The sequence below is a fragment of the Schistocerca gregaria genome, chromosome 3, assembly GCF_023897955.1.
Source record: "Schistocerca gregaria isolate iqSchGreg1 chromosome 3, iqSchGreg1.2, whole genome shotgun sequence".
NCBI lineage: Eukaryota > Metazoa > Arthropoda > Insecta > Orthoptera > Acrididae > Schistocerca > Schistocerca gregaria.
In genome coordinates this window covers 850,903,402-851,191,759 of record NC_064922.1, presented here as the reverse complement: position 1 = coordinate 851,191,759, position 288,358 = coordinate 850,903,402, and the positions used below count along the sequence as shown (strand labels likewise).

The 288,358-nt window shown below is 43.5% G+C and overlaps 1 protein-coding gene across 1 annotated transcript; it reads left to right on the top strand.

Annotated features, from left to right (window-relative positions):
* The first annotated feature begins 114,206 nt into the window (after window positions 1–114,206).
* On the top strand, window positions 114,207–276,941 carry LOC126354288 (uncharacterized). Its single transcript, XM_050003833.1, has 5 exons — window positions 114,207–114,395; window positions 188,289–188,490; window positions 214,486–214,704; window positions 263,801–264,010; window positions 275,424–276,941. The coding sequence occupies exons 1-5, from the start codon at window positions 114,309–114,311 to the stop codon at window positions 275,495–275,497; spliced, it is 792 nt and encodes a 263-aa protein (XP_049859790.1). The 5' UTR covers window positions 114,207–114,308; the 3' UTR covers window positions 275,498–276,941.
* The last annotated feature ends 11,417 nt before the right edge of the window (window positions 276,942–288,358 follow it).

Sequence of the window (288,358 nt, the reverse complement as noted above, 5' to 3'; positions counted from 1 at the left end):
GCTTAATTAGAAATTAGTTTGTTCATCTAAGGTTGAGAGACTTTTTGGCCACTGAACTTATTTAAGTGTTATCATTAATATCCCTCAAGAGATCAGTGATGAGAAGTGCTCAAAGTCTGAACTGACTGTATTGGCAGAAAGAGAAGATAGCTGCTCATCAACAATTATTGCTGTATTTGATCAGTACTACCCAACGTGATATCAATATTGAACTCTCCACATTCATTGACTTTACAGTTATTTATAGAAACTCTTATTGTTATTATGAGATTCTGGATACGGATCATAATATACATAATAAACAGTTCCCAAGTTTTCTATATACACATATATTTTACCATAAAGACTGATACACATGAACACTGTATGAAGTACAAAGGCAGACTGAATGAAACATGGTGGCTCATCAGAGCAGTTAATATTCCAAAGATTGCAATTTGTATGGTCAATGTGACCTATCGAAGCCACATCTCTAGCACCTGAAATGCCTTCAAAACCTGTGAATGGAGATGATGACATGCCTGAGGAACCCACAAACTATTGTGGGGAATCAGATGGAGAGAACCCAACCATATGTTGAACAGACTCATTAGCGGGTTCATCAAAAGAACATGTGCTCAGGCAGTCTGACTGGGACAGTAGAGGTGTGTCGGAGTCTACAAAGGCGCTAACGGCTACGCGTCATCGTGCCCCACTCGTCCCAAAACTCCATGTCAGAACATTACTCAGCCTCATGTGCAGTTCTCAGCCTCTTCCGTCACTGACGGAATAACACACAAGATAATTACACACTGCTGGCCCTCCTATTAGACACAAGGTTAGCTGCCTCAACCCCATTAAGTTGTGCATTGCCCAGCAGCAAATTAACGAACTTCTGGCGGCAGGCATTCTACAGCCATTGTACAGCAATTGGTCTTCACCAGTTCACCTCATCACCAAACATGACGGTTCTTTTTGAATGTGTAGTGATTGCAGACATTTAAGTGCTCACACTGTCATGGACAATTACCCCGTGCCAAACATAAATGATTTCACTCATTTGTTATCGGGCGCCACAATCTTCAGTGTGATTGATGTAAACATGCCTATCACCAGATTCCTGTAGCACCGGAAGACATTCCAAAGACTGTGATCATCACACTGCTTGGTTTGTTCCAGTACAACTTCATACCATTTCGTTTAAAGAATGTGGCACAAACGTGGCAACGTTTCATTGACTCAATCTTACAACGATTCGAGTTCTCTTTTGCATACCTGGATGACATACTTATTTTCAGCAATTTGACTGAAGACCATGAAGATCATTTAGCCCAGGTCCTCCAGACTTTGGCATCCAACGGCGTCAAGGTCAACAAATAAAAACTCCAATTGCGTCAGTCTTTTGTGAAATTTCTGGGTTACACTGTCTCCGCAGGTGGAATATAGCCTCCCAAATCCCGTGTGCAGGCTATCACATCATTGCCACTGCCAGCTACATACAAAGAACTCAGACGTTTCGTAGGTACTATAAGTTACTACCACCGTCATCTACCTTCTGCCGCCGCCGTGGAGGTCCCGCTGACAGACTCACTCTTTGGCATACAAACTTTTGGTGTTGAACCAGTCTGGACTGAACCCATGCTAGAGGTTTTCAGGGCTCTTAAAACAGCTTTACCTCATGCAGTCGTACTCGCCCACCCTGATGCATCTGCCATTTGTTCATCACTACGGACGCCAGCGACATTGCGGTCAGGATAGTATTACAACAGAACAAAGGCGACACAGTCTCATTTCTTCTCCAAAAAGCTGTCTCCAGCACAGAAGAAATATTCCACTTTTGATAGAGAGTTTCTGGTGGGGTACGAGGCTGTCAAACATTTCTGCACTGACATCGAGGGCCATCCTTTCCTCATTTTTACTGATCACAAACCACTGCCGGATGCATTCTGCAACCTGCCAGAGGATCCTCCCCCCTGGCACTTCTGCCACTTCGGCCTGGTCTCTCAATTTACTACAGACATACGCTATATCAAAGGCACGGAGAACTTCACCACTGATTTCCTCTCGCGGATCAATGCCGTTTCAGGTATCGTTGATTTATCTGACCTCGCCACTCTACAGGCTTCGGACGAGGACACTCAGAGTCTGCTCAAGGACCTCCAGTCATGTTTACCAAATCTAAGTTCCCTGGCATTTCGGACGAAGTGTGGTACTAAGGCAGCACAACTTCCATGATGTAAATTCAGAACCAACAAGACGAAAAGTGTGCTTGGATAATGCTTTTATTAACTGTGCTCATGATATGTGCTCCACCAAGGCAAAGGAATTGTTTTTCTCAGACCACTCCAAGTTAACAGTAGAGTTAAGACAAAACACAATCTCAGAAAACTAAAACACCAGCTGTGTATAGCTGACTGGGGCAAATTATATCAAAACTGTGATTCAAGGCCCAAAAAGTTAATTAAACACTCCACAATAACTTAATAGGTACTTTAAAAGCCCATCTTGTTCAAAAGAAAGGGTAAATTGTGGTACACCAAAAACTGGAGAATCTAAAAAATAAGCTACTGCTGTTGAAGTGCCTTGGCAAAGTAAATAATTCTAATGAAATTAAGGATCTCGAAAAAACCGCTAAGAAACTGTATAAGAAAGAGTTGCAATTGGCAAAACAAAGATATAACATAAATCTCATAATAAAATAGTAAAAGCCAATGCAAAACAGCCTGGTCAGTAATTAATACTGTTAAGGGTGAAGTCAGAAACTTTGACAAGACAGTCCCAATACCAGCAGATACATTCAACAAATATTTTGTAAGCTGTGCTGATGATATCAAAAAGTTGATCAGTAAACCCAATGTAACATGTATAGATTATCTTAAGAGTGCAAACCTAAATCATAATAGACCCTGATAATCATTGAAACACTTTAAGGAGGTACGCCAACAGGGAGTTCTTAAAATAGTCAAAGAAATGAATAATTTATACATTACAGATATTTTTAATATGTCAAACAATCTATTGAAAGAAATCATACATTACATTGCACCACCATTAACATATTCTATAAACCTGTGTCTCATAGAAGGGGTTTTTCCTGATCCTCTCAAACTATCCAAGGTGACTACAGTCTTTAAGAAGGGTATCAAATCAGATACTGCAAACTACAGACCAATTTCACTAATTCCAGTACTAGGAAAAGTCGTTGAAGGCATAATATATCAGCAGATGTATGAGTACCTAGAAGTAAATAATATGTTAAGTGCATCACAGTTTGGTTACAGAAAAGGAAGGTCAGCCATACATGCCATAGAGCTCTTAGTCAGAGACATTTTAACAGCATTCGAGGACCATGCTCACACACAGGTAACCTTATATGATCTGAGCAAAGCCTTTAACTGTGTTGAACACTCACTTTTGCTCTCTAAACTTGAGTACTATGGAATATGTGATAAAAGATTAAAACTTATCAAATCATACCTCAATAAAAGGAAACAGGTGGTGAGTTCAGAAGGTCATCTGTCAAACACACCCCAGGTTCAACACAGAGTGACGCAGGGATCTAAATTGAGACCACTTTTCTTCCTTGTACACATAAATGACTTGGAGATATAGATGTGAAGATGTATATGTACGCAGATGATACACCTTTTCTATCTGTAAACCAAGTATCTGATAACCTTGTAAGTGGTATGAAATTGGAAAAAGAAAATGCAACATCATGGTTTAACGCAAATGGTCTACTATTATAGGAGGAAAAGACCCAGAATATGGGGTTCAGTCTATCAAAGACTACAAAAACAGAAAAACAAAAGGCAAAGTTTCTAGGTATCATACTTGACAACAGTCTAACATGGAACTCTCATGTTGATCACATAGTGGTTAGGTTGTCAAGAGTTATCTATTTGTTGTATTGTATTGTATTGTATTTGTATTTATTTATTTATCCTGTGGATCACATATTGTACAAAGTACACATGATATAGGACAAGTCATTTTTCTTAACAAATATGAAGTTTGGAGAAAGAAAAAAATAGGCAATGGACTGCCATTTAAAAAAATGTACACAAAATTGTTCATTGATGAATATAGTAACTTCACATACAGAGAATACAAACAAATTACATGGGGAACTAAGAAACATGTAGGCAATGTAGTGCTACTTTAAATTTACACAAATAATCACTGAGATTACAGAATAGTGAAAATATCAACTGCAAACACAACAGAAGGACAATGTCATTTAAAAACTACATTAAACATGAAATTAACATTGAGATTTCACAGACAATTAAGTTTTAATACTAATAGAATGTGCACTTGTACATTCATAAAGCGAGTCGAAAAATTTTGGGAAGTGAAACTGAAACATAGTTGTGTATAGTAGAAATTAGGTTATTATTTTGCCTACAGAATGTTTTACTCTAATCACAATATTTTACAAAGGAACTTTATAATTTTTCATTTCCAGGAATTCTTGTACTGAATGGAAACAGTACATTGTCAGAAATGCCTTTAGTTTATTTTTAAATATTGGATCTGGAGCAGTTTTTATTTGTTCTGGAACTTTATTGTGTAATACGACACCCAGGTGAGTTATATATTTTTGGTATGATGATGTCCTTGAAAAAATTTGATGGATATTAGATTGCCCTTTGGTATAATGAGCGTGTACATCATTGTTTTGGATTAATTTGCCTGTTCTTGAGAGGTATTCCTTGGTGAATAGGATTGTTTCTTGAATAAATAGGGATGGGATGCTTAGAACATTAAGTTTTATAAATTGACATTCACAGGATTCCATCTTTTTGAGGCCACAGATTATCGTCAGTGCTCTTTTTTGTAGTTTAAATATATTAGTTCTGCGAGTTGAATTTCCCCAAAAGATGATTCCATAGCGGAGCAATGAATGGAACTGTGCATGGTATGCTTGCATTAGTGTGGATTTACTTGTAGTAGATTTTAGTATTCTTAGTCCATAGCACAATGATGAGAGTTTCTTTGATAAGTTGTTTATATGTGTGTCCCATTTTAAATTTTGTTGGACCCATAGACCCAAAAATTTTGTTGCATTTACATTTTCAATTTTATCTTTATTTAACTTTACTTGGATAGTTTTTTGACTAGATGTGGGAATTAGATGGAAGTTGATACATACAGTTTTCCCACTATTAACAATTAGGCCATTTTTGTTAAACCACTCAGAAAGTTTTTTCATAGAGTTATCAGATATTGTCTGAAGGGATTCAGGGTTAGATCCACTCAACACTATGCTTATATCATCAGCAAACAGGATAGTTTTTTGTGGGCTCATACGTTCAACAAGATCATCTATCTAAATGAGGAAAAGGAATGGCCCTAGAACAGAACCCTGGAGAACACCATATCTTATTGTTCTTTCCTCCGAAAGGAAAACTGTGTTATTTATTTTATTCTGTACATTAATATCGTATTGAAGTGATACCTTCTGTCTGCAGTTTCGTAGGTAAGAGCATAGCCAGTTGTGAGCCACACCTCTTATTCCTCTTTTTTCCAATTTAGCAAGCAGTATTTTATAATCTAGTACATCAAAGGCTTTAGAGAGATCTAAGAAGATACCTGCAGCTATATTATGTTGGTCAATTGATTTCAGTATGTGGTCCAACAGTTCAAAAATTGCTGTCTGGGTGGATAAAGATTTACTAAAGCCATGTTGTTGAATGCTGATTGGTGCATGGTTTTTTATGAAATTTATAAGCCTGTCATAAAAAAGTTTTTCAAGGATTTTTGAAAAGATGCTTAATATGGATAATGGTCTATAATTGGATACTAAATCAGGGGAATCTTTCTTTAGTAATGGTGAGACTTTAGCTATTTTGAGAGCATCTGGAAAAATGCCAGTTTTTAATGATTGGTTGTAGATGGTTGATAATGGCTTTACTATATGGGGAGCACACACCTTTAATATGAGGTCAGGTACTTCATCATAGCCACTAGAGATTTTATTGTGTAACAATTTTATTATGTTCATAATTTCATCAGGGTTTGTTTCATAAACAAACATTGTAGCATTAATGCTGTTTGACGTATTGGTGGAATTGAAGAACGATACCTTGCAGTTTGCCTGAATGAGATCTTCTGCTAGTGAGGTGAAATATTCATTGAACTTGTTTACAACTGTGTATAGATCTGTGACCTTAGAGTCATTAAGTGTTAGAGAAATGTTTTCCTTTTTAGGTGTTGAACTACAAGTTTCTTTTTTAATAACTTTCCACATAGCTTTCATTTTGTTTGAAGAGTTTCTTATGAAATTGTCATTCCATAAAAGTTTTACCTGTCTAATCACTATAAGATAAGTTTTGTTGTAGGCCTTACAATAGTCAGAAAATTCTTCAGTGACTATGTATTTTTTGGAGCAATATTGGTGAAATCTGTTTCTCTCACTAGAAATTTTGATTCCTTTTGTTATCCACAACTTTCTATTTTGATTGCTTGAAGTTTTTGTTTCAAAAGGAAATGCTGTATTAAAGTAATAAAGGAAGGTGTTATGGAAGCTTAAGAACATATTATCAACAGTTGTTTGCATGTAAACACTGTTCCAATTTTCCTTAGCTAATAGGAAGTTAAAAATCATAATATTGCCATCTGAAAAGTTTCTTCTTTGAAATATTTTTTTGGGGGCTGATTTTACTATTTTCCATGTTAACACTTAGTAGCTGAGCATCATGGTCACATGAAGAGATTCATGTGTTGTGTGACATTTGAGTATGTAAGGACAGCGTACTTTGCCATTTTTCAATCTGTTTTAAGGTATGGGTTAATACTTTGGGGAAACAGGAGAAAAATAAATGGAATCATGGTTATCCAGAAGAAAACAATCAGAGTAATGGCTAAGGTAGATAATAGGACACATTGTAAACAATTGTTCATTAAATATACAATTTTAACAGTAATTAATTTATATATTCTTGACAGCATTAACTATATACTTGCTGAACTACCTAATTTAAGTGTAACAAATTGAAGGCATTACTACTACACAAGAACCTGTACTTCTCTGCTGTTACCACAAAATAGATTAGCTAAAACTAACAATAGTCATAAGTATATGGCAATTAAAATATATGACAAATTGTCTAAGAATGCGTCAATCCAGCCTGAAAAATAATTTAAAGAAAATGTACATTACTTCTTGTTAACTAATCTATTCTACTCATTGTGTGGAGTCAATAGGTCACATCGACCACGCAAATTCCAAAAATATAATCTTTGGAATATTAACTGATCTGATGAGCTGCACATGTTTTATTCAGTCTGCCTTTGTACTTCATACAGTGTTCATGTGTATCAGTCTTTATGGTAAAATATATGTGTATATAGAAAACTTGGGAACTGTTTATTATGTATATTATGATCCGTGTCCAGAATCTCATAATATCAATAAGAGTTTCTATAAATAACTGTAAAGTCAATGAATGTGGAGAGTTCAATATTGATATCACGTTGGGTAGTACTGATCAAATACAGCAATAATTGTTGATGAGCAGCTATCTTCTCTTTCTGCCAATACAGTCAGTTCAGACTTTGAGCACTTCTCATCACTGATCTCTTGAGGGATATTAATGATAACACTTAAATAAGTTCAGTGGCCAAAAAGTCTCTCAACCTTAGATGAACAAACTAATTTCTAATTAAGCAAAATCTCACCCACACACACAAATGTGCACACACAATCACACAAGTTTGCCTCCCAACGTAAGGTTCCAAACAATAAAAGAAGGATGTAGTGTAGTAGTCACTGGTACGTCTTTCTGAATCAAACTGTCTTTCATGAAGTAGTTGTGAGTTCCATAATGCCTGATCATTATGATCAAATTGGAATGAAGCACTCCATCAGTAGGGTTTAGCTAAGAAGCAGAAAGTAAAATTTCATAATATTATAAATGCTGCCTCAGTCACACTGTTCAAGGAGAATTTAGTGGATGAACAATGCAAAGATGTCTAACAATGGCTGACAATATATGAGAATTCTGATATTTTCTAAAAATAGCCTTACAATTATATGATCCCATCTTTCATGTACAACAGAGCAGTAAGAACCACATTGGAAGCTTGAACGTAAAGATGTATTGCATTGTGTTGAGTTTTTACTGATCCAGTTGTATACATGACCAACTTGTGTGTTAGATAATGGAAAAGTCTATTTTATATGCTAGGTACTGTAATCTACAGATGAAGCTAAGATGATAACCCATGTAGCACATCAAAAAATTTTTGTATTCATGTTTAAATTACAATACTAAATTAGAAAGCTGTAAATGCACATCCTAAATTTAGGAGTTTCAAGGCTTCAGAGAACAGACAATGATGGGGATGAGCATATGTTTACAATTATACCTGTCATTGTGTTATATACTTGCATATTGAAATATTCATCAACACAGGTAAAACTGTGATGCTGTAATAGCAGTAGTACATGTAGGAGTATAAGTCATTATAGGCAATGACTGGCGAATGAGTTAAATTTACATTCACAAATATTCTGTCCTTTATGAGTCTGTGAGAGGCTGAGGAGACCAACTGTGGAACAATATTTTCTGCTACAGTGAGTGCTGATCCCATCCATGCCAACCATAGTTCGATACAGATTACCTGTCATGAGGCTTTCTCGTTCTTTCCTGTAGCCCCATTTGTTCGATATTTGTCTTCTTCATTGTTAATCAAAGAATTGCAAGCCTTCATGAGCAATGTAATGTTATACCAGATGTTCAGAGCAAGGGTTTGCCAAATGTAAGTAATGATTTGGCATTTTTTAAAAGTATGAGTTCAGAACACCTTCATACTGTTTCAGATGTTTTCATTGTCCATACCTGAGATGGGGATGTTTTGGTAGGCGTCTGTGGAACATTTGAGCAATATAACTAGCAAGCAGATTGAAACTGGTTTTTGATTATGGTGGCTTGTATGCTGATAATGTTTGTGTCCTCCAGAATACTGATGTCGGTACACTGGTCTTGCCACTTCACTTTCAGGATTTGACTGATGCAACAATGATGAACTTTGATTGAACATAAAGGTATAGTCTGACTACAACATAAAAAACTAGTATCTTATGTTATTGTAAATGGTAAATGGTGATAAAAATCTGGGCTGGCTACATTTATAATTTATCTCTTGTATCATTAATTATTGTAGTAGCCTCTTATAAGGTTTTAAGAACCAGAAAATGAATCATTGCTGCCAAAGAGGGAGGTTATAAATATCTGTGCATGAGCTGGGAGGACTTAGTTGTTACCTAATGCGACTTGGGTAGAATTTTAGTTGTTGTTGAGTTATATGAGCTATGTTGAAAACATACATATCCCATAATACTTACTCATTATTCTGTTAAATACATATTCATACCAAAAGGTTCAGTATATGATTTTTCTCACCAGAAATTGTCATTACATTAACATAGCCCTCATTAATTTTGGTAGTATTTCTGCACAGAACATTTCACAATGTAATGACAATGTCGGGCGAGCACAATCATATACTGAACTTTTAGCTATGAACATGTACAGTGAATAGTACACTGAATAACTATTATGGTGTATATATTTGAAAACTATGTTACTGATTAGCATCCAACATTATGAGAATTATATAATTTGTGGACATGAACTGCCCGTGTATTACAGTGACACGCGTCTGTTTTCTTGAATTAACGTGCCAATAAATGCAAATCCAAATACATTTTTGCTGTTGCGTTTTTAATTTTGCAGTTCACTGACACCAGTGGATGGAAAAGTTTGACACCGAAAGAAATGCACACTATAGATGAAAACATTTGAAGCTGCTTAATCACAAGTATACTACAACAAACATGAGGTGATCTAGAACCACTGGCACTACCCCCCAATGACATCACTGCCCTACCTAGCAGGAACAACTGTATTTTTTCCAGATCAGATCTCTATACTACGTGCTCTGTGATACATGCATTGTATATATGCTGCGAATGTAAAAGTATTCAAATTAAGTGACGGGGGTGTGAGTGATTATTTATCATCATAATTACCATCACTGCCTTACCTAGCAGGAACAACTGAATTTTTTCCAGATCAGATCTCTATACTACGTGCTCTGTGATACATGCATTGTATATATGCTGCGAATGTAAAAGTATTCAAATTAAGTGACGGGGGTGTGAGTGATTATTTATCATCGTAATTACCATCCCACTACATACAGTGGTGACTCTGTTATTTTCTTTCCAACCATGCCGCAAAAAACTGAGTTATACTTGCACTGGCATGTTGCTGATCACCGTAGAATACAAAATTTATGCCGCAAAGAATACACCCACGATGGTACTTCATCTCCTGGCATCACTACAGACGATTTATTTGTGCATCTTTATGGTTTTCTTTCTCAGACTATACAATTAGTGCAACTGTGGTTCTCAAATGGTTGAAATGTTCCCATTGTTTCAACAACTGCTGAACGAGGGCATCATTACCTCTTGCTAAACAGAATAACACACTAAATCACAAATCAAGTACAATGTTATCAGTGAAGGTGGTGATATGAAGCCACCCACTCGCTTAACTAACTGTTCTGCATCAACAGTGACCATACTCGCTGAACAAGGAACACAGCCCAGACTTGACAATGGTTCACTGACAGCTTGTTTTTTACCATGCCCTTTTGCTATTGTTACTTGGACGATGTAATTCTCTTCTCACAAACAGCTCAAGATCATGGGAAACATCTCAAAGTGGTATTTGACAAACCATAATAGCATGGTGTTATGGTCAACAAGGACAAATACCAATTCTGGCAAAAATGTGTTATATTCATAGGCCACCTCGTAGACGCCCTACCTGGCAAAAGATAGACCAAATACATAACTTACCACCCCCAACAGACTATCAACAGATGCGCTTCTTTTAAGGATAATTAATTATTACCAGCAACACCTCCCCCATGCCACAGAAGCACGTCCGCCACTCACAGAGTCAATCCGTGGCAAGAATATATCAGGCTAACATCAGCTCATTTGGACTCTTTATGCAATCAGCCTTTGAGAACATCAAATCCGATCTCGCTCAGACCACCACCATCACTCCCATTGCCTGGTGCCCATATGGTTATAATGGTTGATGCCAGCAGTTGGGCAATTGGGGAGGTACTACAACAGGAAACCCCAGTGCAACCGAACCCCTATGGTTTTTCTTATGGAAACTTACTGACTCCCAGAAAATGTGAACAACCTTCGACCTGAACCGCCTAAAACTGGCATGATCTTTAGTGGACACATACGGTGTTTACTCTCCACTGGCCCCAGCTCCAGGCCCCTCAAGCCAATTTACAGTTGGACTAGACCTGTGAGACTACCTCTCAGAACACTTTTCCGTAACACTGCAGGACTCACTACTCGTGATTATGTTTAAATTCAACAATAGATGTTCAGGCTACAGCACAGTCTCGAGGTCATTAAAGCACTTCACGCATCATCTGCCTATGATTGACACATCAGGGCTGCAACCCACTCTTTCTTTGAATGACTACCTGCTCGTGTCAGCCCTCTAGCACTTCATAATGATGACTGACTCCCTGAACACTGCCGCCAGTGGACCAACAGTCTCACCAACACTGGAGGATGCACTACCAGCCATCAACACCTCAATGGACACCACCACTGCCCCATCGGACCCGCTGCTGTCATCACAGACCAGCCTTCCTTTACGGACACCCAGGCAACTAGCAGACTATGATTGGTCAGTCCTTGCCAGTGCCAGTGGGACAACGCATCACAATGTACACCAGTCACTATGCTCTGAACTTGGGGGGAAGACTCTGTTTGGATGTAGACCATTGGCTCTACTGCACTCCCCCCAATAATATCATTGCCTTATCACAGCAAGAACAACTGTATCTTTGCGACATCAGTTCTCTGTAGTACGCCCTCTATGCTAAACGCATTGCATATATACTGCGAGTTTAAAAGTATTCATAGTAAGTCATGGGAGTGTGAGTGATTATAATCATAATTACCATGCCCACTCCCCACTACCTACAATGACATCAGTTAATTTCTAAAGCACAGCTCACAAAGAAATTGTAAAAATCCACATTACTTAAAAGAACTTAATCCTCTGGATATTATGGTATATCATGTAGAATTTTAAAATCATGTGTACACTTAATCAGTCACATAGAGTGTATTTGGATAACTAGTCAATGAGAACAGGTACTTCCAGATAGACTAAAACATGTGGTAGTGATGTCAATCCACAAACTGTTTGTCTATCTCTCTGCTGCCAGTGTTCTGAAAGGTATTTGAGAGAATAGTGTATGACAGAATTGATAGCCACACTGCACAAACTAGGATACTGACACATACAAGTTCAGCTTTTGTAAAGGATTCGTTACAGAATGAGCTATATTTATTGTAACAGATGAAACTCTATGTGAATTAAATTTTGGAAGGCATTCCGTGAGAACCTTTGTTGCCTTACTAAGGTATTTGACTGTGTAGACCATAACAGCTTTTAAAAAAAATCTGCACTATGGCATCACGGACAAACTTTTGGCTTGGCTAGAATCTTATTTACACAACAGAAAACAAAATTGTGTGAATGGAGGCAGGGAGGTGCAACAATAAACTCAGACTGAGAAAATGTAAAATACAGAGTCCCCCATGTCTTTATCCTTGGGTCACTGATTTTCATGAATTACAACAATGGTCTTCCAGTTACAATTAATAACAGATCAAAAATCATCTTTGCTGGTGAGTCAAGTATTCTAATCAAAGGGTCCAACTCCACAATGCAGGATACAGCCTAGTAGTAACTAAACCAAGTATAAAAATGGTTCACAGCAAATAGCTGAACCCCAAGATTTTTCCAAAACTAATATTATACAGTTTCAAATAACAAACAAAATGCTTCAAGTTTCTAAAATGGATATTAACAAACAGAAAATTAATGAAACCACGCATACAAAAATCCTAAACACCCAAACGGACAATCAGTTAAGATGGAATGAGAAAATTCATCAGTTTCTCAACAAACTTTGCCCAGTATGCTTTGCATTTCTCACTTTGACAGAGAAAAAATGCTGTGGTCTTATTTTGTCTATTTCCATTCTATAATCTACTATGGTATTATCTTCTGGGGAAATATGCAGGACCTCAGATACTTTTAAACTTAAAAAATGAGTAGTCAGATTAATACCAGGGGCTACTTATAGATCATCCTGCAGAGATCTGTTTAAGTCTTATAATTATAGGTCAATATTTATGCTCACTGAAGATGTTTCTAGCAGAAAGGAATTCTTTCACACAAACTGTGTTATTCACTATCATGACAGACGGGTGGAAATGTATTGCCAGGGCTCTGTAACCCTCTCAAAAATACTCTAGAAAGTCCGATACAAAAGTACACAACAAGCTTCCTATCTGTATGAAAAAGGTAATTAATAATGTACACATGTTGAAGAGGAAACTAAAAATATTCCTCAAGACCATATTTTTTATAAAATGAGCTAATTCTTTGAATTGAATGGCATCCATTACAGTAAGAATAGAGGAAACTATTTTTGTGAAAACACAATTTAAAAGAAAAAATGTGATACTTTTACTTATGCCATTAACAAAAAAAACTGCAATTTAATATAAAGTATGATGACAAAAATCAAATTTATCTATTTACCAATATCAAGAGCGTAAATGGGCATGCTTTTATTTATTCACCATTTTCAAGCATTCGCTTAAGTTTATGCCAGGCAACCATATGGAGACAAGGAAGGCACAAGGCACAGGCAACAGTTGGCGAGCAGTAGCAGTTAGCAGCAGATCAGGTGCACAGATTCCCTGCACTCAAGCCAGGTCTCCACATAGTTTACCAGCATGCCAGACAAAGACACCTTAGAGGAGGTGTTAACTCAGTGGTGCTGCCTTCACACTTGGAACCATTACGTCTAGTGGCAGTTCGTAGAACAGTGGGTGACAGATGAAACAGCTAAGCCAGACTGAATCTGCTCGGTGCCACATTGGACCGGCAGCTGCACGGGGATTATCACGGTATGGGCTGTATTTGGATGTTCCGGAACCAGTCACATTACAAATACAAGTGCTGCTACAGGCTGCGTGGTGAGCTCTGTCTAGCTATGTTGTGACAGTCGAGCGTCCAGTCAAGTAGGTGGCTATAGAAAAGTAGAGTTGTACTGCACCATGTGAAAACTGAGCTCACCGCTATGACACACTGCAGTATTGCAGAGTGCTGTTGCAGCTGTGTTCTTGCACCCAGTGACAGGGTTTTATTTTGGACCTGTCTGCACACCCCTTAATGGGTAAGGGTCTTTGTTTGTACTTACCATCCCGAGCTTAACTTGTCTTGTAGGCCCCCTATTGTATGTGTAAAGTAAGCACTAAATCAAAATTTACGGGAACAATAAAGCAATACCAATACCTGTAATGCATGAAGATAACATCTTAAAATTGTACACTCTGATAAAAAGGATAAGGTTTAAATACACATCTATGCTCAGGTGACAAAAGTCATGGAATATCTCCTGATATCGTGTCAGACCTCCTTTTGCCCAGTGTGGCACAGCAGTTCAATATAACATGGACTCAACAAGTCACTGGATGTTCCTTGCAGAAACATTGAGCCATGTTCCCTCTACAAACGTCCGTAAATGTAAAAGTGTTGCCAGTACAGGATTTTGTTCAAAAACTGAATTCTGAATTATGTCCCATAAATGTGTGATGGGTGGCCCAAACATTCGCTCAAATTGTCCAGAATATTCTTCAAACTAATCATGAACAATTGTGGCCTGTTGACATGGTGCGTTGCCATCCGTAAAAATCATTGATTGGGAACATGAAGGCCATGAGTGGATGCAAATGGTCTCCAAGAAGTACAATATAACTGTTTGCAGTCAATGATCGCTTCAGTTGGACCAGGGGACCCAGTCCATTTCATGTAAACACAGCACATATCATTACTGAGCCACCACCAGTTTGCACAGTGCCCTGTTCACCACCTGGGGCCATGGCTTCGTGAGGTCTGCACCACACTAGTACCCCGCCACCAGCCGTTACCAACTGAAATCAGGACTCATCTGACCAGGCCACGGTTTTCCAGTCGTCTGGGGTCCAACCAATAGGGCCATGAGCCCAGGACGTCATGCCGCTAGCAAAGTTACTCGCTTCAGTCATCTGCTGCCATAGCCCACTGACTCCAAATTTTTCCACACTGCCCTAACGAATACATTTGTTGTAAGACCGACATTTATTTCTGAGGTTATTTCATGCAGTGTTGCTTGTCTGTTAGCACCGGTAACTCTATGCAAAAGCTGATGCTCTTGGTCGTTAAGTGAAGGCCTTCAGTCACTGCCTTGACCATGGTGAGAGGTAATGCCTTAAGTTTGGTAATCACCGCGCAGTCTTGACACTGTGAATCTCCGAATACTGAATTCCCAAACGATTTCCGAAATGGAATGTCCTATGCATCTAGCTCCAACTATCATCCCGCATTCACAGTCTGTTAACTTCGGCGTGGGGCCATAATCACATTGCTAAGCTTTCCACATCAGTCACCTGAGTGCAAATGACAACTCCGCCAATGCAATGTCCTTTTATACCTTGTCTACGCGCTACTACCGTCATATGTACATCACTCACTCACTCTCTCGCTATACTGACGGGCCTGCCTTGGCCCGAGCTGACAGAGATTAAGCTGGTTGAGCTGTTGTTCCTGAAATCCTCTCTCTTGGGAATGTTTTTCTTCGCGTGTTGGATTGGCTTCTGGTTTCTGTCGATGCAGGAATTTATCTGCCGGCTGATTCCGGCGGCTTCTTGTTCTTCTTTTTCTTACTGCTTCCTGGCTGCCCGAGTTCTATTTTCTTCAGGCGGGAGAAGTCCACTGGCGGCGTCTGATGCTGGATGTACATGACTGCTTGGTCACTCATGTACTGCCAGTCCTCGTCCGTGAAGATCGGGTGCTTGTTTATGAGCTCCAGATCTGCACGCCTGACGAGTTCCCTCCCGTGAAGCTTCCGGTTCAAGGGTTCGCACCCCCGGTGGAATGGATAAGGTTTATGAGGTAGGGGAGGGATGTTGTCTACCGTGAAAGGGTAAGGATGATCATGATGGGGGTAACTACCGTCGCGCAGGGAACCTGCGATCTTGGTGAGCGCCTCCCACACACAGTTCTTGTTGGGGAGAGGGAGGCACTCGAACGGCTCGTCGTCTTCTCCCGCGGTTTCCATCGGCACTTCCTGTGTCGTTTGTGTTTCCGCAGAGACAGGACTGCCGACTGCTTCCGAGGGGGCCGTCTCCTTGTTGTCGGCGGTTTTCCCCGACTGCATGACCACCTCCCTAGCAACCTGCGTTTCCGCGTCGGCCAGGGAGGCGGTCGTTTGTGTTGCCGCGTCTACCCCCGTACTGGTGGGGGTCGGTGCCACGTTCGGCGTCGTGGGAGACGCGATGTACAAGGCGACCCTCAGTTGAGTCACCTCCCGACGCGTCTCTTCTAGTTCCGCTCTCAGGGCCGCTCTCTCCTCCGCCATGGAGGATTTGAGCGAGGTGATTGCGTCCTCGTTGGCTTCCCGCAGTGCTTGGCGGAAGACGGCCACGTCGTCTTTGTGGCGAAGCCCGCTTCCCCTACTAGGCTAGGAGGGCGGGGTGTCCACCTTCTTGTTGGGTCACCTCTTAGTGTGTGGTGGCCAACTTCCGCTGCTTCCACGTCTTCAGATAGCTGCAGCTGCGCGCGTTTGCGGCGTGCGAGCCACCGCAATTTACGCACACCGCTGCAGTACCCCTCGGTTTGGTGCAGTTGCGCGTGTCGTGCGGTTTCCCGCACTTAACACACGCAACCACGCTGTCGCATTCCCTGTCTATGTGTCTCAGCTTTTGACACTTATAGCACTGTAATTGTGCCACAGGCTTCCGCTTCTTCTTCTTGTTGCCGCAACAGTTGCTCCCGACTGCGTTTAGCAGGAGCTCAACAGCAGCAGCAATCTTGCCTCTTCCTCCATTCCTACTTCTCGGCATAGCGTTGGGTTAGTGGCGTTGGCGTGCGCGAGCGACGGTAACGAAGTGAGCCGCAGAGAGTCGAGCAACGGAGTGCGTGCGTGCGTCGTCGCCATATGTACATGTGCATATCAGTCCCACGAGCTCTGTCACCTCAGCGTATTTCCCTTGTTTACACACCAAGGAATGATATGAATTTTGATTGTTGCACCGTTGTCTGACCTTTATCATAAACATTATTCGTGACACTAAAAATAGAAGTCACTATTGACTTTTATTAGATTCTCTGACATCGTAAAGATGTGGTTAAGGTGCCCTTGATGTTATCACTCTTCTTTATACCAAGTGGGAAGAGTTAGGTAACAGCTTCAACAAGTTTTCATGATCATTCTAATTACGCTAGTGGTAAACAAAAATGAGTATTGCTCATCGTTGCAAGTCCTGACTTGTACAGACCATGTCAAAATTAAATGATAGTTAACTGAAACCCTCAGCTGCCGACACGTGTTGTTGATATACCTCCTTGGGGACAGCTGAATATGTGTGCCCCGACTGGGACTCGAAATCGGAATCTCCTGCTTACATGGCAGACACTCTACCCATCTGAGCCACTGAGGACACAGATCAATAGCGCCACTGCACAGACTTATCCCTTGGACGCCTCCCGTGCGACCCACATTCCCAACTGTCCACAATCTACATACGTAATGTACTTAATAGATATTTGCCCATCCACTCATTACTCGCGCACACTAAGGTGACGATTCCCGTAAGAGTTGGTACAACCTGTGGGCATTCGCACAGACGAAGGTCAATTGCTGGGTAGCCTTTAACTATATATGAAGATAGTTACTATTTATTAAGTACATTACTTATGTATATTGTGGACAGTTGGGAATGTGGGTCTCACGGGAGGCGTGCAGGGGATAAGTCCCTGCAGTCGCGCTACTCATCTGTGTCCTCGGTGGCTCAGCTGGCTGGAGCGTCTGCCATGTCAGCAGGAGATCCCGGGTTCGAGTCCCGATCGGGGCACGCATTTTCAGCTGTCCCCATCGAGGTATCATTTATTCTAGAGAAGCTGCACGGTCATCAATGGTAACTGTTCTTTCGACAGCAGTTACTATCTTAATACGTGTCAAAATTGATTATAAATTAGTACTGCTCACGTCGGTGTAAGATTCGGCGGGGCAGAAGGACCACACTGGCATACCCGAATGAGTGAAAAAAATTACTAGCCTTAATATAGTAGTCTTCAAACTTTGGGAGGATTCCGGTTGTCCCACTGTTGTGCTGAGTGACCTGTTGCTTTTTATACGTCGTTCGGTATCAACAGACGACTTCAAAGGGAGCTTTGTTACCGATGTAAGATCCAATTCACACAAAAATGGCGCGGCGCAGATCCCTGGCGGCGGCGAATCAAAGGACCCATGCGGACGGGACGTGAGCAATTCACACTGAAGTGGCGCAGTTAGAGAGACGCGGCGCTGTCGTCCTATGAATGGATAAGAAGAAGGTATTCATGCACTCCATCTTTTGTATCTCGTAAATGTTGAGCAGCGAAGATGTTGGGTACATCCGTTATGGTTCAAAAAAGGGAATAAATATGGCAAATTCGACATAATGATAAAATTGAACATCTATCCTGAAAGTTTCCACCATTTCTTTCAGAATGTCTCGGAAGTGTTTCTGTATTATAATAGTTGTTTGATAAGTCTGATAAAAATGCAAGAAAAACGTTTGTTTCCCAAACAACTCACCTCACTTCTCGACATGGTCTCCTTTGAAGGATATACGCTTGGTCTATAGATGCTTCGACGTTTTCATCCCATTGGAAAAATAGATTCTGTCAAGTTCCGTCACATACTCGTTTACTGCAGCTACCACGTCCTCGTTTGATGAAAATTTCTTCCCGGCAAGAAACAGGGAGAAGTCACTTGGGGCTAAGTCTGGTGAGCAGGGTGGATGAGGAACCTGTTCAAAGCCTATGTCATGCACTTTTGCCATTAGTATCACTAATCCTGGTGAAAGACCACCTTTTTGCGTGCCAGCTTTTGTCTGTTTCCAGCCAATACAAGTTCCAAATGAGACAACAATGAGGCATAGTAGTGTCGAGTTATGGCTCTGCCCTTTTGCAAGTATTCTGTGCGGATTATTCCTTGGGAATGCCAAAAAAACAGTTACCATCACCTTACCAATGACACAAGCGTCTTTGCTGCCTTCGCTGCACTTTCATCAGCGTGTGCCCATTGTTTTGGCTGCCATTTTGATTCTGGTGTGTAAAGATGGGTGCAGGTTTCATCAACAGTCACACATTGGCGCATGAAGTATTGCGGATTGCGATTAAATATCGCCAGACATTGTGCTTGAATGCTCTACCTAAAGCGCAATTAGTCGACTGCGAGCAATCGCTGCATCCACCTCGCACGCAGCATCGTCTGCATCTATACTCTGCAAACCATCGTGAGGTGCATGACAGAGGGTACGTCCCATTGTACCAGTCAATAGGGTTCATTCCTGTTCCAATCACGTATGGAGCGCGGGAACAATGATTGTCTGGATGCCTCTGTGCTGAAGTAATTATTCTAATCTTACTCTCACGATCCCTATGTGAGCGATATGTAGGGGGTTGTAGTATGTTCCTAGAGTGATCATTTAAAGCTGGATCTTGAAAATTTGTCAGTAGACTTTCTCGGGATATTTTACGTCTATCTTCAAGAGTCTTCCAGTTCAACTCGTTGACTATCTTTGCGACACTCTCCAATTCGTGCTCCCCTTCTCTGTATACGTTCTACATCCACTGTAAGTCCTATTATATTATATTAGATTAGATTAATACTTGTTCCATAGATCATGAATACAACACTTCGTAATGATGTGGAACGTGTCAGGTTAATAAAAGGTGTCTATACAAGATATTACATTAGACAAAATATTACATGGCACTCTTTTTTTTTTTGGGGCGTTGGGAAATTACCCACTTACTATATCCTAAAATTCATTTAATGAGTAGAAGGAGCTTCCATTAAGAAATTCTTTTAATTTCCTTTTAAATGCTATATGGCTATCTGTCAGACTTTTGATGCTGTTAGGTAAGTGACCAAAGACTTTTGTGGCAGCATAATTTACCCCCTTCTGAGCCAAAGTTAGATTTAACCTTGAGTAGTGAAGATCATCCTTTCTCCTAGTGTTGTAGCCATGTTCACTGCTATTACTTTTGAATTCGTTCGGATTGTTAATAACAAATTTCATAACTGAATATATATATTGCGAGTCTACAGTGAAGATTTCTAGTTATTTAAATAAGTGTCTGCAGGATGATCTTGGACGAGCTCCAGGAATTATTCTGATTACACGCTTTTGTGCAATGAACATACTTTTACTCAATGATGAGTTACCCCAGAATATGATGCCATACGAAAGCAGAGAATGAAAACAGGCGTCGTAAGCTAATTTACTCAGATGTATATTGCCAAAATTTGCAATGACCCTATCTGGTACCGGTCTCACCAACTAGAGCAATATTCTAGAGGCGGTCACATGACTGATTTGTAAGCAATCCCCTTTGCAGACTGATTGCACTTCCCAGTATTCTACCAATAAACCGAAGTCTACTACCTGTTTTACCTACGACTGAACCTATTTGATCATTCCATTTCATATCCCTACAAAGTGTTATACCAAGGTATTTGTATGAGTTGGCTGATACCAACAGTGACTCATCGATGTTATAGTCATAGGATACTACTTTTTTTCATCTTTGTGAAGTATTCAGTCTTACATTTCTGAACATTTAAAGCAAGTCGCCAATCTCTGCGCCAAGTTTAAATCTTATCAAGATCTGACTGAATATTTGTGTATCTTCTTTCAGGTAGCACTTCGTTACAGATAACTACGCCATCTGCAGAAAGCCTGATGTTACTATTAATATTGTCTGCAAGGTCGTTAATATACTAAATGAACAGCAAGGGTACCAACACAGTTCCCTGGGCACACCAAAATTTACTTCTACATCTGACGATGACTCTCCATCCAAGATAACGTGCTGTGTCTTCCCTACCAAAAAGTCTTCAATCCAGTCACAAATTACACTTGATACCCCTCACAATCGTGGTTTTGACAATAATCGTAGGTGCGGTACTGAGTCAAATGCCTTTCGGAAATCAACAAAAACTGCATCTACCTCGATACCTTGATCCAAAGCTTTCAGTGCATCATTTGAGAAAAGTGCCAATTTTCCGTACAGGAAATAATGCACAAGCTCAGTTGAGATGCCTACAGCCTCAGCAATCTCACAAATTTTTATTCGGCGGTCTTGCGTTACCATATCTTGTCTTTTCTGTCTACTATCAACATCCACATGGATACTTTGCAAATCAAACTTAAATGCTTGGCAGGGAGTCCATCGAACCATCTTTACAATAATTACGTATTATTCCAATCTCGAACAGCGCGTGGATAAAGCGAACATCTGTGTCTTTCGTGCGAGCCCTGATTTCCCTTATTTTATTATGATGATCGTTTCTCCCTACGTAGATAGGCCTCAATAAAATATTTTCGCATTTGGAGGAGAAAGTTGCTGATTGAAATTTCATGAGAAGATTTCGCTGCAACGAAAAGCGCCTTTGTTTTAATTGTGTGCACCCCAAATTCTGTATCATATCAGTGACACTCTCTTTCCTATTTCTCGATAATAAGAAACGTCCTTTGAACTTTCTCGATGTACTCCGTCAATCAAATCAGGTAAAGATCCCAGACCGTGCAGCAGTACTCCACAAGAGGATGGACAAACGTAGTGTAGGCAGTCTCTGTAGTAGATCTGTTACATTTTGTAAGTGTTCTGCCAATAAAACGCAGTCTTTGGTTTGCCTTCCCCACAACATCTTCTATGTGCTCTTTCCAATTTAAGTTGTTCATAAGCGTATTTAGTTGAATTTACGGCCTTTGGATTTGAGTGACTTATCGTGTAACCGATGTTTAACGGATTCCTTTCAGCACTCTATGAATGACCTCACACTTGTCATTAATGAAGGTCAATTGCCAACTTTCGAATCATACAGATGTCTTTTATAAATCGTTTTGAATGTGTTTTGATCTTCTGATGACTATCATCTGCAAATAACGTAAGACGGCTGCTCAGATTATCTGCTAAATCGTTTATGTAGATAAGGAACAGCAGATGGCCTGTAACACCACCTTGGGAAACGCCAGAAATCGCTCGATGACTTTCCATCAGCTACTACGAACTGTGACCTCTGTGAGAGGAAATCACGAATCCAGTCACATAACTGAGACGATTTTCCATAAGCACGCATTTTCACCAAACGCCTCTTGTATGGTAAAGTGTCAAAAGCATTCTGGAAATCGAGAAATACGGATTCAATCTGAAATCCATTATCAGTAGCACTAGGCACTTCGTGTGAGAAAAGAGTTGGTTGTGTTTTACAAGAACGATGGTTTTTCTAAATCCCTGTTGGCTGTGTGTGAATAGACCGTTCTCCTCGATATAATACATAATGTTCGAACACAACATATGTTCGAAAATCCTGGTGCATATCGATGTTAATAAAACGGACCTGTAATTTAGTAGATGACTACTACAACTTTTCTTGACTGTTGATGTGACCTGTACAACGTTCCAGTCTTTGGGAGTGTTTCTTTCACCGAGCGAGCGATATGCATGTATGGAGCTATTGCATCAGCATACTCTTAAAGGAACCTAATTCGTATACAGTCTGGACCGGAAGACTTGCTTTTACTAAGCGATTTAATTTACTTCGCTCTGGGGGTATATACACTCCTGGAAATGGAAAAAAGAACACATTGACACCGGTGTGTCAGACCCACCATACTTGCTCCGGACACTGCGAGAGGGCTGTACAAGCAATGATCACACGCACGGCACAGCGGACACACCAGGAACCGCGGTGTTGGCCGTCGAATGGCGCTAGCTGCGCAGCATTTGTGCACCGCCGCCGTCAGTGTCTGCCAGTTTGCCGTGGCATACGGAGCTCCATCGCAGTCTTTAACACTGGTAGCATGCCGCGACAGCGTGGACGTGAACCGTATGTGCAGTTGACGGACTTTGAGCGAGGGCATATAGTGGGCTTGCAGGAGGCCGGGTGGACGTACCGCCGAATTGCTCAACACGTGGGGCGTGAGGTCTCCACAGTACATCGATGTTGTCGCCAGTGGTCGGCGGAAGGTGCACGTGCCCGTCGACCTGGGACCGGACTGCAGCGACGTACGGATGCACGCCAACACCGTAGGATCCTACGCAGTGCCGTAGGGGACCGCACCGCCACTTCCCAGCAAATTAGGGACACTGTTGCTCCTGGGGTATCGGCGAGGACCATTCGCAACCGTCTCCATGAAGCTGGGCTACGGTCCCGCACACCATTAGGCCGTCTTCCGCTCACGCCCCAACATCGTGCAGCCCGCCTCCAGTGGTGTTGCGACAGGCGTGAATGGAGGGACGAATGGAGATGCGTCGTCTTCAGCGATGAGAGTCGCTTCTGCCTTTGTGCCAATGATGGTCGTATGCGTATTTGGCGCCGTGCAGGTGAGCGCCACAATCAGGACTGTATACGACCGAGGCACACAGGGCCAACACTCGGCATCATGGTGTGGGGAGCGATCTCCTACACTGGCCATACACCTCTGGTGATCGTCGAGGGGACACTGAATAGTGCACGGTACATCCAAACCGTCATCGAACCCATCGTTCTACCATTCCTAGACCGGCAAGGGAACTTGCTGTTCCAACAGGACAATGCACGTCCGCATGTATCCCGTGCCACCCAACGTGCTCTAGAAGGTGTAAGTCAACTACCCTGGCCAGCAAGATCTCCGGATCTGTCCCCCATTGAGCATGTTTGGGACTGGATGAAGCGTCGTCTCACGCGGTCTGCACGTCCAGCACGAACGCTGGTCCAACTGAGGCGCCAGGTGGAAATGGCATGGCAAGCCGTTCCACAGGACTACATCCAGCATCTCTACGATCGTCTCCATGGGAGAATAGCAGCCTGCATTGGTGCGAAAGGTGGATATACACTGTACTAGTGCCGACATTGTGCATGCTCTGTTGCCTGTGTCTATGTGCCTGTGGTTCTGTCAGTGTGATCATGTGATGTATCTGACCCCAGGAATGTTTCAATAAAGTTTCCCCTTCCTGGGACAATGAATTCACGGTGTTCTTATTTCAATTTCCAGGAGTGTACTTCTAATGTGGAAGCCGTTCTTTAATCGAATTCTGGAATATTTACTTCGTCTTCTTTGGTGAAGGAATTTCGGAAAGCTGTGTTTAGGAACTCTGCTTTGTCAGCACTGTCGTCGATAGTGTTTCTGTTGCCATTGAGTGTGTCTTGCCTCAAGCATACTTTCCATACGACCTGAATCTTTTTGGATTTTCCCCTGGTTTCGAGACCAAGTTTCGTTGTGAAACTATTATAAGCATCTCGCATTGTAGTCTACGCTAATTTTCGAGCTTCTGTAAAAGATCGACGATCTTGACGGTTTCGCGTTCGTTTGAATTTTGCGTGCTGTTTTCGTTGTATCTGCAACAGTGTCCTGAGTCATTTTGTGTCCTAAGGGGGGTCAAAGCCACATCTGGTCTACACTTACGTTGTTAATTTGGAAGTTGTGGAGATTGTCTCTATGAAGGCGTCAAGTGAATTTATATCTGTCTTTTTGAATAGGTATATTTTTCGTTTATTTTTGGAGGATTTGGGGGTTACAATATACAATCTCGCTACGGCAACCCTGTGTTCACTAAAACCTGTATCCGTTCTGCCAATGGTTTTCTTTGTGGCGACGTCGATTGAATGGCCGGGGCGCACTTCCTTTTCGGCGCCCATCCGGCCACGTTTAAATCCATTAACCCAAAAGTAAACGGCCCTCAACAATGGTACAGAACCTACATGAACTACATCCAATTTTGTTTTTACTTGTGCGCCAGTGGAATCCATCAAATGAAACTGTTCAATAACAGCACGAAACTCGATTTTCTCCATTTTCAACTACAGTGGACACACTGACCAACTCAGACGGCTGTCAACAATGAACTGCACATTGGTAAAATTTTTTATATGATCCTTGGAATAATCAGACTTATCATCTATGATGGCGCAACAGAAATGCTCTATTTTTATTTGGAAGGTTTCGGTAGTAATTCCCATTTTTCATATGATTTTCATTTGAACATAAGCCTGAATATTGCTAATTTTGTGAGACATGTTCCAAATACTGAGTTACTTTTCCAAAATCTGACCTTGTGAAAATATTTCACTGCTGTGGGCCAGAAATTCACTGCTATAGAGCATAGTTTTCTATTAGGTGATAGTGGTTTTGCTTTTACAGGAGGAACAAAATATCCTTTCACCTAGACAATAGGAGTCTGGTGACTGCCAATGCCAAAGAGAATGGATTCCTTCTGTGTAAAATGGAAGCACAGGATTTCCGGGACCTCAGCACACTGGACTACAGGATGCATAGAGGCTAATTCAAAACAATGGCTATGTCTGGCTACACATGTGATCTGACAACACTTCTACACAAAGGGAACGGAAAAGTCGTAACATCCACCAACTGTGGGTATGTCAAAGTATTGCAAAGAAGCCTAGAGGCACTGGGAAAATATCTATGCCACTAGATACCGTTATTGGTTTTCCCTATCTTGTGTGATAAAATTCTTACAGTAAAAAGTACCAAGAAGAATGTCTTACTTGACATTTGACAATATATCCCAGCTAGAAAACGGAATTTCTATGAACAGTCGCCAAGTGAGTAGTGGATTTGCACGTCTGTCTGGAAAAACCCACTGCCTGAGGACAGAAAATGTGATGTTGACTCTACATGTTTAGTGTAATGGCACCAGGAAGTGTTAAATTTTCCCGTATCTTCTACTGCTGCTTGTGCAGATTCATATTGCAGTACATAATATGTGTTTTCACCTGTGTCGTTGTACTTACTCAAAATAAGATTTCTGTTTCTGCAATAAATAACCCAGAAAAATCAGTGTTTCGGCAACTGCAAAGGTACAACGTTGTTCGTCTAAGAAAATAAAAGAAAAACAGTGCAATTTTGTTTAAAGAAAACGTACGTAATTTTCCAATAACCGTTATTAAAAAATGTCTAAAATGACGTTATATGTCATATAATTGCCTACATCTACAACAATGCTCTGCAAAACACCGCAAAGTGCGTGGCAGAGGATATGTCGCGTTGTAACGGTTATTAAGGTTTCTTCCCGTTCCATCCACGTATGAAGGACGGGAAGAGTGATTGGTTTGAATGACTTTGTTATCACTGTAACTCTGTCAAGGCTCAAACAAACCTGTGATCACTTGCGCTGTCGTTCTCTGTATATGTGCAATATCCCCTGTTAGTCCTATTTTATATGGGTCCCACACACTTGGGCAGTATTCTACAACATCCCCTCTTATTCGAAAGCCCAAATATGTATTTAAGCAAATAGGTAAGTGTTTAAGACGGGGAACACAGTATACTTTAGATATATCAATAGCAAAATCCTATTTCTCATTCATTGATCGCGCTGGAACACGTCATTTGTTCGACGACTCGTGAACGCAGTGCCGGGTCGGCCCTAAGCGCTTGTGGAGGGGGGGGGGGGGGGGGGGGGGGGAGAGGGAGGACCGTGCCATAGCCGAGGGCTTCAGATTTTTTGGGGCGACAGATTCATCTTGCATAAATAAAGAAATGTGAGAATAAGTAGGAAATACAAATTGTTCATAAAATCGTTGTATGCGTGTATAAAATTTAAAAAAATCTTATATAATCTTATTATATTCTATTACTCTTGCTCAAAAAGTCGTTTTATTTGTCAGTCGTCACACGTTAGAACACCACTGCTTGTTGTTTCGTTCCCATAACGGTATGGTTCAAATGGCTCTGAGCACTATGGGACTTAACATCTGAGGTCATCAGTCCCCTAGAACTTAAAGCTAACTAACCTAACCTGTCGCGCGGTTCGTAACTAAAGCGCCTAGAACCGCTCAGCCACTATCGGCATTCTGAAATAGGTGACAGCCGGATCGCTCCAGTGTTCGCGAATTAAAAAACGGATTTGAAGTCTGAATTATTTCGCTACTATTTAGTTACTTAACAGTATTTGTACGATTCTCCCACAGACTTCCAAAGTCTGTTTATGACATGGAGCAATTACAACCGCAATAGTACGTTCACTGTGGAGTTATTCATTTTCAAGAGTAAGATAATGAAGATGTTTCAAAATATGGCCTCTCTCTTCCTTTTTAATTTGTACTAGGTTTATGCTTAACAATTTCAAATGCTGGTATTTGGCGCACGTTTTCTATTTACATTATTGTAATTTTTTTAAAAAAATGATATGAAGTAGGTTGTTCATTGAAATGCCTAAGACAGTTTTGATGGTTCGTATTTCTCTGCATCAAAGTGCAGATTTGGTATTATACATAGCCCAATCAAAATGATAAGTTTGTTTGACGTTAGCATTAAAACTTCGAATGCTTCACAAAAAGCTGAAATTATGTTTGAAATGTTGAATAATTTGCTAGTAAATAAGTAAAATTAACAGCAAAATATGGATGTTTTCTTTTAGAGGTTTTAGATCATGAATATTGAGTGTTAGGGATATTTTGCATTGAGTTTACGGGGCAAATATTTTCGGAAGTTGGCAGCTGTGCACAGTGGATACACCGCTCCCAGTAGGCAGTTTCATTATATAGCAGCAATGGTTGCTTGCCTTGTTTGTTAATAGCTAAGTAACGAGTTAAGTGTTTGATATAGCGGTCGAACTGGGGATTGTGGCGCTAATATAGGTCAGTATGAGGTGCACTTACTAGAAACATATTTTATTTTCCAGACACAATTTACTTTCGTCTATTAACTTGGAACAATAATGATTTACGTAAACACAGTTCTATAACTGGCCGTATCATTCCTTTCGCAGGGTGTTCAGTAAAGACAATAACGACTGTGTTAAAAGTTGATAATTGTACATTCACCCGGCAGTGTCAACGAATTATTAGTTTTGTGTGAAAAAGCTTTCTCACTGTAAAAAGGTTCAAATGGCTCTGAGCACTATGGGACTTAACTGCTGAGGTCATGAGTCCCCTAGAACTTAGAGCTACTTAAACCTAACTAACCTAAGGACATCACACACATCCATGCCCGAGGCAGGATTCGATCCTGCGACCGTAGCGGTCGCGCGGTTCCAGACTGCGCTCGGCCACTCCGGCCGGCTTTCTCACTGTGACGCGACCTGTTTTCACTAGGATTTAAGTTATTGCGAATGCGATAAGATGCAATGTCTGACGGCAGGAAGCGCCTTTCAGGCAGCCAGTATAGGAAAAGACGAGGGGAAGGAGAAAACGGAGACAAAAAATGGAAATTTTCGTTAAATAATTTTTCCCAACGTAAAGAAGATTTTGATCAGAATGGTCTAAGCATAAACGCAGATGTAGACATACATTAGGGTAAGCACTCGGTAGATGAAGATGTACCTTCACCGTCGCAGGGTAAACATAACGTTGTATGCAAACTCTCTGATGAATGTGAAACTGTTTCAGTTGATTCTAGCAAGTGCTCATCTGATATTCTGTCAGTGAAGTAGTTTATTCAGATCCTGCAAAATGGCCCGATAAAATAGGTGATTTTGTTAGGACAACGTTTGTCAAAAGAGGGCCTCCAGAACAGATAATGGAATCTGAAAGCTGCCCTAAGGATAATTCTAATCGTCGCTTCACCTCTAAAGATTACAGTTATAGTTTGTGCAATGGTGAAATTGTTCAAAGGAAATGGTTAGTTTATTAAAAAAAGTGCAAACACTGTTTTTTGTTTCAGCTGTAAACTCTTTTCGAACATTTAAAATATTATTGATTTCAGTTGGTTATAGTAGCTGGCTGCACATTTCTGAGACATTAGCTAGCCACGGTAGGTCCCAAGTGCACTTAGAATCGCACCAAAAGTGGGTGGGGCTCGCCATAAGATTAAAATCTGGCAATACTGTCGATGCAGGAACCCTGCAGATATTAAATGCAGAAACCCGGCATTGGAAAGGTGTAATCGAACGCCTTATAGCAATTATCCAGTTTTTGGCTAGATAATGCCTTCCCTAAGAGATACTTTAGGCAAATTATTCTCTCACAACAATGGGAATTTCGAAAAATTGGTCGAATTATTTGGTAAATTTGATTCAGTTTTCGGCGAACATATTAAGTCTCGTCATTATCTGGGTAAAAACATACAAAATTAAATAATACGCACTCTACATGAAAAAATTAAAAACAAAATATTATATTAATTGAGTTCTGCTAAATATTATAGTTTAATTTTGGACTGTACTCCAGATGTATTTGGTGTTGACCAAACCACAATGATAATGCGTTTTGTGAATGTGACTTCTACTGATCTTGACACTTGCAGTGTAAATATTACTGAACATTTTCTTGGATTTGTACCTGTAAGGGATACGTCTTGAAACAGTTAGAAGAAATGAAAATACCTGTGGAGGAAGTGAGGGGTCAGGACTATGATAACGTTTCTAATACGAAAGACACGAACGCAAAAGATGATTTTAGATGTAAATCCTAAGACATATTATGTTCCCTGTAGTAGTCATTCCTTGAATCTAGCTGTGAATGTTCCTGCAAAGGCATCATAATACGCAGTTACATTCTTTTGTTTGCATTTCTTTCCTGCGTCAACGCGACGCTGGCCAGTCCTGAATGATCATATGTCTACCCTCACGTTGAAGCCACTGAGTACGACAAGATGGGAAAGTATAATCGATGCAATCACTCCTCTCAACTATAACGTATGGGAGGTCTATGATACCCTAGTTGAAATAAGCGAAGACGAAAATACAGACAGCCTTGTAATTTGACAAACCTTATTCGTGATTTTATGTTCCTCTGTTTAGTGGTAATATAGTATGATATACAGGGTGTTACAAAAAGGTACGGCCAAACTTTCAGGAAACATTCCTCACACATACAGAAAGAAAATACGTTATATGGACATGTGTCCGGAAATGCTTACTTTCTATGTTAGAGCTCATTTTATTACTTCTCTTCGAATCACACTAATCATGGAATGGAAACACACAGCAACAGAACGTACCAGCGTGACTTCAAACACTTTGTTATAGGAAATGTTCAAAATGTGCGAGGATACATGCATCCACCCTCCGTCGCATGGAATCACTGATGCGCTGATGCAACCCTGGAGAATGGCGAATTGTATTTCAGCCGTCCACAATACGAGCACGAAGAGTCTCTACATTTGGTACCGGGGTTGCGTAGACAATAGCTTTCAAATGCCCCCATAAATGAAAGTCAAGAGGGTTGAGGTCAGGAGAAAGTGGAGGCCATGGAATTGGTCCGCCTCTACCAATCCATCGGTCACCGAATCTGTTGTTGAGAACATACGAACACTTCGACTGAAATGTGCAGGAGCTCCATCGTGCATGAACCACATGTTGTGTCGTACTTGTAAAGGCACATGTTCTAGCGGTACGGGTAGAGTATCCCGTATGAAATCATGATAACGTGCTCCATTGAGCGTAGGTGGTCGAAATTAAAATGAGCTCTAACATGGAAATTAAGCGTTTCCAGACACACGTCCACATAACATCTTTTCTTTATTTGTGTGTGAGGAATGTTTCCTGAAAGTTTGGCCGTACCTTTTTGTAACACCCTGTATATTTGCATAAATTTACACCATGCCAGAAACAAAGGCCAACTTAAAACAGGAGTCACAGGATAAAATATGTGCATTATTTAAGTATACACCATATTCTTGTCTCTGGCGTGTTGTATACTTACACAAATATTTTATCTTATGACTCCTGTTACAATTTTATGTTATCAAGAGCCTTTACCAGTGGGCACTTACTCTGAAGTACGCTGGACACAATCTGGCTGCTGTCTAAGGCCAAGGCATGCGATAATTCTTGATTTTATGTCAATTTTACGAGGACTGTTCAATAAAGAATCATAATTTTTTATGGTCATAATTTCTCGCGCTAAAATTAAATATTATGATATTTAGTTAGCTAAATGTGTAACAAACACGCGCTAGCAGTTTCATTGTTGGGACTCATGGTTCCCCCCTGTGAGGGGCAGCCAAGGTCAGATATGTTAAGTATCGCCTACGCTGCTGTGGAGATAACACGCGAGGAACAATATGCGGCTTTGAAATTCTGCTTTCGTATCAACAAATCTTCAGCTGAGGCCTACACGATGTTACAGGAGGCCTATGGAGAGTCTCTGTTCTTCCCTACAGCACAGCTGGAAGGTGGTTCAAAATGTTTAAAGAGGGGAGAAAATTTCAAAGGAAGGTGGGCTCTGTGCTCCAGTTACTGCTCTCACGGAAGAAAACATCAGCACTGATGCAGTCATTGTGAGAGAGGATCGATGAATTACCTTAGTACCACTTTCTGAAATACTGAACTTTTAATTGGGTGCCACTCACACGTCGGTGACAGAAAAATTACTCATGACACGTGTTTGTGCTCGATGGGATCCAAGACTGTTGGTTTCCGAACAAAAGGACATTCGCGTGCAAGTCTGCATGCAGTTAAAGTTCATGTTAAAGGAAGATCCGGAGTTTCTTTCAAATGTAAGCACTGCCGATGAAACTTGGCTACATCATTTTGATCCTGAGAGCAAACATCAAAGCGCAGTGTGGACATCTCCTTCATCACCAACCCCCCAAAAACAAAAGTGGTTGCTTCTGCTGGGAAAGTTATGGTCATCTCATTCTTTGATATTCAAGGAACGGTTTATCAGCATGTTGTACCTGCACACACATCAGTAACTGGACAATACAACAGGGATGTCCTGAAAACATTGCAAGTCCATATCAGGCGAAAAAAGAGCACATTTCTGTGAGGTAGGCTGGATGCTGCAACACGATAATCCGCGGGCGCACATTGCCAATGTTATTGCTGAATATCTTGCAGAAGTCAACGTGAAGTGCATCCCTCAATCTCCCTGTAGTCCGGATTTAGCCCCATGTAACTTTTTTCTGTTCACTAACATGAGGAAACGACTTCGTGGGAGGCATTATGAATCATCAGAAGTAGTGGTGATGGCTGCGGAGGAGATTTTGGAGGATCTCTCAAAAAAAGGTTTCCAGCATGTATTTGAAGACTGGCAGAAACGCTGGGACAAGTGAATCGCATTCATGGGAGAATACTTTGAGAAGGACCGTCAAAATTATGAGGATGAGTAAAGGTATGTTGTCAAAAAAAAAAAACCATTCTTTGTTAAACAGCCCACGAATATATGAGAAGAGCAGCTCGGCTTCAGCTAATGTAAAGTACCACCATGTGTTGTAACAAGGCCCACTCCTTCTGGAGAAGATATTTTTAGGAATATCGAAACCCTAGCTCAAGGGAACGACTTTCTGGGAGGCATTGTGAATCATCAGAAGCAGTGGTGATGGCTGCGGAGGAGATTTTGAAAGATCTTTCAAAAAAAGGTTTCCAGCATGTATTTGAAGACTGGCAAAAACGCTGGGACAAGTGCATCGCATTCATGGGAGACTACTTTGAGAAGGACCGTCAAAATTATGAGGATGAGTAAAGGTATGTTGTCAAAAAAATCATTCTTTGTTAAACAGCCCACGAATATATGAAAAGAGCAGCTCGGCTTCAGCTAATGTAAAGTACCACCATGTGTTGTAACAAGGCCCACTCCTTCTGAAGAAGATATTTTTAGGAATATCAAAACCCTAGGTCAAGGGCTAATAAACATTTGTTTTGCAACTGACTGGCAGATTTTTTCAACCTCTTCTGTTGTTCGTGTTAATTTGTGCGTTTTCATGAGCTACAAGTAGATAAAGGCAAATTATGTAGACAGCCAACAGACGACATACTTTCTTTTTTTTGATAACGATAAATAGGTTGTTGAGTTTTAAGTTTTCTCCTTATATGATATCACAAGTTTGTTGTAGCTCCTCCCATCTTCAATCTTTCAAAGCAAATGGAGTGTTATACATGATGTTACAGCACTTCATAAAACATTTCCAGATTAAGTACGGTGATATTCTGTCATATAATTTATGTCTGACAACGACAGAGAGAAGCTACCATATAGATCAGACGGGACAAGTCAAGTTCACGGCACATACGCTTGTACCATCAATAAGCCATGCGACACGGGATTAATGTCTCAGCAATGTTGCACCAATATTATTATGCCACGAGTTTGTTGCTCGTTTTGTCGGCATTGTTATTAAAATAGCACTGTTCAGTTTTCCCTTTTTCTATGCTAAAGCAATATTTCAGAGCAGTGGAAATTTTACCAATAAAAATTACATGTTTATTGAAGAAGGTTTGCTTAAAAACAAAACAAAAAAATTAGCGCAGCTGTTATGGCTAGTTGATATTTCGGGTTTTTACTTGGTTATTAGAAAAAAAATTTTAGAAAGTCTAGACCAAACAAATACCGAAAAATACCGTTAAAAAAGAACCAAAATACCTGTATCGGTTTTAACCTGTCGGTTTTTTTTCCACCCCTAATTGGGGAGTTGACCGATATACACCTGATATATGTGTTCACTGAGTGCTGTGAAAGGTAGTCACAACTGCGCTGTGCTGAGCTATTCCCGCAGCGATGACAAAACTTCTGTGATGTACCTTTGCATCTGAGGGTGCACTACTTTCAGTTTCGTATTGTATTTTTTGGTGATTGCGTATCACAGGCTTTTTCACCCTCATCAGGGTATTGTCACAGAAACAAAGATAATTACGGTAACAAACCGAATAAATCATAATTTTTCATTGATACCCTTTAACAGCAGAGACCCATGCCCCTTATACCAAAATACTTCTAAAATACTCAACAGCGTTCGAAATTTTGCCGACGTAATTCCAGTTCACCCTGTATAATCACCTTTTATGAGCCTTTAGAATGTGACCCTGCGCCTAATTATAAATGTATGTAGTCTTCGCAGTAATTAAGCCTTGACAGATAGTAAAATATTAAATGCAGTCACAACACAGATGTTACGTTTCTGCGGTAGGTCTGACTACAAAATTACATGACGTACTAAGTTTTCTCAGGTAGAATTTATCAGCTGCAGTCGATAGCCAAAGAACAGATAAATAAATATAGCAAAAAGTGAGCTTTAAAGAGCAAGAACATTCAGCCGCTAACTTTGGTACAAAATGAAGGAGAACACACGGAGGTCAGCTTTCACCATCACTACTATTTATTAGACTACACGTACAAGTCCACTTAAACCCGTCGTTCACTTCTCTTTTGGAACTGCTAACGCTCTCAGAACCGGCAAAATATTTTCTAACACAGTCTGGAGCCTCGAAAACAGGACAGTCCAGCTCGAAGTCAATTTTTGTGGTGCGGTTGGTCCTCCACGCTGCCGGAACTTCTCGGCGGACGAGTGTGTATCCATCTCGTACGACTTCCGTTGTCACGCGAGCCTTGTTCAAGAGCAGCTCCTTCAACCATTCTTCGAGGGTCCCCGCTGTTAGCGAGTTTATCACCAGGGCTGTCTTCGCCTCTGTATTTTTCCAGTGAATAAAGTCGGTGTTTCCTTCCTGGATTGCAGTTCTGAACTCCTGTAGCCAACCCCCGAGATGACTTCCGCAGTCTTCCGCCGGTGGAAGTATTTCATGTTCCCGCAGTTTGTAGTTCCCTTTCATGCGGCACTTGTCACCTTCGCACCAAATCTTTATCTCGCAGTCTGCATTAACACAACACTCCAGAAGATCTATCACCTTGCTTCCGAAGTAGCAACTTTCGCCGTCGGGAAAATGTCCACGTTCCTCGTACATGTTCAGAAAATGTTTACAAGCTGTAGACAGTTGATCTACGGTACACAGGGGCGGACAACTGCTCGGGTTGTCTTTGTAGTGATTCTGCAGCATTCGTAGAATCTGAGAAGACTTCTCTAGTAAGTAAGCTGTGGGAGAAAACATATCCGCCCCACACATTTGGTCACCTGCCACGGCTTTGAGTATGGTAAGGTCTGACAGGATGATTTCTAGTATGCTGTACGTCTGTAGAAGCGTTACAGTCTTCAGAGAATACAGACTCGTAGGCGGAGTATCTGTCGCGGGCTCCGCAGTTAGTCTTTGGTGCACGTCTTCCATTGTTTCCATTATATCCCGCACTACATTTTTAAAGCCATTTTCGAGCACACCAGAAACTATGGCAGAAAATCTGGTGCAAACAGACCTCAGCAGACACAGTTCTAAATAGGAGAAATATCTTTGAAATATCTGCGTTAGAATCTCGTTGGGGATAGATAATATGTTGGTCTGCTGTTGCGGGTTTTTCCAGTCATCGATACTGCGCAGTATCCGACGCTTCGTAACAATCTCAGCCAATTCTGTTAAAATGCTGATAATTTCCCCAAACGGAAAATGGTTTCCGCAACAGTCTTTCTTCGAACTGTATTCTCCTACCGAAGCAATCTGCGACGAACTGGCTGATTCGGGACTGTCAGTAATACGATGTAGTTTCTCACAAGACATTTGTATTTGGTTATAAACTGCGGAAGGATTCGTGCTGTTAATACCGCCGTCCGCCATTGTGTCACAATTTCTCGCAAATGAGTGTAACGTCTTTCATTCACGTTAGCCACTACTAGGAAGCCGGTTAATGCACGGCAGCACTGAATATTATCACTTGTTATTATGGAGGTACTTACTTCAGCTTCTTACAGATTTCTGTGTTGTTTCAGTCCATCTCGAGTCGTGTTTGAAATTTCATCCATTTCTCGGCTGTATGAAAAGTACTGAAGTAAAGCGGCTGCAGTAAATTCATTGGGATACTTCACACTTTAAATTTGTTCCAAGTCCATAGAGAAACAAAGAAACTGGCAATATGATCAAAACTTCTCTGGTTTGGGCATGGCACACACAGACAACAGAGATATCGCAGTGTATGTTATTATCATTACTTACAAATAAACTGAAAAATAATAATAATCTCTGGTCTTTAAGATGATCGGAATCAAATAATTAATAAGTATTGGGAAATTGTGTCTTTACCATATGCACGAGATCTTCGTTGGTATATAGATCTTAATAAATAGCACCCAGTGCGCAACAGCTTCCAACTCAAGCATAAATTTGCAAATAGCCACATATTACCAGAAATGCTCTCGCCTACCAGAAGAAAAATGCGTGAGTTTTTCAATACTTCCGAAGCGCAGCAAAATGGAATCATAGGTATCTACAACTGCATCTATACACTGTAAACCACCGCGAGATTCATGGCAGAGGATACGTGCCATTATACCAGTTATTAGGCTTTCTTCCTGTTCCATTCACGTTTGGAGCGCGGGAAGAACGAGTGTTTCAATGCCTCTGTTCGTGCAGTAATTACTCAAATCTTATTACCGTGATCCCTGTGTGACCAATATGTAGGGAATTGAAGAACGCTGCTGGTGCCCAACATTAAAGCAAAAAAAACGCTGTTTACCCGTCCTCTGTCTAATTCACAATATAATCATAAAAATGTCAACAGATGTACGTACGATCGTGTTCTGCGTGGATGATGGAATTCCGGTCAACGGGGAACCATGCCAACGGTGACGTCAGGGTACCTATCAAATGAGATAGTGTTTCCGGGTAGTCCCACATTCATAATCGCTGTGTGTAGTCACCGACGGTGCAGTATGGCACAGAGAAGACACCTCCTAGACTCTCTACGGTGGAAGGCCATAGAAGAAATGGAAGCAGGACAGTCGCAATATGTGAATCGTTCTGTTTTTCGGCTGTGGCGACGGTTTATAGAGAACGAAATTGCATCCCAAAGACCAGGGCAGGGCTGATGACGTGTGACATCAGAAAGAGAGGACCGTTACGTGGCTGCAAGGGCATAACGGTACCGCCTTAGTACTGCACGGCAGCTGGCATCAGACCTCGCAGCATCCATTGGACGTGTTGTATCGAGAAGAAGGCTTCGGCAGAGTGACCTTTATTGTCAGAGATCTGATGTATGTATATCTCTAACTCGTCTTCACAGAAGGAAGCATCTAGAGTGGAGTCGTCAACATGGCACCTAGACGGTCGAACAGTGGCCCAATGTTCTTTTCACAGTTGAGCCCCGATTTGCTCTGCAGAGTGATTTACATATGGAGGGAAAGTGGAACACGATTTCGGGACCCAAACATTGTGGAAAGAGACCGATATAGAGGAAGATCCCTAATGGTGTGAACAGGCATTATATTGAATGCTTTAACACATCTTCATGAACTTGTAGGGGTGAATCGCCAGGGTTTAAGTGCTGTCAGGAATTCTTGGGGCCTAATGTGTGGCTGTTACGAGGTGCTGTGGATACAGAAACATGTTCAAATGTGTGTGAAATCTTATGGGACTTAACTGCTAAGGTCATCAGTGCCTAAGCTTACGCACTACTTAACCTAAATTATCCCAAGGACAAACACATACACCCATGCCCGAGGGAGGACTCGAACCTCCACCGGGATCAGCCTCACAGTCCATGACTGCAGCGCCTCAGACCGCGCGGCTAATCCCGCGCGGCTGTGGATACAGATTTCGTAGTGATGGACGATAACGTTCGACCTCATAAAGCACGGGTGCTTTGGAAACAGTAAATAATGCACACATGGCGTGGCCTGCTCACTCTCGCGATTTGAATCCCATAGAGCATGTCTGGAATGCACTAGGGGGACGGGTTGCATCGTGTCGGCATTCACCAACAACTCTAAAAGACTTGCGAGCAGCTCTGCAATAAGAATGGGCGTTATTGCCTTAACAAGAGACTGATGAAATCATTCACAGAATGCCCCGTTTGTGTCATGCCTGTATAGCTGACAGACGTGGTCACACCCCATCCTGAGCTCGTTAACCAGTCGTCTGAATGTGTGTTCAAATCCCTTAAGTTGGAAAAATGAAGAACATTTTTGTCTACCGTTATTCATGTTGCAATTGCTTACGTTCGTGTTTTACTTTGTTTCTACTTTTCTAACTGCTATGTATACTGTTTCGTGGCAAAATACACTACTGGCCATTAAAATTGCTACGCCATGAAGATGACGTGCTACAGACGCGAAATTTAACCCACAGGAAGAAGATGCTGTGACATGCAAATGATTGGCTTTTCAGAGCATTCACACAAGGTTGGCGCCGGTGGTGACACCTACAACGTGCTGACATGAGGAAAGTTTCCAACCGATTTCTCATACACAAACAGCAGCTGACCGGCGTTGCCTGGTGGAACGTTGTTGTGATAGCTCGTGTCAGGAGGAGAAATGCGTACCATCACGTTTCCGACTATGATAAAGGTCGGATTGTAGCCTATCGCGATTGCGGTTTATCGTATCTCGACATTGCTGCTCGCGTTTGTCCAGATTCAACGACTGTTAGCAGAATATTTAATCGGTGGGTTCAGGAGGGTAATACGGAACGCTGTGCTGGATCCCAACGACCTCATATTTCTAGCAGTCGAGATGACAGGCATCTTATCTGCATGGCTGTAACGCATCGTGCAGCCACGTCTCGATCCCTGGTCAACAGATGGGGACGTTTGCAAGACAACAACCATCTGCGCGAACAGTTCGATGCTTGCAGCAGCATAGACTATCAGCTCGGAGACAATGGCTGCGGTTACCCTTGACGCTGCATCACAGGCAGGAGCGCCTGCGATGGTGTACTCAACGACGAACCTGGGTGCACGAATGGCAGAACGTCATTTTTTCGGAAGAATCCAGGTTCTGTTTACAGCATCATGATGGTCGCATCCGTCTTTGGCGACATCGTGGTGAACGCACATTGGAAGCATGTATTCGTCATCGCCATACTGGCGTATCACCCGGCGTGATGGTATGGGGTGCCGCTGGTTACACGTCTCGGTCACCTCTTGTTCGCATTGACGCCACTTTGAACAGTGGACGTTACATTTCAGATGTGTTACGACCTGTGGCTCTACCCTTCATTCGATCCCTGCGAAACCCTACATTTCAGCATGATAATGCACGACCGCATGTTGCAGGTTCTGTATGGGCCTTTCTGGAGACAGAAAATGTTCGACTGCTGCCCTGGCCAGCACATTCTCCTGATCTCTCACCAATTGAAAACGTCTGGTCAATGGTGGCCGAGCAAACCGGCTCGTCACAATACGCCAGTCTTGATGAACTGTGGTATCGTGTTGAAGCTGCATGGGCAGCTGTATCTGTACACGCCATCCAAGCTCTGTTTGACTTAATGCCCAGACGTATCAAGGCCGTTATTACGGCCAGATGTGGTTGTTCTGGGTACTGATTTCTCAGGATCTATGCACCCAAATTGCTTGAAAATGTAATCACATGTCAGTTCTAGTATAATATATTTGTCCATCTGCATTTCCTTTTGGCGTAACAATTTTAATGGCCAGAAGTGTAAAAGCAACCTTGCAAAATTTCCGTTCGTTGCTTTAATTTTGATTTGTAGGTAATATCCTTTGTAGACTGGTTACACTTCCCCAGTATTCTATCAATAAACCGAAGCCTACCATCTGCTTTAGCCACAACTGAACCTATGCGACATTCCATTCGATACCCCTACATAATATTACACCCAAGTATTTGCACGAGTTGGCCGATTCCAACAAGGACTCTTTGATATTATAGTTTTTTCGTTTTGTGAAGTGTGCAATTTTACATTTCTGAAAATTTAATGCTGTTTGCCAATCTTTGCACCACTTTGAAGTCTTATCAAGATCTGAATGAATATTTATGAAGCTTCTTTAAGATACTACTCCATTATAGACAACCGCATCATCTGCAAAAATCCAGATGTTGATATTAATATTATCTGTGAGGTAATTAACATACAACGTGAACAGCAAGGTTCCAACAGTCTTCCTTGACGTACATCCGAAGTTCTTTCTACATCTGACGAAGACTCTCTGTACAAGATAACATGCTGTGTCCTCCTTACCAAAAAGCCCTCAATCAAGTCACAGATTTCACTTGATATTCTATATGATCGAACTGCTGGCAATAAGCGTAGATGTGGAACTGAGTCAAATGCTTTTCGGAAATCGTGAAATACTGCGTGTATCTGATTGCCTTGGTGGAAAGCATTCAGTATGCCATGTGAGAAAAGTGCAGGCAGGGTTTGACGTGATTGATGGTTTCGGAATCCATGCTGGTTGGCATGGCGGAGATCACTCTGTTCAAGATACTTCACCACATTTGAGCTCAGAATATGCTCTAAGATTCAACAACAAATTGATGTCAAGGATATTGGACGGTAGTTTTGTGCATCGGCTCTACTACTCTTCTTGTAGACCCGTGTGACTTGTACCTGTTTCCAAGAAGTGGGCACGGTTTTTTGTTCGTGGGATTTACCATAGATTATAGTTAGAAGACCGGCGAGTTCAGCCGCAAATTCAGTATAGAATCAGACAGGGATTCTATCGGGCTCTGAAACTTTGTTCAATTTTAACAATTTCAGCTGTTTTTCAACACCACTGACACTAATAGTTATTTCATTCATCTTTTCAGTGGTACGAGAATTAAACTGGGGCAGTTCTCCTGAGTTTTTCTTTGTAAAGGAACATTTGTAAACGAAGCAAAGCATTTCAGATCTTCCTGTGCTACACTCAGATTCAATTCCTGTCTCATTCGGTAGGCACTGGACAATAACTGTGGTGTGCCACCTTTACATATGACCAAAATTTCTTTGGGTTTTGCGAAAGGTCATGAAGACAATACTATTCTAAACACTGAAGGCATCAGCCAAAACCAAGAAAAAATTTTGGTCTTATATTAAAGTTCACCAAAGAAGACGAAGTAAATAGTTCAGAATACGAATCAAGAACAACTGCCAACTTAACATCGCGTAACAAAACCAAGTCTTCCGGCCAAGAGTGTATACCAGTTAGGTTACTTTCAGAGTATGCTGATACAATAGCTCCATACTTAACAATCACATACAACTGTTCGCTCGACGAAAGATTCGTACCCGAACAACCTAAATTGGAAGGAAGACATAGAAAATGTTGTGGGGAAGGCTAACCAAAGACTGCGTTTTACTGGGGGACACTTAGAAAAGGTAACAGATCTACTGTAGAGACTGTCTACACTAAGCTTGGCCGTCCTCTTCTGGGTACTGCTACTGGGATCCTTACCAGATGGGATTAACGGAGTATATCGAGAAAGTTCAAAGGAAGGTAGCCCGCTTTGTATCATCGAGAAACTGGGGAGAGGGTGTCACTAAAATGATACAGGTTTTGAAGTGGACATCATTGAAAGAAAGACTTTTCCGTCGCGGTGGAATCTTCTCACGAATTTTCAGTCAACAACTTTCTCCTCCGAATGCGAAAATATTTTGTTGATGCCGACCTACACAGGGAGAAACCATCATCATAATAAAATAAGGGTAATTAGGGCTCACATGGGAAGATATAGGTGTTTGTTTCTTCCGCATGCTGTAGGAGATTCGAATAATAGAGAACTAGTGTGAAGGTGGTTCAATGAACCTTCGGCAAGGCACTTAAATGTGATTTGTGGAGTAGCTATGTAGATGAAGATGTAGAGTGTTGCCAGTAGCACAAAAATCTGAGTCCAGAACATGAGAACGAGTCAAGAAGTGAAAGAAAGCGTAGCAAAACAAAAGCCAAATGTTCCTTCACAAATGAAGTATTAAGGACTGGTGTCATCATTGAATAGCAGTTCCACAGCTAAGGTGAGTGACGTAGAAATTCAGTACTATGTAGTGGCACTGAAAAACAGCTTAAAACGCTAAAATTAATAAGACACAAGGGTCTGAACGAGTCCCTATTAAGTTCAATACAAGATAACTGACGAGACATCACAACAGAAATGTCGAAAATCTGAATGGCAGATACGCGAGAAGAGATGTCGTACATCCCGCAAGAAACTGCTTCGGAAACTTCAAGTACCGTCTTTCGGTGGAAAAACTATGTACATTCTTCAGTCTCGCTGTCATTAAGTGATCACGCAGATATAATTTGGGAAATTACTGGGATTAAAAACAATCATTCTTCTCATGCTCCATTATTGAATTGAACGGGAGGACACCTTGATATATGGCATAATAGACAAAAACCTGCTACGCGCTTAACAGTTATTCGTAGAGCATCGATGTAGATTGTACGAGCCAATAAGAAGAAGTCGTAGACGAATGCGAGATGGGGCTTATCCACGTAGCTCATGGTATGGGTTCGGTGCTGTCAAAGGCCCCGCACCAAGAGACACAGGTTTTGATGTGAAAACGTCTCTGCTCATCAGTCAAACGTTCTTGTGCGACAAAATAAAGTCACATCTGAATCTCTAGTAACTACGAGACTAATAATGCGTAAACAATGGCTGAGCCAACTACTGATACAGCGTGTCCCTACGTGTTTGTCGCACAGTATTTGTTTCGCCTGTGACGCCATCGTACAAATGTCGGCGCATGTGCGTTATTGTTAGGAATTAAGCTAAGCCTCCACTGGAGCCGTATTTGTCTTAACTGGATGGCCGCAAATGGCCGACCAATCCCAAGGCATGTAGCGGCATTGGCACCCGTCTACTGCACAGACGACGTCGGCCGAATACGCCCGTACACCGCCACCTGACGGCGATCCCGGTGAAATGGGATTGGTTGGACGATTTCTGCGCCAAGCGAGCGCCTGTTGCTGCTTGTATCTGGGTGTTTTCCGTAGTCAATTACGAACTATGGGAGTGAAAAAGCTAATAAATTCTGTGAACGAGAACAGGCTACTGTGGGACATGCAAGAGTCAAGGCCCAGCCGATCGATAAGGCACGAGAGTCCTGTGGGCAGTTAATGAAGTTATCCCTCAATTTTACTGTTGTCAACAATGAGTTGTAAGTGAGCAGTGGTGCATGAACACGAACGTGGTTCACTTAAAATTATGTGCGTTGAGGGGTGTAAAAACAGAGAGTAAGAAAAGTGACCGATATTCGTGATTTTCTGCACCTCGTAAACATATGAAAACAAAAAATGACAGTGACTGTATAACTTGCGATGAAATATTACAAGAAAAAGATATGTCAGACTCAAATATCTCTATTAAAAAGTCTCTGTAATTCCAGTGATGGAGAAAATATAGATTTAGCCAGTGCCTCTACTGGCTTCAAGGCATTTAATGAAAAGACTAGTACCCTTCTGCTCAACACCTGCGACGTCAGAAATTTTATTGAAGAAAAGGAGACTGACAATTCCCTAAAGTATAAGATCTTATTGACTACTTGTTAACCTGACGAACTTTATAATTTCAAGAATGATGGAGATGAGAGAATGAGAAAATTTCATTTGGACCGTATGATAAGGCGCCCATTCACCAATTTCAAAAAGTTTCACCAGTCTAGGAAAATGTACACGATTTCCAAATGGTATAAAGAGGTAGTTGAAAACTCAAGTAATTTTATTAATATTATGACAAACAAAACTAAGAGCACAATGAGATTGTTGCGAAATTAGTGGAAATTAATCTCGCTGAGTATAGCTTTGGCATTGCCTTTAGGGGAAGAATCAAATTCAAATGCTGTTTTTAACGATTTATTACAGTTTAGAGTGTAACCAGGTGACGAAAAATTGGATAAATATCTTGAAAGTGCCCTAATAACGCCACCTATATTTTTCGTAGAATATAAAATGATTTGCATTTTGAAACAAACTACAGTTTTGTGTCAAGCGTTATTACTTTATCCTACAGGCTGTGCATGAGTGCGAAGGCGATGAAGTTTCCACATAAATCTATTTGAAAAATCGAAAGCTTTTAGCCTATGACATCAATCATTCTGGCACTGACAGCAAAAGACTTGGAAGAGCAGATGAACGGAATGGATAGTGTCTTGAATGGACGCCATGATATCAACATCAACAAAAGCAAAAGAACGATAATGGAATGTTGTTTTTGTTGTGGTCTTCAGTCCTGAGACTGGTTTGATGCAGCTCTCCATGCTACTCTATCCTGTGAAAGCTTCTTCATCTCCCAAAACCCACTGCAACCCACATCCTTCTGAATCTGCTTAGTGTAGTCATCTCTTGGTCTTCCTCTGCGATTTTTACCCTCTACGCTGCCCTCCAATACTAAATTGGTGATCCCTTGATGCCTCAGAACATGTCCTACCAACCGATCCCTTCTTCTGGTCAAGTTGTGCCACAAACTTCTCTTTTCCCCAATCCTATTCAATACTTCCGCATTAGTTATGTGATCTATCCATCTAATCTTCAGCATTCTTCTGTAGCACCACATTTCGAAAGCTTCTATTATCTTCTTGTCTAAACTATTTATCGTCCATGTTTCACTTCCATACATGGCTACACTCCATACAAATACTTTCAGAAATTACTTCCTGACACTTAAATCTATACTCGATGTTAACAAATTAATCTTCTTCAGAAACGCTTTCCTTGCCATTGCCAGTCTACATTTTATATCCTCTCTACTTCTACAATCATCAGTTATTTTACTTCCTAAATAGCAAAATTCCTTTACAACTTTAAGTGTCTCATTTCCTAATCTAATTCCCTCAGCATCACCCGATTTAATTTGACTACATTCCATTATCCTCCTTTTGCTTTTGTTGATGTTCATCTTATATCCTCCTTTCAAGACGCTATCCATTCCGTTCAACTGCTCTTCCAAGTCCTTTGCTGTCTCTGACAGAATTACGATGTCATCGGCGAACCTCAAAGTTTTTATTTCTTCTCCATGGATTTTAATACCTACTCAAAATTTTTCTTTTGTGTCCTTTACTGCTTGCTCAGTATACAGATTGAATAACATCGGGGAGAGACTACAACCCTGTCTCACTGCCTTCCCAACCACTGCTTCCCTTTCATGTCCCTCGACTCTTATAACTGCCATCTGGTTTCTGTACAAATTGTAAATAGCCTTTAGCTCCCTATATTTTACCACTGCCACCTTCAGAATTTGAAAGAGAGTATTCCAGTCAACATTGTCAAAAGCTTTCTCTAAGTCTACAAATGCTAGAAACGTAGGTTTGCCCTTCCTTAATCTAGCTTCTAAGATAAGTCGTAAGGTCAATATTGCCTCACGTGTTCCAACATTTCTACGGAATCCAAACTGATCCTCCCCGAGGTCGGCTTCTACTAATTTTTCCATTCGTCTGTAAAGAATTCGTGTTACTATTTTGCAACTGTGACTTATTAAACTGATAGTTCGGTAATTTTCACATCTGTCAACACCTGATTTCTTTGGGATTGGAATTATTATATTCTTCTTGAAGTCTGAGGGTATTTCGCCTGTCTCATACATCTTACTCACCAGATGGTAGAGTTTTGTCAGGACTGGCTCTCCCAAGGCCGTCAGTAGTTCCAATGGAATGTTGTCTACTCCGGGGGCCTTGTTTCGACTCAGGTCTTTCAGTGCTCTGTCAAACTCTACACGCAGTATCGTATCTCCCATTTGGAATGTAGCTGAAATAAATCAAGTGATGCCAAGGGAATAGGATTAGGAAACGAGACAAAAGACAAAAAAGTAGTAGACGAGTTTTGCTATTTGGGCAGCGAAATAACTGATGATGGGCGAAGCGGAGAGGATATAAAATGTTAACTGGCAATGCCAAGAAAAGCGTTTCTCAACAACAGAAATTCGCTAACATCGAATATAGATTTAAATGTTTGAAAGTCTTTTATGAAAGTGTTTTGTAGGGTGTCTAGCCATGTATCGTAGTGAAACGTGTACGATTTCAGATTAGGCAAGAAGAGAATAGACGTTTTTCAAATGTGGTACTGCAGAAGAATGGTGAATATTAGATAGGTTATCACGTAACATTTTTTTAAATTATTTTATCGTATGGGTAGAGCCCTCAGTCGGGCAGACAGTTCGCCAGGTGCCGGTCTTTCAATTTGGCGACACTTCGGCGACCTGCAGTCGATGAGGATGGTAGGATGATGATGATAGCACAACACCCAGTCCCTGGGCGAAGAAAATTCCCCGACCCAGCCTGGAATCGAACCCGGGCCAAGAGGATTGACAATCCGTCACGCTCACCATTCAGCTACCCGGGGCGGACATCACGTAATTAAAGAAGACGTACTGTACAGAACTGAGGAGAAAAGAAATTTGCGGCACAACCTGACTAGAAGATTAGTTGGTAGGACACAGTTCGAGATATTACGGGATCACCAATTTAGTATTGGAGGGACGTTTAGGGGATAAAAATTATAGAGGGAGACCCAGAGATGCATACAGTAAGCAGATTCAGACGGACGTAGGCTGTAGTAGTTAGTCGAAGATGATGATGCTTGCACGGGACAGAGTAACATGGAGAGCAGCATCAAGGCAGTCTTCGTACTGACGACTACAACAACATGAAGATCTGAAGAAGAACAAGGAAAAGTTGTTCAATTACTACTTGATGAACGTGAAAACATTCCATTATAGCCTTACAGCTATTAGCACGCAATCCGGAAACGGTAGAATTTAAGGAAAAGTATACAACCAGAGGAAGGTTTGGCCGTAACACTGACGTTATTTGTACAAGCATTTAATGGTCGCGAATGAAAAAAGTGCTGTAGAATTTTGTTCTTATAATAATATTCCTGAAGTGTATTACAGAACAGTTTACGAAAAATATGCAACAATGTCGAATTCGTTGTAGCCTCTGATGTTGCCTGGGGTATTTGACGGGTACATGGCAGCAGTTTCATTTGCACCATTGAAGTGGACATCTGCTCATTTTTATCGCTGTATCTTCGAGTAGACAGTTCCTCCTGATTAAACAAAGTGCTTTCCTAGGCACAGCACTACGTTATCCATCAGTAAGAAGAACTTGTTGCAGTTTATGTGGAAGAGCAGTTTTTCCTCTAGATAGGTACTGAGCGGTTGGGGGGATAATGAAGGAAACTTGCCAAGCAATTTGTACATGCATACCTTTCCCTCAAGAATTCAATGTCAGTAAGGGCAAAAAATTTTCCCCGTTCATGGAATTTAGGAAATTTGAGGACATTATCTATTCATCATTTTCTCCTGATGGTTTCTCCATGGACTTTTAGTACTTGGTCGACGTTGTAAACATAAAGAGGCTAACATTATAATAATAGTAAAAGATTTTTTACATTTTCCTTTTGTACGTTTTGATCCATTAACGTTATTTTCTGTTGGTCTCGTCGTAAACCATATTGTCTCAGTTGGTTGTTTTCCTGCCACTAAAATTTTCAAATCGATAACATTTTCCACATTTTGCGCTTCTAAATCACTATCGCGAGCTTCGACATAGATTTTTTAAATCGATTTATGTGGAAACTTCATCCCCTTCGCACTCATGCGTAACCTATAGGATAATGTAATAACGCTTGACACAAAACTGTACAGTTTGTTTCAGAATGCAAATCTTTTTATATTCTACGAGAAATATAGGTGGCGTTATTAGGGCACTTTCAAGATATTTCTCCAATTTTTCGTCACCTCGTTACACCCTAACCGGTAATAAATCATTAAAAACAGCATTTGAATTTGATTTTTCCCTTAGTGGCAAGTTATTTGATGCACAAAGCAATACTTAGGAAACAACTTAGCACGATTAATTTGCACTAATTTCACTACATTCTCATTTTGCTCTTAGTTTTGTTTGTCATAGTATTAATAAAATTACTTGATTTTTCAACTACTCCTTTATACCGTTTTGAAATCGTGTACATCTTTCTAGACTGATGAAACTTTTTGAAATTGGTGAATGGGCGCCTTATCATCCAGTCCAAATGAAATTTTCTCATTCTCTCATCTCCATCATTCTTGAAATTATAAAGTTCGTCAGGTTAACAAGTAGTCAATAAGATCTTACACTTTAGAGAATTGTGAGTCTCCTTTTCTTCAATATAATTTGTGAAATCGCAGGTGTTGAGCAGAAGAGTACTAGTCTTTTCATTAAATGCCTTGAAGCCAGTAGAGGCACTGGCTAAATCTATATTTTCTCCATCACTGCAATTACAGAGATTTTTTAATAGAGATATTTGAGTCTGTCTTACCTTTTTCTTGTAATATTTCATCGCAAGTAATACAGTCACTGTCAATTTTGGTTTTCATTTGTTTACGAGGTACAGAAAATTACGAATAGCGATCACTTTTCTTACTCTGTGTTTTTACAACCCTCAACGCACATAATTTTAAGTGAACCACGTTCATGTTCATGCACCACTGCTCACTTACAACTCATTGTTGACAACAGTAAAATTGAGGGATAACTTCATTAACTGCCCACAGGACTCTCGTGCCTTATCGATCGGCTGGGCCTCGTCTCTTGCATGTCCCACAGTATCCTGTTCTCATTCGCAAAATTTATAAGCTTCTTCGCGTCCATAGCTGGTAATTGACTACGGAAAACACCCAGATACAAGCAGCAACAGGCGCTCGCTTGGCGCCGAAAACGTCCAACCAATCTCATTTGAACGGGATCGCAGTCTGGTGGCGGTGTACGGGCGTATTCGGCCGACGTCTTCTGTGCAGTAGACGGGTGCCAATGCCGCTACATTCTTTGGGATTAGTTGGCCGTTTGCGGCCGTCCAGTTACTCAGACGAATACGGCTCCAGCGGAGGCTTAGCTTAATTCCTAACAATAACGCACATGCACCGACATTGGTACGATGGCGTCACAGGCTGAAGCAAAGCAAGCGCTGTATCATGTATAAGATACAGAGGCGAGCGAGTGCACGGGACTTACCCTAGTTCACTGCTAGTAGCGTCACGTCATCGTAACGCGCCTGCATATAGTATTGCACCACATTTAACATAAAAGTAAAAATTAAGATTTGTGTGTAAAACTTTGTTAAAGTATAGTTCTATGTAATAATGTTTCAGGTAACAAATCTTAATGTTATAAAATTAGTAGTTTACGTAAAATTCACGTTTTAAAAGAAAAATAGGAGGCGCTAAATAATGACGCTAGGAAGCCAAAATTTGGTGAGAAGGTGCAGTAAGAAGTCATTAATGAGTGGTGCTGGTTTCCAAAACCATAAAACTAAAATTGACTCCAGAATCCGCGTTTTTCGGAAAAATCAGAGGCGCGAAATAATAGAGCTACAATATTGAAAATTGGTAGGATGCTTCAGTTCACCCTAATAATAATAATGGAAATACCACAATCAGTTACCTCTTCTAGTTTTTTAGTAATTTAGTAAAAACTACTTTTGTGAGTAAAATGTACATAAGCATTATAGATTAAGTACTTTAAATTTTAATGATAAAACAAATTCTTTAAGACCAATGATCAGATAGGACAATTAACAAAGCTACACCAAGTTTTAGTCTTGTAGCATAATTAACAGCTGATACAAGTCTTGATAAAGCTATGGTTCAGAGGTAACAATCTACCGTTAGTTCCATTGTAAAAATTCTAGAGAGTAAAGTTTTAATTTTAGCGGGCTGAGATTTTCTACGTGCTTCTGTACTGCTCAGATGTATGTATACAAAAATTGAGAAGTTTGTAAAGCTATTATTAAATGTGATATTTAAGATTATGTGCCTGAGATAGCGGTCATTTGGAGGCCGCAGGCATCTGCATATGAACGGAAAGAACAGATGCTCTCTTGGCGGTACGCGCCGGAGCTATATAAAAAGAGCGGCAGAGGCAGTAGTAAGCTCACTCCGCATTAGACCAACGCCTAGTCCACGCGAGCTTAACGTCCGATCGCGCCTCGCCTCGGGTGACGTCATAGCGGGCTGTGACATGCGCGTACTTAGCAATGTAAACGGACATTAAAAATCGCGAGGACTGTACACCGTCCTGGATCGTTTAGACTTCGGTAACAAACTGTTATTGTGCCGTCCGTGTGAAGTATAATTCCGCGTGGCAAGTGGTGACTAACTCCACTTTTAAGGCGAGCATTAATTTTTTTTTTTTAACATTATTGCGAACTATTAATAGAGCACCGATAGTTAGAGTAATGAACTATTCGGGAGGAACTTGCTGTAGAAGTCGCCTCTGAACTATTAAACGATTGGCTGAATTAACAATATTTAATGTCTTTAGCATTTTCAGAAGTTTCGAGTAATTTGTGTGAGCCTTTAAGATAATAAAATCTTGTTTGGAACTTTAAATTTTATTGAATCAGCCCTAATCCCGTGAAGAACTATGGATATTTTTCGTTTAGCTGGGCTGTACAGGAATGTGGCCGTGCAGACTGGGAACTAAGGTCAGTAAGTTTCCCTTCGCTTTCTGACTGGCCACCAAATTAGTTGCCAGGCTCGCGTGATTTAAGGTGGCAATGTTCAACTTTCATTCAACATTAAACAACGACTTCTTCGCCGTCCCACATATGTTGCATCGGCAATAGTCTGTTACGTGAAATGAACATTTAAACAACACATTCGACAACTTCTTCGCCGCCCCACATATGGTGCTTATCGGCCGGGAAAACTGAATTAAAAGCAAATAAAAGTGCTCGATGTGTGAAAGCGATTGGTATAAATTAACGAACTCGGTAGGCAATAACAGGACACTGAATTGAACTAGTGTGGGAACAGTGTTACCAGTAAAGGCGGGTGTAGTGTATAAACAATAAGTGTCTACCGCTGTACGTTGGTTAGTGACGATGGTGAGGAAGGCGACGATGCTGGATCGCGGCTGCCGACGGCGCTGAGACTAAAGGAAGACGGTGCGTCATCGCGGAGCTGCGCTGATCTGCGAGACAGCTGCCGGCTGCGCCGAGCGGTCAACGGTGCCTTGCTGCCCCCCCCCCCCCCCCCCTGGAGCTATTGCAGTAGGCGATTCCTGTGGCGGTACTCGACGCTACAGCTGCTGCTGCTGCCTTCAATACGTCGCGACGCGTCGCATCACGATTGCTGGTATACCGCGACGACATCATTCGTCGAAATCAAGCATTTAAGTTAAGTCAAAGACTTTTAAAATATTTATTAACTGCTGCTAACAAACTAAAAGATATGGAGAGTAGTGTACATTTCAGAAGGGAAGCGGTCTCTGACCAAGAAACCTCAGGATCAGGAATTGAGTTTAATGAGGATGGTTCCATTAATCCCTCAAATATTGAACTAGAACGTAATTTGTCACCAGTAAATTATGACTTTAATTTAAATGAGAGTGCAGGGATGCAATCAATAAGTGAAATAGAAGTCAAAAGGGAGCCAGTAGAGTTGCTAACTTTGTCAGGTAGTGAAACTGAGCTCAATATATCTCCAGCTCAGTCAAGTCAAGAGATACAAAGTATCAAGGTAGAAGCTCCGGATTGGATGCAAATACTGTTTGCCAAACTCGAATCAAACCAAAATAAAATTGAGGCTAAAATTGAAAATAGTAATAAAGAGTTGGAGAATAAAATTGAGGTTAGTAATAAAGGGTTGGAAAATAAAATTGAGGATAGTAATAAAGAACTAAAAGAAGAACTGCAATCAAAATGGAATAGTTTGAATTATAAGATAGATGCTATTCATCATGACATTCAAGTAAAAGTAGGGCAACAGTTAACTAAAATGCATAGTACTTTCAAATGTGAAATAGATCAAATTCAAAAAAATTATCAAGAGGCAGATGAACTTTTGGAAGAGAGGTTGTCCGAAAGATTGAGCAACGAGTCCAAACTTTGCTCTGACAAAGTTAAAGAGGTACAAATTAAAGTAGATACTTGTCAGAAAAACATTGAGAAAGTAAAAGAAACCTGTACCGAAATTCGTGGTGCAGTGGAACAAAGATGTTCTGCCAGGATAGAAGCAGTAGAGTCACAAGTAGAGGAATTAAATACTAACATTGCTAACCTAGAAAATAGAGTAACCTCTGTTAATTCTAGTCATTCTACTGTACAGCATGTGACTTCAGTTGACGCCGCTTTTATAGGGTGTCGACAGTTTTTGCGCTTTGATCCTGATAAGTACATTCACCCTCTTGAATTTTGGAATGACTTTGAGGATGTTCTCCCCAACACTTGGTCAGAAAGAGAAAAAATTTCATTTATAAGAAGTCATTTGTCAGGTGATGCTTTGCGATGGTCAGCGGATGTAATGATCAAATGTAAAACTTTATCTGAATTTAAGTCTGCATTTCTCAACGAATACTGGTCACATAACAAACAAAATGATGTGTTAAGGGAATTCTGGAGTGGTAAGAAGTTTTTCCCAGGGCGTGAATCAGTAAAGGGTTTCGCTAGGAAGTGGGTTTCAAGACTGTCACATTTGACAGAAAAGATGAAGCCAGATATGATCATTATGGGTTTAGAAGGTAAGCTGCCGTGGTACTGGCAGAAAAGGATCATTTCCGCCCCTAGAGATAATATAGACAAATTTATTGAATATCTGGAAAGAGTGGAAAGAGTAGCTGCTGCTGAGGAGCAGGTGCAGCAGAATAACAAATCTTCTAACAATCACGTACAAAATAATGGAAACGTGAACGTTAGAAATATGGAAGTTAGGCACACCAAAACAAACTATCGAAACCAAAGCCGTGGCAGAGGAAGAGGGGGTAGATACTCACCACGCTTTCGTAACAACTACTATGACGAAAGTGGAGAAGTAAATACTATGCCATTAAGACAAGAAGGGAGTCATGATGCTACTATATCTAGTGGTGTCACAGATGAACACAACAGGCCGCGTGTGGGAAACTAAATCCCGTCTATGAGGAAACTGGCGCTCACCAGGCGGTAACAGTGACACAGCCAGTAACGGAAACACAGACAATCAGCCAACATACACAGACAGACAACATGGATGACGAAATAAATACAGATAATACCAGTGATGTGTTAAGCCACTCTCACAAAATAGTGGATAGTATTTTGGATACACTAGAAAAATGGGTCAAGGAAGAACAGGAACTCAAGGTAGATAATGGGGAAGAAATAGATAATGGGTTTGAGTCTGATGGGAATAATGATGAAGTAAAAGCTTACATCTTCGATGAAAATGGCAATCTAAAAGCTGAAGTAGAAGTAGCAGAAGTAGAATCAGTACTGCAAAACTTTAGAGAGGAGGAAATGATGAATGAAGGGGGTAGAAATAGTAACGAGGTGAAAGAATCTAGTAGCTGTGTAAACGTGCCACAAATGGTTGAAGGTGACGACATTCTTATGAACAGCAATATTGCGCAGGGACGCAGTTGCTCAGAGGTAGAGGATAGTTTGGCTGATGTGCAGCAAACAAAAGTAGAAAAAGTCGTCAGATGCTTCGATTTAAAGTTAGTGGACAGATTAGAGAAAGCAGCTAAGATTATAGAGCATGATGAGCCCCAGGATGTAAATGTAAATGTAATTGCAACTGATCAGAATTACTTTAGCTGGAAGAACATAGAACGAGATTTATTAGACGAGGTGTGTGAGCAACCTGTTCAATGTAAAATAACTCACCCTGTTATCAAAGTAAACATATCAGGAGTCACTGTGCGTTGTCTGCTTGACAGTGGCAGTGAAGCAAGTGCTTTATCACAAACATTTTTTGACACCATACTCAATAAAGAGAAGTTAACAGTTATGAAAGTAAGTGGCTTAAAGATTATAGGTGCTACTGGAAAAGTCTCTAGACCAGTTCAACACGAAGCTTTGATACCCATTGGTATAAATGACATAGTAATAGATCATCCTTGTTTGATTGTGCTAGGCTTAAGTGTTGATATGTTGATTGGTATTGATTTCTTATCAAAATACCAGGGAAAGATCAATTTTGATCAGAACAACTTAATTTTAACTTTACCTGACTCTAAAGTGATAAGAGAGTCTTTTATAGGAAGTCATATAGGCGGTAGTAATGAAACTTGGGAACTGCCTATTAGAGTAATAAAGAATAAAGGATACTTGCAGGAAAATTTGGTTTTCAGTGAGAATGAGGAAAGTGCTAAGGTTGAAGAGAGACACATCCTAAAGGAAATAGAGGAAAAGGTACAATCAACAAAGCAAATTGCTGACGAACAAAGATCAGAGTTAAAGAGTGTGTTAATTAAGCATAGTAATGTATTCTCAAACGCACCTGGTGAAGTTAAAGGTTATGAATGCCATTTGAATATCAAGCCTATTGTGGATCTAAAGGAATTTAAAATTAACAGTAATTAATTACTGTAGGGAGTCTGCCACTCTTTGGCGGATACACGGTTTGGCGTACCGTGCAGTCCCAGCTGGGTGAAACTTTATTTCCTTTTCAAGTTTCATTCCCTTCTTCTTTTGGTCTATCATAACAGGTAAGAATCACATATGCCTTCATGTTGTATATATGCTATTAGGTTTTAAGTATTCTTAGTAAGGATCTACCTAGTGAATGACAAAACAAAAGTCTGAGTACCAATAAGAGGCAAACATGGCTAAAATAAATAAATTAAAATATTTCATGTAATTGTAAAGGGTTAGAAACTACAACTAAGAGAGACACTTTGCAGTATACGAAGTACGGTATGAATATGAATAATCCATGAGATTATGCAGAAGGTAGTATGTTGCTAGAAATAAGGTTGTCTGAAGGAAAACAGCGTAAGAAGGTAATGCTCATAGAGGCAAGCAATGGCGTTTTAGAATTAAATAAATGGAGATGTGTGGAAGTGGTGTGAGGATCGCACCAAATATATAGAAACAGGACGTCAATAGGCTGACAAAAGGAAAAGGGAGAAAGAAGTGGAGAAATGAAGTATTTTGAATCTGGAAGAAAAGGGAGAAAATGAATAAGGTGAAGAAGTGAAGTAAGTAAATTGAAGTGAATGATGTAGGATTAAAGAATAATTCCCTCACGTCTCGTGAAATGGTGAAAAACGCTAAATCTTGCTTGAGGCAAATAAATAGTTAAACAGACAACAGAAACACACAAATATTGGAAAAATGCAGAAATTTGGAATCGGTATACTGAAAATAACTAATTTCTTTAGTAATTCATACAATAAAGCAAAGTGCTGGTCAGCAAATGACTTCTTTGATGAACTAATCCATACGATAATTAAGCCAGAGTACATTAAAACTAAAAGGTTACTCAATTTTCTAAGTTGAAGCAAGATCTTAATATATTAATTTGCTAAAAGAATTTTCACTATTTAGGAACCTAAAAGATTATTTATGAAAGAAGAAAGTAGGAGCTATTGTATCAGATACGACTTAGTGCTAAATGTCTTTCTGACAACTTCACAATTAGTAAAATAGTGCCAGAATATAAACTATAAAATGTACTTTGTCCTACCTTAGATATAAGTTGAAAACAGAAACTGTATTGTCTGTTTCTCAGGGACATGCAGGCTGCATGAATGACTGACAACAAGCGGTAGGGAGATTGGAAGTAGAGACGCAAACCACAGTGAATACAATTTCCTCCCACAATTTTGTCAATCAGTGAAATTAAATGAGTGTTACAATAGGACACCCACCACAGTGCCGAGTATTATAGTAAAAGAAAAATGTGAGTGCGTTGCAGTGATAAAAGTCGTGTGTATTTTCTTTTTCAGGAAGAGACTGATTTTAAAGAAAAAAAAATAACTATTTTGTAACCATTGAAAAATTTATATTTCCATGTAAATGTATGTAAATAATTTGTGAATGTCTTCTGTACTAGGTTTTCTATGTGTATATGAGTATGGTTATTTTGTGTATGTAGTAATAAGGAATTTCCTAAGAAGAAGCAACTTAAGTTGAAAGAGGTATACTAAAGTAATCCATCGCTTGTTTGTTCTTTTAGAAATTTAATTTTGTTCAAAAATAGATTTTCACGAAAATTAAAAAGGGGGTGATGAAGCAAAGCAAGCGCTGTATCATGTATAAGATACAGAGGCGAGCGAGTGCACGGGACTTACCCTAGTTCACTGCTAGTAGCGTCACGTCATCGTAACGCGCCTGCATATAGTATTGCACCACATTTAACATAAAAGTAAAAATTAAGATTTGTGTGTAAAACTTTGTTAAAGTATAGTTCTATGTAATAATGTTTCAGGTAACAAATCTTAATGTTATAAAATTAGTAGTTTACGTAAAATTCACGTTTTAAAAGAAAAATAGGAGGCGCTAAATAATGACGCTAGGAAGCCAAAATTTGGTGAGAAGGTGCAGTAAGAAGTCATTAATGAGTGGTGCTGGTTTCCAAAACCATAAAACTAAAATTGACTCCAGAATCCGCGTTTTTCGGAAAAATCAGAGGCGCGAAATAATAGAGCTACAATATTGAAAATTGGTAGGATGCTTCAGTTCACCCTAATAATAATAATGGAAATACCACAATCAGTTACCTCTTCTAGTTTTTTAGTAATTTAGTAAAAACTACTTTTGTGAGTAAAATGTACATAAGCATTATAGATTAAGTACTTTAAATTTTAATGATAAAACAAATTCTTTAAGACCAATGATCAGATAGGACAATTAACAAAGCTACACCAAGTTTTAGTCTTGTAGCATAATTAACAGCTGATACAAGTCTTGATAAAGCTATGGTTCAGAGGTAACAATCTACCGTTAGTTCCATTGTAAAAATTCTAGAGAGTAAAGTTTTAATTTTAGCGGGCTGAGATTTTCTACGTGCTTCTGTACTGCTCAGATGTATGTATACAAAAATTGAGAAGTTTGTAAAGCTATTATTAAATGTGATATTTAAGATTATGTGCCTGAGATAGCGGTCATTTGGAGGCCGCAGGCATCTGCATATGAACGGAAAGAACAGATGCTCTCTTGGCGGTACGCGCCGGAGCTATATAAAAAGAGCGGCAGAGGCAGTAGTAAGCTCACTCCGCATTAGACCAACGCCTAGTCCACGCGAGCTTAACGTCCGATCGCGCCTCGCCTCGGGTGACGTCATAGCGGGCTGTGACATGCGCGTACTTAGCAATGTAAACGGACATTAAAAATCGCGAGGACTGTACACCGTCCTGGATCGTTTAGACTTCGGTAACAAACTGTTATTGTGCCGTCCGTGTGAAGTATAATTCCGCGTGGCAAGTGGTGACTAACTCCACTTTTAAGGCGAGCATTAATTTTTTTTTTTAACATTATTGCGAACTATTAATAGAGCACCGATAGTTAGAGTAATGAACTATTCGGGAGGAACTTGCTGTAGAAGTCGCCTCTGAACTATTAAACGATTGGCTGAATTAACAATATTTAATGTCTTTAGCATTTTCAGAAGTTTCGAGTAATTTGTGTGAGCCTTTAAGATAATAAAATCTTGTTTGGAACTTTAAATTTTATTGAATCAGCCCTAATCCCGTGAAGAACTATGGATATTTTTCGTTTAGCTGGGCTGTACAGGAATGTGGCCGTGCAGACTGGGAACTAAGGTCAGTAAGTTTCCCTTCGCTTTCTGACTGGCCACCAAATTAGTTGCCAGGCTCGCGTGATTTAAGGTGGCAATGTTCAACTTTCATTCAACATTAAACAACGACTTCTTCGCCGTCCCACATATGTTGCATCGGCAATAGTCTGTTACGTGAAATGAACATTTAAACAACTCATTCGACAACTTCTTCGCCGCCCCACAAGGCGAAACAAATACTGTGCGACAAACACGTCGAGACAGGCTCTGTCAATTGTTGGCTCAGCCACTGTTTACGCATTATTAGTCTCGTAGTTACTAGAGATTCAGATGTGACTTTATTTTGACGCACAAGAACGTTTGACTGACGAGCAGAGACGTTTTCACATCAAAACCTGTGTCTCTTGGTGCGGGGCCTTTGACAGCACCGAACCCATACCATGAGCTACGTGGATAAGCCCCATCTCGCATTCGTCTACGACTTCTTCTTATTGGCTCGTACAATCTACATCGATGCTCTACGAATAACTGTCAAGTGCGTAGCAGGCTTTTTTCTATTAGGCCATCTGTCTCTCTTCCACACACACCCTACTTCCTCTAAGTTGTACCCAAGAAGGTGAACTGGTCTGTGTTGCCGAGCGGTTCTAGGCGCTACAGTCTGGAACTGCGCGACAGCTACGTCGCAGGTTCGAATCCTGCCTCGGGCATGGATGTTTGTGATGTCCTTAGGTTAGTTAGGTTTAAGTAGTTCTTATTTCTAGGGGACTGATGACCTCAGAAGTTAAGTCCCATAGTGCTCAGAATCATTTTTTACCAAAGAAGGTGATTCTGTACTGTGCAGCTTTGGAAGTATCTCTTTCTTTCAATAGCCCATTTGAACGTCGATTAATCAAAGCTTTTCATAATGGTGTAGGTGGTCAGGAATGGCCCTGCCACGATCATAGCAACGGACCCGCACAAATTTGACTCAGTAACCGAAATGTATTTTTTATTTAAAATTAATGAACGAACAGGAAAACGAATATTGAGCGTTGAAAAGGGGAGGAAAGAGTGCACTAATATTGAGTATCAGCTTCACGTGTGATCAACCATCAATCGAAGTAAAAGACACAAAAAATTAGGAAAAACGGTGATATTTTTGTGAAATGATTTGTCTGGATGGTAACAAAAAAAAAAAAGGTTAGAGTAAAACATAACACGGGTTTGAATGTTGCATGAAACCATGTATAGAAATTCGAATACTGAAGCAGAAATGTGGTTGTCGTTGCTTGGAAAAGTCGAGTATTTAAATATCTAAAACCATAAACAACGAACCGTCGAAGCCGCTCGGAATTAGCCGAGGGGTCTCAGGCGCTGCAGTCATGGACTGTGCGGCTGGTCCCGGTGGAGGTTCGAGTCCTCCCTCGGGCAGGGGTGTATGTGTTTGTCCTTGGGATAATTTAGGTTAAGTAGTGTGTAAGCTTAGGGACTGATGACCTGAGCAGTTAAGTCCCATAAGATCTCACACACAAGAACCGTAGAAATTGGTAGAGCTCGCACAGTAGTTAGAAGAAGCACTAAAGAGAATCCACTGTTCGATTCGAACTGGCCTCTGATTTAGTTTAATTTTTTTTTTGGGCGGGGGGGGGGGGGGGGGGTTGAGAAAGATGAGAGAGCAAGAACAATGATGTCGACAGCACTTGTAAGTGAGACATTAGGTCTTGTGCCACATCTGCTCTCTTTCCTCGTATTTGGAATATGCTTTACTGAAAATTTGTAAGACGGAAAAGTGAAATGTTTGGAGTTTTTTACTTTCAGGCACAGGTGACACAAATATGTGAAGGTCACATAACGACAGATCGCATTGTCTATCTACTCCACCAGACAAAAATCCTCCAGTAATCTCAAAAATTATATGTTAAACACTGAAGTTTACATTCTCAATCAGCATCTTATGTGCTGTACATGATTTCGAGCAACATTCAAATGTGTGCCAAATGTTTCTGTAACATATTTTATTTCTTACTTTGAGACAAATCATTTCACAAAACATTTCATAATTCTTTTTATTAAATTTTTTATTTTTTCGTTTGTTCGGAAAGCATGAAATGTGATATATAAAGATATTGATAATTATTCTGTTATTATTAAGAGTACATGGATCAAGAGAGTGTATGTGAGGCGTCTACTGAGAATTTGAATTTCAATGTTTAACTTAGAATTTTAATGAGTACCAGACGATATTTGTCTAGTCGACTTTTCTTAATAACCCTCCTTACTTTCAAGCAATTAACATTAGTTTTGCAAAACTAGACCTCCCACTGAGCAATTTGATACCTCAATTTGTCCATTTTCCCACCTTGTGTGGCTACGAAAATTCGGAAAAAAATTTCCTTCGAATCCCAAATAATTTTTTTAATTCCTCTGATACTCCCAAGCAATTAAATCCTCCTTTGCAAAACTAGACCTCAGGCTGATCAGTTTTACACCCAATTAGCCCATTTCCAACCCTTCATTTGGCTATGGAAATTAGAATAAAAATGTTATCCTGAATTACTAATTAAATTTATATAAATACCCTCATTACTTTCGAGCAAATAAGCCGTTTTCTGCAGAGGCAGATCTCTCGCTGGTTTATCTGACAACCCATTTCTCCATTTCCCAGTCCTCGTTTGGCTATGAGAATTCAGACAAAAAAACCATCATGTAATTTATAGGGACTCTTTGTTTTCGCTCGCCGGCCGCGGTGGTCTCGCGGTTAAGGCGCTCAGTCCGGATCCGCGTGACTGCTACGGTCACAGGTTCGAATCCTACCTCGGGCATGGATGTGTGTGGTGCCCTTAGGTTAGTTAGGTTTAAGTAGTTCTAAGTTCTAGGGGACTGATGACCACAGATGTTAAGTCCCATAGTGCTCAGAGCCATTTGAACCATTTTGTTTTCGCTCTGCTGAAGCATTTGACCAAAAGCGGTATTAAGGCAGCCTCTAAATGACTTGAGACCAACGAGAGAGAGAAAAACTGGCAACAACAGTGAAGCGTGATGGCTTGAGTTACGTAGTGTATAGCCCGTCATATCTCGCCATGTTGATGCAGACAGCAGCCAGCGGGTGTCTTCCATTGGCGTGAACCACATGGATTATTTGGAGCCCGTGAATAGTAAACGCCATACGCGGTTTTCAAAAGCTCGTGCTATCCCCATAAGCACGTGAGGCCTTGGAGCCAGACCTTCCGCAACATGGCGACTACCACGAGGTCATCTGTGATGGATGCCAACTACGCAGACTCTACGTGTTGACTGCTCTAAGACACTGATAGAAGTGAAACTGAGTGTCCTAACTGGGTCCTACAGAAAAACTGGGTTACAGCAAGAAAACAGCAGACTACCAGGGAAAGGGGCTACACTCACGCACCAGTTTATTGGAAACCGACCGACAGACCAATTTCGTGGTAGCCTACACACCTCCCTACCGACTGCAATCAGATATTACAGGGCCGCCCTGTTGTTGTGATGTGTTTATCTTTCACTCATTGAGATTGTGTTCTACGCAATCCCGCTTGGTTTTATGCAGAAGCAAAATTGCTGTTTGCCTTGGCTGTTTTAGAGGTTGGGGTTGGGTTGTCTGGGGGAGGAGACCAGACAGCGAGGTCATCGGCCTCATCGTTTTAGGGAAGGACGGGGAAAGGAGTCGGCTGTGCCCTTTAAAAGGAACCATCCCGGCATTTGCCTGGAGCGATTTAGGGAAATCACGGAAAATCTAAATCAGGATAGCCGGACGCGGGATTGAACCGTCGTCCTCCTGAATGCGAGTCCAGTGTGCTAGCCACTGCGCTACCTCGCTCGGTGTTTTCAGAGGTAAAAAAAAAAAAATCTAAAAGGAAGCTTTGTTCAAAGAAGTTGCTAACGCAAAGAAAGATATTCAAGCAAACGTTAAAGCCTTCATGGCTCCCCCACTCTTCCCTCCTAAAGTGCGCGTCATAGTAGCTGCAGTGGGAAGTGACGTCAAACCATCGTGACGTTCCATGCGGCATTCGCCATATTGGTTTCGTGGCGTTTTGCTTTCTTGTATTATAACTCGCAGCATACTGTTTCGAGGGAATGGCGCACTGAAGATTTATCACGAATACGTCAACCTTGGTACGAATTCTTGTAATTAAATGTCAGTTAATGACACACTGACAATAAAAGCCTTCGAGACGTCGAAAGGTTAACAACAATTTTAGTTATTACGTCTGTTGGCCGTGACCGGTCGTGTGGTCAGAGACTTCGAGTAAGGCTGTCAGGAATAACGAGTGCTCATTGAGTAGTAAGCTAGTATGTTTTTTCCTCGTCGCCTTTTGTAGTAATTTCTGGGACCAACAATTACATTGTATTGGTCCTTTGTGAAGCTCCCATGCCATATTTGGTGGTTTCTGTATTTACACTTGTATATTACGGGAGATACGCAGTTTTAGTAACGATTTCTCCAAAATGCGTCATTTTTAGTGTTTTTTTTTCTGCTGAAGTGCTGGGAAATGTACGTGTATGTGAAATGTGTGGAGACAGTGCACTCTGCACTGCAATGGAGTTAATGCTTCGCATTGAACATATGTAAGTTGACTCTGTTTGCTGGCTTCTCATTACTACTGAGGAGCAGTAATTACTGACGACCAACGTAACCTGAAAAAAGACAAGCATTAACACTCATTATTAGCAACCATAGGCATTTACGTTAGTGATTGTTTTGCGTTTCAGTAGCTGCTAGGTATGAGGTAGTTTCTGGTGCCTGCAGTAGCGTGTGCGACGCACTTGAAGAATTTTATTAAAGTAACTAATATATTAGGAAGGTAATGTCAATAAAATGTGATTAATGAAATGTGAAATAGGCATTCGACCTGTCACATAGGTTAACTTGATGAAATCTGCTACATTCGTCATCGCCATACTGGCGTATCACCCGGCATGATGGTATGGGGTGCCGCTGGTTACACGTCTCGGTCACCTCTTGTTCGCATTGACCGCACTCTGAACAGTGGACGTTACATTTCAGATGTGTTTCGACCTGTGACTCTACCCTTCATTCGATCCCTGCGAAACCCTACATTTCAGCATGATAATGCACGACCGCATGTTGCAGGTTCTGTACGGGCCTTTCTGGAGACAGAAAATGTTCGACTGCTGCCCTGGCCAGCACATTCTCCTGATCTCTCACCAATTGAAAACGTCTGGTCAATGGTGGCCGAGCAACTGGCTCGTCACAATACGCCAGTCTTGATGAACTGTGGTATCGTGTTGAAGCTGCATGGGCAGCTGTACCTGTACACGCCATCCAAGCTCTGTTTGACTCAATGCCCAGCCGTGTCAAGGCCGTTATTACGGCCAGAGGTGGTTGTTCTGGGTACTGATTTCGCAGGATCTATGCATCCAAATTGCGTGAAAATGTAATCACATGTCAGTTCTAATATAATATATTTTTCCATCTGCATTTCCTCTTGGCGTAACAATTTTAATGGCCAGAAGTGTAAAAGCAACCTTGTACAATTTCCGTTCGTTGCTTTAATTTTGATTTGTAGGTAATATCCTTTGTAGACTGGTTACACTTCCCCAGTATTCTATCAATAAACCGAAGCCTACCATCTGCTTTAACCACAACTGAACCTATGTAACATTCCATTCGATACCCCTACATAATATTACACCCAAGTATTTGCAACGAGTTGGCCGATTCCAACAAGGACTCTTTGATATTATAGTTTTTTCGTTTTGTGAAGTGTGCAGTTTTACATTTCTGAACATTTAATGCTGTTTGCCAATCTCTGCACCACTTTGAAGTCTTATCAAAATCTGAATGAATATTTATTGCAGCTTCTTTAAGATACTACTCCATTATAGACAACCGCAACATCTGCAAAAACCCAGATGTTAATATTAATATTATCTGTGAGGTAATTAACATACAACGTGAACAGCAAGGTCCCAACAGTCTTCCTTGACGTACATCCGAAGTTGCTTCTACATCTGACGAAGACTCTCTGTGCAAGATAACATGCTGTGTCCTCCTTGCCAAAAAACCCTCAATCAAGTCACAGATTTCACTTGATATTCTATATGATCGAACTGATGGCAATAAGCGTAGATGTGGAACTGAGTCAAATGCTTTTCGGAAATCAAGAAATACTGCGTCTACCTGATTGCCTTGCTGCAAAGCGTTCAGCATGCCATGTGAGAAAAGTGCAGGCAGGGTTTGACGTGATTGATGGTTTCGGAATCCATGCTGGTTGGCATGGCGGAGATCACTCTGTTCAAGATACTTCACCACATTTGAGCTCAGAATATGCTCTAAGATTCAACAACAAATTGATGTCAAGGATATTGGACGGTAGTTTTATGCATCGGATCTACTACTCTTCTTGTAGAACCGTGTGACTCGTACCTGTTTCCAAGGAGTGGGCACGGTTTTTTGTTCGTGGGATTTACGATAGATTATAGTTAGAAGACCGGCGAGTTCAGCCGCAAATTCAGTATAGAATCAGACAGGGATTCTATCGGGCTCTGAAACTTTGTTCAATTTTAACAATTTCAGCTGTTTTTCAACACCACTGACACTAATAGTTATTTCATTCATCTTTCCAGTGGTACGAGAATTAAATTGGGGCAGTTCTCCTGAGTTTTTCTTTGTATAGGAACATTTGTAAATGAAGCAAAGCATTTCAGATTTTGCTCTGGTACCCTCAGATTCAATTCCTGTCTCATTCGATAGGCACTGGACTATAACTGTGGTGTGCCACTGACAGCCTTTACATATGACCAAAATTTCTTTGGGTTTTGCGAAAGGTCACGAAGACAATACTATTCTAAACAATGAAGGCATCAGGCACTGCTCTCATGGCAGCCAAATCCAAGAAAAAAATTATGGTCTTATATTAAAGTTCACCAAAGAAGACGAAGTAAATAGTTCAGAATGAGAATCAAGAACAACTACAAACTTTACATCGCGTAACAAAACCAAGTGTTCCGGCCAAGAGTGTATGCCAGTTAGGTTCCTTTCAGAGTCTGCTGATACAATAGCTCCATACTTAACAATAACATACAACCGTTCGCTCTACGAAAGATTCGTACCCAAACAACCTAAATTGGAAGGAACACACAGAAAATGTTGTGGGGAAGGCTAAGCAAAGACTGCGTTTTACTGGAGGACACTTAGAAAAGGTAACAGATCTACTGTAGAGACTGTCTACACTAAGCTTGGCCGTCCTCTTCTGGGTACTGCTATGTAATGTGGGATCCTTACCAGATGGGATTAACGGAGTACATCGAGAAAGTTCAAAGGAAGGTAGCCCGCTTTGTATCATCGAGAAACAGGGGAGAGGGTGTCACTAAAATGATACAGGTTTTGAAGTGGACATCATTGAAAGAAAGACTTTTCCGTCGCGGTGGAATCTTCTCACGAATTTTCAGTCAACAACTTTCTCCTCCGAATGCGAAAATATTTTGTTGATGCCGACCTACATAGGGAGAAACCATCATCATAATGAAATAAGGGTAATTAGGGCTCACATGGAAAGATATAGGTGTTTTTTTCTTCCGCTTGCTGTAGGAGATTGCAATAATAGAGAACTAGTGTGAAGGTGGTTCAATGAATCTTCGGCCACGCACTTAAATGTGATTTGTGGAGTAGCTATGTAGATGAAGATGTAGAGAATTGCCGGTAGCACAAAAATCTGGGTCCACAACATGAGAACGAGTCAGGAAGTGAAAGAAAGCGTAGCAAAACAAAAGCCAAATGTTCCTTCACAAATGAAGTATTAAGGACTGGTGTCATCATTGAATAGCAGTTCCACAGCTAAGGTGAGTGACGTAGTAATTCAGTACTATGTAGTGGCACTGAAAAACTGCTTAAAACGCTAAAATTAATAAGACACAAGGGTCTGAACGAGTCCCTATTAAGTTCAATACAAGATAACTGACGAGACATCACAACAGAAATGTCGAAAATCTGAATGGCAGATACGCGAGAAGAGATGTCGTACATCTCGCAAGAAAGTGCTTCGGAAACTTCAAGTACCGTCTTTCGGTGGAAAAACTATGTACATTCTTCAGTCTCGCTGTCATTAAGTGATCGCGCTAATATAATTTGGGAAATTACTGGGATTAAAAACAATCATTCTTCCCACGCTCCATTATTGAATTGAAACCTTGATATATGGCATAATAGAAAAAAACCTGCTACGCGCTTAACAGTTATTCGTAGAGCATCGATGTAGATTGTACGAGCCAATAAGAAGTCGTAGACGAATGCGAGATGGGGCTTATCCACGCAGCTCACGGTATGGGTTCGGTGCTGTCAAAGGCCCCGCACCAAGAGATACAGGTTTTGATGTAAAAACGTCTCTGCTCATCAGTCGAAACTTCTTGTGCGACAAAATAAAGTCACATCTGAATCTCTAGTAACTACGAGACTAATAATGCGTAAACAATGGCTGAGCCAACTACTGATAGAGCGTGTCTCTACGTGTTTGTCGCACAGTATTTGTTTCGCATGTGACGCCATCGTACCAATGTCGGCGCATGTGCGTTATTATTAGGAATTAAGCTAAGCCTCCACTGGAGCCGTATTTGTCTTACTGGACAGCCACAAACGGCCGACCAATCCCAAGGCATGTAGCGGCGTTGGCACTCGTCTACTGCACAGACGACGTCGGCCAAATACGCCCGTACACCGCCACCTGACGGCGATCCCGGTGAGATGGGATTGGTTGGACGGTTTCTGCGCCAAGTGAGCGCCTGTTGCTGCTTGTATCTGGGTGTTTTCCGTAGTCAATTACGAACTATGGGAGTGAAAAAGCTAATAAATTCTGTGAACGAGAACAGGCTACTGTGGGACATGCAAGAGTCAAGGCCCAGCCGATCGATAAGGCACGAGAGTCCTGTGGGCAGTTAATGAAGTTATCCCTCAATTTTACTGTTGTCAACAATGAGTTGTAAGTGAGCAGTGGTGCATGAACACGAACGTGGTTCACTTAAAATTATGTGCGTTGAGGGGTGTAAAAACAGAGAGTAAGAAAAGTGACCGATATTCGTGATTTTCTGCACCTCGTAAACATATGAAAACAAAAAATGACAGTGACTGTATAACTTGCGATGAAATATTACAAGAAAAAGATATGTCAGACTCAAATATCTCTATTAAAAAGTCTCTGTAATTCCAGTGATGGAGAAAATATAGATTTAGCCAGTGCCTCTACTGGCTTCAAGGCATTTAATGAAAAGTATAGTACCCTTCTGCTCAACATCTGCGATGTCAGAAATTATATTGAAGAAAAAGAGACTGACGATTCCCTAAAGTATAAGATCTTATAGACTACATGTTAACCTGACGAAAATTATAATTTCAAGAATGATGGAGATGAGAGAATGAGAAAATTTCATTTGGACTGGATGATAAGGCGCCCATTCACCAATTTCAAAAAGTTTCATCAGTCTAGAAAAATGTACACGATTTCCAAATGGTATAAAGAAGTAGTTGAAAAATCAAGTAATTTTATTAATATTATGACAAACAAAACTAAGAGCACAATGAGAATGTTGCGAAATTAGTGCAAATTAATCTCGCTAAGTTGTTTCCTGAGTATTGCTTTGACATTGCCTTTAGGGGAAGAATCAAATTCAAATGCTGTTTTTGACGATTTATTACAGTTTAGAGTGTAACCATGTGACGAAAAATTGTAATATCTTGAAAGTGCCCTAATAACGCCACCTATATTTCTCGTAGAATATAAAATGATTTGCATTTTGAAACAAACTGTACAGTTTTGTGTAAAGCGTTATTACTTTATTCCAGAGGTTGTGCATGAGTGCGAAGGCGATGAAGTTTCCACATAAATCGATTTGAAAAATCGAAAGCTTTTAGCCTATGACATCAATCATTCTGGCACCTTCAGCAAAGGACTTGGAAGAGCAGATGAACGGAATGGATAGTGTCTTGAATGGACGACATGATATCAACATCAACAAAAGCAAAAGAACGATAATGGAATGTAGCAGAAATAAATCAAGTGATGCCAAGGGAATAGGATTAGGAAACGAGACAAAAGACAAAAAAGTAGTAGACGAGTTTTGCTATTTGGGCAGCGAAATAACTGATGATGGGTGAAGCGGAGAGGATATAAAATGTTAACTGGAAATGCCAAGAAAAGCGTTTCTCAACAACAGGGTGTCTAGCCATGTATCGTAGTGAAACGTGTACGATTTCAGTTTAGGCAAGATGAGAATGTGGTACTGCAGAAGAATGGTGAATATTAGGTAGGTTATCGTGTAACATTTTTTAAAATTATTTTATTGTCTGGGTAGAGCCCCCAGTTGGGCAGACAGTTCGCCAGGTGCCGGTCTTTCAATATGGCGCCACTTCGGCGACCTGCAGTCGATAAGGATGGTAGGATGATGATGATAGCACAACACCCAGTCCCTGGGCGAAGAAAATTCTCCGACCCAGCCGGGAATCGAACCCGGCCCAAGAGGATTGACAATCCGTCACGCTCACCATTCAACTACCCGGGGCGGACATCACGTAATTAAAGAAGACGTACTGTACAGAACTGAGGAGAACAGAAATTTGCTGCCCAACCTGACTAGAAGATCAGTTGGTAGGACACAGTTTGAGATATTACGGGATGACCAATTTAGTATTGGAGGGACATTTAGGGGATAAAAATTATAGAGGGAGACCCAGAGATGCATACAGTAAGCAGATTCAGACGGACGTAGGCTGTAGTAGTTAGTCGAAGATGATGATGCTTGCACGGGACAGAGTAACATGGAGAGCAGCATCAAGGCAGTCTTCGTACCGACGACTACAATAACATGAAGATCTGAAGAAGAACAAGGAAAAGTTGTTCAATTACTACTTGATGAACGTGAAAACATTCCATTATAGCCTTACAGCTATTAGCACGCAATCCGGAAACGGTAGAATTTAAGGAAAAGTATACAACCAGAGGAACGTTTGGCTGTAACACTGACATTATTTGAACAAGCATTTAATGGTCGCGAATGAAAAAAGTGCTGTAGAATTTTGTTCTTATAATAATATTCCTGAAGTGTATTACAGAACAGTTTACGAAAAATATGCAACAATGTCGAATTCGTTGTAGTCTCTGATGTTGCCTGGGGTATTTGACGGGTACATGGCAGCAGGCCCATTGCGAACGTTTCATTTGCACCATTGAAGTGGACATCTGGTCATTTTTATCGTTGTATCTTCGAGCAGACAGTTCCTCCTGATTAAACAAAGTGCTCTCCTAGGCACAGCACTACGTTCTCCATCAGTAAGAAGAACTTGTTGCAGTTTATGTGAAGAGCAGTTTTTCCTCTAGATAGGTACTGAGCCCGCCCCCATGAACCATGGACCTTGCCGCTGGTGGGGAGGCTTGCGTGCCTCAGCGATGCAGATAGCCGCACCGTAGGTGCAACCACAACGGAGGGGTATCTGTTGAGAGGCCAGACAAAGGTGTGGTTCCTGAAGAGGGGCAGCAGCCTTTTCAGTAGTTGCAGGGGCAACAGTCTGGATGATTGACTGATCTGGCCTTGCAACAATAACCAAAACTGCCTTGCTGTGCTGGTACTGCGAACGGCTGAAAGCAAGGGGAAACTACAGCCATAATTTTTCCCAAGGGCATGCAGCTTTACTGTATCATTAAATGATGATGGCATCCTCTTGGGTAAAATATTCCGGAGGTAAAATAGTCCCCAATTCGGATCTCCGGGCGGGGACTACTCAAGAGGATGTCGTTATCAGGAAAAGAAAACTGGCGTTCTACGGGTCGGAGCGTGGAATGTCAGATCCCTTAATCGGGCAGGTAGGTTAGAAAATTTAAAAAGGGAAATGGATAGGTTAAAGTTAGATATAGTGGGAATTAGTGAAGTTAGGTGGCAAGAGGAACAAGACTTCTGGTCAGGTGACTACAGGGTTATAAACACAAAATCAAATAGGGGTAATGCAGGAGTAGGTTTAATAATGAATAGGAAAATAGGAATACGGGTAAGCTACTACAAACAGAAGAGTGAACGCATTATTGTGGCCAAGATAGATAGGAAGCCCACACCTACTACAGGAGTACAAGTTTATATGCCAACTAGCTCTGCAGATGACGAAGAAATTGAAGAAATGTATGATCAAATAAAAGAAATTATTCAGATAGTGAAGGGAGATGAAAATTTAATAGTCATGGGTGACTGGAATTCGGTAGTAGGAAAAGGGAGAGAAGGAAACTTAGTAGGTGACTATGGACTGGGGCAAAGAAATGAAAGAGGAAGCCGCCTGGTAGAATTTTGCACAGAGCTCAACTTAATCATAGGAAACACTTGGTTCAAGAATCATAAAAGAAGGCTGTATACATGGAAGAAGCCTGGAGATACTGACAGGTTTCAGATAGATTATATAATGGTACGACAGAGATTTAGGAACCAGGTTTTAAATTGTAAGACATTTCCAGGGGCAGATGTGGGCTCTGACCACAATCTATTGGTTATGACCTGTAGATTAAAACTGAAGAAACTGCAAAAAGGTGGGAATTTAAGGAGATGGGACCTGGATAAACTAAAAGAACCAGAGGTTGTACGGAGTTTCAAGGAGAGCATAAGGGAGCAATTGACAGGAATGCGGGAAAGAAATACAATAGAAGAAGAATGGGTAGCTTTGAGGGATGAAGTAGTGAAGGCAGCAGAGGATTAAGTAGGTAAAAAGACTAGGGCTAGTAGAAATCCTTGGGTAACAGAAGAAATATTGAATTTAATTGATGAAAGGAGAAAATATAAAAATGCAGTAAATGAAGCAGGCAAAAAGGAATACAAAAGTCTCAAAAATGAGATAGACAGGAAGTGCAAAATGGCTAAGCAGGGATGGCTAGAGGACAAATGTAAGGATGTAGAGGCTTATCTCACTAGAGGTAAGATACACTCCTGGAAATTGAAATAAGAACACCGTGAATTCATTGTCCCAGGAAGGGGAAACTTTATTGACACATTCCTGGGGTCGGATACATCACATGATCACACTGACAGAACCACTGGCACATAGACACAGGTAACAGAGCATGCACAATGTCGGCACTAGTACAGTGTATATCCACCTTTCGCAGCAATGCAGGCTGCTATTCTCCCATGGAGACGATCGTAGAGATGCTGGATGTAGTCCTGTGGAACGGCTTGCCATGCCATTTCCACCTGGCGCCTCAGTTGGACCAGCGTTCGTGCTGGACGTGCAGACCGCGTGAGACGACGCTTCATCCAGTCCCAAACGTGTTTAATGGGGGACAGATCCGGAGATCTTGCTGGCCAGGGTAGTTGACTTACACCTTCTAGAGCACGTTGGGTGGCACGGGTACATGCGGACGTGCATTGTCCTGTTGGAACAGCAAGTTCCCTTGCCGGTCTAGGAATGGTAGAACGATGGGTTCGATGACGGTTTGGATGTACCGTGCACTATTCAGTGTCCCCTCGACGATCACCAGAGGTGTACGGCCAGTGTAGGAGATCGCTGCCCACACCATGATGCCGGGTGTTGGCCCTGTGTGCCTCGGTCGTATGCAGTCCTGATTGTGGCGCTCACCTGCACGGCGCCAAACACGCATACGACCATCATTGGCACCAAGGCAGAAGCGACTCTCATCGCTGAAGACGACACGTCTCCATTCGTCCCTCCATTCACGCCTGTCGCGACACCACTGGAGGCGGGCTGTACGATGTTGGGGCGTGAGCGGAAGACGGCCTAACGGTGTGCGGGACCGTAGCCCAGCTTCATGGAGACGGTTGCGAATGGTCCTCGCCGATACCCCAGGAGCAACAGTGTCCCTAATTTGCTGGGAAGTGGCGGTGCGCTCCCCTACGGCATTGCGTAGGATCCTACGGTCTTGGCGTGCATCCGTGCGTCGCTGCGGTCCGGTCCCAGGTCGACGGGCACGTGCACCTTCCGCCGACCACTGGCGACAACATCGATGTACTGTGGAGACCTCACTCCCCACGTGTTGAGCAATTCGGCGGTACGTCCACCCGGCCTCCCGCATGCCCACAATATGCCCTCGCTCAAAGTCCGTCAACTGCACATACGGTTCACGTCCACGCTGTAGCGGCATGCTACCAGTGTTAAAGACTGCGATGGAGCTCCGTATGCCACGGCAAACTGGCTGACACTAACGGCGGCGGTGCACAAATGCTGCGCAGCTAGCGCCATTCGACGGCCAACACCGCGGTTCCTGGTGTGTCCGCTGTCCCGTACGTATGATCATTGCTTGTACAGCCCTCTCGCAGTGTCCGGAGCAAGTATGGTGGGTCTGACACACCGGTGTCAATGTGTTCTTTTTTCCATTTCCAGGAGTGTAGATACTGCCTACAGGAAAATTAAAGAGACCTTTGGAGAAAAGAGAGCCACTTGTATGAATATCAAGAGATCAGATGGAAACCCAGTTCTAAGCAAAGAAGGGAAGGCGGAAAGGTGGAAGGAGTATATAGAGGGTCTACACAAGGGCGATGTACTTGAGGACAATATTTTGGAAATGTAAGAGGATGTAGATGAAGATGAAATGGGAGATACGATACTGCGTGAAGAGTTTGACAGAGCACTGAAAGACCTGAGTCGAAACAAGGCCCCCGGAGTAGACAACATTCCATTAGAACTACTGACGGCCTTGGGAGAGCCAGTCCTGACAAAACTATACCATCTGGTGAGCAAGATGTATGAGACAGGCGAAATACCCTCAGACTTCAGAAAGAATGTGATAATTCCAATCCCAAAGAAAGCAGGTGTTGACAGATGTGAAAATTACCGAACTATCAGTTTAATAAGTCACAGCTGTAAAATACTAACGCAAGTTCTTTACAGACGAATGGAAAAACTGGTAGAAGCTGACCTCGGGGAAGATCAGTTTGGATTCCGTAGAAATGTTGAACACGTGAGGCAATACTGATCCTACGGCTTATCTTAGAAGCTAGATTAAGAAAAAGGCAAACCTACGTTTCTAGCATTTGTAGACTTAGAGAAAGCTTTTGACAATGTTGGCTGGAATACTCTCTTTCAAATTCTGAAGGTGGCAGGGATAAAATACAGGGAGCGAAAGGCTATTTACAATTTGTACAGAAACCAGATGGCAGTTATAAGAGTCGAGGGACATGAAAGGGAAGCAGTGGTTGGGAAGGCAGTGAGACAGGGTTGTAGTCTCTCCCCGATGTTATTCAATCTCTATATTGAGCAAGCAGTAAAGGAAACAAAAGAAAAATTCGGAGTAGGTATTAAAATCCATGGAGTAGAAATAAAAACTCTGAGGTTCGCCGATGACATCGTAATTCTGTCAGAGACAGCAAAGGACTTGGAAGAGCAGTTGAACGGAATGGATAGTGTCTTGAAAGGAGGATATAAGATGACCATCAACAAAAGCAAAACGAGGATAATGGAATGTAGTCGAATTAAGTCGGGTGATGCTGAGGGAATTAGATTAGGAAGTGAGACACTTAAAGTAGTAAAGGAGTTTTGCTATCTGGGGAGCAAAATAACTGATGATGGTCGAAGTAGAGAGGATGTAAAATGTAGACTGGCAATGGCAAGGAAAGCGTTTCTGAAGAAGAGAAGTTTGTTAACATCGAGTATAGATTTAAGTGTCAGGAAGTCATTTCTGAAAGTATTAGTATGGAGTGTAGCCATGTATGGAAGTGAATCATGGACGATAAATAGTTTGGACAAGAAGAGAATAGAAGCTTTCGAAATGTGGTGCTACAGAAGAATGCTGAAGATTCGATGGGTAGATCACATAACTAATGAGGAAGTATTGAATCGGATTGGGGAGAAGAGAAGTTTGTGGCACAACTTGACCAGAAGAAGGGATCGGTTGGTAGGACATGTTCTGAGGCATCAAGGGATCACCAATTTGGTATTGGAGGGCTGCACAGAGGGTAAAAATCGTAGAGGGAGACCAAGAGATGACTACACTAAGCAGATTCAGAAGGACGTAGGTTGCAGTAGGTACTGGGAGATGAAGAAGCTTGCACAGGATAGAGTAGCATGGAGAGCTGCATCAAACCAGTTTCAGGACTGAAGACCACAACAACAACAGGTACTGAGCGGTTGGGAGGATAATGAAGGAAACTTGCCAAGCAATTTGTACATGCATACCTTTCCCTCAAGAATTCAATGTCAATCCAGGGGCGCCCGCAGATTTACGTGTCAGTAAGGGCAAAAAATTTTTCACGTTCATGGAATTTAGGAAATTTGAGGACATTATCTATTCATCATTTTCTCCTGATGGTTTCTCCATGCACTTTTAGTACTTGGTCGACGTTGTAAACATAAAGAGGCTAACATTATAATAATAGTAAAAGATTTTTTACATTTTCCTTTTGTACGTTTTGATCCATTAACGTTATTTTCTGTTGGTCTCGTCGTAAACCATATTGTCTCAGTTGCTTGTTTTTCTGCCACTAAAATTTCGTATCGAGAACATTTTCACACATTTTGCGCTTCTAAATCACTATCGCGAGCTTCGACATAGATTTTTCAAATCGATTTATGTGGAAACTACATCCCCTTCGCACTCATGCGTAACCTATAGGATAATGTAATAACGCTTGACACAAAACTGTAAAGTTTGTTTCAGAATGCAAATCATTTTATATTCTACGAGAAATATAGGTGGCGTTATTAGGGCACTTTCAAGATATTACAATTTTTCGTCGCCTGGTTACACTCTAAACTGTAATGAATCGTCAAAAACAGCATTTGAATTTGATTCTTCCCCTAAAGGCAATGTCAAAGCAATACTTAGGAAACAACTTAGCGAGATTAATTTGCACTAATTTCGCAACATTCTCATTGTGCTCTTAGTTTTGTTTGTCATAATATTAATAAAATTACTTGATTTTTCAACTACTTCTTTATACCATTAGTAAATCGTGTACATTTTTCCGGACTGATGAAACTTTTTGAAATTGGTGAATGGGCACCTTATCATCTGGTCCAAATAAAATTTTCTCCTTCTCTCATCTCCATCATTCTTGAAATTATAAATTTCGTCAGGTTAACAAGTAGTCAATAAGATCTTATACTTTAGAGAATTGTCAGTCTCCTTTTCTTCAATATAATTTCTGACATCGCTGGTGTTGAGCAGAAGGGTACTAGTCTTTTCATTAAATTCCTTGAAGTCAGTAGAGGCACTGGCTAAATTACAGAGATTTTTTAATAGAGATATTCGTGTCTGTCTTACCTTTTTCTTGTAATATTTCATCGCAAGTAATACAATCACTGTCAATTTTGGTTTTCATTTGTTTACGAGGTACAGAAAATTACGAATAGCGATCACTTTTCTTATTCTGTGTTTTTACAACCCTCAACGCACATAATTTTAAGTGAACCACGTTCATGTTCATGCACCACTGCTCACTTACAACTCATTGTTGACAACAGTAAAATTGAGGGATAAATTCATTAACTGCCCACAGGCCTCTCGTGCCTTGTCGATCGGCTGGGCCTTGACTCTTGCATGTCCCACAGTAGCCAGTTCTCATTCACAGAATTTATTAGCTTTTTCACTCCCATAGTTCGTAATTGACTACGGAAAACACCCAGATACAAGCAGCAACAGGCGCTCGCTTGGCGCAGAAACCGTCCAACCAATCCCATTTCACCGGGATCGCCGCCAGGTGGCGGTGTACGGGCGTATTCGGCCGACGTCGTCTGTGCAGTAGACGGGTGCCAATGCCGCTACATGCTTTGGGATTAGTTGGCCGTTTGCGGCCGTCCAGTTAGTCAGACGAATACGGTTCCAACGGAGGCTTGGCTTAATTCCTAACAATCACGCACATGCACCGACATTGGTACGATGGCGTCACAGGCGAAACAAATACTGTGCGACAAACACGTCGAGACAGGCTCTGTCAATTGTTGGCTCAGCCACTGTTTACGCATTATTAGACTCGTAGTTACTAGAGACTCAGATGTGACTTTATTTTGTCGCACAAGAACGTTCGACTGATGAGCAGAGACGTTTTCACATCAAATCTGTGTATCATGGTGCGGGGCCTTTGACGGCACCGAACCCATACCATGAGCTGCGTGGATAAGCCCCATCTCGCATTCATCTACGACTTCTTCTCATTGGCTCGTACAATCTACATCGATGCTCTACGAATAACTGTTAAGTGCGTAGCAGGCTTTTTTCTATTATGCCATCTGTCTCTCTTCCACACACACCCTACTTCCTCTAAGTTGTACCCAAAGAAGGTGAGCCGGTCGGTGTGGCCAAGCGGTTCTAGGCGCTACAGTCTGGAACTGCGCGACAGCTACGTCGCAGGTTCGAATCCTGCCTCGGGCATGGATGTTTGTGATGTCCTTAGGCTAGTTAGGTTTAAGTAGTTCTTATTTCTAGGGGACTGATGACCTCAGAAGTTAAGTCCCATAGTGCTCAGAGTCATTTTTGAACCAAAGAAGGTGATTATGTACTGTGCAGCTTTGGATGTATCTCTTTCTTCCAATAGCCCATTTGAACGTCGATTAATCAAAGCTTTTCATAATGGTGTAGGTGATCAGGAATGGCCCTGCCACGATCATAGCAACGGACCCGCGCAAATTTGACTCAGTAACCGAAATGTATTTTGGATTTAAAATTAATGAAAATTAATGAACGAACAGAAAAACGAATTTTGAGCGTTGAACAGGGGAGGAAAGAGTGCACTAATATTGAGTATCAGCTTCACATGTGATCAACTATCAATCGAAGTAAAAGACACAAAAAATTAGGAAAAACGGTGATATTTTTGTGAAATGATTTGTCTGGATGGTAACAAAAAAAAAAAAGAAAAGATTAGAGTAAAACATAACACGGGTTTGAATGTTGCATGAAACCATTTATAGAAATTCGAATACTGAAGCAGAAATGTGGTTGTCATTGCTTGGAAAAGTCGAGTATTTAAATATCTAAAACCATAAACAACGAACCGTCGAAGCCGCTCGCGATTAGCCGAGGGGTCTCAGGCGCTGCAGTCATGGACTGTGCGGCTTGTCCCGATGGAGGTTCGAGTCCTCCCTCGGGCACGGGTGTGTGTGTTTGTCCTTAGTATATTTAGGTTAAGTAGTGTGTAAGCTTAGGGACTGATGACCTGACCAGTTAAGTCCCATAAGATCTCACACACAAGAACCGTAGAAATTGGTAGAGCTCGCACAGTAGTTAGAAGAAGCACTAAACAGAATCCACAGTTTGATTCGAACTGGCTTCTGATTTAGTTTTAATTTTTTTTTGGCGGGGGGGGGGGGGGGAGTAAGATGAGAGAGCAAGAACAATGATGTCGAGAGCACTTGTAAGTGAGACATTAGGTCTTGCGCCACATCTGCTCTCTTTCCTCGTATTTGGAATATGCTTTACTGAAAATTTGTAAGACGGAAAAGTGAAATGTTTGGAGTTTTTTACCTTCAGGCACAGGTGACACAAATATGTGAAGGTCACATAACGACAGATCGCATTGCCTATCTACTCCACCAGACAAAAATCCTCCAGTAATCTCAAAAACTATATGTTAAACGCTGAAGTTTACATTCTCAGTCAGCATCTTATGTGCTGTACATGATTTCGAGCAACATTCAAATGTGTGCCAAATGTTTCTGTAACATACTTTATTTTTTACTTTGAGACAAATCATTTCACAAAACATTTCATAATTCTTTTTATTAAATTTTTTATTTTTTCGTTTGTTCAGAAAGCATGAAATGTGATATATAAAGATATTGATAATTATTCTGTTATTATTAAGAGTACATGGATCAAGAGAGTGTATGTGAGACGTCTACTGAGAATTTGAATTTCAATGTTTAACTTAGAATTTTAATGAGTACCAGACGATATTTGTCTAGTCGACTTTTCTTAATAACCCTCCTTACTTTCAAGCAATTAACATTAGTTTTGCAAAACTAGACCTCCCACTGAGCAATTTGATACCTCAATTTGTCCATTTTCCCACCTTGTGTGGCTACGAAAATTCGGAAAAAAATTTCCTTCGAATCCCAAATAATTTTTTTAATTCCTCTGATACTCCCAAGCAATTAAATCCTCCTTTGCAAAACTAGACCTCAGGCTGATCAGTTTTACACCCAATTAGCCCATTTCCAACCCTTCATTTGGCTATGGAAATTAGAATAAAAATGTTATCCTGAATTACTAATTAAATTTATATAAATACCCTCATTACTTTCGAGCAAATAAGCTGTTTTTTGCAGAGGCAGATCTCTCGCTGGTTCATCTGACAACCCATTTCTCCATTTCCCACTCCTCGTTTGGCTATGAGAATTCAGACAAAAAAACCATCATGTAATTTATAGGGACTCTTTGTTTTCGCTCGCCGGCCGCGGTGGTCTCGCGGTTAAGGCGCTCAGTCCGGATCCGCGTGACTGCTACGGTCACAGGTTCGAATCCTACCTCGGGCATGGATGTGTGTGGTGCCCTTAGGTTAGTTAGGTTTAAGTAGTTCTAAGTTCTAGGGGACTGATGACCACAGATGTTAAGTCCCATAGTGCTCAGAGCCATTTGAACCATTTTGTTTTCGCTCTGCTGAAGCATTTGACCAAAAGCGGTATTAAGGCAGCCTCTAAATGACTTGAGACCAACGAGAGAGAGAAAAACTGGCAACAACTGTGAAGCGTGATGGCTTGAGTTACGTAGTGTATAGCCCGTCATATCTCGCCATGTTGATGCAGACAGCAGCCAGCGGGTGTCTTCCATTGGCGTGAACCACATGGATTATTTGGAGCCCGTGAATAGTAAACGCCATACGCGGTTTTCAAAAGCTCGTGCTATCCCCATAAGCACGTGAGGCCTTGGAGCCAGACCTTCCGCAACATGGCGACTACCACGAGGTCATCTGTGATGGATGCCAACTACGCAGACTCTACGTGTTGACTGCTCTAAGACACTGATAGAAGTGAAACTGAGTGTCCTAACTGGGTCCTACAGAAAAACTGGGTTACAGCAAGAAAACAGCAGACTACCAGGGAAAGGGGCTATACTCACGCACCAGTTTATTGGAAACCGACCGACAGACCAATTTCGTGGTAGCCTACACACCTCCCTACCGACTGCAATCAGATATTACAGCGCCGCCCTGTTGTTGTGATGTGTTTATCTTTCACTCATTGAGATTGTGTTCTACGCAATCCCGCTTGGTTTTATGCAGAAGCAAAATTGCTGTTTGCCTTGGCTGTTTTAGAGGTTGGGGTTGGGTTGTCTGGGGGAGGAGACCAGACAGCGAGGTCATCGGCCTCATCGTTTTAGGGAAGGACGGGGAAAGGAGTCGGCTGTGCCCTTTAAAAGGAACCATCCCGGCATTTGCCTGGAGCGATTTAGGGAAATCACGGAAAATCTAAATCAGGATAGCCCGACGCGGGATTGAACCGTCGTCCTCCTGAATGCGAGTCCAGTGTGCTAGCCACTGCGCTACCTCGCTCGGTGTTTTCAGAGGTAAAAAAAAAATCCAAAAGGAAGCTTTGTTCAAAGAAGTTGCTAACGCAAAGAAAGATATTCAAGCAAACGTTAAAGCCTTCACGGCTCCCCCACTCTTCCCTCCTAAAGTGCGCGTCATAGTAGCCGCAGTGGGAAGTGACGTCAAACCATCGTGACGCTCCATGCGGCATTCGCCATATTGGTTTCGTGGCGTTTTGCTTTCTTGTATTATAACTCGCAGCATACTGTTTCGAGGGAATGGCGCACTGAAGATTTATCACGAATACGTCAACCTTGGTACGAATTCTTGTAATTAAATGTCAGTTAATGACACACTGACAATAAAAGCCTTCGAGACACCGAAAGGTTAACAACAATTTTAGTTATTACGTCTGTTGGCCGTGACCGGTCGTGTGGTCAGAGACTTCGAGTCAGGCTGTCAGGAATAACGAGTGCTCATTGAGTAGTAAGCTAGTATGTTTTTTCCTCGTCGCCTTTTGTAGTAATTTCTGGGACCAACAATTACATTGTATTGGTCCTTTGTGAAGCTCCCATGCCATATTTGGTGGTTTCTGTATTTACACTTGTATATTACGGGAGATACGCAGTTTTAGTAACGATTTTTCCAAAATGCGTCTTTTTAGTGTTTTTTTTTCTGCTGAAGTGCTGGGAAATGTACGTGTATGTGAAATGTGTGGAGACAGTGCACTCTGCACTGCAATGGAGTTAATGCTTCGCATTGAACATATGTAAGTTGACTCTGTTTGCTGGCTTCTCATTACTACTGAGGAGCAGTAATTACTGACGACCAACGTAACCTGAAAAAAGACAAGCATTAACACTGATTATTAGCAACCAGAGGCATTTACGTTAGTGATTGTTTTGCGTTTCAGTAGCTGCTAGGTATGAGGTAGTTTCTGGTGCCTGCAGTAGCGTATGCGACGCACTTGAAGAATTTTATTAAAGTAACTAATATATTAGGAAGGTAATGTCAATAAAATGTGATTAATGAAATGTGAAATAGGCATTCGACCTGTCACATAGGTTAACTTGATGAAATCTGCTACATATCTTGTTAGAAGTCAGACAGCGTGATCCTGGATAAACCGTTTCTATTTATCATTAAAAATCCCAATCATAACTGATAATACAGCAGCCTTGTAATTACATTTACTACCAAAGTACTGAACGAGAAGGCTCAGTTCTTTCGTATACGAGGGTGGTTTGAGAAGTTCTCGGAACGGAATAGAAAAAAGTTATTTACATCACTAAATTTGTTTTATATTTTTCAATGTAGTTGGTCCAACGATGTTCCAGTGCCTTGATCCCATTTCGAAAATGAGTTTCCTCCTGGCCTGCGAAATAGTTGTCAACTCTGGTTATCAACTCTTCGTTTGAACTGAATCTTCGTCCACCAAGAAAAATTTTCAATTTTAGGAAGAGATGGAAGGTCTGACAGTCATTTCAGATGAATAAGGCGGGTGTGGCAACAATTCATATCCTAGTTCGTGTAATTTTGCCATGGCGATGGCACATGTGTGCGTGCGTGCGTTGTCTTGATGGAAGATGACTTTCTCCTTGTAAAAACCTGGCCTTTTTTCGCGTATCTTTTGTTGCAATTTGTTCCGGTGGTTAGCACAGTTTTCTCCAGTAATTTTTTGTCCAAAGGAGAGATAATCTACAAACAGAATCCCCTTCGCCTGCTTAGCTGGCTGGTAATCTTCGTGACTCCCATGCAAGCGGGCCTGGGTTCGATTCCCGGCCGGGTTGGACATTTTCTCCACTCGTGAACTTGATATTGTGTTGTCGTCATCGTTTCATCCTCACCACCGGCGAGCAAGTCGCCCTGAAATAAGACTTGCACTTGGCGGCAGAACTTCCCCAAATGTGGCCTCTCGGCCAACGATAACATACGATCATTTCCATTTCTAGTTCTTTCGCATCCTAGAACACTGATGCCATGACCTTACCCGATGAATTCTCTTTGCTTCCTTTGGTGGCGGAGAATCAGCATGTTTCCACTGCTTTTACTTGTTTTTTTGTCTCTGGGGTATAATAGTGCAGCCAAGTTTAATCTATGGTGACAAACCAGTGCAAAAAATTTTGTTTGTTTCTCCTAATACAGGCTAAATATTGTTCCGATATATCGATTCTCATGCGCTTTTGATCCAGCGTCAAGATTCGCATCTCACATCTTGCAGATAACGTAAGGACATCACACACATCCATGCTCGAGGCAGGATTCGAACCTGCGACCTTAGCGGTCGCGCGGTTCCAGACTGAAGCGTCTAGAGCCGCTCGGACACACCGACCGGCTCTGGAAATCGGCATGAATGTTCTTTGCTTTCTTATCTTTCTTTATGAAGTACTTACCTCACCTCCGAGAACTTTTCAAACCACCCTTGTAATTTTCAGTTTAAATCAGTAAAATAGAAATACGCTCACATTTATTTACTTTCACGGACATTTATTATACTTTTTCTTTTGAATAAAAGCTTATGCTTATTTACCCCGTTCCCGCCTGGTGCGAGCATCTTTAATGCATTTTATCTTGTTTCTTACGTCCCCGGTTCGACTTAATTACTGCGAATGAAATATTTAGCTGTAAATAAGTTATACAGAACAGCAACCAGTCACTTTTTTGAATAATTATGTTTTATTCCGTGAACCGGTTTTCGAACCTTTTCCGGTTCCAGGAAGTTACATCATTACTGGTAGCATAATGCTGGGTGCTGGCTCTATGGCAGGAAGATGGGCCAGACTTTAATGTATCGCCATGATTATAGCTTATCTGTCGATATGGATGTAAATTTAGTTTTTACTTACTGCGACAGTATAGGCGGCTTTTTTCGCTTAGTGTCCATCTGTCTGTTGTTTCTGCGACTTCCGAAGGTTCCTGAGAGAAACGAAACAGTGCTCTACAGGACAGTTTATTTGCGGTTATCTTTTAACGTAGAGACATTTACTGAATGATGTCTTTTTCCTTTAATAGCAAAAAAAAAAGCTAGAAAACACAGAAGGACCTGACCCGTTAAGGAAACACGTCGTATACCTGCCCACAAAGTAGAGTTTTGCTCGCTACACTATCTGCCAAATCAGTGAATGTGGAACGTAGGAAACTATGTGGAATGTAATACCTACATTATTTAACGTATTAAATAAGCCACCGCAGCTGTAGCCTAAGGGAAAACCACACAGACGTGATAAGAACTCGTCAAAAGCAATAAAACTGTTTCTCAAGACAGGAGAAACCAGTTCCGCAATTGTTACTAAATCTGAGCCACAAACGCCAAGAATCTGCAACATATTCGCTTTTGGAGGAAAAGTATTTACATTTACAAATATATTCGTGTATTAGAAAGTAGAGCGAAGTGTAAGAAAATACGAATAATAGTAATCTGTAAAAAAATTCTTTAAATTTCAAGGTAAATCACTATGCTAATAACAGACGACAACAAAAATAAATGATTGCAAGAAATGTTTATATTCTCTTGCGTCCAGTGGAATAAGCTGTAAATATAAACATATTCGAAAGCATTTCTTCGTGAATGAGTTGTAGCTTATGTCATTGAATCAGTATGATTTGGCTTTTTTTTAGATGTATTTCACGATGTTACATGTAACTTACTAACGCATGGAACCCAAAAATATAACTATTCTATTAATTAAGGAGAAAACATATGAAACAAACATTATCCTTACGATGAACGTGACTCTCTGCTTCCTCATCGCTTGGAGCGCTTGTGTCGCTCCAGCTATCTAACCGTAACAAGTTACGCAGCAGAGAGAGTCATGGCTATATTTATTAGACTATGATCACGCTGATCTTACCGTAAATGTGCTGCTGGACAGGTACGCGTCAGTTTGACGTCACTTCCGGTATCATGAGCTGAGCAGGCTTTAAATATGCCCACGCTCCGGTACTTAATGACTTGGCAGCCTATGATTTCCGTTGTTATCTAACATGTATATCGGAGCCGCTGAACATCAGCGAACCATTTTTAACGGAAAAGAATACAGTCATGAGAGAAGCTGTAAGCTGTGAGGAGAGGCTGTTAACCACATTAACGTTTCTAGCCATTGGCAGAAAGATCACCTCAAATTCAGTGGAGTTGTATCTTCACAATTATTAGCTAAAATGATTCCTGAAATGTGCAACATTATTTATAGTCGCCTAAGGAGATACATTATGGTGAAGAAAAACAATTCAAGCAAACGACGGTCATGTAAATGTTAAATGAAACAATGGAAAATCCACGATTGAATGTAACAATAATATGAGACGGAAAGTTGCCACTCACCATATAGCGGAGATGCTGAGTCGCAGATAGGCACAACAAAAAGACTCTCACAATTATAGCTTTCGTCCGTTAAGGCCTTCGTCAACAACACACACACACACACACACACACACACACACACACACACACACACACACGCACACACACGCCTACCCGCGCGCAAACGTAACTCACACACGTGGAAATATTTTCACAGGAACGCAAAAGGCGTGTTAACAAAAACTCCAGCTGTCAGATTCGCTTTTTGGTCAGACGTACCTTCAGCAAAGATCGTGCTTATATGGCCTTGATTAGCGTGAAAAGTTTAGGTGTTGCAATTTGTGAAGAACTTAAAAGTTCGATTAAATAAAAACAAAAGAATCTATACAGGCCATACAGTCTACACGAGCGAAACAGAGGGTGATAAGCTGGTCGGAAATGAAATTTAAGATCCAATCGGTCTGTATTTCGGTTTTCAGATTTAATTTCCGGTAAGTATCGGAAACAAAACCAAAAAACCGAAATACAGAAGCTCGACGACATTTATTCGTAAAATATATATATCTTTTACTTTGTGTGCTTCATGAAGCCATTATGGGTTTGTGAAAAATGAAACACGTACTTCATTTCTTGCGTGTCTCTTGCTGTTCTCCTCACGCGATGTATCCCCAAACTTGCACTGTTTAAATTTATACAGAAAATCTGTCATTAAAGATTCGCCCACCTCGTACTCTATATATTGAAACAGGTTTTAATCCCGCCCGCAGTGACAAAAGACGAACTGCTGTCGTGCGGTTGGCTACATAAACGAACTTCAATCGTGCGGTTGGCTACACACGACACAATTTGTCGAACGAAGCGCTGGGGGTGGAGTCTCCTGTCGAGTGGTCGTACGCAAGGTCCTCACGACTAAAAAAAAAGTTGGACGGTCGGTTGGCCAAAGCGCCTACATGCATCCAATTTGTCGGTCGATCGGTGCGTGTGTAGGGCCCGGAAGAACTACACTCCTGGAAATGGAAAAAAGAACACTTTGACACCGGTGTGTCAGACCCATCATACTTGCTCCGGACACTGCGAGAGGGTTGTACAAGCAATGATCACACACACGGCACAGCGGACACACCAGGAACCGCGGTGTTGGCCGTCGAATGGCGCTAGCTGCGCAGCATTTGTGCACCGTCGCCGTCAGTGTCAGCCAGTTTGCCGTGGCATACGGAGCTCCATCGCAGTCTTTAACACTGGTAGCATGCCGCGACAGCGTGGACGTGAACCGTATGTGCAGTTGACGGACTTTGAGCGAGGGCGTATAGTGGGCATTCGGGAGGCCGGGTGGACGTACCGCCGAATTGCTCAACACGTGGGGCGTGAGGTCTCCACAGTACGTCGATGTTGTCGCCAGTGGTCGGCGGAAGGTGCACGTGCCCGTCGACCTGGGACCGGACCGCAGCGACGCACGGATGCATGCCAAGACCGTCGGATCCTACGCAGTGCCGTAGGGGACCACACCGCCACTTCCCAGCAAATTAGGGACACTGTTGCTTCTGGGGTATCGGCGAGGACCATTCGCAACCTTCTCCATGAAGCTGGGCTACGGTCCCGCACACCGTTAGGCCGTCTTCCGCTCACGCCCCAACATCGTGCAGCCCGCCTCCAGTGGTGTCGCGACAGGCGTGAATGGAGGGACGAATGGAGACGTGTCGTCTTCAGCGATGAGAGTCGCTTCTGCTTTGGTGCCAATGATGGTCGTATGCGTGTTTGGCGCCGTGCAGGTGAGTGCCACAATCAGGACTGCATACGACCGAGGCACACAGGGCCAACACCTGGCATCATGGTGTGGGGAGCGATCTCCTACATTGGCCGTACACCTCTGGTGATCGTCGAGGGGACACTGAATAGTGCACGGTCATCGAACCCATCGTTCTACCATTCCTAGACCGGCAAGGGAACTTGCTGTTCCAACAGGACAATGCACGTCCGCATGTATCCCATGCCACCCAACGTGCTCTAGAAGGTGTAATTCAACTACCCCGGCCAGCAGGATCTCTGGATCTGTCCCCCATTGAGCATGTTTGGGACTGGATGAAGCGTCGTCTCACGCGGTCTGCACGTCCAGCACGAACGCTGGTCCAACTGAGGCGCCAGGTGGAAATGGCATGGCAAGCCATTCCACAGGACTACATCCAGCATCTCTACGATCGTCTCCATGGGAGAATAGCAGCCTGCATTGCTGCGAAAGGTGGATATACACTGTACTAGTGCCGACATTGTGCATGCTCTGTTGCCTGTGTCTATGTGCCTGTGGTTATGTCAGTGTGATCATGTGATGTATCTGACCCCAGGAATGTGTCAATAAAGTTTCCCCTTCCTGGGACAATGAATTCACGGTCTTATTTCAATTTCCAGGAGTGTATTTTCTATTACCACTCTAAATGGCTGTTACTACAGAAAGCTGCGTCTGTCTTAGAAGCGAGTTCTGAGGGAACTTTCGGGACCTGTTAGGTTGCCACTAACTGACCTGCCCTAACCAACGCGCACCTCCCTGCACGCCCGGCTCCTTCTTCAAATCGAGGAGCCTGTCTAGCTGTCGGCGCCGTCTTTATGAATATCTCTGATTACAGTTTGAATGGCGTTGCATTAGTATCGTGGCACAAAGTTGCGGTGGACGTGTGGAGTTTGGTTCAGTGAGCTTGGACGTTTAACCAGCTTTAATTAAATATTGTTAACAATATGAAACATGCAAATACGAGTTTGTAAGACAAAACAAAAGAGATGTTTGCACCCAGTTCTCTAAAATGGTGGTGTGTGGTGTGTTGGGGCTTATGGGCGCTCAACATCGAGGTCATCAGCGCCCTGACACACATTAAAAGGAACGAATGTGGACAGACCTAAGAAAACTAAAGCACACACTCAAAGAAAGCAGGAAAAGAAGGAAAATGCTACATAAGAAAGTAAAACCTAAGGAAAGGGGAAACATAGCAACAAGAATGTCACAGGAAATTGTTATTGGCTGGCCACTTACATAAAATATGGGCGAGCTTGTCACACAGTGAGCAAATTAAAATCCTCTCCCTAAAATCTTTGTAAAAACATTTGACATGGCACAGAACTTTAAAACTTTAGCCACATTCGTCCGAGTGTTGCCTAAATGAGATGGCAGGTCCGCTGGCAAGTCAGCTGCGGCCCGCTGGTCAGAAAATAAAACGCAATCCAATTAAACTTGGCGCACAGTGACCTGGACGCCGCAAGCACCACACATTGGAGGGTCCTCACGCCGGAGCAGGTAGCCATGCGTCATAGGGCTGTGGCCTATTCGAAGCCGAGTGAGGAGAACCTCGTCCCGTCGATGGGGCTGAAAGGAAGTACACCACACACGCGTTGTGGGCTTGACTATACGGAGCTTATTGTCAGTCACTTCCACCCATTCATCCTCCCACCAACATGACCCGTGAGATCAACAGCGAGGTGAGTGCGTGCAAGGGGATAGCACACTGAGATACTTGTGGGGCGAGACACGCCTCCTTGTTGTAAATTTTCTTCGCCTCACCATACGAGACGCGTTTTGTAGTTTTAAGTTCCTGGATCTTCCGTTCCTCAAGGAAAACTCTGCATTCCCTACTCCACACAGGGTGATCCCCAGAGCAGTTGACAGACTTGGGAGGAGAGGAGCAACGAACTCCCTCACGGGCGGCTTTACCACAATTCCCGCAAGTGGCTTCCCCTCTACAGCCGAGAGTAGTGTGTCCAAAGTGTTGGCATTTAAAATACCGCATGGGGTTGGGATAATAAGGCTGTACACTGAGACGGAGGAAAGCTGCCTTCACATGCTCTGGCAATTTGGTGCTGTTAAATGTAAGGATAAATGAGTCGGACTTCATGAGAGCACCATCCACCCGTTTCATAACGTGTTGCACGTCGACAATTCCTTCCGGGGACCATTGAGCCTTCAGTTCGTCTTGGGGGATGTCAACGAGGTCTCTGTAAGCCACAACACCCTTGCTGTAGTTCAAGGTATTGTGAAATTCAGTCTCTATCGCGAACTCCCCAAGGAATTGTGCCTTCTGAAGGTTCTGGGCTTGCTGGAAGCGAGATGTTTCAACCAACAAGGTGCCATTTCGCAGGCGCTTTACAGATTTTAGTGTGCCAGCAATACCTTCTACGCCCTTCTGGATATAAAATGGTGAAACATTTGCGAAACTCCCATCTTTTCTTTTAACTACAAGAAACACATTCTGCGAAGCATCATGCGTTCTGTTACGACTACCTGAATCAGGAGGACGGGCTACACGAGCCCTCTTGTTAGATTGGGTGTTAGAACCTACCAGCTGGGAGGAGAAGAAGAAAAGTTCGAGGGTTCCATCTCGGTCCCACGAGCAGCTAGGGAACTAAGAGTCCACCTAGACAGAGCCCCGCGTGCCTAGGTAAGCCTTATACCACTGAGGTGCGGCAGGTTCCCCAGAGGTTGCCCGCTTACGACTGTTCCACCTCAACAGCCATGCATCTCATCGGCGCGCAGCACGCCTTGAGATTGAGGGGTTGTTTATAGAGGTTCATTCTATCCTCGCAAACCGGGCGGTCAAGTCAAGATCCCCAATCCCTGAGACACACAACATTCCACCGCCGCACCGCACGGTAAGCGTTGAAGCATGCCCAGAGCTGACGGTGCCAGAGGACTGGCGGCGCTTACCAGTCCCAAGCTCCAGGAACCCCGGGATCGCCAAGCCCGTACCCAGCAAATGAATGCTGAGGCCCTGGGGGCTCAGTTCTCTAAAAGACTTCACACTTAATACAGTAGCATTAACATTCAGGAAAATCAGACCTCGTCCCACACTAATACTTGGTTAATTACTTCCATGTCCCATGGATCATCTACATCTACATCTACATGACTACTCTGCAATTCACATTTAAGTTCATCGAACCACAATCATACAATCTCTCTACTATTCCACTCCCTAACAGCGCGCGGGAAAAACGAACACCTAAACCTTTCTGTTCGAGCTCTGATTTCTCTTATTTTATTTTGATGATCATTCCTACCTGTGTAGGTTGGGCTCAACAAAATATTTTCGCATTCGGAAGAGAAAGTTGGTGACTGAAATTTCGTAAAAAGGTCTCGCCGCGACGAAAAACGTCTATGCTGTAATGACTTCCATCCCAACTCGCGTATCATATCTGCCACACTCTCTCCCCTATAACGTGATAATACAAAACGAGCTGCCCTTTTTTGCACCCTTTCGATGTCCTCCGTCAATCCCACCTGGTAAGGATCCCACACCGCGCAGCAATATTCTAACAGATGACGAACGAGTGTAGTGTAAGCTGTCTCTTTAGTGGACTTGTTGCATCTTCTAAGTGTCCTGCCAATGAAACGCAACCTTTGGCCCGCCTTCCCCACAATATTATCTATGTGGTCTTTCCAAGTGAAGTTGTTCGTAATTTTAACACCCAGGTACTTAGTTGAATTGCCTTGAGAATTGTACTATTTATCGAGTAATCGAATTCCAACGGATTTCTTTTGGAACTCATGTGGATCATCTCACACTTTTCATTATTTAGCGTCAACTGCCACCTGCCACACCATACAGCAATCTTTTCTAAATCGCTTTGCAACTGATACTGGTCTTCGGATGACCTTACTAGACGGTAAATTACAGCATCATCTGCGAACAGCCTAAGAGAACTGCTCAGATTGTCACCCAGGTCATTTATATAGATCAGGAACAGCAGAGGTCCCAGGACGCTTCCCTGGGGAACACCTCATATCACTTCAGTTTTACTCGATGATTTGCCGTCTATTACTACGAACTGCGACCTTCCTGACAGGAAATCACGAATCCAGTCGCACAACTGAGACGATACCCCTTAGGCTCGCAGCTTGATTAGAAGTCGCTTGTGAGGAACGGTGTCAAAAGCTTTCCGGAAATCTAGAAATACGGAAACAACTTGAGATCCCCTGTCGATAGCGGCCATTACTTCGTGCGAATAAAGAGCTAGCTGCGTTGCACAAGAGCGATGTTTTCTGAAGCCATGCTGATTACGTATCAATAGATCGTTCCCTTCGAGGTGATTCATAATGTTTGAATACAGTATATGCTCCAAAACCCTACTGCAAACCGACTTCAATGATATAGGTCTGTAGTTAGATGGGTTACTCCTATTACCCTTCTTGAACACTGGTGCGACCTGCGCAATTTTCCAATCTGTAGGTACAGATCTATCGGTGAGCGTGCGGTTGTATATGAGTGCTAAGTAGGGAGCTATTGTATCAGCGTAATCTGAAAGGAACCTAATCGGTATACAATCTGGACCTGAAGACTTGCCCGTATCAAGCGATTTGAGTTGCTTCGCAACCCCTAAGGTATCTACTTCTAAGAAACTCATGCTAGCACATGTTCGTGTTTCACATTCTGGAATATTCCATTTCGTCTTCCCTGGTGAAGGAATTTCGGAAAACTGCGTTCAATAACTCTGCTTTAGCGGCACAGTCGTCGGTAACAGTACCATCGGCACTGCGCAGCGAAGGTATTGACTGCGTCTTGCCGCTTGTGTACTTTACGTACGACCAGAATTTCTTCGGATTTTATACCAAATTTCGAGACAATGTTTTGTTGTGGAACCTATTAAAGGCATCTCGCATCGAAGTCCGTGCCAAATTTCGCGCGTCTGTAAATTTTAGCCAATCTTCGGGATTTCGCGTTCTTCTGAACTTCGCATGCTTTTTCCGTTGCCTCTGCAACAGCGTTCGGACCTATTTTGTGTACCACGGGGGATCCGTTCCACCTCTTGCCAATTTATGAGGTATGAATCTCTCAATTGCTGTTGCTACTATATCTTTGAATTTGAGCCACATCTCGTCTACATTTGCATAGTCAGTTCGGAAGAAATGGAGATTGTCTTTTAGGAAGGCTTCTAGTGACACTTTATCCGCTTTTTTAAATAAAATTATTTTGCGTTTGTTTCTGATGGATTTGCAAGAAACGGTATTGAACCTAGCTACAACGACCTTGTGATCACTAATTCCTGTATCAGTCATGATGCTCTCTATCAGCTCTGGATTGTTTGTGGCTAAGAGGTCAAGTGTGTTTTCGCAACCATTTACAATTCTCGTGGGTTCGTGGACTAACTGCTCGAAATAATTTTCGGAGAAAGCATTTAGGACAATCTCGGAAGATGTTTTCTGCCTACCACCGGTTCTGAACAAGTATTTTTGCCAACATATCGAGGGAAGGTTGAAGTCCCCACGAACTCTAACCGTATGAGTGGGGTATTTATTTGCTACGAGACTCAAACTTTCTCTGAACTGTTCCGCAACTGTATCATCGGAGTCTGGGGGTCGGTAGAAGGAGCCAATTATTAACTTAGTTCGGCTGTTAAGTATAACCTCCACCCATACCAATTCGCACAGAGTATCTACTTCGACTTCACTACAAGATAAACCACTACTGACAGACACAAACACTCCACCACCAATTCTGCCTAATCTATCTTTCCTGACACCGTCAGAGACTTCGTAAAAATTCCTGTGAACTTATTTCAGGCTTTAGCCAGCTTTCTGTACCCATAATGATATCAGCTTCTGTGCTTTCTATTAGCGCTTGAAGCTCAGGGACTTTCCCAGCACAACTACAACAATTTACAACTATAATTCCGACTGTTCCTTGATCCAAGCACGTCCTGTATTTGCCATGCACCCTTTGATATTGCAGCCCACCCCGTACTTTCCCGAGGCCTTCTAACCTAAAAAACCGCCCAGTCCACGCCACGCAGCCTCCGCTACCCGTGTAGCCGCCTACTGAGTGTAGTGAACTCCTAACCTATTCAGCGGAGCCCGAAACCCCACCACCCTATGGCGTAAGTCAAGGAATCTGCAGCCAACACGGTCGCAAAACCGTCTGAGTCTCTGATTCAGACCCTCCACCCGGCTCTGCACCAAAGATCCGCAGTCGGTTCTGTCGACGATGCTGCAGATGGTGAGCTCTGCCTTCATCTCGTAAGTAAGACCGGCAGCCTTCACCAAATCAGATAGCCGCTGGAATCCAGAGAGAATTTCCTCAGATCGAAAGCGACACACGTCATTAGTGCCGACATGTACCACCACCCTGTGTTCTCCATGGCACCCGGAAGGACCCTTTCCACATCAGGAATGACTCCTCCCAGAATGCACACAGAGTGCACACTGGATTTCTTCCCCTCCTTAGCCGCCATATCCCTTAGGGACCCGATTACGCGCCTAACATTGGAGGTCCCAACTACCAATAAGCCCACCCTCTGCGATTGCCCGGACCTTGAAGGCTCAGAATGATCCTCTGAAACAGGGCAGGCAGCTGCATCTGGCTCAGCCAGAGACAGTGCCTGAAACCTGTTTGTCAGACGCACCGGGGAGGCTTTCTGATCGGCCTCCGGGGACGTCTTTCGCTGCCTGCCACGCCTTGGAACGACCTCCCAATCAACCACAGGCGAGGGCTCAGCCCCACTGCGGGCAGCAACCGGGGCAACCACAGCGACAGACCGATCTGGGGACAGACGGGACGAGGTTGACATCCCCGTGATATCTTCAAAGATCAATCATAATGACGTGGAACTCTTCAGGCATGGGTGTGTGTGTGTGTGTGTGTGTGTGTGTGTGTGTGTGTGTGTGTGTGTGTTTTATTCTTAGCAGAAGTTACTTAAAGTAGTGTGTAGGCCTAGGGACCGATGAGCTCAGCAGTTTGGTTCCATTAGATTAGATCAGATTATTAGATTAATTATCATTCCATAGACTCATAAAAGATGGGATCCTCCTGGGTGTGGAACATGTCAGATAAACACGTTACAAAAATGTAATTAGAAAAACTTTGAGTTTCATTAATTTTAGTGATCCTCAGTCAATAATCAGTAAAATTATGTACATGAATTAAAATTAAATTTCTTAAGATTTACAGATTTAGTATTTACATCTGCTTTCATTAAATCCATCATTCACACAGTAGCTACTTACTTTGCTATTATAAACAAGTATTGTCAAAAATTCAAGTAAATTATTCATTTCAATGATCTTCAGTTAAGAACAGTCAAATTATGTACAAGATTTAAAATTAAACTTCCATTATTTACTGACTTAAGACTTCCTCTGCTTTCCATACATCCATCATTCACTTAGCTGTTACAACCAAATATTGTCAAAAATTAAAGTATAATAAATTTTCATTAAAATGGCCAACTGCACTTGTTGAGAAATTCATGGAGGGAATAGAAGGAGTTGGCCACCAAAAATTCTTTTACATTATGTTTAAATTGTGCCTTGTCTGAAACTAAACTCTTAATGGTCACTGGTAACTTATTGAAAATATGCGTTGCTGAATACTGGACTCCTTTCTGGGCAAGAGTAAGTGATTTTAAATCTTTATGTATATTGTTCTTATTCCTAGTATTGATACTGTGTGCTAAGCAGTTAGTTGAAAAAAAATATGAATTATTTACAACAAACTTCATTAGGGAATAAAAATACTGAGAAGCTGTGGTTAGTACGCCCAGTTCTTTGAATAGGTTTCGACATGATGTTCGTGGATTACACTGCACATTACTCTTATTATACGCTTCTGTACTCCAAAAATTTTTCCTCGGTTTGTGGAGTTAAACCAAAATATGATACCATATGACATAATGGAGGGAAAATAAGCAAAATACGCCAGTCTTTTTATATTTGTATTTCCTAGATCTGATCTTCCTAATCATCCGCATTAACTTACATTTTTACGCATTTAGGGATAGGTGTCATTCATCACACCAACTGGAAATTTGGTGCAAGATGTCTAGTATCTTCCTACAATCACTCAACTTCGACACCTTACCCTACACCACGGCATCATTAGCAAACAACCGAAGATTGCTGCCCACCCTCTCAGCCAAGTCATTTATGTAAACAGAGAGCAACAGCAGTCCTAGCACACTTCCCTGGGGCACTCCTGGCGATACCCCTGTGAAAAAAAGGCAAGCTGAGATTCGCAATAGCAATGCTTTTTGAAACCGTGCTGATTCGTGCACATAACCTTCTCAGTCCCAAAGAAGTTTATTATATTAGAACTGAGAATATGTTCAAGGATTCTGTAGAAAATGGAAGTGAGGGATATTGGTCTGTAATTAACGTGAGTATAGCACAAAACTTTCTAACGCAATTTCAAAGGTGTTAGCATCGATAAGCACCACGTTGTTTAAGAGAAAAACCTACATTAAATATCTACAAAAAATAAAAAAAGATAGTAAGTTTTAGAAAAAGGAGAAAGTCTACTTACTACCATCTAGCCATCCGACACACAGATGTTATGTTCATCCTGAACCCAGAAGGCACATGCTACTAGCCTACAGTAATATGCTGCATTGCTGGATCACAGATTTCGTACTTTATAATTTTGGACTACACTACTATACAACACCATACTATATGAGCACTACAGTACACTACACTTATGTGCTCGGTTCAAGAACCAAGCGAGATTTCTCATTTGTCTGCATGGGTGGCCTCCGGCGTGCCGAGATGCAGTTCATGTTTCTCAGCGCCTCTGCTGGTGTGCCACCGGAATATGGAGGTTGGGATATGGCTGTCAGGGCCTCAGGAAATTCCTCCTGGTGCTTCCAGAGGCTCCTTTCCCAACTGGTTCCGGAAGATTGTCGTACGTGGATGTTGTGACGTGGTCATGATATATGCCCTCTTCTTGGTTGTCTCTCAGCCATGTAGATTTGTAGCTCATTAGCTTTCATTTCAGCTGTGAGCGAGATTATGTTATGCCACAGTTATTCGTTCCTTTATTATGTTAAAGTCCGTTGTATTACTGTAGACGTTTCTGTACTGATCTGTCACATCTCGTCTAATGGCACATTCCCAGACGATCCGGGATGCCAATTGCTCCACATTCACAAGTGTCCACGGCGCTTTGTTGTATTTTCAGTAAGTAGGTGGCATGCGGATATGTCCCGACACGTAGTATCTAGCTTCCTTGGTCGGAAGTATGACATTCTTCATCTTTCTTTTATGTTAGGACGGAACTGATAAGTTCTCCTACCTGTTCCTGCCCCCTCCCAGATTTCGTGCCATTTTCTTTGAATGCACGCATTTATTTTCTTTTTCCATGTGGCTCTTGTGCCCAGTATCTCCTTTACCTTATGATACTCGCCATTTCCGACCCACTATTGCACACTTCCCTTTCTTAGTGTCAGGGCTATAAGTAGGCGCAAGAGTACTCTCCTCTGTGCTCGCCATATAGCCTTTGCTGTCCTTACCTTTCTGGCTCTATGGGCCCAAACGCTCGACCTGTAGCCCATAATAGCGATTAAGATTGTACTTCGGTACGGTCTTACTGCACTTAGTGGTGGCTGAAAACTTCTTTGACCAATTCTTGCATTTTAATGCCTTTGACAGGCGATTTCTACAGTTTTGCTTTTCAATGGAACGAAAAACCAGTCCAAGTTGCCAATTTTTTATTTTTATTCATTTGATGACTAGTTTCGGGCCGAGACCCATTTTCAAATCATCATAACAAAGTCGAAAACGGCTTTTTCGAAGATGTCAAAAATGTGCAGTGAACACTTACAGTGCATATAGATAGCTGCGTTTTCGCTTTTCGTCGATGTTTGTACCAAAAGTACATGTATACTTATCATTAGTTTGTTTTCTATGCACTAGTTGTTTAGTCTTTCAAGAACTACCCAACTGTATTCCTCTTATTAGGCCTTATGTTAGGAGATATTAAATCAGCAGATCGTCTGCGTAGGCGATGCAACCTCCGGTGTTTTTTATATTTTGAAGCCGCTTCAGTAACTGTTTCACAGAACAAGGCAGGTCGCCATGGATTATCAGACGCTCCAGCTATATCAATCATTGCCCCTATAACATACTTGTCGTCTGAAGTGTTAACAATGACCATTACGTGATTTATCGCATCCTAGGTGGATTTTTCTTTCCTGAAACCGTACTGCAAGGGACTCATGCCTACTAACTATCTGTGGTCCCTAAAGCGGCGGCATGGAAGCTCTTCCCGCACTTTGGCTAGAGCGTTTCCCAATCAAAGAATCGGCCGTGGGCGGAACTAAAGTCACTAACTTACCGTAAATACAGCTTATTGGGGAAAAATAGTATCCTCGTCTGCTCCGGCGAAACAAACACATTTAACACTGAAAAAACTGACAGGCTGAAGAGCTTTTGCTCAACAACTCAAAGTCTCAGACTTGGTCGAGTTTTCTACTAGTTAATATGTACAAAGTCCCAGTGCTGCACGCGGAAATCAAGTTGCACAAGATTTACTTTTAATATCTGCACGGTGATGTAGAACCTCGAGAAAACACAATACAGTCAACACATTAAATGTATTCGCAATTGAGAATGTGGACAGCCATCAGTTGTAGAATGGAATGACGACAGTGAAAGTTTGTGTCGATCGGGACTCGAATCCAGATTTCTCACTTATCGGGAGGGGATTTGGCTATCCACGCACGACTCACGACCAGACCAAATCTTCCGTATGACGCCAACCATGTGTCTAAAACCTAGTACATTCATTATCTATAGTCCCGTACAGGTGAGACATTTCATATGACAGTCGCTTACCCGTGTCAGCGGATAAATACGATAGTGCAGTGCCTGCGTTATCCTTTGCAGATGAATGAATATCCTAAGGAACAGGCACAGCGGCGACTACAGCCGTTATGAAATACATTAAATGTATGGACAACTGCGAATATCAACAACCGTCACCTTTATCGTATTTACCCGCCGACACCGAGCAAGCGACTTTCAAGTAAAATGTCTGCCATGCACGGTGGAATATACGAGGCGTATTCTGAAATCAAGGTCCGATCGGTCGCGAAATGTCAACCACAGTGAAATCAAGTGTTTTATTTGCAATAGTTAGGCACACCTTCCAGCAGCGTCTCTACATAGTCACCGCTCCGTCTGAGACATTTGTCGTAACGTTGTACCAACTTTCCAATACCTTCAAATGGCTCAAATGGCTCTGAGCACTATGGGACTTAACTGCTGAGGTCATCAGTCCCGTAGAACTTAGAACTACTTAAACCTAACTAACCTAAGGACTTCACACACGTCCATGCCCGAAGCAGGATTCGAACCTGCGACCGTAGCGGTCTCGCGGTTAAAGACTGTAGCGCCTAGAACCGCTCGGCCACCCCTGCGGGTCCAATACCTTCGTTATAGAAGGCAACCGCCTGCACTTTTCGCCGTTTCTCCACGCTCATCTGGAGTTCGTTGGCTGTGCCAAAACGTTAACTTCAGAGCCAGCGGCTTATATCAGCATAGATGAAAATCAGAGGGAGCAAAGTCCGGGCTGTATGGAGGGCGATCAAACACTTACCATCGAAAACGCTGCAGAGGCGTCCTCAGTGCCCCTGCAGAGTGCGGCCGAGAACTGTCATGAAAAAGGAAATGCATGACAGTTATGTTGTGTGGGCTGCATAAAATCAGGCGAAATCTCTCACTGTCACTCATAGTAGGCGGGAGACACTGTTTCTAAGCATCTTTATGGGGTCACTGTGCGCTCAGAACTGAAAAGACATACGTAACCCGATCAACGGACATGCTAGAGACACTGCCCAACACACCTAGACAAAGCTTTATCGTATTTTCACCGTGGTTTCCATTTCGCGACCGATCGGACCTTACTTTCAGAATACGCCTCATACATAATAGAAGTACGAGTGCGGATTTTGGGCACATGGTTGACGTCATACGGAAGCTGGGGCTGGCCAAGGGTCGTCCTTGGATAACAAAATGGTAAGGTGACCGCTCGCGATAGGTGGGAAATCCTGGCTCGTATCCTGGGCAGGCACAAATTTTCAGCGTCATCGTTCCATTCTGCAGCTGATGGCTGTCCATACATTAAATGTGTTTCATAACGGCTGTAGTTGTCGCAGTGTCTGTTCCTTTGGACACCCGTGCATGTCCAAAGAAGCTCTGCATCGCAGTTCGATATGGTCGATGTTCTACCAAACTCTGTGAACCAGATTACGACGCCCAGCCACGGAGACTGGACCGTCGGCGGAGATGCAGAGGCGGGGTGGTGTCCGTCGAGGAGGCAGCTGGTCGGCAGTTGGCAGCGGCATCGTAGTGGAGCACTGGTTTGAAATGAACTCGTTCTGCGCGGCGGTGTGTGGGCCTAAACACCGCCCCGTAGCAGGACATAGCACGAATTATTTTAGGTCACGTGGGTTGCGGATGCAAATAGGCCCTCACCGGCTTGCAATTCCTAGTGGCACTACTAAGGTCGTTTAGTGGAACTACTGCTAAACTGTCTTCTGGCGCAGAGCATTTGCGTGGCATGTAGGCAACCCGCGACATAGTTGTGCCAGATGGGTTACCGGCCGTACAGGCGGAACGCAGCAACATGCCAGTCTACCCTTCTTTCTTATAGTATAATGATATTATACTGAAGCCTGAATGCTGTCCGCTCCGTCTCCAGGCGGTGCTGTTAGGCTGCCTCCAGAATGTGACCGCTTTCGCCGGTGGATTCCCACTCGCAACGTGCTCCGCCGACCTCCTATCGCCGGTAGAGAAGGCGCTCACTAACTCAGCACGCCCAGCTGGCCTGTCTCGCCACGCAATCAAATCGGACATATCCCGCCAGCGGTGGCAAAGACAAATGTTCCGCAATACACATCACAAAAGTAACCTGGCCCAAAACTACTCCTGTATAGAGAAAATCCATACAAATTATAAAAATATATCTGCGCTGATATATATGTGTGTTCCACAACTCCTCCTAAACCACTGAACCTATTTCAATCAAACGTGGTACACTTATCATTTACAATCTGAAAAGAATCACTGTAGGGTTAAGTAAACACCTACGTGTCAAAAGGGTGGGGGAGGGCGTGAAAAAGTAGTGTAGCCCACGACGTGAGAATACTCATGTTTTAGTTATTCAGTATCTGAGAAAGAGAGCAAAGGCTTGCAACAAACTTTATACATAATTTCAAACCATTTACAAATTTTTTCTCGCTGACGACCCCCACAAAATGATGAAAGGAGAAAGTTGTCGCTTACTATATTTTCGCTGTTACATAATGCATGACGTTTGAATTTATTACTTCTCTATTACTAAATACATTTGAGACACATTTTGCAGACAATATTCGTATATTATTCTGAATGCACCAGAAAAATTACATAGTTGGACGACTCTTAGTTCAGGAGATATGACGTCACAAACACAGAATACAAGGAAAAAAACTGCAGCATGTTGCATGACGTTTTAATTTATTACTTCTTTTCTAACTACCTCTACCAGCGACACATTTTCCAGGCACCATCCACATATGTCGCTGAATGTACCTACAAGAATATATCACTGTAGGACACATAGTTCAAGAGATGTGACGTCATAAACACTAAGATGTGTGAGAAACTGCGCATCATTCATGACGTTTTAATTTATTACTTCTTTGTTACTGATTGTATTCGCAACACTTTCCCGGACAGCATCTACACATGTCGCTGGATGTACCTAGAAGAATACATCATCGTACGACAGATAGTTCAGGAGAAATGATGTCATAAACACTGAGACGCGCGAGAAACCACCGCATCATGGATGACGTTTCAATTTATTACCTCTTTATTGCTGACACTCTTCACAACACGTTTCGCACAAATTATAATCATCTACCAGTGGACGTACCTGCAAAATTATGTCATTACAGAGAACATAGTTCAGGAGATGCGGTGTCATAAACATTAAGATGCGTGAAAATGAAACTGTAGGGCGAAATGGGCTCGCTATACAGGTGAAATATGTGTACAAGTACCGTGAAACATGTTAAATAAGTATGAAATATATTTGAAATGTGCGTTTGCCAATAAAGCAACGGGTACAAAGCTCTTTCTAAACCACTGGAGCGATTTCATTCATAATAAAAATATCCACGGGTGTACTGCCGGTCTATAGTATCCAACGGGCACAATATTTCGGCGATTAAACATGTCGCCATCATCACGTGAACTAACGGACTGAGCTCCTGTGAACGCGCCGGCAAGGAGATCCGTACGCTATGGCTGCTCAGGGGGAACTGGGTTTGGTCGCGGCGGCGGCCGATTTAAATACCCACCGCCCGCGGCGCGCTCCCTCCGCCGTCCGCGCCCCGCGCCATGGTAGCGCGGTGGAACAGATTGTGACGGCGTCTGAGATGACGTCGGTGTGATGGCTCTCTCCGCCGTGGTCGTCACAACTATGCGTTTGGTCGATTTACTCTTGATTAACCCAATCGCTGGTTCCCAAGTCTTGCTAAGATTATAGCCACAGTCACGGTTTATGAGGTCGTCATTGGTGCGAATTTCGATGGCCTCTCTAACAACTCTGTCCCAGTATCTCGACGTCTGTACCAGAATCCTCGTGCGGTCATACTCCATAGCGTGATTTTCCGACAAACAATGTTCAGCGACCGCCGACTTGCTCGGATACATCAGTCGAGTGTGCCTCTGTTGTTCACGGCATCGATCCTCGACGGTAAGCATCGTCTGACCAACATACAACTTGCCACATTGACACGGAATCTGGTACACGCCGGCCTTCCTCAAACCGAGGTCATCTTTGGCGCTCCCCACCAGTGCACGAGTTTTATTCGGAGGACAAAACACAGTTCCGACCCGGTGTTTCTTCAGAATGCGGGCGATTTTCCCCGAGAGTGCACCTGTGTATGGAATAAATGCAGTGCCTACCTCCTCCCTCGTGACTTCATCCATCTCAACAGGTTGTGATGCAGTGGTTGGGCGGAGAGCACGTTGGATCTGCCACTCTGAGTACCCCGGAGGGTATTTAAATCGGCCGCCGCCGCGACCGAACCCAGTTCCCCCTGAGCAGCCACAGCGTACGGATCTCCGTGCCGGCGCGTTCACAGGAGCTCAGTCCGTCAGTTCACCTGATGATGGCGACATGTTTGATCGCCGAAATATTGTGCCCGTTTTACACTATAGACTGGCAGTACACCCCTGGATATTTTGATTATCAAATACGCCGGGAGAAACTCAAGAATCACGATTTCATTCATATTTGGTACATGTGTTAGTTACAATCTGCAAAGAAATACTGTAGTAGTAAGAAACACCAACCTTTTATTGTGGTGAGTGTGATAACATGGAGAGAGAAGGGAGGACGAGAAGGTGGACAGATAGCGAGAGGGAAGGAGGAGATAGGCACAGATAGGAGAAGGAGTACGAGGAGCAGATGGATAGACAGTGAGGGGGAAGGAGGAGTTAGGCACAGACAGGAGGAGGAGGAGATGGGGAGAGATAGGGGAAGGAGATATGGACAGAGAGAGTCGAGAAAAGGAGATGGACAGAGAAAGGAAAGAGGAGGAGATGAACAGAGGAAGGAAAGAGAGAGGAGGAGGAAGAGTCAGGTAGAGAGATGGGGGAGGAAGAGTTTGACAAAGAGAGGGGGAGGAGGAGATGGAATTAGAGAGGGCGGGAGGAACGGACGGAGGGGAAGGAACAGATTGGAGAGGAACAGATTGACAGAGAGAGGGGGAAATGTACAGAGAGCGGGGAGGAGAGGTAGATAAAGAGAGAAGGGATGGGTACAGAGAGGGCGTAGGTATAGGTGGATGCAGTGAGGGTGAAGAAGGAGATGGATAGAAAGAGAGTGCCATAGGAGGTGTACAGAGAAACCCACGAACGAAATTTCGCCGCATGACATGTTTTCCGGTACATTGTTCGCAGAAAACGTACGTGATGCACATTGCTGAAAACAGATCTATCAGATAACTATTTGAATGCGCACCAAGCATATAAAAGCATATACTGAAAGACAGGCATAGACGACTGGTTACGGACCAACACATGAATTTTGTTAACACCCGCCCTATCTTGTAGTTCTCTGCTCTGCTTCATGTCGCATGATTTTAAAGTTGAGCAATCAAATTCTTTAGCTGTTGGAAGAAGTAAACGGTTGACAAAGAGAGGTGCATTTCTGTGGTATCACTTTCACAGTGCAATTCGCTTGAGCATCATCATCCACGAAATTCCTATCGTAGCGCGTCATGTACCATGATGATAATAACTGTAAACACATTGTACTGTACATAATTATATAATTATTAATCATCTACCGATGTTTCACTTTAAAAAATAAATAAAGATATTCTCGTTATCACAATCTTATAAAATACAACGGAAAAATATCGACTGAAGAAAAAAAGCCACAACAAATGATCGATCGCGAGCTAGCAGTTCAGTAGTCTAATGCCTTGACTAATTGACCTACATAATCTCTCTGCGAGATACCTACGATGACGTGTATCCAAGTTACAGCACGTAAACACAAAAACCTTAATGACTCGAACATTATTAACTTTGGAACCCATATTATATTAATAAAAATGTTTGTTTTTAGACGATCTTTCGATGTATAGCACTGAAAATACGATTTTCCGTTATCAGGTTTGACCTCAATTTTTCTTTCGTAAACTACGGAGTGTCGAGCAAAAAGCAAAACACGTTCCTCTTTGTTTTCAGTATAGAACTTCCTTGCCAAAATTCATCAACATCTGCGACCCACATGTCAGCCTCTCTCCTAGTGACTATTGAGATTCTCAAAGTGTTTTGTCAGCGGAAACGTTCGCGAAGCCCTTAACTAAACGTAGAAAAATGCAAATTCATGCATCTGAGTAGGAAAAACAATTCCGTATTGTTCGAATACAGCATCAGTAATACACTGCTTGTCACAGTCACTCTGGTGAAATGTCAATGCGTATAGCCGCAAAGCGACATGGAACGACCATGTAAGCACGGTAGTAGGGAAGACGAATGGTCGATTTCCGTTCATAGAGAGAGGTTTAGGAAAGTGTGGTTCACCTGTAAAACCGACCGCGTGTAGAACACTAATTCAACTCATTCTTTGCGACATAAAGTGACGAAGAAGGTATGTGACCATTTTCAAAAAGATGTGAGGCTGCAAATGCTAAACAGGTCGCTGAGCAACAAGTCATTGACTGGAAGCAAGCTGACTTTGTTATTACAGTATTAAGTGTTTCGAATATTGCCATCATCAGATATTCTTTAACATAGTGCTGCCTACAGGTACAGAAGTTACATGTTGTCGTAGTAACGATCATAAGCAGATTCAGTTTACAGGATACGAGGTGTAGAGGTATGTAACTAAAAATTGGTTGCAAAAATTATACATCTGTTGTTTGAAACTGATAAATAATATTTTATTTAAAATAATCTCCATTGCTATTTATACATTTCTCCCACCTCTCCGGCAGGCAATGAATGCCACGCCAAAAAACCAGTTCTTCTTTTGAAGTGAACCAGTCAGCGAGCCATTTTCGTACGAATGGAAGCGCTGTTCAGCGAGAGCGTCTGCCAGTGACGCCAACAGATGATAATCTGAGGGAGCCAAGTCTGGAGAATAAGTCGCGAGCCAACTGAGCGCCTCGATCGTTATCATGGAGCAATATGATTTTGTGTTGCCTTTTTCCATATTCCGGTCCTTTTTGCACCTAATGTTCGATTTAAATCGATCGTTTGCTGTTGGTAACGATCAGTGTTAACCGTTTCACCAGGTTTTAGCAGCTCGTAATAAGACACCCTTCTGATCCCATCAAACACAAGCATTCTCTTCTTTCGAAAGCGACTTGGTCTTGCAGTGTATGGATTCACCCATGGTTTACTAAGCTTAGAATTCTCAAAATATATCCATTTTTTATCACCTGTCACTATTCGACTTTATTTGTATCTGGCGAGCAGAATCTCACAAGTGGTCTTTCAATTTGCTTGCTGTCTTTCATTCAGTTCATGCAGAACCAATTTTTCCACTTTCCGTACCTTTGCCATAGCTTTCAACCGAAGAGAAAAGGCTTTCTGCGTCACATTCTATTGTTGCGTCAGTATCATATTCATGCAATAAGGCCTGCAATGTTGTCATCGAACTTTCTCGGTGGTTTCCCGCGTTCGTCGTTTCTCACGTCAAAATCACCACTTTTGAATTCTTTGAAGCACTCGAAATGCTGTATTTTCCCAAGCGCATGTTCGCCGAAAGATTCGACAAGCACTCGATGCAATTCTGCAGCAATTTTTCTCAAATGATAACAGAAAACCAGTGCTGTCCGCAAATCGTAGTTTGTAGGCACAAAACTCGACATGTTTACGGGTTTGAAACAGATATCGATGTATGGAACTTGGGTTACTTTGTGTTGATATTCGCTCGTCAGCCGTTACAGGAAGCAGATGGCGCTGCAGACGCGGTCTCACGGGCTCTACACTGGAAAGAAAAATAAAGGTCAAATGGCTCTGAGGACTATGGGACTTTACATGGGAGGTCATCAGTCCCTTAGAACTTAGAAGTACTTAAACCTAACTAACCTAAGGACATCACACACAACCATGCCGAGGCAGGATTTGAACCTGGGACCGTGGCGGTCGTGCGGTTCCAGACTGAAGCACCTAGAACCGCTCAGCCACACAGGGCCGGCGGCTCTAGACTGACGGCTAGCACCATATATAGCAAAAATCCGGTTTCATACTCCTACACTTGGTACTTGTGATCTATCAAGTCTGGATACTACCTGAAAATAGCGTAGAAACCAAGGAAGATAGAGCGCATGCACGTCGCGATCGATTTTCTATATTCTCTCTGTCTCCTCGCAAAATTAGACCTAAATAAAAAACTGGTAGGATCTTTATCGTAAGAGATTTAATGTAGTTTAGTTTTGTCCTGGGCCACGTTTTCTTGGATTCCTTGGTTTTCGAGTTATTCAAGGAAAAACATACTCCATCCCCACACGCACCTGTTTTAGTATCCTATTCATGGCACTCCCTCCTATCACTGTACAAAAATTTGTGACCACACGATTTATTTGCTTTTTGTTTTGATCCTCTTTTCGTCTTCAATGATTGGGCTTAAGCTCTTGGGTGCATTATTTGTTCCCACCGCTCGCCTTATGAGGATTCATCCAGCATTGTCAAACGCAATCGTTTTGGTGGTCCACGTGTTGTTTTGATGGTGGTGGAGGGGGGGGGGGGGCATAATGTTGCACGGGCGAACTGATCTCCAAATACTTGTACATGGTACCACTCGCCGGTCAACATTGTCGTGAAGCTGTACTCCTTCCCCATTCGCGACTTTTCAGGGTTGCATTCGGTCCTGACGCCATTTTTATGGATGACAATGCGCGACCGCATCGAACAGTGCGGACTGAGAAGGTCTTGGAACAAGAGGATATTCGGCGAATAGACTGCAAAGGTAAGTTCTCCGCAATAATGAAAAAGACTAGAGCGCAGTTAAGTGGGGGGTGCCTAAGAGTCATTGCTGAGACGACTGGTGTTTCTTACGTGCGCTGGTGTGTAAAACTTCAGACGAAAGTAACTTTGTAAGTAGGCTGTTTAGGTTTTTATATTGGTAACGCCACGTAGCGCTCTGTATGAAAATCACTGGCTGTGCTGTGTGCAGTCTGAGGCTGAGTGGCATTGTTGTAATATTCGCTATTGTAGTGTTGGGCTGTTGGCTGTTAACAGCGCGTAGCGTTGCGCAGTTGAACGTGAGCCGCCAGCGGTGGTGGATGTGGGGAAGTGAGATGGCGGATTTTTGAGAGCGGATGATCTGGATGTGTGTCCATCAGAAACAGTACATTTGTAAGAATGGATGTCATGAACTGCTATGTATATTATGACTTTTGAACACTATTAAGGTAAGTACATTGTTTGTTCTCTATCAAAATCTTTAATTTGCTAACTATGCCTATCAGTAGTTAGTGCCTTCAGTAGATTGAATCTTTTATTTAGCTGGCAGTAGTGGCGCTCGCTGTATTGCAGTAGTTCGAGTAACGAAGATTTTTGTGGGTAAGTGATTTGTGAAAGGTATAGGTTAATGTTAGTCAGGGCCATTCTTTTGTAGGGATTATTGAAAGTCAGATTGCGTTGCGCTAAAAAATATTGTGTGTCAGTTTAGTGTTGATCAGAATAGGTAAAGAGCGAAATGTCTGAGTACGTTCAGTTTTGTTCAGCTGTTTGAAAATCAACTAATGTAAGAGACTTATCAGCACAGTACTTAATAATTTTTCTAAGGGGACGTTTCAACTTTCGCATCATGTGTCACTGGTAAGTAACATAACTCGATGAAACTTCGATCATACATACAGACAAGTGTTGCAGTATTGTAAGGAAGGTAACTGAAAGAATATGGAATGTGACGAACAGATATGACACTTTCATACATAGATCATAATTACGCTACAGTCACCGCGATTTATGATCGTTTTGTGGACATTACAAATGGTGGCTCTTAATAGAGAGTGTGATCACGACAGACGGCAGTTTATGCTCTGAAAGGTGCTCCAATACTGAGCACGAGGTTGGTAAGGAATTCTTGTTGTAGGGTGTTCCCTTATTCCACCAGCGCGTTTGACAACTAATGGACGGTCATTGCTGCGGTATGTCTTTCCAACACATCCCACACCTAGTCAATTTTCAGAAAAGCTGTTGTTAAACACAGTACATATATCTGATTTATCAATAAAGAAAATATTTTTACCACATATTGGCATTAAATCCTCGATCTTCTGCAGCTGGCCAGACATATGTTTCACTACTGATTATACAGTTTTCATTTGATTCTGAGAATTAGCTGTTGTATTGGCATACCACATGGTTTTTGCCTTGCTAACGATCATTTTAAGAACCTTACAGTACTTTGTAATGGAATTGTATCTACCTATAACGTTTTGATATAAATCCCACTTTGTTCTACATGATGTCCTTATCTCATTAGTAAGCCGTACAGGTTACCTGTGAGGGCTGCTATCTTGTTTTAAACGTTCTAACGCAAAGAGGATTCCAAATGTGTTGAGGGAAAGTATTGTGCATTGAGGTGACAAAAATCATGGGATACTTCCTAATATCGTGTCAGATCTTCTTCTGCCCATCGCAGTTGTATGGACTCAACAACTCGTTGGAAATCCCCTGCAGAAATACTGATCCATGCTGCCTCTATAGCCGTCCATAAATGCCAAAGTGTTGCCGGTGCAGAACTTTGTGCGCTAACTGATCTCTCGATTACGTCCCGTAAATGTGCGATGGTATTCATGTTGGACGATCTGGTTGGCCAAAACATTCGATCGAACTCTCCAACATGTTCTTCAAACCAATTGCGAACAATTGTGGCCCAGTGACAGGGCACATTGCCGTTCATAAAAATTCTATCGTTGTTTGGGATCATGAAGTCCATGAATGGCTGCAAATGCTTTCCAGGTAGCCGGACATAAACAGTTCCAGTTAACGATCGGTTCAGTTGGACCAGAGGATCCAGTGCATTCGATGTGAACACAGCCTACACCAGCTTGCACTGTGCCTTCTTGACAAACTCGTCCATGGCTTCGTGCGGTCTACCATCGTGTCTTACCAACTGAAATCGGGACGCACCCGATCACCCAAGGTTTTGCAGCCGTCTAGGGTCCAATCGATATGGTTACGAGTTCAGAACACGCGCTGAAGGCGGTGTTGTGCAAATAGCAAAGCCACTCACATCGGTCCTCTACTGCCATAGCCCACTAACGCCAAATCACGCCGCACTGTCCTATCGAGTACGTTTACCGTGCGCCCCACATAGATTTCTGTGATTATTTGACACAGTGTTGCTTGTCTGTAAGCATTGACAACTTGAACCAAACACCGCTGCTCTCGGTCGTTAAGTGAAGGCCGTCGGCCACTGTGTTGTCCGCAATGAGAGATAATGCCTGAAATGGGTTATTCTTGTCACAATCTTGACCCTGTAGATCGCGGAATACTGAATTCCCTAACGATTCTCGAAACGGAATGTCGCATGCGTCTAGCTCCAACCACAATTCTGCGTTTAATGTTTGTTAATTCCCAGCGTGCGGACATATTCACCAGGGAAACCGTTTCACATGACTCACCAGAGGACAAAAGACAGCTCCGCCAATGCACTGTCCTCTTACACCTTCTGTAGGCGATGCTACCGCCATCTGCGGATGTGCAGATATCATTTGTCACCTAAGTTTATTCATCGTCTATGTTGGCAGCACTATAAAAGTCATGCCGCTCTTGTTCTTTAATGTAGTTTTAACACATCTTTGTTTCCACTGGATTAACATGTCTAAACAGGTCACAATTATATTTAAGAAGTACTTTATAGTTAGACTCGTGTTTTATGGATCATATGTAGGATAATCGTAATGATGTAAAACGAGTCAGTTTACATTCATTTATACAGATTCATGTGTAAATATGGCTACACACTGACCATTTACAAGTGGATTTTTCGTTTTTCAAAGTATAAATGTGAATTAGTCATTCCTACCCACCACTTATTACACATTACAAACATATCAATTGACAATGAGAAACGTTTTCAATTTGTTATCAAATTTAACTTTACTGCCAGGCACACATTTTATATCATTAAGAAGATAATCAAAATTTTTGGTAGCAGCATTGTGTAATCGATTTTTGCTGAGGACAGTTCTAATGTAGAATAAAGAACGTAATTTTTTCTGCTATTGTAATTATGTATATCACTATTCCTTTTGAAATGTAGTGGGTTATTTGCAAGAAACATCATGCAGAAATTTGAAATTTATGGTAAGTTCCTATGGGACCAAAGTGCTGACGTCATCGGTCGCTACCTTACACACTACTTAAACTAACTTACGCTAAGGACAACACACACCCATGCCCGAGGGAGGACTCGAACCTCCGACGGGGGAGACGCGCGAACCGTGTCAAGAAAGAGCCCTAGACCGCACGGCTTCCCCGCGCGGCTTATGAAGGAATAAATATACTGTGTTGCAGCAATGAAAACGCTTAACTTTTTAAACAGATGTCTACAAGATGATCTTGGGTGAGCACCACATATTATTCATACAGCGCGTCTTTGAGCAATGAAGACTTTACTTCTTAAAGATGTATTGCCCGAGAACGTTATTCCATGTGTCATTATTGATAAAAATATGCAAAATATTGTCACAGAAGAACCTGAGTAGCACCGTGGTAGTCTGACTCGGTTGCGTTACCGACTACCTCGCAGGGGGCCCGAGTTCGATTCCCGGCAGGGGACTGGGTGTTGTGTGTCATTCATCATCATTTATGCCGAGACGGTAGCTCAGTGTGTTCGGTCAGAGGGTTAGTTGCCATCTGTAAAAAAAAAAAAAAAAACTGAGTTAACGGATCAACGACGAACTGAAACGGGTGTCTTGCGACTTCCGCCCTGAGCAGATGCAACGAACTAAAACGAACAAAATGAGATTAAGAAAAGAAAAGGTGTAGTGGTTATGATTCTAAACTGTTGCATGTAGGGTCGTCAGTTCAAAACTCACATGCACTATACAATTTTAATTTCTATCTTCAGTTCGAGTACAGTCTAGAGGTATCCACAAATGTCAAGAATCAGTGTACTGTAGCTGTATATATACTGCATGTGTTCTAGCCGGAGGCAGTTCGCTCCGCGCTCTTGTATGTGCAAGTTCGGAATAAACCTTCGTTAAGTAAAGTTAGTGTTTGTCATTCATCTAATTACACCTTCTTCTACAGGACAATATGTCTGCGTACTGATCTCTCTCTCCAAGATTTGCAAATGTAGAGGAACTAACTTGTTTTAGGTGTTACTAGATATGCCGTTTCGCACTTAAATTCTCATGGATATGGACACCTGACAATTCTGAAAAATCCACTGTAGTTTTTATTCCCTCAGCATGTGTTCCAGTTATAACTGATGTAGTACCTCTAGATGTCTACAGCCAAGCAGTTTGTCTGACTTTGAAACAGTGAGAGAGCATTTCCAGATAACCAATCACTAATACCGTGAACAACATTATGTATACTTTTCAGTATATTCATTCTGGGTGACGAACTACGACTCTGATTTGAATTGGAGTTTTATCTGATAATAAATATTCAGCCAGTCGCTGTTTTACGATTTATTCGACCATGGACATGTTTTCGAGCCACTGCAGGCTCATCATCAGATGGAGGTGATACACGATCATTATGCTGTGGACCAAGTGTAGCTGTGCTGATGATGCTGGTGGAAATGGTGGAAATTTAGTAATCAGTGACGAAACGTTATGAACCTCAAAGATTTTAAGGTTTTAGGTACCTACAGTGCACTGCCTTGTAGTATCCACATCAGATCTCTTCCTATAATGTGCATTATTAAGCTACGTACATTACAGGAATATACACTCCTGGAAATTGAAATAAGAACACCGTGAATTCATTGTCCCAGGAAGGGGAAATTTTATTGACACATTCCTGGGGTCAGATACATCACATGATCACACTGACAGAACCACAGGCACATAGACACAGGCAACAGAGCATGCACAATGTCGGCACTAGTACAGTGTATATCCACCTTTCGCAGCAATGCAGGCTGCTATTCTCCCATGGAGACGATCGTAGAGATGCTGGATGTAGTCCTGTGGAACGGCTTGCCATGCCATTTCCACCTGGCGTCTCAGTTGGACCAGCGTTCGTGCTGGACGTGCAGACCGCGTGAGACGACGCTTCATCCAGTCGCAAACATGCTCAATGGGGGACAGATCCGGAGATCTTGCTGGCCAGGGTAGTTGACTTACACCTTCTAGAGCACATTGGGTGGCACGGGATACATGCGGACGTGCATTGTCCTGTTGGAACAGCAAGTTCCCTTGCCGGTCTAGGAACGGTAGAACGATGGGTTCGATGACGGTTTGGATGTACCGTGCACTATTCAGTGTCCCCTCGACGATCACCAGAGGTGTACGGCCAGTGTAGGAGATCGCTCCCCACACCATGATGCCGGGTGTTGGCCCTGTGTGCCTCGGTCGTATGCAGTCCTGATTGTGGCGCTCAACTGCACGGCGCCAAATACGCATACGACCATCATTGGCACAAAGGCAGAAGCGACTCTCATCGCTGAAGACGACACATCTCCATTCGTCCCTCCATTCACGCCTGTCGCGACACCACTGGAGGCGGGCTGCACGATGTTGGGGCGTGAGCGGAAGACGGCCTAACGGTGTGCGGGACCGTAGCCCAGCTTCATGGAGACGGTTGCGAATGGTCCTCGCCGATACCCCAGGAGCAACAGTGTCCCTAATTTGCTGGGAAGTGGCGGTGCGGTCCCCTACGGCACTGCGTAGGATCCTACGGTCTTGGCGTGCATCCGTGCGTCGCTGCGGTCCGGTCCCAGGTCGACGGGCACGTGCACCTTCCGCCGACCACTGGCGACAACATCTATGTACTGTGGAGACCTCACGCCCCACGTGATGAGCAATTCGGCGGTACGTCCACCCGGCCTCCCGCATGCCCACTATACGCCCTCGCTCAAAGTCCGTCAACTGCACATACGGTTCACGTCCACGCTGTCGCGGCATGCTACCAGTGTTAAAGACTGCGATGGAGCTCCGTATGCCACGGCAAACTGGCTGACACTGACGGCGGCGGTGCACAAATGCTGCGCAGCTAGCGCCATTCGACGGCCAACACCGCGGTTCCTGGTGTGTCCGCTGTGCCGTGCGTGTGATCATTGCTTATACAGCCTTCTCGCAGTGTCCGGAGCAAGTATGGTGGGTCTGACACACCAGTGTCAATGTGTTCTTTTTTCCATTTCCAGGAGTGTATCTGATATGGATACCACAAGGCACTGCACTGTAAATACCCAAAACATTAAAATCTTTGGGGTTCGTAAACTACTAAATTTCCATCATTTCTGCCAGCAGCATCAGCACTGCATTTAGCTACACTCGGTCCACAGCATAATGATCCTGTAACGCCTCCATCTGATGACGAGCCTCCAGTGGGCTACAAAACATGTCCATGGTCGAATAAATCGCTAAAAAGCGACTGGTTGCATACACAGGGCGTTTTAAAAAGGTACGGCCAAACAATCAGGAAACATTCCTCACACACAAAGAAAGAGAATATGTTATGTGGACATGTGTACGGAAACGATTACTTTCCGTGTTAGAGCTCATTTTATTACTTCTCTTCAAATCACATTAATCATGGAATGGAAACATACAGCAACAGAAGGTACCAGCGGGACTTCAAATACTTTGTTACAGGAAATGTTCAAAATGTCCTCCGTTAGCGAGGATACATGCATCCACCCTCCGTCGCATGGAATCCCTGATGCGCTGATTAAGCCCTGGAGAATGACGTATTGTATCACAGCCGTCCACAATACGAGCACGAAGAGTCTCTACATTTGGTACCGGGGTTGCGTAGACAAGAGCTTTCAAATGCCCCCAAAGATGAAATTCAAGAGGGTTGAGGTCACGAAAGCGTGGAGGCCATGGAATTGGTCCGCCTCTACAAATCCATCGATCACCGAATCTGTTTTTGAGAAGCATACCAACACTTCGACTGAAATGTGCAGGAGCTCCATAGTGCATGAACCACATGTTGTGTCGTACTTGTAAAGGCACATGTTCTAGCAGCACAGGTAGAGTATCCCATATGAAATCATGGCGGTGAATCGAGAAAGTGCAGTACATACTGACGAAACTAAAATGAGCTCTAACATGGAAATTAAGCGTTTCCGGACATATGTCCACATAACATCTTTTCTTTATTTGTGTGTGAGGAATGTTTCCTGAAAGTTTGGCCGTACCTTTTTGTAACACCCGGTATATTCCCAGATAAATCGCCAATTTACCATTTTTCCTGTCGATGTATGAATGCTTGGATTCCTTGCAATACCAGTATCTTCTGCAAAAAGAACTCATACTGCTTGTGTTTTATTAGATGGAAGATGGGAAGGTGTCGTCGTTGAGTGATTGTAGGAGGATACAAGATGACTTGGACAGGATTTGTGATTGGCAGCTAACTCTAAATATAGGTAAATGTAAATTAATGCAGATGAACAGGAAAAAGAATCGTGTAATGTTTGAATACTCCATTAGTACTGTAGCGCTTGACGCAGTCAGATCGATTAAATATTTGGGCGCAACATTGCAGAGCGATATGAAGTGGGACAAGCATGTAATGGCAGTTGTGAGGAAGGCGGATAGTCGTCTTCGGTTCATTGGTAGGATTTTGGGAAGATGTGGTTCATCTGTAAAGGAGACCGCTTATAAGACACTAATACGACCTATTCTTGAGTACTGCTCGAGCGTTTGGGATCCCTATCAGGTCAAATTGAGGGAGGACATAGAAGCAATTCAGAGGCGGGCTGCTAGATTTGTTACTGATAGGTTTGATCATCACGCGAGTGTTACGGAAATGCTTCAGGAACTCGGGTGTGAGTCTCTGTAGGAAAGGAGGCGTCCTTTTCGTGAATCGCTACTGAGGAAATTTAGAGAACCAGCGTTTGAGGCTGACTGCAGTACAATTTTACTGCCGCTAACTTATATTTCGCGGAAAGACCACAAGGAGAAGATAAAATAAGTGAGATTAGGGCTCGTACAGAGGCATATAGGCAGTCATTTTTCCCTCGTTCTGTTTGGGAGTGGAACAGGGAGAGAAGATGCTAGTTGTGGTACTTGCTACCCTCCACCACGCACCGTATGGTGGATTGTGGAGTATGTATGTAGATGTAGATGTAGAAGATGGTTTACATTTATGAGGAACAACGCGGACATAACATTGGGCTTTGTGCAACCGTGTATATGATTTCTCCCCAGTCAGAACAATCACCCCTGACTACATTGGCTGAATTACTAACAAGGGAACCTCCCAGTCGCACCCCCCTCAGATTTAGTTATAAGTTGGCACAGTGGATAGGCCTTGAAAAACTGAACACAGAACAATCGAGAAAACAGGAAGAAGTTGTGTGGAACTATGAAAAAAAAGCAAAATATACAAACTGAGTAGTCAATGCGTAAGACAGGCAACATCAAGGGCAATGTGAGCTCAGGAGCGCCGTGGTCCCGTGGTTAGCGTGAGCATCTGCGGAACGCAGGGGTCCTTACTTCAAGTCTTCCCTCGAGTGAAAAGTTTAATTAATTTATTTTCGCAAAGTTATGATCTGTCCGTTCGTTCATTGACGTCTCTGCTCACTGTAGTAAGTTTAGTGTCTGTGTTTTGCGACCGCACCGCAAAACCGTGCGATTAGTAGACGAAAGGACGTGCGTCTCCAACGGGAACCGAAAACATTTGATCGCAAGGTCGTAGGTCAGCCGATTACTCTACAGGAATACACGTCTGATATATTCTATACGACGCTGGTGACGGCATGTGCGTCACATGACAGGAATATGTTGTCGACCCACCTAACTTGGTTCAAATGGGTAAAATGGCTCTGAGCACTATGGGACTCAACATTTTAGGTCATAAGTCCCCTAGAACTTAGAACTACTTAAACCTAACTAACCTAAGGACATCACACACACCCATTCCCGAGGCAGGATTCGAACCTGCGACCGTAGCAGCCTCGCGGTTCCGGCCTGCAGTGCCAGAACCGCACGGCCACCGCGGCCGGCCCACCTAACTTGTACACTTGGCGAATGGGTAAATGATTCTTCCACCTTTCCCGATTTAGGTTTTCTTGTGGATGTGATAATCACTCCCAAAAAAGTGATGAAAACGCAAGAGTTTGTCACATAAACTGCAACAAATGAATGTAACAGTTTCACAGTCGCACAGTTTTGCCTGTGCTCTGTCAAAATATACGTTTTCAAATTTTTCCGTGTGTAGACCGTAAAATCCTGCATATGTCCAAGCAAATCTGAAAATTTCCTGGAATTTTGGAGAGCGAAGTTGATTATGTGTGAGTGCCTAAACTTCGATAATTGTCTGAAAACAAAAAATTAAACTTTTCACTCGAAGGTAGATTTGAACCAAGGACTTCTTTTTTTCATTTTGTTCGTTACTGATCGTTGTGTTTGGACGTTGCGGACGTCGCAAGGCAACCTGTTCAAGTTCGGTGGTTGATCCTTCCACTCAGTTGTTTGTTACATAGGCCACCCGGCTCTCTGACCGAACACGCTGAGCTACCGTGCCGGCGACTTCTCGTTCCGCAGCTGCTCACGCTAACCACGGGACCACGGCGCTCCTGAGCTTACATTGTCCTTGATGTTGCCTATCCTACGCATTGACTACTCAATTTGTATATTTTGCTTATTTTTTCATAGTTCCACACAACTTCTTCCGGTTTTCTCGACTGATCTGTGTTCAGTTTTTCAAGGCCTATCCACTGTGCCAACTTATAACTAAATCTGAGGGGGGTGCGATGGGGAGGTTCCCTTGTAAATACAACTTCGTGCATTCTATTGGTTAGCTGTGGAGGAGGCTTGCAGACAGCGTCTGGGAAACTGGAGCTGTCAAAAGATGGTGATGATGATGCAGTGGTTGACACCAGACGCTGCGGTGGGTAATACAGTGTGCTGTACGCCACGCGAGCCGGGCACCGGAAATTCGTGACGCACAGGTGACACAGATGGGGAGGGGATGTGAATGAGAGCACCCATCCAGGCAGGTAGCTGGCACACGGACACGCGAAGAGCAACAGGCGGCAGCACGCGACCCAGCCGCAGAGTGGCGCAGCGCCCGCAGAGTGCAGCATAGAAGACGCAGACGTCGACATGGCCGGCTGCTGGCTGTTCCTCGCGGCTATTGCCGGGCTTCTCCTGGCAGCAGCCGCCGCAGTCGCCGCTGCGGTCACGCCACAGGTAAACGCGCGCGTCTCACACCATACCACACCACAGGGCCCCCACTCACTCGACTCGAAAACGGTCTCAAAGAAATCCTCGCAAATGGAATGTGAAGCATTAAGCTACTTGTTGCCACAACGGAACTCGAACTTGTAGGGGTATCCTACAGCCGTCGAATAAAGTAGTGATTTTTGTCGCCACGGGTATTTGAAGCAGTGCTGTCCATAATCCTTTGGACAGCGGTTGGTTAGCTCCATGTTCCATTAATTATGGTAACATCTACATCTACATAAGCTACTGGGCATTAAAACTGCTACACCACGAAGATGACTTGCTACAGACGCGAAATTTGACCGACAGGAAGAAGATGTTGTGATATGCAAATGATTAGCTTTTCAGAGCATTCACACAAGATTGGCGCCGGTGGCGACACCTACAACGTGCAGACATGAGGAAAGTTTCCAACCAATTTCTCATACACAAACAGCAGTTGACCGGCGTCGCCTGGTGAAACGTTGTTGTGATGCCTCCTGTAAGGAGGAGAAATGCGTACCATCACATTTCCAGTTTTGATAAAGGTCGAATTGTAGCCAATCGCGATTGCAGTTTATCATATCGCGACATTGCTGCTCGCGTTAGTCGAGATCCAATGACTGTTAGCAGAAATTGGAATCGGTGGATTCAGGAGGGTAATACGGAACGCCGTGATGGATCCAAATGGCCTCGTATCACTAGTAGTCGAGATGACAGGCATCTTATCCACATGGCTGTAACGGATCGTGCAGCCACGTCTCGATCCCTGAGTCAACTGATGGGAACATTTGAAAGACGACAACCATCTGCACGAACAGTTCGACGACGTTTGCAGCAGCTCGGAGACCGTGGCTGCGGTTACCCTTGACGCTGCATCACAGACATGAGCGCCTGCGATGGTGTACTCAACGACGAACCTGGGTCCAGGAATGGCAAAACGTCATTTTTCTGGTAAATCCAGGTTCTGTTTACAGCATCATGATGGTCGCATCCGTGTTTACCGACATCGCGGTGAACGCACATTAGAAGCGTGTCTTCGTCATCGCCATACTGGCGTATCGCCTGGCGTGATGGTATGGGGTGCCATTGGTTACACGTCTCGGTCACCTCTTGTTGGCACTGACGCCGCTTTGAACAGTGGACGTTACATTTCAAATGTGTTACGACCCGTGGCTCTACCCTTCATTCGATCCCTGTGAAACCCTATATTTCAGCATGATAACGCAAGACCGCATGTTTCAGGCCCTGTACAGGCCTTTCTGGGTACAGAAAATGTTCGACTGCTGCCCTGGCCAGCACATTCTCCAGATCTCTCACCAACTGAAACGTCTGGTCAATGGTGGCCGAGCAACTGGCTCGTGACAATATGCCTGTCACTGCTCTTGATGAACTGTGGTATCGTGTTGAAGCTGCTTTGTCAGATGTACCTGTACAGGCCATCCAAGTTCTTACTCAATCCCCAGGCCTACCAAGGCCGTTATTACGGCCAGAGATGGTTGTTCTGGGTACTGATTTACCAGGATCTATGCACCCAAATTGCGTGAAAATGTAATCACATGTCAGTTCTAGTACAATATATTTGTCCAATGAATACCCGTTTATCATCTTCATTTCTTCTTGGTGTAGCAATTTTAATGGCCAGTAGTGTATATACGGTCTCCTCTACAGGAGAAGCAGCTTTTCCTAAAATGCTCCCCATTAACTGAAGTCTACCACTCGCCTTCCCTACCACAGTTTTCACATGCTCGTTCCACATCATGTCACTCTGCTACGTTATGCCCAGATGTTTAAACGACATGACTGTGTCAAGCAGGACGCTAGTAATAATGTATCAGAACATTACAGGTTTGTTCTTCCTACTCATCCACATTAACTTACATTTTACCACAGTTAGAGCTGGCTGCCATTAATCACACCAACTGTAAATGTTGTCTGAGTCATCATACATGTTCCTGCAGTCACTCAACTTCGACACCTTACCGTACACCACTCCATCATCAGCAAACAACAGCAGATTGCTGCCCACCCTGTCCGTCAAATCATTTACGTATATAGAGAACAACAGCGATCCTATCACACTTCCCTGGAGAACTCCTCACGATACCTTTGTCTCTGATCAACACTCGCCGACGAGGACAACATACTGGGTTCTATTACTTAAGAAGTATTCGAGGCACTCATAAAGAGTGTGACAATTAATGAACTGTATGAAATAAAATCGTCATAACCTCTGAACGGTGTGTGTTAGGATGTTCAAGCTGCACACTTGGCCGCGGCTATGACGGGGAATTAGTATGCGCTGTATGGTTTGGTTTAGCGACGAAGCCCACTTTTATTTGGTCGGGTTCGTCAATAAGCAAAATTGGTGCACTTCTGGGACTGAGAATCCGCATTTCGCTATCGAGAAGTGTCTTCACTCTCAATGGGTGACAGCGTGGTGTGCAACGTCCAGTCACGGAATAATCCATGCGATATTCCTTGATAACACGGTGATTACCGAACGGTGCGTGAAGGTTTTGGAAGACGATTTCATTTCCATTATCCAAATTGACCCCGATTTGCACATTTCATTCAAGACAGAGCTGACCCCATGGAAACAAGAGAGTGTTTGATGTCCTGGAGGAGCACTTTGGTGACCACATTCTGGCTCTGGGGTACCCAGAGGCGACTGGCATGGGCCACGATTGGCCGCCTTATTCTCCGGATCTGAACACATGCAACTCCTTTTTGTCGGACTATATTAAAGACTAGATGTACATCCATAATCCCAAAAGCATTGCTGAGTTGGAAACAGCCACTCAGGAGGTCATCGATAGCATCGATTTTACAACACTTCAACGGCTCATAGAGAATTTCGCTATTCGTCTGCGCCACATCATCGCCAATGATGGTAGGCGTATCGAACATGTCGTAGCCTAAATCCGAACATCTATAGTGACGTTTACATGTTCAATAAGCCGTGTGCACGCCGTAATTTGTATCTGACTTACGTTTTTTTTCATGTATTTCAATAACTGTCACCCTGTATCTGTGAACTTATTCCATATTCTCGTACCTTCTTTAACAGCCTGCAATGGGGCTCCGTTTCAAATGCTTTCCGGAAGTCTAGAAATATGGAATTTGCCTGATACCCTTCATCCATAGTTCTCAGTATATCATTTGAGGAAAGGGCAAGCTGAGTTTCGTACAAGCGAGGGCAGTGAATTCGGGAACTTTATTACGAATACTTCTACACTTTACCGATAAAATGATAAGGTAGATCGACTTGAAAAAAGGTTGAAACTGCTCTAGCAAGCATTGTGCCGTCTCCGACAGTATTACGATGTTATCGTTCAAACCTAATTTCTTCTCCATGACCTTTAAATCATAACTTAATTTCTCCATGGTTTCCTTCACAGATTGCACAATGTACATATGAAATAACATCGGAGATAACTGCAGCCATGTCTCACTCCCTACTCGGCTGCTGCTTCCCTTTCATGTCCTTCGACTCGTAACTGCACTCTGGCTTCTGTATAAATTGTCAATGACTTCTCGCTTCTTGTACCTAATTCGTGATACCTTCACATTTTCGGAGCTGAAGTGCACTCAACCTTCTCAAAATCTGTCTCTAAAAGTACACATGCTAAAAGACATAGTTTTATCTTTCTTCAACCTATCATCTAAAGTAAATCGTTGGGTCGGAATTACCTCACATGTTCCAACTTCCTCTGGAACTGAAAGTGATCTTCCCCAAGATCTGCCTGAACCAGTTTTTATGTTCTTCCGTAAATAATTAATGTAAGCTTAAAATATATATCAGGCGTGTCTCCTAAGAATCGTCAGCCACATTTTCTGCCCTGTTTCGGTACATATTTGAAATTTCAGTTTTGCAGACAAATTTTGCTCATTACGAATTCCATGCGACGCCTAGTGTCTAGGGTAAGCGTCGGTTTGTTTTCCGTTACGAAGCAAATGATTTTTAAAACAGAATTTTACATACCAATTCTATAGCGCGGCCCCAGATTAGTCTAGGGTGATATTGGCTTTATCGATTGGTATTAACAGAGACAGTAAAATACACTGGTGTCTAAAATTAAAGCAACAAACCGCTATTTCCCCATCCTGTATCTAGTTCAAGACGTAATCATACGAACTGTCAACAGATGGCCGTAGTGTTCTGCAAGGAAGATGGCATTCCGGTCAACGGACAACCACATGAACAATGACGTCATGGCACGGGGTAATGTTTGACGGGTAGTCCCACATCCACATCCGCTGCGTACACAGTCACAGACGGTGCAGTATGGCTCAGAGAAGACTCCTACCTGCTATGGAGGGCCGCAGGAAGAACGGAAGCAGGAGAGTCGCAAAGTGATGTTGCCCGATGGCCTAGTGTGAATCGTTCTGTTGTTTTTCGGATGTGGCAACGGTGTATAGGGACCGAAGCTGTATCCTGAAGACCAGGGCGGGGCCGACCATGTGTAACATCAGAGATAACCGTTATGTGGCTGTAGGGGCATAACGGTACCGCATTAGTACTGCACGGCATCTGGAATCTGATCTCACAGCATCCGCTGGACGTGCTGTATCTACATCTACATCCATACTCCGCAAGCCACCTGACGGTGTGTGGCGGAGGGTACCCTGAGTACCTCTATCGGTTCTCCCTTCTATTCCAGTCTCGTATTGTACGTGGAAAGAAGGATTGTCGGTATGCTTCTGTGTGGGCTCTAATCTCTCTGATTTTATCCTCATGGTCTCTTCGCGAGATATACGTGGGAGGGAGCAATATACTGCTTGACTCTTCGGTGAAGGTATGTTCTCGAACTTTAACAAAAGCCCGTACCGAGCTACTGAGCGTCTCTCGTGCAGAGTCTTCCACTGGAGTTTATCTATCATCTCAGTAACGCTTTCGCAATTACTAAATGATCCTGTAACGAAGCGCGCTGCTCTCCGTTGGATCTTCTCTCTCTCTTCTATCAACCCTACCTGGTGCGGATCCCACACTGCTGAGCAGTATTCAAGCATTGGGCGCACAAACGTACTGTAACCTACTTCCTTTGTTGTCGGATTGCATTTCCTTAGGATTCTTCCAATGAATCTCAGTCTGGCATCTGCTTTACCGACGATCAACTTTATATGATCATTCCATTTTAAATCACTCCTAACGCGTACTCCCAGATAATTTATGGAATTAACTGCTTCCAGTTGCTGACCTGCTATTTTGTAGCTAAATGATAAGGGACCTATCTTTCTATGTATCGAGGCAAACGGTCTACAGATGGCTTCGCAGATTGGCCTATACTGCCGGAGACATGCTGCATGTCTACCTCTGGCGCGCCTTCACAAAAGGGAATGTGCAGTCGTCAACATGCCACCTAGACGGTCGAATATTGATCTAATGTTCTTTTCACAGATGAGTCCCGATTTCGTATGGAGAGTGATTATAGATGGATTCGCATCTGAAGGGAGCGTGGAACACGGTTTCTGGACCCAAGCATGTGGAAAGAGACCGAGGAGTATACGTAATGGTGTCTGTAGGGAGTATGTTGGCCACCGGAACACCTCTTCTTGAAATTGCATGGGTGAATCGGAAAGCCTTAACTGCTGCCACGTATCGTTACGAGATCTTCGGACCTCGTGAGCGGTTGCTGCGAGTTGCTGTGCGCCCAGACTTCGTGTTGCTGGACGACAGTGCTCGATCTCATGGAGCATGGGTGTTAGATGTTTTCTTGAAAACATCTTGGCGTGGCCTGCTCGCTCTCCCTATTTGAATGATCATGTCTGGGATGCTGTAGGGAGACGGGTTGCATCACGTCAGCATCCACCAACCACTCTTCAAGACTTGTGAGCAGCTCTGCAGGAAGAATGGGCGTTATTGCCTCAACGTGCGACTCATGACATTATTCACTGCATCTCCTCGTTGTCAGGCCTCTATTGCTGCCAGAGGTGATCACCCCCCATACTGAGCGCATTAACCAGTTGTCGCAATGTGTGTGCAAATCCATTAAATTGAAAGAAAAAACTAAGAGCATTTTTGTCTACCGTTATGTATGTTGCGCTTGATTACGTTCTGTATTTTTAACATCGTTTCTACTTTATTGACAACTGGTTATACTGTTTCGTGGCAAAATAAATGCAAACTTGCAAAACTTCCGTTTGTTGCTTTAATTTTGGACACCAGTGTACAAAGAATGGCCAGTATTCCAGCAGAGCTGCTGCATGGCCCAGGGCGGTACTATCACTGTTGGAAGTAGGCTGTTGCTGTTGTGGTCTTCAGTCCAGAGAGTGCTTTGGTGCAGCTCTCTGTGCTACTCTGTCCTGCGCAAGCCTCTTCATCTTTGAGTAACTACAGCAACCTACATCCCTCTGAATCTGCTTACTGTATCCATCTCTTGGTCTCCCTCTACGATTTTTATTCCCCACGATTCCCTGCAGTACTAAACTGGTGATCCCTTGTTGCCTCAGAATGGGTCTTACCAACCGATCCCTTCTTCTAGTCAGGTTCTACCACAAATTTCTTTTTTCCCCAATTATATTCAGTACTTCCTTGTTACTTACGTGATCTGCACATATTATCTTCAGCATTCTTCTGTAGCACCGTGCCTCTAAAGTTCTCTCTTTTCTAAGCTGCCTGTCGTCCACGTTTCACTTCCACACACGGCTTCACTCCACAAAAATGCTTTCTGAAAGTAATTCCTAACACTTAAATCTATATTCAATGCTACAAAATTTATCTTCTTCAGAAACACTTTTCTTGCCATTGCAAGTCTACATTTTATATCCTCCCTACTTTGCTTTCCAAGCAGCAAAACTCATTTACTGCTTTAAGTGTCTCATTTCTTAATCTAATTCCCTCAGCGTCACCTGATTTAATTCGACTGCATTCCATTATCCTCGTTTTGCTTTTGTTGATGTTCATCTTACATCCTCCTTCCATTTCATTCAACTGCTCTTCCAAGCCCATTGTTGTCCCTGACAGAACTATAATCAATAGTGGGCTCCATGTGGTTCCCAAGTCGCGCAGCGACCGTAAACCATAAAATTACCAAATATGCAGCAACCAGCCGCAAAATCATGTTTTATTTATTCACTTTTGGAAATCGATTCCAACTGATTAACAGCCATCATCGGTGCTTTCAACCAATATGTGCCCTGAGTAGTAATACTGTCTTAAGCAGTGATCACTTTGTGTTTGACCTCTGCTTAACACAGTATTACTACTCAGGGCACATATTGGTTGAAAGCACCGATGATGGCTGTTAATCAGTGGAAATCGATTTGCGAAGGGGAATAAGTAAAACATGATTTTGCGACTGGTTGCTGCATATTAGGTAATTTTAGAATCATAATGTCAGGACTACTGGCTATGCTTCGCATTTTAGTGTATCTTTTAATACATATACACTAATGATCATTAAAATTCCTACACCACGAAGATCACATGCTACAGACGAGAAATTTAACCGACAGGAAGAAGATGCTGTGATATGCAAATGATTAGCTTTTCCGAGCATTCACACAAGGTTGGCGCCGGTGGCGACACTTACAATGTGCTGACACGAGGAAAGTTTCCAACCGATTTCTCATACACAAACAGCAGTTGACCGGCGTTGCCTGGTGAAACGTTGTTGTGATGTCTCGTGTAAGGAGGAGAAATGCGTATCATCGCGTTTCCGACTTTGATAAAAGTCGGATTGTAGCCTGTCGCGATTGCGGTTTATCGTATCGCGACATTGCTGCTCGAGTTGCTCGATTACCAATGACTGTTAGCAGAATATGGAATAGGTGGGTTCAGGAGGGTAATACGGAACGCCGTGACGGATCCCAACGACCTCGTATCACTAGTAGTCGAGATGACAGGCATCTTATCCGCATGGCTGTAACGGATCGTGCAGCCACGTCTCGATCCCTGAGTCAACAGATGGGGACGTTTTCAAGACAACAACCATCTGCACGAACAGTTCGACGACGTTTGCAGCGGCATGGACTATTATCAGCTCGGAGACCATGTCTGCGGTTATCCTTGACGCCGCATTACAGACAGGAGCGCGATGAACGCACTTTGGAAGGGTGTATTCGTAAACGCCATACTGGCGTATCACCCGGCGTAAAGGTGTGGGGTGCAATTGGTTACACGTCTCGGCAACGCCTATATAAGACAACAAGTGTCTGGCGAAGTTGTTATATCGGTTACTGGTGCTACAATGGCAGGTTATCAAGATTTAAGTGAGTGTTATAGTCGGCGCACGAACGATGGGACACAGTATCTCCGTGGTAGCGATGAAGTGGGGACTTTCCCAGACGACCATTTCACGAGTGTATCGTGAATATCAGGAATCCGGTAAAATATCAAATCTCCGACATCGCTGCGACCGGAAAAGGGTCCTGCAAGAACGGGACCAACGACGACTGAAGAGAATCGTTCAACGTGACAGAAGTGTAACCCTTCCGCAAAATGCTGCCTATTTCAATTCTGGGCCATCAAAAAGTGTCAGCGTGTGAAGTAATCAAAGAAATATCACCGATATGGGCTTTCGGAGCCGAAGGCTCACTCGTGTACCGTCGATCACTGCACGATACGAACCTTAACGCCTCGCCTGGGCCCGACTTTGGACTGTTGATGACTGGAAACATGTTGCCTGGTCGAACGAGTCTCGTGTCCAATTTTATCGAGCGCATGGACGTGTTTGGGTGTGGAGACAACCTCGTGAATCCATGGACACTCCATGTCAGCAGGGGACTGTTTAAGCTAGTGGACGCTCTGTAATGGTGTGGTGCGTGTGCAGTTTTGGTGATTTGGGACCCCTGATACGTCTAGATACGATTCTGACAGGTCACTCGTACGTAGGCATCCTGTCTGATTACCTGCACACGTTCATGTCTATTGTGCATTCCGACGGACAATGCGACACCCCACACGTCCAGAATTGCTACCATATTGATTCAGGAGCACTCTTTTGAGTTTAAACACTTCCGCTGGCCACCTTATTTCCCAGACATAAACATCACTGAGCGTATCTGGGACGCCTTGCAACGTGCTGTTCAGAAGAGATCTCCACCCCCTCGCACTATTACGGATTCATGGTGTCAGTTCCCTCCAGCACTACTTCACACTTTAGTCGAGTCCATGATACGTCGTGGCACTTCTGCATGCTCGCAGGGACCCTACACGATGTTAAGCAGGTGTACCAGTTTCTTTGGCTCTTCACTGTATTTTGCTGAAAGATATACACTATCGCTCAAAAGCTTTCGAACGCCCTGAAAGTGAGATAAAAAAAGCTAGTTATCGGATTCAAGTAAGAATTAACCATATTGTTTCTCCAGTGTCATGCTCAATATACCGTTTAAGAGTAGTGTTCCACATTTTTAAAAATGAAATCATTCAAAACACAACTTTCTGTTGTTACGGTGTTCAGGCTCCAAGCATTGCATGCCGCTAATTTTGTATTGTGGTGACATAGTGCAATCTTTCCTCCCTAGATGGGTTCATAGGACGTCAGGTGGCATAACGTAATCTTTCCTCACTAGATGGCGTTCATAGGACGTCAGAAAATCTGGAAACACGGTTAGAGGTAAGAAAGTGGCATGTAAAACTTCCTGGCAGATTAAAACTGTGTGCCCGACCGAGACTCGAACTCGGGACCTTTGCCTTTCGCGGGCAAGTGCTCTACCATCTGAGCTACCGAAGCACGACTCACGCCCGGTACTCACAGCTTTACTTCTGCCAGTATCCGTCTCCTACCTTCCAAACTTTACAGAAGCTCTCCTGCGAAACTTGCAGAACTAGCACTCCTGAAAGAAAGGATATTGCGTGAGTCGTGCTTCGGTAGCTCAGATGGTAGAGCACTTGCCCGCGAAAGGCAAAGGTCCCGAGTTCGAGTCTCGGTCGGGCACACAGTTTTAATCTGCCAGGAAGTTTCATATCAGCGCACACTCCGCTGCAGAGTGAAAATCTCATTCTGGAAACATCCCCCAGGCTGTGGCTAAGCCATGTCTCCGCAATATCCTTTCTTTCAGGAGTGCTAGTTCTGCAAGTTTCGCAGGAGAGCTTCTGTAAAGTTTGGAAGGTAGGAGACGGATACTGGCAGAAGTAAAGCTGTGAGTACCGGGCGTGAGTCGTGCTTCGGTAGCTCAGATGGTAGAGCACTTGCCCGCGAAAGGCAAAGGTCCCGAGTTCGAGTCTCGGTCGGGCACACAGTTTTAATCTGCCAGGAAGTTTCATATCAGCGCACACTCCGCTGCAGAGTGAAAATCTCATTCTGGAAACATCCCCCAGGCTGTGGCTAAGCCATGTCTCCGCAATATCCTTTCTTTCAGGAGTGCTAGTTCTGCAAGTTTCGCAGGAGAGCTTCTGTAAAGTTTGGAAGGTAGGAGACGGATACTGGCAGAAGTAAAGCTGTGAGTACCGGGCGTGAGTCGTGCTTCGGTAGCTCAGATGGTAGAGCACTTGCCCGCGAAAGGCAAAGGTCCCGAGTTCGAGTCTCGGTCGGGCACACAGTTTTAATCTGCCAGGAAGTTTCATATCAGCGCACACTCCGCTGCAGAGTGAAAATCTCATTCTGGAAACATCCCCCAGGCTGTGGCTAAGCCATGTCTCCGCAATATCCTTTCTTTCAGGAGTGCTAGTTCTGCAAGTTTCGCAATAGAGCTTCTGTAAAGTTTGGAAGGTAGGAGACGGATACTGGCAGAAGTAAAGCTGTGAGTACCGGGCGTGAGTCGTGCTTCGGTAGCTCAGATGGTAGAGCACTTGCCCGCGAAAGGCAAAGGTCCCGAGTTCGAGTCTCGGTCGGGCACACAGTTTTAATCTGCCAGGAAGTTTCATATCAGCGCACACTCCGCTGCAGAGTGAAAATCTCATTCTGGAAGTGGCATGTAGTTATGCAAGAGATATCAAAGAGTGAATTTCAGAGACTGCTCAGTGTAAACATCTATAAAGGGACGAAGAAAGGAACTTTCAAGATAAAAACGTACTGCAGTTGTATCTTTATGAGTAACCGGTTTCCGGGTTGCAGGGTTCGATTCTCGGGGGGGGGGGGGGGGGGGGGGTCAGGGATTTTCTCCGCCACGTGATGACTGGGTGTTGTGTGATGTCCTTAGGTGAGTTAGGTTTAAGTAGTTCTAAGTTCTAGGGGACTGATGACCATAGATGTTAAGTCCCATAGTGCTCATAGTCATTTCAACCATTTTTTGAGTAGCAGGTTTTACCAAGCGACAAACAGTACGTCAAGAACATGTTCCCTTGGGATGTGTCCATTACATCTTGCAGAGGTATGTGAAGGGTGGGCCAAAAGTCACATCAAATAGTGAAGGCAAATGTATAGTAGTCACAAGTAAACGCGATCGCTTCAAAACGGCTCCAGTTTTAGCAGCAGAACTCAACCATAATAGGGGAAAGCCGGCGAGTGTTAAGTACTGTAAAAAGACGTCTTCCGGCACTGAATCTTAACGGGACTGTGGCGGCTGAGAAACCATTAATGACGGCTATTATTAAGAAGAAGAGGCTACACTGAGCAAGAAAACATGAAAGTTGGGCAGTAAATCAATGGAAAAAGGTAATTTTCATTGACAAACTCAAATTTGAGGTCTTTGGCAGAAAGCGAAGCAAGTTTGTTCGCCGGTTGCCAGGTGAACGAATGTTACACCGCTGTTTATCTCCAACATTAATGTATGGAAGCGGTTCCCTCCTGGTCTGGGGATGTTTTGGAGGCGGTAAGACTAATGATCTCGTACAAATAAGCGGAACAGTGAGGAAATAGGGTAATCATCGCATGCAAAGCCATGTGGAAGACGTTTGATAGGCAAGGGATTTGTCCTACAGCAATATAACGACCCTAAACACACTTCAAAACTATGTAAAGCGTATTTGACAAATAACAAAAAAAAGAAGGAACTGAAAAATATGATATGGCCACCCGAATGCCCCGACTGTAATCCACTGAGCTGCTTTGGGATCAGTTGGCTACAGCAGTAAAATCAAGGCCTATTACCAATGTTCAACACCTCTGGACCAATCTAGGAGTGGAATGGCGGCATATCACCGAGGAAATCTTGATGAAGCTTATACCAAGAATGCCTCGCGTACGCGGAGCAGTGATTAAAGCCAAAGGAGGCTGCTTTCAGGACAGCAAAATTTGACTGCATGTATTTAGTTTCAAGAAAAAGTTAATTTGGTACTGAGTTATGAGTATTTCTAACATTCCTGGTTCCAATGTAATTTTTTCCTCCAAATCACTGATGTTCAAGAACTTTTAAGGGATAGTGTATTTTAATTTTTCTTTTGGGACGGTCTTGCGACGGAGGTTTCAGCGAGCCACCCGTGAGTCAATTGCTGGCGTATTAGCGTGGCTGTGTTTGTTTGGCGGGTAGCCGGTCAGCAGGCGCTGCTATGTCATCTTAACGCTGTTGTGAACTGCACCTCCCAAGATATGGGCATAGTCTAGCGTTCTCGACAAGACCGAGTCGATTTCAGGTTCTTAGCCAGTCGTCGCGTGTCAGAATATACTTATATCTGCGATAAGATCTGTACTCCCTCTTCGTGAGGGTACTACTATGCCAGTCCTCGATCGTCGCACACACTCGCGAATAAGATACTGTAATAGCATTGTCCCTATTGAAAAGCAGCTATCACTAGAGACCGGATTATATGCATCATAAAAACCTTAAAATATGCATGTAAATATGCATGAAAATGTACGAAAAGTGTAGAAGCACGCAAGATAAATAATAAAAAAAACACGGTAGTTACTGCGTGCATTATATCTCTAAGTCGAACCTGTGCATATCAATTAGGAGGAAGAGCGCCGGCCTCGCGAAAAATCAGTACATTTATAACGCTGATATTTTCTGAATACTTTCTGGTAGAGGTTAGGAAGGGGGCCTTTCTGGGTTTATTTTCTAAATATTTGCAAAATGGGGACGCATACCGTGTTTCAAGAATTGTTCCTGCTTTGCTGTTGTTGCCGGTAATAAGCGGATGCGATGCGAGTGAGTCACAGCGAAACAGTCGGTATCTACAGGACCAACTTTGAGATATATCGCACTCAGGAAAGCACTCTCAAAAACTCCGTAATATTTTATTTAAAAATAAACGAAAAGTACTGTTCCATGCGGTAGTACGCATGATTGTGTCTTCAATTACTCAAAACGTTTTTATAAGCAGAAAAGGACTGTTCTACATCAGCTGAGGTAACTGGGCAGTTTTTTGAATTTGGGTGCTCTGTTGGTACTTATTGTTCTGGTAAAATTTCACCCGTCCCATTAATAAAACTATCAATTTGACACAAGGGTTCAAAGCCTGGGTTATTGTTTAAAATGTTTTCAAACTTTTCTTTAAATTTTCGTGGGAATACCTCCGCCAATGAGGAGTTGACTAGGATAATTTTATTCATTAGCTGAATAGATTCATTAAACGCCAAACCTTGAATTTCAAGCTTTTTGATACTTGCAGGTTTAGGGAAAAATGAGTGCTAATCACAGCACTGTCTTTTTAATACCGGAATCATTAAAAGCTTCCTTACACTTGAAAAGTACCAAAGCCTCTGAACTATCGAAATCGTTTACTACCCCTCTAATGTTCTCGAAATGTTCATTGTAAAATAACAATGCTTCGACCCATGTACCCTCACGATTTACCCACTGGTTCGGGAGGTAAAGGCACATTTGGTAGTTTTTCTTTGTAGGTCTTGATGCGAGCAGGAGCCTTTAGAAACATTTTATTTGTGGATGAAATCAGTTTAGTTACATTCACAAACGTGTAACGTACTTCCTCAGTAAGACGAGGTACTCCACGAGCAAAGCACATGAATTAAATTGGTATAAAATACTCGAAATGTTTTTCCTGCTTTGACCATATAGGGAGCAGCATCTGAAATAAACACAAACACCCTTTCATCGGTAGAAGATTTTGGAAATATTTTTCTAATATCCTCATTCACAAATCTGGCGATCGTAGAATGATTCACTTTTTCAAGTTCCTTGTAGGCCGCTAAATAGGAAGAAGGAGGCTCTTTTTTTAAAGCATCAACGATAAAATTTGGAATGTAACGGTCTCAAGCGTCTGTAGTTTTATCAGCTGAAATCCAGATGTTGCTGTCCTTGAGTTCATTGCGTATTTCTTCCAGAACATTAACGTAAATTTTCGGTATATAATTTTTACGCAATGTTGATTCATGTGGTATATTTTGATTTAAGCAATATTTGCGGAGGAAGCCTTTGAGGATAAGGTTTGTATGTTTTTGAAAAGGAATATTGCTTGCAATGAATGTTTCGCATAGATCCATGTTAAACCGACTTGTTTGGTTACCTTTGGACAAACCTCTGATACTGCAACTTGCTGTTCTCAGAAGTTGTTGTCGTGATCCTTTCTTCTGTATTCCTGCGATATAAGGACTTGTCTTGACGTGCTAGTCTACTCGAAACTTTTTTTTTCCACAAAACGTTTTTCTCGTAAACTCGAGAATGTTAAACAATTCCTTCATATGTAAATGTTCCATGATGGTCAGCTATCCTCGGAACGACGTTTCTTTTTTAGGGAGACATGACGTACAACACGTTACGCACTACACGTCGTAAACGCATTCAACTGTGTGCGAGTAAACAGAAAGCTAAACTGAAACAATGGAAGTGCAACTAAAAGCTTGCGTAGTTTAATTTAATTGTTGCCGACGCGTACGGTATGACAGCGGAGGGGATGAACCGGAGGAGCGGGCACAGGAGCATTGACTCTGTCTGCCTGTTCTTGTTCATCTTCTGTAATGATTTCGCAAGCCAGTGGGCTCTCGGTTACCGATTCCACGCAGTCCTAGGTCGCGGTGACTCTATGAGAGATCAAAACTAGGTCGAGCTAGCGACCTCTCGTCTAAATGTTTAAAATATTGTAAACACAGATGAAGAAATACATCGTCACTAGTTCTCAGTTAAAATATGCAATAACTGGTGAAAAGGAGCCAAATACGCAATATGCAAACGCATATAATCCCGTGCCTAATTATGACTAATCACAGTGGACAAGAGATCAGGCTCTGACGGAACTGAATTTATTCCTTTTTGGGCCATATTTATCGAAAATTTGTTGTAGAATGGTCTCTTGTGATTCTAGAGGAGTACAGGTCACTCCTGTCTACAAAAGTATTCGACAAGACATGATCAGAACCACAGAGAAAAATTACTGACGTTCGTCTGTTCCGGGATCGTAGAGCATATTCTATGTGGATGAACCAAAAGATTATGGTGACAGTGTGTTAGTCCACCTCTGGAACGCAGTACAGCACCGATTGTTGATCGGACAGGTCGTTGGTAAGTTTCCGGTTGCGTGTGACATAAGGTGTCTACGCACAGGTTCGTAATTCCTGTAAATTAAGGACCAATGGTTCCTGAGCGCGGAGCTGGCGTCCGATGGCACCATAGCTGTGTTCCGTCGGGTTCATATCAGGAAAGATTGCTGGGAAAAACATCAATGTGAGTTCACTATCACACTTCTCGAGCCACTGTAGCACGATTCTGGCCTCTTGATGAGGACAGTTATCCTGCTGGAAAATTCCACTGCATAAAGGGATGAAAGTTCAAAAATATTCAAATGTGTGTGAAATCTTATGGGACTTAACAGCTAAGGTCATCAGTTCCTAAGCTTACACACTACTTAACCCAAATTATCCTAAGGACAAATACACACACCCATGCCCGAGGGAGGATTCGAACCTCCGCCGGGACCAGAGGGATGTAAGTGGTGTGCAATAATGATCACTTAGTCCACAGCTGCCAGGGTGCCCTCAGTTGCTACCATAGTTCTCGTAGAAGCCGATCTGAATGTCCGCTGTAGCATAATATTCCACTCACTGGCCAATGCTCGTGGTGTGGTGCACGTTTCAAGCAGACGTACCTTGGATGATAGCGTATCCAGACGCGACCATAGACCTAGTGTAAAAAGATATGTGACGCATTTCCTTCATACATAACCACACTCATGCTCATAAATTAAGGACAATGCTGATACATGGTGAACGAAAGGTCTTGTGGGTGGTTTGAGGGCTTAAATCATCTCTGGGTATGACTATGCTGTACATTTGACCTGCGATCGTCGCACGGTGGCGCTGGCAGCAGTCCACATACGCAGAGGTGTGTTGGTGCATGTCAGAGTACGATGCAGCGAGTAAGTGAGCAGACGTTTTCAGACGTGCTAATTGTGACTGTGTGTTGAAAATGGCTCAAGGAACACATATTGATGACGTTATGAGGGGTAGAATACTAGGGCGACTGGAGGCTGGTCAAACACAGCAGGTCGTAGCACGGGCCCTCCGTGTGCCACAAAGTGTGATCTCAAGATTATGGCAACGGTTCGAGAAGATGGGAAACGTGTCCAGGCGCCACAGTACGGGACGTCCACAGGGTACAACACCACAAGAAGACCGATATCTTACCATCAGTGCCCGCAGTCGGCCACGAAATACTGCAGGTAGCCTTGCTCGCGACCTTACCGCAGACCTGCAAGGTCATTCCACTGACCCCTGGTCACAGGAGAGCCCTAAAGCCTGGTCTCAAGAACACAGTACATGGTCATTGGAACAGTGGTCCCAGGTTATGTTCACGGACGAGCCCAGGTATAGTCTGAACAGTGATTCTCGCCGGGTTTTCACCTGGTGTGAACCAGGAACCAGATATCAACCCCTTAATGTCCTTGAAAGGAACCTGTGTGGATGTCGTGGTTTGATGGTGTGGGGTGGGATTATGATTGGTGCACGTACACCTCTGCATGCCTTTGACAGAGGAACTGTAATAGGTCAGGTATATCGGAATATCATTTTGCAACAGTATGTCCGCCTTTTCAGGGTGCAGTGGGTCCCACCTTTCTCATGATGGATGATAACGCACGGCCCTACCGAACTGCCATCGTTGAGGAGTACCTTGAAAAAGAAGACACTGGGCGAATGGAGTGGCCTGCCTGTTCTCCAGATCTAAAACCCATCGAGCACGTCTGGGATGCTCTCGGTTGACGTATCGCTGCACGTCTTCAAACCCCTACGACACTTCAGGACGTCCGACAGGCAGTGGTGCCCGACCACCTGATCCAGAGTAAGCCAACTCGTTCTGCGGCCTGTGTACGTGTGCATGGTGATCATATACCATATTGATGTCGGGGTACATGCGCAGGAAACAGTGGCATTTTGTAGCACATGTGTTTAGGGACGGTTTTCCAACTTATCACCAATACCGTGGACTTACAGATCTATATCGTGTGTGTTCCCTATATGTCTATGCTATTAGCGCCAGTTTTGTGTAGTTCCACGTTGTGCGGCACCACATTCCACAATTATTCGTAATTTATGAGCATGAGTGTAATCTCGACAATCCAGAGTCCTCTGCAGTCGTTAACTGTCGATGTCGTTGGATCGACATGTGAACACTTAGGGGTCGCCTGTTACCCTCGTTTAATATTGTTCGTTGAATGGTGTGCTCCGAAAAACGTTTTCCTGCGTCAGCAGTGAATTCTGTCGTCAGACCTGTCCGTATCGCTGCCTATTCTGGTTTGCACCTCCGATCTCCACGGTCTGTGATGAAGCATGAACGTCAAATACATGTCACGCAGTCGTAGTTAACTAACCGTCAACCACTGTGCACAGACACTCATGACAGTAGCTCGCGACCGAGTAGTCAGCTTCGACGAGTGCGAAATGCTCGTTCCCAGGCAGCGGATAGCAGTAATCTACTGAATCTAATCTAATCTAATCTAATCTAATCCACGTAACAGTTCCTTTTCACAAAACTCTTTCACAGTGTCTTGTCTGTAGCATTTCAGATGCTCTCATTCCATAATACTAGATGTAGTTTCATAATTATGACCTTTACTTTCCTGATTTCATTCTGTACACCTTGAGTACCCCTTCCATCTATTTACAGTGTAACTTATCCGCATTGTATTTTTAATAATTCCCTTCACCATTTGGAATTCAACCCTTTGCTCTTTTACGACCTTACAGCGTGTTTTTCCAGTATTTATCTCCGTACTCCACTCCTGCTATTCCTGCGCTAATTTTAGTCGTTGGCAGTCAGCAGATTATACGAGGCGTGTTTTTTAAGTAAGTGCCTTTTTTAAATTAAAAAAAGACTTGCTAAGATATCTCAATAATTTTATTTTTGCATGAAAGCCTGTACCTTAATCTACGCACTGACGCCATTACAGTCTGATTCTTCCTTGTTTACATTGTGTACTGAGTGTTTAAGATGCCTCCGATAATCGTGAGTTCCGCAAACTTTGAAGTACAGGCTGTCATAAGATTTCTTAGTGTTAAAGGCCTAAAAGCGATAGATATTCATCGTGAGATCGGTGCAATTTACGGAGGAAACATTATGAGTGATGGAATGGCAAGAAAGTGGGTGAGAGCATTGAAAGATGGGCGCACAGATGTGCATGATGAACAACGGAGTGAGCGTCCTTCGGTTGCTAATGGACGTTTGGTGCAGGAAGTGGACAATAAAGTGAGAGAAAACAGAGGCTTTACGATTTCCTTCTTGCGGGATGACTTTCCTAATGTTTCTCGTAGTGTTTTGTATGGCATTGGCACCGAGCACCTGAATTACAGAAACTTGTGCGCACGTTGAGTACCGAAAATGTTGACGGATGTATACAAAACGAAACGTTTAGACAGGGCATTGACTTTCCTTGAGCGGTACCACAACGACGGTGTTGATTTCTTAAGCCAAATTGTTACGGGCGATGAACCATTGGTGGCCTATGTCACACCAGAATCAAAGCAATAGTGCATGGAAGTTGAGCAAGGGCATCCTTTCGGTGCAAGACAATGTGGCGGATCAGACCAAAGATCTCATCACATCTTTTCAAAGGGAAATTCTAGATCATCCTCCGTACAGCCCCAACCTTGCGCCCAGTGATTGCCATCTGTTCCTGCACTTGAAGAAACATCTGGACGGTCAGCGTCTTCAAGACGATGACGAAGTCAAAACAGTGGTGACGGAGTGGTTAACAAGTCAGGCGGCAGACTTCTATGAGGAGGGTATTCAAAAACTGGTACAACGTTATTAAAATTGCCTCAATATTGACGGAAATTGTGTAGAATAGTAGATTAAGGTACAGGCTTTAATGTAAAAATAAAATTATTGAGATATCTTAGGACGTCTTTTTTAAAATTTCAAAACGGTACTTACTTAAAAAAAGAATCCTCGTACACAGTGCAAAAAAAAAAGGTTCAAATGGCTCTGAGCACTATGGGACTTACCTTCTGAGGTCATCAGTCCCCTAGAACATAGAACTACTGAAACCGAACTAACCTAAGGACATCACACACATCCATGCCCGAGGCAGGATTCAAACCTGGGACCGTAGCGGTTGAGCGGTTCCAGAATGTAGCGCCTAGACACGGTGCCACTTCTGAGGGTTTTCTGCGGTGTTTCGGTAGGTATTCGTGATTTCGTATTGACGGCGTGTAACTAGTGTCAGCCCAAAGAAACACTACTCATTACGTTTTACACGCGACGCCCAGTTTCGATGGAAAAAGCTAATCTGCCTCCTGTTCTTAATCAAATGATTTTTTATTGCGCAATTTTACGTGCCCATTCGATGGAGCGGTCCCAGATTAGTCTAGTGTTACCTTCGTTTTAACAGCGACAATAAAACAGGAAGAGTAGCCAGTGACAGCTTAGCTCTGGCACGCGCTGCCTGCTACCGCCATGCGTCAGCGCTACTCGGCCGCTACTGGAGTACCGGCTGCACTCCCTGTTTTACTGTTCTTGCATCGCGTTGCCAGAGCTCGAGTTCGTCACCGCGAATCACTCGTTTGCAGTCATCCAGTGTCCAGTGACATCGCTGTTTCCGCCACCTCAAGTGACACTTGACGAAAGAAATATGTGGCTTGAGAGGAGCTCCTCGACCATTCTACCACATTCTTTTTGAGTTTCTATCCACATTCACTGTGCTATCTTGAATTCTGGTAGCACTTTGCAACTCACGAGAGATTGCTTCTGCTGATATAATGCGATTTTTTACAATAATCCTCTGCAATAGTCGACGGTTCCTGTCCATCAGTACTTGATGTGGAGCTGTTGATAAAATATCGATATATCGACTTTTTCCAATACAGGGTGTAAAGGACCCGGGACATCAGTGAGATCCGGGAATTTTTTCAGCCGGGAGAAAAGCAGGAAAACCCTGGGAATTTTTTTAGAATTCCGGGAATTTTTCGTTGTTTTAGTTTTCAGTTAATTTTTTGTAATTTTGACTGGCAAGAACCGATACTCTAACAAAGGATATTACTGTATCCCGCCACTGCAGAAAAATACTGCAACAATATTACATGAACGAGAGAATAAAACTTAAATTGCAAAGGAAATGTACCATATAAAAAAACACAGAGCTCATACAAGTGTCTGTCAACAGCAAAATGTGTGAAAGACTGTGTAATGCTTCGTAACAACAAATTACCTCAGATGTGCGTGACTTCACAACTGTTTCCATTAGAGCCATTTCAGCAGTTACGAGCCAGCTCATCAGCATGCGCAGATGAGTAGCGTATGAGTAGTTCCTCCTCCCGCTTCTGGCTACAGAAAAGTCGCTGCTGGCTGCGTAAAAATTTTCGAGGGCGGGGAGGCAAATTCATATTCTTAAGGAAGAAAACCTTGTCACAAAGTTATATTATGGGAGTAGAGCGGAGAACAATCGCTGAATAACTAAACGGGTGATTCTGGCAGGGTCTACTATTGCCCCGGTTTGAAATATCGTAGATCCGCAGCTGATGCGCAGAGGAGTCTGAGTGTCTGAGTTGAAGTGGGGGGGGGGGGGGGGGGGGGGAGGAGGGGGGGGTCTAGTCTCTACATGATCCTTGTTTACGTTTAGTGATTTTGCTATTTGCTCTTCGTTTACTGCTCTCACGTCAAATGAAAACAAAGTGATTTCTGTGGCTGGGAGCTATCAAGTGAATTAAAATACATTCAAGTAACTACGAAAGGCTGAAATGTGTTATTAGTTTCTGACAGTCAAGCATTAATCGCCTTGCAGAATAATGAAGTTACTTTCGTCGTTTTGCTATAGAAATCCGGCTTTTATCCATCTTTACCGCTGAGACAGCCAATTTATTTGAAACGAAGTGTTTACCACACTATTGGCTAGTTTCAATAGTTCGCTGCATTTCAAATGCACATTTTCATCTTCTAGCACTTATGACATTATGCCATAATAAATAACTCAACATGAGATAATACAGTACTAGTACTCCAAGAAAACTGACATCCCGAACACCGCACTGAAGAGCTTAACATTAGATTAGATTAGTACTTGTTCCATAGATCATGAATATGACACTTCGTAATGATGTGGAACGTGTCAGGTTAATAAAAGGTGTCTATACAAGGTATTACATTAGACAAAATATTACATGACAATAATACTTTTCTTTTTTTTGTGGAGGTTGGGAAATTACCCACTTACTATATCCAAAAATTCATCTAATGAGTATAAGGGGTTTCCATTCAGAAATTCTTTTAGTTCCCTTTTAAATGCTTTATGGCTATCTGTCAGACTTTTGATGCTATTAGGTAAGTGACCAAAGACCCTTGTGGTAGCATAATTTACCCACTTCTGAGCCAAAGTTAGAGTTAACCTTGAGTAGTGAAGATCATCCTTTCTCCTAGTATTGTAGCGATGTACACTGCTATTACTTTTGAATTCGTTCGGATTGTTAATAACAAATTTCGTAAGTGATTATACATATTGTGAGGCTACAGTGAAGATTTATAGCTCTTTAAATAAATGTCTGCAGGATGATCTTGGATGAGCTCCAGCAATTATTCTGATTACACGCTTTTGTGCGATGAACACTCTTTTACTCTATGATGAGTTACCCTAGAATATGATGCCATAAGAAAGGAGAGAATGAAAATAGGCGTGGTAAGCTAATTTACTCAGATGCATATCGCCAAAATTTGCAATGACCCTAATAGCATAAGTAGCTGAACTCAAACGTTTCAGCATATCCTCAGTGTGTTTTTTCCAGTTCAACCCCTCATCAATGCGTACACCTAGAAATTTTGAATATTCTACCTTAGCTACCGATTTCTGATCGAAGTCTATATTTATTAATGGGGTCATTCCATTTACTGTGTGGAACTGTATATACTGTGTTTTGTAAAAGTTTAATGAGAGCCCATTTGCAGAGAACCACTTACTGATTATCTGAAAAACATCGTTTACAATTTCACCAATTAATTCTGATCTGTTGGGTGTGATAGCTATACTTGTATCATCGGCAAAAAGTACCAGCTTTGCATCTTCGTGAATATAGAATGGCATGTCATTAACATATAGTGAGAACAGCAGAGGACCCAAGACCGAGCCTTGCGGCACCCCATTCTTGATTGTTCCCCAGTTTGAGATATCACCAGTTTTTTAAATATTATGTGAACTGTTTATTTCAACTTTCTGCACTCTTCCAGTTAGGTATGATTTAAACCATTTGACACTGTCCCATTCATACCACAGTACTTGAGCTTATCTAGAAGCATTCCATGATTTACATAATAAAAAGCCTTACATAGATCACAAAAAATCCCAACGGGTGACTTCAGGTTACTCAGAGCATTTAATATTTCATTAGTGAAAGTATATATATAGCATTTTCCGTTGAAAAACCCTTCTGGAAACCAAACTGACACTTTGTTAAAACTTCATTTTTACAAAGGTGTGAAGCTACTCTACAATACATTACTTTTTCAAGAATTTTGGATAAGGCAGTCAAAAGAGAGATTGGGTGGTAGTTGTTGACATCAGACGTATCCCCTTTTTTATGCAGTGGTATAACAATGGCATACTTCAGTCTATCTGGGAAAATACCCTGCTTCAGAGAGCTATTACATATGTGGCTAAGAATCCCACTTATTTCTTGGGAACAAGCTTTTAATATCCCGCTGGAAATGCCACCAATCCCATGTGCGCTTTTATTATTGAGAGAGTTTATTATCTTCCTAATTTCAGGCCTACTTCGTTCGCTATCTGCACATACAAATGAGCACTTTAAGGTGAATTATTCATTGCATTATGGTTCACGAAATTCTGACGCTCTTGCAGTATCCTCTGATGTCTTGTTTCTTTTATGACATAATGTAAAATCTTTTAATGTTTTACACATACGGGCTTCCTACGTCATCGCAGCTGTGCAAGTGCGGTGACGCCTCTTATCCGCCGCTCTCTAGCAACTGCTGGAACAAATCTATTTCTAACAGATCGCGGGAAAATATTGCGGATTGTGGTTTGAAAAGCGTTATTTTCAGCGTTGATTTCTTTTTACGAAAGATGAACTATGTGCGAGGATGTACGATGTATTTCTTAAGTCACAGAGCGTTTGACTCTCATTTAAAAATCAACTGTTTCATGACAATATATTTGGAAGAATTTCGAGCCCAGAAGATCAGAGATTTATGACGGTATTAAACATTTTTCTGTGCTCTCAATATCCGTTGTGATCGGCTGCCGACATCACGTGACATGAGCTGTGACTGTCTTACAAAAGCGCTTCGCAATCTCGATTTCAGTCCTTCGGAGAGTAACATGCAGTGTTTGGTGGAATGCGAATTTATAGTTTCGTAATACGAAAATTTGCAGCGTACATGTTGCTGCACATCAAAGAACTTTCCAAAACGTGTTTTTTTTCCCTATGAGTTTCGTTTTCTAAAGTTCTGGGAAATCCTAAGCCGCTGTATAAAACCATAACCATTCAAATGATTCATAAGTTTTACAGTTCCGAGGGAAAGTATGCTGTCACTTAACATGGAAAAAGAGTATTTTCACCCGGGAGAAAATGTATTTTTAACCGGGAGATCCGGGAAAAGTCCGGGAATTTTATTCCTTGTCCACGTATACACCCTGCAATACTTTCTCTCACGATATATCGATACCTAAATAGCAGTATCGAATGCGAATTGTAAAACATTTTCGGTTTTTCTGCTGCGTTAATTCGGGATAAACTGATTCAGTTGGTAAAACCGAGAATGTTTTACATATCAGTGCCGTCGCAAAAGACTTCGTTCTCATCAAAAGCCGATATTTTTATTTTATAAAAAAAAAGGGTTCAAATGGCTCTGAGCACTATGGGACTTTACAGCTACGGTCATCAGCCCCCTATAACTTAGAACTACTTAAACCTAACTAACCTAAGGACAGCACACAACACCCAGTCATCACGAGGCAGAGAAAATCCCTGACCCCGCCGGCAATCGAACCCGGGAACCCGGGCGTGGGAAGCGAGAACGCTACCGCACGACCACGAGCTGCGTACTTTTATTTTATATTTTTTTCCACAATTTTCGGTACGTATCGGAAGTTGTTCCTTTGAAACTGTAGTAGAACGTAATTTCACTTTCACTGTGTTAAGGAGTCTTACTACTTTTTGAGCTTTCAACAAGTCCACTCTTTCTCTTTGACTGTGTGAAGCGAGTGTATGTGTGACAAAAGAATTCCGATTGCACATAGGGACCGTGAGAGTGAGATATGCGAGAGTAGTAAGTTTTCCTGACTCGTTTCGCGGAAGGGGCAGAAAAATCAGTATTATCTGTACGAAGTGGACTCCAGCACTCGCGGCACAGTGATTTTCGGAGTACATTTGTAGACCTAGGGATGCAGGAGCGTTGCCTGCAATAGCCTCGTGAAGCTAAATAGTACCTAAAGCTTCGTCTCCTGGCCCTGGCTCGCCAATGGGCACCGACCGGCCACCATGTCATCCTCTACCAATGCGGTCATTCCGTCGCGGTGTGGAGGAGCTGGGGTAAAGCTCTGTATAGGGAAAGTACAGCCAACTTGCCAGTGGCCGCCATCTTTGGCCCACTGCGCCGCTGGTGATACATTGACTTCTGCAGCATATTTAGCTGTGTGTATTAAAAAAGTACACTCAGCAGTCTAAAGCACGGCTGAAACTGATCAGTGACTTCAGACGGAACATGTCGGATATTTAGCAACAAAAAATATCAAAAAATTTAAGCTAAATCAGTCGAAAGGCATTCGTTGTGGCGAGCATGAAACCGTTCTTTCCCTGGTATTCTTTATTAATGGCGAAAGTAGATTTCGCAATTCTTGTGCAGTATCGAGTTTGAACACCTGTTTTGGTGATTAGCGTTAAACTGGTCCTATCCAGTAGTCAGCAGGACAAGAGAGAATCAATATTATTTCGCAAGTGCAGGAAAAATCGATCACTAATTTAAAGCTCTCTATCGACTTACTTCTTGTTCCTGCTACTCGGTGCTACGAAAATTCGCCCAATATGTCTTTTGTTATACGAAATACAGCATCTGATTAAAAAATGTGCACTACTGGCCGTTAAAATTGTTACACCAAGAAAAAATGCAGATGATAAACGGGTATTCATTGGATAAATATATTATACTAGAACTGACATGTGATTACATTTTCACGAAATTTGGGTGCATAGATCCTGAGAAATCAGTGCCCAGAACAACCACATCTGGCCGTAATAACGGCCTTGCTGCGCCTGGGCATTGAGTCAAACAGAGCGTGGATGGCGTGTACAGCTACTGCTGTCCATGCAGCTTCAACACGATACCACAGTTCATCGAGAGTAGTGACTAGCGTATTGTGACGAGCCAATTGCTCAGCCACCATTGACCAGACGTTTTCAGTTGGTGAGAGATCTGGAGAATGTGCTGGCTAGGACAGCAGTCGAACATTTTCTGTTTCCAGAAAGGCCCGTAGAGGACCTGAAATATGCGGTCGCGCTTTATCCTGCTGAAATGTCGGGTTTCGCAGGGATCGAATGAAGGGTTGACCCACGGTTCGTAAAACATATGAAATGTAACGTCCACTGTTCAAAGTGCCGTCAATGCGAACAAGAGGTGACAAAGACGTGTAACCAATGGCACCCAATACCATCACGCTGGGTGATACGCCAGTATGGCGATGCCGAATACACGCTTTCAATGTGCCTTCACTGCGATGTCGCCAAACACGGATGCGACCATGCGACCATCATGATGCTGTAAACAGAACCTGGATTCATCCGAAAAAATAACGTTTTGCCATTCGAGCACCCAGGTTCGTCGTCGAGTACACCATCGCAGGCGCTCCTGTCTGTGATGCAGCGTCAAAGGTAACCGCAGCCATGGTCTCCGAGCCGATAGTCCATGCTGCTACAAACGTCATCGAACTGTTCGTGCAGATGGTTGTTGTCTTGCAAACTTCGCCATATGTTGATTCAGGGATCGAGACGTGGCTGCACCATCCGTTATAGCCATGAGGATAAGATGTTTGTCATCTCGATTGCTAGTGATACCAGGCCGTTGGGATCCAGCACGGCGTTCCGCATTACCCTCCTGAACCCACCGATTCCATATTCTGCTAACAGTCATTGGATCTCGAGCAACGCGAGCAACAGTGTCGCGATACGATAAACCGCAATCGCGATAGGCTACAATCTGACCTTTATCAAAGTCGGAAACGTGATGGTACGCATTTATCTTCCTTACAGGAGGCACCACAACAACATTTCACCAGGCAACGGCGGTCAGCTGCTGTTTGTGTATGAGAAATCGGTTGGCAACTTTTCTCATGTCAGCACTTTGTAGCACCTTATGTGAATGCTCTGAAAAGCTAATCATTTGCGTATCACAGCATCTTCTCCCTGTCGGTTAAATTTCGCGTCTGTGGCACGTCATCTTAGTGGTGTAGCAATTTTAATGGCCAGTAGTGTATGCTTGGTATAGAGCTGATAAACCTGCCTATATAATTACGCATGATTGATTTGTTTGTCAGATCTATCCCACAAAGTTTTGTTTGCCAATTGTTCTGTGTCATTAGGAGAATGATTACTAAAGTATAGTAGAATAAGATATTTTTAAAATGTGTTCGAATAAAACTAGGCCTAGGATCAAAAGAAGGCTGTAGGAAACAGTAACAACTAACTGTATTTGTATTAATATAAAGTAGGTTAGCATGCACGTTGCAACAGTAATAATAGCCTCCTGGTCACGTTAATGGTTGTAGATCGAGTGACTGTAGGATCGGTGCTTGCGCAGTGCAATTTTTTTTTCTTTTTGTGCATTATATTGTGTGGAACAAAGTACAATTTATTTTTGTGAGCATCCTAAATGTAAGTTTAAATATTACTGTACAGTCAATTAGGTCAAAATTTTTACCAATCATGATAACTTTGCACCGTACCATTCACTATTTTTCGTTTTATGTGATAACAGTGGCAGTTTTATCTCTAAGATTTCTATTTTGTAGTTAAATTACCATTAAACCATCCTATTAGCTCTTCTGACCTCTTTTGCTGTATGAATGGATTGGAAACTAAATAACAGAAATGTGAAAAGGAGACAAAGACAAAAGGCCAGAAATGAATAAAATTGACCGAATTTGGCTCTGATGATTATTCATCAGTATCAGACATATTTCCCTTCTTGTTGCATCCCTCCCTTCGGAAGTACAGTTTTCCTCCCTTTTCGCCTCGAAACGAACACCCAAAGGCACAGCATTGAGGCGTTATTCTACTTAAAACTTCGAAAATACACACCACTTCCTATGTTCCACATCTAACGCTTGGGCCCACAATGGCTGCTAATGTCACTTGACGCGGTTTTAGCCAATCATGAACTGCGGACGGCGGCAAACGCGGGGGAACAGGATGGCCACACTTTCCTTTGTACAGAGCTTTATGCTGGGGGTCAGTACATCGCTCTATCGGCCGCTGTCGGCTTCAAGGCCTAGGAGCCGCTGTTTCTCACTCAGCTGCCATTATGAGACTGAGCGCACTCCGTTCCAGACCTCCACCAAGAAAAAATACGTGGCAGTACCGGGAATCGAAACCAGGTCAGTCAGATGCTGGCCACTGAGCTTCGCAGGCGGATGTATAGAGCCAACTCGCGAACTGAATCCGAATCACAAAAAAAAAGGGTTCAAATGGCTCTGAGCACTATGGGACTTAACTTGTGAGGTCATCAGCCCGTAGAACGTAGAACTACTTAAACCTAACTAACCGAAGGACATCACTCACATCCATGCCCGAGGCAGGATTCGAACCTGCGACCGTAGCGATAGCGCGGTTCCAGACTGTAGTGCGTAGAACCGCTCGGGCACCGCGGCCGGCGTCCGAATCACGAAAGCACGTGGTGGAGGGTACGGACATGGCTGTAGTACTGGTGCTCAAAAGTGAAAGACCAAAGTGTATCTGCCAGTACCCAACTATGACAGCTGCGCTACGCAGCTTCCTAGTCGACACGAAGCTCTTGGGACTTTCGAACAGCAGCAGGTGTCGTCGCCGGCTCGGCATTGAGCTCTGCGAACAGAGCGCGCAGGCCCCGTGCTGGGCTGGCTATTGTTCTGCTCTCTGGCAATAACAGCACGCCGGGCCTTCAGCGCCGCGCGTTATTCTCCACACAAAGAGCCATGTCAACAGCACCAGAGAGCGGCCAAGTTTCGGCGTAAATACAGCAAAACAGTCCTCTCCGGTCGTAACGGAACCAAGACTCTCCATATTTACAGCCGTAATTAAAGTCTGACGTGTGCTAAAAATTAAAAAACAAACTAATTCCACAATTAAGTCAACCGTTTATAAAACGGAAAATCGTATCTACTACTATTGAAGTTACTACACAGTGCGTATTTATGCAGGGTGAAGAAGAAATGCCGAACTAGTAGATCGGCATTCGACTCCTCATCCAGATTCAAGACAGAAGGTTATCTAGCAAAATTAGATCGGGTGCAGTTTCAAAACATATGTATGAAAACAAGGAGCTGGCAATAGTGTCTCATCGTATAGCGCATCGGAATCTACAGAGGAACGTGGCCGGCCGCGGTGGCCAAGCGGTTCTAGGCGCTTCAGTCGGGAACCGCGCGACTACTACGGTCGCAGGTCCGAATCCTGCCTCGGGCATGGATGTGTGTGATGTCCTTAGGTTAGTTAGGTTTAAGTAGTTCTAAGTTCTAGGGGACTGATGACCTCAGATGTTAAGTCCCATGTTGCTCAGAGACATTTGAACCAGTTTGAGAGGAACGTGTATCACTGCTCCCCCCCCCTCTCTCCCCCTCCCCCCCGACACACACACACCCGACTAGTGCACCAGTCATCGTAGCTCACAGAGTAGACTGCTGGGACATGAAAACAACATCCGTCATGGAGCTATGGTCAGAATCCTTGTGAGGTTACTCTCCTTTTACAAATTTTTTAAACATCTCTTCCCTATTTCTTGTCATTTAAAAGCAGCACAACATTTTGTCACATGAGAGTAGCCTATCGCATCAAAGTGGGATCCATTAAACTGCATGATTGGTTGGTTGGTTCGGGGGAAGGGACCAAACATCGACGTCATCGAATAGGGAAGGAAATTGAAAGAACTCGGCCGTGCCCTTTCAAAGGAACCATCCCGGCATTTGCGTGAAGCGATTTACGGAAATCAGGGAAAACCTAAATCAGGATGGCCGGACGCGGGTTTGAACCGTCGTCCTTCCGAATGCGAGTCCAGTGTGCTAACCACTGCGCCACCTCGCTCGGTAAAACTGCATGCGTGTGCCTGCTTACCGCGCGCTGCACAAACATAACTGTTCCTGCAGGGAAACTTCCAGATAGAATACGCCAACGATATGATTTTGGTGGTGCGTCCAATCGATAACCAAGCTGCTGTTGCTGCTGCACAGTGCCTCTAAAGGCTCCAGCCCGATAAGAACGTTTTTTGCCACCTGAAGCAACGCCATCGGGGAAAATCTTTGTCCATAAATAAAGTCCTATGTAAAATCGCTAAGTGGGTGTAAGGCTTCCATTGAGGCACTCGTTGACCCGTCTGGTGTGGTAGTTAAAGATAGCAAAGCGAAAGTTGAAAATTTAAATTTCTCGTTTAAGAAATCATTCACGCAGGACAGTCGCACAAACATACCATCGTTCGACCATCAAACAGACTCCCATGCAGACATCGTAATAAGCATCCCTGGCGTACAGAAACAACTGTAGGAGTAGAAAGCAGCTAAGTCGCCAGGTCTGCATGGAATCGCAGTTCGCTTTCTCAGAGACTACTCTACGGCACTGGCCCCTCACCTAGCTTGCAATTATCGTGAATCTCTCACCCAGCACAGAGTCCCAAGTGGCTGGAAATAAGCACAGGTATCGCCTTTGTACACTCCTGGAAACTGAAATAAGAACACCGTGAATTCATTGTCCCAGGAAGGGGAAACTTTATTGACACATTCCTGGGGTCAGATACATCACATGATCACACTGACAGAACCACAGGCACATAGACACAGGCAACAGAGCATGCACAATGTCTGCACTGTACAGTGTATATCCACCTTTCGCAGCAATTCAGGCTGCTGTTCTCCCATGGAGACGATTGTAGAGATGCTGGATGTAGTACTGTGGAACGGCTTGCCATGCCATTTCCACCTGGCGCCTCCGTTGGACCAGCGTTCGTGCTGGACGTGCAGACCGCGTGAGACGACGCTTCATCCAGTCCCAAACATGCTCAATGGGGGACAGATCCGGAGATCTTGCTGGCCAGGGTAGTTGACTCACACCTTCTAGAGCACGTTGGGTGGCACGGGATACATGCGGACGTGCATTGTCCTGTTGGAACAGCAAGTTCCCTTGCCGGTCTAGGAATGGTAGATCGATGGGTTCGATGACGGTTTGGATGTACCGTGCACTATTCAGTGTCCCCTCGACGATCACCAGAGGTGTACGGCCAGTGTAGGAGATCGCTCCCCACACCATGATGCCAGGTGTTGGCCCTGGGTGCCTCGGTCGTATGCAGTCCTGATTGTGGCGCTCACCTGCACGGCGCCAAACACGCATACGACCATCATTGGCACCAAGGCAGAAGCGACTCTCATCGCTGAAGACGACACGTCTCCATTCGTCCCTCCATTCACGCCTGTCGCGACACCACTGGAGGCGGGCTGCACGATGTTGGGGCGTGAGCGGAAGACGGCCTAACGGTGTGCGGGACCGTAGCCCAGCTTCATGGAGACGGTTGCGGATGGTCCTCGCCGATACCCCAGGAGCAACAGTGTCCCTAATTTGCTCGGAAGTGGCGGTACGGTCCCCTACGGCACTGCGTAGGATCCTACGGTCTTGGCGTGCATCCGTGCGTCGCTGCGGTCCGGTCCCAGGTCGACGGGCACGTGCACCTTCCGCCGACCACTGGAGACAACATCGATGTACTGTGGAGACCTCACGCCCCACGTGTTGAGCAATTCGGCGGTACGTCCACCCGGCCACCCGCATGCCCACTATACGCCCTCGCTCAAAGTCCGTCAACTGCACATACGGTTCACGTCCACGCTGTCGCGGCATGCTACCAGTGTTAAAGACTGCGATGGAGCTCCGTATGCCACGGCAAACTGGCTGAGACTGACGGCGGCGGTGCACAAATTCTGCGCAGCTAGCGCCATTCGACGGCCAACACCGCGGTTCCTGGTGTGTCCGCTGTGCCGTGCGTGTGATCATTGCTTGTACAGCCCTCTCGTAGTGTCCGGAGCAAGTATGGTGGGTCTGACACACATGTCTCAATGTGTTCTTTTTTCCATTTCCAGGAGTGTATAAGACGGCCAAAGGAACGGACCCTCAAAATTATGGACCAATATCCGTAACTTCGATTTGCTGCAGAATCCTTGAAAATATCCTTAGCTCGAATATAATAAACTTCCTTGAGACTGAAAAGTTTATGCCGGCCGCTGTGGTCGAGCGGTCCTAGGCGCTTCAGTCTGGAACCGCGCGACCGCTACGGTTGTAGGTTCGAATCCTGCCTCGGGCATGGATGTGTGTGATGTCCTTAGGTTAGTTAGGTTTAAGTACTTCTAAGTCTAGGGGACTCATGACCTCAGATGTTAAGTCCCATAGTACTTAGAGCCATTTGAACCATATTTGAGAAACATGTCCACAAATCAGCACAGATTTAAAAAGCATCGCTCATGCGGAACTCAGCTTCACCTTTTCTCACATGACACACTGAGAACTATGGATAAAGGACAACAGGCAGATTCCATATTCCTAATTTCAGGAACGCACTGGACACAGAGCCCTATTGGAGGCTGTTGATGAAGGTACGAGTATACGGAATAGGTTCCTACATATGTGAATGAGTCGAAGGCTTCTTAACTTATGGAGCCCAGTTGTTCTCGACGGCGAGTATCAATCAGAAACAAGGGTATCGTCAAGAGTGTCCCAGGGAAGTGTGACAGGACCGCTGTTATTCTCTATATACGTAAATGATTTCGCGGATAGGGTGGCCACGATGTACTGTAAGGTGTCATAGTTGAGTGTCTGTAACAGGATATTAGGTGGTTTAGACAAAGTTTCCAGGAGCTAGCTCTAAACTGTAAGTTAATGCGGATGAGTAGGAAAACAAACCTGTCATACAGCATTAGTAACGTCCTGCTTGACACAGTCACGTCTACTAAGATCTGGGCGTAATGTTGCAAAGCGGTAATATTTCACGATGTCCCACAGGAAATTCCGCATTTTTGGAACTGAAATTGACCGAGAAAAGAAATATGTTGTATTACTTACTAAAAGGCTCTTGTAAAATCAGAATTATGCCTTCCTCACTTGTTTGACCTTTGCTGCCGACGTCCTGTTTCTAATCCACTGGATATGTGAACTTAGTTATACGTCTTTGTTGCTTTCACAGCACCAGGTTTCCATCTGATGGCCAAAACTGGAACTAGTTTTTTCGAGCTTAGACAAAATTTCCAGTTGGTGTGATGAATGGCAGCCACCTCTAAATGTGGAAAATGTGCAAAGTTAATGCGATTGAGTAGGAATAGCAAACCTGTAATGTTCGGATACAGTATTGCTGGTGTCCTGCATGACACAGTCTGGTCGTTTAAATATCTGGACGCAGCGTTGCAAAGCGATATGAGGTGGAAAGAGCATGTGAGAACTGGAATGATCATATAAAGTTGATCATCGGTAAAGCAGATGCCAGACTGAGATTCATTGGAAGAATCCTAAGGAAATGCAATCCGAAAACAAAGGAGGTAGGTTACAGTACGCTTGTTCGCCCACTGCTTGAATACTGCTCAACAGTGTGGGATCCGTACCAGATATGGTTGATAGAAGAGATAGAGAAGATCCAACGGAGAGCAGCGCACTTCGTTACAGGATCATTTAGTATATCGCGAAAGGGTTACGGAGATGATAGATAAACTCCAGTGGAAGACTCTGCAGGAGAGACGCACAGTAGCTCGGTACGGGCTTTTGTTAAAGTTTCGAGAACATACCTTCACCGAAGAGTCAAGCAGTATATTGCTCCCTCCTACGTATATCTCTCGAAGCGACCATGAGGATAAAATCAGAGAGATTAGAGCCCACACAGAAGCATACCGACAATCCTCCTTTCAACGAACAATACGCGACTGGAATAGAAGGGAGAACCGATAGAGGTACTCAGGGTACCTTCCGCCACACACCGTCAGGTGGCTTGCGGAGTATGGATGTAGATGAACTGTGGTAGAAAATGCGAATGGTCGACTTCGTTTTATTGGGAGAATTCCAGGAAAGAGTGATTCACCTGTAAAGGAGACCACATATAAGACGCTAGTGCTCCGTATTCTTGAGTTCTTTTCGAGAAACGCTATTGAGAAAATTTAGATAACCGCCGTTTGAAGCTGACTGCAGAACGATTCTACTGCCGCTAACATACGCAAGTTCCATGTAGATACGATACGAGAAATTGTGGTTCGTAATTAGGCATATAGACGGTTGTTTTCCCTTCGGTCTATTTGCAAGTGGAACAGGAAAGAAAATGACCAGTAGTGGGACAGGGTACCCTCCGTCACACACCGTACAGAGGCTTACGTAGTATCTATGTAGATGTAGGCGTAGATGTAGAGGCACCACGAAGATACGTGAAATTAAGGCTCATACGGAGGCACCTAGATAGTCTTTCCCCCTCGTTCTGTTTGCGAGTGAGAAATGACTGGTGCTGGTATTGTGTCCCCTCCGCCACGCGCCGTAGGTTGCATTGCGGAATATTTATGTAGACGTAGAAGTAATTTACAGAGGCCGCCAAAGGGCTAGATGTTCTCCACAAACGGAGGACGCGATTCTTGAAACTGTTCACCAGTCACCTCGGCGAACTATCTGTAATATTGCAAGGCTGTTCGTAAATCTCAAAGACTGGCTGTTGAAGTGTTGCACGATGAAGAACTTCATCCATACCGCTGCACATTAACTCAACAGCAGCGGCCAGGAGACCGCATTCGACGGGCCCAGTTTTGTGAATGGATTTTGCACCAAGTGGAAGATAACGAACATTATATGAATAACGGGATGTGGACTGACGAGTCTAGCTTCACTCGAGAAGGTATTTTCAACCTCCACAACATCCGTTATTGGTCGGAACACAACCCACATGTCAACAGTGGTCGTGGCTTTCGGGCACCCTTTGGCATAAGCCTGTGGGCTGGAATCGAATGAGGAGTGCTTTTGGGCCCATACCTATTGCGCGCCAAGTTGAATACGCCCCTGCACCGTATGTTTCTTTGCAGTACTTTCCTTGACAATTAGTAAAAGTTCCACTTGGTGTTCGACGACAGCTGTGGTTTCACCATTATCATGTATCTTAACACTTTGGTGTGAATGTGCATGACTATTTAAAAGGAACGTTTTCAGGGAAATAGGTTGGTCGTGGTAGTCCAATGTTCTGGCCTCCACGTCCCCCGCACCTTAATCCATTAGAATTTTATTTGTGGGGACACTTAAAGAAACACGTTTACAGCACAACTTTTTTTACATCTATGGGACCAAACTGCTTAGGTCATCGGTCCCTAAGCTTACATTCCACTTAATCTACACTCCTGGAAATTGAAATAAAAACACTGTGAATTCATTGTCCCAGGAAGGGGAAACTTTATTGACACATTCCTGGGGTCAGATACATAACATGATCACACTGACAGAACCACAGGCACATAGACACAGGCAACAGAGCATGCACAATGTCGGCACTAGTACAGTGTATATCCACCTTTCGCAGCAATGCAGGCTGCTATTCTCCCATGGAGATGATCGTAGAGATGCTGGATGTAGTGCTGTGGAACGGCTTGCCATGCCATTTCCACCTGGCGCCTCAGTTGGACCAGCTTTCGTGCTGGACGTGCAGACCACGTGAGACGACGCTTCATCCAGTCCCAAACATGCTCAATGGGGGACAGATCCGGAGATCTTGCTGGCCAGGGTAGTTGACTTACACCTTCTAGAGCACGTTGGGTGGCACGGGATACATGCGGACGTGCATTGTCCTGTTGGAACAGCAAGTTCCCTTGCCGGGCTAGGAATGGTAGATCGATGGGTTCGATGACGGTTTGGATGTACCTTGCACTATTCAGTGTCCCCTCGACGATCACCAGAGGTGTACGGCCAGTGTAGGAGATCGCTCCCCACACCATGACGCCGGGTGTCGGCCCTGTGTGCCTCGGTCGTATGCAGTCCTGATTGTGGCGCTCACCTGCACGGCGCCAAACACGCATACGACCATCATTGGCACCAAGGCAGAAGCGACTCTCATCGCTGAAGACGACACGTCTCCATTCGTCCCTCCATTCACGTCTGTCGCGACACCACTGGAGGCGGGCTGCACGATGTTGGGGCGTGAGCGGAAGACGGCCTAACGGTGTGCGGGACCGTAGCCCAGCTTCATGGAGACGGTTGCGAATGGTCCTCGCCGATACCCCAGGAGCAACAGTGTCCCTAATTTGCTGGGAAGTGGCGGTGCGGTCCCCTACGGCACTGCATAGGATCCTACGGTCTTGGCGTGCATCCGTGCGTCGCTGCGGTCCGGTCCCAGGTCGACGGGCAAGTGCACCATCCGCCGACCACTGGCGACAACATCGATGTACTGTGGAGACCTCACGCCCCACGTGTTGAGCAATTCGGCGGTACGTCCACCCGGCCTCCCGCATGCCCACTATACGCCCTCGCTCAAAGTCCGTCAACTGCACATACGGTTCACGTCCACGCTGTCGCGGCATGCTACCAGTGTTAAAGACTGCGATGGAGCTCCGTATGCCACGGCAAACTGGCTGAGACTGACGGCGGCGGTGCACAAATGCTGCGCAGCTAGCGCCATTCGACGGCCAACACCGCGGTTCATGGTGTGTCCGCTGTGCCGTGCGTGTGATCATTGCTTGTACAGCCCTCTCGCAGGGTCCGGAGCAAGTATGGTGGGTCTGACACACCATTGTCAATGTGTTCTTTTTTCCATTTCCAGGAGTGTATATATCAGTTCATGACATCAGTTCTTACAAATTTCAAAACTCCGCCATCTCTCTCCCCACGTCCACCACTGCTGGCGGCTCACCTCCAACTGCGCAACGCTACGCGCTGTTAGCATCCAGTTGCCGCTGCCCAACGCTACAATGGCAGACAACAATGCAAACCAGCCACAGACTGCACACAGCACAGCCAGTGATTTTCATACAGAGCGCTACGTGGCGGCGGCGTTACCAATAAAAAAACCTAAACAGCCTAGTTACACGCTTTGGGAACCGTGCTGTTTTGTGTAGGATCCAGAAAAGTAGGATCCAGCGAGTGGCGGAGTGTTTGCAAATGCAAGTTGGTCGGTTTGAACGTCTTCTCTAAAGTGAATGTCGGTCGTGCGTGTGCGAACCGTCTCTGTGAAAATAACCTTGAACGTCAGATGTAGAGGATGGAATTATTGTGCATAGCACTATGTGCAATCTAGTGTAGCCTTCGTATTGTGTTTTTTGTACATCAATTGCCAGAGACCATGTTCCTGTACTCACTATTATGTTATTTTGGCTTTATTTTTGTCACGGACGAAAGTATGTGGATGTTTACGTCTGTAGGACGCTCATGCTACGTCTTAAAGTCTAAATAAAGAAACAGTGACCGAAAGAAATACACAAAATGCCCCGATGCCACATTGTGGAGGTGTAAATTGGATGCATTTTGATGCTATAACTGAAAAAAAATGTTGGGCGTCAACGGAGCTCGTACATTGGTGAGTTTGCTTATCCGTTCGCCAGGGCATTGTCTCGTCCCACATTTTTTTTTTTTTAACGGAACCTTCCCGGAGCCCAGAGGGAGATTTGGGGCCAAAGAGGACAGGGGTCGCAACCCGAGGCCTTTTCATTTAAGCAACTGCCGTTCCCACCCTCCAGAGACCAAGGAAAGTGTAAGGAAGGTGGAGTACAGGTACGATGTTTATTTATTTATTTTTCTTTTCGTTCTTTTTTATTTAATTTATTTATTTATCCAGTTTTGGCGTCACGCGAGGAGGAGGCCGTAGCAAGACGTCAGACTAAGAAGAACATTTCTATTACTAGTGAATATATCGGTGTGGAAGAGGCGGGGATCAACTCTTCATGACAGGGGTGAGTTAAGGAAGACGATGCAGAGGAAACTGGATTGCGGACAACTGCACAGTGGCGTTCATTAAGAAACTACCAAAAGTCAAGGAAACAGTTCTCGCCATCAGCAAACAAGTAGTGTGCTGCGTGTCCACAAATCCACCTCACAGAGTTCGTCTTTGCTTGCGGGAAGTATCCGGCGTCCGGAAAGAGGAGCATTTGAGTAGGTATCTGATGACGAGTCGTACGGGCTATTAGGTTCTCGCTGAGCTAATTGGACAGCTCTGGCACCGTGCAGAGTTCACATGCTAGCTGTTCTTGGCCAAGATGCACGCAGTTACAGCGTTGCCAGAGGCTCGTTTCCCAAACTGCGTTTCTGTTTTAAAATTTTGGGCGGAAGTAGGTTTCGCTACACACACTTTTGCCTTGGACTGGGAGTACGAATTGCATGCCGACCGCTAAGTGTGGCATTTTTTTTCTCCCTGTATATTTATGTACTCCGTTCTGAGAACTAGCCCTTCTTTGTGTCTTAAGCAAGTCATACACTGTATTGAACACATTGAAAATACTGTATAATGATACCTTTTTTAGTCATAACTCTCTCAGTACAGTAATAATATAATAATTTATTCAATATTACTGAACGATAAATATAATAATAATAATTTCGTATGGCTCAGTGACCTCGTTGAATTCTTTCTGTTGGTCGCCCCTTGGCCCACTTGCGAGTCCCTAACCTACGGCAGGTATCGAACCTGGCACAGGGGATCTAAAATTTAACGTGGAATCCGAACGAACTGTCGTTCCGTAGAATCTCCACATCGCTGAGATGGGAATGCTAGATTACGTTGTAAGGTGGCTATAATTTCGCACCTTACAAGCACTCATCTACATACTTTGCCGTGATTATATATACAGAGCGGTCCATTGATAGTGAACGGGCCAAATATCTCATGAAATAAGCATCAAACGAAAAAAACTACAAAGAACGAAACTTGTCTAGCTCGAAGGGGGAAACCAGATGGCGCTATGGTTGGCCCGCTAGATGGCGCTGCCATAGGTCAAACGGATATCAAGTGTGTTTTTTTTTTAAATAGGAACCCCCATTTTTATTACATATTCGTGCAGTACGTAAAGAAATATGTTTGTTTTAGTTGGACCACTTTTTTCGCTTTGTGATAGATGGCGCTGTAATAGTCACAAACGTATAAGTACGTTGAGTCACGTAACATTCCGCCAGTACGAACGGTATTCGCTTCGTGATATACTACCGGTGTTAAAAGGGACCGTTTTCCAATTGCGGAAAAGGTCGATATCGTGTTGATGTATGGCTATTGTGATCAAAATGCCCAACGTGCGTGTGCTATGTATGCTGCTCGGTATCCTGGATGACATCATCCAAGTGTCCGGACCGTTCGCCGGATAGTTACGTTATTTAAGGAAACAGGAAGTATTCAGCCACATGTGAAACGTCAACCACGACCTGCAACAAATGATGATGCCCACATAGGTGTTTTAGCAGTTGTCGCGGCTAATCCTCACATCAGTAGCCGACAAACTGCGCGAGAATCGGAAATCTTTAAAAACGTCGGTGTTGAGAATACTACATCAACATCGATTGCATCCGTACCATATTTATATGCACCAGGAATTGCATGGCGACGACTCTGAACGTCGTGTACAGTTCTGCCACTGGGCACAAGAGAAATTACTGGGCGATGACAGATTTTTTTGCACGCGTTCTGTTTAGCGACGAAGCGTCATTCACCAACAGCGGTAACGTAAACCGCCATAATATGCACTTTTGGGCAACGGAAAATCCACGATGGCTGCGACAAGTGGAACATCAGCGACGTTAATGTATAGTGCTGCATTATGGGAGAAAGAATAATTGGTCCCCATTTTATCAATGGCAATCTAAATGGCGCAATGTATGCTGATTTCCTACATAATGTTCTACCGATGTTACTACAAGATGTTTCACTGCATGACAGAATGGCCATGTACTTCCAACATGGTGTATGTTCGGCACATAGCTCGCGTGCGGTTGAAGCGGTATTGAATACCGTATTTCATGACAGGTGGATTGGTCGTCGAAGCACCATACCATGACCCGCACGTTCACCGGATCTGACGTTCCCGGATTTCTTTCTGTGGGGAAAATTGAAGGATATTTGCTATCGTGATCCACAGACAACGTCTGACAACATGCGTCAGCGCATTGTCAATGCATGTGCGAACATTACGCAAGGCGAACTACTCGCTGTTGAGAGGAACGTTGTTACACGTATTGCGAAATGCATTGAAGTTGATGAATATCATTTTGAGCATTTATTGTATCAATGTATTTGCAGGTAATCACGCTGTAACAGCATGCGTTCTCAGAAATGATAAGTTTATACCAAGAGCGTTAACATCATTCGTATACACAATGTACCAGATGTCAACATCTGTAACTGATTTAATCATATTACCTGTAACAGCAACGTTGTCTCTCCAATTGGAGTTGATAATTGATGGTTGGAATGACAACACTGTGTTTACAGGCAATCTGTGTAAACTAGTTGCAAATTGGCTTCTGATACATCGTGTATATGGCTGGTGTTAACTCTCTCCGTATCAGCTAAGACCTGAAGATGGTGCAGTGAAGCACCGAAATTGGTAGCCGTACAATAAGTGATCTCATAAGGACGGCTGTAGAAGTTTCATTTTGTACATTATATGAAACTCGTTCATAACCCAGACGGCAGTTATAAGAATCGAAGGACATGAATGGGAAGCACTGGTTGAGAAGGAATTGAGACTGGGTTCTAGCCTATCCCCGATGTTATTCAATCTGTACCGTGGGTGAACAGTAAAGAAAACCACAGAAAAAACTTGGAGTAGGGACTCAAGTTCAGGTTTGACGATGACACTGTAATTGTGTCAGAGACAGCAAAGGACTTTGACGAGCAGTTGAATGGAATGAACCGTGTCATGAAAAAAAGATATAAGATGAATATCAACGAAGGAAAATCAAAGCTAAGGGAATGTAGTCCAATTAAATAAAGCAGCGTCGGAAAAATTAGATTAAGAAATAACACAATAAAAGAGGAAAAGAGATAGATGGTTTTGCTATTTATGCGAGAAAATAAATGACCATTGCCGAAGTAAAGAGGATATAAAATGCAGACTGCCAGTAGTGACAAAAGCGTTTCTGAAGAAGAAAAATTTGGTAACGTCGAATATAAGTTTAAGTGTTAGCAAGTCTTTACCCAAGGTATTTTTCTGGAGTGTAGCCATGTGTGGAACGGAAACATGAACGATAAACATTTTAGGCAAAAAGAGGATAGAAGGTTTTGAAATGTAGTCCTGAATGCTGAAGGTAAAATGGTTAGATCATCTAAGTAATGCGAAGGTACTGAGTGAAATTTGGGAGAAAAGAAATATGTCGTACAACTTGATTAAAGAAGGTCTCGGTTGATAGGACACATTCCCAGACAGAAAGGGATCACCGCTTTAGTGCAGGAGGGAAGAGTGTGTGTGTGGGGGGGGGGGGGGGGGGGGGAGGGGGTAAAAATCATAGAGTGAGACCAAGAGATGAATTCAGTAAGCAGACTGAGAAAGAGGTAGGTTGCAGTATTTATTTGGAGATGAAGAGGCTTGCAAAGGATAGAGTAGCTCTCCAGCATGGAGAGCTCCATCGAACCAGCCATAGGACTGAAGACCACAACAACACCGGCCGGAGTGGCCGAGCGGTTCTAGGCGCTACAGTCTGGAGCCGCTACGGTCGCAGGCTCGACTCCTGCCTCGGGCATGGATGTGTGTGATGTCCTTACATTAGTTAAGTTTAAGTAGTTCTAAGTTCTAGGGGACTGATGACCTCAGAAGTTAAATCCCATAGTGCTCAACGCCATTTGAACAATTTTTGAACTACAACACCAACAACAAAAAACAACAACATTAATCCCATTGTCCGGCCGCCACTCCTTTTTAATTGCATTCAAGACACCTGGCTTCGAATAGGGTTCTCACGAATCTGATTTGTTCCATTGCAGAAACGCAGGAGAGGGAGATCGCGGTTACATTCTGGAAGTGAAGCGGCGTTTCAAATGAGTTCATGTGTAGTTCGTCCATAAAATCCAGACAAAAGCGTTGCATTGATGCCGTGTTCCTTGAGTTCTGGGAAAGTTTGGATGCTGCTCCACAGTGCTGCTTAGTGAAGAAAAGGAAATACGCGGCTCCCGGGTATCGGACCAGATTTGTGGCTGAATTCAGGACTTTGTTTTCAGATACTGCTCAACTTAGTAACTTTGTAGTAAAAGGAAAAGTAACTTTGGAAGGATCCCAAGGAAATGTTATAGGGTTGCTGCTGTCTGCAACACGCACGGTTCAATCACATTAACGTGACCATCGCCTATGTTCGGCGTCAACGTGGAATAACCATCCACAGACGGAAGGAACCAACAATAGCAAAAGAGGATATACACTCAAAAGCCAAAGGAACTGCTACACCTGCCTAATATCGTGTAGAGCCCCCGAGAGGACGCAGAAGTGTCGTGGAACTGACACCATGAATCTTGCAGGGCTATCCATAAATCCATAAGAGTATGAGGGGGTGGAGACCTCTGCTGAGCAGAACGCTGCAAGGCATCCCAGGTATGCCCAATAATGTTCCTGTCTCGGGAGTTTGGTGGCCAGCAGAAGTGTTTAATATCAGAAGAGTGATCCTGGAGCTACTCTGTAGCAATTCTGAACGTGTGAGGTGTGGCGCAGTCCTGCTGGAGTTTCCCGAGTCCGTCGGAATGCACAATGGTTCAAATGGTTCAAATGGCTCTAAGCACTATGGGACTTAACATCGGATGTCATCAGTCCCCTAGACTTAGAACTACTTAAACCTAACTAACCTAAGGACATCACACACATCCATGCCCGAGGCAGCATTGGAACCTGCGACCGTAGCAGCAACGCGGTTCCGGACTGAAGCGCCTAGAAACGCTCGTCGACAGCGGCCGGCAATGCACAATGGACATGAATGGATGCATGGGATCAGACAGATGCTTACATACGTGTAACCTATCAGAGTCGTATGTAGACGAATTAGGGGTCCCCTATCACTCCAGCCGCACAGCCGCCACGCCATTACAGAGCCTTCACCAGCTTGAACGGCCACCTGCTGACCTGCAGGGTGCATGGATTCATGAGGTTGTCTCCATGCCCGTACATGTCCATCCGATCGATAGAATTTGAAACGAGACTCGTCCGACCAGGCAACATGTCTCCAGTCACCAACGGTCCAATGTCGGTGTCGAGGCTTTGTGTCGTGCAGTCATCAAGGTACACGAGTGAGTCTTGGGCTCCGAAAGCCCATATTGATTATGTTTCGTTGAATAGTCCGCACACCGACACTTGGTTATGGGCCAGCACTGAAATCTGCACTTCTGTCGCGCTGAACGATTCTTTTCAGTCGCCGTTGGTCCCGTTCTTGCAGGATCTTTTCCCGGCCGCAGCGCTGCTGGAGATTTGAACTTTTGCCGGATTCCTGATGTTCACGGTGCACTCGTGAAATGGTCGTACGGAAAGATTCCCGTTTCATCGCTACCTCGGTGTGTCCCATCGCTCGTGCGCCGACTAAAACCACCAGCTTGAAAGTCACTGAAACCTTGATAACCTGACATTGCAGCAGCAGTAACCGATCTAACAACTGCGCCACACACTTGTTGTCTTATACAAGCGTTTCCGACCGCAGCGCCGTATTCAGCCTGTTTACATATCTCTGCATTTGAATACGCATGCCTATTCCGGTTTCTTTGGCGCTTCAGTGTATGACGCGTGTCAGTGGGACGTGCGTAAACAGTTCAGCCGTTGTAATGTGAAAACGCAGCGAATAGTCTGACGTCTCTAAGGACGTGAACATTGTCAGTCGTCGTCGTAATTTGGAAAGGGATCGATGTACTGTATCTGACGTCCAAAGAGTATGGCTCTGAGCACTATGGGACTTAACATCTGTGGTCATCAGTCCCCTAGAACTACTTAAACCTAAATAACCTAAGGACATCACACACATCCATGCCCGAGGCAGGATTCGAACCTGCGACCGTAGCAGTCGCGCGGTTCCGGACTGAGCGCCTAGAACCGCTAGACCACCGCGGCCTCCAAAGAGTATGATAATTGGCTTTCGGGCCATGGGTTGGAAACATTTCAGAAATGGCTAAGTATGTAACTGCCCCCATGCCACCGTAGATAACTTATTCGTGCATGGCAAAATGCAGCTATCCGAAACTGGTGCCCTGGCAACTGTGGTACACCATGGGTCAGAGATGACACAGGTGAACAATGGCTGCAGATACGTGTACGGGCGAATACACCTGCATCCGCTGAGCAACGGACCGTCGACATTAACAAAGGGTCTCGTCTCGAATGTTGAGCGAACGTTGCTGCGTATGAGCTTCTTGAGCAGGGGCTGGTCCACTGGTCCATGCACTCTTGCTGGCACTGTACATCGGCGAAGAAGGCTGTAGTTTACACGTGAATACTGCAACTGGACGTTCACTGAGTACCGACAGGCGACCTTTTCCGACGTATCACGTTTTATGCTCCATTGGAAAGATAGTTGTTGGCGTCTGTGGCGGGAATCGTCTGAATGCAAACACCGTGCAACGGAAGGGACCAGGACGGAGGAGGGAGGGTTATGGTCTGGGGAATGTTTTCGCAATCTTCACTGGGCGACCTCGTCATTATGGAACGCACACTGGATCAACACAAGTGTGCGTCTATCCTTTACCACCATGTCCACCCCTACATCAATTTGTTTTTTCCTCGGCACGATGGCATCTATCAGCATGACAATGCAACGTATCACACAGATATCGGTGGGTCAAAAAGCACCTGGATGAATTTACCGTATTCTCCTGGCCACCAAACTCACCGGATTTAAATTCAATCGAGAATCTGTGGGACCACATCGATCGGGCTGTTTGCTCCATGGATCCTCAACTGAGAAACCTAGCACAGACGACCACTTCACTGGAGTCGGCATGGCTCCACATCCCTCTCTTGACTTCCAGACCCTCACTGACTCTTCCTCCAAGTCTGGCAGCGATCACCACTGGAAAAGATGATTAATGAAGCTTTTGACCAGTGATCGCTCTAACGTGACTGGAGAATGTTTATACACTGATCCGCCAAAGAAAGTGGCATAGGCATGTGTATTCAAATACAGAGATATGTAAATAGGCTGAATATGCCGCTGCCATCGGTAACGCCTACATAAGACAAAAACCGTCTGCCGCAGTTGTTAGATCGATTATTGCTGCTACAATGGCAGGTTATCAAGATTTAAGTGAGTTTGAACGTAGTCGGCGCACGAGCCGAGGTAGCGATGAAGGGCGGATTTTCCAGTACGACAATTTCACAAGTGTACCGTGAATATCAGGAATCCCGTAAAACATCGAATCTCCGATATCCTGCAAGAACAGGACCAACGACGACTGAAGAGAATCATTCAACGTGACGCAAGTGCAACCCTTCCGCAAATTGAGAAACTGGTAACTCATGAATATAGGGAGGAAGTGGGAGGGTCCGATCCACATCTACATCTACATGGCTATTCCGCAAATCGCACTCAACTGCCTGGCAGTTCATCGAACCACCTTCACAATAATTCTCTGTTATTTCAATCTCGAACAGGGCGTGAAAAGAAAGTACACCTATATCTTTCATGAGATCTGTGATTTCTCTTACTTTATAATGATGATCGTTTCCTCCGATGTAGTTCGGCGCCAACAAAATATTTTCGCATTCAGAGGAGAAAGTTGGTGATTGAAATTTCGCGGTAAGATGCCACCGCAACGAGAAACGCCTTTTTTTTAATGATTTCCACCCCAAATCCAGTATCATATCCGTGACACTCTCTCCCCTATTTCTCGATAATACAAAACGTGCTGCCATTCTTTCAACTTTCTCCATGTACTTAGTTAATCCTATTTGGTAAGGATTCCACACAGTGCAGCAGTATTCTAAAACAGGACAGTCAAGCGTAGTGGAGGTAGTCTCTTTTGTCGATCTGCTGCATCTTCCAAGTGTTTTGCCAATAGAAAGGCAGTCTTTGCTTAGCATTTCCCACAACATTTTCTATGTGTTCTTTCCATTGTAAATTGTTTGTAATTGTGATTCCTACATTCAGTTGAATTTACGGCCTTCAGATCTGACTGATTATCGAGTAGCCAAAGTTTAACGGATTTATTTAGCACTCATGGATGACCTCACACTTGTCATTATTTACGGTCAATTACCAATTTTCACACCTTACAGATGTCTTATCTGAATTGTTTTGCAGTTGGTTTTGGCCTTCTCATGACTTCACTAGATGATAAACGACAGCGTTATCTGCAAACAACTAAGACTACTGCTCAGATTGTTTCCTAAATCGTTTATGTACGTAAGGTATAGCAAGGGACCTTTAACATTGCCTTGGAGAACGAAAGAAATCACTTTTGTTTTATTCGATGACTTTCCGTCAGTTAATATGAACCGTGGCTTCTCCGACGGTAAATCACCAATCCACTCACATAACTGAGACGATATTCCATAAGCACGCAATTTCACTACAAGCAAACAGTGTCAAAAGTCTTCTGCAAATCTAGAAATAATCAAGTTTAATCCTTTTTCAATAGCACTCAACATTTCGTGTGGGTAAAGAGTTAGTTTTGTTTCAAGAGAAGGATGTTTTCTAAATCCGTGTTGACTGTGTGTCAATAGACTGTTTTCTTCGAGGTAATTCATATTGTTCGAACACAATATATGTTCCAAAATCTTGCTGCATAACGATGTTAACTATATGGTCCTGTAATTAGGTGTATTACTCCTACTACCTCTCTTGAATATTGGTGTGACCTGTGCACCTTTTCAGTGTTTAGGTGAGGATCTTTCGTCGAGCGAGCGGTTGTATATGAGTGTTAAGTATGGAGCTATTGCATCAGCATACGCCGAAAGAAACCTAACTTTTATACGGTCTGGACCAGAAAGGCTTGCCTTTGTTAAGTGATTTAAGTTGCTTCATTTCTCCCAGGATATCTACTTCTAAGTTGCTGATGTTGGCAGTTATTCTTCATACAAATTCTGGAATATTCACTAGGTCTTCTTTGGTGAAGGCATTTCCGAAGGCTGTGTTCAGTAACTCTGCTTTAGCAGCACTGTTATTGATGGTATTTGCGTCACTAACCACCAAAGAAGGCAAGGATTGTGTCTTGCCGCTAGCATACTTCACATACACCAAAATCTCTTTGGATTTTCTACCAGGTTTCGAAACAAAGTTTCGTTGTTGTAAGTATTATAAACATCTCGCACTGAAATCCGTGCTAAACTTCGAGATTCTGTAAAAGATCGACAATTTTGGGGATTTTGCATTCGTTTGAATTTGACATGCTTTTCCTTTTTGTTGTTTCTACGACAGTTTTCTATACCATGTCGGATCAGCTTCATCGTTTGTTAATTTATTTGGTGTAAATCAATTGCTGTCGATACTATCTGGTCTATACTTACATTATTAATTTGAAAGAAGTGGAGATGATCTCTCAGGAAGGTGTCAAGTGTATTTTCATCTGCTTTTTTTAAAATAGGCATATATATGTTGATTTTTGGTGGATTTCAGAGGTAGGGTACGAAAAATGGGAGTGGTATATAAAGTAACCTCCGCCACATACCATAACCTAATAAGCCAAGTATAGTTGTCGCTGTACACATAGGGAGGCAATCACACTCGAATGTTCGAAACTTTCAGTGGAAATAATTTCATTCAATAACGCGGATGAAAAACAGATTTCGCGTCGCCATTTTCCTTCCGTTTTAAAGACGGAGGACGAACGCGTGTACCAGAATATTCTCCGACATTAGTGGCGACCGATTTCCGTAAACCATCGATTTTCTACTTTACGGTTCCAATGGTTCAAATGGCTCTGAGCACTATGGGACTTAACATCTCTGGTCATGAGTCCCCTAGAACTTAGAACTACTTAAACGTAATTAACCTAAGGACATTACAACATCCATTCCCGAGGCAGGATTCGAACCTGCGACAGTAGTGGTCACGCGGTTCGAGACTGTAGCGCCTAAAACCGCTCGGCCACCCCGACCGTCCTACTTTACGGATTGCGGGTCAAATCAGAGAGACTAAATATCCGCTACTTGTGAACCAAGTGTTGTCTTGAAGAGGGATCTTATAACCCATATAGAGCTACGAATGTGTGTCTCAGAATCACAAATGGCTATGAATTTGAAAGGGTTTGAATAATTGCACATTTTTAGTAGAATGTAGGAATACACGAGACCGAAGTACAACGATAATTACAAAACTCTAGCACTAATCCACGGAGCACAAAATTACAACGGAATGATACGACAAATGCCGTGTTCAATCGGAAACCAACCAGTGTTACTGCCGCGAACACAAAGAAGAAAGAAAATAACTTGAACAAATACATGAACCAGAAAAAAGTATCTCCTAATTGTGCAGTTGTATCTATAGATCAGTTCTGAAGACGTCTCATTACGTCCTCCTATCTTGTAAAATCTTAGCCCAGATTCATCACTCAGCACTATCTAACGATATTGTCAGGTGGACTGATGTATTTTATACCCATTCAAAGTTGGTGTTAAGTGTAGATAATTGAGCTACCAATCAAAGAGATGGGCTATACTTTCTCCTAGAAAGAAACTACTACTCCAGTTTCGTTCCTATGCAGAGAGTTGAAGGTGTTTGGCACGGATTATCAAACTATATGGTAGCTGCATTCTTTTTCATTGCACGATGGGTGCAGTACTTATGGCATTCGATTCATGAAGCACGCCTAAAGATACCTGAAGATCAGAAAATATTGTCATCGAAATAGATTTTAATAACATGAGATAAACATCGAAATAAAATAAAAATATAGCTTCAAGGAAATATACTTTCATTGCAATAAAAATGCGGCTGGTTGGTTAATATCTTGCAGTAATTTAATGAGCTTTCATAGAGCTCAACCGCTATTATGATGGATAAAATAAGGATGATTAGGGGTGAACTTCCCATCGACAATTGGGTTTTGAGAGACGGATTCAAGTTTGGATAGGTTGAGGATGGAGTACGGAAATCGGGGCGTCAATTTCTGAGGAACCATACCAGCATTCACCTTGCTGAGTTAGGGGAAACCGCAGAAAAATATAAATCCGTAGATCAGAAGAGGATGTGAACGGCCTTCCTCGATAATGCGAGTCCATTGTCTTCCCACTGTGCGGATTCACTCGTTACAGGCACGGAAGTTCCCTTGGAAATCTCAGGCTCGGACACGTACGGATGTGAGTTTCATTGATGATGATATGGAGAGTGTGGGTGCATCCAGTCATACAGGACCCACTCATCATACCCATTATGGCGGAGGGGGACCAAAAAACAAAAATGTTCAAATGTGTGTGAAATCTTATGGGACTTAACTGCTAAGGTCATCAGTCCCTAAGCTTACACACTACTTAACCTAAATTATCCTAAGGACAAACACACACACACACACACACACACACACGCACACACACATGTCCTAGGGAGGACTCGAACCTCCGCGGGGTCAGCCGCACAGTCCATGAATGCAGCGCGTTAGACCGCTCGGCTAATCCCGCGTGGCGGAAAGGGACCGCAATCGCAGTTCTTTGCTGCCGACAACTACTTTCACTAATGTTATTTAATTTAAGCACAGTTTATAAGAGTGAAATTTTCACAAAAATAACTGCTTCAGAGCTCGGTATTGCCCATGACTTTTTCAATATTTTCTGCTCATTTCATTCTCTCTATTAGAATTCCTTGTTTTTTGCTGATCTTACCTTCTCTACATAAGTAATATCCACGATGTACTCTCTAGGCTAATCCGTTTAACACACCCAAACCTCTGTGTGGCACCACAGGTTTTAGCCTCTGCTCGTCCTTTCGGCACTAAGGTAGACTACTCAGGCGTTTCTCGACGCTTGTCCTATTATCCAGTCTCTCTTGAGGTAAGACAGCTCCGCAGACACACAGACTTCCCGGTTGTCATATTATTTCCATACACTGTTTAACTAAAAAAATGGCTCTGAGCACTATGGGACTTAACATCTATGGTCATCAGTCCTCTAGAACTTAGAACTACTTAAACCTAACTAACCTAAGGACATTACACGACACCCAGCCATCACGAGGCAGAGAAAATCCCTGACCCCGCCGAGAATCGAACCCGGGAACTGTTTAACTGACACCTTAATACTGATATTCCTAGCGCAGATGAGCCCGTGGTCAACGGGTATGGGCACGGTAGCTTGTCATGTCTCGGTTCAGAACTGGACATACTTCGTTAATAAAAACCGGACAACTGCGAGTACATCTCGCACTTTGAGGGTTTCATAAAAAACTTGATTATGTATACAATTAATAATAATAATAACAATAATAATAATAATAATAACTCCCTTCACTACTTTGCAACATTGTTTTAGACAAAGTCGTCAAAGAATGGGAGTAAACACTGAAAAATCGAAGCATCTGGAGACCCATCAGGCTAGGAAGAGAAAAGGATAACATCGACGTCACATGTGTATCCTTCGCTGATGACCTCGCCATCCTTTCTGGTGATGAACAAACAGCAGTCCATCAGATAAAAGTCCTCAAAGAACCTGCCGAGGAAGCTTGACTGCAATTTTTTTTTCTAAAATCGAATTCATGGCTACAAAACGCATCAAAACACAAAATTTAATCACAAAATATGTTGAGGAGAAATTATTGAGCCAACAGGTACAGAAAGATTAGCACAAAAAACACGTAAACTCAAAATGCCGAAAGCATATGGGAAATTTGCGAGCGTAAACATCAGAACAAAAGTTCGACGCTACACGACTGTTATCTAACCTAAAACACTCTACATCAGCAAGACTAAATATTAATTACAAAGGAGACCTCGAAAATATAAAAAAGGCTGAAAGAAATATCATCCGAAAAATCCTTGGCCCGAAACCGATTTCCGCAAACGACGACTGAAGTTATACAGATACATCATGAGTCCAGATGACAACTGAATAACAAAGAAAATTTTGACATACTTACAGAAACTGAAAGCGACAACGGTCTGGATAAAACAAATCGAAATTGATCGAAAAAATTCCAAAATCTCACCGACAGACATCAAAGATCGAAACGTCTTCAGACATAATGTCTGCAGCTGGGCATCAGAAGACAAACCCAAGGCACCTAGAAGAAAGTGGCCAGTTGAACGTCGAGCTAAGCATAACGAGATCATGAAAAAATTCTGCAAGAACAAGAAAAATAACAGTCACAGGTCATAATTTGCTTTATGTGATTCTCTATGGGTCCAAACAATGTAAATAAATAAATAAATAATGACAGTTTCGTGTGGCTCAGTGCCCTGGTGCAGGTCTTGCTATTGGACGTCACTTCGGCAACTTGCGTGTCCCTAACCTACCCGAGCTATCCAACCGGGAGAAAGGGGGACTAGCAGTTTAAACCGGGTTTTCCTAGGAACCGGAAGTTTGCGGCGCATGGTACATAATGCGGCCGCCGTATTGCGTCGTCCCCTCGACGGTGCATTTTCCCACAGACAGACCTCAATGCGTAGTATGTCAAATGTGGCATGCCAACTTATTCTGCACTAGCCTAATGCGTTTCACGCCGCATTCTAGTGAAGCAATTGCTGCAAGTCAGGCAAATTTCGTGTGCAAAGTCGCTACAAATGCTTTTCAGTACCGAGGAAGGTAAACAGTTAATTGGTGCATTGTCAAAAACATACAGGGTGTACATAAAGTACGAGAACACTTTCAATTATTTACTGCACAAGAACTAAACATTGTACAGTTGTCGTACATACTGCATTTTGAAGAGAAACTCTGATTTTTTTTTTTTTACAAACATTCGATATGCGAACCATGTGTGACCCGACAGACATGAATACGATAATCGAATTCTTGCTATACCCGTCCCAGTATCGCATCGTCGACTGTGGCAGTCGCTTCCCGTATTCTCTCTCTGCTTCATCACGTGGTAGAGGCGGTACATACACCAGATCTTTAATTTGTCACCACAGAAAAAAATCACACGGAATGAGATCTGGTGATTGGGCAGGCCATTTCATGAAACAGTTCGCTCCGGGCCTGAACTGGCCGTGTTTGCGACTAGAGCTGACTGTCGGCAAATTACCAAACTACGCTGTGGCGGTATACATGAAAAAAAAACCCTCCAGCGTTGCTCTTCAAAATGATATATGTATGGTATCTGTACAATGTTTGGCTGTTGTGCAATAAATAACTGAAAGTATCCCCTGACTTTATGTACATTCTGTATCGTTTGTAACCTCCCCCTCACTTATCGACCTTAATGACAGTAAAAATTAAACCGCGTGTACCTAATGGAAATTTGGGAAAAGCAATCGTCACCGAAGTTAATCTGTGCGTAAAGAGGGAGGACAGGGTTACATCTAAATGAAAGGTAAAATGCAACTGAAATTGGTGGAAATTAATTTTGAAAAAGGGTAAAGTTAATAAAGAAAGTAAATGTGCGGTTGTTGCGTTAACAATTAACTGGCGATTATTAGATATTTGAGATTTGGGGAAAATTACCGTCGCCAGTCCTATGGACAAGTACTATAACAACTGAAAAAGAAAAGTTAATGCACATATAATTAGCACTAGAAGCGTGGCAACTGAAGGTTGAAACGTGTTGTGTGAAAACTGAATGTTTGTCAGAATTAATAAATTTCGCTACACTCTGACTTAATTTAGCAAAAGAATTAATAAAATCGGAAAATTGAAAGTTAACTTAGTGACTGAAATTAATAGTGAACTTCGCTTCTGAAGCACTACGAAATAAAATAAGGTTAGTCTTGGGCTACCTCAACAATCATCTCAAAAGCAGCTTGAATCTGCGCAATTTAGAAATAACAGATTTAACTTTGAACTTGAATTAAATGATTCTGAACAATTGACAATAGTAGAATTTAGTACGTACCAAGCTGTGCTGCAGTCACAGGTAAGCTCAAATATGGTAAAAAAACTCGCACTCTTAATTTGTTCTTGTGTAATCTAAATATAATTCTGTTTGGTTATGGTAGCCAGCTATGAAAACTTCAAATGAACTCTGAAATTAAAGCAGTGATATGGAATGATATTACTTTAATGCTGGCGTTTGAATTTCGACACTCGGGTCATTCCGGAAAAGGAAGGGACCCTGCTTGGTAATGCAATTGGGACAATGAACAACAAAGGTTCATGATAAGTTGCTGTACTTTTATGAGGCAAATGGAACAGTTTGAAAAGCTGAGGTCTGCCATACAGTTCTAAAACTTTACGTGCTTTCAGTCTTCCTTACTGGTTGATTGAAAGTTTGAAGTCGCCGATCAAGCCCGTGTTTTGTTGTCTACTTTGTATTCTGCTAGAATTTTGAAGAGAGTTTTCCGGTCGATAGAGTCATACGCCTTTTTGAAGTCGAGAAAGGTAATGATTAGGTTCTGCTTGTGTTGTAAAATCATTTTCAGGTTCCAAATTTGTTCCGCACAAGACCGCCCTTTACGGTCTGGTATTCTAGTCTGTTCAGTAAAGCTTTAGAGAGGATCTTGCATGTGACCGGTAGTAGGGATATTCCTCTGAAGTTGTTCGGGTCAGTCTTGTCACCTTTTTTGTGTAGTGGGTGTATCAGGGCAGTTTTCCAGTCGTCAGTAATTTTCATGGTCTTGCAGATGTCTTCCAAGATCCTGTAGATGTCTTTGGTGAGTTCTGGGTCTTGTAACTTCCATATTTCCGCGATGATGCCATCTTCTCCTGGTGCTCTACGATTCTTGAGTGACTTGATTATTTCTTTAACTTCTTCTAGAGTTGGAGGTTCACTATCTGGATTGTACGTGCTCGTTTCTGTCATCATTTCTTCCATTGGGGGGTCCGTGTTGAGCAGTTTTTCAAAGTACTTTGCCAAAATGTCACAATTGTTTTTGGTATTGGTTTCTAGGGTTCCATCCGGTCTTCTGAAGCACAAGTTGGGTGGTTGATATCCAGTCATATTTTCTCTGCACGTTCTGTAGAAGTTTCTTGTATTGTTCTTCATGAAGTCCGATTCGATCTTCGTCAGTCGCCATTTACCATACTGTCGTTTTTCACTGCGAATGATTTTGCTTGATTGCTTCTGTGTTTTCAAGAAATTCATCCAATTCTCTTGGGATTAATGGCTACTAAATTTTTTCCATGCACTGATACGTTGGTCAATAGCTTGGTCACATGTGTGGTTTCACCAACGGTGTTTCCTTGTGCGTGGTGCTTGTACTAGTTTCATGGCCTCTTGGATTCTTCGTAAAAGTTGTGTCCAGTCTGTCGTTTTCTCCATTTTAATTTTGTGTAATATTTGTGTCTGATTTAAAGTAACGTATTCTGGATCTGGTCTAACAATTTTGTTCTTCTGGAGCTCTTTCTTGGGCAAAAGACGAATCCTGATCTGTAGTAGGTGGTGGTCTGAGTCGAAGTAGCCTTTACGGGTGTCTATGTTCAAAATTTCTTTTTGTGAATCTTTCTGGACTATTACGTGGTCGATTTGTAGTTCTTGCTTTCCGCTGGGGAATTTCCATGTGGTAACTTTTCGTGTTGGTTTCTTGAATTTTGTTGACATAATGGAGAGGTCGTGGCTTTTGCAAAAGTCTATCAGATGTTTTCAGTTTTTGTTGGTGTCCTTGTGTGTTTTCCTGTGATATGTCTGTATATCTTTTCTTTTCCGAGTTTAGCGTTGAAGTCTCCCAGTATTATTTTGACCCTATATGCAGGAATTTTTCTGATAGTTTCTTCCATTGTGGTCCAGAAGTCATCAATTTCGTCCGGGTTTTAGCCGGCCGCGGTGGTCTCGCGGTTCTAGGCGCGCAGTCAGGAACCGTGCGACTGCTACGGTCGCAGGTTCGAATCCTGCCTCGGGCATGGATGTGTGTGATGTCCTTAGGTTAGTTAGGTTTAAGTAGTTCTAAGTTCTAGGGGACCGATGACCACAGCAGTTTAATCCCATAGTGCTCAGAGCCATTTTTTTTCGTCTGGTTTTTTCCTGTTGTAGTCATTAGTCGGTGCATGTGCGTTATTATTGTGTAGAATTTGTTGGCTGATTTCACTGTGATGGTGCTGATTCTTTCCTTTGGTGACGAAAAGTCGATTATGCTGTCCGTGATGGACCTGTGTACTGCAAATCCTGTGCCAAAAAGCCTTAGGTTTTTCAGCTGTCTCGATGGTTTTCCTTTGTATATTCTGAAATTCTCCGTGTTGAAATGGTCTTCGTCTGTGAATCGCGTTTCTTGCAGTGCACATATTCTCATTTGAAATTTTTCGAGAGTGTCTGTCAGTTGTTTCATCTTTCCTGTCTTCATCAGTGTGTTCACGTTGAGGGTGCCGATGCAGTGATTGCGTTTGGTCTTGAGGGAGTTTGAGAAGCTCCGATTCTTCTCATGATGTCCGCGAGCCCCCGGAATCCGATGCTCACGACGATCCCAGTCTCTTGACTAGGGCCCGGGGCAATGAGATTTTTCTCGTTGTACCATCATGATGTTTAGTAGTTGGATGTATGGCATACTGCCGACTACAACCTGACTTTCCAGATCAGGAGGTTGGTTGAGGCCGCCACTGACATGTGGAGCAGACGCCTTTTGTAGCCGCCCACTGTGGGAACAACGCTACTAGTAGTTTTGGTCCGCCCCGAGTATTTCACTTCCTCGGTACCACCTGTAGCTAGGAGGCATTCCCCTATTCGCCACCTGGGGAGGCGCTCGGTTGCGGGTCTACTAACCGCCCCGATATATATATATATATATATATATATATATATATATATATATATATATATATATATATATATATATAGCAATTACAATATATAAAGACACAGGAATTTCATATCTACAGGTAACAAAATAAGAAAAAAAATTTATAGTACAATAGATGGAAATAGGAGGATACGCATTTCCAGCGTTACACGTTGACTGTTTTTAAACGTGGAACTAATAATTCTCTTCTTCATCGCCCGCTAAAAACCGCCTGAAAAGTATTAGTACACCTGGAAAGGCGATGTCGATTTTGATCTGATACTAGGTGTACTGGTAATTGTTTCAACGTCGTCCGTCAACAGATAGCGCAGTGCCATGGCTACCGGAGCGCCATCTGTGTCTACCCTTTAATAAGGAAAGGTCATAGCCAAAGGCTCAGTGTGGTGGAAACGTGTGAAGGGAGCAGGGAAACGTGACACAGAGATGCACCTGTGCTTCTTACAGCCAACTGAGCGAGTTTGAAAGGGACCAGATTGTGGCCTTCTGAATAATGGGGTGGTCCTTTCTCAGAAAGGCCACGGAGGTTGGACGTGCTGCGTCAGTTATGCAACGAAGCTGGTTTCTGTGGTCACATGAACATTCTCACACACGCAGACGAGGTTCTGGACTTCCACATAGCACAGTCGCCCGCCAGGATCGTCGTGTTTCAGGGGTAGCTGTAGCAGATCGTACAGCTACGACAGCACAGGTCAGAAAGGTTGTGAGCCTACATGTACCAACACGATCTGTTGCGAACCCGTTGCTATCAGTGGTGACTACGGTCACGCACACCTCTAGCCTGTCTTCGACTCTTGCCACGACATCGACGTGCACGGTTCGACTCGTGACTTGAGAGAATCACTTGGAAGATGGAATGGTGCCCCGTGGTCTTCAGCTGTGAAAGCAGGTTCTGCCTGCATGTAATTGATGGTGGTTTGCACGTATGATATAGACCTGGTGAGCGCTGTCTCGTAGAGTGCATTCGTCCAAGACATACTGGTCCTGCATTACGATCAGCGATGCGGTAAGGTACAACTCTCGTTTACCTTTGGTGTTTCTGGAAAGGACGCTGGCATGTGGTCGGTACGTGCAGAATGTTGTCAGACCTGTTCTTTTGCTGTTCTTGCAACAGGCCGGAGACACGTTGTTCCAGCAGGATAATGCTCGCCCACAGAATGCCCGTGAAACTCAATGTCCTCTGCAGTACGTGCAGCATCTTCCCTGGCCATTAGAATCACTCAAATTGTCTCGAATCGAGCACTTGTGGGATGTGATGGGACGGAAGTGACTCTTGTGACTCAACAACCAACAACTCTTGAAAGGTTCCTGTAGCCACCTTTCATTAGTGCGATAGCCCACTATCACTAGCATTTCTCTTTCTTTTCCCTGTTTCTCTTTTCTCATAACTCTCATAGTGGTGTGAATGAATGAATGTGGTTGTGTGTCACGTTGCTAGACGGTGGCGTAGTCTGCTGCAGAAAGTCTGCGATAGTCATACAGACTCAGCAGCAGTTGTACAGAACAGCCAACTCCGGTAGTGGTCAGGTGAGAAATCTACCTGCGTTAGGTTCGTGGCGGAAATGGCATCTTTGGGTTTTCCAGGCCACACGGAGCGCGGAAGAGGCTAGAGAAGAAAAAAGGAGGCAGTCTGCTGCCGGAACGGGAAGCGTCCACAGCTGTCGAAGAAGGGTGAGTTAGACTGGCCGCGTGGCCCGTTGTTACTTGGCGAGAGGAGAGCCGTTAGCTTTTGGTCTCGCTTTTCAACTCTGAAAGATTACTTTGCCTTGTCGCAGCAAGGAATGCAAAACTTTGGCAGATTTTTCTTGTAGTAAATTTCTATAGCAGACTTGGATCCGCTGGAAGAACACCACAGAAAGGTGTCGATAAGAAGTGAGCACTCACTTCTGTATGGATGTCTGTTTACCTTCGCCTGTGCCTGTATAAGCTCTTATGTTTCTAAATATTAATAGCTTTTCCTTCTCGTAAATTTTCCTTGCTTTATGTATTTTTGTCCGTGGGGAGCCAACCACGTGGTTGAACATTAGAGTTTGTTGGGCTACCGTCATCACTAACTGTCCGATCTCATGTTTGTTTTAAAGAATATTAACCGTTCATGATTGTGTGATGTGATATTGTTGCAACTTGGCCATGATTCCTAGAAATTGCGTCTCCACAAACCACGTGGGCACACGGGTGTACTGCGAAACGTGTACCGTTTCACGAGTTATTGCGATCAGTTATCAGGCAACAGCAGTTGTATGAATGATTCACACCAATGATTTTAGGTGTAGATTATAACGGTGAATGTATCGATGCTTTTCTCTGGTGTTTTAGGAATTAATGTTATCAGGAATTGCGTACATGCCTCAAATCCATATATTAGGAACAAATAATTTTATCCACAATTTTCTTTTGTATTCCGAGGTTACGTTTTGCACCTAAGCCACTCACCTCGTAGCTTTCCCGTTAGCACGTCCAACGCGTTTCCTTACGCACAGGTCCAGTGATTAGTTTCCTCTTTTATTTTAAAACAAACGCTTTAGATTAAGCCTTATTTTCAAGTGTGTTGTTGGGAGCTGATCTTATGCACAGTGTTCATGCATTTCCTATTTTATTTTAAATGTTTGATTCTCGTGAACAGCGCACGGGCAATACTATTAATTACATTGCATCCCCTATGAGCGACATCACAATGTATGCACTGTCATGAGTTTTTGGTCTGTGATCAAATTAATTTATTTTCCGACTCGGCCAAACCTTTGATTAGTTGTATGGTTAGAATCGGTGGAGACCCTAATCTTCTCACGTTAATTTCACAAGCAATAAGCATTTCCATTCCCAATAATAACGTAATAACCCTTACATACAGGTTAGTTACACTCTTACAGAACTAAGGGAAGAGGTCGAGGAGGCATCGCGTAACGTATCCCGGGACAGTATTCGCCTTGTGTACGATCGTCTGGATCCCAGAGTCAATGCCGCCTGTGGAGTCTACACCATGTTCTAATATGCGTGGTTCAGAAAGGGTCAATACCTGGTACCTCAGAACCGCTTATGCTACTGATCTGTAAATGTAATCATTTCATGTACTCCATATACACCGCTACTAAAATGAATCTTGAGTAAATTGACTTTAATGTGGAGTCTGAACAACGTGCTGTTTCTGGTGGCTACCCACATCGTCGAGACATGAAGGCTAGATTAAACAGAGGACTGAAAAATCTGTGTCAGACAGAAATTTGACCCCGCACCCTGCGGTTTCTAGGCAAGCGCTTTATCGCTATTTTTCCTTCATTTTCTTCGTCATTGTTCTCGGCGTTTGGTGTGGGCGTACGTAACATGAAATTGGCTACTTCTACATTGCGTGTGTTGCTCCTTATCTGTTTTGATATTTCAATTTCAATTCGTTTTCTTTTAAAAATTTTATCAGTTTATTCTTTGGAAACTATAGCCATCACTCATGACTTTTGAAACCTTTAGCTGATATACTAAAGATTAGTTTACTCTAAAAGCACAAATAAATTTGGGTTGCTGAATATCATTTGTCTCCAGTGACCATAACAGCAGTGTACAAGCCAAAAATTTTAAAATCTTTTTTACTAGGTCCTATTGTCTAATGCTTGAGATTGCTTGTAGTCATGTGTCTCAAACAGCGAACATTAATTTGGTTTTGCAACAATATTCGCATTCATCTGCTTACTGTTTTGAAACTCCCGTTGTTGGGTTTTGGAATCATGTGGATTATCATGTGCTCGACCAGCAATGATCACACGATGACTCTGTCCTATTTAACGACTCTGTTTAAGCAACCAATCCAATTGCTTCGAAGCGTAGGATATTTTTCTCAAGTTTTACGCAGAACTTCATCTTTCTGGGAAGTAATTATGTCCCAATTTGCTGATGAATGTAACTCCATCGGCAGCTCTGTTTTCGAGATCTGATGTCCGTCCAAAATCACTAGAAAACACAGGCTAATATTTTTGAAGGCGTAATCTCCGATTTCAAAGCCAAGTGACAGCTCACAAATGGCATACAACTTGAAGCGCCAAAGAATCTAGTGTAGGCATGCGTATTCAGATACAGAAATATGTAAACAGGCAGAACACGGCGATGCGGCCTGCAGAGCCTATATAATACAAGTGTCTGACGCAGTTGTTACATCGGTTAATGTTGCCACAATGGCAGGTTATCAAGAATTAAGTGAGATCGAACGTAGTGTTAAAGACGGCGCACGGGTGATGGGGTACAGTATCTCCGAGGTAGCGATGAAGTGGACATTTTCCCATACGACCATTTCACTATTGTATAGTGAATATCAGGAATCCGGTAAAACATCAAATCTCTCACATCACTGCGGCCGGAAAAAGATCCAGCAACAATATGACCAAAGACGACTGAAGAGAATCTTTCAACGCGACAGAAGTGCAACCCTTCCGCAAATTGCTGCAAATTTCAGTGCTGTGCCATTAACAAATGTCAGAGTGCGAATCATTCAACGAAACGTCATCGATAAAGGCTTTCAGAGCCGAAGGCCTACTCATTTACCCTTGAGTGCACGATACAAAGCTTTAAGCCTAGCCGTCAACCCCGACATTGGACTGTTGATGACTGGAAACATGTTGCCTGGTCGAACGAGTCTCGCTTCAAGTTGTATCGAGCGGAAAGAGGTGTATGGGTATGTAGACAATGTCATGAATCGATGGACCCTGCATGTCAGAGGGGGACTGTTCAAGCTGGTGGAGGCTCTGTAATGGTGTGGGGCGTGTGCAGTTGAAGTGGTATGGGAACCCCTGATAGTCTAGATACGAGTCTGACAGGTGACACGTACGCAAGCATCCTGTGGGATCACGTACATCCGTTCATGTCGATTGCGCATTCCGACGGACTTGGGCACGACAATGCGACAGCGCACACGTCCAGAATTGCTGCAAAGTGGCTCCAGGAACGGTCTGAGTTCAAACACTTTCGCTGGCCACCAAACTCCCCTGAAATGAACATTATTGAGCATATCTGGGATGCCTTGCAACGTGCTGTTCAGATCAGGTCTCCACACCTCGTAATCTTACGGATTTATGGACAGCCCTGCAGGATTCATGGTTTCAGTTCCCTCCAGCACTTCTTCAGACATAAGTCGAGTCCATGCCATAGTGGTGCGGCACTTCTGCGTGCTCGCCTGAGTCCTACATGATATTAGACAGGTGTGCCAGTTTCTTATGCTCTTCAGTGGGCATTTGTATTACACAGGAATAAGGCGAACCTCTTTACAGTAGGAGTCTATTACTCTTGCACATCTCCTTTGCCAGTAGTATCCAATCTGTTTCCTTCTGAAGGACGTTGCACTTTTGAGTCATATTGCATTATCATAGGAGCCAGGCCTGAAGAATTGGCTAAAAATCAATTAAAATGTTTTTCAGCACTTTAGTTCGATCAGTTAGTTGAATTTACTAGACAACAGTTAGGTTTTAACCTGTAAAATACTTTTCGTCACATTTTAATTGTTCTGTTTACGTTAAAAAATCGTTAGGTCTGATTGGATTTCAGGACACCAAAGATATCTTTCTCGTGGTCAGAAGAAAGAAAAATAATGGAAACGTACAACATGGAAACCTGTGTCGCAATCATACGAATAGGTGACTGCGTTTACAAAAGCTCGCTTCCGCGGTAGGGTGCAGGAAATGAGTTGTTGGCATCAGCGGCCACCGGAAGTATTTCACTGACGCTTGCATTGTGTGTGGGTGTGTGATAGCGATCTTCTCAGCAGAGAGGAAGCTGGCGATTCGGCAGGATCAGCCAGCATGGGTAAATACAAAAGCAGGGCTCGGCAGTTCATAGCGCATTTCCCATCCACCTCCCGTCCTCGCATATGGTTACAACTTCTCAAGTTCAATACGCTCCGTAACAGTCTAGGATGCCAAATAGTGAGGAGTCCGCAGCTCGTGGTCTAGTGGCTAGCATTGCTGCCTCTGGATCACGGTGTCCCGGGTTCAATTCCCGATTGGGTTGGAGATTTTCTCTGCTTGGGTACTGGGTGTTTGTGTTATCCTCATCATTTGATCATCATCATCATCATCTTCATCATTCGTGACAGTGGCTAGATTAGACTGAGTAAAAATTGGAATGTGTAGAAATTGGGACTTTCTACGGGCGCTGATGATGCGCAGTTGGGCGCCCACAAACCAAACATAATAATCATCTAACAGTGTGGAAGTACTACAGATGTGTTTTGGAGAACTTTGATCTCTGGGCACGTAACTTCTGCGTCTGAGGTGCTGCAATTTCTCTAAATAACATCGTGGCTGTTCACTTTCTTGAAAAGGCGACCTCGCACGAAGTCTCCACGACCGCGAGGTAGAACACTTGGTTTTCTGCAAGGCCGAAACCCGTCAAAATTGTAATGAACAAATGCATTTTCGATTCATATTTCATTTAAAATGAAGTCTCTTCAAGGAAGTCAACAATTCGAACTGTGTTATCCAGAAGCATAGATCGTAATTCCCAACACAATGGCGAACCGATTTTTATCAGGCATAAGTGACACAGTGTGTACTACGCAAGCTTTCGCTGGCGGTATTTACAACGTCCGTGTGATACTATTTTTATGGTCATTAGGTTATGGTCTGACTGATGCTTCTACGTGTAACGTTTCATCTGCAGCTACAGCAGACATTTGCAGGGGCTGTACGGACGTAGTTAGTAATTTTGGAACGTGAACGTGGTTAGGAGGCCGGAACTATATAACTGTTTATTCGGCTGTGTTGTGACGTCATCCGATCACTGCCTGATATCGTTGAGTCGCGATGACTCAAACTAGTACTGCGAGAAAGAGATCGCACTGTTTGGGTGATCTAGCAGTAAGGCCCACCTCAAGTTGTTTGATTTCAGTTCTTTTCTCCTGTTAAAGTGTTAAAGTTGATTCTGATTTTGAATGTCTATTGCCTACCACAGCATAATAAAAATTGGAATTTGATGCAACTATAGTATCGAAGAATGGAGTTTCGTGTTCCCTGGACATATTGTACAATCTACTACTGCTTATTTATCCGTGCTGGACTGCCGACAATATTGTCCTCGTGTTTTTTTAAGGATGCTTATTTTAGTAGTTTCTATGTACACTAGAGCGCATGTGAAATCGATTTTGTATAGTCCTGCCGTGGCAAAAGGTGCGCGTAGGTTGTTTCAGTATTCAAATATTCGCCCTGCTAATGCGATCTGTGACCATTTTTACGAATGGGTGGAAACACTTTAAGAAAACTTTCCCTATGTTTTTTTTTTTTTTTTTTTTTTTTTTTGCTGGTAGTGGTACGTATACCTGAGGAGCTCATGGAGTAAATAGCATGCGGCACCATCAGATGAGGAGACAAAACGTTATGACCATTCACCATCGCGACAGCGAATACCGTTTGGTGGTTATGGAACCACGTGGCACTGTAGAGGAAGTATACGAGCGAACGAAGGACTGAAAAGAAAACATTCTACAGACGATAATGGACGCATAAGCCTCATATAGGGCTGACTGATACGGCCGTGGGCATGAGAACGAAGATCCCGGAAACGGAAAAACCTGGTCGACTGTTCGCGTTCTTCTGTCGCCAGAATCTTATGGTAAATATGTACTGTATGAAATATACACCGAAGCGCAAAAGAGACTAGCATGGGAATGCGTATTCAAATACAGAGATGTGTAAACAGGCGGAATACGGCGCTGCCGTCAGCAACAACTATACGAGTGTCTGGCGCTATAGTTAGAATGGTTACTGCTGCTACAAAGACAGTTTATCAAGACTTAAGTGAGTTTGAACGTGGTGTTATAAAAGGCGCATGAGAGATGGGACACAGCATCTCCGAGGTAGCGATGAAGTGGGGATATCCCGTACGACATTTCACGAGGGTACAGTGAATAACAGGAAGCCGATAAAACATCAAACTTCCGACATCGCTGCGGCAGGAAATAGATCCTGCAAGAACGGAATCGAGTGTCAGTGTGCGAAACACTCAACGAAACATCATCGATGTGGGCTTTCGGAGCCGAAGGCCCGCTCTGGTACCCTTGATGACTGCACGACACAAAGCTTTACGTCTCACCTGGGCCCTTCAACACCGACATTGGACTGTTGATGACCGGAAACATGTTGCCTGGTCGGACGAATCTCGTTTCAAATTGTATCGAGCGGATGGACGTGTATGAGCACGGAGACAAGTTCGAATCCATGGAACCTGTGTGTCAGCAGGGGACTATTCAGGCTGTTGGAGGCTCTGTAATGATGTGGGGCGTGTGCAGCTGGACTGATATGGTACCTCTGATACGTCTAGATACGACTCTGACAGGTGACACGTACGTAAGCATCCTGTCTGATCACCTGCATCCATTCATGTCCATTGTGCATTCCGACGGACTTGGGCAATTCCAGCACGACAATGAGACACCCCACACTTCCAGAATTGCTACATAGTGGCTCCAGGAACACTCTTCTGAGTTTAAACACTTCCGCTGGCTACCAGACTCCCCAGACATGAACATTATTGAGCATATCTGGGATGCCTTGCAACGCACTGTTCAGAAGAGTTGTCCATCCCGTCGCACTCTTACGGATTTATGGACAGCCCTGCAGGATTCATGGTGTCAGTTCCCTCCACCACTACTTCAGACATTATTCAAGTCCATAGCACGTCGTGTTGCAACAATTCTGTGTGCTCGCGGGGGCCCTACACGATATTAGGCAGGTGTACCAGTTTCTTTTGCTCTTCAGTGTAGGATGGGGAAAGAAAGAGCACAGGGCATTGTTGTAATGCAATGGCGAAAGTTGAAAATTTGTGCCGGACCATAGTGAGGTGATTCTTTGGGATGTGTAACAAGTCAGAAAACAAGCATACACAATAAATACTTACAAAATAAGAAGAAATATGTTAATATACTTACTTTGTGAATCGGTCAAAAATTTGTGCCGGACCATAGTGAGGTGATTCTTTGGGATGTGTAACAAGTCAGAAAACAAGCATACACAATAAATACTTACAAAATAAGAAGAAATATGTTAATATACTTACTTTGTGAATCGGTCAAAAAATGTTAGGCATATTTAATTTAAAAGTATATAAAACTCATCACCAGTAGACTTAGATGTGTATGACAGTTCTTAGGCTACAGTAGCCATGCATCAACGAATCAAATTGAAGTAAAAAAATTTAAATAAAAATATTTTACAGCACATTCACAATGATCGCTTTACTGCACAGAATTCCCACAGCAGTCACATTGTACGCAATATTCACATTATGCGTTGTTATTAACATTCAGACATCAGTCGGTACTACAAAGAAATTGAGCGAATGGAGTAGGAGGAGTTGGCCACCAATAAATCCTTTAGACTTTTCTCAAAGCGAACTTTATTGTTAGTTGCATTAACTGCTACGGCCATCCGGACAGTCAGTGATAATTCAAAAGTTGCCAGTAGTGTCTGAATGTAGTAGGAAAAAATAGGATTAAATGATTTGTTTGAAAAAGTAAGAAAAAACGATAAAACTGTCATTCTATAAAAGTTTACCAGCTAGTTGTAACATAACTTCCATCAATGAATTTAATAGAATTATATAAAAATTCTAAAAGACGAAAAACACAGGGCGTGTTGATGGAATTCCAAACAAATTCTTAAACAATTGTTCCAACTTAATCAGTAATGATATATGCAGTGCATCACAGACAGTTTAAAACATGCAGTTGTTAAACCTCTTCATAAGGAAGGTAGCAAACAGAGTTATAGCTCAATTTCCTTACTGACATCTTTTTTCCAAAATGTTCGAAAAAGTAACGTATTCAAGCATAGTCTCGTACTTAAATGAAAACAATGTACTTAGCACACTATAGTTTGGATTCGAGAAGGGTTGCTCTACTGAAAATCATATTTATACATTCACTCATCAAGTAAAACAAGTCTCAAGAAATAAAATATCACCAGTTGGAATTTGTTGTTATCTACGTAGATGTAGATGTAGATGCAGAACCTACTACGGACTTGACGAATCCATGTATGCAGAACCGCTGCTGTATTTTGTTTCAGTAGAGGAGCGACACGGTATTTAACAGGTGGTCATAATGTTGTCGCGCGTCCGTGTACCTCACACGCTACGGCGGTTCGACCCGAGACCATCGCGTCCGCCCCGATTCCGGAAGCAGCTTTGCGTAAGGCGTGCGTCTATCCGTGCATGTTTCTGGTATGAGATACCGGCACGTGTAGTGCTTACAAAAAGATGTGTAGGTGGTTGCTCATGAAATTTTCGGAGAAAAGCGTGTTGCAAGCAGTAAAGTAATCACAATAAATACGTTGAATTTCAAAATATCTAGCTTGCAAGCAAAACAGACCAGTTTACATCCACATCTACGTAGATACTCCGTAAGCCACCGTACGGCGGTAGCATGTACCACTACTTGTCATCTTCTTTTCCGTTCCACTCGGAAATAGAGAGACGGAAAAACGACTATCCCTCTGTCTCAGCACTACGCCGCACCCCCATGATGGGGGGGGGGGGGGGGGGGAGAAGAGAAGTTTGTGGCACAACTCGACTAGAAGGAGGGATCGCTTGATAGGACACGTTTTGAGGCATTAGGGGATCACCAGTTTACTATTTGAGGGAAGAGTGGAGGATAAAAATCGTAGAGGGAGACCAAGAGATGAATACGCTAAACAGATTCAGAAGGAGGTAGGTTGCAATAGGTACTGGAGATGAAGAAGCTTGCACAGGATAGAGTAGCATGGAGAGCTGCATCAAACCAGTCTCTGGACTGAAGACAACAACAACAACAACAACAACAACAACGAGCACTAATTTCTCGTACCCTTACGCGCAATGTATGTTACTGGCAGTAGAATTGTTCGGCAGTCAGCTTAAAATATCGGTTTTCAGCATTTTCTCAATAGCGTTCCTTGAAAAGAACGTCGCCTTTCTTCCAGGGATTTCCATTTGTGTTCCCGAAGCATCTCCGCTACATTTACGTGTTATTATGACCTACTGGTAACAAATCTAGCAGCCCACCTCTGAATTGCTTCGATGTCTTCCTTCTATCTGATCTGGTACGGATCCCAAACACTCGAGCAGTATTCAACAACAGGTTGCACCGCCGTCCTATATACGGTCTCTTCTACAGGTGAAGCACCTTTTCCCCAAATTGAACCATTTAACCGAAGTCTACCATTCGCTTTCCCTAGCACACTTCTCACATGCTCATTCCACCTCATATCGCTTTGCAGCGTCACGCCCAGATACACTGCTGGAAATTGAAATAAGAACACCGTGAATTCATTGTCCCAGGAAGGGGAAACTTTATTGACACATTCCTGGGGTCAGATACATCACATGATCACACTGACAGAACCACAGGCACATAGACATAGGCAACAGAGCATGCACAATGTCGGCACTAGTACAGTATATATCCACCTTTCGCAGCAATGCAGGCTGCTATTCTCCTATGGAGACGATCGTAGAGATGCTGGATGTAGTCCTGTGGAACGGCTTGCCATGCCATTTCCACCTGGCGCCTCAGTTGGACCAGCGTTCGTGCTGGACGTGCAGACCGCGTGAGACGACGCTTCATCCAGTCCCAAACATGCTCAATGGGGGACAGATCCGGAGATCTTGCTGGCCAGGGTAGTTGACTTACACCTTCTAGAGCACGTTGGGTGGCACGGGATACATTTGGACGTGCATTGTCCTGTTGGAACAGCAAGTTCCCTTGCCGGTCTAGGAATGGTAGAACGATGGGTTCGATGACGGTTTGGATGTACCGTGCACTATTCAGTGTCCCCTCGACGATCACCAGAGGTGTACGGCCAGTGTAGGAGATCGCTCCCCACACCATGATGCCGAGTGTTGGCCCTGTGTGCCTCGGTCGTATGCAGTCCTGATTGTGGCGCTCACCTGGACGGTGCCAAACACGCATACGACCATCATTGGCACCAAGGCAGAAGCGACTCTCATCGCTGAAGACGACACGTCTCCATTCGTCCCTCCATTCACGCCTGTCGCGACACCACTGGAGGCGGGCTGCACGATGTTGGGGCGTGAGCGGAAGAGGCCTAACGGTGTGCGGGACCGTAGCCCAGCTTCATGGAGACGGTTGCGAATGGTCCTCGCCGATACCCCAGGAGCAACAGTGTCCCTAATTTGCTGGGAAGTGGCGGTGCGGTCCCCTACGGCACTGCGTAGGATCCTACGGTCTTGGCGTGCATCTGTGCGTCGCTGCGGTCCGGTCCCAGGTAGGCGGGCACGTGCACCTTCCGCCGACCACTGACGACAACATCGATTTACTGTGGAGACCTCACGCCCCACGTGTTGAGCAATTCGGCGGTACGTCCACCCGGCCTCCCACATGCCCACTATACGCCCTCGCTCAAAGTCCGTCAACTGCACATACGGTTCACGTCCACGCTGTCGCGGCATGCTACCAGTGTTAAAGACTGCGATGGAGCTCCGTATGCCACGGCAAACTGGCTGACACTGACGGCGGCGGTGCACAAATGCTGCGCAGCTAGCGCCATTCGACGGCCAACACCGCGGTTCCTGGTGTGTCCGCTGTGCCGTGCGTGTGATCATTGCTTGTACAGCCCTCTCGCAGTGTCCGGAGCAAGTATGGTGGGTCTGACACACCGGTGTCAATGTGTTCTTTTTTCCATTTCCAGGAGTGTATTTTAACGACGTGGCTATGTCAAGCAAGACACTAGTAATATTGCATCCAGACATTAGTGGTTTCATCTTTCTACTTATTCGCGTTAACGTACATTTTTCTACATTTAGGACTAGTTGCCATTCGTCACACAAATTGTAAATTTTGTCGAGTCGTCTTCTATCTACCTACAGTCACGCAACTTCGAAACCTTACCGTACATCACGGCATCATCAGTAGATAGCCGCAGATCGCTGCCCACTCTGTCCGCCAAATCATTTATGTACTTAGAGAACAACAATGGTCACGTTTCACTTCCCTGGGGCACTTCTGACGATTCGCTTGTCTCTGATGAACACTCGTCGACGAGGCTAACATACTGGGTTCTATTCTTTAAGAAGCCCTCGAGCCACTCACATATCTGTGAACTTATTCCGTATGCTCGTACTTTTGTCAACATCCTGCAATGGGGCAGTGTGTCAAATGCTTTTCAGAAATCTAGAAATATGGAATCCGCCTGTTGCCCTTCATCCGTAGTCCTCAGTATATAATGTGAGAAAAGGGGAAGCTGAGTTTCGCTGATCCATAAATAAAATGAAAAAGCGCATACTACCAAATGAAGGTGTTAATATACGGTGTGTTCAAAAAGTCTCTCCACAGTGCCGTATGATCGTTAGCCGCGCGTGTCGTATGATTGTTCGCCTGACTGGGTTACTTCCTTTTAAAAGTGGACTCTCCCTACATTCCACTGTTTAGTTTATCTGAGCCAGCGTCACTAGTATCGTTGGTGTGTGTCGTTACGTGTTGACGTGAACGTTTGAGTTTAGTTCCTTTGTTAGTTTGTTTCGTTTTTGTCACTGTTAAAATGCCAACCATCGAAGAACGTGTGTTTTTAGTGGATCAAGTGTTCAAAGTTGGCGGTAAATACACAGTTTCATTTCATCAAACATTTAATTCAGTTTTTCCGGAGACAACTTCCACATCGCGATACTGTGCGATATTTGATTAACAAATTTCGTCCTAGCGTTTTGTCTGGCGATAAACTACTCGATATTTCCGATAAAATGCCCATGAGTCCGAACAAGTCAGTAAGAAAACACGCCCAGGAAATCGCTAGTGTCGGAACGGCCCACACAGCTGGAAGGAAAAAATCAGAACTTTTCCCATACAAAGTGGATCTCGTGCAAGAACTGAAAAACACTGACCATGGCAAGAGACTGCATTATTGTCAATGGTTCAAACATTTCGTTCAACACAATGGAAGGGATAGTCTTAATGAAACGTTTTTCACTGATGAGGCTTGGTGTTATTTATCCGGGTACATGAACTCGCAAAATTCTCCTACGTGGAATACTGCAAATTCATTGTGTATTCATGAGGAACGATAGGAGTTTGGATTGCAATTTCTAGAAGTCGGATTGTGGGTCCCATATTTTTCAGCGGAAAAATAAACGCACAACGATACTGCAGTGATATTCTGTATCCATTCATAGGAGAACTTGTGTTAAGTGAAATACTGAACGGTTATTTTCAACAAGGTGGTGCAACCGCGCATACAGCTCGCGTTTCAATGTCACTGCTTGCTGATGTTTTTGGTGATCGCATAATTTCACAGGGACTTTCGCCTCCACGATCGCCTAACTTAACGCCACCTGACTTTTTCTTCCGGGCTGCAGCGAAACCAACTGTCTATAAAAATCGGCCCAAATTCATCGATGAATTGGAAACTGCAATATCCACTTTCACTGCTTCCGTTACAGAAGAAATGTTTCAGCTTGTTTTTGGAAACATGATTAGACGAATTGAATTGTGTATTCAACAACAGGCGGGACACTTTCAACACTTAATGTGAAGATTTGTAAGTAAAAATGAATATTCAATAAATTAATAACTTGTATTTCACTGAGCTTCATTTGGGTATATTCACTGCGGCATACGGCACGAGCGGCTAACGATCATATGGCACTTCGGAGAGACTTTTGAACACCCCGTAGTAGTCAAATCAATGTTACACTATCCTAGATTCAAGAACATACGCTTTCGAGGTGCTTTAGCACGCTGCAACTCAATCAAAACCATCAAGAATTAGCATGCAGCTGTTGAAAGGACAGTCTGTGAGATGGGAAAGAATTTGACACATTGCAGGAAAACAGGGGAGCCGAATTAGATTTGCTGCATGAGCAATTCAAAATGGCGGAAGCGAATAATAATTTGCAAACTGGAAAGGAAACGAGCCTAGCATCACACTACAGTTATTACCTTTAAGGTGCCGGCTGTAGCGTGGAGTGATCTGGTGGTAAACAGTGATCTTAATCGGTTCTTCTGGCTGAAAGTAAGGAAAAATGTGACAGTAATACCCTCAATTACTGATTCCTATTTTTCTTTTCATACATACACTGATGATAGTGCCGTACACCACTTTGGGTAGCCAAAGTGGGAGGATTTTCTGCCCTGAAAACAAGTAAAACAACTTCTTTAACATAACGCAATGGAAATAAGCAGCACTGTATGGTCTTATGGAGACAAACACAATGTTTATCCGTACGTCATATATTTCTTAATCTATTGCGTGATGCGTCTGAAAATGACGTGGGGTGCGGGGCTTGCAGTTAAATATTACATTCGAATCTTTATCGTTATTAACAGTTATCTTTACACGAAGGTAACTTGAATTGCATAACAAGCACTGTTCCTAAATGCTATGGTCCCTTGCGAAACGAAGACTTGACAATAACATAGCAGGCAAAGTGATAGTATGGGGGATGCCTCCATGGTAACAAAAGAAAGAGTTTCATAAACTTGTGCGTGATCTAAAATGCTTCAACAGGGACTGGCGTTGCAGAGGGTACAGAAGAAGAGAGAAAATTGCTCTTACTTGTTCACAGAGATTCGTACGGCTGACAATTTACGATTTTGTTAACTATGTAAACTGGAAAAGCGTGGAATTAGGAGCACTATATTAGAATGTTTTAAGTCCTACCTAACCAACCAAATACAGAGAGTGGTTATATAATTGGAATGAGGAACTTCAAAATGGAAAACCATTTTACAAGGAGTACCCCAAGGTTCTGTCTTAGGTCCCATTCTGTTTCTGATTCACATAAATGATCTACCACTTAATATTTAGTGTCACTCAGTTTTATTTGCAGAAGACACATCTGTAATCATTGAAAGTAACAGTACTGATCAAATTCCCCCAACTTTATTAAGTACTTCAGAAAAATTAGATACATAGTTTAATTGAAAAGGGTTAAAATCAAACATGGAAAATAATCAGTTAACGCAGTTTAAAACAAAGCAAGCAAAATTAAGTGATATTCAAATCATTCACGCTAACCAGGATTTGCAGGAAGCTATGTGAGATTCCTGGGAATGCAATTGGATAAAAATCTATCATGGGGCTCACATATAGAGTACCTCGCAAATAAATTAATAGACTAACATTTGCAATGAGTATATTGTAGAGTGCTACCAGTATGAACATAAGAAAAGCAGTATATCACATCTACTTCGAGTCAGTAATAAAGCATGGAATTTTATTTTGGGGTAACTCAAACCATGTGTGTCGAACATTAAAACTTCAGAAGATTATCATTAGAAATATACACAACGTAGGGCGGATAAAATAATGTCGGTCACTCCTAAAACATGTAAGTTCATTAAGCGTTCCCTCACTATACATCTACGAGCTGATTCCCTTTGTACACAGTAACACTGATTCATTTGTAGCAAATGATTTTCAACCTGGTTACGAAACCAGGAATCAAAATAATTTCATCCTGCCCACCCACAGTTTAAAACTTCATGCTCAAACGGCACAGTACATGAGCATGAAAATTTATTACATAATGAAAACAAGAGAACTGCTCAGCGTAAATTTCGAAACACTGCAAAAAAGTTATATAAGAAACTGGTGCAGGAATGTTACTATTCAGTAGAAGAATTCATGAGTGACAGCCTGAAAATCTGAGCATAAGAGGACTAGTACTCAGCACTTTTAATTTTTAAAAGTTATAACTTTCTAAGAAAAACTATTAATTGATTAATTAATTAATTACTCAGTTCAGTATATTATATTAACGATATTACAAGAAAAATTGTTGCAGTTTTTGCGATTTGACGAGTCTTCTTTACATTAAGCCAATAACTTGAATTTGTTTGTTATAAGACAATAAACTTCTATTTTATTCTGTTTGCCAGGGACACGAGCAGAGCGGGAGATAAACGGATTTTAGTTGCAGGTATCGTACAACTTAACACAGGGCAGTGTAAAGAATTTAGGTTATGCAGCTGCACAGTGTGCGTTAGTTGGTTGATTTTGGGGAGGGGACCAAACAGCAAGCTCATCGGTCTCATCGGATTATGGAAGGATGGGGAAGGAAATCGGCAGTGCTCTTTCAAAGGAACCATCCTGGCATTTGCCTGAAGTGATTTAGGAAAATCATGGAAAACCTAAATTAGGATTGGCGGGCGCGGGTTTGAACCGCCGTCCTCCCGAACGTGAGTCCACTGTGCTGACAACTACGCCACCTCGCTCAGTGCACAGCGCGTCTCCACCAGTCAGCGCGTCCACACTGAAGCTCTCCCTGTCTTCAACTGACTCCCGTTCGCTCCTGAACACCTCCGAGAGGGCGCACTGTTTTGTCGCACATTCCGGCCAAGTACAAGCATAGCTTCCAGGTGCAACTCAATGGCCCAATCGCCTGGTGTCAAAAGCGCGCCATACAGATGCCTTATTCGCCCGTTTAAACTCAGACATTTTCGCGAAAGATTTCGAAGCTTCTGCTGCGGACTTCCAGCAACCAGTGGAAACATTCGCCCTCGAATTCGGTGGGAATGTTCGTTCCACCTACGCGCTCCAAGTCAGGTATGTCAAGACAGAGAAAGCTGGGGTCCTCTCCTCGTTCTTCGATTTGGCTCTGAGCATTATGGGACTTAACATCGGAGGTCATCAGTCCCCTAAAACTTAGAACTACTTAAATTTAGCTAAGCTAAGGACAGCACATACATCCATGCCTGAGGCAGGATTCGAACCTGCGACCGTACCGGTTGCGCGGTTGCAGAATGAAGTGCCTAGAACCGATCGGCCACAGTTCTTCGATTTCCCCACCTGCTATTGTCCTCTATATTCCAATGGTTCAGTCGACCGTTCATAATCTCGAAGAGAGCAGAAAATTTGCCTTAGTCCACAGCCAAACTAACAGATTGGATTTCATACAAAACAAGGAGTGTTCATAAAATAGAGGTTGATGAACATAAAATGAGACTTAGGCTTAAATAAAACACATATCCCACAGATTACTTCCTATAGACATCGATCTGAGTAAAATATGATAAAGGTGACATACCATACTTTGTTGATAGGATACACTTTAATGAAAGATGTACTCAAATATACAGAAATCTCTCAACCTGAAAGATTGTCATCGAGATGTTAAACTGTATCCATTAAAAGTAATCATTACATCATCAGTACTTGCTATCCAGAGCTACAAAAGTATTACGTGTCTGAGCTGGATAGCAACATGGTCAACTTATGAGGGGCTGTCAAAGGCGGGATATGCTCTTTGTCAATAATGCGAGGGAGAACTATCAATAGTGCTGTTTTTACACTCCGTAGACAAAAAGTTGGGGGATGTTAGATGCTAGTTACTGCTGTATTTAATGATTAATAAATATGATAATAGATGTATCTGAATGATCCTTTTCCCTTATTCTACAGCATATATCACTTGACTAACATCGATGTTAAAATCATTGGACTTTTGTGGTCGATTATTACCGCCCTTCGATGATGAAACCAGAATCATTATCGATTATTAGACCTGTTGTTGTTGCAAGAGGTGGCAGTTCTGTGCACTACATTTCGCGCCAAATCACCTACAGCTTTAATCGTGTACTATTCCTGCGATATTTTATACAGGAAGTAAGAGAAACTTCATTATTCTCTATCCCTCGAGCAGCTGTAATTTTAATGGTGAGCAGAGTACATGCGACACAGAGCGACCTAGACTGAGAACTGCTAGTAAAGTGCTGAAGTGACTCCCTGAGCGTTTGTGTTTTTGAATTTCAATTCGTTGAAGCCTCAAATCACGTTGTCCCCTTGTTGACAGGTGCAGGCGGTGAAGGCCGCTCCTGGATCCTCTGTGCGGGTAGACTGTGCCAGTGGCAGCACCGCCTCTAGCGGAGTCGGCTGGAACCCGCTCGGCATGCTGTCCAACCTGCTGCTGGGCTACAGCGACGAAGACGACGACGACGACGATGATGACGATGACGATGACGATGACGTAGTCGGCTCCAGCGGCGAACGTGCTGGTGAGCATCCCGTATGGAACTCAGTAGACCTGAATTGTTGTCTTGACTCGTTGTGATGTCTGGAAGATCTGTCGTGTCGCTCCAAATTCCATACATTTAATACAGAATTACTCCTTAGCGGTTTTAAATAAATAGACAAGGTAGCGAACAGCATACATAAGTAAAGAAATTGACTAGATAAATATTGTATCTTTAATGATGCTGGCAAAACCAGCTACTTGTGCTTAAAACCAAATAAATGCTTATAGTACATTCGCAACTGAGATGCGTGATAATTTAGAGAGATCCACTTTAGTTGTACCGATATGTATTCAAATCACGATCGTTTCGAGATTTTAAAATCCCATCTTCAGGTGTGTGAAATTATATTATTTCGTAATACGTAACATGTGGTCGGGCCAGGGACGTCCTCCTCTAGCACTTACTTTTACTCAGTAGCAGTAGAAGACACCAGTAATATTATTCGAATTTTGGAAAGATCAGTATTATCGCAGCTGTTTTACTGAAAAATTCCATATAATTTTGTTCACAATATGTCATATTTCAAGTCAAAATTTATGAAAAGGAGTTTCTTTATTTTCGTTGTTACAATCGATATGTTATAGCTCTGAATGTGCTGTTAAAATTGTTTTTTAGGAACATTTGAAATTACGAAATGTTTGGCACACTTAAAATTTCTATTATTAATTATGCGACCTACTACTGTTTCTTATGTTTATTTCTGGATTCATTCATAAAATAAGAATCGAAACTAGTAGAAATTTGTCAAGAAAAACTGTAAACCCTTTGGAATATTGTTATTACCGCGGAGTGAGGTAGTAGACAGTGTGAGATAATAAAATATGAGAAAATAAATTATTGTAAAAACAAAAATTTTGCAACGACATGATTCGAAATTGTTTAGATCAATTGAACCACGAGAACCTAAAATGTGAGAATTTCAGCTTTAAGAATCAGACCCCCTGAAATGAGAACTGGAGCCAACAGTGCGAGAAAAGATTTTTTTATTTTATTTATTTAGACATCAAGTTCGTAGGACCAAATTGAGAAGCAAATCTTCAAAGTCATGGAACGTGTCAGTACATGAAATTACAACATAAAAGTAATAACAGATAAAAATAAAATGTTCATGAGCTCGAAAACTTTCGTTCCATAAGTTTAAGTAAACGCAATCAGCAACACAACAAGAATCAGCCTAATTTTTCAAGGAACTCCTCGACAAAATAGGAGGAGTGACTCATAAGGCAACTCTTCAGTTTAGATTTGGAAGCGCGTTGATTACAGCTTAGATTTTTGAATTCGGATGGTAGCTTATTGAAAACGGAAGCAGCAGTATACTGCACACCTTGAAACGTCCCCTTAGAAAAATTATACACGACTGTGCTTAAACTGACACAGAATATTTTTAGCGCAACGCAATCTGACTTCCAAGAATCCCTACGAAAGAATGGCCCTGACTAACATTAACCTATACCTTTCACAAATCACTTACCTCACAAAAATCTTAGTTACTCGAACTACTGCAATACAGCGAACGCCACAACTGCCAGCTAACTAAAAGATTCAAACTACGGAAGTCACTAACTACTGATAGGCACAGATAGCAAATGAAAGATTTTAATAGAGAACAAACAATGTATTTACCTTTATAGTCATTATATATATATATATATATATATATATATATATATATATATATATATATATATATATCAGTTCATGACACCAATTCTTACAAATTTCAAAACTCCGCCATCTCTCTCCCCACGTCCACCACCGCTGGTGGCTCACCTCCAACTGCGCAACGCTAAGCGCTGTTAGCATCCAGCTGCCGCTGCCCAACTCTACAATGGCAGACAACAATGCAAACCAGCCAAAGACTGCACACGGCACAGCCAGTGATTTTCATACAGAGCGATACGTGGCGGCGGCGTTACCAATAAAAAAACCTAAACAGCCTACTTACAAACTTTCTGCACAAGAGTTGAGGACGTCCGATCCAAATGCAGGTTAGATTTCTGCCGAGTATTAACTGATTGAAAGCTGCTTATTCTTGGGAATAAGATAATATTATTAACAAGAAATGACAGTAAGGAATATATGCATTGAGAGGCCAATGTCAAAATACCTAGTCCCGTGAACAGGAGTCGACAAGAGGTTCGTGAACTTGCAACACATATTGCCCGAACCGCCCATTTCTGAGCCAAAAATATCCGTTTAGAACGGGAAGTTACCCCAAAATATAATACCACACGACATAAGCGAATGAAAATAAGCAAAGCACACTGATTTTCGTCTCGAACGATCACTCACTTCAGATACCGTTCGAATTGTAAAAATGACAGCATTAAGTCTTTGAACAAGATTCTGAACGTGGGCTTTCCATGACAGTTTACTATCTATCTGAACACTTAGAAATTTTAGCTGTTCGGTTTCACTGATCATATGCTCATTCTGTGCAATTAAAACCCCCAGGTTTTGTTGAAGTGTGTGTTAGGAACTGGAAAAAGGAGTCGCACGTGTTCAGGTCTGGAGAATATGTCGGCTAATCGAGGCCCATGCCAGTGGCCTCGGGGAACCCCAGAGCCAGAATGCGGCCTCATAGTGCTCCTCCAGAAAATCGAATACTCTCCTGCTTCGATGGGGTTGAGCTCCGTCTTGCATGAACCACATATTGTCAAAATCAGTATCACTTTGGTTAATAGGAATGCCACCGAGGAATGTCGCACCGATTATTTCGATACTGGACACTGCACGCGACATTGTCACCCGTTGAGGGTGAAGAGACCTCTCGATCGCGAAATGCGGATCCTCAGTCCCCCGAATGCGCCAATTTTGCTTATTGACGAACCCATCTAAATGAAAGCGAGCTTCGTCGCTAAACCAAACCATACTAATCCCCATCGTGCCCTGAGGCCAATCGTGCAGTCTCAGCGTCCTAACGCAAACCCTCCAGAAGTTATGACGATTTTACTTCTTATAGTTCAATAATTGTCACCCTGAATATTTCCCACCAGCACCGACCAAAGACAAAAAACCACTGACTAGCAAAATATATTGTTCGTCCTATCCATCACCCTTAAATGCTTTGTGACTCAGAAAGTAGAATGAAGCTTTAGCTGTATGAAGTTCCTTTTTATTGGACTCACGACCTGTTTCGTGGCGTTACAACCATATCTTCAGGTGATTATCTACATGAATACACATACCATTATATTTACCCTTAATGGGCAAAGTGAGTTATGACATCGTAATATGGTGACTAATTTCGATTGCCTCAATAGAGTTAACTAGCACATTAATTTTAGAACTCTCTCCCTCCCCCCCCCCCCCCCCCCCTTACTCTCCGCTCCCCACCGAGCGAGGTGGCGCAGTGGTTAGCACACTGGACTCGCATTCGGGAGGACGACGGTTCAATCCCGTCTCCGGCCATCCTGATTTAGGTTTTCCATGATTTCCCTAAATCGCTTCAGGCAAATGCCGGGATGGTACCTTTGAAAGGGCACGGCCGACTTCCTTCCCCATCCTTCCCTCACTCGAGCTTGCGCTCCGTCTCTAATGATCTCGTTGTCGACGGGACGTTAAACACTAATCTCCTCCCTCCTCTCCGCTGCCCCTTCCCTCATCATTCTTTATTATCTTTTTTAGCGTGTTTCGGATGTCACAAGTCTTTGTGTACTGATTGTTACGCAATGCATCTTCGGATCTCTTACTGCTGCGCTTGTCCCTGTTTTCTTTTTGATTATGGTAATGTACTTTTAGTTTTTATCGTTATGTTAGTACGCACTTACATAGGTGTACTAATTTGGCTGGAAAAAAATGTTGTTCATGCAATTTTCCGGTCTCTTCGCGTTCACACCTCTTGCCGCGCGCGCGATCTAGACCACAGGTCGCCGAACTACGAGGTATTTGAATTTGCTTGATAAAATATAGGGAACACAAGACGTTGCTGTACAATTTAAATTTAAGTATTATTAATTTACGTATTATTAATGATGGAATTTAAGCATTATTAGTGATGGAATACCTTCGCACGTATTGAAATGTCTGCTGCTATTTTCGAATTCCGGGCGATATGTTCATACACTGCACGATACATAGGCAGGTACTTTGTGAGAAAGGTTCAGATATCTCTCGTCTACTGAAATTAATCTTTTTCTGTTGCGAAATTCTTTCGGGGACATGCGCTCAATCACCGTCAGTTCGACGCTTTTCTTGAAGAAATTGATCCTGGATTCTGTAACTTGTCTTGTACACAGAAGGGATGTGGCTCACTTGCGGCAAAGTCCAGTTCGTTTTTACGAGCTCCGAAACGATAAAAATGGAAATGCCGTGTGGCGAGGGCCTGCCGTCGGGTAGACCGTTCGCCTGGTGCAAGTCTTGCGAGTTGACGCCACTTCGGCGACTTGCGTGTCGATGGGGATGAAATGAATATGATAAGGACAACACCCAGTCCTTGAGCGGAGAAAATCTCCGACTCAGTCGGGAGTCGAACCCGGGCCTTTAGGTGTTGTAAGTAGGCTGTTTAGGTTTTTATGTTGGTAACGCCACGTAGCGCTCTGTATGAAAATCACTGACTGTGCTGTGTGCAGTCTGTGGCTGGTTAGCATTGTTGGAATATTCGCTATTGTAGTGTTGAGCAGTTGGATTTGAACAGCGCGTAGCGTTGCGCAGTTGGAGGTGAGCCGCCAGCAGTGGTGGATGTGGGGAGAGAGATGGCGGAGTTGTGAGAGCGGACGATCTGATCGTGTGTCCATCAGATAGAGTAAATTTCTAATACTATATTTCATGAAATGATGACTTCTGAATATTATTAAGGTAAATACATTGTTTGTTCTCTATCAAAATCTTTCATTTGCTAACCATGCCTATCAGTAGTTAGTGCCTTCAGTGGTTAGAATCTTTTATTTAGCTGGCAGTAGTGGCGTTCGCTGTATTGCAGTAGTTTGAGTAACGAAGATTTTTGTGAGGCAAGTGATTCATGAAAGGTTTAGGTTATTGTTAGTCAGGGCCATTCTTTTGTAGGGATGATTGAAAATCAGATTGCGTTGCGCTAAAAAAATATTGTGTGTCAGTTTAGTGATAATCAGAATAAGTAAAGAGAGAAATGTCTGAATACGTACAGTTTTGCTCAGCTGTTTGAAAATCAAATAACGTAGAGGTTTATGAGAACAGTAATTCATTAATTTTTCAAAGGGGATATTTCAGTGTGACATGCCGTCGCGGTGACCACTCAGCTACCAGGGGCGGACTCCGAAACGATGAAACTGATGTTTTTCTCACTGACAAAGATACAGATGATCCATAGCTATCAGATCATACCTGGCTGTCAAAGCTGTCAACTGTAATCGACATCACAACCCACATGAATGAACTGAACTTGAAATTTCAGGGAGAGAATAGCCTCGTCTGTGATCTCTACAGAATCAACAGATTTCGAAGATAGCTGTCATTGTTTGTAGCACAGCTGGAGCGAGAAAATTATTCTCATTTTCGCAGTTGCAAAGAATTCTGTGCTACATTCACCGAAGAGTCCAACCTTTACTTACCGTATATCAAAAGAATTATTCGCGACTCTACGAATCATGTTATGGACAGATTTCAGGCCTAGACAGAAATGAGAGCGACATTCTTCTGTTCCAGAGCCGTGATGATGTGACAGGTGAACTACAGTTGCAGGTAACTGATTTGCAAGCAAATGACTTGTAGTAAAAAAGAGAACACACAAGAGAAACTTGTATTTTACTGCAGCTTAGCTAATGTCGCGTTCCCGAAACTGAAAAGTTTCCCGCTGGTATGGTACCAGTGTTTTAGAACAACTTATGACTGTGAGCAAACATTTTCACAAATTTAGTACGTTAAGTCAGCACACCAAACGAGACTGGTGAACGTTTGAAAGCAGTTCTCTTGATCGAATGCAGCAATACCAAACCAAACATTGAGGATACCTTGAAATCCAAACGTCAGTTTTCGTTTTTTGCTGCTTAGTTTGTGAGATTCGGGTATGTGAACACCATGTATGTCGAATGTAACTTTTTCTTTTCTAAAGTCGCCTAATTGATAACTTTTTTTTGTAAATAAATATGTTGGTCGGCATCGTCTTTCGTGCATTGAATCCCACTCAACCATGATTAACAAGGAAGGCTGAACATAATTTTTCGTTGACTGCCTTTTTCCCCAGAGCTTTCGATCTGACTAGGAAGTCTTGTACAGAATGACGATGCAGCCCGCGTTTGCCATTTTGTCGCTTATCCGGCCTCCTGTGAAAAAAGTTTGGTGACCTCTGCTCTAGACTATGGCACACGCGCTTTAGATCCTAGGCAGCTCATTATTTTCGCGACTTTTGTGTTATATTGTACGAGGTGGGGTCCGCTGAATATTCTGGCACCAAGAGCGTGAATAATGGTTAGTTTTTTCAGTCTATTTTACTGTTCCTTCGTACCGCCAACACTGTTATTTACTTCAAAGTACCGATTTTTCTACAGTGGAAATCCAGTATTGGACCTAAGACTTGCTTCCACAATTTATCTTTAGAACTACACTCCTGGAAATGGAAAAAAGAACACATTGACACCGGTGTGTCAGACCCACCATACTTGCTCCGGACACTGCGAGAGGGCTGTACAAGCAATGATCACACGCACGGCACAGCGGACACATCACGAACCGCCATGTTGGCCGTCGAATGGCGCTAGCTGCGCAGCATTTGTGCACCGCCGCCGTCAGTGTCAGCCAGTTGGCCGTGGCATACGGAGCTCCATCGCAGTCTTTAACACTGGTAGCATGCCGCGACAGCGTGGACGTGAACCGTATGTGTAGTTGACGGACTTTGAGCGAGGGCGTATAGTGGGCATGCGGGAGGCCGGGTGGACGTACCGCCGAATTGCTCAACACGTGGGGCGTGAGGTCTCCACAGTACATCGATGTTGTCGCCAGTGGTCGGTGGAAGGTGCACGTGCCCGTCGACCTGGGACCGGACAGCAACGACGCACGGATACACGCCAAGACCGTAGGATCCTACGCAGTGCCGTAGGGGACCGCACCGCCACTTCCCAGCAAATTAGGGACACTGTTGCTCCTGGGGTATCGGCGAGGACCATTCGCAACCGTCTCCATGAAGCTGGGCTACGGTCCCGCACACCGTTAGGCCGTCTTCCGCTCACGCCCCAACATGGTGCAGCCCCCCTCCAGTGGTGTCGCGACAGGCGTGAATGGAGGGACGAATGGAGACGGGTCGTCTTCAGCGATGAGAGTCGCTTCTGCCTTGGTGCCAATGATGGTCGTATGCGTGTTTGGCGCCGTGCAGGTGAGCGCCACAATCAGGACTACATACGACCGAGGCACGCAGGGCCAACACCCGGCATCATGGTGTCGGGAGCGATCTCCTGCACTGGCCGTACACCTCTGGTGATCGTCGAGGGGACACTGAATAGTGCACGGTACATCCAAACCGTCATCGAACCCATCGTTCTACCATTCCTAGACCAGCAAGGGAACTTGCTGTTCCAACAGGACAATGCACGTCCGCATGTATCCCGTGCCACCCAACGAGCTCTACAAGGTGTAAGTCAACTACCCTGGCCAGCAAGATCTCCGGATCTGTCCCCCATTGAGCATGTTTGGGACTGAATGAAGCGTCGTCTCACGCGGTCTGCACGTCCAGCACGAACGCTGGTCCATCTGAGGCGCCAGGTGGAAATGGCATGGCAAGCCGTTCCACAGGACACATCCAGCATCTCTACGATCGTCTCCATGGGAGAATAGCAGCCTACATTGCTGCGAAAGGTGGATATACACTGTACTAGTGGCGACATTGTGCATGCTCTGTTGCCCGTGTCTATGTGCCTGTGGTTCTGTCAGTGTGATCATGTGATGTATCTGACCCCAGGAATGTGTCAATAAAGTTTCCCCTTTCTGGGACAATGAATTCACGGTGTTCTTATTTGAATTTCCAGGAGTGTAGTTGCCGGTCAAGCAGTTGTTTTGCCATACCACATCTTTAGCGGTGTAGTTTTTACTTTAAACTGATGAAGAACGGCGGGTCTTCCATATAATCCCAGTGTTGCTCATCTTACAACTTGAGTATGTACTATCACAGCTACTGGGGACTTATACTATAGAGTAAGTACAATGGCTATGTGTTTTTATATAGGTAATTACCTGAAGATGTGGCTGTAATGCCAAGAAATCTGTCTTGAGTACAGTAAGAAAGATTATCATACAGCTGAAGCGGTTTTCTATTTTCCAAGACGCAGTTTCGAAGTTGTGGTTGTCCAGACTACATAGTATTTTGCTTTCTGTGTCGTTGCACACTGGTTGATCCAAATTACATATATAAATAATTAAAATTCAAATTTACGGATATATGGCGGTAAACAGAGAAAATTATTGTGGTCTTTTGTAAACTCACCTTAAAATCTCAACACAGTACTCAATTTTTTTTTTTAAAAAAAAAGAAAAGGATTTCTTGGTGCCTTCAGCTGCCATGTTTTAACGTACTTAACACTAGGAAGATTATGATTATTGTACATAAATTTGCTACTTAACCTGCATATGCTTTTGTTCTCACTTACATTTAATTATCGTTCATCATTGGTGTAAATATGACTGTATGTAATTTCTTTAAAATAACCTGTAAATATTTGTTCTGTTATTGTGAGAGCACGTAATTTTTGAATAGCTGGTACAAAGATCTTATATACGAAATCTGTCACAGTACTCTAATGAAACAGTACTGAGAACTACGAGAGTCGAATAAAAACTGCTTTATGGTTGCGTGATGTTTCGCATTATAGTCGTATTTATGAATGATTGTAGCGATAAGTTTACATTCTTGCTTCTGTAACGCTTCGCCGTAGAACTGATAGAAAGTTGTCTAGGAATTTCCCATTTTGCAGGTCTTTTTGTTCATTTAAAACTCTCTCAGACTGATCTTAGAGATGGATGGAAATTTCAATGTCTTCCATCACATTCTTGATTTTTTTTTCTTTCTGTAACTTATGTAATATTTAAAATGATGCATCTATGCTAGGTATTTTGTGGTTGATGTCTTTTAAGCGTGCAGCAAATGTGGATTGATTATTGTCGCTTATTGTCGTGTGTTCGTTAAATCGTGTGCTAACTTTTCTTCCTGTTTGTCCAGTATAAAATTTTGGGTATTCTTTACAGATTCCTGATAGCGAAAACGGTTCTGTTCACGTGGTATATATCTCAATAATCGTTGTTGATTGTTAGTGGTTCTGTAACTGGAGTATAATTTTTCTTGTAAAGTCTTAATGAAAATATCAGATAATGTACCTGCTAGACATGAGCCCATTGCTACCCCATGTTTTTGGAGATAAATTTTGTTCTGGAATAAGAAATAATTGTAGGAAGTGATTAATTATAGCAGTTCTGTAATTTCACAAATTTATCCTTAAGTGATTGTCTTACATTTGAGGAAGCTATTTTTATTGATTTCTATAGTTTCTGTGACTGGTATGTTTGTGGACATGTTAGATATATCGATTGACAAGAGTATTCCATTTTCTCGTACATGAAATAAGGATAATGGCTGCTGATGGCATCAAGAAATCTTTTAAAAAACTGCGGACTCTATCGCATTGAAAAGGATGGAATCATTGCCCACGCAGGCACAGGGTAAATTACTACAGTATCATCGGATTAAAGTGAAGGTATTGAACGCCACGGAGCCATTCAAGTTTAACAATCAGTGTATACGAGACAACACCACACCAAAATATTCCAGGATGTCCGCCTCCAGTAGCTGACTGGTCAGCGCGACAGAATGTCAGTCCTAAGGGCCCGGGTTCGGTTCTCGGCTGGGTCGGAGATTTTCTCCGCTCAGGGACTGGGTCTTGTGTTGTCCTAATCATCATCATTTCATCCCCATCGACGCGCAAGTCGCCGAAGTGGCGTCAAATCGAAAGACTTGCACCAGGCGAACGGCCTACCCGACGGGAGGCCCTAGTCACACGACATTTATATTTATTCCATCACAATTAGAAACAAATCAAGAGGGGCACAACGTACAAAAAAACAATGCGAACGAAATTGGGTGACCAGGAAATCCGACGCAGCTGCGGACCCTGTAGCACTGAAAAGTCAACGGGTATTAACAATGTCCATGACTGCAACCCCACATCCGGTTTTGCAACGTAACAAAACTTACGAAATATTATATCGGAAGGGCGTTCAGTAAGTAATGCAACACATTTATTGAACCGTGAATTTACTTTCAAAACTTTCAATTAAGAATTTACTTTATTTACTAGCGATTCATCAAGAACATTAAAACATTTAATCACACTATGTGAGCATGGAAGTAGTTGCCAGTGGATAACTGATGAAAACAAATCAAATTTCTTTCAACAAATGGAAATTTATTCCTAAAAGCCCCCTTTCTTTTTATGATCAGAAAGCACCCTCTAAATATCAAGATACAATTTATTCAGAGGCGGAAGGAACAAATTTTTGACAGTATGAGCTTTCGGGCTGCTCCCTTTTGACACGGCCGTAGTCACGACTGCTCACAACAACCTCCGAAACACTACACTGGTGCAAATCTGCAACACACCAGATTACTTTAAACTAAAAATTTTAACAACTCAAACAAGCACATAAACTATGTACCCCGTAGGAGGGATGGAAATGGTACAAAACACTAACATTAAAAGATTAACTTGCCACCGAAGGTGCAACTTGATTTAAGAAGAAAACTCTTACGGTGGAAGATTGGCAACTTTATATACTAAAATAACCATTTAAATAAAAATCCCATGAAATGCAATCTTACATAAAATATACAAGGTTAGCCAAACATGCTCTACATTACACATATACCGCCTCTCAAGATGATAGGCAAGATAAAAACATTTTTCAGAATTCGGCCGTTACACTTCAAACAATAAATGGTTAATACCGAATCCGAGAAACGTCACAGAGGCAGCTATTAACGTATGGCAGACCGACAGACAGACACTAACTGCCTAACAAATGCGGACGAGAGACAGACGAGCAAGCTGTGGACGAGAGACTGACCACGAAAAGAAGTAGAATTTAACAAGTAAATGAAACAACATCTCACGAATCACTTAACCTCTAATAAACTACGATGTCTGGCGAAGACCTGGCGCTGCACCCCCAAAACGCTCTCCCGAACCGTCCGATGCCAGCATCATCAACGGACACACGAAGGCGCACCGATCTCCCGTCTCACGGCGTCGCAGCTCGCCCCGGCCAGCCGATGTGGTGGGTTGACTCCTGTTGCTCTCGTGTCGGCCGCGAAGCCACTACCCTTCCCTATACGGCGCTGCTCCCTGGACTGACGTGGCGACCTCACTTGCGCCGACGCTCAAGACGGACAAGTCATATTGTGTCGCAGTGCGCGACCGACCAAACGATCGATCCAACCGCCAATGACCATTGCCTGAACAAACTCGAGAAGACTGGCGGCTCAGCACATACTAGCACTCCGGACGACAGACACTGACTGCCCCACACTGACCCGTCTGACCAACTGTCCGACTGGCGAGCTCATAGCGCCGCTTAGATGCACGTGAACAGGCAACCTTTCCCACCATAGGGAGACACCAAAGCTGCGATCGCCACAGCGGCGCCACCGCCAGAAACGGAGGGCGACTGCATCACACTACGCGCTCGGCGCCCTCTTCAAAACAGCAATTTTTACCACGGCTCATTTATTTTTCTGGAAGCACGTTGGTTTCATTCAGGCCTGTAACACACCATATTATCACCCAATTTTTTGTTACAAAACCTATTTTCAACATAATCTATGTTCAATGCGACAGCCTTACGCCACCTTACTGGGAGGGTCTGTAAGTCCCCACTGTACCACTCCACTGAAAGACGTCGGAGCCAACGTCCTGCTGTATCAATAACCTCCCAGTCACCCAAGTACTACTTACTGTGGAGTGCATCCTTCATTGGGCCAAACAGACAGGAGTCTGAAGATGAGAGACCTATGCTATAAGGTGGATGAGGAAGAACAGTCCAATGAAGTTTTGCGAACTCCACTCGGGTTCCGGAGGCTTGTTCACAGGCCCAGAAGGAGAGATTCTTTTGCATTTTTTGGCGATGAGCACGCAATTTTCTGAGGGTAGCGCAATGTACTTTAGTGCTCCGTTGGTTCATGATGGAGGACTTCAAACAGAATAACCTCTTCTTCAGAGTCTCAGAAGACCATCGTCGTCGGTTTACCGGCTGAAGGTGCGACTTTGAACTTTTTCTTCGGAGAAGAGGTGGTGTAGCGCCACTCCATGCATTGCCGTTTTGCTTCCGGTTCGAAGTGATGAACCCATGTTCCATCAGCTGTGACGATATTCGTCAAATCAGCCTACTAACGCCCAAGCAGTTCCGCACAGACGGTCCTCCGTTGCTTTTTATGGTCTTCTGTTAGGCGTCGAGGAACCCACCCGAAGCCGGCCGCAGTGACCGAGCGGTTCTAGGCGTTTCAGAGTGGGACCGCGCGACAGCTAAGGTCGTAGGTTCGAATCCTGCCTCGGGCTTGGATGTGTGTGATGTCCTTAGGTTAGTTAGTTTTAAGTAGTTTTAAGTTCTAATGGACTGATGACCTCGGATGTTAAATCCCATAGTGCTCAGAGCCATTTGAACCATTTGATCCCACATTTGAGTACCCCAACTGGTGGATGAGTTTATCAAAACTAGACATGATTGTCGTATTGGGATTGCCGCTATCGTTTTTGAATAAAAATCTGGCATTTCAGTCTTTGATCGCTATTTTTTATTTTCAATGACCGGTTTCAGCCTAGCTGCCCATCTTCAGATCATATATTGCAGTTACAGAGTAACCTGTCAGTACAGAACTATCGGTTTGCTGTCACAACTAAAAAGAAAGTTCAGTTATGACTGCGAACCAATATTTCTGTACTGAAAGGTTACTCTGTGACTGCAATATACAGTATGATCTGAAGATGGGCAGCTACCCTGACACCGGTCATTGAAAATTAAAAATAGCGATCAAAGACTGAAATGCCAGGTTTTTATGGTGGGTGAGTGTCAGCACTATCAGCAGAAACGTCCAGTTGAGCAGCTAGGTGTTTCATTGTGATACGCCGACCACCTCGCATGAGAGTGTCCACACGTTCCAGTACTGGAGAAGTCTCAGGTGTGTGCAGCCAGCCGGCACGGTAGAGATCGGACAGGTTTGCGCGACCTTGTTTCCATGATGACAGACGCCTCGCCCAACGACTCACCGTGTTTTTGTTCACTGTCAGGTCTCCGTAGACATTCTGCAAGTGCCTATTAGTATCAGCGATGCTCTGGTTTTCCGCCAAAAGGAACTCAATTACAGTTGTCTGCTTGGAACACACCTCCATTACAGACGCCATTTTAAAAGCCTATGTATAACACCGACATTTATCGGAACTTCATGAAACCATAGGGGCTGAAGCGGAAATATTTCACGATGTCCCACAAAAAAATTCCGCATTATTTCAGGAGAAATTGGACGAGAAAAACAATTAGTTGCATTACATATTGAAAGTCCTTCGTAAATACTTACGAAATAATAAATTGTGGCTACTCATCAAGTAGGAATGTTAGCTAAAGATCTCAGAAACTCGTGCTGCCTTCATGTTACGTGTAAGTGAGGAGGATTGAGGGGTATGGCACCTTTATTTATCATCTTTTAATATATTCGTCTATAACTCTCCATATACGTGCCTGATTTGAAATGTACACTACTGGCCATTAAAATTGCTACACCAAGAAGAAATACAGATGATAAACGGATATTCATTGGACAAATATATTATACTAGAACTGACGTGTGATTACATTTCCACGCAATTTGGGTGCATAGTTAATGAGAAATCAGTAGCCAGAACATCCAGCTCTGGCCGTAATAACGACCTTGATACGCCTGGGCATTGAGTCAAACAGAACTTGGATGCCCATGCAGCTTCAACACGATACCACAGTTCATCAAGAGTAGTGACTGGCGTATTGTAAAGAGCCAGTTGCTCGGCTACCATAGACCAGACGTTTGCAGTTGGTGAGAGATCTGGAGAATGTGCTGGCCAGGGCAGCAATCGAACGTTTTCTGGATCCAGAAAGGCCCGTACAGAACCTGCAACATGCGGTCGTATATTATCGTGATGAAATGTAGGGTTTCGCAGGGATCGAATGTAGGGTAGAGCCACGGCTCGTAACACATCTGACATGTAGCATCCACTGTTCAAAGTGCCGTCAATGCGAACAAGAGGTGATCGAGACGTGTAACCAATGGCACCCCACACCATCACGCCGGTTGATGACGAATACACGCGTCCAATGTGCGTTAACCGCGATGTCGCCAAACACGCATGCGACCATCATGATGCTGTTAACAGTGACGTTTTGCCATTCGTGCCCCACGTTTGTCGTTGAGTACACCATCGCAGGAGCTGCTGTCTGTGATGCAGCGTCAAGGGTAACCGCAGCCATGGTCTCCGAGCTGATAGTCCATGCTGCTGCGAAATCCAGTCATTAGATCTCGATCAACGCGAGCAGCAATGTCGCGATACGATAAACCGCAATCGCGATAGGCTACAATCCGACCTTTGTTAAAGTCGGAAACGTGAGGGTACGCATTTCTCCTCCTTACACGAGGCACCACAACAACGTTTCACCAGGCAACGCCGGTCAACTGCTGTTTGTGTATGAGAATTCGGTTGGAAGCTTTCCTCATCTCAGTACGTTGTAGGTGTCGCCACCGGCGTCAACCTTGTGTGAATGCTCTGAAAAACTAATAATTTGCATATCACAGCATCTTCTTCCTGTCGGTTAAATTTCGCGTCTGTAGCATGTCATCTTCGTGGTGTAGCAATTTTAATGGCCAGTAGTGTAGCCTGTTACTGATGTCCTCAGTATGCATCATATGATCAGATTGCTCCATTGGCTTAGTTATTATTACTTTTTATAATGAACAATAAATAAAACAGCAGTAACTTTCATAATAATCGCCGAGAATCATGTTTGAAGTCGCTGTACATGGATGATGTTGCTGTGTGGAAATGAGTACCAACGCTAGAAAATTGTACCGAAATCCACCAAAACCTGCAGAGCATTGACGCTTGATGCAGGGATTGATAATTGGCCCTTGACATTAAGAAATGTAATTTATTGAACATAAATCGCAGAAAGTCAATTCTTGTATAATTACAGCATTACAAAACAAATGTGGGAAGTAGTCGTATCCATCAAATATCTACATAGGAGTTTGCATACATAATGATTTGAAGTGGGACGACCACATAAAAGTAACTGCAGCTAATCTGATACCAGACTGAGAATTGCTGGAAGAGTCCTGAAGAAGTGTAGTTGACTCAGAAAGTTGGTAGCTTCGTAGCATAGAAAATCTTCGTTCGACTAATACTTGAATTTGCTAGTCAATTTGGGATATGTATCAGATAGGATTAATGGAGGAAACATACATCATCTAAAGAAGAGAAGTGAATTTCATTACGGGTTCACTTGGTAAGCGCGAAAGCGTCACGCAAACCCTCAGGGAGCTCCTCTGGCAGACGCAACAAGAGAGGCATTCTGCATCACCATATGGTTTACAGTTAAAATTCTGAGAGCGTACGTTTCTAGAAGAGTCAGCCAATACATTGCTTTCTCCTACGTATATCTCGCAAAAAGAGCACGAAGCTAAAATTAGAGAGTTAGAGGTCACACAGAGACCTACCAACAATCGCTTTTGCAGTGAACCATTTGGACTGAAGCAGGAAAGGGGCTAAGAGACAGTGGTACAAAATGTACCCTCCGCCACACCCCGAAGGTTCCTTGTAGAAATGTGTTTGTGATTGTCATCTGCTTTTATGACTTTGCTCATATTATTTATTTATTAGTACATACTCACAATTGGCAAGATACGAGAGTGAATCAAAAAGTAGGTTACATTAGCTTGCTGCGAGAGCACACTGTGTTTTGTGACCGTGGTCAATGTGTAGCATGCGGCAGTAACTGCTGGAACGTTCAGTATGACGGATGCTGTGGCATCTCGTCGTGTTGTGTGTGCAGAAAACTCTAGGCTCAACGGCGCGTCAGCTGGATGTTCAATTCAAATTGGAGGTGCATGTGCTATAACGGAGGTCTTCGCAAACACGATAGGCAACCCTTCGGGCACCTCGGGCACGCGTGCGGCCTACACGGCCCCTGCACGCCTCTGCGTCTCGAACTCGCCGTGTCGCAGTAACGGATGGCCACAAGGGGCCCTATTCTGTATAGTTCATACTGATCGGTGCAGTAGTTTAGCCTCGGTAATGACGTCATTTTCAGTTCTTTACCTAAAGTTGCTATTCTGTAAGCTTTTGAGACCTGTTACCGATCAGTCTGCCCGCCGATTTTCCATCTAATTTACTCGAGACGTGGTTAGGTTTCGATATGATTACTTGTTCGGTTCTGTGTATTTGTTTACAACTAGAATTTGTTATTTTAGAAATACTGAGTGGTTTTAGTTTCGGATTGTTGTTACAGTGAATGATTATAACAGAAAAAAACCATTTTCAATAAACGTTCTCACAAAAAACCTGTTAATTTTATGTAATTAAAAGTTCAAAAATCATTAAATTTCAAGATGTCAGCTCTCACTACGTATATGAAATGAGTGTTAGCTGCAATTACTAGCGACTTTCCATACTTTTTCCCACAAATGGTTTACGTATTAACTATCGAAAAACGTTTACAACTTTTAAGTAACAATTGAAAGGGATTTTGTGTACCTTTCAAAATTTCATGCATTTACGGCTTACGCCCCCATTGTTCAGCAACAAAGTCAGCCTGCGTCATTCTCCACGAAAATCAGCAGGAACAGAACGCTTACTGCATAGTAGTTGTTTTGGCCATGTGGTTAAGGCAACAGACTGTCGTGGATAATGACATAGATTCGCATCTGGCTGGGTATAAAAAATGTTTTTCCTCCTCGTGTTTCTAACGCATTCTGAGACTTTGCTCCTCGTGAGAGTTAAGTATTTTTCTGCAATATTTACAGTTATTTACAAGTAAAAGCGCACATCTCAGGAATGAGTATATTCGATTTCACGGCTTCCATATGTTTGAAAAGTGGAAGATGAAATTACAACGATGAAATTGCTGTACATGAAACAACTGACAGTGACTTTTTCTTACTGTAACGAATAATTCAACATTTTTTCCCAAATACGTAGTAATTTCTCAATGTGTGGTGGTTAGTCACAAACCTAAGAGCACAACTTAATTACTGCGAATGAAATTAGCAGCAGTCATCTTTATATGCTTGCTTGTCACAAGTATTTATCTGCAATTGAATCCTTAACAACAGCAGACAGAGATGAAAGATCCCTGCCATAATATTTTAGACTGTACTACTACATATGAAGCATTTTTATTCATCAGAATGTTTTGAACTATGACGAACTTCAGTAACTGCACTCTCCATGGGCTCTCGAAAAGACAGTTTTAAAATTTTGTTTTTAACACCCAAATCGTTGATGTATTATGATTTATTATGTATTATGAAGTAGGCTACTTCGATTATTTGGATCTCTAGGAGCGAGTTACAACCACGTTCTATACACATTCTTATTCTTTGACACACCATTAAATAATGTTTTGGATGTATTTGTACAACGTGGTACTACACACCATCATAACTCTTATTTAGAAACATAAAAATCGAAAACAAGATTTCAATTTGAATGAGAATAAAATGCCATAGTATGGCGTTTATGACAATTTCCAGATCACAATCAAATACCTTATCATTATTATGTATACATGGAAACACATGGTCAGCAAAATCTGAGCATTACTATGTACTCTAAACACACCTTTCGTTACAGCGAAGAATAGCATGCATGTGGCAGCTGCTAGCCGCTTCGCGTTCACGCCGCTATGCACACTGCAGTGCACCTGCTCGGATCTGTGGCCACTTGCTTTTGATTGGTTGGTGCGAGAACTGACAGCAGTACCTCGGTTTGCTAGAACCGTGTGACATCGCTTCCGAAACGATTACAGAATAACGTGGGAGCTCTCCTTCGAAAATAATGCCGCTCGGTGCTCTCGCTTACCGATATTAATGGCTAGTAGTGTGTTTGAACTTTTCTGGGAGAGTAAAGTGAATTGTATGTTCAATGCTTTTAGCGAGTAACAGCATATACCAGCTGGAAATATTTTCCTCATTTTTTTACGTTTTTCGTCGTTCCTTGGTTGCTTCGAAACTGTTGGAGGCACGTCAGTCTTCGCAATAAAGTGATAGGCAGTTTGATTTTTCCATATGTCCGTATGCATTCGCTTCTTTTGTTTATGAAGCATCTTCAGTGGCTTGTTAAATATACATATTCTGCAGCACAAGTTTCGTGAGGTTAAATCATAGTTTTGTGCTACTTAGGATATACAATGCTGGTAGTTCATGTGTGTGGTCCTGGAGATGCATTTACTCGGTCTCCACACTACGGATGACCGTATTCCGCCGTTTTTCCGCTCATGTTTATTACAACACTTCACATGCCCTTTTCATTGTATGTTGAATGTGTGTCAGTTTGCAGTATGCATTGATATCAAATGTCCCTGTATCTTTATCTTTCGTCTTTTGTTTGTGTTGTGTTAGTGGTTTGATATTTGTTCATTTGTTGTGTATGTGTTTTGTTATTTGTGAATGATATGTGTTTTATTCTTGTATGTGTCTGTGTGGGTGTGTTCATGTCTGTGTGTTTGTTCGTTTTGTTACGTGTGAATGATGTGTGAATGTGTTACTCTTTTGTGTGTGTGTGTGTGTGTGTGTGTGTGTTTGCTTGTTTTGTTATGTGTGAATATATCATTCTTTACGTGACTGGATTTGTGTGTGTGTGTGTGTGTGTGTGTGAGAGAGAGAGAGAGAGAGAGAGAGAGAGAGAGAGAGAGAGAGAGAGAGTGAGAAAGAGAGAGAGAGAGATAGAGAGAAATAGGGTTAACTGATTATTTATTCTGGTTATAAGGTACTACTTTTTTTATTTTTGACTCTGTCACTTTTTATGATACGTTCATAATTGGTTGTGGCCTTCAAAGACCAAAGACAGAAAAGCTTAAACTAAGACATGAGAAAAATGTCACTACTTTCACTAGATCTACTTGTGAGCTTAGTAGAGGACTACTATAATGCCTGTGGTTCATACCTACGGGCGGCATTTAATGAACAGGTGTTCATGCGTTTTCAGATAAACACAAAATCAGAAATCAGGGAATTATACATATAACCGAGTGTGCTTTTCATTCCCTATTCGTTACGCTAGATGGGCGCGTCCTTTATAAAACAATCATCAGTCGTAAAAAAACCATAAAATATGACAACTATTACTATAACAATTCAGTCTGTTGTTCATCAGATATGAAAACAAATGTGGGTCATGAAAACAGGAAAGTCTACTTAGCAAGTGAGGCCTTTACAATAAAAGAAACAGAGTAGCGAACCTTGTAGTATGTTTTTCGGTGCCAGGTGGCGCTACGCTTCATGCTGCTATATGTTCACGCCACTGGACACAGGCTTAGCAGAGAAAACACGGAATCGACGGCCAGAGCAGTTAGTTCCTTGCTGCAGCTCATAGACGCCATTCTTCCTGTTGGCGCAGACGCGTCCCGAAGACCACACTGCGGCTCTCGTTCATAGGGAAGACCATGACGCGCTGAAGCATGGGTGCAGGAAACAGCGACTACCTCAGCTAAGTGAACCGTAAATACCGGGTGGTTATAATTAAACTTCTCCTGTTTAACACGTTATAACATGTAAACTAATTACTGTACGATCACCAGACATGGGGAAGAGAAATAGTGCAGAATCAGTTCAACTGAAACACTTTTAATGTGTTGCTACGGTACATCATACCATTACATACAGGTACCATTACTGCTACAAAAGTGGCTCAATATGGCGTCCATCAGTGCCCAAACGAGTCTGAAAGCGCAGGATTGCATTCTGCACAGCAGAACGAACCATGTCCATAGGTACGCTGGCTACCTACCTTGACTCGCTGCGCCTCAGATCAGCACATGTGTGAAGGTTCCCCTGGTAAACCCTGCCCTTCAGGTAGCCACACAACCAGAAATCACAGGGAGTGAGATCAGGTGATCGTGCCGGACAAGCATTTGGAAACGATCGGCTGATAATTCGATCGCTTTCATATGTCTTTCGGAAAAGCAGATGAAATTCACTAGCGATGTGCAGCGGGGCCCCATCTTGCACGAAAACGCCCAGTTATCCAGTTAATTGGAACTTCTTCATCATGCTCCGCACAGCAGGTGGAGAAAGAGGACCCTTCCGTAACACTTGCAGCCGACGATATTCTCGAAGTTCAGCTGCAACATTGCTGTTATTTTGATAATAGAGCTTCACCAGTAATGCCTTGCCCCTTTTGCCCAAGCTCATGTTCACTGGTCAGGTGTGTGAGACTACAAATCACGATGACTGACCACGGCACCTGGTAGCCATAGCTGGAACTAGACGGTGGTGCTCTGACGCATGGAAATGAGGCACCCCATTCTCTGGCCATCAATGCTACTAAGTTCGTCACTCGTACGGTAATTAGTTGCCGTGTTATAACGTGTTAAATAGGGAAAGTTTAATTATAACCACACGGTATTAAAATATGCAATAGTTGCAAACTCATTTTCTCACTGGTGGGTTTATTCGGTTCTTTGCGTTTCGTGACGAATCTTAGGTTGTTCTACAATGTGTAACCGGCTATTGTGAAGATTGTCTTAAAGAGAACGCGTGCATCTACGGCGAAGAGTAAGGAAGGTGAAGTACAATTGCTTGTATAATTTCCTGATTCCTGATTTTATGTTCAGTTGACAACCGTAGAACACTTTTTATCACATTACGCCTGTAGGTATGAGCCATATGTATTGTAATAGTACTTTACTAAAGTAACAAGTAGATCTAGTGAAAATAGTTGCACTTGTTCCAAGTCTTAATTTAAGCTTTTCTTTTCTCTGTTGCAGCATCTGAAGATGGTTTTTGAAAGCCGAAACCGGTTATGACTGTATCATAAAAAACTGATTCAGTCAAAAATAAAAAAGACACCTTATAACCAGAATAATTGATAGATTAATTCCCCCCAAGCTTTCTCTCTCTAAGGAAAAGAGGCACACAGCAGTCAGTCGCAATTCCGCTAGGTTTTATTATTCTTACAAATATAGATTTCGGCTGTAAAAAGCCATCTTCAGTGCATTTTCGTTCCACTTCAACAGCCTGGCGGCAGTTCATGTCATCGTGTGTTGTTGCAGATTTATAGGCAGAACGACATTGCCTTCTGCCTATAAACCTGTAAGAACACACAATGACATGAACTGCCGCCAGGCTGTTGAAGTGGAACGAAAATGCACTGAAGATGGCTGTTCACAGCCAAAAATCTACACACAAAACAAATGAACAAATATCAAATCACACACACTACACAAATAAAAGTCGAAAAATAAACACACAGTGACACTTGGCAACATTAGACACTGTAAACACCCCACACATTCAACACACAGTGAAAGGTCCAAGCAAAAATCTTGTAATAAATATGGTTGGACAAACGCCGGAAATCGGCCATCTGTAGTACGGGGACCGAGTAACCGCATCCCCAGATCACACGCATGTACACTCCTGGAAATGGAAAAAAGAACACATTGACACCGGTGTGTCAGACCCACCATACTTGCTCCGGACACTGCGAGAGGGCTGTACAAGCAATGATCACACGCACGGCACAGCGGACACACCAGGAACCGCGGTGTTGGCCGTCGAATGGCGCTAGCTGCGCAGCATTTGTGCACCGCCGCCGTCAGTGTCAGCCAGTTTGCCGTGGCATACGGAGCTCCATCGCAGTCTTTAACACTGGTAGCATGCTGCGACAGCGTGGACGTGAACCGTATGTGCAGTTGACGGACTTTGAGCGAGGGCGTATAGTGGGCATGCGGGAGGCCGGGTGGACGTACCGCCGAATTGCTCAACACGTGGGGCGTGAGGTCTCCACAGTACATCAATGTTGTCGCCAGTGGTCGGCGGAAGGTGCACGTGCCCGTCGACTTGGGACCGGACCGCAGCGACGCACGAATGCACGCCAAGACCGTAGGATCCTACGCAGTGCCGTAGGGGACCGCACCGCCACTTCCCAGCAAATTAGGGACACTGTTGCTCCTGGGGTATCGGCGAGGACCATTCGCAACCGTCTCCACGAAGCTGGGCTACGGTCCCGTACACCGTTAGGCCGTCTTCCGCTCACGCCCCAACATCGTGCAGCCCGCCTCCAGTGGTGTCGCGACAGGCGTGAATGGAGGGACGAATGGAGACGTGTCGTCTTCAGCGATGAGAGTCGCTTCTGCCTTGGTGCCAATGATGGTCGTATGCGTGTTTGGCGCTGTGCAGGTGAGCGCCACAATCAGGACTGCATACGACCGAGGCACACAGGGCCAACACCCGGCGTCATGGTGTGGGGAGCGATCTCCTACACTGGCCGTACACCTCTGGTGATCGTCGAGGGGACACTGAATAGTGCACGGTACATCCAAACCATCATCGAACCAATCGTTCTATCATTCCTAGACCGTCAAGGGAACTTGCTGTTCCAACAGGACAATGCACGTCCGCATGTATCCCGTGCCACCCAACGTGCTCTAGAATGTGTAAGTCAACTACCCTGGCCAGCAAGATCTCCGGACCTGTCCCCCATTGAGCATGTTTGGGACTGGATGAAGCGTCGTCTCACGTGGTCTGCACGTCCAGCACGAACGCTGGTCCAACTGAGGCGCCAGGTGGAAATGGCATGGCAAGCCGTTCCACAGGACTACATCCAGCATCTCTACGATCGTCTCCATGGGAGAATAGCAGCCTGCATTGCTGTGAAAGGTGGATATACACTGTACTAGTGCCGACATTGTGCATGCTCTGTTGCCTGTGTCTATGTGCCTGTGGTTCTGTCAGTGTGATCATGTGATGTATCTGACCCCAGGAATGTGTCAATAAAGTTTCCCCTTCCTGGGACAATGAATTCACGGTGTTCTTATTTCAATTTCCAGGAGTGTATTAACAACATTGGATATCCTGAGTAACACCGATTGATAATTTAACCGAACGGCTAAGCTGAAGGAAAAGAGAACAACATGAGAAAACGTAACATAGTAGATACTTGTAAGTACTACCTTGCTTATATACACTGAAAAGCGAAAGAAACTGGTATACGCATGCAGGGGTATGTAAAAAGGCAGAATGCGGCGCTGCCCTCGGCAACGCCTAAATAAGACAAGTGTCCGGCGCAGTCGTTAGATCAGTTACTGCCACTACTTATCAAGATTTAAATGAGTTTGAACGTCGTGTTATAGTCGGCGGACGCGCGGTGTGACACAGCACCTCGGAGGTAGCGATGAAGTGGGGATTTTCCCAGAAGACCATTTCACGAGTGTAACGTGAATATCAAATATCAAATCTCCGACATCGCTGCGGCTGGAAAAGGATCCTGCAAGAACGGGACCAACGACGACTGAAGAGAATCGTTCAACGTGACAGAAGTGCAACCCTTTCGTTTAAAGACTTCTGCTGGCCGCTCCCCTGACATGAACATTATTGAGCATATCTGGGATGCCTCGCAACGTTCTGTTCAGAAGAGATCTCCACCCCCTCGTACTCTTGCGGATTTATGGACGGTACTGCAGGGTTCATGGTGTCAGTTCGCTCCAGCATTACTTCAGACATTAATCGAGTCCATTCCACGTCGTGTTGCGGCACTTCTCGCGGAGGCCCGTCACGATATTTGGCAGGTGTACCAATCTCTTCGGCTCTTCAGCGTATATATAAAACCAACATGTATTACAAGCCACTGAAGATGCTTCATAAATAAAGGAAAGAAGTGTGACAAAAAACAAAGTGTCTTTCATTTAGTTGCAAAGAATGAACATACCGGCATAAAAATATTTCGTTATTGACATTTTATTCAGGCTATAAAAATGAAATTGGTCTGGAAAGTATTTCCGAGACTCATGTGGAACTGGCCTTTGCTCGTGAACAGGAAGACTGCACAGTGCAGAAAACGCTGTGAACCGTGTTTTAGATCGGTTGGTGTCACTTGACTGCTCATGCGCGTCCCTTGCATGCTGAGTTCCGAGTAATTTACTGTGTCATTACGTTTGAGTTCGTGTGAGCAACAGACGCGTTCAGTGTCCAACTGAATTCAACATAAAATGGTGTTGACGATAAAACAGCGAGAGTTCATCGCCGAGTTTTACATTAAGCACAATTCGTTAAGATTGGATTGTTTGGGGGAAGAGACCAAACAGCGAGGTCATCGGTCTCATCGGATTAGGGAAGGACAGGGGAGGAAATCGGCCGTGCCCTTTCACAGGAACCATCCCGGCATTTGCCTGAAACGATTTAGGGAAATCATGGAAAACCTAAATCAGGATGGCAGGACGCGGCATTGAACCGTCGTCCTCCCGAATGCGAGTCCAGTGTGCTAACCACTGCGCCACCTCGCTCGGTACAATTCGTTAAGAACCTGCGCGAAACTGTTCGAGCAAAAATTTCAGCCTGGAAGTGTTTTGGTCAAACTTTCAGCAAAGTCTGCAACGCAAAACTTAATGGCAGAATAGCGCTAAACGGGCTGTGCAGCGAATAAAACTAACTGTCGGAAAAGAGTTTGAACAGCGGAATGTTCGAGTGAAGGAAATTCTGGAACACAAAGTCCGACGAAATCTCTACGCCGTTTATCTACGCAAGTTTGAGTTAAAAGATCGTCATGTTGAAACATTGTCCGCCGGAGTGGCCGATCGGTTCTAGGCGCTTCAGTCTGGAGCCACGTGACCGCTACGGTCGCAGGTTCGAATTCTGCCTCGAGCATGGATGTGTGTGATGTCCTTAGGTTAGTTAGGTTTACGTAGTTCTAAGTTCAAGGGGACTGATGACCTCATATGGTAAGTCCCATAGTGCTCAGAGCCATTTGGACCATTTTTTCGAAACATTAATAAAAACAACCTGGATCTGTATCCTTAAGAATTTACTGGTGTGCAAGATTTAAAGCATGCAGGCAAACTTTCGTGCTAATAGTTTCCGACTGAAGTGCAATGAAGACTTTCGGATTCTCAGTTTTCCATTTCTTGTGATGAGGTGTAGGTCAAGCTGGCAGTGTATGTGAACTCACAGAAAATGCGCCACTGCATCACAAGACCTCCATCAGCACTTCGAAGAACAGTTACAGTGACATTGGTGTTTGGAATGCAATGTGTCTTGCCATTGTAACGCTATTCTTGCGCCAAACTGTTAATGCTCAAGGACATGTTTGGAAGCTGTTTATGATCAGTATATGGATCATCTCCCAGTAAATGAACGAATCTAAGAGTATTTTCAGCAGGATGGAGCTTCAGCACACGCGCAGACTTGGTAACCTTGTCACAAGCGCATGAAGCGTCGAGTGAGGAGAGGACCATCAACAGAGGCAGTGCAATCTCCTAGCTGTCTGAATCGTCTGATCTCTCTCTCTTTGGTTTTGACCTGTGAGGTAAATTGAAGGGTCATGCATACCCAAATAATCCTCCCACAATGGAATGCCCAGAACAGAATATTGAACATGCTGTTGCTGCGATGCTGCAGGCAGAGCCGGTATGCACGTCTCACAGTTTGCTAAATCGAGCACAGCGCTCCATCGATGCCGCCAGAGGCCAGTTCCAATATCTTCTGTGATGTTCATTGGCGAGGGTCAATTTTACCATTGCCAGTTTTATTTTGACCATTCTGTATAATCTGACTTGTTATCTGAGATCCGCATCTTCTGTGGAGAGATCTTTTTGGAATCAAAACTGGAAGTGACCGCGTAGCTTCTTCACTGTATAGGCGTTTTATTGTAGCTGGAAGGAGTGATGAGAGACGTCTCTTCCATTTTATTGTAGGATGAGGGTGCACACGATGCCAGCAGTGATGACTGCCCCACTAGCAACCAGTCCCCCACGAACTGTCGCGCCACCTGGCCGCGGTGTGTGTTGCAGGCTCTGACGAGGACTACTACTCCTGGATGGACCTGGGCCTGGGCTTTCTTGACGACTCCAGCAGCGAGGAGGCAGCCAGGCGAGGGCACGACCTACCTGGCGAGGCGGGCAGCAAACCCCTGGGACATGGCGAGGTGGTCAACAACTCCCTGGGGCCTGGTGAGGCGGTCAACAACTCCCTGGGTCGCCACAGGAGGGCCACGCCCAGTTGGAGTATCGGTGCGTAGCTCGACAGTCACTCCCCAGACCATGTTTGCCATAGAAGTGATTCAATATCTACGATTGTCACTGATTATTGAAGCATTCCTTGCTGCATACAATTGCAGACTCTTCTCCTGAAGTACAATGTTCAACATTTACTAAAGTACATTTCCGTTTCTTACATGAATAACTCTTTCCTTCTAATCGATTAAGTTGCCTGCGTCAACTGAGGTCAAGAACTGGGGTAGAGTATGTCCATGTTCGGCTCTATACAGGGTGTTACAAAAAGGTACGACCAAACTTTCAGGAAACATTCCTCACAGACAAATAAAGAAATGATGTTATGTGGACATGTGTCCGGAAACGCTTAACTTCCATGTTAGAGCTCATTTTAGTTTCTTCCACCTACGCTCAATGGAGCACGTTATCATGATTTCATACGGGATATTCTACCTGTGCTGCTAGAACATGTTCCTACAATTACGACACAACATGTGGTTCATGCACGATGGAGCTCCTGCACATTTCAGTCGAAGTGTTCGTACGCTTCTCAACAACAGATTCGGTGATCGATGGATTGGTAGAGGCGGACCAATTCCATGGCCTCCACGCTCTCCTGATCTCAACCCTCTTGACTTTCATTTATGAGGGCATTTCAAAGCTCTTGTCTACGCAACCCCGGTACCAAATGTAGAGACTCTTCGTCCTCGTATTGTGGACGGCTGTGATACAATACGCCATTCTCCAGGGCTGCATCAGCGCATCAGGGATTGCATGCGACGGAGGGTGCACGTATGTGTCCTCGCTAACGGAGGACATTTTGAACATTTCCTGTAACAAAGTGTTTGAAGTCACGCTGGTACGTTCTGTTGCTGTGTGTTTCCATTCCATGATTAATGTGATTTGGAGAGAAGTAATAAAATGAGCTCTAACATGGAAAGTAAGCTTTTCTGGACACATGTGCAAATAACATATTTTCTTTCTTTCTGTGTGAGGAATGTTTCCTGAAAGTTTGGCCCTATCTTCTTGTAACAACCTGTATAGATCCCTGTACGATGGCACTGCTGTGCTGAGAGAGAGAGAGAGAGAGAGAGAGAGAGAGAGAGAGAGAGAGAGAGAGAGAGAGATAGTGTGTGTGTGTGTGTGTGTGTGTGTGTGTGTGTGTGTGTGTGTGTTTGTGTGTGTGTGTATTCGTCAGCCTCACTCACTTCTTTTTGCGGATTGGAGCGAGACATCGCTAACATCTGTGGTAGCGATAATTTGCCACGATCTTTAGACGATACCATCTATTCAGAGAGTGTCTAACAATTATGTCAACATACACACACTTTCGAGCCTTCACTGAGTCTGTAACTATAGTACCAGACAACATGACACAAGAAATGCAGTAACTAAATGGCTATCAAATATTAAAATAAATTACAGAAATGAATGATGAGATACACGACTAGCTGTTAGCCCATAAACGCAAGTCGCCATATCCAAATTAATACAGAAATAGTGCGCTTTTTTATCGCACGCAAATAACAGTGGCGTTTCTCTGTCCCAAGTTTTTATTTGACGCAGCACATATATTTCCCCTTACTGGAGGTGGAATAAACAAGAATACAACCGTTTGGTTTGCACTGATGAAAACTTTAGGCTTTCCTTCTGAAGCGTCGACTGTAGTGAGAAAGTTGTACGACATATTACTCTTCCTTTAATGGAACACATTTTGTGTTCTGTACCTTGCATCAATGAATTTTCGTCTTACACCCCCCACAACCTCACAAAACACACCTTCGTTAAAAGCCATCTGATCCCAACAGTCGGTCATTTCGCCTTGCCAGTGCAGCAAGATCGCGTGTTCATCTTGCACACTAATAGCAAATCACGATTAGCCTTACACCCATGGGTGCTCCAGTAATAGAGGACGAGTCGACAAGATTGAAACGAGTGTAGCCCAACAGTTCTCGTTATGCAGCCTGCACAGGATACGGTGGCCGATGTGCACTCACCAATTTACGTCCAAAACGCCGGGCGAGTTCACTGGTTTGTTCAGAAGGGGAGGCCGACAGTGCCTGTAACCTTTCAGCCGGTCGGCGATGACAGGTCGAGACGCACGCCCTGTAGATTTTCTCATCACTTCATGCTGCATGCCTGCCCGGAGTCGAATCCAGGAGTTTGGTCTCGGGGAAAGGGTGGAGGGCGTCTGAGCTCACAGAAATATTCAGTCACTGTGCTGTCTCCAAATTGTCCAGAGTAAACGTAGTGTTTTCTTAATTATCTAGTGTAGTTCTGGGAGAGGGACGCCTGCGCTCCCATACTCCCCTGCCCCCCCCCCCCCCACCCCTGTATTCGCCTCCTTTGTCTCCCAGTCCATCACTCAGCGAAGGGTATCTAACCAAAGGTGGTGCGTTATTGCCCTAATCACGCATTTAAATCTTTCACTTTCAAAACGATCAGTTTGCTAGTGATTTCAGCCACAAGCTGTTCTTCCGTGATTCTATACCAGACTACTGGTATATGTGTCTAAGGACATTAAAGGGAGGCAGTAATTGAGAAGAGAGTGTAAAAACTATTGAATTTGTGCGTTGAGTAAGCAGAAATTTGAAAAGGTGATTAAACTTCAGGGAGACGAAATAATGACTTCAAGGTTTCCTCACGAAATTGGAATCTATATACTGAGCGGCTAAAACAATCACTCGTTCACTCAGTCCCAGTTGCAGCTCGACTAACAGCTTCCAAGGCAACAAAAACTTGGTTTTCAATATCTAATGTAACTATTATTGACCGAAATTAAAACCTTAAGATGCAGCCATAGCCTACTCGTTAAGGGATGTGATCTTAGGTTAAAAGTTATGATGCGGTCATTGTGTACTCATTAAGTGACACAATCTTATGTTGGAGGCTTAACACACTGAGACAGCTATTGCAGCTATCTACTGTACAGCTGTGTTCTGGGGTAGCGAAACTCACTGCGTGCAGATACCCAGGCTATATTCATCCAGTATCTGAGAATGAGAGCAGTTTCCAACAAACTTTATGCACAATTTCAAACCTTGACGAAACTTTTTCTCGCTGATACCCCACAAATTGACGAAAGGCAAAAATTTTATTACGTACCTTTTTTTCGCTGCTCATGAGTCAGGTGTAAGCTAGAACGTCTTCTTTTAAAGTGGAAACAAGTAAAGTATATTACCATTCTCTCCCTTATAGCTTACGCCTATTTTTCTCAGGATTTCTAACTTCTTGCACCATATTACATTATGGAACACTTACACTAGATAGACAAATCCTATGAACGTTTCTTGATTTTTTGTCTCTTGCTTCCTGTGCCAACCATAATGTCAGAACTTCCTTTCCCTTTCCTAAAGCCAAACTGATCGTCATCCAACATATCCTCAGTTTTTTTTCCATTCTCCTGCATATTATTCTTGTCAGCAACTTCAGTGCATGGGCTGTCGAACTGATTGTGGGATAATTCTCGCATTTGTCTGCCCTTGCAGTATACGGAATTGTGTGGATGATGAAGTCTGCCGGCCGCGGTGGTCTCGCGGTTAAGGCGCTCTGTCCGGAACCGCGTGACTGCTACGGTCGCAGGTTCGAATCCTGCCTCGGGCACGGATGTGTGTGATGTCCTTAGGTTAGTTAGGTTAGTTAGGTTTAAGTAGTTCTAAGTTCTAGGGGACTGATGACCACAGCAGTTGAGTCCCATAGTGCTCAGAGCCATTTTTTTGATGATGAAGTCTCAGGGTATATCGCTAGTTCATACAGTTTACACAGCAGCGTGAATTATCCTTTTGTTACCACATCCCCGACGATTTTAGATATTCAGATGGAATGTTATCGATCCCTTCTGCCTTATTTCATTTTAAGTCCTCCAAAGATCTTCTAAACTCTGATTCTAATATTGGATCCCTTCTCAATTCCCTGTCCACTCCTGTTTCTTCTTCTGTAATGTCATCATACAAGTCCTTTACCGCACAATGGCCTTCAGTGTACTCTTTCCAGCTATCCGCTCTCTTCTCTGCATCTCTTTTTTTCTTTTCTTTCTTTTGCTTGTGCCTTTTTCCCGAAAACGACGCAGTATCGGCATGGTTAATCGGATTTGGCAAGGTTAATTGAAGGGATGGCCAGATGTCCTTCCTGCCGCCACCCTGTACTTCCCCCTAGGATGGAATGAGTGTACCCCAACTGTCTGTGTAGTGTAATCCATGGAATAGTGAGAATGTGTTCAGATGTCTGCGAGCTGTGTAACTGAGGGGGGCCAGCCCGGTATTCACCTAGTGGTATGTGAAAAACCGCCTAAGAACCACATCCAGGCTGGCCAGCACACCAGCCTCCGTCGTTAAGCCGCCAGTCGGATTCGATCTGGGACTGCTACCCGAGTCCAGGAAGCAGCGCATTGGCGCTCTTGGCTAACGTGGCGGGTGTTCTCTTCTCTGGATATAAGAGTGAAATTCCCATTATACGCTTAATGTTACCAACCTTGCTTTTTAAGTTCACCAAAGCCATCATTAGCAAATTGTGATCTGAGTCTATAATCCTTGTAATCCAACATCTGATTTCTGAATCTCTGTGTCCTCGGAGTCTTTCGCGATGGCGAACATGAATAAAACGTACTCGGTTTTCAAGCAACGTCAATTCGAATGAAATCCTCGAGCTTTCGATGACCATCCCCGCCATCGTCGTTAGGAGTTATTCTTCGGAATCTCTGCCTGACCATGATGTAATCTAACTGATATCTTGCTGCATCTCCCTGCCTTTTCCAGGTATAACTCCTCTTGTAATTTTTGAACGAAGTAATGCTATTACCACCTGAAATTTATTGCAGAACTCAATTAGTCTTTCTCCTTTCTCATTCCTACTACGAAACCTATATTCTACCATAACCTTTTTGTACTCCTTCTCCAACAACCGCATTCCAATTCCCCATGACTGCTAGATTTTCGTCTCCCTTTGCGTAATGAATTACCCGTTCTATATCCTCATATACCTTTTCTAGTTTTTCATCTTCTGCTTGCGAAGTCGGCTTGTATACCTGAACTATCGTTGTCGGTGTTGGTTTACTGTCGATTCTGATAAGAACAAGCCTATCACTGAACTGTGCACGGTAACACGCTCTGTAAACTGCCTTCCTATTCATAACGAATCCTTTATACCATTTTCTGCTGCTGTTGATATTACTGACCAGAAATTCTTGTCTTCTTTCGATTTTACTTCACTGACCCCCATTATGTGTAGATTGAGCCTCAGCACTTACCTTTTCACATTTATTTATTTATTTATGCATTTATTTTACCTGGCAAGATTAGGGCCTTCAGGCCCTCTCTTACTCCTAACCAGGCATACTCAGATTGAACGAGTTACAGTTTCTACATAACATTAAGGAAATATAGCCTATTATGCAGTATTGATGTTAAAGAAAAAAAATAGATATTATAACAGTAGTACAATGATAATTATAACAATAAAAAATAATTATAACAATCAATAATAATAATAATAATAATAATAATAATAACTATGTATATGAAAGTAAACATACTTTTCTTTTCTGAATGTCAGTCCCATTGTTAGTTGGGAATTTTCTCGTTATGTTCTTGCAGCTTGTGAGTTATTCTCATCGAGCAGAGACATAAGACGATAGAATGGGGTGAAAGAGATATATAAGAGGTAGATAGGTTAGAGGAAGAGAAATAGAACGGTGAAATTCGAAGCTGTGATGGAGAGGAGAAAGAAAGAGATGGGAGGGGCACAACAATGGTGGCTATACCGTCCCTAATATGTAAGTTTTGAGTTCCCTCTTGAATGTTGAGTAGTTCTGGATAAGACGCAGATCACAGGGGAGCGCGTTCCATAGTCGTATGGCTGAGATGGAGAATGACACGGAGAAAGATTTTGTATTATGTAAAGGTACAGCCAAGATGATAGACGTATCCGATCTGGTGTTGCGATTGTGGAATGATGATAGGTGTTTAATGTGAGAAGATAAGTATTTGGGGCACCAGTGGCTAAGAAATCGATGAAGTAAGCACATCGTGTGGAGATCGCGTGCCTTATGTGGGCGTATCCAACCTAGCTGGGAGTATGAAGGACTGATATGATCATACAACCGAATATTGCACACGTATCTAACGCAAGCATTCATCACTAGCTCGAGGCATCTAGAATTTTCACTATTTGTGCCGTGTTGAACTACATCGCATGTTCACACTTCTTACATTCCACGCCCCGGCTCGTAGAACATTATCCTTTCGTTGGTTATTCTATTTTTCTTTCTCATAATCACCTCCCGTGTGCCCATCTACTCCAGGAGACCCGGGGACTAGTCCGGAATCTTTTGCCAATGGAGAGATCATCACGACACTTTTTCAATGACAGACCACATGTCCTGTGGATACACTTCATGTGTCTTTAATGCAGTGGTTTCCGCTGACTTCCGCATCTTTACCACCGTTGATCATTGCTGATTATTCCGTCTTGTAGGGCTAGTTTCCAACGACAAGGACGAGAGAGTGCCCTGAACCGCTGTACGCACCTCTGCCCTCTTCGACAAGTTCGTTGGCAAAACGAGGGTGACTTCTTCTGCCGGATGTTTTTGACCGCCATTGCTGATAAGTTTGATTCAAAATTTAGGCGGTGGTGGGATTCCAAAGCAGGACCGAGGTCGTTTTGGTTACTAATCAAAGAAGCTATCCTCTTTTTTCCTATTTTATTCGTTGCATTCGTTCTTGACGGACGTCATTTGACACCTGTTCAAGCTAATCGTTGATTCTGTCATTCTTTTTTTTTTCATTTTTTAGTAGAGAGAGCAGCCAGGTCTTTGGCCGAACATGTCGTATCGTGCTGGTCCCTTAGGCCATTTAGGCTTCTGTACTAAGAACGCAATACTCTCCTTCTGCTTTTATAATGGTTATCATGACGTCTAGTGGTCAGCTCTGCAAATATATAGGGGTGTCTAGATACTGTTGATCAGATAGTGTATATTACAAAACGCAATGTCAATACTCGTCCTCCACCATTTCTCAACTGACTCCCTCATCCAATTCCCTCATCGCCTCCTATGACAGCATTGTAGGAATTTCCGTTTTATTCGCAAGTTAACCAGTTCCGCCAACTTCTTGTGACCTTGTCAAATGACTGTGTCTTCCATTCGATCCGACCGGAATCCAATTACGTTTCTATCAGAAGTTCACTGTTCACTGGATACACTAAGCAGCGCTACACCATGATGCTGTATTAGGCACGGTCCTATAAATGGCGGTATTCCCTTATCGATGTACAGTATCTGAACTGACGCATACACCGAGTTATAGCGAAGTCTACAGCTTATCGTTGTGACACATCACCCCTTTACTTAGCTACTTAAATAAAATTGATCGCCTTCAGCTGCCTTCGATACCAACCCTACCAACACCGATAACCGTAAACAAATTGTTGAGCCGGTGAGACAAGGTACAAAAGGTTCAAATATCTCTGCGCAAAATGCGACTCAACTTCTGAGGTCATTAATCCACTAGAACTTAGAACTAGTTAAACCTAACTAACCTAAAGACATCACACACATCCATGCCCGAGGCAGGAGTCGAACCTGCGACCGTAGCGGTCTCGCGGTTCCAGACTGCAGCGCCTAGAACGGCGCGGCCACTTCGGCCAGCGGTGAGACAAGGATAATTCACTATCTGCGACTCATCAGGCCTCTCTGACTGCCCGTTTCCCGAAGAGCCAGCAACCGTTCAAGGTATAGGTGAACTATAGGGATATCAACGCCGGAAAATGCACAAGAGTAAATCTAATCAAATGAACACTTTTCCGTTCACTTATATCTGGCACACACAAAAATTACAGAGAACACTGGAATACGGTGACAACACGAAGTAACTCAAATACTATTTATTTTTCCTCCTCAGTTGCATGTTTTTAATGAGATTACATGTTTCGACCACACTGGGTCATCTTCAGATCTAAGTAGTTGCGTGTCAGCAACCCATCTTGTCTACTGAGAATCACATATCAGAGTACAGATATATGCTTCTTAGTAGGCAAGACGGGTTACTGTCGCAACTATATAGATCTGAAGATGATACAGAGTTATCGAAACACATATGTAAATTAAAAATATGCAGCTGAGATGGAACAGTAAACGGGCATTATCTTAAATACCTGAAATACTTCAAAGAAAGGAAAACTAAATACTTACAACGATACAATTCCTGCCTTCGTATCTTAATTCAAGTAGTCCGCTAAAACTTCACAGTCCTTAGTAACGCATATATTCTCCTGGAAACTAATTACAGTAAGAGAAAAGTTCTGATCCTCCAGTCATCTACTGAACAGAGTTGCTTCCACCCACCCGGAAACTAACTACAACGAATCCCGGCCAACACTGCGCCTTGAGCAATGCGGATTGCATCTCTCCCTTTTCCGCCACTCCAGGTAGAACCTCCAGCCTCTTCCATCGTGTAGCGTAGATGTGACCAGAACTACTTGTTACGTAGGGAAGCATGCTACATGCGAATTTTGAATGCACTGGTGGTAGCAGCGCACCTTCCTTCCAGTAGACGGTGGCACCTGGTGCAGAGCTCTGCCAATCATTCCCGGGTGGACTGTCAGTAAGAGAGAGCCCATGAGGTGAAACATTGTTTCTCAGTCTGTTTCTGATTTTCATCTTCTCATAGTTCTTATTTAGTAGTAAAACAGCCTTTCTGTAAATGAGTGCAAGTCCTGTATCACGTGGAAGTTTTAATTTAAGGTGAGTGATAAAACGTTAAAATTTCTCTTCAATTGAAAATTGATGCTTATCTGTAACGGAATATGAAGCGGCAGTGCACGGAGCAATTCGTTAGAATTTCGTTGGAAAAATTTGTGGTAAGGGCTTATGAGACAAATCCGATGAGGTCTTCGTTTCCTAAACTTACACGCTGTTTAATCTAACTTAAACTTACTTACGCTAAGGACGAAATACACACTCATGCCCGAGGAGGGACTCGAACCTCCGACAGGGGAAGCCGCGCGGACCGTGACAAGAGGCCTCAGACCGAGCGGTTACCCCGCGCGGCACAATTTCGTTGGGGCTAGATGTTACGGTATAACAACCTGCGCCGTGTCGGTTGCAGTTTCTAATGATCTATTTTCCTTGTAAACACAACACGGGAAATTACAAAAAGAAGGGAAACGGAGGCACAACGCTCGAAGAAACATACAGCAAAGTGGTAAAAGCGGTACTGGCAAATTAACAGTCATTGTAAAAAGAATACAGGGTTTTCCATAATATTGATGACAAATTACATGCAAGAGAAAAACAACAATGCATAATACAAAACTATACCATTTTTATTAATGGTATAGTTTTGTAACGGCTTACTGCAGCCATAGTAACAACATGGTCTATTGTGGGGTACAATGTTACAATGCGCATGACCAGAAATAATGTCAAGTCACTGATAATCTAACTTTAAAATGCAGTGAATCTATAATTGTCTTGCTACATTATGAGGTATTTCCGATTAACATAGCTCTAAAACATTGCTGTACAAACAATATTTAAAAAACAGTAACAGCTAGCCCGGGTTTCCCCTACCCAGTGATGCCTCAGTATTTCTCGTCCTACTCGTCACTCACCAGACCACCATCGGGCAGCCAGCACCAACCTAACCCGTCTGGCTCTGCTCCTTTACAGCTTCTGTATCACAATACACTCTCTTGGTGTCATCAACCTGTTGACCGATTGTCTCATATACATCCAAAGAGACGAATCACTTTGTTCACTCGGGTCTCTTCCATCAGGCCACTTTTCCTTGCTCTTACCAGGTGAATTTTCCGGTTTATCTGTGGTCTGAAAACCATAAACATTTGCTTTAATAGGAATGTAACACTTTGAAGCTACTGATTCATATTCATTCGGTGCTTGGAAATAGCCTAAGAGTTCACAAAGCCTTTATGGTTCCATAAACAACTCCAGACGTCTCAGAGACTTGGTAGCACACAATGATCCCGCTAACTTTGTTGTGTCCGGCATTCCTCAGCCTCTTATATCTGAGCAAGTGCGAGGGGTGTAAATAGGGAGTGCATCTCTTTTTTTTCTCCGGCTGTTCCGGTCGAGCCGGCCGGGGTGGCCGAGCGGTTCTAGGCGCTACAGTCTGGAACCGCGTGACCGCTACGGTCGCAGGTTCGAATCCTGCCTCGGGCATGGATGTGTGTGTGATGTCCTTAGTTTAATTAGGTTTAAGTAGTTCTAAGTTCTAGGGGACTGATGACCTCAGAAGTTAAGTCCCATAGTGCTCAGAGCCATTTGAACCATTTTTTTGTTCCGGTCGAAAAAGGCGAAATTTATTGTGGGATATCGTGGAATACTCTCACTTGAGACCCTATAGTTTCATGAAGTTCCGATAGGTGGCGGGGCTACACAAACTCTTCTAAATGGCGTCTGTAACGGAGGTGCTGTACATACTTGCAGAATGTCTACGTAGACCTGGCAGTGAACAAAAGCACGGTGAGTCGTTGGGCGAGGCTTCTGGCATCGCATAAAACCTGTCTGATTTCCAATCTGCTGGCTAGACAAACACAGCTGGGCAGTCTAATTGTAGGTGATCAACGGATCGCAATCAAACACACTTCGCCGCGTGGAGTGGCAGTGCAGTCTTGGGCGCCATGCCACGGATTGTGTGACCCCTACCTCCGGAGGTTCGAGTCCTCCCTTGGGCATGGGTGTGTTGTTCTTAGCATAAATCAGTTTAAGTAGTGAGTAAGTATAGGGACCGATGACCTCAGCGGTTTGGTTCCTTAGGAATTCTCACAAAACACACACACACACACACACACACACACACACACACACACTCACACACACACGCACTCTCTCTCTCTCTCTCTCTCTCTCTCTCTCTGTCTCTTCTCCTTCCCCATAACAACGCAAGTCCTTAGACAGGTCTGCACACCCGAGAGCAGGTCACTAAACTGCCCTGTTCTTCCTTTCCACCCTACAGCCCAGGTCTCTCATCTTCTGGCTTCCATCTGTTTCTCCCAATGGAGGATGCACTCGGCAGGAAGCAGTGGATGATGGGGAGGTTATTGATACATCAACACGTTGGCTCGGACGTCGACCAGTAGAGTGGTGCCATGTGGGCAAGCAGGCCCTCCCAGTAATGTGGCGTAAAGTCATCATGTTGAACGGAGGTTATGTTGAAAAATAGCCAAAAGGGTGCGGAATAATATAGTGGATTATAATCTTCAATACAACCAAGCTACTATCACAAAAAATATTGCTTTGCTTCCTGCTTGTCGGTTAACCAGTCTTTTGGCTTCCCAGTGATGAGGTTCAATCCCCATTTGATGGCTCTCGATCTTCCACCATTATCGAGTCCATCAACATTAGGTGGAAAATGTGAGAAAGCCAATGAGATGGAAACGTGGGTTCTACTACGCCAAGATTGCTTGGTAGCTACAACAGGAAAACACAACTAATTAGCAGGAGTACAAAATAAGAAAGTACACTACTGGCCATTAACATTGCTACACCAAGAAGAAATGCAGATGTTAAACGGGTATTCATTTGACAAATATATTATACTAGAACTAACATGTGATTAAATTTCCAGGCAATTTGGGTGCATAGATCCTGAGAAATCAGCACCCAGGACAAGCACCTCTGGCTGTAATAACGGCCTTGATACGACTGGGCATTGAGTCCAACAGAGCTTGGATGGCGTGTACAGGTACTGCTGCCCATGCAGCTTCAACAAGATACCACAGTTCATCAAGAGTAGTGGCTGGCGTATTGTGACGAGCCAGTTGCTCGGCCACCATTGACCAGACGTTTTCAATTGGTGAGAGATCTGGAGAATGTGCTGGCCAGGGCAGCAGTCCAACATTTTCTGTATCCAGAAAGGAACTGCAACATGCGGTCATGCATTATCCTGCTGAAATGTAGGGTTTTGCAGGGATCGAATGAAGGGTAGAGCCACGGGTCGTAACACATCTGAAATGTAACGTCCACTGTTCAAAGTGCCGTCAATGCGAACAAGAGGTGACCGAGACGCGTAACCAACGGCACCCCATACTATCACGCCGGGTGATACGCCAGTCTGGTGATGACGAATACAAGCTTCCAGTGTGCGTTCACCGCGATGTCGCCAAACACGGATGCGACCATCACGATGCTGTAAACAGAACCAGGATTCATCCGAAAAAATGACGTTTTGCCATTCGTGCACCCATATTTGTCGTTGAGTACACCATCACAGGTGCTACTGTCTTTGATGCAGCGTCAAGGGTAACCGCAGCCACGGTCTCCGAGCTGATAATCCATGCTGCTGCAAACGTCGTCGAAGTGTTAGTGCAGATGCTTGTTGTCTTGCAAACGTCCCCATATATTGACTCAGGGATCGAGACGTGTCTGCACGATCCGTTACAGCCATGCAGATAAGATGCCTGTCATCTCGAGTGCTAGTGAAACGAGGCCGTTGGGATCCAGCACGGCGTTCCGTATTACCTTCCTGAACCCACCGATTTCATACTCCGCTAACAGTCATTGGATCTCGACCAATGCGAGCAGCAATGTCGCGATACGAAAATACCGCAATTGCTATAGGCTACAAACCGACCATTATCAGAGTCGGAAACGTGATGGTACGCATTTCTCCTCCTTATACAAGGCATCACAACAACGTTTCACCAGGCAACGCCGGTCAACTGCTGTTTGTGTATGAGAAATCGGTTGGAAACTTTCCTCATGTCAGTACGTTGTAGGTGTCGCCACTGCTGCCAACCTTGTATGAATGCTTGAAAAGCTAATCATTTGCATATCACAGCATCTTATTCCTCTCGGTTAAATTTCGCGTCTGCAACAGGTCATCTTCGTGGTGTAGCATTTTAAATGGCCAGTAGTGTATTTATTACTTATCTTTGCTGTAGTCCATGAGCAGTTGGTTGACAATTGTAGAAGACGCGACTAGACTAAGCGTCTGTAGAATGACATAACGGACAAGTCACAACCTTGCAGTGACGACTGAATCTTTCGTAATCTTGAATGTCGAATCCGGTGAATTTGAAGACTAACTTGGTAATGGCTGCAAAGACTTGATGGTAGCAATGACTGAGCTGCAGACGATGCCTGTCATGGGGGCTGGCGGATCACTGAGCGCGGCTACGACCTGCAGACTGTTCCGTTTATCGAGTGAATCGCAACCGGCGGATCGATTTCTCAGGCGGCGGTGCGGTCGTATGACTGACGACATCACACCATACTTTCGTCGGAGACCATTATCCAGCGATATCCTGATTGCGCCTAAGGTAGTAGGCTTCCGGCATTCCCCAATTATGCAGAGGCTGCCTTATACTGAGCCTATTTTTGGATTAAAGCCTCACTAAATGAACTTTTTGAACATGATCTACGAACCATGGTATAGGTTGCAATTTCTAATATATGTAACTAATTGCCAGAGCTAAAAGAATTTACAGGTGACAGAAAAAAAATCCCAAACCAAGTTGGGCTTCAATCATTATGGAGATTTTAGAACCCGTGACTGTTAATTGAATGTAAATACATAAAACTGCAACCAGTCACTTTTCTGAATATTATTTATTATTGCATGAGCCCGGTTTCGAACCTTTTCAGGTTCATCTTCAGATGGTCTTCTGGATGTTACATCATTATTCCTAGCATTATGCTGGGTGCTGGCTTGCGACAGTATGCGCGGCTTTTTTCGTTAGTGCCCCATCTGTCTGCTTCCATCTGTCTGAAGAAGATCCTGAAAAGGCTCGAAAACCGGCTCCTCGAATAATAGATACTGAAAAAAGGACTGGTTGCAGTTTTATGTATTAACATTACCTTAGGTTTTGTTGCCTGTTAGTTACACACTGAGCCCCCGAACAACTAGAAGATACAAAAAGTAAGCTCGCAATGTCATCAGTCACCAAACATCCTTTAAAAGGATGTCTTTGTACTAGCAAGCACCGTTATAGGGCAGTGTGTCTTCAGTTGGAACTCAGACAGCTCGATATTTTTTACTGTTTCGTACTTAAGACTGTGGTTACTAAGAGGTACAAAGATAGTATCTTTGTTGATTATGTGTGTGGCCGTGCTGTTCTAGGCGCTGCAGTCTGGAACCGCAAGACCGCTACGGTCGCAGGTTCGAATCCTGCCTCGGGCATGGATGCGTGTGATGTCCTTACGTTAGTTAGGTTTAACTAGTTCTAAGTTCTAGGGGACTAATGACCTCAGAAGTTGAGTGCTCAGAGCCATTTGAACCATTTTTGATTATGTGCGTTATTACGGTGGTTCAGCAGGCGACGATTGAAACTCACATGACGACAGCGATTGATGGTAATGAGCTAGGCTAGAGGACGAATATCTTCGGCAGTCAACAGTGCTACAAATGCAGAAAACACACTGTTTCTCTTGCGAAATCGAGCAGCTGTTAGCGGGAAATGGCCTTCTTGCATTTTCGCAGGTCTCCTTGGCTTTAAGGTGACAGTGATTATCGGAAAGTGACGTAGTGACGTCCGATATTGACAGGAGATAAGGCCTTCAGAAGAAATATCAACAACGTTAATACCGGCAAGTGGTGAAGCACCCTTCGCGTCATTAAGTAGTGTAGTTCTATCTGACAGGGGAAAACACCGCACGCGCCTTTTCCAGTTTACTGCTAATGTCACTTCACTGTCTTAATATCTTCAGCACCTCTCTGATATATTAGTGCAGCTGTCTTGCTGTCTGTACTTCCGATTAATTACTGGAAAGACAGGTACATATTTTCAGAATTTTTTAACATCTGTTTCGTTGCACTGGTCAAACAGAATACTACGCCACCTCTCTTCGCCGAGAAACAAATTCGCCGTTCGGCCTGAGGAAAGAAGCGTAAACTCTTTATTCTTCACTGATGCAACAAAAGCATTTTACTTTGTCGATCATTGAATACTTTTACATTATATGATGATCGTTGTAGAACTTCACAATCGAATTCTTCTCGGGAAGTCAGTCAAGCAATACGTCTGCTTCGGAGTAACGTTCCGACAAGTCAGTTACCTGTTATTTTCTGGTGCAATGTCTGACAGGACTGAAATACTTTGCCAGAAAATGACAAATAAGAAAGCTGTGAAACGTTGCTGCGAAACAAACATATTACTTGGCTCATTTCTCGAGAAGAATTCACACTGCGCTATTTACTCTTCCGCGTTTGTCGCCACCTCAGTCTCTTATCCGCGGAGCATAAACCACGCCCTGTCGAGTAAAGGCGGGTACGATTACTAGGTTGTATCTGTGCAATAGCTTAGCGGTTCACACGCCGTCTCAGCATCGCGTTATACCCACAACGTCGATGTATTTCACTCCGGTGGCTATAAAGGGGCCAAATATCATGTGAGGATTATTCAGGCTGTACGGACGTAGCCTAACAGCCGAACAATAAACTGTCTAATTCCGACGTACAAGAGATTCGTAAAACGATAGCGTCGCGTTTTTATCTCAAAACTTCTAGGAAAAGTAAAACGCAGTCTTTTTGTCACCAATGTATCTTATCGGTCTTCCGCGCGTGTGTTTCACCGCAGAACATGAAGCAAGTTCGCAAGTTTTCACAGTGCATACAAACAACATGGACAGGATTGGCGTGGCGTAGGGAGCGACTGTGTAATGAGATTTGAAACGTGAACAACACGGATTGAACATTCAGGTAGCAAAATATTTTTGGTGTGCCTCAGTGAAACAGCTGATACATTGACGCCAATTCTGCTGTCGCTACAGCTTGCGGAGATGCGCTGTGTCGGAGCGTACATTTGTTTAAACTGCAACTCGTGTTGGACAAATCATATGCGAAGTTTTATAGAACTAGAAGAAAAGTCATCAGAGGTTTCTTTCCATACATAGGATCAAGAAAACTTGGCGCACTGGGACTTTATAGCATGGAACCAACAGTAAAATGTCTCTAACAAAATTCACCCCCCCCCCCCCCCAGTGCATAATTTCGGCAGAACATCAAAGTCGCTGGCTATCCGGGAACACTGTAATAACATTTACGCAAGTATCATCGTTATAGACATTGTAACAATGCTAACCAGTGAGTAAAGAGATTCCATTCTAGTTATATGCCTAATTTTATCATTTGGTACTTCCAGTTTGTATGATATATCTGACTACCTAGCCATTGTATGTAAATATTAACTGATTTTCTACAAAATAAATGGAAATATTCAGTACTAACGTAGAAATTATGTTATAATTCCATTTTCAACGAAGTATTTTGCCTTTAAGCGTTTACGCTTTTCCCTTACAGCACGTTGCAGTCACCAATACTTTTGCGTCAGTTGTTCTTGTCCTTCATTACTGAATTCAGACTATCAACACTTATCTTGGTAGGCTGCCGTCAACTGTAACCCTAGCAGAGTCAAATGATTTTAACGTTTTCTTTGACAGTATTTCACCTGATACATTCGAATCCACATTCTGATATATCTGAACAAAGGTAATTGCTGCAGACGTTCTTACAGAATTGCCAAATTGCCTTTTAAGTCGCTTTTTTTAACCATAAATATGCCATGAACGAAATTACGTTATACACATTTTTGTGCTCCTAGGATGCAAGGAATATCAAATGACACAAAGAAAAAAATTGCTTCTCACACTAAAAATGAACATGTTCTATCGAAAGAAGACGGAAAAATCAGTTAACATGGAAAGAAAACGTTCTCCTAAAATATAGAAAAAGGGAGTTTTCTGAATTCAGTTGGGGTGACGCAAAGTAATGTGTAATAGGTCTCTACTTTGCGTTTGTTTATATATAGAGAACCCATAAAATTACGTCCACTTGTTTAAAAGAATGCTGATCCACCTTTGGAACGCAATTTTTATATATTTTATTTGATGTTTATTTATTTATGTTTGAGTTCTCAGTCTTCCGATCCGTTTCATTCGGCTCGGAGCGAATTCCTCTCCAGTGCCAATATTTTCTTCTCAGAGTGGCGCTTGTACGCTACGTCCCCTAATCATTTGCTGGCAGTAATCCAATTTCTGTCTTCCCCCTATAGTTTTTACCCTCTACAGCTCCCTGTAATGCCATCGAAATTCTTCCCTGATGTCTTAATACATGTCCTATCACCCTGTCCCTTCTTCTCCGTGTTTTCCCTATATTTCTTTCCTCACCAGTTCTGCCGAGAACCTCCTCAATCCCTACCTTATCAGTGCACCTAAATTCTCAACATACTTCAGTAGCACCACATCTGAAATTCTTCTATTCACTTCTGCTCTGGTTTTCCCACAGTCCATGTCTCAGTACCATACAATGCTGTGCTCCAAACAGTCATTCTCAGAAATTTCTTCCCCAAATTAAAATATATGTTTGATGCTAGTGGACTTCTCTCAGACAGGAATGTCTTCTTTGCGTGCGCTAATCTGCTTTTTATGTCCTCCTTGCTCCGTCCCTCATCAGCTATTTCGCTGCCTGGATAAAAGAATTCTTTAATGTCTTCTACTTCCTGATCACGAAATGTGGTAACTTTCTCGCTGTTCTTATCTTTACTACTTCTCACTATTTTCAGCTTTCTTCGATTTACTCTCAATCCATTCCTGTACTCATCAGACAATATATTCCATTCAACATATCCTGTTGTTCTTCTTCACCTTCACTGAGGAAAACAATATCATGAGCTATTATTTGCATAGATATCCTTTCACCATGAAGTTTTATTCCCCTTTTGAAACTTCCTTTTCTTTCCCATATTGCTTCTTCGGTGTATAGACTGAACAGTAGGGGCGGAAGACCACATTCCTGTCTTACACCCTTTTTAAACTGAGCACTTCGTTCTTCGTTTTCTTTTTCCCTCTCAGATCTTGAATACAATATGTGATGAAAAGTATCCAGACACCCCAAAAAAATACTTTTTGCATATTAGGTGCATTGTGCTGCCATCTACTGCCAGATACTCCATATCAGTGACCTCAGTAGTCATTAGACATCGTGAGAGAACAGAATGGGGCGCCCCGCGGAACTCACGGACCTCGAACGTGGTCAGGTGATTGGGTGTCACTTGTGTCATATGTCTGTAAACGAGATTTCTATTCTCCTAAACATCCCTAGGTCCACTGCTTCCGATGTGATAGTGAAGTGGTAGCGTAAAGGGACACGTACAGCACAAAAGCGTACAGACCGACCTCGTCTGTTGACTGACAGAGACCGCCGACAATTGAAGAGGGTCGTAATGTGTAATAGGCAGACATCTATCTAGACCATCATACAGGAATTCCAAACTGCATCAGGATGCACTGCAAGCACTTTGACAGTTAGACGGGAGGGGAGAAAACTTGAATTTCATGGTCGAGTAGCTGCTCATAAGCCACACATCACGCCGGTAAATGCCAAACGACGCCTCGCTTGGTGAAAGGAGCGTAAACATTGGACAATTGAACACTGGAAAAACTTTGTGTGGAGTGACGAATCACGGTACACAATGTGGCGATCCGATAGCAGGGTGTGGGTATGACGAATGCCCGGTGAACGTCATCTGCCAGCGTGTTTTGTGCCAACAGTAAAATTCAGAGACGGTGGTGTTATGGTGTGGTAGTGTTTTTCGTATAGGGAGCTAGCAACCCATGTTGTTTTGCGTGGCACTATCACAGCACAGGCCTACATTGATGTTTTAAGCACCTTCTCGCTTCCCACTGTTGAAGAGAAATTCAGGGATGGCGTTTTCATCTTTCAACACGATCGAGCTCCTGTTCTTGATACACGGCCTGTGGTGGAACGATTACACGATGATAACATCACTGTAATCGACTGTCCTGCACAGAGACCTGACCTGAAGCGTATAGAACACCTTTAGGATGTTTTGGAACGCCGACTTTGTGCCAGGCCTCACCTACCGACATCGATCCCTCTCCTCAGTGCAGCACTCTGTGAAGAATGGGCTGCCATTGCCCAAGAAACCATCCAGCACCTTATTGAACGTATGCCTGCGAGACTGGAAGCTGTCATCAAGGCTAAGGGTGGGCCAACACCATATTGAATTCCAGCATTATGGATGGAGGGCGCCACGAACTTGTAAGTCATTTTCAGCCAGGTGTCTAGATACTTTTGATGACATAGTCTATATTGTATATTACCTGTATTTCCCTATAGCTTGCCACGTGGGGTAGCCATGCGGTCTTGGACGTCTTTTCATGGTCTGCGCGGTTCCCCTTGTCAGAGGTTCGACTCCTCCCTCGGGCATGGGTGTGTCTGTGTGTGTGTGTGTGTGTGTGTGTGTGTGTGTGTGTGTGTGTGTGTGTGTTGTCCATAGCATAAGTTAGTTTAAGTTAGATTAAGTAGTGTGTAAGCTCGGGGAACGATGACCTAAGCAGATCTTACCACAAATTTACATTTTTTTTCTGTAATGCTTACTTCTATTTTTCTCAGAATTTCGAACATCTGGCATCATTTGACATTGTGTAACGTTAGGTCGACAAATCCTTTAAACGTGCCATGATTTGTCTTTAGTCTTGCTTCCATTGTCAACCGCAACGTCATAGCTGCCTCTATGGCATCTTTACTTTTCCTGAAGCCGAATTGATCCTTATCTAGCAGACCCTCAACTTTCTTTTCCATAGAGGAAACACTGGCACTTAGTATACATGGTGTATCAAAAAGAATTATCCGATTTGGCACGTCTATATTTCTGAAACTAATAAACATATACAACGAATTTTATTATTTGATGAACAGGAAACTTAAAAAAGTTTTTTCATACCTTTTCATAGGTCTTCAATACGACCGCCTTGAGATGCACAGCATATGTCAATGCAGTATTCAAATTGTTCCACACTACAGCAAGCATGTCTTCAGCTATGGGTTCCACAGCTGCTGTTAAGCAATGTCTCAGTTCATTCATTGTTGTTGCTAATGGAGGCACATAAACAGAGTCTTTTATAAACACCCACAAGAAATAATCAAATACAGTCAGGTCCAGTGACCCTGTAGGTCAGTAATGTAAGGGTGAATCATTTGGTCCAGTGCGACTGATCCATAGTTCAGTAATCCTTTGATTTAAAAGGCCCAGCACTTCCAGGCGCCAGTGTGCTGATAAATGCAGTCGTTCGAATCAGTCTCGAACTGTGGGGAAGAAAGTTCTCAAGCACATCGAGATATGTGCTTCCTGTAACAGTGTTCTCAGAAAAGAAAAACGGCCCATCCACCTTTTCCCATGAAACTGCACAAAGCATATTAAATTTTGGATATTCCCTCTCATGTTGTAGAACTTCGTGTGGTTGTTCCACACCCCATATTCCGACATTATGACGGTTCGTCTTTCCATTTAAATAGAACATTACCTCGTCACTAAACACTAAGTGTGGAAGAAAACTGTCATCCTCTGTTTTTCCAAGAGCGAAGTTACAGAACTTCACATGTTGTTGTTTGTCACATTCACAGAGAGCTTGCAGTAGTTGAATTTTGAATGGTTTCCTGTGTAAACGTCGACACGACACACGCCAGATTTCTGTGGATCCCTTATGAAACTATGGCGGATGCATTTGACATCTGTTTCAGACACTTGGGGACGGCCCAGAGATTTGCCTTTACACAAACCACCTGTTTCTCGGATTTGTTCGCGCCATTGTCTAATGCTCGATACTCGTAGGAGGGTGCACACCACACCTAGCACGAAAGTGACGCTAAACAGTTATTACTGACACGCACTGCGCAAAATGTAGAACACAAAACTCTTTCTGTTGTGCCGACACCATTCGTAATAGAACTGAAGTGGGTACACACTGCTGCCACCTAGCGAGAAGCGTGTAAAATTCAAGAGTTTGCTCTTTCCGACAGTACGTTGTTCACGCACATATCTCAGTTAGCATAATAGTTATGAGTTCTTTTAAATCGGATGATTCTTTTTTATACACCCCGTGGCTACTTGCGCCAATGTAGAGGGAAACTGTGTACCGTTCGGGTACCCAACTTCATAGGAACGATGTTCAGTCTGTGCGCTGCAGGATTTACGTTGCTAGTAGTGTTAGTGTCATGACTTGCCGATAGACAGCGGTACTGGTACGGCATCCAGGCGACAGTCAACATGGGTCTGGACAAGGCGAGCACCGCTTTAGTGGTACGACTGTTTTATGAAAACAACAGCAATGTTGCTGCTGCTCTTCGCGGGCATCATTGCATTATAGGAACACGGAGAGGTCCTCTTTCCGCATCTGCGTTGAAGAACATGATTCGGAAGTTCGAATTAGCCAGCGATTTGGGAACTTCTCCTGGCCAACTGCGCCACAAATTGTTGAACAAGTTGCTGATGCCATGGCTGAGAATGCTGGTCGGAATCTGGCATCTTCAGGTGAACTGCCTCACGACTAGACACCTGCACATTACACGGTCCACCATTCAAAAAATGCTACGAACAATTGCGAAATACTATCTCTAGTGCGGTTCCAGGCTATCTTGGATCCAGACAGTCGTCACACTAAGTTACGTCTGTAACCCAGAACGTAAACATTGTACACAATTTTAAAAAAGCACTCTTTCATGTCGAAATAAAAATGCGTTTCTTTCAATGGTTTATTCTGACAAATATTTTCACAAAGGTTCATATTAACCCACGATCACTTTTTTTTTTTTCATTGGACCCGTCTCCAGTAGCGAAATTTGAATCAGAACCACCCTGTGCGTGCAAAACAGTTACGAAATACAGTTGCAGAAAATGTGTTAAACTGTGTCTGATAAGAGCAAAACCAGCTGCTCATTCTTTGTCCCGGAATCTACATCTACATGGATACTCTGCAAACCGCATTTAAGTGTCTGGCAGAAGGTTGAGTGAACCATCTTCACAATCATTCTCTGTTATTCTAATCTCGTACAGTTCGGGGAAAGAACGAACAGCTATGTCTTTCCGTGCAAGCTCTGATTTCCTTTATTTTACTATGATGACCATTTCTCCCTGTGCAGGTCGGCGTCAACAAAATATTTTTGCACTCAGAGGACTAAATCGGAGATTGAAATTTCGTGAGAAGATTCCGCCACAACACCTTTGTTTTAATGATGTCCACTCCAAATTCTGTATCATTTCACTGAGACTCCCTTCTCTAGTTCGCGATAATACAAAACGTGCTGCCCTTCTTTGAACTGTCTCGATGTATACCGTCAATCCTGTCTGGTAAGGATCCCACACCGCACAGCAGTATTCCAAAAGAGGACGGACAAGGGTAGTGTAGGCAGTCTTTAATAGATCTGTTACATTTTCTAAGTGTCTTGCCAATTAAGCACAGTCTTTGGTTAGCCTTCCCCATAATATTTTCTGTGTGTTCCTTCCACTTTAAGCTATTGGTAATTGTAATTCCTAGGTATTTAGTTGAGTTTACGGCCTTTAGATTTGACTGATTTATCGTGTAACCGAAGTTAAACCGATTCCCGTTAGCACTCATGTGGATGACCTCACACTTTTCGTCATTTAGGATGAATTGCCAATTTTTGCACCATACATTTACTAAATGCACCAAATGCGTTAGGTGCTAATGATTCATAAAATGAAATTAACTTGAGTAAGACATTATGAAACGGCCGATAATAAAGACCTTTCATCCTTACGTTCTGGTATCAGTTTTTCCAAAATAATGCTTATTTCAGATGCATTACCAAGTTTCGGACGTTCACCTGGTAATAATGTTTTAACCATCGAAATGCACAGTGAATCAAATAGAAACCTTGTGACGAAGAGAGAATTATAACGTTTCAATACTTTACTTGCGACTACGCAGAGCACTGTACTGGCCATAGCTGACTCAACGTGCTGAGGGCATTATTGCACAGGTGCCTTTTGTGGTCGAATACAACAGTGCAACCTGCAGGCTTCGCTAGCGTCTGCGTCTGACTTGAAGCGTGCTTTTGGCGCGGCGTCTCTATATTTTTGCCCACCCTCTGCGTATATCCGACGTTAGCACACTTGGAACGCTCAGCTCCAGTCGTACATATACGTCGTTGCCACTCAGGGGCGATTCTAGAAGTCTGTCAAGAGGGGGGGGGGGGAGCTAATGGAGGGGGGGGGACGGGTTTTGGGGTTTGGGGGAATGGAATGTCGCTTAGCAAAAGAAGAGTTGGACTCCTCCACCGACGAATTGGTAAAATTTGGTGTTGCTTAAAGTAGTTTTTGGTAACTGTTTTGGAATTCAGGGTAAAAAAGAAAATTTTAATATGGGAAATTTTATAAATTACATAAACCACAAAAAAGGTCAATTTACAAGAAATAAGTTTTCATTAATTTTCTGGGTACAGAAGATGACACGAATGTAAAAACTGGAACTTGACATGAATATTAAAAAAAATTCTGTAACAAAATTCACTCAATATTTTCGTCTTCTGCCCAATCTGTTAAACTCATTCGTCTTTTTTGTTGTTTTTGTTTTTACTGATTATGTGAATGATATTTTCAATGTCGATATCTCTTTCTTTATGGATATTTGCAAGAGCCAATCCATTTAGTCTCAAGTCTCATCTGGCCCATTGTATTACGCAAATAAGTCTTTACTCGTCTCAAAGTAGAGAATCTTCGGTCAGGAGTGCTTGTGGTGACAGAAATAGTCCCAAATATTTCAAGTAAAACTTATACATTTGGAAAAAAAACTGCTTGTCACAGTTCTTTAAAGCTTCAGTTGCTGTTCCAAGTCCCTTACTTTCATCAACCCACTTTTTTCCATAGTTTCAGCTCTCCTTTCATTAAAAGCTGTTCCTATTCCTCGGGTGCCTATATTTTAAACAGTATGCATGAATACGACCTTCAAGTGATAACATGGTGCGAAAATCTTGGGGAATCTTGCTTCTAGCTCGGCAATGAAACTATCCACAACAGGTAACAATACTGTTAGCCTGAAGTATTTCTCGGCGTTTGAAGCAGGGACGTTGTCTCGTTTGGTTTGTGTTGGAGTAGTTCTTGGCATTGCTATCACACTTCCAATATCGCCTGCCAGTTTAATAGCGTCTTCAAAAATAATTCCTAATTCTATTTACGCATTCCTGCTTACACTCTTGAACACCTCAAGCAAATCATTGACATGATTTAAGACAGTTGTTAAATCCATTTTAGGACAGTTCGCTTAGTATTAAAGAGAAGTAGTGTGCAGTAGTTGCTGAAGCTACTACGAAGTCTCCTCTTCGGATGGCAGAACTAAACATACAAGGTTTACTATCTGTTTCTGCATTGGTGTCACGACTACTTGAAAATTCGTCAAGCAAGGTCACGACTGGGATAAATAGGTCCTTGAACGTAATAAGGGTATCGTGTCTCTCCAACAAACGTGTTGGACACATTACCATCAACCATGTATTCTTTGACTCTGTGAACTGTGCATTAATATACATCCAATTTATATTAAAAATAATAAGACGCCCATTTTAAGTTAAATTATATTTATTGGTTTAGATAGCAAGCTACACTCATGCTCATAAATTAAGGCTAATGCTAATACATGGTGAAACAACGCTCTGGTGGGCATTTTGCGGGTTTAAATCACCTCGGGGTATGACCATGTGGTGCATTTGACCTGCGGTTGTCGCACGGTGGCGCTGGCAGCAGTCCACGTACACAGGGGTGTGTTGGTGCATGTCACAGTACGGTGCAGCAAGTAAGGGTGCAGAAGTTTTCAGACGTGCTAATGGTGACTGTGTGGTGAAAATGGCTCAAAGGACACATATTGATGACATTATGAGGGGTAGAATACTAGGGCGACTGGAGGCTGGTCAAACACAGCAGGTCTTAGCATGGGCCGTCCGTGTGCCACGAAGTGTGATCTTAGGATTATGGCAACGAGTCCAGCAGACAGGAAACGTGTCCGGGTGCTACAGTACGGGACGTCCACAGTGTACAACACCATAAGAAGACCGATATCTCACCATCAGTGCCCGAAGACGGCCTCGGACTACTGCAAATGGCTCTGAGCGCTCTGCGACTTAACTTCTGAGGTCATCAGTCGCCTAGAACTTAGAACTAATTAAACCTAACTAACCTAAGGGCATCATACACATCCATGCCAGAGGCAGGATTCGAACCTGCGACCGTAGCGGTCGCTCGGTTCCAGATTGTAGCGCCTAGAACCGCACGGCCACTCCGGCCGACCGGAGTACTACAGGTAGCCCAGCCACTGGAACAGTTGTATCCAGACATCCGGTCTACAGACGACTAAACAGACATGGTTTATTCGCCCGGAGACCTCCAAGGTGCATTCCACTGACCCCTGGTCACAGGAGAGCTCGTAAAGCCTGGAGTCAAGAATACAATACACGGTAATAAATGAAAAGCACCAGTTTGCTTTTGTTCTACAATATTACTTTTATTGCTAACCAGTCGTCGGCTTACAAGGCCATCTTCGGACAGTAAATGTCCGAAGACGGCCTTGTAAGCCGAAAACCTGTTAGCAATAAAAGTAATACTGTAGAACAAAAGCAAACTGGTGCTTTTCATTTATTATTATAATGTTGTTCTACCAAGAACCGACGGAAAATTCTGTTAATACAATACACGGTCATTGGAACAGTGGTCGCAGGTTATGTTCACGGACAAGTCCAGGTATATTCTGAACAGTGATTCTTGCCGAGTTTTCATCTAGCGTGAACCAGGAACCAGATACAAACCCTTTAATGTCCTTTAAAGGCACCTGTATGGAGGTCGTGGTTTGGTGGTGTGTGGTGGGATTATGATTGGTGCACGTACATCCCTGCATGTCTTTGACAGAGGAACTGTAACAGGTCAGATGTATCGGGACGCCAATTTGCATCAGTATGTCCGCCTTTTCAGGGGTGCAGTGAGTCCCACCTTCCTCCTGATGGATGGTAACGCACGGCCCCACCGATCTGTCATCGTGGAGGAGTAACTTAAAACAGAAGATATCAGGCGAAGGGAGTGGCCTGCCTGTTCTCCAGACATAAATCCGATCGAGCACGTCTCGCATGCTCCCGGTCGACGTATCGCTGCACGGCCTCAAAACCTCTACGAGACTTCAGGAGCTGCACCAAGCACTGGTCGTATGATGCAGGATACGGCGATTAGGATATTGTTGTTGACAAACCCACTGTGCAGCTCGTCCGTTGTGGTGCGCTACGTATTACGCACCAACCATATCAGTGTACTCACTCCAGGTGTATCGGTCCATTAGTAAACAGAGACAATGGACTACTACACTGGTGGACAGCAGTTCCCTACAACTGAAGAATGAAATACGCCCTATGCCCTCTAAGAACTTAAGATCGTAATACGGCCTCCAACGGTTTAAATAATCCTCATAGGAAAAAATGACATTAGGGAAAAATATTTGTTTTGATGTCCCCTACAACCTCCGAGAGTTTGTCGGTTTAAATACTTTTCACCCTGTATAAGACGCTAACGGTTAAAGTGGCAATGGAGGAGATAGCTAAGACTCATTGCGAGAAACTGTTATCGAGACGCTCATCAATCTCCAGTGGCATATGCTGACAGTGACGCGTTGTGTATCGTGTAGATGTTTACTAACGAGAAAGTAGGTATCATTTACCCTCACATACGTCTCGAGAAATTACCACAACGAAAAAATTCAGGGGAAGTAGAGCGAACACGAAGGATTACTGTCAGTCATTCTTCCCGCTGCGCCTCTCGCGACTGGAACAGCAAATTGCGAATGTGTCAATAATAAGATGGCATGTACCCTCCACTACACGCCATAAGCTTTCTTGCGGAGTGTACGTGTAGATGTAATGTGTGTAATCGATTCCACTGCGTAGCCCGATGCATTAAAAGCACTAGTTCAGAAATTCGAGAGTCTGTAGGCAGGTCTCACTTTTGTGTGAAATACGCGGATCGGAGTGTGATGGTTTACGTGAGACTGGAAACTTCCAGATGCTGATACGCTTGTAGATACATCTGCCAGGGTCGCGGCAGCCGGCAGAGATAACGGGAGCGCGAAACGCGTCACGCCTGGCTGGCTTGTCTCGCACGCACTCCGCCCGCCACGGTGATTGTCCTTGGAGACGGGCCGACGAAGAAAACCATTCACTAGGGGCGGGATACAGGCGCAGCCTCCAGGGGTCGACGCACGAAAGTAAAATACTGCTCACCGACTTGACGGAGAATCGTAAAAAGTTTTCTTGGTATTGTTGTGGTCTTCAGTCCAAAGACTGGTTTGATAAAGCTCTCCATGCTACTCTATCCTGTGCAAGCCTCTTCATCTCCGAGTAACTACTGCAAATATACATCCTTCTGAATCTGCTTCGTGTATTCATTTCTTGGTCTCCCTCTACGACTTTTACCCTCCACGCTTCCCTCCAGTACTAAATTGGTGATCTCTTGATGTCTCAGAAAGTGTCCTACCAACCAATCCCTTCTTCTAGTAAGGTTGTACCACAAACTTCTCTTCTTCCCAGTTCTATTCAGTACCTCCTCATTAGTTACATGATCTACCCATCGAATCTTCAGCATCCTTTGTAGCACCACGTTTCAAAAGCTTCCATTCCCTTCTTGTCTAAACTGTTTATCGTCCATGTATCGCTTCCAAACATGTCTACACTCCATACAAGTACTTTCAGAAGGGACTTCCTGACACTTAAATCTGTACTCGATGTTAACAAATTTCTCTTCTGCGGAAATGCTTTTCTTGCCACTGCCAGTCTACGTTTTATATCCTCCATGCTTCTACCATAATCAGTTATTTTACTTCTCAAATAGCAGAACTCATCTACTATTTTAGGTGTCTCATCAGTTCCTTATGTGGTTTCTTGTGTTTATCGTGTTTACAGTTAATATTGAAGGATGTAAGTTCCACCAGTTATGCAAAACACAGTTTTTCCACAAGTTCTCAAACTTATTTCAGCACCACTCTGCCATCATCAGTTGTCTTCCGTTTTATTAAACATGTAATTTGAACATTTTTACTAAATGATTACAAAATTATGTGGATATTTAGTTCAAACAATAATTCGTTTATTCTTGTTAATAACTTTACACTTGGTGTGTACGATTTTTCAGGACCACTTGTGTATTATTTATTAAGGATAGCTTGTCATCTGCGACCAAACGATGCTGATAAGAAATTATGTTGGGAGTTAACCTATCATATAAACGTAATTAAATTTGTCGCACTATTTCGTACCTATATTCGTTTTTACTTGCGTTTTCGTATGGTAGGCCCTTTTATTCTCAGCACTATGGTGAGGTGTTGTGATGCACACGCAAATATAACAAGTATTTTCACAAATAAGGTCGTAAAAGCACTTTGCACTTCACCAAAACACAGTGTAATTGTGGTTGTTGTGTGTCCCAGCCCGGTTCAAATTTGGCACCGAACGCACTGGTGAACAAATGAACACTGATGACGTCACAGTAGTTCGGAACATGTTTGGGAACTTGGGAAAAAACTGTTTTGCATAACTGGCGGAACTTACATCCTGCAATTTGAAGTGTCTCATTTCCTAATCTAGTTCCCTCAGCATCACCTGATTTAATTTGACTACATTCCATTATCCTCGTATTTCTTTTGTTGGTGTGCATCTTATATCCTCCTTTCAAGACATCGTCCATTCCGTTCAACTGTTCTTCCAAGTCCTTTGCTGTCTCTAACAGAATTACGATGTCATCAGTAAACCTCAAAGTTTTATTTCTTCTCCCTGGACTCAAAAATTTTTCTTTTGTTTCCTTTACTGCTCGCTCAATATACAGACTGAGCAACATCGGAGATAGGCTACAACCCTTTCGCTCCCTGTATTTTACCCCCCCCCCCACCTTCAATATTTAAAAGAGAGTACTCCACTCAACATTGCCAAAAGCCTTCGGTAAGTCACAAATGCTATAAACGTAGGTTTGCCTTTCCTTATAATTTATCTTCTAAGATAAGTCGTAGAGTCAGTACTGCCTCATGTGTTCCAACATTTCTACGGGATCCAAACTGATCTTCCCCAAGGTTGGCTTCTGCCAGTTTCCCATTTGTCTGTACAGAATTCGTGTTAATATTTTGAAACTGTGACTTATTAAACTGATAGTTCGGTAATTTTCACACCTGTTAGCATCTGTTTTGTTTGGAATTGGAATTATTATATCGTTATTAAAGTCTGAGGGTATTTCACCTGTCTCATACTTCTTGCTCACCGGAAGGAAGAGTTTTGTCTTGGCTGGCTCTCTCAAGGCTATCTATAGCTCTAATGGAATGTTTGTCTACTCCTGGGGCCTTGTTTCGACTCACGTCTTTCAGTGCTCTGTCAAATTCTTCTCGCAGTATCATATTTCCCATCTCGTCTTCATCTACGTCCTCTTTCATTTCTATAATACTGCCCCCAAGTACATCACCCTTGTATAGACCCTCTATCTACTCCTTCCATCTTTCTGCTTTCCCTTCTTTGCTTGGAATGGTTTACCATCTGAGCTCTTGATATTAAGTCAGGTGGTCACCTGTTGGGATATTTTGTGGTCTCTCAAAAGCTGTTAACTGTGCAAATCATGAAATTCTTCTAGTTCAGCTTAATTACGGTGGCATGAGTGGGACAGGGCACAAATGGTTTGATTCATATTTAACTGAAAAAATGCAGAAGGTTGAAATTAGTAGTACACACAGTCTACAAAAATCAACAGAGTCCTGTAACTGGGGAGGTATCAAGAATGGTGACCCACAGGGTTCAGTCTTGAGCCCCTTATTGTTCTTAATATATATTAATGACTTGCCACTCTATATTCATGAAGATGGAAAGCTAGTTCTTTTTGCTGATGGTGCAAGAATAACAATCACACTCTACAAACAAGAATCAGCTGAGGAAATTGTAAATAATGTGTTTCAGAAAATTATTAAGTGTTTCTCTGAAAATTGTATCTCACTAATTTTTGAGAAAACACAGTATATATAATTCTGTACAGTGAATGACATAACACCGTTGATAAATACAGACTATGAATAGAAATCTGTTGCTAAGGCAGGATATTAAAAATTTCTGCGTGTGTGTAGAGATGAGAAATTGGATTGGAAGAAACACATCAACGATACGGTTAGGTTCAGCTACTTATGTTATTAGTGTTATTGCAAATTTTGGGATAAATATATCAGTAAATTACCCTACAATGACTACTTCCATTCACTGCTTTCTTATGGCATCATATTCTGGGCAATTCGTCTCTAAGAGAGAAAGTATGCATTGCACAAAAGCGTGTAATCAGAATAATAGCTGGTGCCCACCCAATATCGCCTTGCAGATATTTATTAAGGGATTCGGGATATTCACAGTACCTTCGAATCACATATAATCACTTATTAAATTTGTTTTTAATAACCCACCCCAATTCAAAAATAACAGTGAAGTGCATAACTAGAACAATAAAAGAAAGAACGATCTTCAGTATTCTCGGTTAAACATGACTTTAGCATAGAAAGGGCCACAAAAATCTTTAGTCATTTGCCAAATAGCATTACCGGTCTGACAGATAGCCTACCAACATTCAAAAACAAATTAAAAGTATTTCTGAATGACAACTTCTTCTACTCGGTAGATGGATTTTTAGACATGTAGTAACTGTAAAAAAAAAAAAAAAAAATTATATGTAAAAAAAAACTTATGTTAAAGTGACACGTGCCACATCATTACGAAATATCGTATCATGATCTATCGAGCGAGTGTTAATGTAATGTAAATGTAACATAATGTACTTCCATAAAATATCTAAGAGTATGCATACAGAGCGATTTAAACTGAAGCAGGGAATGTAGTCCATCAAAGAAGGAAACTGCTCGCAGAACCGTCGTCCGACCAAAACTTGAATTACGCTCGACATTATGAGATCCCTAGCAGATAGGAGTGACAGAGGAAACGGCAAAGATCCAAATAAGAGCAGAGCGGTTGGTTTGAGGTTCATACGGTGTGGGCGATAGTGTCACGGGAGATGCTCGCCCAGCTCTGGTGGCAGGCGCTGCAAGAGAGGCACTCTGCATCACTAGGTCGCTTACTGTTAAACTGCCTAGAGTGTTGATTCCCATAAGAGTCCACCAACATTTCTCGCGGAAAGAATGCGAAGATAAAATTAGAGAGATCAGAGCCCGCACAGAGGCTTACTGACAGTCATTCTTCCCGCGTACCATTCGCGACTGGAACAGGGGAACGGGCTAGCGGCGGTGGTACACAAAGTACACTCCGCCACACATCGCAGGGTGTCTTTCCGAGTATAGATGTAGATGCAAGAACCACGTGTCAGTACCATACTCGAGTTTCCTGTGTAAACGTGCGTAACGTACAAATGTCTGATTGTCTCCCTACAGTAATGCAATAGTCTTCAAAAGATATCATACTCAGCACTGACTGTGGATATTATATTCTTTCATTACTGCAGTTTTGCAGGCTTTATCGAGTGGTACATTTAAAAAGTCTGTGCTTTAGCACACGCCAGACTTTAAAAATGTGTTCAAAAGCGTGTGAAATCTTATGGGACTTAACTGCTAAGGTCCTCAGTCCCTAAGCTTACACACTACTTAACCTAAATTATCCTAAGGACAAACACACACACCCATGCCCGAGGGAGGACTCGAACCTCCGCCGGGACCAGCCGCACAGTCCATGGCTGCAGCGCCTTAGACCGTTTAAAAATCTTCTGACCTGTTCACATGTCATTATTGTAACTGTAACCATACAGAAAAATCGAACGAGCGCGATGCGCCATAGATCGTGGAAAAGGTATAAATCACATAAACAGATGAATTCTGCTCAGGTTATCAACCGAGTGGTGGCGTCGTCTTGTCGCAACGTTTCCAATCTGTCTGCGGACGCCACTGTCTTCAGATCGGAGCGTTCCTGACGTAATTTGTCAATTGTGGGATTCCACGCTTCACTGAGCACAGTGCAGCGTGGAATCCCACAATTGACAAAATACGTCAGGAACGCTCCAATATAAAGACAGCGGCGTCGGCAGACAGATTGGATAGACACCGGATCTCGACGCCGGTCCGCGCCGCGGCCCCCTCCCCCTTCTCTCGCCCCCCCTCCCCCCCCCCCCACATCCACCGACGCGGTACACCCTTCCAGAGAAACGTGATTGGCCGGCCTACAGTAGCGGACGACGGACAAGCAGCTATATAGATATGCAGAACACAGCATTCCAACCACTACAACATACAGACCCATAAATTAGGTGCGCGGTGTGTGGAAAAAACCACACAGCAGGTTACCAAGGTTGTGAGGTCCATAAACGACACACACACAGCAGGCAAAGGGCGCAAAGGCAGCCCCCCCCCCCACACACACACGCAAACAAACACCACGATCCCATCCAGCCACACAAGAAATCAAAACACGACAACACCTGGATAAAACCAAGGCCGGACACACTAAGGGCAACTTACGCAGAAGTGGTTTCTCCTTTGAGAAGCCATGGAAACATAGCCCCATCACCACAACACCAGACTCCATCACAAGAACAACACCAGTAAACACACAGCAACAACGACCAAGTCCACCATGGCAGAGAAAGCTCTAGGGAACCCCACACACAGCCCACACCCTCGGATCAGGTGTTAGGCATTATGGTGCAGACCATGAACCTCGTCCTGGAAATGATGAACGAATTCAGGGAAGCCCAGAGGCAGAACACACAGATCCCCATTGCCCTTCAGGCAGCAGTCCAGCAGTCACTCCCCTCTGCGGCTTTCTCAGTAGTTTCAAAACTCCATCATGAATAGATGACCAAACATCCAAGGCCTGACAATGTGCGGCTTTAACGCAGATGGCATTGTTAATCAAGAGGTCAAGTTCAGAGAACTCATGAAGGAGTTCTCCATCGACATAAGCATGATGGGGAAAACCCACCTAAAAGCAACAGTCCCCAACTATGTTAGCTATCGCAAAGACAGGCCAACCCAAGGCGGAGGAGTGGCCATATACATAAAAAGAGGGATCCCCCACCACCAGGTATTCTTACCAGCTACCAATGAAATCGAAGCAGTGGCGTTGGAAGTAACCACTGCCACCGGACCCCTAACAATTGTTGCAGTCTACCGACCCCCACACGACCAGATAGATGAGGGAGACATAGCTGCTCTAGAGCAAATTGAAGGCAAACTCGTAATAGGGGGAGACTTCAATGCCAAACACCCTGATTGTAATTCTAGAGTAACCTCCAGAGCAGGCGCCAATCTGCAAGAACTAGAGCACATCCACCACTCTGAACCGTGGGGTCCAGTCAAGCCCACACATTTTCTGAAAAAAGGAGGCAGGCCTGATGTGTTAGACATAGCTCTCACTAGGAGGATCGCAGGGTTTGCGGTCGCAAGGACAATCAACAGAATGTCCTCCGACCACAACCCAGTGATTCTAGAGGTAGATGTGGGAGAATGGGTAGCTCTCCCACAGTACCAGATGTCTTACAAACGTGCAGACTGGGAGCGATACCGAGAAACTTTCGCTTCTCATATCGCTCGCACTGTGCCACCTACTGCTGAAATAATAGAACAAGCGCTACAAGACTTAACTGGCACCATCTTGCAGGCAGCGGAAGAGACCACACCTCCACAAAGGGATGGCTCACCGCCAAAATACAGCTCCCGGAACATTTGCTAGCTCAAATTCGACATAAGAACAGAGTGGCAAAAGAGTGGAAGATCACCAGAAACCAGGCCACCAGAAGGCTGCCCAATCGTCTACAGAGAGAATTGAAGGTAGCGCTCAATGAGCTTAAAAACCAGCAATGGCAAAACTGCCTCACAGCTCTCAAAGTAGACGATCATACACTATGGCAAGCAACCAAACAGTTCACAAAAAGACGCGCTAGGATGTCGCCACTGCACGGCGAGCGGGGACTGGTCTACAGCCATGCTGGGAAGGCCAACGCCCTCGTCGACTCCATCGAGGAGCAGTTTCAAGCGGCAGAACCCCAGGATGATGAACATGAAAGAGTGGTCCGTCGTCAACTGGCTGTCTTCCTCAATGCTGAGGAAGGCCCAGAGGACGAACCCATACTTTTTGCCCCGAGGACGTGGCAAGAGTAATCAGGTCCCTCCCTACAAAAAGGCGCCAGGGCACGACAGTGTCACTAACCAGTTAGTCAAAAATCTCCCACCCACAGCGATCACACACCTCGCGAACGACCTCAACGAGATTACCCGTTCCTGCGAGTTCACAGCTTGCTGGAAACATGCGGAAGTGGTCGCGATACACAAACCAGGAAAAGACCCTCTATTACCGCAGTACTACAGGCCGATTAGCCTCTTGTCAACTCTCAGCAAGATCTATGAGCGCCTCCAGCTAAGACCCATACAAGAACATATTATCAGAGAGCAAATTCTGCCGGATTTCCAATTAGGGTTCCGGCAGAACCACTCTGCCCCACAACAGGTCATGGGAGTGGTTGAAGCAGCCACAGAGGGCTTCAACCACAGAGGCTACTGCGGGATAGTGCTACTAGACGTAGCCAAAGCCTTTGATTCAGTATGGCATAGAGGCTACTCTACAAGTTGTACACACAAGGGTTTCCTGGGAGCATAGTTCAGCTGATCAAAAGCTATCACACGAAAAGAACTTTCTCCATCAAAGTAGAAACTGCCACCTCCACCAAAAGGCGTATTCATGCTGGGATGCCACAGGGATCGGTCTTGGGGCCCGTTTCGTACAGTCTGTACACTGCGGACACTCCAATAGCCCCCTGGTGTACACTGCACAGTACGTGGACGACACAGCCTTCTACACGAGAAATGCAAACAAGGCCAGGTCATTCGTAGGCTACAAAGGGTTTTAGACCTCACAGAGACCTGGGCCCGTCGCTGGCGCATCACCATCAACTCTGAAAAGACGCAGGCTATGCTGATTACCCACAGGCTCGGAAGGCGGAACCTCCTCAACGTCCCCCCCTCCACCTTCACCTAAACGGAACCCAACTCCCCTGGTGCAGAAAAGCCAAGTACCTTAGCGCAACCTTGGACTCTCGTCTTACGTGGAAAACCCACAGGAAGTTCTGCGGCAGAATGTCCATCCTATACCCAATCCTAAAACTCAGTCAGCTCCCTTCCCTGCCCTGTAGGAGTAAATGTGTACCAGGCCCTGATCCAGCCAGTAATGGAATATGCGTGCCCTGTCTGGGGATACGCGGCAAAGCAGCACCTGGACAAACTCCAGAGGCTGCAGAACCGCGCGCTCAGGAGGGCATTGCATCTACGTCTTGGATTCCTCATAGATGATCTGCATGCGCAGCCGAAATCCCACTCCTGAGTGAGCGTGTCCAAGATCTGGAGAGGGCCTTGAATGAGGGTTCTTCCAGATCGGGAAACGCCCTCATCCACTCTCTAGGTTGGTATGACATATCCCGAGACAAGCACAAGTGCCCCATGATGACCTTCGACGATTACGTCGAAGAGAAAATCCCAATATCCAATCCCTAATCCTGTTCCTTTCCATACAACACCAAACATCTCGCCAACCTCAAGCAAATACCAGACACAAACAGAACAGTCATCACATTTCACAGACACCAAAAAACTACAGACATAATCACACACACACGTACACAGGGGAGTAAAAGCCGAAAGGCCACAAACTCCCCCTCACACTTCCCCAAAGAGGTGAAAGTAAATGATGAAAGCAGCAGCAGCATCCCAACACTTCGTCAGAAGATGATGGGTACGAAACTCACTGAAACGTTGCGACAATAAGACGCCACCACTCGGCTGATAACCCAAGAAGAATTCATCTGCAGAATACACTGAGAATGACTGAAATTGCATAAATCACATGAACTATTGTCAATGTTGCTATTTAGCTACTCTACATATTATCTAATTTGTAAATCTAGCCTACACCAATAAAGAATAGTCCGATAGGCAGTACAGTTGAAACTAAAACGGGCAATCGCAGAAGCTGGAAAGAAAAACATAGGTACAAAGAAGGTAACTTCAAAGAAACCATGCATAACAGAAGACATATTTCAGCTGATATGAAAGAAGGGAGTACAAAAAAGTTCAGGGAAATTCATGAATACGGAAATACAAGTCACTGAGGAATGAAATGAATAGGAGATGACAGTGAAGCTGACGAAATGAAAAGTCGAAAAAGAAATTAAAGGAGGACTGACACAGCATACAGGAAAGTCAAAACAACATTCAGTGAAATTAAAAGTAAGGGTGGTGTTGTGTACATAGTTCCGCATAGTCAGCGTGTACACAACTTTCCCACTAGAGTGCGCCCCGCTAAGCACAACAGCGCAGGCGCAGCGCTCGTCCATCTCCGGACTACGAGATGGCACTGCCTTAGAAATGGACCAAATTCTGCTTCCGCCGGTCCGCGTATTAATATGTAACGCAACCAATGAGATTGCTGCTAACATAGAACCTTTTCTCCTCGTGGATCACACTCGCGCAGTGATACCTGAATTCACAAGGTATTATAACGAGTGTACAGACCTCCGATTATTCAGTCTGTATTTATCTCCACCAGTCTGTACCAGTCTACATTTGTCTATACCAGTCTATAGTCAAGTTTCAGTCTGCGCCTAATAAGATTACCATATTCCTGTACATAGCCATGAAGATAAATGTATAGACACTTTGTCAAGTATCAGAGATATGTGAGAATAAGATTAACGTACCAAGACCAAAGGAACTTCAGATTTTCAGTTGTAAATAGCTTCCAGAATCAAGTTAAGTAAGGTTTATGCTGGCTATTATTTTAATAAATGTGTGTGAAAATTAATCAAGTTCTGTTTAAAGTTGGTCACCGTCAATCTGCTACTCTAAGCGTGCAAGTGGCATTTCTATCGTCTGACCTAATGGCAGAAGATAAACACGCCACGATAAGATCATGAGACATATTGCTGACACTCGCCTACTTCGTTAGAGCGACGAGTCAAATAATTCAAATAATCTGATGGTGTGTGTACCGAAGGTCTTACAGTACGCACACCAAAGGTGGTAACATTAAAAGTGCTATGGGAATTCCATTGTTAAATGCAGAGGAGAGAACGGATAGGTGGAAAGAGTACACTGAAGTCCTCTATCAGGGGGAAGATTTGTCCGATGTGATAGAAGAAAAAACCAGAGTCGATTTAGACGAGATAGGGGATCCAGTATTAGAATCAGAATTGTAGGGAGCTAGAGAGGACTTAAGATCAAATAAGGCAGAAGTGATCGATAACATACCATCGGAATTTCTAAAATCATTAGAGGAAGTGGCAACAAAACTATTATTCACGTTTGTGTGTAGAATTTATGAGTCTGGCAATATACCGTCTGACTTTCGGAAAAGTACAATCCACACAATTCCGAAGACTGCAAGAGCTGACAAGTACGGGAATTATCCCACGATCAGCTTAACAGCTCATGCATCCGAGTTGCTGACAAGAGTAATATACAGAGTAATGGGGAAAAATTGAGGATGTGTTAGATGACGATCAGTTTGGCTTTAGGAAAGCTAAAGACACGAGAGGGGCAATTCTGACGTTGACGTTAATAATGGAAGCGAGACTAAAGAAAAATCAGGGGTAAAATGGTGCAAGATGTTCGAAATTCTGAGAAAAATGGGGCAATCGGTAAGGAGAGACGGGTAATACACAATATGTTTAAGAAAAAAGAGGGGGCAATAAGAGTGGACGATCAAGAACGAAATTCTCGGATTAAAAATGGTGTAAGAGAGGGCTGTAGTCTTTCGCCCCTACTGTTCAATCTGTACATCGAAGAAGCAATGATGGAAATAAAAGAAAGGTTCATGAATGGAATTAAAATTCAAGGTGAAAGGATATCAATGATAACGATTCGCTGGCGACATTGCTATCATGAGTGAAAGTGAAGAAGAATTACATGATCTGCTGAATGGAATGGACAGTCCGATGAGAAAAGAGTATGGAGATTAAATCGAAGAAAGACGAAAGTAATGAGAAGTAGCAGAAATCAGTATAGCGAGAAACTTAATATCAGGATAGATGCTCACGTAGTGGACGAAGTTATGGGGTTCCTCTACCTCAGGAAATAACCAATGACGGACGGAGCAAGGGCGACATCAAAAGCAGACTAGCACAGGCAAACAGGGCACATTCCTGGCCAAAAAAACTCTAATAGTATCAAATATAGGTCTTAATTTGAGGAAAAAGATCTGAGAATATACCTTTGGAGCACAGCATTGTATGGTAGCGAATCGTGGACTGTGGGAAAACCGGAACAGAAGAGAATCGAAGTATTTGAGGTGTGGTGCTACAGACGAGTGTTTCATAGTGGATGGACTTATAAAGTAAGGAATGAGGTTGTGCCCAGAATCGGAGAGCTAAGGAATATGTGTAAATCACTGACAGGGACAGGATGATAGGGCATCTCTTAAGGCATCAGGGAATGGCTATCATGGTACTAGAGGAAGCTGTCGAGGTCAAAATCTGTAGAGGGAGACAGATATTGGAATACATCCACCAGATAATTGAGGTCATAGGTTGCTAGTGCTACTCTGAGATGAAGAGGTTGGTTCAGGAGAGAAATTCGTGGCAGTCCGTATCAAATCAGTCACAAGACTGATGACTCAAACAAGCAAAAAAAAAGTAAACTAGCCTGCAGAACACTACAGTACGCCTTCTTACTGGAAGTTAGAAACAGTACTGTTACTTTTTTCGTTTGTTTCGGATTGTTAGACTATGGTACGCTGAGATAGAGCTCAGAAATTATGGAGAGCGAGGCGAGGGATGAGCAATGGCCGTCAGGGTCTTAGCACGTCTTTCCTGGTTCACACCTCATTGTTGCTGCCGGAAGATGTCGTAGTCGAGCGATCCGCCTCGTAACCATCATGTGTTGCTTTTCTTGCAGTCTGTCAGCCATCAAAATAGTCATATTATCTGACTAAGCACTGCAAGCCTGAGCTTGTGCAACATCTCCTCATTCCTTATGTAGTTTTATTACCAAAAACCGTTCCCTTGTCTACTGGCACGTTCTCAGTCGATGTGATCCACACTGGAGATTTCTACACATTCACAGATGTCTGTGCTGCACAGTCGCATTATTAGGAAGTGAGATATGGCCGACAGGTAACGTATTGCTTTCTTGGTCGGCGAAAAGTATGACATTCTTGATCTCTGTCTGGTGCGTCCGCCTGGTTAGCTGAGTGGTAACGTCTTTGTATACTATGCAGCAGGCGCGGGTTGGAGATTTTCTCCGTTCGTGGACTGGTTGCTGTGTTGCCCTCATCATCATTTCATCGTCACCGACACGCAAGTCACCCAATGTAGTTTCACCTGAAATTAGACTTGCAACTTGGCGGCCGAACTTCCCCAGATTGGGTCTCCCAGTCATCAGTGCCACACGATCGTTCCATTTCTCTTTTTCCTGGGGAGGAACAGCAGCATGGGCATCATTGAGCGCCACAGGCAAAATTTCCGTGACCCGATTGCTAGACGGGCGTCAACACTGAGCCGTGTAGTATCACAGTTCCGTTCCCTGGCAACGCTCCTCGCCCTCGTCCAGGTGACACAGGCGTGCAGGCGGGCCAGAACTGGTCCGTGCGCGACTTCAACTGGTGCGGCGAGAACCGACCGCTGACCGCGTCGAGGTTCAGCTGCTCATGCCCAACCTCTCCTCGTCCGACGCCAGCGGTGATGATGACGACGTCGACGCCAGTAGCGGTGCGCGTGGGTCGAAGGAAAACCCGCAAGCGATAGGTACTTCTCCCTGGTCTAACATCTTACACACTCTCTGCTTAGTTGTTTATCAGTAAAATGCCTTCCTTTATTCACCCCCCACCATCATCTTGTCATTATGGTTCTTATCATTCTGATCATCATCACTATCGTACTTATGATAATGCTCGTGATGATCATGATCTCCGCCATGCTCGTGATCATCGTATTCATGGTTATCAGCTCTTTCATATCCAATTGAGTCTATAAGCCTCTGTTAGACTTCCCAAGCATTTCAGTCTTCGTAATTGAAGCTGCGTGGTAGACCTCAGTGTAGGCATTCTTCGATTTCCACAGTCTTGCTCTCTGTTTGAGTTCACTCATAAGCTGGTGCTGAGCCCATCCACAACGATAAGGCGTCGTGGTACTTGCTTTCACTTTTAGAGTCTCCAGCTTCTTCATATACTCAATTGTAATACAATGATTTTTCTAGTCAACCAACACAGTATGAAGCCTACCCACATATCCGTAATCTTAATCACCTATTCACGATCTTCGCCCGTCGTTTTGCGTACATTCTTGGATCAAGGTTCAAAAAATGGTTCAAATGGCTCTGAGCACTATGGGACTTAACATCTATGGTCATCAGTCCCCTAGAACTTAGAACTACTTACACCTAACTAACCTAAGGACATCACACAACACCCAGCCATTACGAGGCAGAGAAAATCCCTGACACCGCCGGGAATCGAACCCGGGAACCCGGGCGTGGGAAGCGAGAACGCTACCGCACGACCACGAGATGCGGGCGTGGATCAAAGCCTCGTCCAAACTTCTCCATCTACTTTAATCATAAGTTCATCCGACAAAATAGCCACAGCAATGGGCACAGATCGTGCCACGTGTTCAGTCGTGCATTCACTGCCTCTACGGGAGCGTGTTTCAACTAGACGTCGTACGTAAACGTGGGTAAATGTAACGACGTGACAGTGTGGCAGAAAGGGCGGGGGTTCGTGTTTGGGCATATGGCATGTGAAGTTGCTGGATATGTTGATGTTTCGCGGTGGAGTGTTCACCGTGTCTACAAGCAGTAGCGTAGCACACGTGGCCCTGAAACACGACGTCAGAACTGTGGTCGCAAAAAAGTCCTGACTAAGAGGGACCGGCGACGCGTTTCACAGCTTGGGAGTGAAAATCGCGTCCAAACCCGAAAGGAATTGCTGCAGGTAGTGACTGGTAGTCCATACCATCCTGTTAGCGAGAGACCATTACGACGGGAACGTCATGCAATGTACATTTGGAGCGGGTAGCGTCGCAAGAGGCCATTCATAACCCAATTTTTCATGACGACAACCGCGAAGTTCTTCCACAAAATTTCGGGAGAACTGCCGGATGTTTGTAACTTCGTGCCACAATATTCCGGCGTAGAATCTTCAGGCCATCTGCAGGTGATACTGAGCTCTGGTATTTAAGGCCCTGCCGGCACAAGAGCGGCGGATTCACTTGGCGTTGCGCGTGCGCTACTTGAACGAGTTCGATTCTGCTGCGCCGCGCGCCCTCCGTGGTGAAAACTCGCCGTATCGATATCAGTTCGATTGTCTTCCCGCGGTTCCATCACAGAGCTACGCCGGCTACGGAGGACACGAAGTTTTTCAACGACTGGATGTCATGCCAAATTCATTTGAAAACCGGTCTCGATTAATAAGTGACTCACCGTCAGGCAGACGTATTTCCACGGATTCATTAATAATAGAACTCAGAAAGTTAGACGTATGGGCCACAGTTTTTGCCTCACTGTAATTCACTACAAGACCAGTGGAAATACAATGTTCGGCGATGGCAGACTTAAAAGGCTGAAGGAGGCGAGCATGGCGTTGATGTTCTACAATGCGATCCTACACAGTACGCGTTGTTTGCCCTATATAAGATTTGCCGCATACGCACGGAATCCTGTAAACACCTGCCTTGTGCAGCTCTAGGTCGTCTTTGACAGATCCCAATAGCGACGAAATTTTTGCAGGAAGGCCAAAGATTGCTTTCACTTTATACACTCCTGGAAATTGAAATAAGAACACCGTGAATTCATTGTCCCAGGAAGGGGAAACTTTATTGACACATTCCTGGGGTCAGATACATCACATGATCACACTGACAGAACCACAGGCACATAGACACAGGCAACAGAGCATGCACAATGTCGGCACTAGTACAGTCTATATCCACCTTTCGCAGCAATGCAGGCTGCTATTCTCCCATGGAGACGATCGTAGAGATGCTGGATGTAGTCCTGTGGAACGGCTTGCCATGCCATTTCCACCTGGCGCCTCAGTTGGACCAGCGTTCGTGCTGGACGTGCAGACCGCTTGAGACGACGCTTTATCCAGTCCCAAACATGCTCAATGGGGGACAGATCCGGAGATCTTGCTGGCCAGGGTAGTTGACTTACACCTTCTAGAGCACGTTGGGTGGCACGGGATACATGCGGACGTGCATTGTCCTGTTGGAACAGCAAGTTCCCTTGCCGGTCTAGGAATGGTAGAACGATGGGTTCGATGACGGTTTGGATGTACCGTGCACTATTCAGTGTCCCCTCAACGATCACCAGAGGTGTACGGCTAGTGTAGGAGATCGCTCCCCACACCATGATGCCGGGTGTTGGCCCTGTGTGCCTCGGTCGTATGCATTCCTGATTGTGGCGCTCACCTGGACGGCGCCAGACACTCATACGACCATCATTGGCACCAAGGCAGAAGCGACTCTCATCGCTAAAGACGACACGTCTCCATTCGTCCCTCCATTCACGCCTGTCGCGACACCACTGGAGGCGGGCTGCACGATGTTGGGGCGTGAGCGGAAGACGGCCTAACGGTGTGCGGGACCATAGCCCAGCTTCATGGAGACGGTTGCGAATGGTCCTCGCCGATACCCCAGGAGCAACAGTGTCCCTAATTTGCTGGGAAGTGGCGGTGCGGTCCCCTACGACACTGCGTAGGATCCTACGGTCTTGGCGTGCATCCGTGCGTCGCTGCGGTCCGGTCCCAGGTCGACGGGCACGTGCACCTTCCGCCGACCACTGGCGACAACATCGATGTACTGTGGAGACCTCACGCCCCACGTGTTGAGCAATTCGGCGGTACGTCCACCCGGCCTCCCGCATGCCCACTACACGCCCTCGCTCAAAGTCCGTCAACTGCACATACGGTTCACGTCCACGCTGTCGCGGCATGCTACCAGTGTTAAAGACTGCGATGGAGCTCCGTATGCCACGGCAAACTGGCTGACGCTGACGGCGGCGGTGCATAAATGCTGCGCAGCTAGCGCCATTCGACGGCCAATACCGCGGTTCCTGGTGTGTCCGCTGTGCCGTGCGTGTGATCATTGCTTGTACAGCCCTCTCGCAATGTCCGGAGCAAGAATGGTGGGTCTGACACACCGGTGTCACTGTGTTCTTTTTTCCATTTCCAGGAGTGTATTTACTTAATATTCTGCCTATTTGCGCTGAAATATGATCAATATATGGTAAACAGGCAGTCGTTTTAAAGGGCTCTTCCTCTTATTTGCTTCGTCGTTATCAGGTCTGCAGCGCTCCACTTGCTGGGACGAATACCCATTCTTCAGAAAAACAGTCTGCAGGTGCTCGAGTTCCGTTTGCAAACTACCGACGTCAGAGATGACCTGGGCTCGGCGAATCGAGGTCTTCAAAACACGCATCGTTTGTGCCGGATGGTGGCAACTAGCGGCAAGTAAATGTCTGTGTGAGTGGGCTTTCTATATACTAAATGACCAGGTGTGTAATCGCTCTTACGTCGCACCAAGATGTCTAAAAACGGCAGGCAACCCTTCTTCTGCAACTTCATCGCATACGATCCAAACCATGAGGCCAAACTGTAAAAGTGTCGTCAACATATCGCCAAAATACTGTTGGTTTAAAAGTGGCCGAGGCGAGTGGTCGCTCCTCAAAATCTTCCATAAAAAGGTTGGCCACCAGGGGAGTCAAAGGCATTTACCGGCGTGATGTGTGGCTTATGAGCAGCCGCTAGACCATGAAATCCAAGTTTTCTCACCTCCCGCCTAACTGTCTTAGTACTTGCAGTGAATCCTGATGCACTTTGGAATTCCTGTGTGACGGTCTGGGTAGATGTCTGCCTATTACACATTACGACCCTCTCCAACTGCCGGCGGTCTCTGTCAGTCAACAGACGAGGTACGTGTCCCTTCACGTTTCCACTTCACTATCACATCGGAAGCAGTGGACCTAGGGATGTTTAGGAGTTCGTAAGTCTCGCGTACATTCGTATGACACAAGTGACACCCAATCACCTGACCACGTTTCGAAGTCCGCAAGGTCCGCGGAGCGCCCCAATCTGCTCTCTCGCGATGTCTAACGACTACTGAGGTCGCTGATATGGAGTAGCTGATAGCAGGTGGCAGTAAAATGCACCTAATACGAAAAACGTCTGTTTTTGGGTGTGTCCGGATACTTTTGATCACATAGTATACTTGAGCGTGAAGTCCGAAAGATGCCCCTTAGCTGAGCATTAATTTCAGCCCAAAAAATATCTTTTTCGACAGGAATTAATCGATTCGCACAGTTTGCCTGGGCGTCTGCTATGGTTCGTTGTTGAAACCTTGCTTAACACACTGTAACTTAGCTACAGTAGGACAGATGTTCGAATGGTCCTACAAATGACTGCTGGTCCGAGCTAATCCAAAAACTTTTTAACTCCATGTTCCTAGCTCAGATAGGAATCTGACGCCAAGACCAACCTCCCACCCCCTCTCCCACCCCCCACCCCCAAACCGCGATTCCGAGCGTGGCCTCCTCAAAATACACTCCTGGAAATGGAAAAAAGAACACATTGACACCGGTGTGTCAGACCCACCATACTTGCTCCGGACACTGCGAGAGGGCTGTACAAGCAATGATCACACGCACGGCACAGCGGACACCAGGAACCGCGGTGTTGGCCGTCGAATGGCGCTAGCTGCGCAGCATTTGTGCACCGCCGCCGTCAGTGTCAGCCAGTTTGCCGTGGCATACGGAGCTCCATCGCAGTCTTTAACACTGGTAGCATGCCGCGACAGCGTGGACGTGAACCGTATGTGCAGTTGACGGACTTTGAGCGAGGGCGTATAGTGGGCATACGGGAGGCCGGGTGGACGTACCGCCGAATTGCTCAACACGTGGGGCGTGAGATCTCCACAGTACATCGATGTTGTCGCCAGTGGTCGGCGGAAGGTGCACGTGCCCGTCGACCTGGGACCGGACCGCAGCGACGCACGGATGCACGCCAAGACCGTAGAATCCTACGCAGTGCCGTAGGGGACTGCACCGCACTTCCCAGCAAATTAGGGACACTGTTGCTCCTGGGGTATCGGCGAGGACCATTCGTAACCGCCTCCATGAAGCTGGGCTACGGTCCCGCACACCGTTAGGCCGTCTTCCGCTCACGCCCCAACATCGTGCAGCCCGCCTCCAGTGGTGTCGCGACAGGCGTGAATGGAGGGACGAATGGAGACGTGTCGTCTTTAGCGATGAGAGTCGCTTCTGCCTTGGTGCCAATGATTGTCGTATGCGTGTTTGGCGCCGTGCAGGTGAGCGCCACAATCAGGACTGCATACGACCGAGGCACACAGGGCCAACACCCGGCATCATGGTGTGGGGAGCGCTCTCCTACACTGGCCGTACACCTCTGGTGATCGTCGAGGGGACACTGAATAGTGCACGGTACATCCAAACCGTCATCGAACCCATTGTTCTACCATTCCTAGACCGGCAAGGGAACTTGCTGTTCCAACAGGACAATGCACGTCCGCATGTATCCCGTGCCACCCAACGTGCTCTAGAAGGTGTAAGTCAACTACCCTGGCCAGCAAGATCTCCGGATCTGTCCCCCATTGAGCATGTTTGGGACTGGATGAAGCGTCGTCTCAAGCGGTCTGCACGTCCAGCACGAACGCTGGTCCAACTGAGGCGCCAGGTGGAAATGGCATGGCAAGCCGTTCCACAGGACTACATCCAGCATCTCTACGATCGTCTCCATGGGAGAATAGCAGCCTGCATTGCTGCGAAAGGTGTATATACACTGTACTAGTGCCGACATTGTGCATGCTCTATTGCCTGTGTCTATGTGCCTGTGGTTCTGTCAGTGTGATCATGTGATGTATCTGCCCCCAGGAATGTGTCAATAAAGTTTCCCCTTCCTGGGACAATGAATTCACGGTGTTCTTATTTCAATTTCCAGGAGTGTATATCCTTCACAGCATATCCGCGCTGTAACGGTTACTGGCTACGTGAGACGTCACGAAGATCATGTGAGTATAAACCATATATCGTGCCATTACAGGGAACACGTAACACGAAGTACAATGAAGTAGTTATTGGGAAAGCCAATTTTCTGGACTGATGTTTACAAGGATTGTTTCCTTATATCATTATCCTCTATCAACAACTTCTGTATGTAGATGTGATAGTAAAACACCATGTACATCTGACTACATCTCAGGTGGCTTGCCGCGCGGCGTAGCTGCGTGGTCTCGGGCGCCCCCGGTAGTTGAGTGGTCAGCGCGACAGAATGTCAATCCTACGGGCCCGGGTTCCATTCCCGGCTGGGTCGGAGATTTTCTCCGCTCAGGGACTGGATGTTGTGTTGTCCTAATCATCATCATTTCATCCCCCTCGACGCGCAAGTCGCCGAAGTGGCGTCAAATCGAAAGACTTGCACCCGGCGAACGGTCTACCCGACGTGAGTCCCTAGTCACACGCCATAAGAAATGGTACCAAAGAAGACGTGCTTACGATAAATCTTCAAAGCTCCAAAAATGACATTCGTAATATCAACCTGCACATGGGTAGGATATGGCACTTCTCGATTGGCCTTTCAGTTCTGACTTTCTATTGGTCGCTTGGTGGAAGCTCGGATGGTATGGTGGGGATATTGCTAGACCTCATGTTATTTCTGTGCTGATGCGAGGATTATAGTACAGTTAGTGCCTGCAGAAATGACGTCACATCAGTGCATGCACAGTTGCACACAGACATCTACTTCTGTTCCTTGAGTGGACCATAGTGTGGCTAAAATCATTTCAGCTCTCGACACTGCGATTTTCAGTTATAGTGGAGAGAGCGCTAGAAAAAATGCTTTCGTCCATTTTGTTTGCATACCAGCATGCATTCAAAGAGAAATGGCGTAATTTCAGTGCAGTTTCGGCCTCGCATTCGAAGATAAATGGTATAATTATAGTGCTATATTTACAGTGTGCTGTAGCACATTAGCACATGATCAGTGGTCCCACTGACACAATCCATAAAGGGCAGGTGTATATGGTATTCCTCCTGAACACTCTTCCACCTTTGCTGGAGAACGTACCTTTAGGAATTCACAGGTGACGTTGCTGATTCACGATAGACCACAAGCCCACTTCGGAACATCCTTCATGAAGCCCTCAGCAGCATCCCTTGTTCATAGCCCCTCGGTCTCTGGACTTACACCCCCTCGATTTTTACATGTGAGGGATGCGAACAGTGTTGTGTGTACTGAACCAGTTCTGATGTGATAGTACTAGAACCGTGTATCCTTATTGTTGTCTGTGCTGCTAATTGGCTGCAACCTGGAACGTCCAAAGGAGTGAGGCAGTCCATGATGCGACTTGTGAATGCTTTGCCCTTTGACCGTCTTTTGTAATTTGGAAGACAATAATACTGTGTAGTGTATAATGTACACTAAAGACCCAAAGAAACTGGACAACTGCCTAATATTGTATAGGTCACCCACGAGCTCGTAGAATTGCCGCAACACGACGTGGCATAGACTCGACTGATGTCTGAAGTGCTGGTGCAGGGAACTGAAACAGTGAATCCTGCAGGGCTGTCCGTAAATCTGTAAGAGTACGACGGGGTGGAGATGTATTCTGAACAACGCGTTGCAAACAACCCAGATATTCTCAATAATGTTCACGTTTAGGGAATTTGGTGGCCAGTGGAAGTATTTAAACTCAGAAGAGTGTTCCTGGAGCCGCTCTGTACCATTTTGGATGGGGGAGGGAAAGGGGGGGGGGGTCGCATTGTCCTGATGGAATTGCCCATGTGCGCCAGATGCACAATGGACATGAATAGATGCAGATGATCATACATGATGCTTACGTATGAACCTCCTGTCAGAGCCGTATCTAGATGCATCAGAGGCCCCATACAACTCCAACTGCACCCATACAACTCCAACTGCACATGCCTCAGATAATTACAATGCCTCCACCATCTTGAACAGAAGCCTGCTGACATACGGGGTCCATGGATTGATGAAGTTGTTTCCATACCCCTGCAAGTGCATGCGTTCGATACAACTTGAAACGAGACTCTTTCGACCAGGGAACATGTTTCCAGTCATCAACAGTCCATTGTCGGTTCTGACGGGCCCAGGCGACGCGTAAAGCTTTGTGTCGAACATCAAGATTACACGAGTGAGTCTTAGGCTCTGAAAGCCCAGCCGACGGTTGTGGCCGAGCGGTTCTAGGTGCTTCAGTTCTGAACTGCGCTGTTGTTACAGCCACAGGTTCCAATCGTGCCTCGGGCATGGATGTGTGTGATGTCTTTAGGTTAGTTAGGTTTAAGTAGTTCTAAGTCTATGGGACTGATGATCTCAGATGTTAAGTCAGATGTTAGAGCCATCTGAACCATCTGAAAGCCCGTATCGATGATGTTTCGTTGAATGGTTCGCACGCTGACACATTTTTGTGCCCCTGTTATGTCTGCCACAGACGGCCCCTGCCAGGCAGACTACACTCAAAACACCTCTGTGGACCATATAACATACACAAGCACTTGCAGGTGGAACCAAGAGGAAAACAATTCTTCAAAACAAACAGAACTTGCTAGAGACTAATGCGAATCTTTTTCTGCAGAGGTCGCCTCCAGATACAGGGAAGTTGGAGTACTCCTCCGGCCTCCACTGGCTTTATAAGGCCAGCGCAGCAGCAGTACAGCCAGTTCCTCTCCGAGCTAGGACCAGCTCCGACGGACCTCACCGATGCTCTTGATGAATGGTCATCTACAGGTTATATGTTTTTGTGTATAAAGTGATTGTTCGAGAAGTGTAGTTCAGTTTCAATAAACGACATAATACTGAGTGTTCTACAATACTGAGTATTCCTCAGCCCCAGTACTGAAATTTGCAGTAATTTGCGGAATGGTTGCACTTCTGTCACATTGAACGATTCTATTCAGTCGTCGTTGGTCCCGTTCTTGCAGGATCTTTTACCAGTCGCAGCAATGCCGGAGATTTGATCTTTTAGTAGATTCCTGATATTCACGGTGCACTCGTGGTCGTACGGGAAAAAAAAATCTAACAGCTGCGCCAGACACTTGTTGTCATATACAGGCGTTGCCGACCGCAGCGCCGTTTCTGCCTTTTTACCTGTCTCTGTATTTGTAAAGGCATGCCTACACCAGTTTCTTTGGTACTTCAGTGTAGAACGTCCATTTCTCTTAGGGCGAGGTGCAACTCAGTAATGGCTCTGCTTTCATGCTACTGACGTATTCACGTAGGAACCACCAGCTTCCCAAAACAAGACAGCCGGTGGCTCTAGTGTACACGCTTGCATCTTCCTCGCGCAGGTGACATAGACGTGCAGGGGGGCAAGAACTGGTCGGTGCGCGTCTTCAACTGGGTGCTGGTACGGCGCAACCCGGCGACTGGCCAGGTGGAGGTGAAGCTGCAGGTCCCGGGACTCTTCTCCTCCCCTGCTGGCGGCAGCGGCGACTGCGATGACGACATCGATGCGAGCGACAGCGGACGCGAAGCGAGATCGACGCGCCTCGAAGAAGGTAAGAAGCTGACGATCTGGACTCAGCTGCCGAGGTCGGAACTTTTAATTGGAGGCTGTTGTCAGAAACTTCATAGGACACTAAACCAACATATCCACTACTTTAACTCTAGCACGCGACAACAGCCGTCTGACTCCATATAACCCTTTCGTGGGCAAAATTATTGAGCAGTTTTTTTTAATGAATGAATTGCAGATAGTAGTTAACAGATACGTATATTTATCATACAGAATATCAAATTTGCCCCAACTGTGAAAGTGAGGTCACACAACAAGGTGGGGAGTATTCTTCCTTCTGCCCTTCCTAGGAGTTAAATGACAAAAACAACTTTTTCAATATTTGTCATATTTATTTGATAAATTTTCTTCTCTTGTTACAATGATTGTTCACAATTACTTGCCATGAAATTTTCTGAAACATGGGTCTATGCAAAGTGCTATTTGACAATATGTACGAACACAGCGTGTGCTCTTTTCCGCAGCTTTGGTTCTACAATGACGGCACGTCCAGTAGGTTTCTCCTAAAATGGGTTGATGGTCCCCTACAGCCACATGACGAAAATCGTCAGGTACTTTACCCCTTTTTTTCGAGAAAGACAGGTTTTTGTCCACGCCTTTTTTGGGATGAGAAGCCAGCGCTCAATTGTCTGTCTAGATGGATCCAGTATGTGAGCTGATCATGCTGTCCACTTTCTCTTTTACTTATTTTCCACAGGATAAAACTGTTCACTGCAGCAACGTCCACCAGGAAATAAAATATTCTGTGTCACCGTTTTACAGAACGTCTGCCAATACCATACCTTTCTCGTAATTGATCAAACTTATCGACAGCACCCATAATTTTGTTGTATTCTGCCACAGCTTCAGGACAAGAAATCTCTGTACTAATACCATCCTTGTTTCTCCTTTTCACTGTGGCTGTTTCTCATGGGTCATGAATTGAGGACAGGAAAGTGACTGGACGGTTATCCATCCATTTTACTGTAGAAATGGCTCCTTTTGTTTCAAACTGGAATCCTCCTCGTTCCAATTTTACGTTCTCCTTCATAAATTTGGGTAAATCAAAAGTATTTACCTTATACTATAGCTTTGAGGAAAAAATCACAAAATGTCACGCAAACAGCACTGAAAGGCTCCTCTACAGAGCAACACTCAGCTATACAATGCCTCTGCGCAAAGGTACAGCAAAAACGGCGGGAACTTCCGATTGGAGGTAGTACCCTACACTGTTCACTAGGTGGGAACTGTGAATCCCACGGGCCTAGGATCGAGTTCACTGTAGTGGGAAGCATGTTCCCCACGGCTCACGAAAGGAATAAAGGACGCTCTCGCTGCGATATGACTTTCTAAAAACTCCTTAGGCTGCCATCTATGTCAAGCGGTTATGTGTTGCTGTGGTCTTCACTCCGAAGACTGGTTTGATCGCAGTTCTCCATAATAGTCTATACTTTCCAAACCTCTTCATCTTTGCATAATGAATGAAGCCACTGATATTTCAACCTGCCTTCTAGAGTCCAGCATTTGTCTACTTCTACACTTTTACTCCCCACCTCTCCTTCCATTAAAAATTGACAATACCTTGTTACTTCAGCAAGCATCCTACCAACGATTCTATTCTTTTAGTCAACTTATGCAATAATTCCTTTTTTCGCCTACGCGATTCTACTATAGCAAATTATTTCAAAAGTTTATATTCTCTTCGGCTACATAAAAGAGAAGGGAGATGTCAGAGAAGTGGTTAGCTGACAGGGAGAATGAGCAGAAAAGGGAACATCAGAAGGAAGACAAAGCGAATCCTAAGAACAGAGAAGAGAATATATCTGACCAGTTTGCTAGAACAAGTTGAGGCACAGAGCCAAAACAAGAACTCAAGGCAATTCTTCCAGTACATAAAAAATCAGAAACGTGGATTTCAGGGCCCAACTATTTTCATTAGAGATCAGAACGGCAACTTGATAAATGACAAGGAAAGAATTGTAGAAAGATGGAAAGCATACTTCTCAGAACTGTTGAATTGATCAGACCAAGATGGGTTATTAGCTCCAAACACTATGGAGGAAAGGAAAGATGAAGAAGAATGGGAAGTTAGTGAAGAAGACGTGAAAATCGCAATCAAAGGACTCGGAAACAACAAAGTCCCAGGGGAGGACGCAATAACATCAGAATTAATCAAGAAGGTAGGTGAGAGCTTACACCTAGAGATATACAAACTGATCCAGTTGATATGGGAGAAGGAGACACTGCTCGAAGAATGGAAATTGGCTATAATAGGCCCAATATACAAGAAGGGAAGCAAAATAGAATGCGGTAACTACAGAGGAATCAGCTTGTTGAATGTAACGTATAAGGTGCTGTCCATCATTATCCTCAGAAAATTGCAACCATTCATAGAGAACAACATACAGGAGTACCAAGCTGGCTTTCGACCAAATCGATCGACAATAGGTGACATTTTCACTCTAAGACAATTGTTTGAAAAACATTAGGAATATGATAAAGATATCTACAGCCTGATCGTCAATTTCCAACGTGCATTAGACAGCATCCACAGAAATAGCCTATACAATGCAATGCAGGACTTCAGAATTCCTGAGAAGCTAATGGTGCAAGCTTGTATGGCAGGGTCAAAGGTAGCAATACGTTTCCGAGGAGCCACATCAGAAACATTCGAGATTGAGACAGCCTCAGACAAGGGGATACTCTCTCATGTGTTCTGTTCAATGTCACCTTACAGAAAATAATAAAAGAGTGTAGGCAACAGGACTGGGCTGGAGTAGAGATGGACGACGGTAGCTTCAATTGTCTCGTATATGCAGATGACATAGTACCATTAAGTGAATCAAAGCACGAGTTGAAAGAAATGTACCAGAAAATGGACAATAATGCACAGAAGGTAGGGCTCAAAGTGAATCGAGACAAAATAGAGTTCATGCAATTAGGAAGAAGACATGATCAGGTAGAATTTCTTGAGATAGGTGGCAAGAGGTTCAAGAGAGTAGGCCAGTTCAGATACTTGGGAACTTGGTTTACTACAGACAACAACATAAAAATGGACATCATGGAAGAACAGCAGTGGGACGAAACGCATGTATTCCCTCAGAGAGACGGTTGGCTCTAAATCGATCGCAGTGAACACTAAGATGAAAATCTACAAAACAGTGATATGCCCAGCAGTAATGTTTAGTTCAGAAACATGCAGCATGACTAAGCGAGAAAGGGAAAAACTACTAATATTTGAAAGAAGAGTAATGAGGAAGATATGGGGACCGGTTTTAGATAACGGAGAATGGACGAGGAGGAAAAACGAGGAAATCTGCCTTCTGATGCGACAACCAACTATGCTACAGAAGATAAAGAGCAAAAGAATACAATGGGTGGGCCATGTAGCCCGTATGCCAGATGGAAGAGAAGCGAAGATGGCACTAGCGGGGAAACCAAACACCAAACGCCACATTGGACGACCAAGGCAGCGCTGGATGGACGACCTGGAGAAGGACCTAGCAGCCCTGGGAATTGAAGACACCTGGAGGAACTGGGCCCAAAACAGGAAGGAATGGAGGCAGTTTGTGGGAGCAGCGCGTGGTCTGCAGGGCCTGTGATCGCTGATAATCTATCTACCTATATTCTCTTCTTGTCTGAATCGTTTATCCTCTTTGTTTCACTTCCACGGAAGGCTAACCTCCAGATAAATACCTTTAGAAAAGACTTTCCAACACTTACGTAAAGTGGCTTAAGCTGTTAACAAATTCTTCTACTTCGCAAGTGCTTTTCTTGCTATAGCCTCTCTCCACTGTACATCCTCTCTACTTCAGCCACCATCAGCTATTTTGCTGCCCAAATTGCGAAATTCATCTACTACTTTCAGGGTCTACTTTCCTAATCTACTTCCCTCAGGTTCGCCTAATTTAATTCGACTACATTTCATTATTCTTGTTTCGCGTTTGTTGATGTTCATCTTATATACTCTTTTCAAGTCACTGTCCATTCCGTTCAACTGCCCTTCGTAGTCGTTTGCTGTCTCTGACACAACTACAATGTAAGCGGCAAACATCAACGCTTTTATTTCTTCTTCCTAAACTTTAATTCTTACTCCAAAACTTTCTTTCGTTTCCTTTATTGCTTGCTTAATGCACAGACTGAATATCTTGTCTCACTTCCTTCTCAACTACTGCTTTGGTTTCGTGTCTTTTGACTCTTATAACTGCCGTCTGGTGTCTGTACTAGTTGCAAATAACCTTTTACTACTTTCAGAATTTCTAAGATAACTCAACATTGTCAGAAGATTTTTCCTAAATTTACAAATGCTGTAAACATAGGGTTGCCTTCCTTCAGCACGTAGTCTAAAATAAGTCGTTGCGTTAGTATTGCCAAGCATGTTGCTAAACTTTACCAGATTTTCTATTCTTCTGTGAATAATTCTTGTTAGTATTTCGTAACCACCACTTATGAAACCGATGGTTCGGTAGTTTCACGCTTGTTGGTACCTCACTTCTTTGAAATCGAATTAGTACATTCGTCTTGAAGTCGGAGGGTATTTCGCCTGTCTCAAGCATTTTGCAGCATACTAAATGGAAAAGTTTTGTCGTGACTGATTTTCTCGAGAATCTCAATAATTCCGAGGGCATGTCGCCTACTCCGTATCTGCGCCGGGCACCTTGTTTCGAGTTAGGTTTTTCACTGCTCTGTCAAATTCTTCTCGCAGTATAATCTCTCTCATCTCTTCTTCACCTATTCTCGCTTCTCTTTCTGTAAGACTGTCCTAAGTTTGTTTCCCTTATATACACCCTCTGTATCTTCGTTACACCTTCCTCTTCTTTTCTTAGTACTGGCTTGCCATCTGAGCTCTTGATATTCATACAGCTGCATCTGTGTTCTCCAAAAGCCTCGTAATTTACCTATAGGCCCCATGGTGGTGCTACAGAGAATGCTGAAGATTAGATGTGTATATCACGTAACTAATTAGGAAGTACTGAATAGAATTTGGGGACGAAACAAATTTGTGGCATCACTTGACTGTAGGAAGGGCTCTATTGATAGGACACGTTCAGAGACATCACGAAATCATCAGTTTAGTGTGGAGGGAAGTCCGGAACTAAAAATAGTACATGGGGAACAAGAGATTAGTACAGTAAGGAGATTCGGAAAGATGTAGGTTGCAACTGTTACTCGGAGATGAAGAGAATCGCAGAGGATAGAGTATCATGGGGAACTGCATCAAACCAGCCTTTGGTCTGAATACATGAACAACAACATAGGCACCATCTATCTTTCCCCTATTTACGCATGTTTCTGCAGTTTTTCTTTTGTCACGTAGTCTTTCTTCCTTAGCTATTTTGCGTTTTCTGTAACATTTATTTTTTAGACGTCTGTGTTACTTTCTGCGCGTTTCATTTGCTGCATTTTTATATTTTCGCCTTTTATCAATTAGTTGCAGTATTGTATATAATATGCCGGGATTTATATTAGGCCTGCACTTTTTATCAATGTGATCGTCTACTGTCTTCACTGTTTCATCTGTCAAAGCTACCTGTACGTCTTCTGCTGTTCTCCTTTCTCCCGTATCAGACCAACTGTGGATAATGGCACCTCTGGAATCCTCAAAAACATCTCCTTTATTTCCTACCTTTTTTCAATTTCTTCGTTTCGATCTACAGTTAATAGCTAATAAATAATGATGAGAGATCACATCTGTCCTGTAAACGTCATTTGGTTTCGAAAACTCTTTCTTACCGTTACACAGTGTGAGACAACATATATATAAATTATAAATTATATAAATATATCGATGTCCGGTTTTCATGAAGTTTGAGCTGGGAATATGGCGAATTTCCTGACGTTCTCAGTAACTTTTTATTATTTATAGTCGCCGTTTTATGACATCGACTTTGATTGTTGTTGTTTTTTTAATGGAGCTTTATATTTTTTTGCGGAATTCGAAAGAATCTTCTCAGAAAACTTCATCAACATATGAAGGGCTTATTTCAATAGTGGTACAAGTCCATTTTTGTTCATTGTGAGATGCAGAGTTCTAAAGTTAAATGTGCGCCGAAAAATCTGCAGTTGAGATACCAGAAATATCCAGGCATATGGCTTCTTGCTAGAGATGAACCTTTCTTTCTGTTTGTTTGGATCATTAATTGCAGAAGCATTATAAGCAGAAAAGCGGAGGTAATGGACTTGTACCACTATTGCAATAAGCCCTTCATATGTGTGGGACTTGATCAAGTGTCGAGATAACAGCGCCGGAAATCTTTGCTCCGGTGCCAGGAGAAGAGGTTCCACATACGTTAGCCCTACTATGCCAAATGTGAGCAAGCAAAGCACGTAACTCAGGTACGGGTCGCATATTTATAAACTGTAGCAACAATGATGCACGTTGAATTTCATCTGGAGTAATGGCAGCTCAGACCTGGCTCATAATGAATTTCATGCCTTCGGAGATCGTCGGTATCTCCTAACACACCTCTCCTACTTTTCGCCACAGATAAAAGTACGGAAGTGTCAAGTTTGATGATCGTGCAGAACATTTTCGTTTCTTGAACGACCATGCTAACGCTCTCCATGTATCCTCTTGAGAGGGTCTGTCATTACATCTACATCTACGAGTACATCCACACATTTCAAACGACCGTGAATTGCAGAGGGTACCTCCCGTTGTACCAGTTATGAGGGTGTCTTCCCGTTCCATTCAAGTATGGAGCGAGGCAAGAATGATTATTTCAGTGCCTCTGTGCATACAGTAATTATTGCAATCGTGTGCTCGGGATCTCTATGTGAGCGATACGTAGGGGGTTGCACAGTATTCGTAGAATCATCACTTAAAGCTGGTTCTTGAAATTTTATTAGTAGACGCTCTCGGGATAATTTATCTCTAGCTTCAAGAATCTGCCAGTTCAGTTTCTCCCTCATCTCTGTAACAGTTTCCCACGGATCAAGCAAGCCTGTGACCATTCGTGCTGCCCTTCTCTGTATACCTTCAGTATCCCCTGTATGGGTCCCACGCATTTGAGCAATATTCTAGAATGAGTCACACAAATGATATTTAAGCAATCTCTTTTGTAGATTGATTGCACTTCCCCAGTAATAAAACGAAGTCTACCACCTGCTTTACCCACATCTGAGTCTATATGGTCGTTCCATCTCATATCCCTGTAAAATGTTTCACCCAGGTATTTGTATAAGTTGGCCGATCCCAACAGTGACTTATTGATATTATAGTCATCGGATACTATGTTTTTATCGCTTTGTGAAGTGCACAGTTTTTGATTACTGAACATTTAGAGCTAGTTGCTAATCTCTGCACCACTTTGAAATCTTATTAGTATCTGACTGAATACTTATGCATCTTTTTCCAGATAGCACTTCATAATAGATACCTGCAGCATCTGTAAAAAGCCTGATTTTACTATTAATATTGCATGCAAGGTCATTAATATACAACATGAATAGCAAGGGTGTCAAAGCACTTCCATGGGGCATACCCGATGTTGCTTCTACATGTGACGATGACTCTCCATCCAAGATAACATGCTCCTTATTCCCTACTAAAAAGTTCTCAATCCAGTCACAAATTTCGCTTGGCACCCGGTATGATCGTACTTTTGACAATAATTGTACGTGCAGAGTCAAATGATTTTCAGTAATTAAGAAATACTTGTGTACACCGGGAGGAACATCCGTCGTGTTTGTACCGCACTGATTGCCTTATGCCTGATGGGATGTCTTCCAATAAGTGCATCATGCAATGATGCCTCAGGTTTTCTGCTAAGTAACTACTCTCGGAACAGCATCCTACTAAAAAAAAAAAGTTGCCAGTTTACCTGATGTTGCTATCAACTTAGGTAACCGGGATATGCAGGGCTCTGTTCGAAAAGAATTTAAGAATTGCTCGATGTAGTCATAGGGTTGAGCTGCATATCAAGTGCAGCTGTTTACTGGTTGCAAATATAGCTGTGATGCGGCAGTGAGCAAAATACGAGGTTACTGATATGACTATTGCAATAGATTTGTGATTGGATTCATCATTCCTTAGCAGATAGACTGCAACACGTCATTATTAATGGGACGAAATTGACAGCTGTGTAGGAAATTTCGAGAATACCACAGCACAGTATTCATTTCTTGTGTGCGAAAGACGTTAAGTTTATGGAGAAAACACAAGCAGCTATGAAATGTTAGTATGATAACAATACCAGTGTTCATGATGAACTGAGAAGTGGGCGATCGTTCGTCGTCACTGGATATTAGATACAGACAGTTGTCGTAGGTCAAGAAAACAGACACCTTATAATTTCGTCCAAATCTAATAAGTTTCCTCGCGTTTCAAGAAGTGGAAGACGGTGGTAGTGGTCACAGTAAGTAGGTGGCAAAAACGCTGACTGGAGACCACGAAACCATTCGAGTGGCCAGTGTTCTGAAAATGCTGGAGCGATGAATTACCGACAGTTTAAAAATTTATACCGAATCGTCACTGGAGACGAAACGTTGATGCTTCTTATTAGACAATGGCGTCATAACAATGTCTAACAAACCAATCTACACATTTTTCTGAGAACGGGAATCAGTAATTTGCCGCTCATTGCGAGAAGTGTCTTAATATTGGTAGAAATTATGTTGGAAAGCAAGTTACGGTACCAGTTTGCACGTAATGATAAAATTGAAACCCCGTGACGCGAAACTGCACAAAATCTTTATTTGGCTAAATCAGACTGGCGTCTAGCTCGTTTAGTAGTCTGACACCAAATAAGGTATAAGAGAACACAGCGTTCCGTTATAAAGTCCGTGTAATCGAACAAACAAAATTGTAGTAATTATGAAACAGCAAGAGTCCAGCTTGTTTAGCTAACCAGTGATTTTGAAGCGTGAGTCATCAGGTGATAGGCAGTTCGGCCACTTGCCATGACGGAAAAGTTAACGGGCCACAGCCTGCAGTGCAGAATAATAGACTGAGGCACTTAAATCTGGTAATTCTGAGAGAACTACAGCCATCGACGTAAATCAGCCCAAGACGGGGATTTCAAGACATAGCAAAATAATGGACCGCCGGCGGATTGTGGGTTGCCGCCAGGAGAAAAAGCAAAAATGGACCTGACATCGTATAAGGGAAAGGAACCAACAGGTACCACTGTGACAGCATCAAGGGCCAGCAGCAAAGTGTCTGCAGTACTACACTCCGCTTGAAAAGCAGCGAGAAGTATCGCCCATGTAAGGCCCGTCCTATGAAATGTTACTGGAAGTCCCATAGGTAAGATATACCTGTATAACCAAATACATGCTCAGCATACTCACTAAAAAGGAGTATACGAATACACTTGACGTGCGTCGAAATATTTCATGGTTTAGTTTTGAAAGCGATAGCAGACTGTGCTACGCAGACAGTGAATAAATGACAAATAAAATATGCAGGTCACGAATAAACTATGAACAGACGATGTGAGATGTATACAACAGAATATATATATTGTAATATTTTGCGTTTAGTGGGAACCAAAGTCGCAATATACACACATGAAAAAAGGTTTAGCGTCACCCCGGTTCCCAGAACTCCTGAAGATAGACACAGTCCCTTTGACTGTTCAGAGATGTCACTAAAGCCGCCCAAAGATGTAAACAACTATGCATGAGCAGTGCCTGTCAGACGGAAGGGGTCCAACAACCGAACACTGCCAGTCATTGCACAAGGAAGGAGGTACACGTCACATGTTTTGTGTAGTTCAACCATGCCTAGACGGTCAATACCGCAGTTCTATCGCTTAAGTGCCGCTGGGGCTGTCTGCTGCTCATCTTTCTCCTTAGAATCGAAAATTCACATGTTACGACCAATAGAGGTGGGAATAAGTACAGAAAAGGTGAAGGATATATGTTCTTCAACAAGCTCACCCTGCTTGAAATGAGTTGCAAAACAACTTAAAGCCTGCCGGAGTGGCCGAGCGATTCTAGGCGCTACAGTCTGGAACTGCGCGACCTCTGAGGTCGCAGGTTCGAATCCTGCCTCGGGCATGGATGTGTGTGACGTCCTTGGGTTAGTTAGGTTTAAGTAGTTCTAAGTTCTAGGGGACTGATGACCTCAGAAGTTAAGTCTTATAGTGCTCAGAGCCATTTAAGCCAAAACAACATGTCCCCGTTCATTACATTTCAGTATACCATAAATTTTCGGCTGTGTCAGCTGATATTTTAGCACCCATGTCCAGTTAGTAATCGCTACCCACGGTTTAGAAATTAGGTTTTCATGAAATTTTTACCAAAAAAAAAGTGGTGATAAAGTGATTTTTCTCAAAACAGTATCAACAGAAACTGAGCTCCTTTACATCTCAAGTCATTCTTTTAACAATGCACTTGCACGTGTCTAATATACAGGGTGGCAATTATTGAACTATATAAAAACACAGTTATAAACTACGACGTCCACACACTTTATTCGACATGTAAATGTCACTACAGGTATTCGGATTTACGTTATGACATATTCGCTATGCCTGCCATCATTGGTTGATGTAGCGGAGACGGATAGCGAAATTCTGCATGACCCGCTGGAGTGTCGGAACATCGATGATGTCAATGATCACCTGAATGGCTGTTTGCAGCTCAGCAATGGTTTTGGGGTTGTTGCTGAACCACTTGTCTTTGATATAGCCCCACAAAAAGGAGTCGCATGTGTTCAGCTCTGGATAATGTGGCGGCCAATCGAAGCCCATGCTAGTGGACTCTGGATACGCCAGAGCCAGAATGCGGTCCCCAAAGTGCTCCTCCAGGACATCAAATACTCTTCTGCTTGGATGGGGCCGAGCTCCATCTTGCATGAACCACAACTTGGGTTCCTTTGGGTAATGGGGATGAAATCATCTTCCAAAACCTTCAGGTACTGTTGGGTAGTCACCATGCCATCAAGAAATATCGCACCGATTATTCCGTGAGAGTATAGTGCACACCACACAGTCACCTTTTGAGGATGAAGAGACTTCTCGATCGCGAAATGCGGATTCTCAGTCCCCCAGATGCGGCAATATTGCTTATTGACGAACCCATCCAAATTAAAGTGGGTTTCTTCGCCAAACCAAACCATACTGCGCGTACTAATTCCCATCACGCCCCGCGGCCAACAGTGCAGTTTGAACGTCTTAACGCAAACCGTTCCGAAGTTACGGCGATTTTATTTCAACAATTGTCACCCTATAAAAAAATTGCGATTGTATAAGAAACGCACTCGGGCATGGATGTGTGTGATGTCCTTAGGTTAGTTAGGTTTAAGTAGTTCTACGTTATAGGGGACTGATGACCACAGATGTTGAGTCCCATAGTGCTCAGAGCCATTTGAACCATATAAGAAACACAACACGTTCCGTCAGTGAGTGCTGTGTTAGCTTGTGAGAGCACATAGTAACGTAAACCCTGTGTGAGCCCAAATGCTGCTGCAGGTGTTGCCGGACACCCAGAGGACGCCTCCAGCAGTTTGTCGTCCCCAGAGTACCCCCAGAGTGGCGCCAGCTGAGGGCGACTTCTCCAGGTGGGAAACCACCAGCTGGAAGACGCAAGCCAGCCGGGACACATTCGTGTGGAGAGGCATTATTTCATTTCTAACTGCTTGTAAGTGGCACACATATTTACTTGGCCTAACGAATGGTACCAAAACAGCATTGTTCTGAAATGTAAAAATTTTATACTTGTCTACGTTAATGCAATACTGTACTTTGTTTTGACAACCTGGATGAGACAAAAAAAAAATTCAAGTTCTATTTCTCTGATTCAAGTTTGTTGTATTTGGATTTAAAATACTTTTACCGTGTACATGTATGTTTCATTGTATTTATGTATACTGTTTATGACCTGGTTACTTAGCTACATACTCCGTAGCTTGCCAACATAATAAACATTGTTAAACAAAATGTATCAAAAGTACAACCGTTATACTTCAGTAAAATTTATAGACGATGTTTTTAGTTAAAAAATATTTCTAACACTTTAAGTATTATGTACGACAACATTTTCGTCATTGACCCCATTTTCCCCGCAACTTCTACCTTCACTCAAAAGAGTACATACATTTGTTTAAGCTACACAAGGGTTTTGTCGCATGGCGACCGCGTGCGGTTCCAGTATACTCTTTGGCCTTGCTGCAAATAAGCCGATGCCCTCTCCCGTTTTTGAACAGAATAGTGCACGATATTGTTATGTGTAGACGCACCACGAAGCCAGTTTCTCAAGAATCATTTTCACCTGTTACTTACCAGTACACTTAGCAACGGGTCCTTCTCTTTGTAAGCGTATTATCATATCGCTGGCTTAGTTGTGGAGTATCTTTGCAGGCAGCCGGGTCTGCAGAGTTGAGCGCGGGACACGGAAATGTTGTGTTGTGGGTAGCTCTGCATGTGAGAGGCACTGTTAGTAGGGAAGTTGAAGTGTTGCTACGAGTGCTATTACAGTAAAATGATGAAATATGGAAGTGATTCAGAGGAAAGTGCGTCAACATGTAATCATCCGCGCTGTGTTCGGTCTTCCAGAATGAACTGATGTGAATCAGTAGAAATTAGTTACCATAAAAGAGTGCAGTCAAGTGCCAGTGTCTTGTAGCGAGTGTGAGAACTTGCGTTCGACCATCGCGTTTCCAGATTACCAACAATCAGCCGCGCCGCGACGGTTACGCGCACGCTCGCACAAGTGAGAACAGAAAAATTAACTTTACCGACAGTGTTATATCAAGGAGGACTGGTACCAAAAGAAATCAGTGTATGCGTGGCGAGCGTAAGAACTTTCGTTCGATTATTCGGCTTTCGCATCATCAACAATCATCCCCGTGTTCGGTATGTGAACGCTCGTCCAAGTGATATTGTGGACAGATAAACATCAAGATTGTTAATTGGATAAACATTTACGACTTAGAGTGTAAACCTGTGATTTCTTATCGTCTCAGAATACAGATGTTCATACCACACTTAGAACAGTGTTGTGCTTGACGTTGAGTGATTCCCCTAAACCCACCTGCATATATCGATAGATAATTTCAGGCAAGCCAGCAGCAGTGTGGAGCAGAACAGTACCACCGCCGCGGGATTATCAGGTATGTGGTGTGGACAGGGCGCATGGTCTAAAGTGGAAAAAACAGTTTATGGGTCCCCACCCATTTGAACCCCCGGGCGAGTTACATGTTCCCTGCCAGTTTTATGAAATGTTGTCGCCATAAGGTGTCTTATTTTGATCCTGTATACACATGATGTGAATAACTAAAGGACTGTCCCTTTATCAGCCCGCATGGTGCTTGGCTGAAAAGTCCTTGACACTCTGACGCTACACTAGGCTACATCTACATCCATACTCCGCAAGCCACCTGACGGTGTGTGGTGGAGGGTACCCTGAGTACCTCTATCGGTTCTCCCTTCTATTCCAGTCTCGTATTGTACGTGAAAAGGATTGTCGGTATGCTTCTGTGTGGGCTCTAATCTCTCTGATTTTATCCTCATGGTCTCTTCGCGAGATATACATAGGAGGGAGCAATATAATGCTTGACTCTTCGGTGAAGGTATGTTCTCGAAACTTTAACAAAAGCCCGTACCGAGCTACTGAGCGTCTCTCCTGCAGAGTATTCCACTGGAGTTTATCTATCATCTCTAGATCGTTACTCGAATAGCACGCTCTTCCTGCAGGGGAAAAGAAAGAATAAACCGTGCCAAGAGGTTTCATTTCTTTAACTCATGTTGGCAGTTGTTGTGGGGAACAAAAGTGTAGTTGCATAAGCAGGAGTGAAAAACAATGTGTTCATTACTATTAACGCTAATGTTGTGTACATATGGTGTAAACTAACTCGTTTCGCATCATTTCGATAAAAGAATAGCTCAAATAATCTGTGGAACATGCAACTAACTGACCAACTGAGTAATTTTTGTCAGTTATCAGTTCTGAGTGTTTCATGTAAGCCCTGTATAATGTTTCTTGCAGAACGTCTATCTTAATATTCAGATATTTGAGCGGTGGAAACACAAACGTCCTTAAAAATAACAAATCGGTTTCTGTCCGAATTTTCGTAACCAGATTAAGAACAGGAAACAGACAAATGCGGTATCAAATTGACCAGCATGACGTATAGTTTTGCAAACTGGAGTTTGTTTCCTTGAAAGTAATCAGGGTAATAAAGAAAAAAAATTGTCACTTAAGGGAAAAATGAAATATTTCACGAACGGCTCCTGCTAGCTACGAAAATTAAGAGTGAAGAATTTCACCTCTTCAAGAACGAAATCTGTTGGACATAAAAAGTTACATTGGTGGGCAGAGGAACTCATCAGCAGAAGCAGCATTCTCCAAAGATGGCGATCAGTTGGATTGCCGAAATATTGAATGGAGTTGAATTTAGGATCCAGCAGCAAACCCGAAGAGACTTTCAAGACTTATTACGCTGGGAAAGACTACATTGGTGTGGTATTTAACTGCCAATAAAAAAGTTTTTTTTAAAAAAAGTCGGGCAAATATTTTGTGAAACTATTTGTCTGAAAGTAAGAACTGAAATAGATTAGAGAAAGATTTGATGCACCTCATTTCCTGTACATGGTTTCGAATGATCATTCAAAGAAAAGTCAAATGGTCCTCTAATTTATTTTGTTTCTTACTTTCGGACAAATAATTTCACAAAATATCTGACTACTCTTTTTCCAAAAAATTTTTTGTTTGCAACTGAACCACTTGATAACACGAGATGTACAATAAATATACACAGACAATGGTGAACATGTTGTCGTCTAAAACATCCAACGAGACTGCGAATTCAAATGAAGTGCCATTGTGACGAGTATTTTGTTATGACTTTTTTGTATAATATAGTTTTTATATATACTGAGACACTGAATGTCTTATGTTTTCATTACAATAATGTTTTTTGAAAGTCACGCAATGTCACTTAATGACACGGGAGGTACAACGACATACTGTTAAGTTATTCTAGGGAATATATAAATATTAACATGCGATGTGTCGTTGTACACACCTTTTATGAAGAGCTATTGAATGAATTGAAATAATTAAATCTGTCCTATGGAAACATAATTGCTTTGCAAAATACAAGCCTTTTGTGTGCTACCACATGATGAACTCCTTGAGTTTTTTGAGAAACTATGGTCGTTCACATTATGTAGTAGACCTTATGCATGGTTGCACTTTGGTTATTTACATTTATATAATTTTTTACTCTACTCAGGAAATCACATGCAGCACTCTAGAAGTTCTCAAGAAGAAACACATTTAGCTGGTTCATACACACGCATTTGTCAAATATGTTTTGTCTCAGGACAGGTTACTAAACAATCATACAGCTGTGTGGTCACTATTTTATGTGTGAAAGCTATGTTTAGTGCCGTTGTTCCTATAGAATTATAGTAGGCAGCTGTAGTGCCCACAGAATTTTACGAAAGTCTGGAGATACTTGTGTTCCAGCCGTTTCGAGCACGCCTTATTTTAAAGCAGGGCGTAAGGGTGAGCATGGGATACTGCACCCATTTATTGTTTGTGCAGGCGAAACTGGAAGGGAGATAATTCGTCGGCGCTGGCAAGTGTTCAGCGCGACCTGCCAAGAATAAGTAAATACGGCCCGGAAGCTCCGTGGTCGGCTGCAAAGAGTAATGTAGCATTGTATTGTTAAAAAACAAATGGACAGACTACTCGAAATAGTGACTGTTGAGTACACGTTGAACTGCTGTTGAGAGTACGTGGACTGGACGTGGATAGACAGCGACGATAAAAGCTTGTGTATTAATTGATTCTGAGTGCCCGGTAATGTGTGGCTTACGTCATTAAGTTTAGTTGGCTTTTTGTACAAAGTGGAAATAAATATGTTCTGGCGCATTGAATGATATTCCAAGAGTAGCGTATTTTTTTAAATAAGAAGAGAGAGAGCTAGAAAGTGAAAATTTCCCCTTCCTAACAGTGAAATCTTCGGAGACGCGTCCGGTGCTAGCAGAAGACATCGGTGCTGCAAGAAAGCAGAACCAGCATTCTTCGACAAGTAAGTCCACGAAAACGCTTAAGCTGTATAGAGACAGCTTAACATTACACCAGGCCTCCGCACAGCTAATAAGAACACCCATAAAACGATAAATTGACGCTAATTCATTGTAAGTATTCCAAACTTGTTAAGCATCTATCAACAAGATACGCCCGATTGATTTCAACGAACAAGTTTATTTATTTGAGAACTCAGTTCATCTTGCATTGAAGTAATATTAAACAGAAATAATGCAGCGCAAGACATTATTTTATGAAGATATGTTAACTTACCTTTTCGTTCATCTACAAATAAGGAAATTATGTACCCGTTAAAAATACTACTAACCGATCCGATTTCGAGAATCCACACAATGCTACCGAATGGATTTTTACGGATTAAATGTATCCGAACGTGCCATCCAACTGTGGAATAAGTACAGACCACGTAAGGAAATACCGATCGTAAAATTATTATGCGAGGCTGTAATATGGGCAGCCGGTGTTGGATCTTGTGAATCGAAATTAAACGTTTCTGCAGAGCAGTGACACACTTTAAGCTTAATGCTACGAGTTAACAGGCCTACAGTTTCTAATTGTTGACTACTGAACTAGTCTCAGCGGTATTGCTGAAAGGAGTCAATACACAGGAAATTTTAATTGCCTACCAGACTACTTTGAAGCAGTCTAGGATATCAGGCTTATAAGGAAAACTTTTGTGTTCGAGGATATATTACATGCTTCTCTAAAATAACGACGGCTGTTGTTACGCCTATATTTAAGTAATCATGCTAAAGTCACTGCGATTTAAATCGCCAGTTCTGTGGAATAGAACTGGCACTTAAAATTAGAACTCACCTACTCATGCAGTCTTGTCCAGACTGTTACCCATCATCCATATCTCACCCCCCCCCCCCCCCCCCCCCCGCTATAAGATATACAAACACAGCCATTAGAAAACTTTATTATCTCGATTAGCGCCCTTAAAACAATGGTGGTTTCATTTAGTGTCTAAAATTGATGCTGCTCAGTGCACGACAGATTACATAATATTTTATAAGTGAATTTAATTATTCATTATAAAAAAGTGGAATATGGTACGTTTTTCTACCATTTATTAATTTTAAAGTATCTCATCAGCACGGATGAAATATTTGTTGCACTGGGTAAATCAATCAACGCGAACACATACAGGGTGTTTCATAAAGTATGACCGGATTTCAAAACCCCATATTTATTGCTGAAAACATACTACCAATATGGGATGAATTTGCAAAATCTTAAACTTTTAGCTATGCTAGTACTAGTGTTCTATGTGTCCACCAGCAACAGTACGAACAGCAGCTAGACGATAGCTAAATTGCTCATAAATTTTAGACAATGTGTCTGCTTTGCGGAATTTATGGCGGCTGTTTTTCTGTTCTTCCTCCTTTTACGCAGGGACGGGAAGGGGACATGAACACGCTTTTCTTCACGTATCCCCATAAGACAAAATTTCTTTGGATCATGTTTGGCGATCCCGTAGGCCAATAATGCACGGCAATGTCTCGCTGTCCCGTGCACCCTATCCAGCGTTGAGGAGAGCGTCATTGAGAATCCGGCGTACGTTGTTGTATCAGTCTGGTAGAGCTCCATCTGTTGGAAATTGAAATCAGTGGAGTCCTCCTGAAGTTGTGCAAAAAACCAGCTCTGGAGCATTTGAAGATATCTCATTCCAGTCAATGTGTGTTCCTCAGAAATCTTATTCCAGTAATTGTGTGTTCCTCAGAAAAGAAAGTACTGTACGCTTTTTCACTAGAAATGGCACAAAAAAACGCTCAATTTCATTGAGTCTCTTCCATGCTCAGTAATGTCACGAGGCTTCTGGAGTCCCCATATGCGCAAGTTATGTCAGTTTACTTTAGCACCAACATGAAAGGTTGCTTCATCTATGTCCGAAGAGCTTACACCAATTGGAATCTTTATAGTTTATAGACCAAACGACGCCTGACCAATCGCCAGACAGTCGTATGAGGCATTGCCAGTTTCCTGCTTGCGCGGCGAGTGGACATCAGTCAAACTTCTGGCGAATTCCTTCCATCGTGTCGCCAGAAGTTCGAGGTCGAACTGGACTCTAACCTTTGCACGAGCATCCTGTCTCTTCAGGTTGGCGATACAAACGACGAATGTCTGTGGGTGCAGGCGGATCTACGCCAAACACCGAAGAAAGGCACTCTGGACCGAAATCACTGAATCACCCTTTGCGAACCGAAGCACACATACGCCCACCGTTGAGTGGACGGCATCTTACTTCTGACTGACTGCAAACTAAGAAGACGCATCGACTGACATCTGACGGCGATTTCCTGAAACTCTATGCCACACCCATTCAGACAACACACTTTTCCTCACCAGCACGTCCCATACTTCGTAATTAACTCGCCCAAAGTTATGTCATTCTTTTTGAAACACCCTACATTTTGTTTTGTAACTGATCGTTTTTTTATTACAGATCTTATCAGCGAAGTGACCATGTTCACAGATCAAACTCAGTCACTATTCTGCGAACAGTCAACCCGCTCCCGGGAACACTGCAGTGACTTACCGAACCGCCAGATACCGGGCCACGGGCGCGTTGGCTCCAACATGTGCCACAACTGCCAGCAGACAGTTTCAGCATCAGTATTCGCTCAGCAGCGGAGCACGCGCTGGATTTAATATTGCTGGGAGATTAAAATTATGTGCCTGATCGGGACTGGAATGTGGGTACTTTGCCTTTTGCAGGTACGTGCCTAACCCCGCCCCCATATCCCTCCCTGTGGCACACGTTCGGATCCGGCCCAGCACACAATTTTAATGTCCCAGGAAGTTTCCAATCGGCTCACGCTCCACCTGAGATTGAACATTTATTCCGTAAATAACCTCCTAGGTTGTGGCTGAGCCAGTTTCCGCGCTATATCCTTTCTTCCAGAAGTGTTGGTCACGCAAGGTATGCAGGAGAAGTTCTGTAAAGTTTGGAAGGTAGGAGGTATATTAACGACATAGGAGACAATCCGAATAACCTACTTAGATTGTTTGCAGATGATGCTGTCATTTACCGCCTGGTAAGGTCATCAGATGATCAAAACAACTTGCAAAATTATTTAGATAAGATATCTGTATGGTGCGGAAAGTGGCAGTTGACCCTGGATAAGGAAAAGTGTGAAGTTATTCACATGAGCACTAAAAGAATGAGCTAAATTTCGATTACGCGATAAGTCATACAAATCTGAAGGCTGTAAATTCAACTAAATACTTAGGGATTACAATTACAAATGACCTAAATTGGAAAGATCACACAGATAATATTGTGGGTAGAGCAAACCAAAGACTTCGATTCATTGGCAGAACACTTAGAAGGTGCAACAGGTCTACTAAAGAGACTTCTTACACCACGCTTGTCCGCCCTATTCTGGAGTATTGCTGTGCGGTGTGGGATCCGCATCAGGTGGGACTGACGGATAACATCGATAAAGTACAAAGAAGGGCAGCTCACTTTTGTATTATAGCGAAATAGGGGAGATAGTGCCACAGACATGATACGTGAACTGGACTGGCAATCATTAAAACAAAGGCGTTTTTCGTTGCGAGGGGATCTTCTCATGAAATTTCAACCACCAGTTTTCTCCTCCGATTGCGAAAACATTCTGTTGGCACCCACCTACACGATAAAATAAGAGGAATCAGGGCTCGCACAGAAAAATTTAAGTGATCGTTTTTTCCCGCGTGCCGCTCGAGAGTGGAACGGTAGAGAGACAGCTTGAAGGTGGTTCATTGAACAATCTGCCAGGCACTTTATTGTGAATAGCAGAGTTATCACGTAGATGTGGATGTAGATGTAAATGAGATACTGGCGGTGCTAAAGCCAAGTCCGCAAGTAAACTGGGCTCATGCCACATTTTGTGGCATTTTGCAGTGATATCGTGAGGCGGCTTCCGTTCACACACGATGCCACGAATTGAACGTAGTTGCACAATTTTAGTATGGTGTTAGCAATGATTCGGGAAGGTGTTAAAGCATTAGCGCAAATTCTGGTGTCAGAACTCAGCAAAGGAAAATAAAAACGCAATTGTTGTATACGAAAATGAATTTCGCGCACGAGTAAAATGTCGTTAACGAATACAATTAGAAAGTAATTAACGTTTCGAAGACGAAAATGTGTTCGAAAGGCATTAGCAAATAGCAAAAACAAGTCTCTTGCATTGCCTCTGTAGCGTATCGAGCTCCATTCAAAAACAAATACAAATATTCATTTTTTATTAGTTTTTTATGGCCACATCAAGCCCACAGATGTTTCCGGGCCTGTTGTTTAGAATATCAATCAATGTTCCTTATCTCAAAATTTGGTCTTTGTAACATTCACTTTTTTTTAAATTTTAATAAGCATGAAGTTCCTCATGTAGTTCTAAAAATTTATTGACCATAGCTGGTGACCAATTTTTGGGGATGGTACCCGCAAAGAAACACAAAACACGTCAAAATCACAGTTATCGAATGGAAACACACTAAGGTGCTTTAAAATTTAGCCACGAGGTAGCAGTCGAATGGCGCTGTTCGGTGGTAGAAGAACTAAGTTGCGTGACGAAGTACAACTGAGATTAACTTTTTGTGGCATGACAGAAGTTGTGTTAGTTGAGTGATGCCACTGAAAGCAAAGTGTTCATGCATACAATTGTGGTAACACTGTAACAACCCGGTAGCTGTGACATCACTGTAGTTGCGGCCGTCAACCAGACTTAACGCTGTAACTGCTAGCGGCGTATATATCCTTGCACAATAGCTGTGTCTCCAGGGCTAACGATGTACACTACGTAATCAAAAGTATCCGGACACCCCCAAAAACATACGTTTTTCATATTAGGTGCATTGCGCTGCCACCTACTACCAAGTACTCCATGTCAGCGACCACAGTAGTCATTAGACATCTTGAGAGAGCAGAGTGGGGTCCCCGCGGAACTCATGGACTTCGAACGTGGTAAGCTGATTGGGTGTCACTTGTCTCATACGTCTTACGCGAGATTTCCAGACTCCTTAACATCCCTAGATCCACTGTTTCCGATGTGATAGTGAAGTGCAAACGTGAAGGGACACGTACATCACAAAAGCGTGGAGGCTGACCTCGCCTTCACTGACAGAGACCGCCGACAGTTGAAGAGTTTCGTAATGTGTAATAGGCAGACATCTATCCAGACCATCACACAGGACTTCCAAACTGCTTCAGGTCCACTGCAAGTACTGTGACAGTTAGGCGAGAGGTGAGAAAACTTGGATTTCATGGTCGAGCAGCTGTTCATAAGCCACACATCATGCCGGTAAATGCCAAACGACGCCTCGTTTGGTGTAAGTAGCGGAAAGATTTAACGATTGAACAGTGGAAAAACGTTGTGTGGAGTGACAAATCACCGTACACAATGTGGCGATCCGATGGCAGGGTGTGGGTATGCCGAATGCCCGGTGAACATCGTCTGCCAGCGTGTGTAGTGCCAACAGTAAAATTCGGAGGCGGTGGTGTTATGGTGTGGTAGTGTTTTTCATGGAGGGGGATTGCACCCCTTGTTCTTTTGCATGGCACTATCACAGCACAGGCCTACACTGATGTTTTAAGCACATTCTCATTTCCCACAGTTAAATCGGGATGGCGATTGCATCTTTCAACACGATCGAGCACCTGTTCATAATGCACGACCTGTGGCGGAGTGGATACACGACAATAACATCCCTGTAATGGACCAGCCTGCGCAGCGTCCTGACCTGAGTTCTATAGAACACCTTTGGGATGTTTTGGAACGCCGACTTCGTGCCATGCCTCATCGTCCGACATCAATACCTCTCAGTGCAGCACTCCGTGGAGAACGGGCTTCCATTCCCCAAGAAATCTTCCAACACCGGATTCAGCGTATGCCTGCGTGAGCGGAAGCTGTCATCAAGGCTAAGGATGGGTCAACACATATGAATTCGAGCATTACCGATGAACGGCGCCACGAACTTGTAAGTAACTTTCAGACAGATGAGCCCGCATCTCGTGCTCGTGCGGTAGCGTTCTCGCTTCCCACGCCCGGGTTCCCGGGTTCGATTCCCGGCGGGGTCAGGGATTTTCTCTGCCTCGTGATGGCTGGGTGTTGTGTGCTGTCCTTAGGTTAGTTAGGTTTAAGTAGTTCTAAGTTCTAGGGGACTGATGACCATATATATTAAGTCCCATAGTGCTCAGAGCCATTTGAACCATTTTTATCAGCCAGATGACCGGATACTTTTGATCACATAGTATATACTGCGACAGAAGATGAGCGTCCCAAGAATGCTAACGTCGGATATATATACATTTCATGGTTTCCGTAGTAAATGCAGTCTATAAAACAGAGGCTGTATGTGGACAATGGGCGCACAAGTTCGTCTCTCTTCCACTACTTGCATCAGAGAACAACAAATGCAGTAGAAAGAGTTACGCGTCAAGGTGAAACTTGAAGCGCAACTACAATGACGTGGGACGGAATTTATGTCAACAGACGCTATGATAGCCTTGAAGTAGCATGACAAATGAGACGTATGTATGTTGACAATATGCCATACAGCAGAAATGAAAACAGGTGTGAAACCGGACCGCCAGAATAAGACCGAAAAATTTTAACCAAAATGTGGTGTTGGATCACAACGAGTGTATGAGTACAGTGGCCAACGTAATGTTTTCGCTAAACACTGAAATCATTCGTGACTTTACGACGTGCCTGCGGTAAACGTGGAAACATGAACTACGGCGACGTTACTACCAGAAGCGTTCTAACAGGACCAGTGTGCTGTTACTCTTTTCTTGGCTGTCAAAGGAAGTACACCGGCAGACAACCATCTGAGAATGAAGAACATGTTTTGGGCAGTGTCGGCATCCATCGTCCCGTTGTCCCAAGGAGTTCAAGAGCCGACTATCTGTTGGAGAGGTGATCCTCTCCCTGTTCTTTGATTATCGCGGACTACAGGTTAGTCATTTCTAAGAACATGGTGTCTCTAACACTCATCATGCCTGTCGGACGAGGATGTGAAGGAGCCAGTTACGGCCTTCTTCACGCAGCAGCAGGACATCGTGTTTTACCAAACGGGTGTCTTCAGTCTTGTGAGATAATTGCCTCAATGTTCACAGCGATTTTGTCTGAGTGGCATACCGATTATGGACTTACGGCCTTCGAAGGAAACTTTTTGATCGGCCTTATACAATGTTCATACCGCAAAAACACTCCAGTCGCCGAATTTCTTCTCAGCTTCATTCGTGACGTTTTAGAGACATACCGGCAAGAATGGAGAGCGCGAAGAGGTCGTCGATCAGACGAGGAAAATCCATTGCATCTTCGGGAAGAGCACTTCCCAAACACAGTTGAACTGTCAGCAGAACATCGAGGACCTGTAAGGAGATCTCCTACGGCAGAAGCGCCCCCAAACATCGTGGAGGCCAAAAACCCTCAGGTTAATTGGTAGGTGGTGTGGTGGACGTTACACGCGGTTAGACAGGGATCGCCACTATGTGTAGATTGTGGAATACCGGAAACGGACGAGGATCGTCTCACATGTGGCGCGGCAGAAGACGTATGGCTTGCGACAAATTTTATCGTATTTTCTACGTCTGACTTCGGAACACATCACACGTAGGCTTCTACTATTGGGCATGCAGTACAATACTTATTTCACGATGGACCTAAAGATGTATTAGACTTTTGGAATTACCTACAAGAACGTCATTGCAAGATCGTACGGAACCCAAAATATGGACAATGATTTTCTACTTACTTAGGGAGTACCCTGCGCGACCCTCTACGTAGCTGGATCATCAACAGGTAGGAGAAGATACCCAATGACGGAGCTGGCAAGATTATGTCCGATTATAGGTGGAATAACATGCGACATACGTGAAGATGTACCTGGATGATGAAGCGTAAGGAGAGTAGCGACACACCTACTGATGTGTACAGCAATCTGGACCACCACCTTTGAAGGTGTCGCTCTATGATGGCACAATATGGAATGTGTAGTTTTCAAGAGCAATAAAAAGGGTGGAAATGATGTTTAATTTGATCTCTATTCCAATTTTTGTACGGGTTCGGGTACTCTCGGAACCGAGCTTTTTTTATGTGTGTAGATGTAGATGTATATTTTGTCGCAATAAATTTCAACAGCACAACTACATCATATTTCCCTGAAACGGGTGACAATAAAGTTGTAAATAATAAAACTGGTGTACTTACGTACTTTTACGCTATTACGTCATATGGTATCGTATTTTGGGGTAACTCCACAAACTGAGATGACGTAGTTCTTAGTGTTCAAAAGCGTGTAGTAAGGCACAGTATAGTACGTACGATTGCGGAAAGAGGACTATACAAATCGGAAC

Bases quoted from the DNA above. Each gene is read 5' to 3' on its own strand.
- LOC126354288 (XM_050003833.1), top strand. From the start codon at position 114,309: ATGGCCGGCTGCTGGCTGTTCCTCGCGGCTATTGCCGGGCTTCTCCTG. The intron at 114,396-188,288 runs GTAAACGCGCGC...CCTTGTTGACAG, and splicing joins CCGCTGCGGTCACGCCACAG to GTGCAGGCGGTGAAGGCCGC. The intron at 214,705-263,800 runs GTGCGTAGCTCG...TTCCTCGCGCAG, and splicing joins CACGCCCAGTTGGAGTATCG to GTGACATAGACGTGCAGGGG.